At 45.6% G+C, this 288,358-nt stretch overlaps 3 protein-coding genes across 8 annotated transcripts; 2 read left to right on the top strand and 1 right to left on the bottom strand.

Moving 5' to 3' along the window:
- The first annotated feature begins 50,359 nt into the window (after positions 1 to 50,359).
- On the top strand, positions 50,360 to 52,206 carry LOC147117827 (C-C chemokine receptor type 4-like). Its single transcript, XM_085987152.1, has 2 exons — positions 50,360 to 50,687; positions 50,984 to 52,206. Exon 2 carries the CDS (start codon positions 50,995 to 50,997, stop codon positions 52,069 to 52,071), a length of 1,077 nt encoding a protein of 358 aa, XP_085843278.1. The 5' UTR covers positions 50,360 to 50,687; positions 50,984 to 50,994; the 3' UTR covers positions 52,072 to 52,206.
- A 6,344-nt stretch (positions 52,207 to 58,550) lies between these two features.
- On the bottom strand, positions 58,551 to 196,403 carry glb1 (galactosidase, beta 1). Of its 4 annotated transcripts, none has more exons than XM_085989175.1 (17): positions 196,268 to 196,391; positions 193,372 to 193,571; positions 188,504 to 188,654; positions 188,353 to 188,413; positions 186,143 to 186,237; positions 173,753 to 173,933; positions 171,773 to 171,831; positions 168,539 to 168,660; positions 163,310 to 163,350; positions 154,902 to 155,014; positions 146,711 to 146,785; positions 144,037 to 144,126; positions 138,053 to 138,166; positions 128,949 to 129,080; positions 122,832 to 123,068; positions 90,930 to 91,987; positions 58,551 to 58,940 (listed from the first exon to the last, which is right to left on the bottom strand). In XM_085989175.1, the coding sequence occupies exons 1-16, from the start codon at positions 196,319 to 196,321 to the stop codon at positions 91,724 to 91,726; spliced, it is 1,989 nt and encodes a 662-aa protein (XP_085845301.1). In that variant the 5' UTR covers positions 196,322 to 196,391; the 3' UTR covers positions 58,551 to 58,940; positions 90,930 to 91,723. The 4 variants fall into 4 exon arrangements, with proteins under 4 accessions (XP_085845301.1, XP_085845302.1, XP_085845305.1 ...); XM_085989176.1 differs by having other exon boundaries at positions 193,372 to 193,541; positions 196,268 to 196,389; XM_085989179.1 differs by lacking the exon at positions 122,832 to 123,068 and having other exon boundaries at positions 196,268 to 196,403.
- A 23,522-nt stretch (positions 196,404 to 219,925) lies between these two features.
- On the top strand, positions 219,926 to 285,445 carry LOC147117825 (regulation of nuclear pre-mRNA domain-containing protein 1A-like). Of its 3 annotated transcripts, XR_015078537.1 has the most exons (8): positions 219,926 to 220,231; positions 228,646 to 228,775; positions 240,850 to 240,956; positions 241,061 to 241,158; positions 245,877 to 246,003; positions 246,124 to 246,299; positions 246,450 to 246,716; positions 282,218 to 282,235. XR_015078537.1 is itself a non-coding variant. In XM_085989173.1 (7 exons), the coding sequence occupies exons 1-7, from the start codon at positions 220,081 to 220,083 to the stop codon at positions 282,365 to 282,367; spliced, it is 939 nt and encodes a 312-aa protein (XP_085845299.1). In that variant the 5' UTR covers positions 219,926 to 220,080; the 3' UTR covers positions 282,368 to 285,445. The 3 variants fall into 3 exon arrangements, 2 of the variants coding, with proteins under 2 accessions (XP_085845299.1, XP_085845300.1); XM_085989173.1 differs by lacking the exon at positions 246,450 to 246,716 and having other exon boundaries at positions 282,218 to 285,445; XM_085989174.1 differs by lacking the exon at positions 282,218 to 282,235 and having other exon boundaries at positions 219,929 to 220,231; positions 246,124 to 246,368; positions 246,450 to 246,535.
- The last annotated feature ends 2,913 nt before the right edge of the window (positions 285,446 to 288,358 follow it).

Raw genomic sequence — 288,358 nt, 5'->3', positions numbered from 1 at the left:
CAGTGTCAGAGTACAGAATGATGTAATGGAATTATAGAACAGTGTCAGAGTACAGAATGATGTAATGGAATTATAGAACAGTGTCAGAGTACAGAATGATGTAATGGAATTATAGAACAGTGTGTGAGTATAGAATGATGTAACGGAATTATAGAACAGTGTCATAGTATAGAATGATGTAATGGAATTATAGAACAGTGTGTGAGTATAGAATGATGTAATGGAATTATAGAACAGTGTGTGAGTATAGAATGATGTAATGGAATTATAGAACAGTGTGTGAGTATAGAATGATGTAATGGAATTATAGAACAGTGTGTGAGTATAGAATGATGTAATGGAATTATAGAACAGTGTCAGAGTACAGAATGATGTAATGGAATTATAGAACAGTGTCAGAGTACAGAATGATGTAACGGAATTATAGAACAGTGTGTGAGTATAGAATGATGTAATGGAATTATAGAACAGTGTGTGAGTACAGAATGATGTAATGGAATTATAGAACAGTGTGTGAGTACAGAATGATGTAATGGAATTATAGAACAGTGTCAGAGTACAGAATGATGTAATGGAATTATAGAACAGTGTGTGAGTATAGAATGATGTAACGGAATTATAGAACAGTGTGTGAGTACAGAATGATGTAATGGAATTATAGAACAGTGTCAGAGTACAGAATGATGTAATGGAATTATAGAACAGTGTGTGAGTACAGAATGATGTAATGGAATTATAGAACAGTGTGTGAGTACAGAATGATGTAATGGAATTATAGAACAGTGTGTGAGTATAGAATGATGTAATGGAATTATAGAACAGTGTGTGAGTATAGAATGATGTAATGGAATTATAGAACAGTGTGTGAGTATAGAATGATGTAATGGAATTATAGAACAGTGTCAGAGTACAGAATGATGTAATGGAATTATAGAACAGTGTGTGAGTATAGAATGATGTAATGGAATTATAGAACAGTGTCAGAGTATAGAATGATGTAACTGAATTATAGAACAGTGTCAGAGTATAGAATGATGTAGTGGAATTATAGAACAGTGTCAGAGTATAGAATGATGTAATGGAATTATAGAACAGTGTGTGAGTATAGAATGATGTAATGGAATTATAGAACAGTGTGTGAGTATAGAATGATGTAACGGAATTATAGAACAGTGTCAGAGTACAGAATGATGTAATGGAATTATAGAACAGTGTGTGAGTACAGAATGATGTAATGGAATTATAGAACAGTGTGTGAGTATAGAATGATGTAATGGAATTATAGAACAGTGTGTGAGTATAGAATGATGTAATGGAATTATAGAACAGTGTCAGAGTACAGAATGATGTAATGGAATTATAGAACAGTGTGTGAGTATAGAATGATGTAATGGAATTATAGAACAGTGTCAGAGTATAGAATGATGTAACTGAATTATAGAACAGTGTCAGAGTATAGAATGATGTAGTGGAATTATAGAACAGTGTCAGAGTATAGAATGATGTAATGGAATTATAGAACAGTGTGTGAGTATAGAATGATGTAATGGAATTATAGAACAGTGTCAGAGTACAGAATGATGTAATGGAATTATAGAACAGTGTGTGAGTACAGAATGATGTAATGGAATTATAGAACAGTGTGTGAGTATAGAATGATGTAACGGAATTATAGAACAGTGTCAGAGTACAGAATGATGTAATGGAATTATAGAACAGTGTGTGAGTACAGAATGATGTAATGGAATTATAGAACAGTGTGTGAGTATAGAATGATGTAATGGAATTATAGAACAGTGTGTGAGTATAGAATGATGTAATGGAATTATAGAACAGTGTCAGAGTACAGAATGATGTAATGGAATTATAGAACAGTGTGTGAGTATAGAATGATGTAATGGAATTATAGAACAGTGTGTGAGTATAGAATGATGTAATGGAATTATAGAACAGTGTGTGAGTATAGAATGATGTAATGGAATTATAGAACAGTGTGTGAGTACAGAATGATGTAATGGAATTATAGAACAGTGTGTGAGTATAGAATGATGTAATGGAATTATAGAACAGTGTGTGAGTACAGAATGATGTAATGGAATTATAGAACAGTGTCAGAGTACAGAATGATGTAATGGAATTATAGAACAGTGTGTGAGTACAGAATGATGTAATGGAATTATAGAACAGTGTGTGAGTACAGAATGATGTAATGGAATTATAGAACAGTGTGTGAGTATAGAATGATGTAATGGAATTATAGAACAGTGTGTGAGTATAGAATGATGTAATGGAATTATAGAACAGTGTGTGAGTACAGAATGATGTAATGGAATTATAGAACAGTGTCAGAGTATAGAATGATGTAATGGAATTATAGAACAGTGTCAGAGTACAGAATGATGTAATGGAATTATAGAACAGTGTGTGAGTATAGAATGATGTAATGGAATTATAGAACAGTGTCAGAGTACAGAATGATGTAATGGAATTATAGAACAGTGTGTGAGTATAGAATGATGTAATGGAATTATAGAACAGTGTGTGAGTATAGAATGATGTAATGGAATTATAGAACAGTGTCAGAGTACAGAATGATGTAATGGAATTATAGAACAGTGTCAGAGTACAGAATGATGTAATGGAATTATAGAACAGTGTCAGAGTATAGAATGATGTAACGGAATTATAGAACAGTGTCAGAGTACAGACTGATGTAATGGAATTATAGAACAGTGTGTGAGTATAGAATGATGTAATGGAATTATAGAACAGTGTCAGAGTACAGAATGATGTAATGGAATTATAGAACAGTGTCAGAGTACAGAATGATGTAATGGAATTATAGAACAGTGTCAGAGTATAGAATGATGTAACGGAATTATAGAACAGTGTCAGAGTACAGAATGATGTAATGGAATTATAGAACAGTGTGTGAGTACAGAATGATGTAATGGAATTATAGAACAGTGTCAGAGTACAGAATGATGTAATGGAATTATAGAACAGTGTGTGAGTACAGAATGATGTAATGGAATTATAGAACAGTGTGTGAGTACAGAATGATGTAGTGGAATTATAGAACAGTGTGTGAGTACAGAATGATGTAATGGAATTATAGAACAGTGTGTGAGTACAGAATGATGTAATGGAATTATAGAACAGTGTGTGAGTACAGAATGATGTAATGGAATTATAGAACAGTGTCAGAGTATAGAATGATGTAATGGAATTATAGAACAGTGTGTGAGTATAGAATGATGTAATGGAATTATAGAACAGTGTGTGAGTACAGAATGATGTAATGGAATTATAGAACAGTGTGTGAGTATAGAATGATGTAATGGAATTATAGAACAGTGTGTGAGTATAGAATGATGTAACTGAATTATAGAACAGTGTCAGAGTACAGAATGATGTAATGGAATTATAGAACAGTGTGTGAGTACAGAATGATGTAATGGAATTATAGAACAGTGTCAGAGTACAGAATGATGTAATGGAATTATAGAACAGTGTCAGAGTACAGAATGATGTAATGGAATTATAGAACAGTGTCAGAGTACAGAATGATGTAGCGGAATTATACAACAGTGTCAGAGTATAGAATGATGTAATGGAATTATAGAACAGTGTCAGAGTACAGAATGATGTAGCGGAATTATACAACAGTGTCAGAGTACAGAATGATGTAACGGAATTATAGAACAGTGTCAGAGTACAGAATGATGTAACGGAATTATAGAACAGTGTCAGAGTATAGAATGATGTAATGGAATTATAGAACAGTGTCAGAGTACAGAATGATGTAACGGAATTATAGAACAGTGTCAGAGTACAGAATGATGTAATGGAATTATAGAACAGTGTCAGAGTACAGAATGATGTAATGGAATTATAGAACAGTGTCAGAGTATAGAATGATGTAACGGAATTATAGAACAGTGTCAGCAGTGTACAGAATGATGTAACGGAATTATAGAACAGTGTCAGCAGAGTACAGAATGATGTAGCGGAATTATAGAACAGTGTCAGCAGAGTACAGAATGATGTAACGGAATTATAGAACAGTGTGTGAGTACAGAATGATGTAACGGAATTATACAACAGTGTCAGCAGAGTACAGAATGATGTAGCGGAATTATAGAACAGTGTCAGAGTACAGAATGATGTAGCGGAATTATAGAACAGTGTCAGAGTACAGAATGATGTAACGGAATTATAGAACAGTGTCAGAGTACAGAATGATGTAGCGGAATTATAGAACAGTGTCAGAGTATAGAATGATGTAGCGGAATTATAGAACAGTGTCCGAGTACAGAATGATGTAACGGAATTATAGAACAGTGTCAGCAGAGTACAGAATGATGTAACGGAATTATAGAACAGTGTCAGCAGAGTACAGAATGATGTAACGGAATCACAAAACAGTATCACAGAACAATGGGGTAAACTTTTGTCTTACACCATCTGGTGGAGTAGATTGTCCACCTGTTGTAAAACCCACCCGATTTTCACTCCATCGAAATTAATGAACAAAAATCAGGCAGGTTATACAACAGACAGGCGATCCACTATAAGATACTGCCCAGGCAGTCAACAACAACAACTTGTATTTATATAGCGCCTTTAACGTAGTAAAACGTCCCAAGGCGCTTCACAGGAGCGTTATCAAAGAAAATTTGACACCGAGCCACAGAAGGAGGTATTAGGGAAGATGACCAAAAGCTTGTCAAACAGGTAGGTTTTACAGAGTGTCTTAAAGGAGGAAAGAGGGGCAGAGAGGGTTAGGGAGGGAATTCCAGAGCTTAGGGCGTTGGCAACTGAAGGCACGATTGTCAATGGTAGAGCGATTAAAATCGGGGATGATCAAGAGGCCAGAATTGGAGGAGTGCAGATATCTGAGGGTTGTGGGGCTGAAGGAGATTAGAGATAGGCAGACCATGGAGGGATTTGAAAACCAGGATGAGAATTTTAAAATCGAGCCGTTGCTTAACCGGGAACCTATGTCGGTCAGCGAGCACAGGAGTGATGGGGTGAACGGGACTTGGTGCGAGTTAGGACACAGACAGCAGAGTTTTGGATGAGCTCACGTTTATGGAGGGTGGAAGATGGGATTCCGGCCAGGAGTGTGTTGGAATAGTCGAGTCTAGAGGTAACAACGGCATGGATGAAGGTTTCAGCAGCGGATGAGCTGAGGCGGGGCAGAGTCAGGCGATGTTACGGAAGTGGAAACAGGCAGTCTTAGTGATGACACAGATATGTGGTCGGAAGCTCATCTCGGGGTTAAATACGACACCAAGGTTGCGAACAGTCTTGTTCAGCCATAGACAGTTGCCAGGGAGAGGGATGGAGTCGGTGGCTAGGGAACGGAGTTTGTGGCAGGGACTGAAGACAATGGCTTCGATCTTCCCAATATTTAGTTGGAGGAAATTTCTGCTCAACCAGTACTGGATGTCGGACAAGCAGTCTGATAATTTAGAGACAGTGGAGGGGTTGAGAGAGGTGGCGGTGACTCATATCTCATGACTGGAATTACAGAGTAGATTAACAGAACAGAATATAAGTTTAAAATGTTTTCTCTGAACAGAATTACATAGAATCACAGAGTAAAGTTACAGAAAAATTACAGCAACATATCAAACGACCCTATCACATAATTGATGCGCTATCAATTACTCATAAAAGACTGAGAGTTAGAAGAGTAACTAAAGGCTTTTATTAACAACAGAATGGAGGTCTGCCTCACGTGGTCGACCGGTCCATGATACTAAGGGCTGGGGAGCAGTCACCTTTATACTAGGACCTGTGGGAGGAGTCAGCCGAGGCATGTCCAGGCATGTACACAGTGGAATACAAACAGGACAAACAGGAATACAAACAGTGGTTTACCACATTCACCCCTTGTTTAAAATTGAGTCCGGCGGGGTGAAGTGTATTAAAAGTTAGTGTATTGGAGTCTCTCCGGAGGTCTTGTCTGCCGCTGTGATCTGCGTGGCGACGGCAGGGGTAGTGAAGTTTCCGGCGTCGAGTCCAGCGTAGGCTGTGGCACAGGCGTGTCGTCCTCGTAGATGTCGAGCGGGTCGCGGGGCCCAGGCCTGCCGTCTGCTGGGGCTGGATATCGGATCGTGGGGGGGGGGTGGTAGTGGGTAGTGGGTTACTGCGGCCCCCGAGGGTGCAAGGTCTCTTATGGAGACTGTGTCCTCCCGCCCGTCCGGGTATGCGATGTAAGCATACTGGGGGTTGGCGTGGAGGAGGTCGACCCTCTCGACCAGGGGGTCCGTTTTATGGGTCCTCACGTGTCTTCTCAGTTGGACCGGCCCTGGGGACGTCAGCCATGGCGGTAGCGATGTCCCCGATGTGGACTTCCTTGGGAAGACAAACATTTTCTCATGAGGGGTGGCGTTAGTGGCAGTGCAGAGCAGTGACCGAATAGAGTGGAGCGCATCGGGGAGCACATCCTGCCAGCGGGAGGTTGGAAGGCCCCTAGACTTTAAGGCTAGCAGGACGGCCTTCCAAACTGTCGCATTTTCTCTTTCCACCTGTCCATTCCCCCGGGGGTTGTAACTGGTGGTCCTGCTTGTGGCAATACCCCTAGTTAGCAGGTACTGACGGAGTTCGTCGCTCATAAACGATGAGCCCCGGTCGCTATGGATATAGCTGGGGAAGCCGAACAGGGTGAAGAGGTTGTTCAGACATTTAATGACCGTGGCACTGGTCATGTCCGGGCAGGGGAAGGCGAACGGGAAACGGGAGTACTCATCAATAATATTGAGGAAGTACACATTGCGGTCGGAGGAGGGGAGAGGCCCTTTAAAATCGACGCTCAGGCGCTCGAAGGGGCGAGTGGCTTTTATCAGGTGGGCCCTGTCTGGTCTATAAAAGTGCGGTTTGCACTCAGCGCAGACTTGGCAGTTCCTGGTCATGGTCCTGACCTCCTCAATAGAGTAAGGCAGGTTGCGGGCCTTGATGAAGTGGAAGAACCTGGTGACCCCCGGGTGGCAGAGGTCATTGTGGAGGGCCCGCAGTCTATCGATCTGCGCGCTGGCGCAGGTGCCACGCGATAGCGCATCCGGGGGTTCATTTAGCTTCCCGGGCCGGTACAAGATCTCATAGTTGTAGGTGGAAAGTTCGATTCTCCACCTCAAGATCTTGTCATTTTTGATTTTGCCCCTCTGCTTGTTGTTAAACATAAAAGCAACTGAACGCTGGTCAGTGAGCAGGGTAAATCGTTTTCCGGCCAGGTAGTGCCTCCAATGACGCACAGCCTCCACAATCGCCTGGGCCTCCTTCTCAACAGCGGAGTGTCTGGTCTCCGGGCCTTGGAGGGTTCGTGAAAAGAAGGCCACGGGTCTCCCCGCCTGATTGAGGGTAGCAGCCAGGGCAAAGTCAGACGCGTCGCTTTCCACCTGGAAGGGGATGGATTCGTCCACTGCGTGCATGGTGGCTTTGGCAATGTCCTCCTTGATACGGTGGAAGGCTAAGCGGGCCTCTGCCGTCAAGGGAAAAGAGGTGGACTTGATCAGCGGACGGGCCTTGTCCGCATAGTAGGGGACCCACTGGGCGTAATAGGAGAAAAACCCTAGGCACCTCTTCAGGGCCTTGAGGCAGTGGGGCAGTGGAAGTTCCATAAGGGGACGTATCCGGTCGGGGTCGGGGCCGATGACTCCGTGTTCCACAACACAGCCAAGGATGGCGAGGCGGTTTGTGCGGAATATGCACTTCTCCTTGTTATATGTCAGGTTTAGGAGTTGGGCGGTGCGGAGGAATTTTTCGAGGTTTGCGTCATGGTCCTGCAAGTCACGGCCGCAGATGGTCACATTGTCCAGATATGGGAAAGTGGCCTGCAACGCATTTTGATCTACCATCCGGTCCATCTCCCTTTGGAAGACGGAGACCCCGTTGGTGACGCCAAAGGGAACCCTAAGGAAGTGATAGAGGCGGCCGTTTGCCTCAAAGGCAGTGTACTGGCGGTCCTCAGGGCGGATGGGGAGCTGGTGGTACGCTGATTTCAGGTCAATGGTCGAGAAGACGCGGTACTGCGCGATCTGGTTGACCATATCAGCTATACGGGGGAGTGGGTAGGCATCCAGCAGGGTGTAGCGATTTATTGTCTGGCTGTAGTCGATGACCAGGCGCTGCTTCTCGCCGGTCTTAACGACCACAACCTGGGCTTGCCAGGGGCTGGTGCTGCCCTCAATAATCCCTTCTTTCAGGAGCTGCTCCACTTCGGTTTTAATGAAAACCCTGTCCCCGGCACTGTATCGCCTGCTCTTTGTGGCGATGGGCTTACAGTCGGGGGTGAGGTTAGCAAACAGTGGTGGGGGGGTGACTCTGAGTGTGGAAAGGTTGCACCTGGTGCGCGGCGGGCAGTTTGGAAGCTGCTGGCTGCGGACTGTGAGTGGGGGTAGGGGTCCACCGTACGCCATCGTAACACTTTTAAGGTGGCACTGAAAATCTAACCCCAGCAGGACGGCAGCGCAGAGGTCAGGCAGGACCAGAAGTTTAAAATGATCGTACACGGTCCCGTCTACTACGAGTGTCACCACGCAGTAGCCGCCGATGTCCGCCGACTGGGACTCGGAGGCCATAGAAATCCGCTGTTGCGCAGGCAGGACTGGGAGAGAGCAACGCCGCACCATGTCGGGGTGGATGAAGCTCTCCGTGCTCCCAGAGTCAAAAAGGCAGATTGTATCGTGATCATTTACCTTAATGTCCATTGTGGAACTGGCCAGTTGGTGCGGTCTCGCTTGGTCCAGTGTAATGGATGCCAGCGTAGGGGTCGGTGTGTCGCTGCGGGTATCAGATGAGGCGGTGTCGGGGGCCTGCTGCGTCCCGGCTGTCATCCAAGATGGCGGCGTCCATGATCCCCATGTGGCTGAAGGCGTCCAAAATGGCTGCTGTACCGGTGATTCGCACATGGCCGGGGAGGTCCAAGATGGCGGCCCGCATGGCCCACACGCGGCGCTGCTGGGGTTCGGGGTGGCTTTGGCCCTGCAGATGCTAGCGTAGTGTCCCTTCTTCCCGCAGCCCGAGCAGATCGCGTTTTTCGCCGGGCAGCGCGCTCTGGGGTGTTTTGCCTGGCCACAGAAGTAGCATTTCTGGCCTTGGGGCACTGCTGTCTGGCCTTGGGACACTGCTGCGGTAGTTGGGCCGTTGTTGGGGTGTGGCTGGGGTGGCACGGCGCTATGAGGCGGTCCTACCATGTCCCAGGCTGTCATTCCCCGCGGCGTCCACGGTGCAGAGGAGTAGGCATCCATGCCCTGGTAGGCTGCATCCAACGATAGTGCGAGTTCAGAGGCCTTGTTGAGGTCGAGGTTACTCTGCTCCAACAGTCGCTGTCGGGTGTAATTGGATCTGTGGCCCGCTACAAAAGCATCCCGGATAAGTTCCTCTGTGTACACGGCGGCCTTTACATCCTTACAACCACAGGCCCGGCCAAGCACAGACAGTGCCTGAAGGTATTCCACGGTCGATTCCCCAGGTTGTTGTTTACGACTCCCCAGGAGGTGCCTGGCGTACACTTCGTTCACTGGGCGCGTGTACTGGTCCTTGAGGAGCTTGATAGCGTCCGCGTACGAGGTCGCGTCTTGGATGACCGAGTACACTCGGTGGTTCACTTTGGAGGTCAGGACATCCAGTTTGTCCTCGTCCGATTTGATTGCTTCGGAGGCGGTCAGGAATTTTTCGAAACACTTAAGCCAGTGAGTAAACTTGGTGGATGAGTCCGCCTCCCGATGATCTAAGTCCAGGCATGCTGGTGTGAGGATCTTCTCCATTATAAAAATGTTGTTAATAAAATTGATGCGCTATCAATTACTCATAAAAGACTGAGAGTTAGAAGAGTAACTAAAGGCTTTTATTAACAACAGAATGGAGGTCTGCCTCGCGTGGTCGACCGGTCCATGATACTAAGGGCTGGGGAGCAGTCACCTTTATACTAGGACCTGTGGGAGGAGTCAGCCGAGGCATGTCCAGGCATGTACACAGTGGAATACAAACAGGACAAACAGGAATACAAACAGTGGTTTACCACAATAACAGAGGAGATAAATTTTCTAAAATAGAAACAGAAAATGCTGGAAATGCACAGCAGGTCAGGCAGCATCTGTGGAGTGAGAAACAGAGTTAACGTTTCAGGTCGATGACCCTTCGTCAGAACTGGAAAAAGCTGGAAATGGAACAGGTTTTTAAGCAAGTGTAGGGGCAGGGAAAGGGGGGGAGGAAAGGACAAAAGGGAAGGTCAGTGATAGGATGGAAGGCAGGAGAGATTAAGAGCCAAAAGGAATGATGGTGCAAGGCAAAAGGAGATGGTAATGGGACAAGTTAAGAAACAAAAGATGACTCTAGATGAAGTGTAAATGGCACTGGCAGAATGATCGACAGCTGCCATGTGAGAGAGAAAAAAAATTGGAAAAAAAAAATAGGGGCCGAGGTTATGATCTGAAATTGTTGAACTCTATGTTGAGTCCAGCAGGCTGTAAAGTGCCTAATCGAAAGATGAGGTGCTGTTCCTCGAGCTTACGTCGAGATTCATTGGAACAATGACCTCTGCATCTGTTGTGTATGTAATATGTGTGCTACTTTGAACCTATGGACAGGACTGCACTACTTGTTGGGCGTAGTGATACGCAGTACCACTCCTGGCCATAGGGGTATAAATAGTACTGTGGGTACTGATCCCCCTCAGTTCCCGCCTGTGGGCATGAAGTAAAGACCTATGTATAGTCCCTACCTCCAACCAATAAAGACCTGTTTGAGTTATACGTTTAAGTCTTTGTGTTAATTGTTCAATACAATACACATACTTAACACTGGCGACGAGTCGGTTCGAACCCTGCGGCAGTTATTCCACAGCGGCTTCGTCCAAAGACAGGACGTTGAAGAGAGGTTCCAATCCTCAACACCCCACTGAAAACTGAAGGGCAGCAGAAATCCTGACAGCTTCCAGCGACTGGAAGCGACAGGCATTAGGACCCTGAAGCCTCCATAACCTCGTGGGTAAGCCAGAGCCCGGGAGGGCGCGAACGGGTAAGCCAGAGCCTGGGAGGGAGCGAGCAAGAGCCGCCGAGCGGGTGAGCCAGAGGCCGGGAGCCGCTTCAAGCGGGAGGCGCTTAGCGGGCCAGCGATCGCACCGGTGATAAGGGCTGAGAACCGTTTCGGGCGGGCGGCGCACCAGCGATCGCACAGGAGATAAGAGCCGCAGTCGGGCTGAAAGTCAGCGACAAGAAGCGCGGGAAAACCGCCATTGAAGTGGGCGGGGAGAGCGAGAAGCGCGGGAAAGCCGCCATTTTTCGCGGGAAAACCGCTGGGGAAGAAGGCAGAAGCGGGAAAACCGCCATTTTGTGGGCGGAGGACGACGGCAAGAGCGGGAAGCCGCCATTTTGGAAAACAGTAAAAAAAAAAATCTGAGAAATTGCAAATCTGATAAAGTACTACAATGCCTAAACACGGGAATATTAGCAACTTTGATAGTGACATCGAAGATTGGGCCATATATGTTGAACGAGTTAAAAATTATTGTAAGGCCAATAAAATTCGTGAGGCTGATAATGCACTAACATTATTAAATTTAATGGGTGCGAAGACATACGGGCAATTGAAACACCTGTTATCACCAGATGAACCGGCGGATAAGACGTTCGATGAGATTGTTACTGTCCTGAAAGATCATCTAAACCCCACGCCGCTGATGCTAGCGGAACGATTTAAATTTTACGACAGAAGGCAGCTACAGCATGAAAGCAATGCGGCGCTGGAGCTGCGAATGGACTCACTCTGGAGCATACGCGATGCTGAGGATCTTGTGGATAGCACATTCAGTGAGTTGGTCACACCGCAGGTAAAGGCTAGCTCAGACAGTAAATGGGTGACCAAAAGGCAGGGTAAAGGCAGGAAGGTAGTGCAGGAGTCGCCTGCGGTCATCTCCCTCCAAAACAGGTTTACCGTTTTGGGTACTGTTGGGGGAGATGACTTATCAGGGGAAGGCACCAGCAGCCAGGTTCAGGGCACCATGACTGGCTCTGCTGCACAGAAGGGCGGAAAAAAGAGGGATAGGGCTATAGTGATAGGGGATTCAATTGTAAGGGGGATAGATAGGAGTTTCTGTGGCCGAGACCGAGACTCCAAGATGGTATGTTGCCTCCCTGGTGCAAGGGTCAAGGATGTCTCGGAGCGGGTGCAGAGCATTCTGAAGGGGGAGGGGGATCAGCCAGTTGTCGTGGTACATGTAGGTACCAACGATGTAGGTAAAAAGAGGGAGGAGGTCCTACAAGCTGAATTTAGGGAGTTAGGAGCTAAATTGAAAAGTAGGACCTCAAAGGTAGTAATCTCTGGATTGCTACCAGTGCCACGAGCTAATAAGTTTAGAGAGAGTAAGATAGATAAGCTAAATACGTGGCTTGAGCAGTGGTGCAAGGGAGAGGGATTTAAATTCCTGAGGCATTGGAACCAGTTCTTGGGGAGGAGTGACCTGTACCAAGGGGACGGTCTACACCTGAACTGTGAGGGAGCCGATGTCCTCGGGGTAATATTTTCTAGGGCGGTTCGGGAGGATTTAAACTAATTTGGCAGGGGGATGGGAACCTAGGTAGTGGAAAAGAGGGAAGTCATATGAAGTCAGAAATAGATGGTAGAAAGGTGAGAAGCAATAAGCAAAGGAGAGAAACACAAAGGGCCAAACTAATTCATAATGAGAGTGTGAAAAAAGCAAGCCTGAAGGCTTTGTATCTTAATGCTAGAAGCATTAGGAACAAGGTGGATGAATTAGTTGTGGAAATAGAGGTAAACAAGTATGATTTGATTGGGATTACAGAAACGTGGCTGCAGGGTGGGCAAGGCTGGGAACTTAACATCCAGGGATATACAATATTTAGGAAGGATCGGCAAAAAGGTAGGGGAGGTGGGGTAGCATTGCTGGTAAAGGAGGGGATTAATGCAATGGAAAGGAAGGATATTAACTCGGATGAAACGGAATCTGTATGGGTAGAAATGAGAAATAGCAAGGGGAGGAAAACGTTAGTGGGTGTGATATATAGGCCTCCAAATAGTAATATGGAGGTGAGGGAAGGCATAAAAAGGGAAATTAGAGAAGCGTGCGATAAGAGCACAGCTGTCATCATGGGTGACTTTAATTTACATATTGATTGGACTACCCAAATTAGTAAAAATTCTGAGGAGGAGGAATTCCTGGAATGTTTTCGGGACGGTTATCTGGACCAATATGTCGAGGAGCCGACTCGAGATCAGGCCATTTTAGACTGGGTATTGTGCAATGAGAAGGGACTTATCAGCAATCTTCTTGTACGAGGCCCCTTGGGTCAGAGCGATCATAATATGATCGAGCTCTCAGTCGAGATGGAGAGTGAGGAAATTGAATCAGAGACTAAGGTCCAGAACTTAAATAAAGGGAATTACGAGGGTATGAGACGGGAATTGGGTAAGATTGATTGGGTGGTGTTTCTGGGGGGATTGACAGTGGATAGACAATGGCAAGCATTCAAAGATAGAATGGAAGAATTCCAGAACATGTTTATACCGGTTTGGCATAAAAATAAACCTAAAAAGGTGACTCAACCGTGGATAACGAGGGAAATTAGGGACAGCATAAAATCAAAAAAAAGGGCATATCAACTGGCAAAAAAAAGCACCAGACCGGAAGATTGGGGGCAGTACAGGATACAGCAAAAGAGGACAAAGGGATTAATCAGGAAGGGGAAAATAGAATACGAAAGTAAACTTGCAGCAAACATAAAGACAGACTGCAAAAGCTTTTATCGGTATATCAGGAGGAAAAGACTGGTAAAATCCCAAGTCGGTCCCTTGCAGTCCGATTCGGGAGAATATATAATGGAGAATAAGGAAATGGCCGACCAATTAAACTCATACTTTGGTTCTGTATTCACAAAGGAGGACACAAATAGCCTCCCAGGAATATCGGCAAACATAGGGACTAATGAGAGGGAGGAGCTGACAGAAATTAGTATCTCTAGGGATATGGTGTTGGGTAAGTTGAGGGGACTGAAGGCCGACAAATCCCCAGGGCCTGATAAACTACATCCTAGGGTACTTAAGGAGGTGGCCCTGGAGATAGCAGATGCTCTAAGGATCATCTTCCGGAACTCCATTGACTCGGGAACAGTACCCGTGGATTGGAGGGTAGCTAATGTTACCCCAATATTTAAAAAGGGGGGTAGAGAGAAAGCAGGGAATTATAGACCAGTAAGCCTTACATCGGTTGTGGGCAAAATGCTAGAGTCCATTATTAAGGATAAAATAGCGGAGCACTTGACAAATGGGGAAAGGATCGGACAGAGTCAACATGGATTTACAAAGGGTAAATCGTGTTTGACTAATCTGCTGGAATTTTTTGAGGAGGTAACTGGTAGAATAGATGGGGGAGAGCCAGTGGATGTGGTGTACCTTGACTTCCAGAAAGCCTTCGATAAGGTTCCACACAAAAGATTATCATGCAAAATTAAGGCTCATGGGATTGGGGGCAAAGTATTAACGTGGATAGAGAACTGGCTGGCGGATAGAAAACAGAGAGTTGGAATAAACGGCTCGTTTTCGGAGTGGCAGGCAGTGACCAGCGGGGTGCCGCAAGGATCTGTCCTGGGACCCCAGCTGTTCACAATATATATAAATGATCTGGATCAGGGAATTGGATGCAATATTTCCAAATTCGCTGACGACACTAAACTAGGAGGAGGGGTGGGCTCTGATGAGGATGTCAGGAGGCTACAGTGTGATTTGGACAGGTTGGGGGAATGGGCGGATACGTGGCAGATGCACTATAATGTGGATAAATGCGAGGTTATCCACTTTGGGGGTAAAAACAGGAGGGTAGATTATTATCTAAATGGCAATAGATTGGGAGATGGGGAAGTGCAGAGGGACCTGGGTGTTCTTGTGCACCAGTCACTGAAGGAGAGCATGCAGGTGCAACAGGCGATTAAGAAGGCAAATGGTATGTTGGCCTTCATATCAAGGGGGTTCGAGTATAGGAATAGGGATACCTTACTACAGCTGTACAAGGTGCTGGTGAGACCGCATCTGGAGTATTGTGTACAGTTTTGGTCACCCCATCTGCGGAAGGATGTTCTTGCCATGGAAAGAGTGCAACGGCGATTCACCAGGCTGATACCTGGAATGGCGGGAATGACCTACGAAGAGAGATTAAATAGTTTGGGCTTGTACTCACTGGAGTTTAGAAGATTGAGAGGGGATCTCATCGAAACATATAAAATTATGGCAGGCCTGGACAGGCTGAATTCAGAGAGAATGTTTCCAATGGCCGGGGAGCACAGAACCAGGGGCCACAGTCTAAAAATAGTGGGCAAATCATTTAAAACAGAGATGAGGAAGAATTTCTTCACTCAAAGAGTGGTGAGCCTGTGGAATTCCCTGCCACAGAGGGCTGTGAAGGCTAATTCAATAAATATTTTCAAGAGAGAATTGGATATATTTCTGAAGGCTAAGGGGATTAAGGGTTACGGAGAAAAGGCGGGGACGGGGTACTGAACTGGTAAGATCAGCTATGATCTCAGACGAAGATCAGCCATGATCTCATTGAATGGCGGAGCAGGCTCGAAGGGCCGAATGGCCTACTCCTGTTCCTATCTCTATGTATCTATGTATCTATGATTATTTGCTGGAATTGCGTAAATTAGCGAAATATTGCCAGTTTGGAACGGGACTGACAGAGGCACTTCGAGACAAATTTGTGTGTGGTTTATTTAAACAGGATACACAAAAGCGACTGCTCGAGGAGAATGAGCTGACGCTTGAGAAGGCGGTCACTATGGCAGCAGCACACGAAGCCGCAGCGAGAGGCACGGCAGTAATGCAGCTACGGTCACCGGAGCTCAGTGCACACAAATTGGGTGTGAGTTCTGGCAAATGTTATCGTTGTGGAAAGACAACGCATGATCAGAACCAGTGTTGGTTTAAAAACCAAGAATGTAGAACTTGTGGTAGGCTTGGACATATAGCTAGAGTATGCAGGTCAGCGAAGAAGACCAGCAACAAGAAGTCACCGCAAGGAAAATACGCAAAGGTACACAAGGTGACCGAACAGGAGTCCGATTCAGACGCTAGCAGTAATGAACTGGCTAGCTTAAGCTGTAATGAACTGGCTAGCTTAAGAGTACTCAACGCTGGTAAGGGTGCAGACCTCCAGACAATTTGGGTCACTCTTCAGATAGAAGGAGTCCAAGTAAAACTGGAATTGGACACTGGATCGGCATTGACGGTCATAAATAAGAAAGATTACGGAAAGTTATTCCAACATATTCCCCTACAGGATACGGGGATTATATTGAAAACATACACGGGGCAAAGAGTGTACCCCATCGGGAAAATAGAGGTTGCAGTGGTCCACAAGGGCGAAGACAGTCAAATAATGGACTTATATGTGATATCTGAAGGAGGTCCTCCACTACTAGGACGGGAGTGGATTAGGAAAATGAATATGGACTGGCATTTCCTACAAACAATAACGAGTGAGAACTCGGTGAAGATAGTCGGCCCAGACTCTGGAACGGATGATGGTAAGCCCAACTCAGGTGCAAAAGACAAAGTTTCAGCACAGAATTCCACTGAGCAACAACAACATAGTTTAACTGTGGATTCTGAGTCTGGCAAGTCTACTGATGTGCCCATTTCTGAGGGACACCGGGCTCGAACTCAACTCCATTTCAAACTACAACAGCAATTAGAACAAATGCTTCGCCGTTTTGAGCAAGAGTTGAATGCAACGAAAGAGTTCTTTGATATAGAGTTGGAGAATCTGGAAAGACAACAGAAGCAGCTGATGGAGAAAATGGAGCAGGAGCACACAAAACGTCTGATGTCAGAGGAGTTAACGGTCAGCCAACTCCTGCATATGCTGAAGGACAGGACTCTGAAATGGGAAAAACTTGAACACGAACTTCAATATTCAAACGAAAGGGGTTCGGAGCTCTCAAAGGTTATTGGAAGAGCTGAGGTGGCAACACAGACTGAGATGACTGCAACAGAGCAGCCCTTGGATGCCAAAAGTACGCTGACTCACGTCAACGTAGAACAACAGACCACTGAAACAGCTGCTCCGGTAGAGGGATTGCATAGTCTGATCAATCAATCTCCAAAGGAAGTTGAAGTATTAAAATCACAAATGAGGTCACTAGTAAACGACTTGCTGAAAGCCCAGAAAAAGCTGGATGCAGAGGTACACATGAAGAAGTCTCTTCAGGAAAGATGTCTGGATTTGGAACAAGAGCTGGCTAACGTCCAGCTGGGTATGGAGGAAATAGACGACCCTCTCACTGGTCTAGCTCAGGACGACACCGAATATTACGATGTCCTGTCCTGCCCAGCTTGTAACTTCGACTCCCAAAGTGCAGAAATCATGGAGGAGCACCAAAAGTCTACGGAACATCGGGAGAAGCTGGCTCTACGACGGAAACAGGAGGAAGAGAAGGAGGAACTGTGCATGCAGCTGGCAGCTGTGGCAGCTGACAATGGAGCCCAGAGAGTCTCCAAGAAGCAGAAAAGGAAAAGTAAAAACAGAAGATGACCCATCTGAACCATTATCACCTCTACCAGATCACACACGTGGTCCCTCCGAACGGAGCCAATTCAGTTCGGAAGTTCAAACTGTTAAATCCATGGAAGGACTATTGAATGAGTCACTCCAGCAACGTGAACCGACTACACCACAGAGATTGAATCTGTGAACTGTTTTCCGCAGAGACTGAATCTGTGATCTGTTTTGACATGAAGTTATCTATGTATCTATGTTATTCTGTTATGTAAACCTGAAGTTATATATGTATATATGTTATTACGTTATGTTAAATGGGGAGATGACTGTAAAGCTAGGAAGGGAGGAATGTTGTGTATGTAATATGTGTGCTACTTTGAACCTATGGACAGGACTGCACTACTTGTTGGGCGTAGTGATACGCAGTACCACTCCTGGCCATAGGGGTATAAATAGTACTGTGGGTACTGATCCCCCTCAGTTCCCGCCTGTGGGCATGAAGTAAAGACCTATGTATAGTCCCTACCTCCAACCAGTAAAGACCTGTTTGAGTTATACGTTTAAGTCTTTGTGTTAATTGTTCAATACAATACACATACTTAACAGCGTCCTCAGCCTCTTACAGAGTGGGAGTGGAGTGGAGAATTAAAGTGACAGGTGACCGGAAGCTCGGGGTCACTCTTACAGACTGAACGGAGGTGTTCCGCAAAGTGGTCGCCCAATCTGCGTTTGGTCTCCCCAATGTAGAGGAGACGGCATCATGAGCAGCGAATACAGTATACTAAACTGCAAGAAGATACATTTCCTGGCTATTTTAAGCACATCAGTTGTGTATAAACGGCATAGAACACTCTTTTAGCGAGTAAATTCAAGTGGAAGTTGCTTCTGTCACTTGTGTGCCTTTAAAATGCCCCCCTCCCGCCCAGTTCCGTTGGGCTTTTTGAACCTTCCTGCGATCCACCCAATGTGTTGTGACTGGCCTCAATCTGCAGATGTCAGAGTAACAGCCAATGGCTTGGCAGTCACAAGTTTCCTGAATTTGCACTGCTATTGCACTGGGTAACCGACTGAGACCGATGAGGTGTCGCAGCTGCTGGGAATCACTTGATTTCGGTGAAAGTGAGTTCCTAACACAGAAGTGTCTGGAGATTTGGAATACAAATTTTTGCAGCGAAATATTCCAGGCTTATAGGATCTTTAGAAAGGACAGGGAAATTGAAAAAGGAGGGGGGAGTAGCAATATTGATAAAAGATGCAATAACCGCAATAGAAAGAAGGGATTTCAGTAAGGGTGATCAGGCGGCGGAAACACCATTGTTAGATTTAACGAACAGCAAAGGATGCAAGATGCTTGTAAGAGTTGCCGACCGAGCTCCTGATAGTAGTGATGTAGTGGGAGATGTATAAGCAGAGAGATTAGGGGAGCCAATCCAACACAGATTAAAATTGCCATACGTGACAGTGTGAGCAGCACAGCCCTTGGGCGGATATGACTTTGAGGAGGCCACCTTGCTTGCTGGAGCAGGAGGCTTGTGTTACATTGCCTCCATCTCGATTTTTAGCTGTTTCATGCTCTGGAGGCTTTCGGCACTTTTCCTGCTATATTTAGTCAGAAAGTACAGTTTTGGACTGGGAACATGAATTTGCCAATGAGAATCCCTCTATTCCTATGTTTTCAAGAGGGGGAGGAGACCAGATTCGAGGCACTCAGTCAGGCATCGCAGAAGATGTTTGCTTCCTAGGTACCCACTCCATAGAATTTACAGACCAAAAAGGGCCAGTCTTGGGTTTCTCTGCTTGCCGCTGCCTCAGAAGCAAGTGCTTCCCTGGGAGGCAAAGTTATGCGAGCCGCTGGCTGAAGACCGGCAGCCCACCTCCACCAGCAGAACAGCATTGTCGGTAGTTGAAGTCTTTTGCCACTGGATCCTTCGAGACATTAGCCAGGCATCAGCACGCCACTTGTAGGAAGAAGCTGACTGATGCTCTATTCAGCTGAGTCTTGCAATTTATTACCTTGCCCATGGTGCGAAGAGAGCAAGCCAGTCCAAGGAGCAATTGAAAGAACGCAGGTGGAACTCAATTCCATGAACAGAAAAAGCTTTCATTCAATTAATGTGTAGCTAGTGTCCAACTCCCCCTCACCTTCTCTGGCACTAACCCCCACTATCGAGGAAGCTGTTATCATGCCCCAACCCAGAACACCAGCCCTGATGACTCAAAACCATGTATAAGGTTGGTTGATTGTCATCAGGGCTTTTCCCTGCAGTCATGGCTAATGACTTCAGAAAGATTTCCACACACAGAGGAGGAGGAGGAGGAGGAGGAACGGATACAATGAGGTCCATGTCATTACAAGAAGGGCCTCAAGCCGCACAACATGGGGCGGGCCCTGCTCAGGAAGTCGGGCAACATCACACTGGAGAACCATCAGCCGGCAACCAGAAAAAGGAGGAGGCAACTGATAGCCCAGCGCTTTCAATAAATACAAGTTGAAACACCAAATAAAGTCACTGCATAGCTGCCTGGTCTTCCCCCTACCCCCACCCTCACAAAGCCTTTCACTGGCAAAAAACTATAGGGCTAGAAATTCATTATAGCCCAGGAATGGGCGGCATCATTAGAAAAGTTGGAGAATTAGCATTGGGCGCTAATGCTTTAGACTGCACGCAAAATTCGTGCTCACTGCTCAAAGAAATGATTGGAGTCCTAATTCAAGTCTTAAAGCCCAAGCTCATTGGCGTTACACTCAAAGGGTGGACTAATATCAGGTGCAGTCTAATCGCAAGTCATGATTGCCACAGGCTTTTTTCAGTACTTAAAGGGGAGGTTCATTGATGCTGCAGAACCTCATTCTCCGCATTGCTGGCTGTGCAGCTACCTCAACAAGAAGCAGTAGGTCAAGGAGAAGGAGCCGGAGGACTGAAGCAGCTGTGCTCATGGCAAATCCATGCCCCAGGGAGAGAGCCCGCAGATTCTGTGAACAAGCATTGGAGGCGTTGGTGTTCGCTGTGGAGAGACGGAGGCCGGTGCTCTACCCAGCAAGTGGCAGGAGGCCTTCGTCACAATTCTTCTGCACCTTGTGGAGGGAGGTAGCGCAGCACGTCTCAGCACTGTGGTCCCCAGGATCCCACACAGTGCAGGAAGAAATTTAACAACCTCACTCGGATGGTCAGGGTGAGTGAATGCTTCAACAAATGCTACATACCACTGTCTGAACCATAGTCTGCCCAAAGCACCACACCATCAGCATTCACCCACCAACAATCTCTACCTACCAACACTCCCACCCACATCTCACACCTTGCACACAATGATAGCTATTCAATTATGGCAGGCACATCACCCAAACATATTGCTCCACACTCACTCACACGCTTTCCTTTCCCTTGCAGGCCAAGGTGGCTCACAACAGGATGGAGCAGGAGCGCACAGGCGGGGGAGAAGCTGTCACCCAACCACTATCTGCGCTGGAGGAAAGAGTGCTGCAAATTATTGGGCGCCAGGTGGTGGGCGCCGTGGCCACCTGCGACATTGGCCCCCTTAGGGACAACAATGGTATGTTGATCCCTACTCCTTCTTCTCACATCCCACTTCCCCCTCACCCCACAAACATTTCACACTTTCCAGCTAATCATGCTGTATGCATGCATTTCTCCCTTCCTGCCCCCCTCCCCTCACCTTAACCCGACTCTTGTGCCTATATGCTTTCAGATAATGAGCAAGCACCTGAGCAGCCTGTCCCTGAGGGCACTGTTGAGAGCGAGGCGGAAGAAGGGAAGAAAGAAGAACACATCGCGTCACTACATGTCTCACCCGCAGGCACCAGCTCAGATACTGGCACTACGCATTCTTTAGGGGCTAGTACAGTAGCGGGATCTGCACAGGGTGAGGCGCCGAGGACGAGTGGGCTGCAGCAAGGCCGGGGGGAAAGGGTAGCTCGGGGGCCAGCTCCCCGGACGTCAAGTTCGCGCACGAGTTCTGCTGCACAGGACTTGGACGAGGACCTCAATGGGGAGGCTTTTAGTAGAAGGGTGATGGGTATGCACACGGAAATGATAGGTGCAATAGCAAGGGTGCCCGAGAGCCTCTCAGCAATGATAAGGAGCATGGAGAAATCTGCCTCCAACATTGCACAAGGCTCTGCGCACACCATGGAGCCCATCATTTCCAGTCTGCGAAGGATTGTGGACTCACAGAGAGAGCGTGGCGACCCAGACCTGATGCCGCGTGTCATGGGCGATCTGGCAGCTTCCATTGCAGCACAGGTGGAAGCGACGCAATATCTCAGTGCTGTAATGGAGTCTATGCTTGGTGCCATTCAATCTCAGACTGCTCTCATGCAGTCTCAGCTTGATGCCATGCAAGCTCTGACTGCTGCCATCGTGGCTGGGTCTACCACCGTTAACCGGGGCTTTTACGGTGTCGCAGCAGGCCAGCAATCTGTGCTCCAACAGGTTGCTAGGGATGCTGAGGTGCTGCCCCGGGGGCGTGGCAGTGGATCAGTGGAGCAGGAACCTGCTGTCCTCTGTCAGGATGACAGCATTCCTGCTCCCACCACTGACACTCCGCCATTGCCCTTGTCGCTGCCTGTCATCCAGCCAGCCCAGACTGCTGCCGCCCATGCTAAGGTGGTGCAGTCTACAGCCGGGTCTTTCAGGCCCAGAGCTGGTCGAGGGCATCCTGCAAGGCCATCTGAAATCTCCCACACAGACACTCAGCAGCCTTCCACCAGCCCTGCTGCAGCCACTGGGCCAACACTTCATAGGAGCACTAGAGTAGGCAAAGGCACAGTAACGAGAGGCACTAAGGGATAGCACAAGGGTGAATAGCTAATATTGTTGTTGTAAATATGTGTTCACTGATTTTTGATAAACTTATTATTTCAGTTTGGATTATTTTGTGGTATCTCTCATTTCAGCTTTGTGCTGTGATATGGCCTGCGACAGGGATGGAATGATGGGGATGTGGTGAGCAACGGGGATCTGGGGTTTAATTTATTCGAACCTCTGTCTGCTGAGGCGGTCACGGACCGGCCTTCCGAAGGCCGATTGAGTGGCTGCCTCCTCCCTCACTCCTGTTCCTCCTCCCTCACTCCTGTTCCTCCTCATCATCCTCCTCATCATCCTCCTCCTCCTCTCCCTCTTCCTCCTCCTGAGGTGGTCCCGCAATCCCTGGTGGCAAGGGCTGGGACCTCATGATGGCCAAGTTGTGGAGCATGCAGCAGACCACCACAAAATGGGACACCCGCTCAGCCAAGTACTGGAGGGCTCCTCCCGAGCGGTCAAGGCAGCGGAACCGTTGCTTCAGTAGGCCGATGGTCTGCTCGATGATGTTCCTGGTGGCAGCATGGCTCTCATTATATAAGTGCTGAGCAGGAGTGCTGGGGTTGCAGAGGGGAGTCATGAGCCAGGTGGAGAGCAGATAGTCCTTGTCTCTGAGCAGCCAGCCGCGAGCTTGACATGGTGGCTGGAAGAGTGCTGGCACACCGGTCTGGCGCAGGATGAAGGCAACGTGGCTGCTGCCAGGATAACGGGCATTGACATTGAGGATTAGCTGTCTGTGGTCGCACACCAACTGCACATTAAGTGAGTGGTAACCTTTGCGATTACGAAAGATAGGATTGTTATGTGATGCCCAAAAGCCACGTAGGTGCAGTCAATGCACCATGGGGAAGTCCGCTATCTTGGCAAAGCCACATGCATGTTCGTCCTGTTTCTCTCTGGTAATGGGGAAGGAAATGTAGTCCCTTCTCCTACTGTAGAGAGCCTCTGTGACCTCCCGGATGCAGCGATGGACGGCGAACTGTGAGATGTGAGCTATGTCTCCTGTTGCAGACTGGAAAGATCAGCTGGTGAAGAAATTGAGGGCGACGGTGACCTTAACTGTCACTGAGAGAGCCGTGGTTGCCCTGATCTGAGGCTCGAGGTCTGGTTGCAGGAGGTGGCAGAGTTATGTGACCACCTCCTTGCTGAAGCGGAGCCTTCTAATACACTGCTCCTCGCTTAATTGGAGGTAGGAGAAGTGCTCTCGGAATACTCTTGGAGGGTACGGACTCTTGTTGAGAGCCCTAATGGACCACCTCCTCCCTCTGGCCACATGTTCCAGTCTTTATCGCTGCCTCCGCTCCCTCCACCGTAGATCCTGGAGGGTGAGGTCGACTGTCAGTACAGCCCCCATTAATGTTACCAAGTGTAGCAGTTTGATCTTTTTTAAGAATAAATGTAGCTACTTTTTAGTTGCCACAACACTCCTGATACTAAATAACCTTGAAATGATGGAATGAGACTGTTGGACTATGTGAACCTGACAAGAAAGCACTGAAACTGCATTAACCTACAGCTACGACTCATTACTGATGATCCCTTTAAATAACATCCCTGGAGCTGGCTTCCTGGTGCTTCATGCCAGCTCTCCCTGTTGCTGTTTACTCCAGGCACTAAGGTAGGTGGCTACAATCAATTTCGCAGATCGGGCGGTCAGTGAGCGTTGCACACTCAATGATATCACGATCCACCTGGCGTTGAGGCTCCCAGCAATAACTGTCAGTGGCAGTGCTGTGGGGGGGGGGGTGGATTTCCGTGTGGCATTGGATTCGCCTCGCCCGGCAATAATGCTCTAGCGCCCCGTTAGCACCATCTGCTGCCGCTAACGGGAGGTGCTAAAAGTACTGAATTTTTCCCCCCATATTTCCTTTATAAGGCTACAATTGCCTTGACATCATCCAACTCCAAAATATTACAGCCATGCGCAGAAACAAACTCTGAACTCTATTTGGTTGAGCTGTGTTTTCTTCCCAAAACAATATTCACAAAACAGTGCTGTAACAAAACAGTAACAAATCCATACACTTTATCAACTATTTCTTCCCATCGTATCTACCCTTTGTGCCGACTACTATACTTGTGCTCCAAATCTGTTCTATAAGGTGCACCTTGAGTAATACATGGGTGTGCAATAGGTAGCTGGGATGATTCCCTGGAGCCAATCTCTGGCGAGATCTGTGGCCACGCTTTGCAGCAGACTTGTGCAGAGCACAGGCTTTGATGTGCTACTGGTCAATGTCATTGCAAACTGAATAGTCCCAATCAAGTCTTGAAAGTCCTGTGAAAGTGTGTTCAGGCTGACCCTGGAAGCAACAATTGGAGTCGTGGGAAGCTGCCATTCTGGAAGCCACCAATGACCTTGAAGTTCCTCCCGGAGCCTTGTTGCTGCAGAAATCTCTTGGGCTATCACTGTCTCCATGGTGCTCTGCATTTCAAGAGCAACTTCCTGCAATGTGTTGCAGATGAGTGCAATGCACTTCTCCATCATCTCCACCATATGTATAGAATCCACCTCCACTGTTTCCATATGAGATTGATGCTCCTGAATCATTAGAAGACTGGGTCCCTGTGATCTGGTCTCTAAGCTCCTCAGTCAAAGGCAGTTGTGTCTCCACCCTCCATAGAGAAACAGCACTCTGTCCCTCTTTCATTCCCACATCCTTGTGCTCACTAGTGCTCAGTGCTTCATCCAGTGAAAACCCTTCTGACTCACTAAATACTTCCTTCTGAGTAGGTGTCTCCGGGCTAAGACTAGAGTAGGTGAGATGCCATGATGGAGCTGGCAAGGATGTGGCAAGAGTTGTGGATCTGGACATGACAGGAGTTGAGGATCCAGAAGAGCCTGGGTGATCATCAGAGTGACTGGCTCTTCCTCCAGGGTATCTCCTATGATGCAGCAAACAGAAGAGCTTGTTCAGTTGTGCACAGTTTGACATTTCCTCTTGAAGAAATAGTGGTGGTGTGTAAGGACATTGCACTTTCAGGAAGCACATAAAGCTAAAAGTACTTCTGATGAGCCTTACCCAGTCTTTACCAGCCTTCTCTTGCCACCTCATCTCCAACCTCATTGTCTCGCACCTCCTCCCCTATCTGTCTGCTTATTATCTATAAAGCTACCTCTTCATGTGGGCTCAAAAACAACAACTTGCTTTTATATAGTGCCTTTAACATAGAAAAATGTTCCAAGGTGCTTCACAAGACACTAATCAGACAAAAATTGACACTGAGCCAAAGAAGGAGATCTTAGGGTAGGTGACTAAAAGCTTTGTTAGAGGTCAGTTTTAAGGAGGGTCTTAAACGGCGAGAGAGAGGTAGAAAGGCAGACAGGTTCAGCGAGGGAATTCCAGAGCTTAGGCCCTAGGCAGCTGAAGGCATGGCCACCAATGGGGGCATGAAGGGAGTGAGAGATGCGCAAGAGGCCATAGTAGGAGGAATGTAGAGTTCTGGAGGGATGTAGGGTTGGAGGAAGTTACAGAGATAGGGAGGGGCGAGGCCATGGGGGGATTTGAACTCAAGGGTGAGGATTTTAAAATCAAGGCGTTGGTGGACCGGGAGCCAATGTAGGTTAGCGAGAGCAGGGGGGATTGGTGAGTGGGACTTGGTGCGGGTTAGGATAGGGGCAGCAAGTTTTGAAATTACGGCTCATCCGAGGCTAGAGTCCGACAACGCAGAGGTAGGGGAAGGGTTGGGAGAGGTGGTGGTGAGATAGACCTGGGTGTCGTCCGCATACATATGGAATCTGACTTCACAGCTTCAGATAATGTTGCTGAGGGGCAGCATGTAGATGAGAAATAGCAGGGGGCTAAGGATAGATCCTTGGGGGGCTCCAGAGGTAATGGTGTGGGAACAGGAAGAAAAGCCACAGTAGTTTGCAAGGACAGAGAGGTCAAGGGTGGGGGTGATGATGGCAGATTGGAAAGGGAGAGCCAGAGGGAATCAACAACAACAACTTATATTTATATAGCGCTTTTAACGTAATAAAACATCCCAAGGCGTTTATAATATCAGCTAGCGTAAGAGAATTCAAATCTGACACCAAATATTGTTGCAATGTAAACCTTTTATCATGTTCAACTGAGTCTTGACATGCTCAATGGCCTGTATTTTCCGATTGGAGGCTCCCTGCATGCGGAGGCCTTTGATCTGGAAAAAATCTACGCCCTTACCTGAGGGCTCCAGAGGTCCAGCCATTTCCGCTCCTGGGCCTCTCCACGATGAAATGCGCAGGGCCCACGTATCCCAGAGGCGCAGGCGTCCCTGGGATCACGTGGGCCATGGGGAACCAATGGGAGCAGGGAATCTTCCTTCATACACTTGACAGCTTAGACCTGTCAAAAGTATGAATGGAAATCACTCCAAAAACACATCAAATCATTAAATAATTTTTTTTTAAATCACGCTTTTAAAATTCGTTAAAATTACATTAAATTAAACATTTTAAACAAAATTTTTATTTTTTGAAAAAAAAATTAAAGTGTTTTACGGGACTAAAAATAAACTTACCTTTTTAAAAAGTATTTTAAAATTATAAATGAGTGAAAAAAAAATGTTTTTTTACTTTTTTAAACTCGGGCGTAAGATTTTTAAGGGATTTCAGCGGGCGGAGGTTCTGCAGAAAGCGGAACTCTCCACCCGCAGAGGCCCTTCTCCAGGGCAGGTGTGCGGTCTGTCAAGGGGATTCTTGACATACCTGACACCGGCACTTGCGAGGTCCCTACGGGTGTGTACACAGCTCGTACACACCCATAGGGATCGGGAAATATGGGCCAATGTCTCTAAGCAGTAGTCATACAGAGAAATAAATGCAATGAACCCGTTTTTCTTCTGGGTAAAGTCATAACCTTCATTGAACTTTTCGTTCTTGTCTCTCGCTACAAATTGTGATGGAAAGCTCAAGACCTTTATAGGCCTCTAGTCACGCACACTGTCACAGATGATTCATTATGGCACGGCAAGTGTTATTTTGAATAAGACTCCTAGAAATGATGTCGTTCCTGTCAAAACAACAAATGCTAACTTGTTTACCACCTTGGCCACTGTCCTGCTTCTTATCACAAAGCCAAGTCAAATGGACACAAATCACAAATTCTGTACTCCAGCAGGAAGCAAATAGCAGTCAGCTAAATTGTGCACTGATCCATTATACCCAAAGCATCCCGGGAAGGAACAATTTAAACATTTCATTATTTCTAGCTACAGTACAAATCCACATATATATGTATACACAAATAGGGTATCTTTCAGCATGGGGGCCAGGAAGGTAAATTGGGTGGTCAGCACTTTAGTGGGAATAGAGACGAGAAAGCAGGAGGTGGGTCTCATGGGAAGTTGAGCTCGGAGAGGGCATGGGGGGGGGGGAACAGGAGAGAAACTAGAGAAAGATATGAGTACAGGACTAGGGCAGGGGGGACCCTTGGGGGAAGCTTGGCTTGATGGGCAAGCGGAAGGGAGGGATGTGGCAGAAGCAGCTAAATGGATGGTCTCAATCTTAGTGACAAAGAAGTCCATGAGCGCCTCGCACTTGTTGGAGGTGAGGATGGAGGGGTAGGGGAGAGTGGTTTAAGGTGATGGCTGGCAGTGGAGAAAAGAAGCTGGGGTTATCTTTGCATTCCAAGGTGATCATGAAGAAGTGAGCAGTTTTGATAGAGTGCAGGACCCAGTACATAAGAACATAAGAACATAAGAAATAGGAGCAGGAGTAGGCCAATTGGCCCCTCGAGCCTGCTCCGCCATTCAATAAGATCATGGCTGATCTGATCCTAACCGCCAATCCACTATGACAGGACTATCTCCTGAATCTAACAGCATTAGACACACGAAAACAGGAGCAGGATCAGGCTACACGGCCCCTGGGCCCGCTCCGCTACCCACAGGGCCATGACCTATCCGAACCTAGACTCATGTCCAAATTCCTGCCTGCTCCCCGTAACCCTTAATTCCCTTTTCTACTAGGAAACTGTCTATTTCTGTTTTAAATTTATGTAATGATGTAGCTTCGACAGCTTTTTGGGGCAGCATATTCCATGGACCTACCACCCTCTGAGTGAAGTAGTTCCTCCTCATCTCAGTTTTGAAAGAGCAGCCCCTTATTCTAAGACTATGCCCCCTAGTTCTAGTTTCACCCATCATCTGGAACATCCTCCCTGCATCCACCCGATCCAACCCCTTCATAATCTTATATGTTTCAATAAGATCGCCTCTCATTCTTCTGAACTCCAATGAGTAGAGTCCCAATCTACTCAACCTCTCCTCATATGTCCATCCCCTCATCCCCGGGATTAATCGAGTGAACCTTCTTTGTACTGACTCGAGAGCAAGTATTTCCTTTCTTAAGTATGGACACCAAAACTGTATGCAGTATTCCAGGTGCGGTCTCACCAATACCTTGTACAACTGAAGCAATACCTCCCTATTTTTATATTCTATCCCCCTAGCAATGAAAGCCAACATTCCATTGGCCTTCTTAATCACTTGCTGCACCTGCATAATAACCTTTTGAGTTTCGTGCACCAGGACCCCCAGATCCCTTTGTACTTCAGTACTTTCAAGTTTCTTGCCATTAAGATAATAACTTGCTCTATGATTTTTCCTGCCAAAGTGCATAACCTCACACTTTCCAGTATTGTATTCCATCTGCCAAATCTCTGCCCACTTACTTAGCCTGTCTATGTCCCCTTGCAGGTTTTTTATGTCCTCCTCACTCACTACTTTCCCTCCCATCTTAGTATCATCTGCAAACTTTGATGTGTTACACTCGGTCCCCTCCTCCAAATCGTTAATATAGATTGTAAAGAGTTGGGGACCCAGCACTGACCCCTGCGGAACACCACTGGTTACTGATTGCCAGTCTGAATATGAACCATTTATCCCAACTCTCTGCCTTCTGTTAGACAGCCAATCCTCTATCCATGCCAGAATATTACCCCCAATCCCGTGATTTTTTATCTTAAGCAATAATCTTTTGTGTGGCACCTTGTCAAATGCCTTTTGGAAGTCTAAATACACTACGTCCACTGGTTCACCTTTATCCACCCTATATGTTACTTCTTCAAAGAACTCCAGCAAATTTGTCAAACATGACTTCCCCTTCATAAAACCATGCTGACTTTGTCTTATTAAATTATGATTATCCAAATGTCCTGTTACTGTCTCCTTAATAATGGACTCCAAAATTTTACCTACCACAGATGTTAGGCTAACCGGTCTATAGTTTCCAGCCTTCTGTCTACTGCCCTTTTTAAATAAGGGTGTTACATTAGCAGTTTTCCAGTCTGCCGGGACCTTTGCTGAGTCCAGGGAGTTTTGGAAGATTATTACCAATGCATCCACAATCCCTACCGCCACTTCCCTCAAAACCCTGGGATGTAAGCCATCAGGTCCAGGTGATTTATTCGCCTTGAGTCCCATTATTTTACCAAGTACTACTTCCTTAGTGATTTTAATCGTATTTAGCTCCTCCCCCCCTATAGCCCCCTGCTTGTCAAGTGTTGGGATATTCTTGGTGTCCTCTACTGTAAAGACTGATACAAAATATTCATTCAGTGTTTTTGCCATCTCCATATTTCCCACCATTAATTTCCTGGTCTCATCCTCTAAGGGACCAACATTTACTTTAGCCACCCTTTTTCTTTTTATATAACTATAAAAACTCTTACTATCTGTCTTTATATTTTTTGCTAATTTACTTTCATAATCTATCTTCCCTTTCTTAATCAATCTTTTTGTTATTTTTTGCTGTCTTTTAAAGTTTTCCCAATCCTCTATCCTCCCACTAGATTTGGCTACCTTATATGCCCTTGTTTTTAGTCGAATACTATCCTTAATTTCTTTACTTAGCCACGGATGGCTGTCTTTTCTTTTACACCCTTTTTTTCTCAGTGGAATATACTTTTTTTGGAATTTGTAAAATAACTCCTTAAATGTACACCACTGATCATGTATCGTCTTATCCTTTAACCTATTTTCCCAATCCACTTTACTCAATTCCGCTCTCATACCTTCATAGTCTCCTTTATTCAAGCTTAGCACGCTTGTTTGAGATACAGCCTCCTCACCCTCTAACTGAATATGGAATTCAACCATGTTATGGTCACTCATTCCAAGGGGATCCTTTACTAGGACATTTTTAATTAATCCTGTCTCGTTACACAGGACCAGATCTAAGGTTGCTTGCCCCCTGGTTGGTTCAGTTACATACTGCTCAAGAAACCCATCCCTAATACACTCAATGAACTCATCCTCAAGGCAGCCCTGCCCAATTTGATTCATCCAATTTATATGATAGTTAAAATCCCCCATAATTATAGATGTTCCCTTATTACAAGCCTCAACTATTTCCTGATTGATACTCCGTCCAACCGAGTTGCGACTGTTCGGAGGCCTATATACTACACCCACTAGTGTTTTTTTCCCCTTATTATTCCTTATCTCCACCCAAACTGTTTCATTATCCTGATCCTTTGACCCAATATCATTTCTCTGTATTACAGTGATTCCTTCCTTTATTAACATAGCCACCCCACCTCCCCTTCCTTCCTGCCTGTCCTTCCTGATTGTTAAATAACCTGGTATGTTTAATTCCCAGGCATTGTCACCCTGCAGCCATGTTTCTGTAATGACCACAAGATCATACCCATATGTAGCTATTTGTGCCTTTAACTCGTCTATTTTGTTACGAATGCTACGTGCATTCAGATAGAGAACTTTCAAATATGTTTTGTGACACTTAGTTCCTGCTATTGCCCTTTTTATTACTTTACCTTTTACTCCACACCTTCTACCCCTTCCTGACACGCTCTGGTTTTTAATTTCCCCACTGCTACCTAAGTCTTTGACCTTCTCTGTTGTCATTTTTATTATTTGCTCTCTAGGAACCTCCCCCCCACTAGTTAGTTTAAAGCCCTCTCTACAGCCCTAGTTATATGATCCGCCAGGACTCTAGTCCCAGCACTGGCCAAGTGAAGCCCGTCCCAACGGAACAGCTCCCTCCTGTCCCAGTACTGGTGCCAGTGTCCCAGGAAGCAAAACCCATTTCTCCCACACCAGTCTTTGAGCCACGCATTTAACTCTCTTATTTTATTTGTCCTAGCCAAATTCCAGAGATTATTACCGTTGTGGTTCTGCTTTTTAATTTGGCCCCTAGCTGCTCAAACTCCCTCAGCAGAACCTCCTTCCTTGTCCTATCTATGTCGTTGGTACCAACATGGACCACGACAACTGGATCCTCCCCCTCCCACTCCAAGTTTCTGTCCAGCCCAGAGGAGATGTCCTTAACCCTGGCACCGGGTAGGCAACACAGCCTACGGGACTCTCGCTCTTGGCTGCAGAGAACTCTATCTATCCCCCTAATAATACTATCCCCTACCACTACAACATTTCTATTTACTCCCCCCTCTTGAATGGCCCCCCTCTCCACGGTGCTGTGGCCAGGTTGCTCATCCTCCCTGCAGCCCCTGCTTCCGTCTCCACAGGGAGTAAGAAGCTCGAACCTGTTGGACAAGAGCAAGGGCTGCGGCTCCTCCAACACTACCTTCTGGATCCCCGTACCTGCCTCACTCGTGGTCACACCGTCCTGTCCCTGACCATGGGCTACATCTGAATTAATTAACTTCATAGGTGTGACCACCTCCTGAAACAGAGAGTCCAGGTACTTCTCCCCCTCCCTGATGTGTCGCAGTATCTGAAGCTCAGACTCCAGCTCATCAACACGGCGCTGGAGATCCTGTAGCAGCAGACACTTGTCACAGATGTAATCACCGTTAGCCTCAATGGGGTCTACCGGCTCCCACATCTCGCAACAGTAACACATCATCTGCTCCATTCTATGTAATTAATTATAAAAAAAATTATTTAATTAATTGGATTTAGATTAAATCAATCCCTCTAAATTACACCAGTTTAATGGTTAACCAACTGTCTCCCTTACAGCACAGACCCTAGAAAAAAACCGCCGAATTTAAGCTTGTAATAAAAAGAAGAAATACTCACCAACCAATCCAACCAATCACTTACCTGCTTCCTGGTGACGTCACTCTTGGATTATTTTTTACCTCTCTCCTCTGCTGTTGATTTGGTATGCCTCTGGTCGCTGCCGCTGGTTTTTATGCCGGGTTATAGCTCCTCCTCCTGACCTCGCTGCTCACTCCTAGGTCCGATGCTGGTCTCGGGCCTCTGGTCGCTGCCGCTGGTTTTTATGCCGGGTTATAGCTCCTCCTCCTGACCTCGCTGCTCACTCCTAGGTCCGATGCTGGTCTCGGGCCTCTGGTCGCTGCCGCTGGTTTTTATGCCGGGTTATAGCTCCTCCTCCTGACCTCGCTGCTCACTCCTAGGTCCGATGCTGGTCTCGGGCCTCTGGTCGCTGCCGCTGGTTTTTATGCCGGGTTATAGCTCCTCCTCCTGACCTCGCTGCTCACTCCTAGGTCCGATGCTGGTCAGTAGTGCTTGATATGGTCTCACCATATCTAGTGATGAATGACTAAACCAGTTGAGCACTATAAACTTTCAAATCTGTGCCCCTTGGACTTAAGGGAATGAAGATGGGGGCTGTACCAAGGGGATCAATCAAGGTGGGAGGGAGTAAGGGAATCAAAGGCATGCAATTGAGCAAATCAATAGCTGCAGAAGGGTCATGGCGAATGGAGGGCTAGAAGCTAGACAGTTGGGAGTTTGAGAGTGCCGTTGTAATTAACTTGGGGGGAGTTTTCTTTCCAGGGGTGGACACAGAAAGAAGTGAGGTTGGAAGGGGGATGATTTGAGAGGGATAGAAGAGAGTGATCAGAGCTGGCCTTGACTGTGATTAAGCTGATGAGAATAGGGAGGCCACGAAAGGTCGCAAGGTCGAGGGGGTGGCTCTGAATATGGGTAGGGGAGTTTATATAGAGGGAGAGGTTAACAGACAAGAGGAGGGCAGTGAGCTCCGAGGAGAGAGGGCAAAGTGAGTTGAGATGGAGGTTGAAATTGGCGAGGATGAGCAGTCATTCGGTGCAGAGACTGAGGGAGGAATGCGGTGAGGAACTCTTGGTAAGAAACTTAGCACGGACCTTGGTTGGCTGGTAGAGAGCGAGGATTTTAAAAGAGCGATGAGAAGGTTGGAACAAGATGAGGTGATCAAAGAGAGAGATGGTGCCAGATAGTCAGGTGGGGGCGGCTTCAGTAAGGGGGAAGGTGTCATCACCCATGAGCAATTATGTTGCTCATTACTATACTGGGTGTGTGTGTTTGGAAGGTGAAGCATACTGTAGCACACCATAAAAGCAAACTGAGGAAGAGAAACTTTCAATCATTTTATTTCTGTCACACATTTGAGGGAGGTGGAATTTCCTGCCTCAGTAAATTTTAATCTGATTTCTCACCTTGTGGTAAAAGACAAGACTAATATCAGTCAACAGAATTTGATATACATTTACCACGCCAGGAAATCATTTATGTTGGGAGACAAAAAAACAGAGAAACGGAGAGAGTTGATGAGGGTAGTGTGGTTGATGTTTTGTATATAGACTTTCAAAATGAGTTTGATAAAATGCCACATAATAAGCTTGTTAGCAAAATTGACACCCATGGGATTAAAGGGGCAGTGGCAGCGTGGAGACAAACCTGGCTGACAGACAGAAAGCAGAGAGTAGTGGTGAATGGTTGTTTTTCAGACTGGAGAGAAGTATAACATTTTGGTAAGAAAAATAAGGAGGTCACATATTACTTGGAAAATAAGAATCTAAATGGGGTAGAGGAGCAAAGGGATCAGGGAGTACAAAATACACAAATCACTAAAAGTTGTTGTAATGATCAGTAACATGTCATTCTAGAATGGTACACTAGGTGGAGCTGTATGTTTAGTAAGGGGCTACCCACAAGGCAGTAGTCAAGATGGATGCCTGTATACTAGTCCACATGGCTGAATAAATGACCAGCAAAAGCTAGCTGTTCATAATGAAAACGTCTATTTATTTATGAACATAACATGGTACCAGGATTGGTAATATCTGCTGTATATTGTGAAACACGACATGGAGAATTTGAAGCCACCGGAGGGTTTGAAACTCACGGGGAATGTCGACTGCAATTGGCGGACTTTCAAGCAACAATTCGAACTCTACATTGCTGCCATCGGGTTCGGTACGATGCCAGACGCAAGGAAAATAGCGTTGCTGCTCACGGTTGCAGGCCCGCAGGTGATAGAGGTACTTAATACGTTTGTATTTGATCAGGAGGAGGACAGAGAAAAGATGGACGATGTGCTGAAGAAGTTTGATACACATTGTTCTCCCAAAAAGAACGAGACCTATGAGAGGTACGTGTTCCGTTCACGGACACAGCAGCAAAATGAGACTTTTGATAGCTTTGTGACCGATCTGAAACTGAAAGCACAGACATGTAATTTCTCTGAACTGAAATCATCCATGATTCGTGACCAGATTGTGTTTGGTATTCATAATAAAAAGGTCAGGGAACGTCTGTTGAGAGAAACCGAACTAACATTGGAGAATGCTATGAAAATATGCCATGCCAGTGAGCTAGCTCAGAGGAACGCAAAGACTTTCAGTGAAATTAATAATGATGCGACTGTAATGAGTGACTGTGCTGCTGTCAGTGCTGTGTCCTACAAGGGGAAGAAACAGGGGCAGAACAGAAACGCAAAGCAATCGGAGGAGGGAATTTTTAATTGTAAACACTGTGGTTACCAACACCAGTCACGACAATGCCCAGCATTTGGAAAAATGTGCACAAAATGTAATGGAAAGAATCACTTTGCCAAACAATGCTTTTCAAAAGTAAAAACAAAGAAAGGGCAACAAGTCAATGTGATTGAGGACACTGACTTAAGTGAGACATTTTTTGTAGGAATGGTGTCATGTGACAATATAGAAAAGGATACAGAAAATGTGCAGCCCTCAGGAATGGACAGTGCTGAACATAAAGTTAATGCAGTAAAAGAGGACAAATGGATGATGCCACTGCAGGTAAATGGAGCATTAGTTACATTGAAACTAGACACTGGGGCAAAAGCAAACTTAATCAGTATGAGTGACATTAAAAATATGAAAGAAAAGCCCAAAATACAGAAAAAGTCAGTACTACTGAAGAACTATAATGGACAGAAAATAGATAGCTTAGGTGTATGCACACTTAAAGTGACAGTCAAAGACAAAGTGCATCATCTCATGTTTTCTGTTGTGGCTGAAGGACTTGATTCACTACTAGGTGACAAAGCTTGTGAGGACTTAGAACTGGTCAAGAGAATCTACCATATAAACTGTGCCATAAGCAGACCAGATGACTCAGTGGATTCTGTAGTGAGTAATTTCCAGGATGTGTTCAAAGGATTTGAAGTTCTACCATTCACTTACAAGATCCAGCTAAAGGAGGATGCTCAGCCAGTGGTACATGCTCCATGGAGAGTTCCAGCACCCCTGCGTGACCGGCTCAAGAAAGAACTGGACAGAATGACCACACTAGGAGTCATCAGGAAAGTCGAAGAGCCAACAGACTGGGTTAACTCCATGGTATGTGTAAAGAAAAAGAACAATGATCTAAGAGTATGCATGGATCCAAAGGATTTAAATGCAAACATAAAACGTGAACACTACCAAATTCCCAAGCGAGAAGAAATCACCAGTGAAATGTCAGGTGCCAGATACTTCACAAAGCTCGATGCCTCACAAGGATTTTGGCAACTAAAACTGGATGAAGAGAGCACCAAATACTGTACCTTCAACACACCATTTGGCAGGTATTGTTTCCTCAGAATGCCTTTCGGGATAATATCTGCATCTGAAATCTTTCATAGAGCGATGGAACACATAATTGAAGGTCTGGAAGGAGTTCGGGTCTATGTTGATGACATCATCATCTGGGGCTCCACACTGAAAGAACACAATGAGAGACTGACTAAAGTGCTACAGAGCATACACCAGAATGGACTGAAGCTCAACAAAGCCAAGTGTCAGTTTGGCGTCCAGGAAGTCACTTTCCTAGGAGATAATCTATCTAGTAAAGGAATAGAGCCAGATATGGAAAAAGTAAACGCCATACTCAACATGCCCCGACCCACTGACAAAAAAGGAGTGCTACGCATCATGGGGATGATAAACTTCATTGGAAAGTTCATTCCTAACTTGTCAGCCAAGGCAGCCTGTCTGCGAGACCTGCTACATAAAACAAATGAGTTCGCATGGACAGAAAGACATGAACTAGAGTGGATGAACCTCAAAACAGTGCTGACAACCACACCTGCACTCACCTTCTTTGACCCAACAAAGAGAATCAAAGTGTCAACAGATGCATCAAAAGATGGCCTAGGCGCGGTCTTGCTACAAGCTGAGGGTGAAGATTGAAAGCCTGTTGCCTATGCCTCCAGGTCTATGACTGACTCTGAGTGTCGATATGCCCAGATTGAAAAGGCATGTCTAGGCTTGGTAGTTGGACTAGAAAAGTTCCATGGCTACATATATGGACTTTCCACCTTCACAGTTGAGACAGGCCACTGCCCACTGGTTGCCATCATAAAAAGAACCTGAATGAGATGTCTCCAAGGATTCAACGACTCATAATGAAGCTGCAAAGATATGACTTTGAGCTGATCTACACACCAGGCAAACACGGGGGGCTAGATTTTCAGTTGCTTGCGCCAGCAGTTAGCGCCTTAAGAGAATTGATTTTCGGGCGCTATGCGTGTAGCGCCCAGGCGCAGCGCAGTTTGCGCCCCGCCCCAAATTAAGATGCCCGTTAGCGCCGGCGCAAAGTTTAGCGGCCGCCCGGATGCGCGCGCAGAAAATGACGTCACATCCTCGTGCAACGCCCTTTGGCCGCCCCGAATCCAAACTTCAGTCGGACCGCCCCATTGTGCGGCTGGCGTCCAGAGCGTTTGTAAAATGGAACGCAACACACCCTGGGGAGCGCAAATTAAAGGGCACTCCTCCTGCACTATAACAGGCAGTCTGCATGTGTTGTGCGGAAGGATCCAGTGTGTTGTTGTGAACGGTGTATTTATGTTTCCGACCACCACCACCACCACCACCACCACCACCTCCTCCTCCTCCTCCTCCTCCCTTCCCCCCCAGACTCTGCCTTTGCAAAAAACACATGCACCCTTCCCCTTTAAGAGCTCACTGGCACCAGAGTGTCTGCCGTGCGCTGCGCCCGAGCTCGGGTGTTGCGCTCTGCACCGCCGGCTTAGCGCCTAAAGATAGTAGTGGAACGCCTCTTTTAGCGCTCCACCAACCTCTTAGGGCGAAGCCACTGAATTTCCGGCAACGGGGCGCTACTTTGGGGCGGGCGCTAACTTCGGGCGGGCGCTAAGGTTAGCGCCCCAAAACTGTCTATACTGAAAATCTAGCCCACAGTGTTACAAACAGTAATAGAGAACATTCATCATGGTTTGCCAAAAGGTTCCTGTCCAAAGTACTATCACATCAGGTCAGAGTTAAGTGTCGCAAGTGGACTATTACTAAAACAGAACAGAATAGTCATTCCACAGGCTTTACGTCAAGACATGCTCAAAAGGATTCATGAGGGACACCTCGGAATTGAGAAATGCAAAAGGAGAGCAAGAGACACTGGGCTAGATTTTCAGTTGCTTGCGCCAGCAGCTAGCGCCTTAAGAGAAGTGATTTTCGGGCACTATTCGTGTAGCGCCCGGGCGCAGCGCAGTTTGCGCCCCGCCCCAAATTAAGTTGCCCGTTAGCGCCGGCGCAAAGTTTAGCGGCCGCCCGGATGCGTGCGCAGAAAATGACGTCACATCCTCGTGCAACGCCCTTTGGCCGCCCCGAATCCAAACTTCAGTCGGACCGCCCCATTCTGCGGCTGGCGTCCAGAGCGTTTGTAAAATGGAACGCAACACACCCTGGGGAGCGCAAATTAAAGGGCACTCCTCCTGCACTATAAACGGCAGTCTGCATGTGTTGTGTGGAAGGATCCAGTGTGTTGTTGTGAACGGTGTATTTTCCTCCTCCTCCTCCTCCTCCTCCTCCTCCTCCTCCTCAAACACATGCACCCTTCCCCTTTAAGAGCTCACTGGCACCAGAGTGTCTGCCGTGCGCTGCGCCCGAGCTCGGGCGCTGCGCTCTGCACCGCCGGCTTAGCGCCTAAAGATAGTAGTGGAACGCCTCTTTTAGCGCTCCACCAACCTCTTAGGGCGAAGCCACTGAATTTCCGGCAACGGGGCGCTACTTTGGGGCGGGCGCTAACTTCGGGCGGGCGCTAAGGTTAGCGCCCCAGAACTGTCTATACTGAAAATCTAGCCCACTGTTTATTGGCCTGGCATAAGTAAGGACATTGAGAACATGATAGGCAAATGTGAGACATGTCAGAAGCACCAAAACAAACAAGCAAAGGAACCATGGCAAAAGGTTGGTATGGACCTTTTTCATTTGAATGGTAAAGACTAATAGTGATTGACTACTATTCTAACTATCTTGAGATGGCGCTGCTCTCAAGCACATCAGCAAGCAGTGTCATAATGCATGTTAAATCCATCTTCGCCAGACATGGAATTCCCAGGATTGCCGTTAGCGACAATGGTCCGTGCTTCAACTGTAAGGAGTAGCAAAAGTTTGCAGCACATTATGACTTTCAACACATCACATCCAGTCCTCTGTATGCTCAGTCGAATGGTAAGGCAGAGAAAGGTGTTCAAGTTCTCAAACAGCTACTGAAGAAAGCAACAGAAAGCAAGTCTGATCCTTATCTCGCCCTGCTGAGCTACCGAGCCTCCCCTTTAGACTGTGGTTCTTCACCTGCTGAACTCCTAATGGGTCGCAAGTTGCGCACCACGCTACCCTGCTGTGCAAAAGAAAAGCAGAGTAAGGAACTGAGACAGAGACTTCAACTGTTAAAGCTGAAACAGAAATCACACTATGACAAGTCATCCAAAACTCTGAAACCATTGACAAGGGATGATGTTGTCAGGATTGAGGATCCAGATGCATGGAACAGGAAAGCTACAGTTCTTGAGGAAGTAGGACCAAGGTAGAACTTGGTAGAACTCACTGTTAGAACTGAGGAAGGACAGATTCTCAGGAGGAACCGCCGTTCCCTCCTGAAAATACAAGAAACTATCCAAGAGCAAATTGATGACAATGCCGCAACTGAATCTTGTCACTCACCACCAGAATAATCTAACACAAACACACATACAGGCTCTCATGAAAACACATCAGACCTACCTGTGCTGAGAAGATCCACACGTGAAGTAAAAAAGCCTGAAAGACTTAGGGCTAGATTTTCAGTCGCTTGCGCCAGCAGTTAGCGCCTTAAGAGAAGTGATTTTCGGGCGCTATGCGTGTAGCGCCCGGGCGCAGCGCAGTTTGCGCCCCGCCCCAAATTAAGTTGCCCGTTAGCGCCAGCGCAAAGTTTCGCGGCCGCCCGGATGCGCGCGCAGAAAATGACGTCACATCCTCGTGCAACGCCCTTTGGCTGCCCCGAATCCAAACTTCAGTCGGACCGCCCCATTGTGCGGCTGGCGTCCAGAGCGTTTGTAAAATGGAACGCAACACACCTGGGGAGCGCAAATTAAAGGGCACTCCTCCTGCACTATAAAAGGCCGTCTGCATGTGTTGTGTCGAAGGATCCAGTGTGTTGTTGTGAACGGTGTATTTATGTTTCCGGCCACCACCACCACCACCACCACCACCACCTCCTCCTCCCTCATCCTCATCCTCATCCTCATCCTCATCCTCATCCTCATCCTCCCTCCATCCTCCATCATCCTCCCTCCATCATCCTCCCTCCATCATCCTCCATCCATCCTCCCTCCATCCTCCATCATCCTCCCTCCATCCTCCCTCCATCCTCCATCATCCTCCCATCATCCTCCATCATCCTCCCTCCATCATCCTCCCTCCATCATCCTCCCTCCATCCTCCATCATCCTCCCTCCATCCTCCATCATCCTCCCTCCATCCTCCATCATCCTCCCTCCATCCTCCCTCCTCCCTCCTCCATCCTCATCATCATCCTCCTCGTTTCCTCCCCCCCCCCCCCAGACTCTGCTTTTGAAAAAAACACATGCACCCTTCCCCTTTAAGAGCTCACTGGCACCAGAGTGTCTGCCGTGCGCTGCGCCCGAGCTCGGGTGTTGCGCTCTGCACCGCCGGCTTAGCGCCTAAAGATAGTAGTGGAACGCCTCTTTTAGCGCTCCACCAACCTCTTAGGGCGAAGCCACTGAATTTCCGGCAACGGGGCGCTACTTTGGGGCGGGCGCTAAGGTTAGCGCCCCAAAACTGTCTATACTGAAAATCTAGCCCTATATCTTTGAGTATAAAGAAAACTATAATAAAAGAATGAAAAGCTTAGAGTTCATAAAGTAAAGCTTTGAAAATGTGTTGACTGTTGTGAAGATGTTTATGTCGTTATGATTGATTGATATTGATTTTGTTTAACCTCTAAGGAAGGGGGATGTAATGATCAGTAACATGTCATTCTAGAATGGTACACTAGGTGGAGCTGTATGTTTAGTAAGGGGCTACCCACAAGGCAGTAGTCAAGATGGATGCCTGTACACTAGTCCACATGGCTGAATAAATGACTAGCAAAAGCTAGCTGTTCATAATGTAAACGTCTATTTATTTATGAACATAACAGTTGTGATGCAGGCCAATAAAGCCATAACAAAAGCAAACCAAGCACTAGGGTCTATTTCTGGAGGGATAGAATTGAAAAGTAGAGAAGTTATGCAAAACTTGTATTGAACCTTGGTTAGACCACACTTGGAGTACTGTGTGCAGTTCTGGTCGCCATATTATAAAAAAGGATATAGAGGCACTGGAGAGGGTACAAAAAAGATTTACAAGGATGATACCAGAACTGCGAGGTTATACCTATCAGCAAAGGATGAACGGGCTGGGTCTCTTTTTTCTTGAAAAGAGAAGGCTGAGGGGTGATGTAATAGAGGTCTTTAAAATTATGAAAGGTTTTGATAGAGTAGACACAGTGGGGAAGAGCAAAACTAGAGATCATCAATATAAGATACAGTAGTCACCAAGAAATCAAATAGGGAATGCAGAAGAAACTTCTTTATCCAGAGAGTGATGAGAATGTGGAACTCGCTACCACAGGGAGTGGTTAAGCTGATTAGTATAGATGCATTTAAGGGGAAGTAAGATAAACATATGAGGGAGAAGGGAATAGAGAGTTACGCTGATAGAGCGAGATGAGGAAGGATGGGAGGAGGCTCGAGTGGAGCATAAACGCCGGCATGGACTGGTTGGGCCGAATGACCTGTTTCTGTGCTGTATATCCTATGTAATTCTATGTAAGTATACAGTGGTATCCTCCAGGGGTCGATATTAGGATTATTGCTCTTTTTGATATATATTAGTGACCTGGACTTGGGTATAGGGGGCATAATTTCAAAGTTTGCACATGATACAAAGCTTGGAAATGTAGTAAGCAGTGATGAAGATAGTAGCAGACCAGGAGGACATAGACAGACTGAGGATCACCATTGACCAGAAATTCAGTTGGACTAGCCACATAAATGCCGTGGCTACTAGAGCAGGCCAGAGGCGAGGTATTCTGCAGTGAATGGCTCGCCTTCTGACTCCCTAAACTCTTTCCACCATCTACAAGGCACAAGTCAAGAGTGTGATGGAATACTCTCCACTTGTTGGATGGGTGCAACTCCAACAACACTCAAGAGGCTCGACACCATCGAAGACAAAGCAGTTTGCTTGATCAGCAGCCCATCCACCACCTTAAACATTCACTCCCTCCTCCACCGGCGCACCATGGTTGCAGTGTGTACCATCTACAAGATGGACTGCAGCATCTTGCCAAGATTTCTTTAACAGCACCTCCCAAACTCACAACCTCCACCACCTAGAAGGACAAGGGCAGCAGGCGCACAGGAAAACCATCACCTCCAAGTTCCCTTCCAAGTCACACACCATCCCAACTTGGACATATATCGCTGTTTCTTCATCGTCGCTGGGTCAAAATCCTGGAACTCCCTCCCTGACAGCACTGTGGGAGTACCTTCACCACACGGACTGCAGCAGTTCAAGAAGGAGGCTCACCACCACCTTCTCAAGGGCAACTAGGGATGGGCAATAAATGCCGGCCTTGCCAGCGATGCCCAGATCCCCAGATTTAATTAAAAAGAGAATGCTCAGTGGCAGTGAGTAAAGGAAATCAGATGTTGGGATGTATTAAAAGGTCAATACTGAGCTCAAATAGTGAGGTAATCCTGCTACGTTATAAGTCATCGGTACGACCACACGTAGAATAGTTCTGGTTACCGCAGCATGTAAAGGATATTGCAGCTATTGAAAGGATGCAGAAAAGAGCAACCAGAATGATTGAGGGGATAGAGGGACTGGATTATGAGGAGCGATAATGTGAAATGGGCATGTTCTCACTGGAATAGGGATGGCGGAGAGGTGGTATGATTGCTGTTTTTAGGATTCTAAAGGGACTGGGTAATGTAAACCATGAGAAACCATTTTACCTTGTCCAGCACTGTAGAACCAGAGGAGTCGGCCTGCCTTTATAAGGGGGTAAATTCAAAACGAATCCGCGGAAACAATATTTCAGTGAGCAAACAGTCAATCTATCTGACTCGGTCAAATGCAGATTAGATAGATTTCTACCAGATAATAACATTTTGGGATACAGAATATGAGTATTTTGAGACATGATATACTGTAAGTGTAGCATGCTTGGGAGGAATAGGTGACTTTGGGCCTAGCCTATGGTTCCCAAGCATCTCCACCACATATCATGTCTAATGATGTAGACTAATTGATAGAGCTTGATTGCCATGATTAGTCAACAACTCCATTATTATTGCATCGTGTGACTACCAGCATGGTAGAGGGTGTGCTCGATGGACCTTGTTCTTTTCTTGTCTAGCAGTTCCTCTGTTCCTCTGGAAGAGAAGATAAGGTGGATTTTCCTGTCTTCCCTCCCCCCGCCCTGACACTATGGCCGTGATTTCGCCTACTGAGGCGGGTCCAGGGTGGCTGGGGTCGGTGGCGGGGTGCGACCCCGCTGCTGGCTCCATCCCGCTCTGTGAAATGTTTTTACATTGATTGGACTTGTTAAACCCTGCCCAGCGCGTTTCCCGGCCAATTGAAGGAGGCGGGTCTGATGACGTTATTTGATGACGCGTCATCAGTCGGTTTCCTTGAAGGGACCAAACAAATTGATGTTGATAGTTCTGCTGTCAGTGTTCTGCAGCATTGAGGTGCTGCAAACATTGACAAGCACTGCACAGAGGTGCAGGGCTGCACCCAGGCTCTCCCATGACTCCGTCCATATGCTTATGGAGGGAGTCACAGCACGCAGGGAGGTCCTCTTCCCCTCCCATGGGCGGAAGAGACCTCCCCAGGACACGAACGCAGCCTGGTTGAACATTGCACAGGAGGACACAAGCAGGGATGTTGTTAGGCAGTGGTGCAAACCTTTCAATGATCTGAGCAGATCACGAAACGTTACTGCAAAGCCACACTCAACCTCATCCTGCTGTGCCACTCATCACATCCCCATCACTCTGCCTTCCCTACCCTACTCCTGCACATCCTTACTCACACCAATTTAACTTGCACCTCCACCCATCCCTCTCTATCTACATTATTACTTCCCCATCTCACTAGCCACCCCTCACACTCACCCTCATCCTAGTGCAATCATACCAACTAACAACACACAAGGGTAGGCCCATGTGTGTTTTAGCCAACGTTCATGTGAAGTTTCTGTTAATGTGGTGTCAAACATTGAAATCTTTATTTTCAACACTTTGTGTTCTTGGACAGATTTGTGTACACCTTTGGAAGTGGCTTAATGAGTTGCAGTGAATGGTGAGACATAACGGTACCCCCCGCAATTGTGATGAGTGTGAAAGGAATGGCTTGGGCATTGTAGGGATGCTTTATGGTGTTGGTGTGGGGTGCTGCCAACCTGGCGCATCATGTGGCAGCCAGGGTGGACAATATCAAGTGAAATAAATCTGGCCATGGTGAGGTCATCCCTGGCATCCCAGGCAATAATGTAGTCGGGTGCTGATGCACTGTGTTCTGTGCAGCATGAGTTGATTGCGGAGAAGGTTGATGTTGTTGTTGTTGCTGCTGGTGTGCCTGGTTCTGCTGGTGTTGGGGATGATCGTGGTGGGATTCTGAGGAATAAGGTGAGAGTGTGTAAACTGTACCCATTCTGATGTAATCAATGGCAGGTGAAGGTCAGACGACAGAAGCAAATCTGTCAATGCTGAGAGAGGTTGTTCCAATGAGGTGGCACTGGATAGAGAGCTGGCTCCAAATACTAGCAAGCTGCATAAAGCTCAATCTGTCTTTCAAATGCAGTGAGCAACAGCTTCTGAGCTTGGAAAGTGAACAGCTGTGAGATGGGAGCTTTTATACAACTTTGCAGCTGTCAGGTAATCAGATAATTCAATGCTGAATCCACTCACGACATGCTGAGCTGGCGTGGTCCCTGAACAGCGTGTGACCCGTTGGGGAACACAAAAAATTGAAAGGTAAGCTTAAAATACTGTTTAACTGCCTCTTAACAATCTCTCTAATGATCTTAATTGCCTCCCCCGCAGCTTGGTGTCGGGTCTGTTCAGCGATGACAGACCCGGCATCTGGGAGATTAGCGTGGAGGCAGCTTGACAGCGGGTTCCCTACCCAGTGTCAAAATTTTTTTTTTTTTCCCACCCGACTCGCCACCAAACGTGCCTGCCGACCTCCCGAAAAATTCCCCCCTGTACAGCAGCAGCACTAATTCTATCTTGCCCCAGGATTGCCAGGATTCTCTGTGCACGCGGATGTAGGTTCCCACCCCGGCAGGGCCTGGCTGGGGAAAGAAAACAAGACACAACGCAGGCTTTCTGACATTCGGACATTCTGGCTTTTGAAGACGAGCAGCCAATGGAATCCGATTCTTTCTTCTGCACCCTGGGGGGGAGGGAGGGTGCGTCCAGATTTTTTTTTTAAATGGTCTTATTTGATTTCTTCAGTCTACCGCAAGATCCTCCAGTCGTTGGAAGCTAGGGCACAGGCCACAGCACCAGGTTCTTTGGATACCCTGGCCTGGAATGCCCAGCTAGCAAGCAACTGGGAAATGAGGCAGAGGGTCACGAATGCCCCCTCGCACCTTAGTTACATTGTTCCATCTGGCCTGCAGTTAGTACCTTTGATCACCCTCCTGGAGAGCTGTCGTAATCCCAGGACAACATTAAAGGGACAGAGACCCAGTAATCTCAGTCACTGCACTTTTTCCTGAACTTCACCACCTGAGGACTGGGCATTAATCAGGGCGATGGTGAGGAAAATCCACCCTCATTGCTCCATCCAAACACCTACATACTGTCCCAACAGTTGCAATCATTGATGTGTTTCTCTTCAGGAAACTTGTCCAACTTGACATTTAAGAGATCTAAGCTTACCTCTACAACCGCCGTTATCCCCATACGGCAGAATCCTTGTTGCAGCAGTCCTATTGTACACTCAATTTGTACCCTTGTTTTTTTAAATATTAGTTCATGGGATGTGGGCGTCTTTGGCAAGGCCAGCATTTATTGCCCATCCCTAGTTGCCCTCGAGAAGGTGGTGGTGAGCCGCCTTCTTGAACCGCTGCAGTCCGTGTGGTGAAGGTACTCCCACAGTGCTGTTAGGGAGGGAGTTCCAGGATTTTGACCCAGCGACGATGAAGGATTGGCAATATATTTCCAAATCAGAATGGTGTGTGACTTGGAGGGCATCTTGGAGAAAGCCAAGTATCTTATTATGGGGGAGACTTTCTCACCTGAAAATGGGCAACCGGCAACTGAAAGTCTGGTGGGGACCTTGTGCGCCCATTTACCTGCCTGAATCAACTTTCAGGCAGGCCTTTAAATGGGCGGCCAGCATTCCCAACCAGAGTGGGAGACTCTTCAGTTATTTAAATCAGGGTCCTACGCCTATTATGGGATCCCGATTGCAACTTCCAAAGAGAAATGGGTGCAGCATTCAGAGCGCGTGCAACTTTTATTTCTCGAGGGGTCAAGAGGCCTAGCAGGCGATCCTTAAACGGACCACCGAAGTGCTCCTCTGGGCCCCACAATAATCTACCAGCTCGCTGCTAGCCAGTCTCATGGCCCACATCTAGCATCCACTGCCCACCCCCCGACAGGCCTTACCTGACGGCCGTCTGAATTCTTCAGCCAGACAGTTTCCAGGGTGGGAAACCAGCGAGATCCAGAAGGGCGCCTATTTGGCCCTGGCAGCTCGCCGCCACCATGTTAATGTGGCCCAAACTCCCGACTGCTGTGTTGAGTGGGAGCTACGGGCACATCGCCAATATTGTGCCTGTTCAGCGCCCAAACCGAAAGTCTCCCCCTATATATTTCTTTCTGTGGCTGTTCTTGGATTCCACATGAGTGCCATCACTGCTTGAGAAGTTAACTCTGGTCACCCAAGATCCATCTATCTAGGACAGAACTGCCTTGAAATAATGATGGGACTGTAGACTGGCACAGAAATAATGCCTAGCGGCAGCTACTACAATGACTATTATCCACCTGCACGATGTATTTCTGATCGTTATATACAACCTGCATGTTGATCCCTTCCTGTTTAAATATGCTATTGCCTTGGTACAAGGAGCCTTTATAGCACCATAAGTGAAATCCCTGAAAGAGCCAGTGAATAGGAAACAAGGCAGGAGGTGGCCAACCCTATGAATTCTATCTGCTCAGTGCCTCACTCATGGAAGCAAATGAGAAAGAAGTTCACCAGATTGAGGAAGAGTGCCAAGGCAGCAACCACTCAAAGCAAGGGGATGCCTGTAGCATTGATGCACCAAGCACTCAGCCCACAGTATGCTGCTGTCCCTAGAGCCAGGGTGATAAAGGTACATACTTTTAGTCTTTAAGTCATCATTGACATACATATATATTTAATAATAAATGCATTTAATAGTGACTGATGACTATTTTGTTTTGAACAAAAAAAGCACAGTAGCCATATTACTAGATTGAATCCTGGGATGAGAGGGTTGTCCTATGAGGAGAGATTGAGTAGATTGGGCTTATACTCTGGAGTTTAGAAGAATGGGAGGTGATCTCATTGAAACATATAAGATTCTAGGGGGGATTGACAGGGTAGATGCTGAGAGGTTGTTTCCTCTGGCTGGAGAGTCTAGAACTAGAGGGCATAGTCTCAGGATAAGGGGTCGGCCATTTAAGACTGAGATGAGGATGAATTTCTTCACTCTGAGGGTTGTGAATCTTTGGAATTCTCTGCCCCAGAGGGCTGTGAATGCTGAGTCTTTGAGTACATTCAAGACTGAGATAGACAGATTTTTGGACTCTAGGGGAATCAAGGGATCTGGAGATCGGGCGGGAAAGTGGAGTTGAGGTCAAAGATCAGCCATGATCTTATTGAATGGCGGAGCAAGCTCGAGGGGCCGTATGGCCGACTCCTGCTCCTAATTCTTATATTCATACCTGCAATGCTGCCTGCAAACTACTGGCCTCACCTCTAAAGTCTTAAATGTCCTAAGTAGTATCTCTGAAGCTTCACCTGCAACTTGGTGGCTGCCAAAAGGATAGGCTTCCTTTCACTCACAGAACTCTAGTGCATCTTCAGAAGAACTAACAGTGGTCCTATAATTCCTTGCACGCTCCTTTCTGGAATTCTCTGGAATTCCCTCCCTAAACCTGTCTGCCTCGCTACCTCTCTCTCCTCCTTTAAGACACTCCTTAAAACCTACCTCTTTGACCAAGCTTTTGGTCACCTGCCCTAATTTCTCCTTATGTGGCTCGGTGTCAAATTTTTTGTCTTATAATACTCCTGTGCAGCGCCTTGGGACGTTTTACTACGGTAAAGGCGCTATATAAATACAAGTTGTTGTTGTTGTTGTTTCATACCAGGTGCAATGTTGGCTGCTCATTAGGCCACTCCACCTGTTACCCAAAGGGTCTCTTTCTTCTCTTTGCAAAGGAGAAGGCTGCACATAAACATCAACAAAGAACCTGTTGTTGTGGCAGAGCAGTCAACCTGCAAGCCTTGCCTGCTGTAAGGAGCAAATATTTGGGGCAGAGGCAATTGAGGAGGTCAGCGAGGGAAAGCTTGACGGCTAGCCCAATAAGGTAGGGGTTCACTTATACTTTTTCTTCTTGCTATCACTTCAGACTCAAGGTCTGTCAGTTCAGGTTGCTTAAAAACAAGCTGTGTTTGACAACATTTAATAGCATTTTTTTTTGGAAGAAGTGATCACGCGGATACTGGCACTGCATTAGATGCACCCTATATGAACTTCAAGAACGTATTCAGTGAGGGATCTCACAAAATGCTTGTTGTAAGAGGAAATATAGCAGTATGAATAGAAAGTTGGTTGGCAGACAGGAAAAGCTTCAGGGTTAATGGATGTTGCTCGGATTGGAGAAGAGCTGGACGTGATGTACTTCAGAAGCGAGTGCAGGGTCCACAGTTCACACAGAGTCTCTTTTCCCTGGGAATTTCCTCAGGGGATTCTCCCGATCGACAGCATAACTTCAGCGGAAGATCGCCAGAGACGAAACGATGCTTCTGCTGGTGCTCTGCTGAAGATACGTGGCCGACTGGGAGAACCCCTGAGGAAATTCCAGCCATTCATTCAGAAGAACTGAACCATGGTGCTTGGTGAGGCAGTTTTGGGCTAATTTTCATCAACAAGCACAGGGAAGCTGGCACTGGCATCTGGAATAGTCACGGAGGGAGGGCTCCCTCGACTGCTGTGAATTTGGCGTAAACCCCAGAGAAATGACGGTTTATGCTATTTCTCCAGGGTTTCCGCCAAAGTTACGGCGGGCCATCGAGAGAATTCCATAGAAATTGTACCCCTGGGGGGGAGGGTGAAAGTGTTATTGTAACAAGTGGACGGCTGGTAAGTATATAAATTTGTAGCTTGACCTCAGGTTAAGGCAAGACAGAGGTCCAAACTGGGAATGTCAGATTAGGACAGATATGTGTCATAGAGTCATACAGCAAAGAAAGAGGCCCTTTGGCCCATCATATCCACGCCAGCCATCAAGCCCTGTCTATTCTAATCCCATTTTCCAGCACTTGGTCCATAGCCTTGTATGCTATGGCGTTTCAAGTGCTCATCTAAATGCTTCTTGAATGTTGTGAGGGTTCCTGCCTCTACCACCCTTTCAGGCAGTGAGTTCCAGATTCCAACCATCGAGTTCCAGATTCCAACCATCCTCTGGGTGAAAACGTTTTTCCTCAAATCCCCTCTAAACCTCCTGCCCCTTATCTTGAAACTATGCCCCCTGGTTATTGACCCTTCTACTAAGGGGAAAAGTTCCTTTCTATCTAACCTATCTATGCCCCTCATAATTTTGTACACCTCAATCAGGTTCCCCCTCAGCCTTCTCTGCTCTAAGTCTCTCTTCATAGCTGAAGTGCTCCAGCCCAGGTAACATCCTGGTGAGTCTCCTCTGCACCCTCTCCAATGCAATGACATCTTTCCTATAGTGTGGTGACCAGAACTGCACACAGTATTCCAGCTGTGGCCTAACTAGCATTTTGTACAGCTCCATCATAACCTCCCTGCTTTTATATTCTATGCCTCGGCTAATGAAGGCAAGTATCCCATATGCCTTTTTAACCACCTTATCTACCTGTCCTACTGCCTTCAGGGATCTATGTACACGCACACCAAGGTCCCTCTGATTCTCTGTCCTTCCTAGGGTCCTACCATTCATTGTGTATTCCCTTGCCTTGTTAGTCCTCCCAAAATGCATCACCTCACACTTTTCAGGGTTAAATTCCATTTGCCACTGTTCTGCCCATCTGACCAACCCATCTATATCGTCCTGTAGCCTGAGGCTTCCCTCCTCGCTATTTACCACTCCACCAATTTTCGTGTCATCTGCGAACTTACTGATCATACCTCCTACATTCATATCTAAATCATTAATGTACACTACAAACAGCAAAGGACCCAGCACCGATCCCTGCGGTACACCACTGGACACAGGCTTCCAGTCACAAAAACAACCTTGGACCATCACCCTCTGCCTGTGGGAGGGGTTCTTTATGCAAAGAATGATCAACTTTTGGAACGGCCACCCAGCAAGGGCAGGTAAAAGCCATGGTTAGTAGGTTGATGTAACAGGGCTGTCAGTTTTCATTTTGAACAGATAGGTGAAGTAGCCTTACTCAATCTGTGTCTAACTTGTGACTCATTAGTTAGCTGAGTGCTTATGAAGATTGGTTAAAATCAGAGCCCTGATTCGCAGTCAACAGACAGGAAATGTTGCATTTCCTCATTCACACGTTGAAGCTGTATCATCCTTCTAGTGAACGACTCCAATACTTGTTACTGGGGCAACAATAATTTGTCTGGATACTGAGAGAACAGCAAATTACCTGTCTGTGAGAAAGGTAAGTGTTATTTGCAAGTATTTTTTTCCAATTTTTTTTTTTTTTTTTAAGTACTTTAAAATAAATGATGAATTAATGCACATTATTAATATAATGAATCCGGGGAAATAATTCTCCCACTTCTGTGCACAGGCCTTTATGACTAGAATGTGCGGGATGCATCCCTTACCTTATTGTTTAACACGGTTACTAGCTGGACTAATTGAAGTTTGCAACTAATGGCAACATAGCACCGTAATCCAACTGAGAGCTAACGCAGTGATGACCATCACTGACTGGTGTCTGTTTATTTCTAGTTAACTGAAAGATGAATTACACGAGGAATACGGAGTCGTACAGCACGGAAAATGACTACTACAGTTACGACTATAAGTTTTCTCCATGTGACACAGAATCTGCAAAACAGTTCAGTGGAAGTTACCTGCCAGTACTTTACTCACTTGTGTTTGTGTTTGGCCTCCCAGGGAACGCCCTTGTGCTATGGGTGCTCCTAAAATACAAACGGCTAAAGAGTATGACAGACATTTACCTTCTCAATTTAACAATATCTGATTTGCTTTTTGTGGTGTCACTGCCTTTCTGGGCACAGTTTGCTGCAAACGAATGGATCTGGGGCAATGCCATGTGTAAAATCATTGATGCTGCTTATCTGCTTGGCTACTTTGGTGGCATAATGTTCATAATCCTGATAAGTGTAGACCGCTACCTCGCGATTGTTTATGCTGTGCATTCTAACAAGGCGAGGACTGTCCGATACGGGGTTATTTCAAGTGCGGTCATGTGGGGTGTAGCTATTGTAAGTTCACTCCCCACCCTGATTTACAACAAAGTTGCCACGGTTGAAGGAAGAAGTGTTTGTCACACTTTCTTTCCACCTGAAAACATTTCAAACTGGAAACTTTTTACCCTTTTCAAAGCCAATGTGTTGGGTTTTTTTGTTCCTTTGGCTATAATGGTTTTCTGCTATACAAGCATACTTCTGACCTTGCTTAAAAACAAAGGCTATAAGAAACATAGGGCTCTGAAAGTTATATTCACGGTCGTGATTGTGTTTTTTGTATTTTGGACGCCGCACAATATAGTGCTGTTCCTGCAGTCCTTGAAAGAACTGGGCAAGTTAAGTGGCTGTGGGATCGGCACAAGGCTGTTCATCGCCCAGCAAGTAACTGAATCCATCACATTTGTACACTGCTGTTTGAACCCAGTCATTTATGCATTTTTGGGTCAAAAATTTAGATTCTATCTCCGCAGACTTTTTCGCAGCTGTCCGCACCCGATACTTGGATGTGATGCAGGCGACAAAGTCCATTTTCCTTCTCGTGAGTTTATTACCTCTGTTCGTTCACAATCTTGTGGTGACCATGACTCGTCCACAGTTGTATAGTTCAGCATTCCGATGCTTTTTTGTACAATTTGGAAGTGCCTGTAAATATACAGAAATATATACGCTGTTCTCACATTTGTTCAACATTTATGCCACTCGTAAGCTGTCTAAACATAAAACCATCTGCAAACCTAACACTGGAGTTGGTGCTCTTTTTTTTTTACTATGATTTATTTGAAGATTAACCTTATTCTACTGAGAGATTAATACAATAACCACAAAAACCCTGTTATCAATATAGATAAGTGCAAGGTCGTACATTTTGGTAAGAAGATGAAGGAAGCCACACATTCCTCGGCAGAGGGATCTCAGGGTGCAGATATACAGATCACTAAAAGTAGCGACCCAGGTTAATAGGGCCATGAAAAAAAAAGCAAACTGAGGTTCATTTCTAGAGGGATAGAATTGAAAAGCAGAGAATTACGTTACACTTGTATAGAACCTTGGTTAAACCACGCTTGGGAGTACTGTGAACAGTTCTGATCTCCATATTATAAAAAGGATATAGAGGCACTGGCCAAGGTGCAGAAAAAGATTTGCTAGAATAATACCAGAACGGAGAGGTTATACCTATCAGGAAAGTTTGAAACGGCTAGGGCTCTTTCCTCTAGAAAAGAGAAGTCAGATAGGTGACCTGATAAAGGTCTTTAAGATTATGAAAGGGTTTGATCGGGTAGACGTAGAGAAGATGTTTCCACTTGTGGGGGAGGCCAGAACTAGGGACCATAAATATAAGATAGTCACTAATAAATCCAATAAGGATTTCAGGAGAATCTTCTTTACCCAGAGAGTGGTGAGAATGTGGAACTCGCTCCCACAAAGAGTAGTTCAGGCGAATAGTATAGATGCATTTAAGGGGAAACTAGATAAGCACAAGGGAGGAAGGAATGGAGGATATGTTGCAGGGGTTAGATGAAGAGGGGTGGAGGAGGCTCGTGTGGAGCATAAAACGACGGCATGGACCAGTTGACCTGTTTTCTGTGCTGTAAATGCTTTGAAATACTCTGTAATTGTAATAGCACCGACACGTTTTACAAGATAATCGCATCGTATTTTATGACTGAACATTAGGGGTGTTCCCAGGGAGTCACACTCTCAGCAAGTGCGAGGCAGAAAAAGTGCTACAGCATTGTAGCCTTGATTCTCCTAGCCTCGCTCACTGACTGCACCACACTCTGCTGGAGTACTGGATCACAGAATCACCCTTGTTAAGTTGGATGCTGTTATGTGTGTGGAACTGGGTTGGTGCAGAACAGATTCATCACCCCTTTTCACAAGATTGCTCTGTCTTTATTCATAATAAAAACAGAAAATACTGGAAATACTCAGCAGGTCAGGCAGCATCTGTGGAGAAAGAGAGAAACAGAGTTAACGTTTCAGGTCGATGACCCTTCGTCAGAACATCATCGACCTGAAACGTTAGCTCTGTTTCTCTCTCCACAGCTGCTGTCTGACCTGCTGAGTATTCCCAGCATTTTCTGTTTTTATTTCAGATTTCCAGGATTCACAGTATTTTGCTTTTGTATTACTGTCTTTATTCATGTTCATATCACTCCTTCACCAGCCATGTTGTAACTTGGTGATCCTCCACCTCTGAGCCATGACTTTACCAAATCCATGACAGCAGCACCTTCAGCAATGTGCTGGATACAGGATAAGGGCTGCCAACTCTAGTTGGATATATTCCTGCTTCCAACTGCCCCGTCCCCACGCTCCCATCATAGGTCGCCCAACACATCCATCCTCACGGAGCACCTTCTTCCCATGCCAATTGGAAAGCAAAAGGACTCTTCATTACCCAAGTGAATGATTCTTGACTGTCTGTCAAACAGCCTTTTTCTCATCTCCAAAATTTTTATCATTAATAAACAGAAGTGTTCAAAGAAAATGAAAAAAAACACACAATTTTTTTTAATACCCCTATGATTTTTATCCAGGCTTGCTCGCAGCGGTGGCCTGGACAATAATCTTCAATTCCTGGAGGGCTAACAACCCTACACATGATAATAGGTTTAAACACTACAGGATAAATGTAGTGACCCAAACTCTCAGTGGAGAACCTCTCTTGAAGGCAGTGCTGCAACATAGTACTGTAGCAGCGTTTCACTGACCAGCGCTCTCTTCGAGTCTGGCTCTCTGCTGGGAGTGCGGGATTGCTGAATTTATCCTCACATCCCTCCTTTTCTTCAAAAGTTAATGTTCAACAATAAGACGACTTTACTTATTAATGTGTTAGAGAGAGACCATAACATGATAGAATTTTATATTGAGTTTCAAAGTGATTTAGTTAAATCCAAAACTAGGGTCTTCAATCTAAACAAAGCATACTACGTAGGTATGAGGGGCGAGTTGGCTAAGGTAGATTGGGAAACTACATTAAAAGGTATAACGGTAGACAAGCAATGGCTAGCATTTAAAGAATGAATACATAATTTACAACAAATATACATTCCTTTAAGGCGCAAAAACCCCACAGGAAAAGTGGTCCAACTGTGGCTAACAAGAGAAGTTAAAGATAGTATTAGATCAAAGGAAGAGATGCCAAAAAGAGCAGTAAGCCTGAGGATTGGGAGGATTTTAGAATTCAGCAAAGGAGGACCAAGAAATTGATAAGGGAAGAGAAAAAAGAATATGAGAGTAAATTAGCAAGAGACATAAAAACAGATTGTAAATGTTTCAATAGGTATGTAACTAGGAAGAGATTAGTGAAAGTAAACATGGGCCCATTAGAGGCTGAGACAGGAGAAATTATAATGCGCAATAAGGAAATGGCATGGACATTAAACAAATACTTTGTATGTGTCTTCACGGTAGAAGACACAAAAACCATTCCAGAAATAACGGGGAACCAAGTGTCTAGAGAGAATGAAATCAGTATAAGTAAAGACATAGTACTGGAGAAATTAATGGGACTAAGTGGTGACAAATCCCCTGGACCTGATGACCTGCATCCTAGGGTTTTAAAAAAGGTAGCTGCAGAAATAGTGGATGTACTGGTATTACTCTTCCAGAATTCCCTAGATTCTAGAACAGTCTCTAAGGATTGGAAGGTAGCAAACATAACCCTGCTATTTAAGAAAGGAAGAAGAGAAAAAACGGGGAACTATAGGCCAGTTAGCCTGACATCAGTAGTAGGCAAAATGCTAGAATCTATTATTAGGGACGTGGTAACAAGGCACTTAGAAAATCATAATATGATTAGGCAGAGTCAACATGGTTTTATGAAAGGGAAATCGTGTTTGACAAATCTGTTCGAATTTTTTGTAGATGTAACTAGTAGGATGGATAAGGGGGAACCAGTGGATGTAGTGTATTTGGATTTTCAAAAAGCATTCGATAAGGTGCCACACAAGAGGTTATTACACAAAATTAGGACTCATGGCATTGGGGGTAATATATTAGCATGGATTGAGGATTGGCTAATGGACAGAAAACAGAGGGTAGGAATAAACAGGACTTTTCAGGTTGGCAGGCTGTAACTAGTGGGGTACCGCAAGGATCAGTGCTTGGGCCTCAGCTATTTACAATTAATGACTTAGATGAAGGGACTGAGTGTAACGTATCCAAGTTTGCTGATGATACAAAGTTAGGTGGGAAAGTAAGCTGTGAGGAGGTGGGAAAGTAAGCTGTGAGGAGGACGCAAAGAGGCTGCAGAGTGATGTAGACAGGTTGACTAAGTGGGCAAGAACATGACAAATGGAATACAATGTGGGGAAGTGTGAAGTTATCCACTTTGGTAGGAAAAACAAAGAAGCAGAATATTTTTTGAATGGTGAGAGACTGGGAAATGTTTGCACTCAGAGGGACCTGGGTGTCCTTTTACATGAATCACAGAAAGTTAACATGCAGGTACAGCAAGCAATTAGGAAAGCAAATGGTGTGTTAGCTTTTGTTACAAAGGGATTAGAGCATAAGAGTAAAGAAGTCTTACTACAATTATACAGGGCATTGGTGAGGCCACACCTGGAGTACTGTGTACAGTTCTGGTCTCCTTACCTAAGGAAAGACATACTTGCCTTAGAGGGAGTGTAGCGAAGCGCTAGACTGGTTCCTGGGATGAGGGGATTGCCCTATGAAGAGAGATTGAGTAGACTAGGCCTATATTCATTAGAGTTTAGAAGAATGAGAGGTGATCTAATTGAAACATTTAAAATTCTTAAGGGGGTTGACAGGGTTAATGCTGGGAAAATGTTTCCCCTGGCTGGGGAATCTAGAACACGGGGTCACAGTCACAGAATAAGAGGTCAGCCATTTAGGACTGAGATGAGGAGAAATTTCTTCACTCAAAGGGTTGTGAATCTTTGAAAATTCTCTACCCCAAAGAGGTGTGGATGCTCAGTTGTTGAGTATATTCAAGACAGAGGCTGATAAATTTTTGGGAACAAAGGGAATTAAGGGATATGGGGATAGTGCGGGAAGGTGGAGTTGAGGTGGAAGATCAGCCATGATCTTATTAAATGTCGGAGCAGGGCTCGAAGGGCCAAATGGCCAACTCCAGCTCCTATTTCTTACGTCCTCATTGAGAAAATAAACAGCATTCTCATACATATATTGAGAGGTTAAATTTCCGCAAGGTTTCTCCCGATTGCTCGCCACAGCTTCAGCAGAAGATCCATGGTAACCCCAGAGAAACAGCATTGGCCAGGTTTTCCACAGATCTTCCTGTAGGTGGTGACGTGATGGGGTAGCTCATGGTTAAAATGTAATGTTACAAGGTTTTAAAGTACGTTCAGTCCGACAGTAGCTTTTGCGTTTCCAATTGTTTCCACATCCTAGCTACCAGGTGGCTTTGCGTTATTCTGCTTATTCCATCCCAAAAGCTTAGTAAGTAGTGCCTTGAATATCTTTGTAATTAGAAGTATTATGCTTTTATTTACAGATATTGTCTCAATACCTCACCAAAATATCTTTCAGGAATCTTCAGCAATCATGCTGTGGCGTACTCCTGACCCATAGGAATATAGGAATAGGAACAGCTCATTCAGCCCCTTGAGTCTGGTCTGCCATTCAATGAGATCATGGCTGATCGGTATTTTAACTCCATGTTAGTTTTGCAACCCTTAAATACCCTTGCCTAACAAAAAACAGTTTTGAAATCTTCAATTGACCCCCAGCTTTTTGGGGAAGAGAGTTTCAGATTTCCACTACCCTTTGTGTGAAGAGGTGCTCCTGGCATCACCCCTGAACGGCCTAGCTCTAATTTTAAGGTTCTGCCCCCTTGTTCTGCACTCCCCCCACCAAAGGAAACAGTTTCTCTCCATCTACCCTCTGAACTCCTTTGATCATCTTAAACATCTCAATTAGATCACTCCTTAATCTTCTGTATTCAAGGGAATACAAGCCTAGTCGATGCAATCTGTCCTCATAATTTAACTCTTTTAGCACTGATAACATTCTGGTGAATCTGCGCTGGACATCGTAGTGGGTCCAACTAGAGATTAATATAACTGTAATATAACTTCAAGCCCTCTTGAGGTAAAGGTCAACATTCCATTAGCCTTTTTAATTATTTGTTGTACCTGTCCACTAGCTTTTAGTGATTCCTGTACTTGGACCCCTGAATCTCTGCTAATCACAGTTCCGAACTTCTCGCCATTTAGAAAACACTCTGATCTATCTCTCTTAGGTCCAAAGTGGATGACCTCACACTTTCCCACACTGAACTCCATCTGCCACAGTTTTGCCCACTCATTTAATCTATCAATGTCCCTTTGCAACTTTCTGCTCCCCATCTACCCTCTTTACTGTGTCACCTAACTTAGTGTTGTCAGCAAACTTGGACATACGGCTCTCTATTCCTTCATGTAAGCTGTTGATAAACATAGTGAAAAGCTGAGGTCCCAGTACAGATCCCTGGGAGACACCACTAGTCACATCCTGCCAATTTGAGTACATACCCATTATCCCTACTCTCTGTCTCCCGCCGCCGAACCAATTCCAAGCCAATAGGTTGCCACCAATTTCATACGCTTTAATTTTTACTAACAGTCTCTTGTGTGGAACTTTGTTGAATGTCTTCTGGAAGTCCATATAAATAACATCCATAGGCACTCCCTTATCTACCACATTAGTTACTGCCTCAAAAAATTCAACTAGGTTCGTTAGACATGACTTACCCTTTACAAATCCATGCTGGCTTGCTCTGATCAGTTCATATTTGTCCAAATGCTCAGTCACTCGGTCCTTAATAACAGATTCTAGTAACTTCCCCACAACAGACATTAGACTAATAGGCTTATAATTTCCTAGTTTCTCTCTCCTATCCTTCTTAAATAATGGAGTAACATTGGCAGTTTTACAATCCGAGGGGACAATTTCTGAAACAAGAGAGTTTTGGAAGATCATGACCAGAGCATCTATAATTTTCTCACCTACTTCTCTTAATACCCTGGGGTGGTGATGTAAGCCCCCAAAGTGCGGACCAAGTGATATACAAGGTCGACGACACTGGCTTGTTGTAAGAAAGACAGACCCAATAATTGAAGTCAAAACGGTTTATTCAGGCCTGGGGAGCTGTGGCTCTTGCGTCCCAACACAAGGCTCCGACTCCACTGAACCTCTTGAGGTTCACACAGTTATACACATTTTCCGAGACCACCTACTCCAGAGGTCCAATCGATTTAAAAGTCTATACATTAATCACTAACTAGGTGTGTCTAACTTATACAAGGTAGCCTATAACATAAGTTTCACTTTTCACTGCAGGGGCCTGTGGACCCTCTGATTTCTTGGAAATGAGTCATCAGGTCATGTGATTTCTGAGAAACGAGTCCCTCTCTTGACCACGACTAAGTTTCGTTTTTCCAGAAAAGGGTTATGTCAGTGTCTCTTTTTGTAAGTTTCATCTTTCTAAACTGGTATGGTCATTTCTGCAATTAAACATACGAATAATTAGTACATTTCATCTTTAACATTCTGTGGCCGCAATTGCGTTCTACTAAACGTGCCCTGTTACGCTCATTTTTAATCTCTTACTGCAGGTGGAAACCATCAGGTCCTGGAGATGTGTTTATCTTTAGTCTCATTATTTTCTCCATTAGAATTTTTTTTTACTTATATTAAATCTAGTAAGTTCCTCCTCTTGATTTATTTTTAGTGTTCCTCGTATCTCTGGTATGTTACCCTAATCTTGTCCACCCTCTTGCTGCTGCTTTGGATTCTGGGCCAGTTTCTGATTGGTGGGGGTGGTAAGCAGCCATGGCCTAGAACAGGCCATTCTCCAACCAGCAGGGTCAGTTATTGGCTGGGCCAAGAACAGACCTCCAGCAGCCCAGAAAGCTTGATTTTCATTGGTCAAACACTCAACAGACACGACCTCGTACAGGCCACTCTCTGGCCTGGCAGTGACCCGCTGTGTCCCTTCTAAGAGTGTCATTGCAGTCACAAATCCCTGATTCACTCGCTCGATAAAATCATTTTTAATGGCTAGAATTTCATCCCCAGCCCATGCCCCCCACCCCTCCCCAAAAAAATTCCTGTGCTACCTAGAGAAGAAATGCTGGCTGTCAGAGAGGTGAGAGAGCAAGGCGTGGAGCAGAGCCCTTTGCATTGTTTTTAATATGGCTATGCGGGAGGCCTGAAGAGGAGCCCACCTGTCCACCCCCTTGCTCCCTGCTCCTCCCCCTCTCGCTCTTCCTCCCCTGCTTCTCCACACCCTCGCTTTTCCCTCTCCCCTTCTCTCTTTCTTCGCCCTTCCCTTCCCCCTTCGTCCCCGTGTCTCCTCCTCTCCTCCTTTCTCTGCTTTAATCCCATTGTGCCTTCCGCCCTCTAACCTTACTTGACTTGAAGACTGCACTTGGTCTTGACTACCCACCTGCAAAGCCTCGGGAGACCAAGCAGTAATATTTTAAAAATCTGCATGTAATCGCTGACAGTTTTTTCTATTATAAATTCCTACGCCCACATTTATAATAAGTGTCTATGAAAACGTGTCCTGTTGTAATTACACCCTCCTCATAGTGGAGGCACGCCACCACTGGCAGGAAGGTGTAATTACAACATAACATGTTTACATACGCTGTTTCAATGTTACTGGCTCCCATTCTGACATATGCAAATAAGGCCAGTGAGCACTCGGTGGATGAATCGTGGGAAAACTCAAGAAGCGTAGGGAAATTTAGGGAAGCGCCTTAAAGGCACACAAGTGGCAGAAATGCCTTCCACCCAAATTTCCCAACTAAAAAAAAATCCTATGTCGTTTATACACCAATAAGCTGCCAACATCGAGGAAATTCACCCTGAAGTGGGGATGTTCGCTGATTCAGTCCCATTCGCAATTCCTCAGATAATGAAGCAGTCTATGCCTGCATGCAGCAAGACCTGGACAACATTCAGGTTTGGGCTGATAAGTGGGTCAGCCACATAAATACTGTGGCAACAAGAGCAGGTCAGAGGCTAGATATTCTGCGGTGAATGTCTCACCTCCTGACTCCCCAAAGACTTTCCACCATCTACAAGGCACAAATAAGGAGTGTGATGGAATACTCTCCACTTGCCTGGATGAGTGCAGCTCCAACAACACTCAAGAAGCTCGACACCATCCAGGACAAAGCAGCCCGCTTAATTGGCACCCCATCCACCATCTTAAACATTCACTCCCCCCACCACCAGCATACCGTGGCTGCAGTGTGTACTATCTACAAGATGCACTGCAGCAACTCGCCAAGGCTTCTTCAGCAGCACCTCCCAAACCCGCGACCTCTTCCACCTAGAAGACGCATGGGAACACCACCACCTCCAAGTTCCCCTCCAAGTCACACACCATCCTGACTTAGAAGTATATCACCGATCCTTCATCGTCGCTGGGTCAAAATCCTGGAACTCCCTGTCTAACAGCACTGTGGGAGTACCTTCACCACACGGACTGCAGCGGTTCAAGAAGGTGGCTCACAACCACCTTCTCAAGGGCAATAGGGATGGGCAATAAATACTGGCCTTGCCAGTGATGCCCACATCCCATAAGCGAATTTTAAAAAAAGTAACATTTGCGCCACATAAGTGCCAGGCAATGGACATCATCAACAAGAGTCTAACCACGTCCTCTTGCCATTGCTGAATCCCTCAACCGTCAAAATTCTGGGGGATGCCATTGACCAGAAACTCAACTGGACCAGCCAAGTAAATGCTGTGGCCACTAGAGCAGGTCAGAGGCTGTGTATTCTGCAGTGAGTGACTCACCTCCTGACTCCCCAAAGCCTTTCCATTACCTACAAGGCACAAGTCAGGAGTGTAATAGAATACTCTCTATTTGCCTGGATGGGTGTAGCTGCAACGAGACTCAAGGGCAAAAAAGTCCACTTGATTGGCAGCCCCATACACCACCTCAAACATCCAGTCCCTCCACCACCGGTGCAGCGTGGCTACAGTGTGACTAGCTGTAGGTTGCACTGCAGCAACCCACCAAGGCTCCTTCGACAGCACCTCCCAAACCCACGACCTCCACCACCTAGAAGGACAAGGGCAGCAGGTTTATGGGAAGCCCCAAATCCCTCTGCTCTTCCATACCACCCAACTCTTCCCCAAAGAATATCATGACTTCTTATTAATCAAAGTGTCCCAATATACATTTACTGCCATTGAACTCAAACTGCCACTTTTTGGTGCCCATTTCTCCACCTCAACATTTCCGCTTGCAGTTTCCTTCAATCCTCAGAATTATTTACTTTGCTTCCTATTTTAGTATCACATACAAATTTGGACTCCACTCCTTCTAGCCCAATATCTAGTGGCACCCTAGAGTAGAAATTAGACCTCGTTGTGCCCCGTTTTACAGGCGTAAATCAGGCATAACATGGTGTAACTTTGAGGAACAATGATTGGAAGTTTTAGGGCAGTATTTCTCAAACTGGAGTCCATGGACCCCTGGGGGTCGTAGAGACTTTCCAGGGGGTCTGCGACCGGAGGTAATTAAAAATTAAAAATGATTATTTGAGTGGTGCATATTGCGCTGCAATTCAAAAGTTGAAAACTCAAAAGGCCAACGCGTCTTAAAGAAAATGAAAGCAAAAAGCAGATGTAAAGAGACAGGTTGGCGCCAGGCTACAATTGCACAGGATGTCTCATGGCATGGAACGAGCATGGCAAACACGTTATTAAATCGCTGCTAACAACCAATTGGGTTGTGCTTTTCAGTGGCACTTGCATTCAGTTCTGCGCCAAGCACCGTCTGCTCGGGCTGTTTTCACAATATAAACAGGCGCATTTCTTTTGCCTACAAATACCTTGAGTGCAGCTTCAATTTTATAAGCTCAGGGCTTAGTCAATTGGGGTAGAGATCAGTGACAATAAGGGAAGGTAACCCTGAACTGGGAATTGCTATGGATCGCCAGAACTAAAGAAGGATAATCAGGTGGAGGAGCAGTGGATTTCAACCCCCTTTCCTACCCGGTGGAAACCGGGCAGGGTACAGTCAAAATGCCCTTTGCAACTTACCACCTCCGATCCCGCTGCCTTCTCACAGGGCCCAATATTAACCTACTCTTTTCAACAGGCAAGCAGGACATCTCCTCTTCTTCTTAGGCAGTCCCTCGGAACCGAGTACGATAGCAAAATACTGCAGATGCTGGAAATCCGAAATAACAACAGAAAATGCTGGAAAAACTCAGCAGGCCAGGCAACATCCGTGGAGAGAAAATAGAGTCAACGTTTCGGGTCAAACCCTTTGTCAAGACTGAAAAAGCACAGGAAATGAAATAGATTGAAAGGCCAGGCTGGGAGAGAACAAAAGAGAAATGAAGAGACATTAAGAGGTATTCAAAACGAGACGAGATGGTGATAGGACTAGTGGAGACAAAAGACGGCTCAGATTACGTATGAAATGCGCTGGCAGAATGGGAGACAGCTGCCATGTGGGAGAGAAAAAAGGGGGGGGGGTGAAAGGGCCAAAACAAAGGTGTGGATAAAAAATAAGTAAAAATGTAATGGGGGCCGAGGTTATGATCTGAAATTGTTGAACTCGATATCGAGTCCGGAAGGCTGTAAAGTGCCTAATCGGAAGATGAGGTGCTGTCCCTCGAGCTTCCGTGGAACAATGCAAGAGGCCAAGGACGGTGAGGTCTGAGTAGGAATGGAGCGGTGAATTGAAATGACAGGCGACCGGAAGCTCGGGGTCACCCTTATGGACTGAACGGAGGTGTTTCGCAAAGTGGTTACCCAATCTACGTTTCGTCTCCCCAGTGTAGAGGAGACCGCACCGTGAGCAGCGAATACAGTATACTAAATTGCAAGAAGTACAAGTAAATCGCTGTTTCAACTGGAAGGGGTGTTTGGGGCCCTGAACAGTGGGAAGGGGGGAGGTATAAGGGCAGGTGTTGCATCTCCTGCGCTTGCACGGGAAGGTGCCGGGTGAAGAGGAAGGGGTGCTGGGGGTGAAAGAGGAGTGGACTAGGGTGTCTCGGAGGGAGCGGTCCCTACGGAATGCTGAAAGGGGAGGGGAAGATGCGTTTGGTGGTGGGATCACTTTGGAGGTGGCGGAAATGGTGGAGGATGATCCGTTGAATGTGGAGGCTGGTGGGGTGAAAGGTGAAGACAAGGGGAAAACTATCGTGGTTCCAGGAGGGAGGGACAGGGGTGAGGGCAGAAATGCGGGAGATAGAATGGACACGGAACCGAGGATGACTTGCTTCCAGATTAAAAATGAGTTCTCAGGTGACTGATGAGTCTAATGCGGGACCTACAGCCTCTGTCACAGGTGGGGCAGACGGTGGTTGAAGGGGCATGTGGGTGGGGTGCTTGGGTTGACGTGTGCTCCTTGCGCTGCTTGCGCTTGGCTTCCACTTGCTCCCGGCGAAGAGACTCGAGGTATTCGGCGCCTTCCCGGATGCTTCTCCTCCACTTTGTGCTGTCTTGGGCCAGGGATTCCCAGGTGTCAGTGGGGATGTTGCACTTTTTCAAGGAAACATAGAAACATAGAAGATAGGAGTAGGAGTAGGCCATTCGGCCCCTCGAGCCTGCTCCGCCATTCAATGAGATCATGGCTGATCATCCAAATTCAGTACCCTGTCCCTGCCTTCTCCCCATATCCCTTGATCCCTTTAGCCTTAAGAAATATATCTAACTCCTTCTTGAATATATTTAATGAATTGGCCTCAACTGCCTTCTGTGGTAGAGAATTCCACAGGTTCACCACTCTCTGGGTGAAGAAATTCCTCTTCATCTCTGTCCTAAATGGCTTACCCCTTACCTTTAGACTGTGACCCCTGGTTCTGGACTGCCCCGCCATCGGGAACATCCTTCCTGCATCTAGTCCTGTTAGAATTTTATAAGTTTCAATGAGATCCCCTCTCATTCTTCTAAACTCCAGCGAGTATAAGCCCAATCGACCCAATCTCTCCTCATACGTCATTCCTGCCATCCCAGGTATCAGTCTGATGAATTTTCGCTGCACTCCCTCCATGGCAAGAACATCCTTCCTCAGGTAAGGCGACTAAAACTGCACACAACACTCAAGGTGTGCTCTCACCAAGGCCCTGTACAACTGCAGCAAGACATCCTTGTTTCTGTACTCGAATCCTCTCGCTACGAAGGCCAACATACCATTTGCCTTCTTAACCGCCTGCTGCACCTGCATGCTTACCTTCAGCGACTGGTGCACAAGGACACCCAGGTCTCATTGCACTTCCCCTTCTCCCAATCTATTGCCATTCAGATAATAATCTGCCTTCCTGTTTTTGCCACCAAAGTGGATAACCTCGCATTTATCCACATTATACTGCATCTGCCATACATCTGCCCAATCATCTAACCTGTCCAAATCATACTGGAGTTTCTCGGCATCCTCCTCACAGCACACACGCCCACCCAACTTTGTGTCGTCTGCAAACTTGGAGATATTACATCTAGTTCCCTCGTCTAGATCATTAATATATATTGTGAATAGCTGGGGTCCTAGCACCGATCCCTGCGGTACCCCACTAGTCACCACCTGCCACTCGGGAAAAGAGACGTTTATTCCAACTCTTTGCTTCCCGTCTGCCAGCCAGTTCTCTATCCAAGTCAGTACCTTGCTCCCAATCCCATGTGCTTTAACTTTGCACGCTAATCTCTTATGCAGGACCTTATCGAAAGCCTTCTGAAAGTCCAAATACACCACACCCACTAGTTCTCCCTTATCTATTCTACCAGTTACATCCTCAAAAAATTCCAGTAGTCAAGCACGATTTACCTTTGGTAAATCCATGTTGACTTTGTCCAATCCTGTCACTGTTTTCCAAGTGCTCTGCTATTAAATCTTTTATAATGGACTCTAGCATTTTCCCCACTACCGATGTCAGGCTTAATTCCCCGTTTTCTCTCTACCACCTTTTTTGAATAGTGGGGTAACATTAGCTACCCTCCAATCCATGGGAACTGTTACAGAATCTATAGAATTTTGGAAGATGACCAGCAATGCATCTACTATTTCTAGGGCCACTTCCTTAAGTACCCTAGGATGTAGATTATCAGGCCCTGGGGATTTATCGGCCTTCAATCCCGTCAATTTCTTTAACACCATTTCCCTACAAATACTGATTTCATTCAGTTCCTCCCTCTCATTAGATCCTATGTTCCCCGACATCTCTGCGAGGTTATTTGTGTCCTCCTTTGTGAAGACAGAACCAAAGTATGTATTTAATTGGTCAGCCATTTTTGTTCCCCATTATCAATTCCCCTGAGGCTCTGAGGGTGCCCTTGAAGCATTTCCTCTTTCCGCCTGGGGCTCTCTTGCCGTGTCGGAGCTCCGAGTAGAGCGCTTGTTTTGGGAGTCTCGTATCGGGCATGCGGACGATGTGACCCGTCCATCGGAGCTGATCGAGCGTGGTCAAAGCTTCGATGCTGGGGATGTTGGCCTGAGTGAGAACACTGACGTTGGTGTGCCTATCCTGCCAATGGATCCAAAGCAGGGCACCTCCTAGAAGTGAGCAGGTCTCCACTTTAAATGTGGTTCAGAGATAATTAAAATGACTCATAGTTTTTTTGGCTTTTGGTCTCATTAGCTAAACTCTATGGGGAGGGCGTTGGAGGGTGACGTCTCCTTTATAAGGGTTAAATATTTAAAATAATTACCGGAGGTATTGCTTTATGAAACCGACACTGATTCAGTTCTTGCGAATTATTCTCAATGGCTGGGTCCGCCTCCTCACAGAGGCCCGCAGCTCTCACTCGCCTTGCAACCAGCGCTCCCTGCAGGTCGAGCCGATTCCTCTCCGTGGCGCTGCGACCCTGTGCCAACCTCCTGACGCGTGATCACAGCGCCTGAGGGGGCCCTTCAAACGCGTGCTTGAACAGTGCAGCTGTTGCAGAACATGCCAGTGGGACAGTGTGGCGGTGAGTCTTTCTTCCAGCAGCATCCCAGCATGTGCATGGGTGCTCGTGCCCTCACCCACCTCGGCCAGCCTGCTGACGGCTTTAAAAATTGTCCAGCGCTAAGTGGCTAATAGTGGCCCTCTGTTGCTGCAGAGTGCCCAGAATTGGTGTGAGAAGCAGGCATACCCATCTCACTGATATCTGTTAGTAAATACCTGTTTTCTTAAAAGCATTCTCAAAACACACTTTACATGCAGTGCTTTCATATTATGAGTATTATAATTTAGACGGGGGGTCCGTAATTACTAATCCATTTGAAAAGGGGTCCTTCAACTAAAAAAGTTTGAGAACTGCTGTCTTAGAGGACCAACTGGAGAGGTCAATGTCAAATGAATTGTAAAACACACAGGACGGCATAGAAACATAAACATAGAAACATAGAAGATAGGAGCAGGAGTAGGCCATTCAGCCCCTCGAGCCTGCTCCACCATTCAATGCGATCATGGCTGATCATCCAAATTCAGTACCCGGTCCCTGCTTTCTCCCCATACCCCTTGATCCCTTTAGCCTTAAGAAATATATCCAACTCCTTCTTGAATATATTTAATGAATTGGCCTCTACTGCCTTCTGTGGTAGAGAATTCCACAGGTTCACCACTCTCTGGGTGAAGAAATTCCTCCTCATCTCAGTCCTAAATCGCTTACCCCTTATCCTTAGACTGTGACCCCTGGTTCTGGACTCCCCGACCATCAGGAACATCCTTCTTGCATCTAGTCTGTCCAGTCCTGTCAGAATTTTATAAGTTTCAATGAGATCCCCTCTCATTCTTCTAAACTCCAGCGAGTACAAGCCCAATTGACCCAATCTCTCCTCATACGTCATTCCTATCATCCCAGGTCTGGTGAATCTTCGCTGCACTCCTTCCATGGCAAGAACATCCTCAGATAAGGTGACCAAAACTGCACACAATACTCAAGATGTAGTCTCACCAAGGCCCTGTACAACTGCAGCAAGACATCCTTGTTCCTGTACTCAAACCCTCTCGCTACGAAGGCCAACATACCATTTGCCTTCTTAACCTCAGGGGGATGTTGGATAAAGTATATTTGTATGACTCTCAGGGATTTAAGGATCTTTTTAATTCCATGAGTTCCATTCTCTCACTGATCACTTATACCAGAAACCCGTTTCCAGGAGCCGATGAGCTGCCTGCTGTGGCAGACACAAGAGGCTTCTCTCCCTCACGACAGCTGCACAAAGCAGCAACTCCATCAGCTTCCCACAAAAGTCTTCACCTTTGCAGAGCCAGGCTGCTAAGTAGTCTCTAATAAAGAGTCAACCTATGCTGTGTTCATCCCAGGACCTGGGGCCCCGAGAGAAGATATACCTTCATCCCAAAAGGCTGACAATATTTTTTGCAGCAGATATTTATATCTCACACCCCAGGTCCTCAGGTAGCACATGGAAGTGTTAGAATAAGGCAGAGAAAAGCTTCTATGGTCAAGGAAGGAGGTTCTGCTGAGGGAGTTTGAGCAGCTAGGGGCCAAATTAAAAAGCAGAACCACAAGGGTAATAATCTCTGGATTATTACCTGAGCCACGAGCGAATTTGGCTAGGACAAATAAAATAAGAGAGTTAAATGCGTGGCTCAAAGACTGGTGTGGGAGAAATGGGTTTTGCTTCCTGGGACACTGGCACCAGTACTGGGACAGGAGGGAGCTGTTCCGTTGGGACGGGCTTCACTTGGCCAGTGCTGGGACTAGAGTCCTGGCGGATCATATAACTAGGGCTGTAGAGAGGGCTTTAAACTAACTAGTGGGGGGGAGGTTCCTAGAGAGCAAATAATACAAATGACAACAGAGAAGGTCATAGACTTAGGTAGCAGTGGGGAAATTAAAAACCAGAGCGTGTCAGGAAGGGGTAGAAGGTGTGGAGTAAAAGGTAAAGTAATAAAAAGGGCAATAGCAGGAACTAAGTGTCACAAAACATATTTGAAAGTTCTCTATCTGAATGCACGTAGCATTCGTAACAAAATAGACGAGTTAAAGGCACAAATAGCTACATATGGGTATGATCTTGTGGCCATTACAGAAACATGGCTGCAGGGTGACAATGCCTGGGAATTAAACATACCAGGTTATTTAACAATCAGGAAGGACAGGCAGGAAGGAAGGGGAGGTGGGGTGGCTATGTTAATAAAGGAAGGAATCACTGTAATACAGAGAAATGATATTGGGTCAAAGGATCAGGATAATGAAACAGTTTGGGTGGAGATAAGGAATAATAAGGGGAAAAAAACACTAGTGGGTGTAGTATATAGGCCTCCGAACAGTCGCAACTCGGTTGGACGGAGTATCAATCAGGAAATAGTTGAGGCTTGTAATAAGGGAACATCTATAATTATGGGGGATTTTAACTATCATCTTAATTGGACGAATCAAATTGGGCAGGGCTGCCTTGAGGATGAGTTCATTGAGTGTATTAGGGATGGGTTTCTTGAGCAGTATGTAACTGAACCAACCAGGGGGCAAGCAACCTTAGATCTGGTCCTGTGTAACGAGACAGGATTAATTAAAAATGTCCTAGTAAAGGATCCCCTTGGAATGAGTGACCATAACATGGTTGAATTCCATATTCAGTTAGAGGGTGAGGAGGCTGTATCTCAAACAAGCGTGCTAAGCTTGAATAAAGGAGACTATGAAGGTATGAGAGCGGAACTGAGTAAAGTGGATTGGGAAAATAGGTTAAAGGATAAGACGATACATGATCAGTGGTGTACATTTAAGGAGTTATTTTACAAATTCCAAAAAAAGTATATTCCACTGAGAAAAAAAGGGTGTAAAAGAAAAGACAGCCATCCGTGGCTAAGTAAAGAAATTAAGGATAGTATTCGACTAAAAACAAGGGCATATAAGGTAGCCAAATCTAGTGGGAGGATAGAGGATTGGGAAAACTTTAAAAGACAGCAAAAAATAACAAAAAGATTGATTAAGAAAGGGAAGATAGATTATGAAAGTAAATTAGCAAAAAATATAAAGACAGATAGTAAGAGTTTTTATAGTTATATAAAAAGAAAAAGGGTGGCTAAAGTAAATGTTGGTCCCTTAGAGGATGAGACCGGGAAATTAATGGTGGGAAATATGGAGATGGCAAAAACACTGAATGAATATTTTACATCAGTCTTTACAGTAGAGGACACCAAGAATATCCCAACACTTGACAAGCAGGGGGCTATAGGGGGGGAGGAGCTAAATACGATTAAAATCACTAAGGAAGTAGTACTTGGTAAAATAATGGGACTCAAGGCGGATAAATCACCTGGACCTGATGGCTTACATCCCAGGGTTTTGAGGAAAGTGGCGGTAGGGATTGTGGATGCATTGGTAATAATCTTCCAAAACTCCCTGGACTCAGCAAAGGTCCCGGCAGACTGGAAAACTGCTAATGTAACACCCTTATTTAAAAAGGGCAGTAGACAGAAGGCTGGAAACTATAGACCGGTTAGCCTAACATCTGTGGTAGGTAAAATTTTGGAGTCCATTATTAAGGAGACAGTAACAGGACATTTGGATAATCATAATTTAATAGGACAAAGTCAGCATGGTTTTATGAAGGGGAAGTCATGTTTGACAAATTTGCTGGAGTTCTTTGAGGAAGTAACATATAGGGTGGATAAAGGTGAACCAGTGGACGTAGTGTATTTAGACTTCCAAAAGGCATTTGACAAGGTGCCACACAAAAGATTATTGCTTAAGATAAAAAATCACGGGATTGGGGGTAATATTCTGGCATGGATAGAGGATTGGCTGTCTAACAGAAGGCAGAGAGTTGGGATAAATGGTTCATATTCAGACTGGCAATCAGTAACCAGTGGTGTTCCGCAGGGGTCAGTGCTGGGTCCCCAACTCTTTACAATCTATATTAACGATTTGGAGGAGGGGACCGAGTGTAACACGTCAAAGTTTGCAGATGATACTAAGATGGGAGGGAAAGTAGTGAGTGAGGAGGACATAAAAAACCTGCAAGGGGACATAGACAGGCTAAGTAAGTGGGCAGAGATTTGGCAGATGGAATACAATACTGGAAAGTGTGAGGTTATGCACTTTGGCAGGAAAAATCGTAGAGCAAGTTATTATCTTAATGGCAAGAAACTTGAAAGTACTGAAGTACAAAGGGATCTGGGGGTCCTGGTGCACGAAACTCAAAAGGTTAGTATGCAGGTGCAGCAAGTGATTAAGAAGGCCAATGGAATGTTGGCTTTCATTGCTAGGGGGATAGAATATAAAAATAGGGAGGTATTGCTTCAGTTGTACAAGGTATTGGTGAGACCGCACCTGGAATACTGCATACAGTTTTGGTGTCCATACTTAAGAAAGGACATACTTGCTCTCGAGTCAGTACAAAGAAGGTTCACTCGATTAATCCCGGGGATGAGGGGATGGACATATGAGGAGAGGTTGAGTAGATTGGGACTCTACTCATTGGAGTTCAGAAGAATGAGAGGCGATCTTATTGAAACATATAAGATTATGAAGGGGTTGGATCGGGTGGATGCAGGGAGGATGTTCCAGATGATGGGTGAAACTAGAACTAGGGGGCATAGTCTTAGAATAAGGGGCTGCTCTTTCAAAACTGAGATGAGGAGGAACTACTTCACTCAGAGGGTGGTAGGTCCATGGAATATGCTGCCCCAAAAAGCTGTCGAAGCTACATCATTACATAAATTTAAAACAGAAATAGACAGTTTCCTAGTAGAAAAGGGAATTAAGGGTTACGGGGAGCGGGCAGGAATTTGGACATGAGTCTAGGTTCGGATAAGTCATGGCCCTGTGGGTAGCGGAGCGGGCCCAGGGGCCGTGTAGCCTGATCCTGCTCCTGTTTTCGTGTGTCTAATGCTGTTAGATTCAGGAGATAGTCCTGTCATAGTGGATTGGCGGTTAGGGTCAGATCAGCCATGATCGTATTGAATGGCGGAGCAGGCTCGAGGGGCCAATTGGCCTACTCCTGCTCCTATTTCTTATGTTCTTATGTTCTATGTCACAAGGGGTGTGCACACTACATAAAAAACGGTACTGTTTTGTGAATAGTTATAATAAATCACTGGAATATTTGATGTAGGGACTGCTTGGTGTTTAGTTCTCTTGTAGGACAATGAGGAGCAGGTAATGTGCTTAGTGTGAGGCTCAGAATGAGACTGTGATGGCTAGCTGTGAGGAGCAAAGGATTTCACTTAGACCATTGAGCCTGTTCTCTATTCATCTGTGTATCTGTGTGCTGAGGGTGTGCCGAATGCAGGGCTGTGGGGAAAGAGCAGGGGAGTGGGACTAATTGAATAGCTCTTTCAAAAAGCTGGCACAGGCACGATGGGTGAAGTGGACTCCTTCTGCGCTGTGTGATTCTATGATACTATGAATGAGTCTGTCTCAGTTGTCTAGTAACAGTTGTTACCGCAACTACACTTCTGTTATTCCTGGGTCAGGTCTACAACATCACCAGTGTCAATATCACACATAAGAACAAAGAAATAGGAGCAGGAGTCGGCCATTTGGCCCTTCGAGCCTGCTCCGCCATTCAATAAGATTATGACTGATCTTCTACCTCATCTCCACTTTCCTGCACTATCCCCATATCCCTTGATTCCCTTAATATTCAAAAATGTATCGATCTCTGTCTTGAATATGCTCAACGACTGAGCCTCCACAGCCCTCTGGGGTAGAGAATTCCAAAGATTCACCACCCTCTGAATGAAGAAATTTCTCCTCATCTCAGTCCTAAATGTCCGACCCCTTATTCTGAGACTGTGACCCCTGGTTCTAGACTCCTCAGCCAGGTGAAACATCCTCCCCCGCATCTACCCTGTCAAGCCCTGTAAGAATTTTGTATGTTTCAATGAGATCAACTCTCATTTTTCTAAACTCTAGAGAATATAGGCCTAGTCTACACAATCTGTCCTCATAGGACAATCCCCCCATCCCAGGAACCAGTCTGGTGAACCTTCATTGCACTCCCTTCTATGGCAAGTATGTCTTTACTTAGGTAAGGAGACCAAAACATAGAAACATAGAAGATAGGAGCAGGAGTAGGCCATTCGAGCCTGCTCCGCCATTCAATGAGATCATGGCTGATCATCCAAATTCAGTACCCTGTCCCTGCCTTCTCCCCATATCCCTTGATCTCTTTAGCCTTAAGAAATATATCTGTAGTGTCCGAGGATCAATAATACTCAGACTGCAGGAGAACAATAAAACAGGTATTTACTGAACAGAGAGTAATTCAAGACTGAAGTACAGAAGCCTGCTATGGCTTTATATACAGGGGTGGTCACTGCCGGTACTGCAGTATAGAATCAGTTCTTCTCTTAAAGGTACATACACAACAATTCCTCCCCTTTTAGATAAACAGTACATAACATTCATTTAACAACTAAATAATAACTAATTACAATTACAATTTTCTCTGTACTATATACATCAACTGAAATAATCATTTATAAGTTCAGTCTTTGAGGAGGCTTCCTGATCCTGACTGGATAACGCCTTTCTCGAGTATCCTGTTCTTGCGGCGGAGTTGATTCTGGCTCATTGTCATTGGTTGGTTCATCAGCTTCCAATACCACTGCTTCTGAGGTAGACGCAATCTGTACTTTGGGTTGATTACCAGGTGCACCTGCTCATGGTATGGGTTTGGCTTGTTCCTGTGACTCTAGAATCTGGTCAGCATGGCGTCTCAGAATGCTCTCTCCAACGTCCACTGTGTACATTAGTGGTCCCTGCTGTGTGCCTATCGTTCCTGGCTGCCATTTTTCTGTTCGGTAGTCGCGGGCCAAGACTGGTTGCCCTATCTTGAAGCTCCTGGTTGGCTTCTCATTTATGTGCTGGAATTGCTTATCCTCAACATCTCGTCTTATGTTTGGTTTGAGCAAATCCAGGTGACATCTTAGCCTTTGGTTGAAGAACATTATGGCTGGAGTTTGGTTGGTGACTGCATGTGTCGCATTCTGGTAAGCAAACAAGAAATTATCCACCTTGTGTTGTAGTGGTATGTCGTCATTATGCATTGCCTTTATTGCCTTTTTAAAGGTCTGGACAAACCTCTCAGCCAATCCATTTGTGGCTGGATGATATGGGGCAGATGTGTAATGTTTCACCCCTTTATTCCTCAGAAACCTCCGGAAATCCTCGGACACAAACTGTGGTCCATTGTCGGAGCAAATCTGTTCTGGCAAGCCATTCCTGGTGAAGATGGTCCGTAGGACTGCAATAGTTTTCTCCGTGGTGGTGGAGGACATTTTGATGACCTCTGGCCATTTTGAATGGGCGTCCACAGCGATTAGGAACATTGAGTCCATAAATGGACCAGCAAAATCAATGTGTACCCGTTGCCATGGAGATGAGGGCCACTCCCATGGATGTAGCAGGGCCTGTGGTGGAGCGTTTTGGACCTTCTGGCATCCTGTGCATCTCTTGGTCATATCCTCGATTTCTTTATCGATTCCCGGCCACCACACAAACGCCCTGGCTAGGCTCTTCATTTTTACCCCTCCCAGATGACCCTCATGAAGCTCATTGAGCACTCTATCTCTCAACTTGGGTGGAATTACCACTCGGGATCCACACATCAAGGTCCCCCGGCACACTCACAGCTGTTCTCTCCTTGGCGAGAATGCTGGCAATAGTGAGTCGCCATGTGCTGGCCATCCCTTCACCGTCAAATCATAGACCCGAGAGAGTGTCGGGTCATTTCGGGTTTCCTTCTCTATACTTGAGTTTGTAACAGGTAGACATTCGACTATGGTCAAATGGAATATCTCAACAGGGTCCACTGCAGGTGCTTCCTCTACCGTAGGCAACAGTAGGCGCGACAGCCCATCAGTGTTTCCATGCTGTTTCGTACCCTTGTACTCTATGTCGTACTGATGTGCCCCTAGAAAAAGTGACCATCTTTGCAGCTGTTGCGCCGTCATCACCGGAACGCCCTTCTTTGGGTTAAAAATGGAGACCAGGGGCTGATGATCAGTCAGTAGGGTGAATTTCTGCCCGTGCAGATAGTGATTCAACTTCTTCACCCCCCCCCCACATCAGGCTGAGGGCCTCCCTGTCAATCTGGGCGTAGTTACGCTCGGCTGAGGTTAACGAGCGCGACGCAAAGGCTATTGGCCTCTCTGAACCGTCAAGGAATTTGTGTGACAGCACCGCTCCGATGCCGTAGGGAGACGCATCACATGCTAACCGAATTGGTAGTGTTGGATTGTAGTGGGCCAATACTTCTTTTGAAGTGATTAGGCATTTACATTTCTGAAAGGCACGCTTACACTCATCACTCCATTTCCATGTTACTCCAGTTTGCAGTAGGGCGTTCAGTGGGTGCAGAATTGTAGATAAATTCGGCAAGAACTTATAGTAGTAGCTCACCAACCCGAGGAACGACCTCAGTTGTGACACATTTTCCGGTGCTGGAGCCTTGACTACAGCCTCAATCTCGTCCGGCGACTTATGCAACCCTTCCTCATCAATCATGTGGCCACAATACGAGATTTGTCTCCTGAAGAACTCGCATTTGGGGCGGTTGGCTCGTAGCCCATATTCCTGTAATCTCGTGAGCACCTGCTCCAGGTTGGCAAGGTGTTCACTGTCATTTTCGCCTGTAACCAGGATGTCGTCCAAATAACACTGGGTCCCCGGGATCCCTTGCAGGACTTGTTCCATCACCCTCTGCCAAATAGCCGGGGATGATGCTACCCCAAATACCAGTCGATTGTACTGGTAAAGGCCTTTGTGAGTGTTTATCGTGAGGTATTTCCTAGATGCTTCTTCCACCTCCATTTGTAGATACGCTTGGGCCAGATCAATCTTTGTAAAGCGTTTCCCTCCAGATAGTGAGGTGAAAATATCTTCTATCCGTGGAAGTGGATATTGTACTGTGTGCAGGACTGGGTTCACAGTTACCTTGAAGTCCCCACAGATGCGAACCTTCTTCGGTTCCCCAGGCGTGCTGCTCAATAATTTCTTCATTACAGGAACGATGGGTGTGGCCCACTTGCTCCAGTCTACCTTGGACAGCACACCCGAACGCTCCAGACTCTCCAGCTCTGCTTCAACGGCTGGGCGGATCTTTTTGGGTTTGCGTTATCTTCGATTTTTATCGTTGCCGTTACTCCTTTTAGAGTCCCAAGTCCTTGTTGGAACACCTCTTTCGCGTCAGTTAGAATTTTTGACAGACATCCAGGTGTGACGTCATCATCCTTTTTATCAGTCACAGATAGCACCTGAATGGAATGCCAATCCAATTGTATTTTTCGGATCCATTCACATCCCAATAGTGGTGGTCCTCCATCCGGTAGTATATATAGGTACAGTTTCTGTGTTTCCTTGCCATTGTATTCAACTGGCACCCTTATTTTTCCTCTGGGGTAGAATTTTTGCCCTGTGTATGTCTTCAATACAATGGACGTGTCCTTCAAGGGTATGTGTGAGAATAGCCGCTAATAGTCTCGTCGATTCATGACAGTTAGGGCTGATCCTGTATCCAATTCCATCTTTACTTGGGACCCTGCTATCATGAGGGTGACCCAAATGGTTCGGTGATCCTCCTTTGCGATCAGGTTGTGTAACTTTAGACAACTTAGTCTCCTGCTCCCGGAGTCATTATCACTCTCCTGATCTTCCGAACTACTGTCTGTCATTTTTTTTACGTTCTTGTACTTTTCCTTAGTAGTTCTTGTAGTGTTGGTTTTCTTTCCCGACCTGCAGACTCTTGCTATATGTCCCATTTTCCCGCATTGCCTGCATACTTTGTCCTTAAACCAGCAGTCCTTCTGATCATGGGTTGTTCTGCCGCAGCGATAGCACTTTTCTGCTCCATACGCCATTTCATTAGCGCTGTATTCTTGTGGTTTCTGTTGTATTTCCGCAGCTCCCCGTGCTGCTGCTTCGTAGGATACTGCCACGCTGAAAGCCTGTTCTAGCGTCAGGTCCTTTTCCGAAAGTAGTCGTTTCTGGGTTCCTTCACTCTGGAGCCCGCAGACAAACTTATCCCGTAAGGTGTCTGCCAGTCCTGCTCCGAACTGGCAGTGCTTCGATAACTTGCGTAGTTCCGTAAGATAGTCAGCATTGTTCTCATCTTTGTGCTGGTTTCTTTTATGGAACTTGAATTTTTCTGCTATCAGCAGCGGTGTAGGGTTTAGGTGTTCCTGTAAGATATTAACAATCTCTTCAAAACTTTTCTCCATTGGTTTAGCTGGGGTAATTAAATTCCGCAATAGGCCGTACGTTCTCGCGCCCATTGGCCACCTCATTGGCATTGCAGTACACTTCAATTCTTTCCACATACGTGGTCCAGTCTTCTACCTCGTTGCCACTCTTCGGCATCTTGGGTGATTTAAAATGGCGCCTCCCGCGCTTTTTCTTCTTCCTCAATGTAATAAAATGGCGCCTCCCGCGCTTTTCCTTCTTCCCCAATGGAATAAAATGGCGCCTCCCGCGCTTTTCCTTCTTCCCCTTGCTGCCACGCTGCTCCTAGCGTTATACAGGGTAATGGTGGCGACCCGCGGCTTCGGCGCGTCTCACTTTTCCTTCCCCGCGTTCTATCCTCTCCACGCTGCCCTGTTCTTGAGCACCTGTGCACTCCACTCTCTCTCTCTCTCTCTCTTCCTCCTGACGACGCTGCACGGCCCCTTTGCAGAGCCGCTCAATCGAGCCCGAGCCCGCCACAGTCCGGAAGGGTCAGCGCACTACCTGCTACCAGCACGACTTGCTGGAACACCTCGACTGGGGAGCCAGGCCCAGCTCTCCACAGCCTCCCCTGCAACTCTCTGATGGATCCCTGGGCAGTTGCCCGCGGTCGACGCCAGCCGTTCTGACTTCGACCTCCAAGAAGCTTCTCTTCAGGGAAAAGATCCCCGTGAGGTGATGCAGTACTGCAGGTGAGTTCAAACCTGCCCGTCGCCAGTGTAGTGTCCGACGAACAATAATACTCAGACTGCAGGAGAACAATAAAACAGCTATTTACTGAACAGAGAGTAATTCAAGACTGAAGTACAGAAGCCTGCTATGGCTTTATATACAGGGGTGGTCACTGCCGGTACTGCAGTATAGAATCAGTTCTTCTCTTAAAGGTACATACACAACAATATCCAACTCTTTCTTGAATATATTTAATGAACTGGCCTCCACTGCCCTCTATGGCAGAGAATTCCACAGGTTCACCACTCTCTGGGTGAAGAAATTCCTCCTCATTTCAGTCCTAAATGTCCTACCCCTTATCCTTAGACTATGACCCCTGGTTCTGGACTCCCCGACCATCGGGAACATCCTTCCAGCATCTAGTCTGTCCAGGCCTGACAGAATTTTATAGGTTTCGATGAGAGCCCCTCTCAATCTTCTAAACTCCAGTGAGTATAAGCCCAATCGACACAATCTCTCCTCATACGTCATTCCTGCCATCCCAGGTATCAGCCTGGTGAATCTTCGCTGCACTCCTTCCATGGCAAGAATGTCCTTCCTCAGATAAGGCGACCAAAACTGCACACAATACTCAAGGTGCGGTCTCACCAAGGCCCTGTACAACTGTAGCAAGACATCCTTGTTCCTGTACTCGAACTCTCCTGCTACGAAGGCCAACATACCATTTGCCTTCTTAACCGCCTGCTGCACCTGCATGCTTACCTTCAGCAACTGGTGCACAAGAACACCCAGGTCTCTTTGCACTTCCCCTTCTCCCAATCTATTGCCATTCAAATAATAATCTGCCTTCCTGTTTTTGCCACCAAAGTGGATAACCTCACATTTATCCACATTAAAGTACATTTGCCATGTTTCTGCCCAATCACCTAACCTATCCAAATCGTACTGGAGTTTCATGACATCCTCCTCACTGCATACCCTCCCACCCAGCTTTGTGTCGTCTGCAAATTTGGAGATATTACATCCAATTCCCTCGTCCAGATCATTAATATATATTGTGAACAGCTGGGGTCCTAGGACCGATCCTTGCGGTACCCCACTAGTCACTGCCTGCCACTCGGAAAATGACCCGTTTATTACAACTCTTTGCTTTCTGTTCGCCAACCAGTTCTCTATCCAAGTCAATACCTTGCCCCCAATCCCATGTGCCTTAATTTTGCACGCTAATCTCTTATGCGGGACCTTATCAAAAGCCTTCTGAAAGTCCAAATACACCACATCTACTGGTTCTCCCTTATCTATTTTACCAGTTACATCCTCAAAAAAATTCCAGTAGATTAGTCAAGCATGATTTACCTTTTGTAAATCCATGTTGACTTTGTCCGATCCTGTCACTGCTTTCCAAGTGCTCTGCTATTACATCTTTTATAATGGACTCTAGCATTTTCCCCACTACCGATGTCAGGCTTACCGGTCTATAATTCCCCGCTTTTTCTCTGCCACCTTTTTTGAATAGCGGGGTAACATTAGCTACCCTGCAATCCATGGGTACTGTTCCAGAGTCTATTGAGTTCTGGAAGATGACCAGCAATGCATCTACTATTTCTAGGGCCACTTCCTTAAGTACCCTGGATGTAGATTATCAGGCCATGGGGATTTATCGGCCTTCAGTCCCATCAATTTTCCTAACACCATTTCCCTACAAATACTGATTTCTTTCAGTTCCACCCTTTCATCAGATCCTATGTTCCCCGGTATTTCTGGGAGGTTATTTTTGTCCTCCTTTTTGAAGACAGAACCAAAATATGTATTTAGTTGGTCTCCCATTTCTTTGTTCCCCATTATAAATTCCCCCGATTCTGACTGCAAGGGACCTACACTTGACTTCACCAATCTTTTTCTCTTCACATATCTATAAAAGCTTTTACAGTCAGTTTTTATGTTCCCTGAAAGCTTACTCTCATATTCTATTTTCCCTTTCTTAATTCATCCCTTTGTCCTCCTTTGTTGAATCCTAAACTGCTCCCAATCCTCAGGATTATTGCTTTTTCTGGCCAATTTGTATGTCCTCTCCTTGGATCTTATGCTATCCCTAATTTCCCTTGTTAGCCACGGTTGAGTCACCTTTTTTGTTTTATTTTTATGCCAAACTGGGATGAACAACTTCTGTAGTTCATCCATTCGGCCTTTGAATGTTTGCCATTGCCTATCCACCGTCAACCCTTTGAGTGCCATTCCCCAATCAATCCTACCCAACTCGCTCCTCAGGCCATCGTAGTTTCCTTTAGTTAAATTGAGGACCCTAGTTTCTGAGTCAACTACTTCATTCTCCATCTTAATGAAGAATTCGATCATATTATGATCGCTCTGACCCAAGGGGCCTTGTACAACAAGATTTCTAATTAATCCTTTCTCGTTACATAATACCCAATCTAAGATGGCCTGATCTCTGGTTGGTTCCTCGACATATTGGTCCAGGAAACCATCCCGTAAACACTCCAGGAATTCCTCCTCCACAGTATTGTTACTAATTTGGTTAGCCCAATCTATATGTAGATTAAAGTCACCCATGATGACTGCTGTGTCCTTATTACACTCTTCTTTAATTTCCCTTTTAATGCCATCCCCAACCTCCGCCTTACTGTTTGGAGGTCTATATACCACTCCCACTAATGTTTCTTTCCCCTTAGTATTTCTCAATTCTACCCATACAGATTCCACATCATCAGAGCTAATATCCTTCATTACAATTGTGTTAATCCCTTCTTTAACCAGTAATGCTACCCCTCCTCCCTTTCCTTTTTGCCTATCTTTCCTGAATATCGAATACCCCTGGATGTTGAGTTCCCAGTCTTGGCCATCCTTGAGCCACGTTTCCGTAATCCCAACCAAATCATATTTGTTTACCTCTATTTGTGCAGCCAATTCATCCACCTTATTACAAATGCTCCTCGCATTAAGACACAAAGCCTTCAGGCTTGTTTTTTTAACGCTCTTAGACCTATTAGAATTATTATTTACTGTGGCCACGTTTGATTTAAACCGTTGATTTCTCTGACTGCCACTTTTGTTTTTCTCCTTCCTATCTTTTGCTTTTATCCTTGTTTCCCTTTCCTCTGTCTCCCTGCTCAGGTTCCCAACCCCCTTCCATTTTAGTTTAAACCCTCCCCCACAGCACTAGCAAACACTCCCCCTAGGACATCGGTTCCAGCCCTGCCCAGGTGCAGACCGTCCTGTTTGAACTGGTCCCACCTCCCCCAGAACCGGTTCCAATGTCCCAGGAACTTGAATCCCTCCCCCTGGCACCATTCCTCTAGCCACGTATTCATCTGAAGTATCCTTCTATTTCTACTCTGACTAGCACGTGGCACTGGTAGCAATCCTGAGATTACTACCTTTGAGGTCCTGTTTTTTAATTTACCTCCTAACTCCCTATATTCCGCTTTTAGGACCTCATCCCGCTTTTTACCTATATCGTTGGTGCCTATATGCACCACGACAACTGGCTGTTCACCCTCCCCTTCCAAGATGTTCTGCAGCCGCTCGGAGACATCCTTGACCCTTGCACCAGGGAGGCAACACACCATCCTGGAGTCTCGTTTGCGGTCGCAGAAACGCCTATCTATTCCCCTTACAATTGAATCCCCTATTACTATAGCTCTACCACTCTTTTTCCTCCCATTCTGTGCAGCAGAGCCACCCCTGGTGCCAGGAAGTTGGCTGCTGCTGCCTTCCTCTGATAAGCCATCCCCCCCAACAGTACTCAAAGTGGTGTATCTGTTGGAGAGGGGGGTGGCCACAGGGGACCCCTGCACTACCTGCCTGCGCCTAGTACTCTGCCTGTTGGTCACCCGTTCCCTTTCTTCCTGTCCAACCTCTACCTGTGGTGTGTCCAACTTCCTAAACGTGCTATTCACGATGTCCCGAGCATCGTGAATGCTCCAGTATTCATCCAATCGCAGCTCCAGCGCCGCAATGCGGTCTGTCAGTAGCTGCAGCTGGGTGCACTTCCTGCACACGTAGTTGTCAGGGACACAGGAAGTGTCCCCGAGTTCCCACATATCGCAGGAGGAGCAGATCACAGGGCCGGGCTGTACTGCCATGACTTACCCTTTAATTAATTGAGTTTAAATTAAATCAATCAATCCCACTAATTACACTACAGTTAAATAGTTTAGCAACAGTCCCCGCTACACCAGAAAGGCCTTAGAAACTATAGACCAGAGTTAAAGTTTAAAAAAGAGAAATACTCACCAACCACTTACCTGCTTCCTGCAGACGTCACACTTTGATTACTTTTTACCTCTGTCCCCCACTGCTGAATTGGTCGGGCCTCGCTCCTTGCTGCCGGTTTTAAGCTCTGCCACGCTCGATGCTGCTCTCACCCAGGTCCAGGCTCTGTGGTCGGGCCTCGCTCCTCGCTGCCGGTTTTATGCTCTGCCGCGCTCGATGCTGCTCTCACCCAGGTCCAGGCTCTGTGGTCGGGCCTCGCTCCTTGCTGCCGGTTTTAAGCTCTGCCGCGCTCGATGCTGCTCTCACCCAGGTCCAGGCTCTGTGGTCGGGCCTCACTCCTCGCTGCCGGTTTTAAGCTCTGCCACGCTCGATGCTGCTCTCACCCAGGTCCAGGCTCTGTGGTCGGGCCTCACTCCTTGCTGCCGGTTTTAAGCTCTGCCGCGCTCGATGCTGCTCTCACCCAGGTCCAGGCTCTGTGGTCGGGCCTCGCTCCTCGCTGCCGGTTTTAAGCTCTGCCGCGCTCGATGCTGCTCTCACAAGTGGTCTCACTAGGGCCCTATATAATTGCAGCAAGACAACTTTACTCTCTGGTATTCTCTGCAACATCGACCAACTGTCCTTGCCTGATTGCAAAACTGTGAAGCAGACAACATGTTACCATAATTCGCAAGGCGGTGCTAGGTACATCCTGCGGGGCCCCTACCCAGACACTAGAACCCTACATTGAACATACCAATGGCTTATTCACTGAAGCACTGGTGGTCCTTAGAAGAGGCATTGTGAGCCATTGCAGTAGCGGGAATCCCTTGGTCATCCAGCCGCCATCCCGGCCTTTGACCCCACTACAGGTATTGACATAGAGCTGGGGCACTGGATTGGTGCAGTAGAAAGGCATCAAGATAGCTCCAAGCGTGTTGCGAATTCATGCACAAGAAGCTGTGCCTGCCATCCCAAATGAGTTGCACATTCAGGGAAATGAAAGTCTTTGCTGTTCATATATATTTGGGGGTTTACATTTGGGGCACGCAATGCCACATGGGTGGAATCAAAAACCCCGACAACCCTGGGGAAGGAGCAATTCTGAAAACTCGATGGCCCTCTTAGGATCTGTGTGGGAGCACTGTTTAAATTGTATAAACCGAGCCGCGGTGTCAAAGAGGGCATTGGGTGACTTGTTCCCTTATAAACAAATGTGCAGCAAATTGGCTGATCTGACAGTGGTGCCCTGCAGCTGTCCAGACTGAGCCTGGAGCAGAACAGTGGAGAACGGTAATAACAACAGAAAATGCTGGAAAAACTCAGCAAGTCAGGCAACATCCGTGGAGAGAAATTTGAGTTGACGTTTCGGGTTTGACCCTTCTTCAAAACTGGAGAGAAAAGGAACTAGATCGAAGGCAGGGCTGCGATCGGACAAAAGAATAAAAGAACCAAAAGAAGTAAAAGAGATTAGAAGCTAGACGAGATGGTAATAGGCTGTGATTAGGTGTAAAGTGTACTGGCAGGGCAAAAGATAGCTGCCAGGTGTGAGAGAGAAACAAAAGGAAAGGGGGGGGGAAAGGAAAGGAGTGGAAAAATATAAGTGAAAATGAAATGGGGGCCGAGGTTATGATCTGAAATTGTTGAACTCGATATTGAGACCGGAAGGCTGCAGAGTGCCTAATCGGAAGATGAGGTGCTGTTCCTCGAGTTTACGTTGAGCTTCCGTGGAACAGTACAAGAGGCCAGGGACGGTGAGGTCCGAGTGGGAATGGAGCGGTGAATTGAAATGACAGGCGACCGGAAGCTCTCTCACACCTGGCAGCTATCTTTTGCCCTGCCAGTACACTTTACACCTAATCACAGCCTATTACCATCTCGTCTAGCTTCTAATCTCTTTTACTTCTTTTGGTTCTTTTATTCTTTTGTCCGATCGCAGCCCTGCCTTCGATCTAGTTCCTTTTCTCTCCAGTTTTGAAGAAGGGTCAAACCCGAAACGTCAACTCAAATTTCTCTCCACGGATGTTGCCTGACTTGCTGAGTTTTTCCAGCATTTTCTGTTGTTATTTCAGATTTCCAACATCTGCAGTATTTTGCTATCGTACTAGTGTTTGGTTCACTGCCACACCTCTTCTAGGAATGCCTACCTTGAAGAAGTTCTGCTCTTCTCTGCGACGGGATCTCCGTTTGGCTCTTCAACCTTGTTCATCTTCATTACTTTCAGTTTCCCTTCTCGTGTTTGATCAGGTATCTGCCAAGACTCGGTTTCACAGCCACATCATTTTCCTCAGCAACTGTCTCCGGTTCAGTCCGTAAGGGTGACCCCGAGCTTCCGGTCGCCTGTCATTTCAATTCACCGCTCCATTCCCACTCGGACCTCACCGTCCTTGGCCTCTTGTACTGTTCCACGGAAGCTCAACGTAAACTCGAGGAACAGCACCTCATCTTCCGATTAGGCACTCTGCAGCCTTCCGGTCTCAATATCGAGTTCAACAATTTCAGATCATAACCTCGGCCCCCATTTCATTTTCACTTATATTTTTCCACTCCTTTCCTTTCCCCCCCCCCCTTTCCTTTTGTTTCTCTCTCACACCTGGCAGCTATCTTTTGCCCTGCCAGTACACTTTACACCTAATCACAGCCTATTACCATCTCGTCTAGCTTCTAATCTCTTTTACTTCTTTTGGTTCTTTTATTCTTTTGTCCGATCGCAGCCCTGCCTTCGATCTAGTTCCTTTTCTCTCCAGTTTTGAAGAAGGGTCAAACCCGAAACGTCAACTCAAATTTCTCTCCACGGATGTTGCCTGACTTGCTGAGTTTTTCCAGCATTTTCTGTTGTTATTTCAGATTTCCAACATCTGCAGTATTTTGCTATCGTACTAGTGGAGAACGGTGGTCACTTCCCCCCACAGTGAGAGCTGTCCGTGCTGCCGTCTTTAGTTTAGAAATCTGGCTGCAGCGATGAACAGAGCTCCTCCAAAACTTCCCGACTGAAGGGCAGCTCCTGGAAAAAGCCTCGGAAAGTGCAGCTGGGCGTCGACATCCTGCTGGATGGGCAATACCGGGGTGGCCTGGTTCTCCTTTAACGCTGCCCAATTAATCTGCCTTCCCTTACCGCCTCCTGCTGCTCTTCTTCCTCCAACATATAAATCACGTAGAGTGGGATCCCCAGTGGGCAGCTCTCACACCCAAGCTCAGTAATTAGGTTGAATCTGAATGCTTTCCAAGGATAATTCAGAATGAAGGGAAAGGGTTTCCTGAGTAAATGAATGAAAACATTTTCATAATATCGGCAGAGTCGAGATATGGCCAAACATCTCCATAAGCAATCTCAGAATATAAGGGAAAGCTTCTTGGGTACAAGAGTGAACAAACAAATCTACAATACCGGTAGTAAATTCCAAGTCTTCAGAAGCAATCTCAGTTGAGAAGTCTCCCTTGAACCAAGTACTTTCCCCCTTGATGAACAGGTCTTGCAAAACTGTGCCTTTTAAGCACGGACGCGCATTCACCAGGGCAGACGGGAATGTTGAAGACACGGAGTTTAGGACGAGTGTTCTCATTTCATGCGGCTGGCACTGGGAGGATGGACATTTCTTCAGCACACCCTGAAACTGAATGGAATTTGTCCTGGGGCGCTGCTGTAGCAGAAACCCATTGTAAATCAGAAATTGCAGACCCCGCAAAGGCATAATTGCTGAATTGCACCCCCTTTCAATCCAGACATTTTGGGCTTATGAGCCTATGGGGGTACAATTGGTCTTCGGCAGGAGTGGAAATGGGCAATAGCAAAATTTCCAGGGATGAAAAAATCGGGAGAGTTGTAAAGCACTTTGGGACGTCCAGTGGTCATGAAAGGCTCTATATAAATGCAAGTCTTTCGTTCTGTTTTGTGCTACTGTAGGGGGTTTTGGTTTGGGGTTTGTGTCTGGCCAGTCAGGCGTATCTGAGCTGCTCCAGCCCCGTGCGGTTCGAATCGCTTCCCCTCTGGTTCTGACCACCGGACTTATTACGAGCAGCGATATAAACAAAACGAGACCAGTGGTTTGGTGCAAAGGAAACCAATGTTTATTAAAAATAGAGAAAAATAAACACTATACAGAGAAAATCACTATGTATGTAACACAATTACACTTAGCGGGGGAGGAGAAATGGACACATTGAGGGAAAATGACTAAAATGAGAATTTTAGCAATCCCCTTTATTCCCACCCTTTACACCTATCTAAGTTGTCTTGCGATGGGCCAGAAAGTTTATGCTCACCAGTCTCGGATGTTAGAATGCCTGCTCTGTGCCCCATGGCCTGCCGATGTCTTTAGGGTTTTCACCGCCCAGAGCAGAGACACCCCAGTGATTCAAAGGTAACTGTCGGTATCCTGCTTCCCTGGACAGGCCTCTTCATCGTCGATCTTCTTGATGGTAAGGCAGGGCACCGGAGTCCAGGCGAGAGAGAGATGGCTTCCTGAGGGACTACTTATACCCCTTTCTGGGAGCCCTCATCACTCGCCAGATCAGCTTGTTTCTTTGTCTGACCTGGACGTGTTGAAGTCTATACAAAGGAAACCGATCTGGGCCCATCAACCTGGATGGCCGGTTAATCGGTCTTTAAACGTCCCATAAGTGTTTTCCTTTGTGTAACTGGTCTTGTGATGGGGCCATTCCAGTTTTAATGCCCCGTTGATCTAAACAGTGTTGAAGTCAGCTAACGAAGGTCTGAATGCAGCTATTACCCATTGATTATCTGTGCAAACGGCCTTGATGGGTTTTAATCAGAGGCCCGAATGTCACTGTTTGCTTCTCATACATAAATGCAGAAGGCCTGTCGGCCTTCTAATTTCTGGAACATTCCTTCTTTGTCAGTCCAAACCTGAACTTTGCAGGCCTTGGCCATGAGGTTGACCGTAGCCATCTTGTTGGGCCCTGGAGCCCTGGATTTTAAACTCAGTCCAGCCAGGGTTTCTCCAATGAGCCAGAAGTAAATCTTCAGGGGAGACATGAAATTTGCAAATCCTTTCACTACCACTGAAGACCAATGTTACCCCCTATATGATTTTATGATTCTATAACTTTTCATATGTCATGTTTTCTTTATCCTTTTTCATTGAATTTTCCCTGTTATGCTTTGCAATCCAGTTCTATGTCCCACTTGCTTATTTCTCTGATGAAATTTCTTCACTCAGAGGGTGGTGAATCTTTGGAATTCTCTACCCCAGAGGGCTGTGGAGGTTCAGTCGTTGAGTATATTCAAGACAGAGATCGATAGATTTTTGGATACTAAGGGACTCAAGGGATATGGGGATAGTGCAGGAAGGTGGAGTTGAGGTAGAAGATCAGTCATGATGTTATTGAATGGCGGAGCAGGCTCGAAGAGCCAAATGGTCGACTCCTGCTCCTATTTCTTGTGTGTCTCTTTCTGTCACTGTCCATTTTGATTTGTTTACTTACCTTTCCCTTTCTCTGCATTTGTCCTACTATTTTCCTTTTTCTTCTGTTTGTCTTTATTAAGGTGTCGTATTTGCCATATCCGGCACCATTTTAGATTTATTTCCACAGTGGTGATGTTGGGTAAACCTGTGCAATAATTTCCGATTGACTTTTTCCTTGCCAGGAAAATGCCCATTAAAAACAGGACTTGCATATGGGTGAAGATGCCTTTTGCACAATTACACAAATTACAATGAACATTTTTTTAAACCACATTTCTGTAATGTTTATCAGGTGTAATATCTGTTTAACACAATTACTGGCAGTCGCACAGTGTGCTTGTGCTGCTAATGAGAGCACCAACTCCCAGAAGGTGTGATTGGTGCATACTGACACCCAACAGATCTTACACAGGATAAGAAGCAGCATGGATAGAATACTTCACTGTGACAGTTAGCAGAAATAATCATTGAAAATCAAACCTTCAAATTTAGCTAAATGCTGCATTATTCCCACACAACTCCATTTCCCCACCTGTTCCATATCCCTTGATAACCTTACCGAACAAACGTCTATTGATCTCAGTCTTGAAAAAGTGTTCCCTGATTTCACTCCTAAATGGCCGAGTTCTAATTTTAAGATTGTGCCCTCTTATTCTGGATTTCCCCGCCAGAGGAAATTGTTTCTCTGCATCTTCCCTATCGAATTTCTTATTACTTTCTTCGTAACCCATTTTCACTTTTTGTAGCCCTCCCAGTCCCCTGGATTTCCACTTTTCCTTGCATTTGTGCAAGTCTTTTCTTTTAGCTTGTTACTGTCTCTTCCTCATTTGTTGACCACGGTTGCTTACCCCACACAAAGTGCAGCCTTTACCTTTCCGTGTTATACTAGCTCCGTATCACATTAAATAGTTCTCTGAATATATCCCGTCGTTTGTCTGTAGATTTACTCATTAACAGCTCAGCCCATTTTACTGTGGCTAATTAATTTCTCATCCCTTTGAAGTTTGCCTTGCTTAAATTTAAAACGCTAGTTTGTGACTCAACCTTCTCCCTCTCAAACCTAATATCAATTTCAATCATATTTTGGTCTCACTATTTGCATGATGCTTCCTTACCGTCAGATTGTTGATTAATTTTGGTTCATTACACACCACTATATCCAGTGCGAACTGTGCCTTTCGGTTCTAAAACACATCATTCTAGGAAACTGTCCCCGAATACATTCTAGAAATCCATTGCCTTTATTACTTGAGCTGTTCTGCTTCTACGATGGAAATTAAAAGCGCTCATTATGACTACTTTGTTTTTGCTACATGCTCTCCTGACCTCTCATTTATACATCCCCCGACCCCCACATCACTACTATCAGGAGTTCAGCAGACTGTGAACAGTTTTGATCTCCTTATCTGAGAAAGGACATACATGCCTTAGAGGTGGTGTAACGAAGGTTCACTAGATTGATTCCTGGGATGAGAGGGTTGTCCTATGAGGAGAGATTGAGTAGATTGGGCCGATACTCTCTGGAGTTTAGAAGAATGAGAGGTGATCTCATTGAAACATATAAGATTCTGAGGGGGATTGACATGGTAGATGCTGAGAGGTTGTTTCCCCTGGCTGGAGAGTCTAGAACTAGGGGGCATAGTCTCAGGATGGGGGGTCGGCCATTTAAAACTGTGATAAGGAGGAATTTCTTCACTCAGAGGGTTGTGAATCTTTGGACTTCTCTGCCCCAAAGGGCTGTGGATGCTGAGTCATTGACTATATTCAAGGCGGAGATCGATAGATTTTTGGACTATAGAGGAAATCATAGAAACATAGAAGATAGGAGCAGGAGTAGGCCATTCGGCCCTTCGAGCCTGCTCCGCCATTCAATGAGATCATGGCTGATCATCCAAATTCAGTACCCTGTCCCTGCCTTCTCCCCATATCCCTTTAGACTTAAGAAATATATCCAACTCCTTTTTGAATATATTTAATGAACTGGCCTCCACCGCCCTCTGTGGCAGAGAATTCCACAGGTTCACCACTCTCTGGGTGAAGAAATTCCTCCGCATTTCAGTCCTAAATGGCTTACCCCTTATCCTTAGACTATGACCCCTGGTTCTGGACTCCCCGGCCATCATAAACATCCTTCCTGCATCTAGTCTGTGCAGGCCTGACAGAATTTTATAGGTTTCGATGAGATCCCCTCTCAATCTTCTAAACTCCAGTGAGTATAAGCCCAATTGACCCAATCTCTCCTCATACGTCATTCCTGCCATCCCAGGTATCAGCCTGGTGAATCTTCGCTGTACTCCTTCCATGGCAAGAACGTCCTTCCTCGGGTAAGGCGACCAAAACTGCACACAATACTCAAGGTGCGGTCTCACCAAGGCCCTGTACAGCTGTAGCAAGACATCCTTGTTCCTGTACTCGAATCCTCTCGCTACGAAGGCCAACATACCATTTGCCTTCTTAACCGCCTGCTGCACCTGCAGCGACTGGTGCACAAGAACACCCAGGTCTCTTTGCACTTCCCCTTCTCCCAATCTATTGCCATTCAAATAATAAGGGATATGGGGAGCAGGCGGCAAAGTGGAATTGAGGTCTAAGATCAGCCATGATCTTACTGAATGGCAGAGCAGGCATGAAGGGCCAAATGGCCTACTCCTGCTCCTAATTCTTATGTAGGCGACTCCTATCAGAGGTTTGGTTCCTTTGTTGTTCTTTAACTCTACCCATAGTGTTTCCATTGCCTGATCACTCTTACTGAAGTCCTTTATTTCCACTGCAATAATTGTGCCCATTATCAATATTACTACTCTCCTTCCTTTCCTAATATCCTGTCCCTTCTAAAGATATTACAGCCTGGAATATTTAGCTCTCAATAATGCTCAGGTAATATCCAGCTCTCTCTGATGGCTGCTACATCATAGTAGGCAGGGAGCAGTACAGCCTTTTGAGGTATGACGGACAAAAAATTGGACGAGAGATGCTGGTTCTTTTAACCCTGCTGCATTGGGTATGCACGTTAGAAATGAACATCTTGTATGATGCCTCACTTTATGTTTCTCCAATTTTGCTCCTTCCATTTCCTCCTCCACTTCCTCCTCAATACACAGGAAGAGTGAATTTGGGAAATCCAGTTCTCCAATCCAAAAAATAACTTTCTCCAGGACTCACTATAAGTGGCAAGAGAAAATCCAGAGCAGCAAAGAGCAAAAAAAAAAAATCGATGTCCAGCATGTTTTTCCAACTGAGATGGCCTCCAGTAGTCGCCTGGGGCTGCTGCTATGCTGCCCATACCGCCACTTATGTAGTGGTGGATTGGGTTTAGGGCGATTGCTGAGGGACATTGCGCAGAAACTTTTCCACCCACTGCCACGTACATGTGACAGGGCAGGCTCCGGGCGGGCAGTACTGCAGACTGGCAGGTTCTCAAAAATAATTTGGATGCAACTTTTTGCAGCGCAAGGCCCACGAATGTTCTTCCTGGCCCCAAAGTAATCTTCCAGCCCGTCCACACAACCCCATTTCCCCCAACCCCAACACCCTGCATCAGAACCACCTGAAATCCCCCTCACACCAATCAACAAACTGCCTGGAACAGCTTTCACAGCTCAATGGCAGAGACCATTGCACCTTTTAAGGAAAAAATTGGATAAATATTTGAAGCAGAGGAAGATACGGGTTATGGGGAATTGTGCGTGGGGCAGATTAGTTTTGGATTGGTCCAGCAAAGACCAGCATAGACACAATGGGGTGAATGGCCTCTTTCTGTGCTGTACACTTCGTCAGTTATATTTCATCACTCCCTCTGGAAAAAAACATTGCTGAAAAACCCACACTGAATCCATCCACAGTGCCCGTCACCTTAATTCAACCTAATACAAAAACCTCAACTCCCAGTAACATCAAAAGGACTTTGCACAAAGCTTGGCCTGCACCCGACAGAGATGTCTAATTGCGAATGTTTACCTAATTCTTTCCACCATGAAGCCTCCCCTTTTAAACAGCGGCTGTATTTTTTTTGCATGGTTAACTAATCTGGTGCTTTACCCAAGTGGTTCCCCTGAGGCAGTAACGGGGCAGTAGGTGTGTCGCCGTCTCGGCGAGCTTGCACACCAGTCGGGCTCGCTTAGGGTTGCAGTTCATTCACTGCTGTGGGGACAGCTGGCCCCGCCCGCCTTCAGGAATCTTGTGCAGTCAAGGAGGAGAGCAGGATGGCGATAAATGCGGAGCCTTCTGGGGAGAGAACGACCAACGTCCACCGTCTGTTCCGTTCGACATTAAGAACCTATTACACATAGGTAAATTAGTAAACTGAGAACATTAAAATCTTTCAGTGCTCACCAGTTGCATAAAACATACTCACAGAAGGAAGTTTGATTGTCGTCAGGATTTATTTCCTATTTACATTCAATGAAAAATTTACAATCATACCCTGATTTTCTCCAAAGATTGCATTAAATCCAACAAAGATAAATATTAATCTAGCTAGTGCGATTTTGGTGATTGTTATCACCTCAAAATGAGTTTCATTTCTTGGCAATTATTTCTCCAGAGCAAGAGTGTCGAAGGCTCGTTTGGTGCTTTCACCAGTTTCAAGAGCAGATGTAGATCTGCGCAAATGATTCATTACCTGATCTTTGTATTTCCTCCGTGCAGTATTTCCTTATATATTTTTCCTGCATGCCCAAGATGGTTCTGTGCTTGCGACAGTGGTTATTTATCAGCAACTTGAATTAGCAAAGCAAAAAGTGGCACGATAGCATTAGCTCCTGTTAAAAGCGGCAAAAGGCATCATTCTCCGTGCTCACACACTAACCCTTCATTTCAGTTAAACATTTAGTTCATCCATGCCAAAGATGCTTATTGAAAAGTCTGCCTTGCAGGTTAGTGTAAGCTGCTGCACCATCCAGGAGAGGAGCGTCCACAAATTCCACAGCACAGGGTGTGTTGAGCTCTCCTCCACAAGGTGCTTTCTCCAGCTCCAGCACCGTGATGTTGTTAGCTGCAGAGGTACTGAGAATATGAGCAGGGACGTACAGGGTGATTTGGGGCCCTCTAGCCGGCCAGTAGCGACCTAGGTTGAAGCCATTGATCCACACTTGACCCTGGAGAGAAACAAAGGGGGAAAACAAATTACTACAACCCTCCCGACCGGTGGCCTCATAATCCCGAGATTCAGCACGATGAAAATTAATGAGGGGGGGGGGGGGATTCTCAGCGCCTGACCTTTGGGCTGCATTTCACCTACTTGTTAAAAATGACCTCGTCACAGTTTCACAGGGCATTATTCACCATCGGCCCATCATCTTCTGACCAAAGGTCATCGGCCTGAAACGGTAACTCCGCTTCTCTCTCCACAGATGCTGCCTGACCTGCTGAGTGTTCCCAGCATTTTCTGTTTCTATTTCGTCACAGCAAACCCCACTTAAACCACATTTTACGACATTCCATTTGAAAGAACTCCAAATTTCCCCGAGAAGGGCGATTCCCTTCTAAGAATATTCTAACGATCCTCATGCATTTGTGGAAAAAAAAAGGTTTCACTGTGCCAGCCGTGGCCGCACTTTCACCTCCGAGTTAGAAGGTTGCGGGATCAAGCCCCACTCCAAAGACGTGAGCACATACTTTGAGCACTTCAGTGTAGTACCACGCTTGGAGGTGCCGTCTTTCGGCTAAGACACTAAACCCTCGACCCTCTCAGTTGGACGTAAAAGATCCCATGCCACGCCACTTTAGGAAGAAGAGCAAGGGGAGTTCTCCCGATACCTTGGCTAACATTTATCCCTCAATCACCATTACTGAAACAGATTATCTGGTGATTTATATATGAACAGAAAATGCTGGAAATACTCAAGCCGGTCAGGCAGCACCTGCGGAGGGAGAAACAGAGTTAACGTTTCAGGTCGATGACCCTTCGTCAGAACTGGAAAACGTTAAGAGATGTTTTAAGCACACGCAGAGGCAGGGGAAAGGGGAATGGGAGGAGAGAACAAAAGGGAAGGTCTGTGATAGGGTGGAAGGCGGGAGGGATTAAATGACAATGGGGATGATGGTGCGAGGCAAAAAGGAGATGGTAATGGGACAGGTAAAGAAACAAAAAGATGGGTCTGGAGGTGTAAATGGGAATGGCAGAATTACAGCAACAGCTGCCGTCCGAAAAAATGGGGGCAGAGGTTATGATCGGAAATTGTTGAACTCGATGTCGAGTCTGGAAGGCTGTAAAGTGCGCTTCAGATGGAACTCAAATTTTGAGCCACATAAGCCAATCTTGGCACAAGGATCTGAGACATTAATGGCAGACGGCTGCAGAAACTTCAAGTCTTTTCCATATTGGCACTCGCCTGGCTATAGGTGGAGCTCCGAGGAAGGCCAGGTGAAAACGAGTAAAATGGACGCACAAACTCCGTTGCCACGATTATTTAGCAGGAGGCAGAAAGTGAGGTGGGGCGGGGTGGCGTTTGCAAGGGGGCGGGGTGGGAAGAGAAAATGAAATCCGGGAATGCAGAGGTCAGACTGGCGGGGCCTCATTATAAATTATTTTAAATCCCTATTCCCGCCCGGCAGCCTGTCAGACGGAGGGGCTGGCTGGATACTTGGCGGGAAAGCCAGCGGTAGAAGTCCACAGCTGGGAATCGTCCCATGCAATGGGAAAAGATCAAGGCTTTGGTGGGTGGTGGGGGTGGGAGGGGATCAGAGCACGGCAATCAGGAGGGAGGCAAGGATCGGAGCATGGTTTGGGGGAGGGGGGAGGAGTTCACGAGGAGTGCTCCTCCTCAGCACTCCTGCTCCTCCTGGCCCACAAGCAGCACCATAACAAGCACTTACCTGCCGGAGCCGACTGCTCCAGTCTCCATTTAGCTGCCAGGGTTCCCGAGCACTGGGAAACCCGGCCGTTACAGCGTTAAGTTAAAAAAACAGCCTCCAACTGCACTGTGGGAGCCTCCAAACCATCGTCAACACCTTCACCGAAGCGTACGAGAGCCTGAGCCTTACACTAAACATCCGTAAGACAAAGGTCCTCTACTAACCTGCCCCCGCCACACAGTACTGCTCCCCACCCCCACACCAGCCCCCCCCCCCGACCGATTATCAAAATTCACCACAAGGCCTTGGACAAGGTGGACCACTTTCCATACCTCGGGAGCCTACTGTCAACAAGGGCAGACGTCGATGCCAAGCGCAGGCAGCACAAGGAGCGCACGTCAACCCAAGCACCCCACCCACCCCTTCAACCACCGTCTGCCCCACCTGTGACAGAGACTGTAGGTCCCGCGTTGGACTCATCAGTCACCTGAGAACTCATTTTTAATGTGGAAGCAAGTCATCCTCGGCTCCGAGGGACTGCCTAAGAACGAGAATGGGAGCCTAATTTAACTATTATAACGACGTGTCCTGCTCACAGACACGCCATGCAATCCTCTGCTGTAAAACTGGTGGCATGCATGTATGCAGTGGGTTGGAGTTGTTTTTTGCTATTTTTAATTTTAACCCCCCCCCCACCCATCATTTGTGTACGTGTGTGGGGGGGGGGGGGGGAGGGCGGGTTTAATATCGACCCCAGTATGTCTTCTATGAAGCTTTTCTCTGCAGAAGATTCTATGTTGCCATTTAGCTGCTTCAATACATTCTTAGACATGACCAGGACTTTCCCCTGGAACTTACTGTGTTTTGTATGAGCCCGAAAAAGGTACAAATGAGTCAGCTGGACTGTGACCTTTTCAAAAGTCTTTCTAGACAGCACAAGTGTCTGGACTAGACAATCTCACTCATAATTAGGCCACGGTAAAGGGAGAAACCCTATTACTGGGCCTTGTAGTGTATGTAACCGTCTACCTTTAAGAGACTATTGTATGTAACCGTTCACCTTTAAGAGAACTATTTTAGGTGTGGCACTACTTGTTTGGCTTCTGTATACGGTAATACCGACGGTGACCACACCGGTATATAAGTGCTGTGGCATGATTTATAGGGCAGATTCGCCCTGACCTTCGAATAGTAAAGTCCTGTTGTATGTTACTCCTGAAGTCTGTGTCGTAATTAACTGCACAACCCACAGACTTTACAGTGGCGACGAGTCCGATCGTACCCTGCGGCAACAATAATTTCAAAGCAACGAAAGAGCGTCGAAAAGAGGCAACTGCCCTCGTCATTCGGCTGGGAGAAAACTCAAGGCTGCAGCAATAGAAAGGAGGAAGACTTTAGCGACAAAAACTTCCATCAGCAACAGGCACTGACTGTCCCTTCTGCCACGGTGACTGTGAGTAAGGGAAAGTGAAAAGAATAGCCGGAGGATAAGGGCTGGGCACTCGACCACGGTCGAGGGGGAAAAGGAGCCAGACAAAAAGTCGGGTCCAACGGCGTCGTGAGAGACCGCGACCGGCGGGAAAAGCCGGGCGGTGACCGAAGCCACAAAGCGCTGCGACCGGGAGCGTAGGCGCGGGAAGAGAGAAACTCAGCCGCAGCCGGGGAGAGAAGCACCGGACTGCGAGAGGGCTGGGAGGCGCGATTGGGGTCCGAGCGAGCGGGAGAGGCAGAGCCGACCAAGAGAGACTGCGCAAGAGCCAGTCCAGCGGCTGAACTGTCCTCCGTCAACGGGGTGTAACCAGCGCCGGTAGAGCCGAGCGAGCGGGAGAGAGGCAGAGCCGAGCAAGGGGAACTGTGCGAGAGCCAGTCCAGCGGCTGAACTGTCCTCCGTCAACGGGGTGTACCCAGCGCCGGTAGAGCCGAGCGAGCGGGAGAGAGACAGAGCCGAGCAAGGGGAACTGTGCGAGAGCCAGCCCAGCGGCTGAACCTGTTCGCCGTCAACGGGGTACCCAGAGCCGGTCGCCCTGCCATAAAATAAAAAAGGGAAAGCCTTGAAGCCGACGCGCAGGCTGTGAACCTGAAAGCCAGCGGCCGTCGCCCGTGGGGAAAGTGTACCCCTCCCGCCAGGGAAGAAACGCGGGAAGCCGCCATTAGGCAGGGAAGAAGACAAAAGCGGGAAACCGCCATTGAAGTGGGCGGGGAGAGAAGATAAGAGCGGGAAACCGCCATTTTCGCGGGAAAACCGCCATCTTAGAAAAAAAAAGAAATAATAATTTAAAGAAATACTTGTGTTGTTCCCAAAGAGAGGAAGATGCCTAAGCGTGGTAACATCAACGATGTTAATTCCGAAGTAGAAGACTGGGCCACGTACGTGGAACGCATTGAGATCTATTGTGAGGCCAATAAAATAGAAGAAGATGACAAAGCTATAACCTTGCTGAACTCGATGGGCGCAAAGACATACGGGCTCTTGAAGCATCTACTAGCACCAGCTAAACCGGCGGATCAGACTTTCGATGATATTGTGGCTGTCCTGAAGGACCACTTGAACCCTACACCGTTGATGTTGGCGGAACGATTCAAATTCTATGCGAGAACGCAACGGAAAGACGAAAGCAACGCAGAATACTTGGTCGAACTGCGTAGACTAGCGAAATACTGCCAGTTTGGAGGGAATCTGACAGAGGCATTGCGAGACAAGTTCGTGTGCGGGTTGGCAAAGGAAGGAACGCAAAAGCGACTACTCGAAGAGAACGACCTTACACTTGACAGGGCTGTCCTTATTGCAGCATCGCACGAAGCCGCAGCGAAGGGAACTGCGGAAATGCAGCTAAAGACAGCAGCACTAAGTGTGGATCAAATTACCTCGACAACAACAAAATGCTATCGTTGTGGGAAGACAACACACGACCAGAACCAATGCTGGTTTAAGAACCAGGAATGTAGGAAATGTGGCAAACTGGGTCACATAGCTAAGGTATGCCGGTCAGGGAAGAAGACCAACAACCAAAGGACCAACAACCAAAGGAAGCCATCACAGGAAAAGTACAACAAGGTACACAAGGTGGCTGAGAAGAGTTCAGACGAACAGAATTCAGACTCAGACCCAAACGGCCAGGAGCTGGGTAGTCTGAGAATTCACAATGTGAGTAAGGAAGCTGACCTACAAACTATCTGGGTCATGCTAAAAATAGCTGGAATCCAAGTGAAAATGGAGTTGGACACTGGATCAGCTCTATCAGTCATAAATCGAAGGGATTACCACCGGCTATTCTCACATATACCCTTAAGAGATACCAAGTTCATATTGCAGACATACACGGGGCATAAAGTATACCCCATGGGAAAGATAAGAGTCAAAGTAAGAGATAGGGGTAAAGAACACCCAAGAATGAACTTATATGTACTACATGAGGGAGGACCACCACTTCTAGGACGGGAGTGGATCAAGAAAATAGACATGGAATGGCACTATCTAAAAGCCATAACGAGTGAGGACTCGGTGCAGACAATCAGCTCAGATTCTGAAACGGATGACGATAAGACCAACCCAAATATGAAAGACAAGGCTGAAATGGACTTGCCGACGAAGGTTGGAAAAACGAAGGCATGCATAAAGGCTTATGCTCCAGAGAAGAACAAAGTTTCAGAACAGAACTCCACCGAGCAACGACAACCTAGTTCGACAGAAAATTCTGAGCCTGTTCAAGTTACGGACATATCCATGACGGAAGAACACCGAGCTCGGACTCAAACTTATTTCAAATTACGACAACAATTAGAACAATTGAGTTACCGTCTCGTACAAGAGATGAAAACAATGAAAAAGTTCTATGACACCGAATGGGAGAATCTGGAAAGACAACAGAAGCAGCTAGCTCAAGCAGAGAGCGACCATAGAGCCATCGTGACCAATTACCGATCACATCTCCCTTATGCTGTTCAGGAGTTAGAATATTTGCAGGAAGAAGCAAATAAAGAGGAATCTGCAGGAAGCCAGGATTTTATTCCAGTTCTTCTCTACGACTCCTTACAAGCAGAGTGTGAGAAGTTGAAAGAACAGTATGAACAGGCCCAGGCTACAATTCTGGAAGGGGTTAACTCGGCAACCTCCGAAAAGCTAGTTTCAGTGGAAGCATATGAGCAGCTGAAGGTTGAACATGAGCAAGAAGTCCAAAGGTTGCAGGAAATTCTTGATGAGCTCAAGGCCAAGACAGACTCATCGGTAGAAGTTCCATCCATAGATGAGAAATTAGAGGTGAAAGACATGGCAGAACCTGAAAGACAAGATGTACAAGAACTCATAAAAATATTAAAAGGAAACCCAAGACAAATATGGGGCGGCAATGACCGAGATTCAACAACTTGAAGAACAGATTCAACTGGGAATCTGTTCAGTGGAAGAAAAGAGAACTGTAAGAAACACAGAGACTGTAAGAATGGCCTCTGAACATGAGCTAGAGAGCATCAAGGCGCAACTTCTCCGAGCGCTGGAAGCCAAAGTACAAGAGGAAAAGGTGAAAGCATTGGAGGAAAAGGTGGATGAAATGGAGAAGACTCTGACCCACAGTGTTCCCGTGGAAGAGTTAACGGTCAGCCAACTCCTTCATATGCTGAAGGACAAGACTCTACAATGGGAACAATCTGAACACGAGCTTCAATCTTCAAAGGGAAGGAGTTCGGAGCTCTCAAAAGTTATGGAAATAGCTGAGGTTGCAACACAGATTTTACAGGGATGCCAAAAGTACGCTGAATCACGTCAATGTGAACAGCAGAATGTTGAAACAGCTGCTCCAGTAGAAGGATTGAATAGCCTGATCAATCAATCCCCGAGGGAAGGGGAAGTATTGAAATCACAAACGAGGTCATTAGTGAAGGATTTGCAGGAAACCCAGGAAGAGCGGGATGAATATGAACGCATGAAGAAGTCTCTTCAGGAAAGATGTCTAGGGAGGGAACAACAGTCGGCTAACGTCCAGTTGGGTACGGAAGAAGTAGCAGGCCCTCTCGCTAGACTAGCTCAGGACGACACCGAATATTACCATGACCTGTTGAGTGACACTGAATATTACGAGGATCTGGTCTGCCCAGCTTGTGATGAAAACTCCCAAAGTGCAGAAATCAGGATGAAGCACTTAAAGTCTAAGGAACATAGAGAGATGGTGGCGCTACAGCTGGCAGCTGATAAGGGAGCCCCGAGAGTCTCCAAGAAGCAGAAAAGAAAAAGCAGAAGATGATAACCATCAAAATCATTATCACTCCTACCAGATCATGCGCGTGGGCCCTACAAAGGGAGATAAATCAGTTGGAAAGTAAGAAAAATTACCAAGGCAATACAGCTGTTTGTAAAAGTCAGCATTGCTGGTTCAGCAGGACGAAAGTTCAAGCTGTTACGTCAAGGGGAAGACTAGTGGAGGAGTCACGCTAGCAAGGTGAACCGGCTACACCACAGCGATGTTGTTCGGACCGAGTCAAGACTAGAGACTGAATCTATACACTGTTCCCACAGAGACTGAACCTGTGAACTGTTTCCCACAGAGACTATATCTGTAAATTGTTTACCTGAAGTTGAATATATGTATGTTAATGAGAAATAGTATGTTGTAAGCTAAAAAGGGAGGATTGTAGTGTATGTAACCGTCTACCTTTAAGAGACTATTGTATGTAACCGTTCACCTTTAAGAGAACTATTTTAGGTGTGGCACTACTTGTTTGGCTTCTGTATACGGTAATACCGACGGTGACCACACCGGTATATAAGTGCTGTGGCATGATTTATAGGGCAGATTCGCCCTGACCTTCGAATAGTAAAGTCCTGTTGTATGTTACTCCTGAAGTCTGTGTCGTAATTAACTGCACAACCCACAGACTTTACAGGGCTCACATTACATTCTTGCATGTCTCCAGCGCTGCCAGTGAATTGATTCCCAACTTTAACACAATTCCAGCACGGTGTGAGACTGCATCTGCCTGCTGCACGGCCTCTGACACGCTCCCTCTGAAGGTGCTCAAGGAAAAGAAATTCTCCCTTTTTTTAAAAATGTGTTGTTTCAGGGGATGTGGGTGTCGCTGTTCCCGTCGCTGAAACTTTTAAAATTCTAACAGGACTAGACAGACTAGATGCAGGAAGGATGTTCCCGATGGCGGGGGAGTCCAGAACAAGGGGTCACAGTCTAAGGATAAGGGGTAAACCATTTAGGACAGAGATGAGGAGGAATTTCTTCACCCAGAGAGTGGTGAACCTGTGGAATTCTCTACCACACAAGGCAGTGGAGGCCAATTCATTAAATATATTCAAGAAGGAGTTAGATATATTTCTTAAGGCTAAAGGGATCAAGGGATATGGGGAGAAAGCATGGACAGGGTACTGAATTTGGATGATCAGCCACGATCTCATTAAATGGCGGAGCAGGCTCGAGGGGCCGAATGGCCTACTCCTGCTCCTACCTTCTATGTTTCTATGTTCTTGCTCAGGCCAACATCCCCAGCATCGAAGCTTTGACCACGCTCAATCAGCTCCGATGGACGGGCCACATTGTCAGCATGCCCGATACGGGACTCCCAAAACAAGCGCTCTACTCGGAGCTCCGGCACGGCAAGAGAGCCCCAGCAGAGGAAACGCTTCAAGGACACCCTCAAAGCCTCCTTGAAAAAGTGCAACATCCCCACCGACACCTGGGAATCCCTGGTCCAAGACCGCACAAAGTGGAGAAGCATCCGGGAAGGCGTCGAACACCTTGAGTCTCTTCGCCGGGAGCAAGCGCAAGCCAAGCGCAGGCAGCGCAAGGAGGACACGTCAACCCAAGCACCCCACCTAGCCGTCCCTTCAACCACCATCTGCCCCATCTGTGACAGAGACTGTAGGTCCCGCATTGGACTCATCAGTCACCTGCGAACTCCTTTTTAGTGTGGAAGCAAGTCATCCTCGGTTCTGCCTAAGAAGGAAAAGAGAGGGGTGTCGCTGGCAAGGCCAGCATTTATTGCCCCTTTCTAATTGCCCCCGAGAAGGTGGTGGTGAGCCGCCTTCTTGAACCGCTGCAGTCCGTGTGGAGAAGCTGCTCCCACAGTGCTGTTAGGGAGGGAGTTCCGGGATTTTGACCCAGCGACCCTCCTCTTCCCCTTTTCAAAAAGATGGGGAGAAATCAACCTGCACTCCAGTAAACACTTCCCTCACCCATTTGCAGTGATTGGTCTATTCCCACATCTGGTAAACATCAATGCTGCTCCCACCTGGCCCTTTGTCGGGACCTGAGAGAGTATTGGTGAGCCAGCCTGTGTCATTAAATGTCCCGATTGGGCTGATTTCATGGCTGTCATCGTCTTGGCAAATCCGCAGCCAACACTTTGCTCTTACATTTTCTGTACAAGTATGGGTGTCTACGTTAGTCTTCTTTTCATAGTTGAGTCAGCATTTAAAATCAACTGTGACACAAACTACTGCCTTGCGCAGTGCTAGTGATTGTGGTCCCGATGTTCCAAGGTGCTCGTCAGCTGCAACGCACCTCAAGCCCACTCTGCTTAACTTGACCTGAACCTGACAGATTTTGTGTTCAAGTCATTGATAAAGCCCCAATGGGCCCCCGGCAGGGGCCTACACCTAAAATTGGGGCCAGAAATTCAACTACTATTGCAGGCCTAAAGGCTGCGGGACATCCTGGTCACTTTAGACCTACTTAGTCTTGCTGCATGACTATCTCAGCCCCTGAGGGGGGGGGGGGGGGAAGAGGAGAGAACAGATCACTTCATGGAGTGTGGGGGAGAGGAGAGAACAGATCACTTCATGGACAGTGGGGGGGGGGGAGAGGAGAGAACAGATCACTTCATGGATGGGGGGAGAGAACAGATCACTTCATGGACAGGGGGGAGAGGAGAGAACAGATCACTTCATGGACGGGCGGGGAGAGAACAGATCACTTCATGGACAGGGGGGAGGAGAGAACAGATCACTTCATGGACGGGTGGGAGAGGTGAGAACAGATCACTTCATGGACGGGGGAAGAGAGGAGAGAGCAGATCACTTCATGGACGGGGGGAGAGGAGAGAACGGATCACTTCATGGACGGGGGGAGAGGAGAGAACAGATCACTTCATGGACGGGGGAAAGGAGAGAACAGATCACTTCATGGACAGGGGGGAGAGGAGAGAGCAGATCACTTCATGGACGGGGGAGAGAGGAGAGAACAGATCACTTCATGGACAGGGGGGAGAGAACAGATCACTTCATGGACAGGGGAGAGGAGAGAACAGATCACTTCATGGACAGGGGGGAGAGGAGAGAACAGATCACTTCATGGACGGGGGGGAGAGGAGAGAGCAGATCACTTCATGGACGGGGGAGAGAGGAGAGAACAGATCACTTCATGGACAGGGGGGAGAGAACAGATCACTTCATGGACAGGGGAGAGGAGAGAACAGATCACTTCATGGACAGGGGGGAGAGGAGAGAACAGATCACTTCATGGACAGGGGGGAGAGGAGAGAACAGATCACTTCATGGACAGGGGGGGAGAGGAGAGAACAGATCACTTCATGGACGGGGAGAGAACAGATCACTTCATGGGTGGGGGAGAGGAGAGAACAGATCACTTCATGGACGGGGGAGAGGAGAGAACAGATCACTTCATGGGTGGGGGAGAGGAGAGAACAGATCACTTCATGGACAGGGGGAGAGGAGAGAACAGATCACTTCATGGACGGGGGAGAGGAGAGAACAGATCACTTCATGGACGGGGGGGAGAGGAGAGAACAGATCACTTCATGGGTGGGGGAGAGGAGAGAACAGATCACTTCATGGACAGGGGGAGAGGAGAGAACAGATCACTTCATGGACGGGGGAGAGGAGAGAACAGATCACTTCATGGACGGGGGGGGGAGAGGAGAGAACAGATCACTTCATGGACAGGGGGGAGAGGAGAGAACAGATCACTTCATGAACAGGGGGAGAGGAGAGAACAGATCACTTCATGGACAGTGGTGAGAGGAGAGAACAGATCACTTCATGGACGGGTGGGAAAGGAGAGGATAGATCACTTCATGGACAGGGGGAGAGGAGAGAACAGATCACTTCATGGACAGGGGGAGAGGAGAGAGCAGATCACTTCATGGACGGGGGGGGGGGAAAGAGAGGAGAGAACAGATCACTTCATGGACAGACTGGTTTTAAAAAAAACATTCCTCAGGGGTTCTGCCAGACTCCCACCGTAACTCTGGGTCAATTCGCAGAAATACTGGAAAACACTAGGGACCTTGTCACGCAGGTCCCTCCCGATTTCAGGATTTCCCAAACCGGTGACAGAATCTCCAGCAGTCCCTTTCAGAGCCAGTGACATCAGGGGTGGTCCTGGGGTGGAATCAGAAGCAGGGACTTCCTGCGTCAGAAGTTCCTTGGCTCAGTCTGGACTCAGCATAGGGCCAGAGGCTGGAGTGGCAAGACACGAGGTGCACACCAGCCTCCAGGTGGGCCCCATCAAGGAGGAGAGGTCCAAGATAAGGATGTGGCCTGTACCCGCCACCCCCCCTCCCCCAAAGACTGGAAATTCTGAAAATCAAATCTCACACATGGGAGACAAAGCGCAGCTCAATGGCGGTACATACGAACATACAAATTAGGAGCAGGAGTAGGCCACTGGAGCCTGCCCCACCATTCAATAAGATCATGGCTGATCTGATTACTCCACATTCCCGCCTACCCCCGATAACCTTTCACCCCCTTGCTTACCAAGAATCTATCTACCTCTGCATTACAAAATATTCAAAGACTCTGCTTCCACCGCCCTCTGAGGAAGAGAGTTCCAAAGACTCATGACCCTCTGAGAAAAAAATTCTCCTCATCTCTGTCTTAAATGGGCGACCCCTTATTTTTAAACAGTGACCCCTAGTTCTAGATTCTCCCACAAGAGGAAACATCCTCTCCACATCCACCCTGTCCAGACTCCTCAGGATCTTGTGTTTCAATCAATTCACCTCTTACTCTTCTAAACTCCAGCGAATACAAGCCTAGCCTGTCCAACCTTTCCTCATAAGACAACCCGCCCATTCCAGGTATTAGTCTAGTAAACCTTCTCTGAACTGCTTCCAACGCATTTACATCCTTCCTTAAATAAGGAGACCAATACTGTACACACACGGTGGCATAGTGGTTAGCACTGTTGCCTCACAGCGCCAGGGACCCGGGTTCGAATCCGGCCTCGGGTGACTGTCTGTGTGGAGTTTGCACATTCTCCCCGTGTTTGCGTGGGTTTTCTCCGGGTGCTCCGGTTTCCTCCCACAGTCCAAAGATGTGCAGGTTAGGTTGATTGGCTATGATAAATTGACCCTTAGTGTTAGGGGGATTAAATACGTGGGGTTACAGGATAGGGTGGGATATGTGTTGGTGTAGGGGTTACGGGGATCGGGTGGGATATGTGTCGGTGCAGGCTCGATGGGCCGAAATGGCCTCTATCTGCACTGTGGGGTTTCTGTGATTCTGTGATTCTGAGTACTCCAGATGTGGTCTCACCAATGCCCTGTATAACTGAAGCATAACCTCCCTACTTTTGTATTCAATTCCCCTCGCAATAAACAATAACATTCTATTAGCTTTCCTAATTACTTGCTGTACCTGCATAGTAACCTTTTGCGATTCATGCACTAGGAGACCCAGATCCCTCTGCATCTCGGAGCTCTGCAATCTCACACCATTTAGATAATATGCTTTTTTATTCTTCCTGCCAAAATGGACAATTTCACATTTTCTCACATTATACTCCATTTGCCAGATCTTTGTCCACTCACTTAACCTATCTATATCCCTTTGTAGCCTTCTTATGTCCTCTTCACAATTTACTTTCCTACCTATCTTTGTGTCATCAGCAAATTTGGTCCCTTCATCCAAGTCATTTATATAAATTGTAAAAAGTTGAGGCCCTAGCACTGATCCCTGTGGCACACCACTCATTACATCTTGCCAATCAGAAAATGACCCATTTATGCCTACTCCCCCCGTTTCCTGTTAGCTAGCAAATCTTCTATCCAGGTCAATATGTTACCCCCTATACCATGAGCTTTTATTTTCCGCAATAAACTTTGATGTGGCACCTTATCAAATGCCTTCTGGAAATCTAAGTACAGTACATCCACCGGTTCCCCTTTATCCACAGCACATGTTACTTCCTCAAAGAACTCTAATAAATTGGTTAAACATGATTTCCCTTTCACAAAACCATGTTGACTCTGCCGGATTACCTTGAACTTTCCTAAGTGCCCTGCTATAACGTCTTTAATAATAGCTTCTAACATCTGCCCTATGACAGATGTTAAGCTAACTGGCCTGTAGTTTCCTGCTTTCTGTCTCCCTCCCTTTTTGAATAAAGGAGTTACATTCGCTATTTTCCAATCTAATGGAACCTTCCCCAAATCTAGGGAATTTTGGAAAATTAAAACCAACGCATCAACTATCTCACTAACCACTTCTTTTAAGACCTTAGGATGAAGTCCATCAGGACCCGGGGACTGGTCAGCCCGCAGCTCCAACAATTTGCTCAGTACCACTTCCCTGGTGATTATAATTTTCTTGAGTTCCTCCCTCCCTTCCATTTCCTGATTTACAGCTATTTCTGGGATGTTACTTGTATCCTCTATAGTGAAGACCGATGCAAAATACCTGTTCAATTCAACTGCCATCTCCTTATTTTCCATTATTAATTCCCCAGACTCACTTTTTATAGGACCAACGCTCACTTTGTTAACTCTTTTTAAAATATCTATAGAAACTCTATCTGTTTTTATATTTTTAGTTAGCTTTCTCTCGTACTCTAATTTTTCTCTCCTTATTAATCTTTTAGTCATTCTTTCCTGTTTTTATATTCTGTCCAATCTTCTGACCTGCCACCCATCTTTGCGCAATTATATGCTTTTTCTTTAAGTTTGATACTATCTTCAACTTTTTTAGTTAACCACGAATGGTGGGTCCTCCCCTTGGAATTTTTCTTTCTCGTTGGAATGTATATATTCTGAGTATTCTGAAATATCCCCTTAAATGTCTGCGACTGCAAATCTGTTGACCGACCCCTTAACCTAATTTGCCCGTTCACTTTAGCGAGCTCGGCTTTCATGCCCTCATAATTGCCCTTATTTAAGTTTAAAATACTAGTCTTGGACCCACTCTTCTCTCCCTCAAACTGAATGTAAAATTCAATCATATTATGATCGCTGCGACCTAGGGGCACCTTCACTATGAGGTCATTAATTAATCCTATCTCGTTGTACAATACCAGGTATAGCCTGCTCTATGGTTGGCTCCAGAACGTGCTGTTCTAAGAAACTATCCCGAAAACATTCTATGAACTCCTTATCTAGGCTATCTTTGCCCATCTGATTTTTCCCAGTCTATATGTAGATTAAAATCCCACATGATTATTGCCATACCTTTCTGACAAGCTCCCATTATTTCTTCCTTTATACTCCATCCTACCGTGTGGTTACTGTTAGGGGGCCTGTACACCACTCCCACAAGTGACTTCTTGCCTTTATCATTTCTCATCTCTACCCAAACCGCTTCTACATCCTGGTTTCCTGAACTTAGATCATCCCTCTCTATTGTGCTAATACCATCATTAATTAACAGAGCCACCCCTCCACCTTTTCCCAGCTTCCTGTCCTTCCTAAATGTCATGTACCCTTCAATATTCAGGTCCCAATCTAGGTCATCCAGCAGCCATGTTTCAGATCATAATTATTCATTTCTATTTGCGCAATCAGCTCATAGAAACATAGAAGATAGGAGCAGGAGTAGGCCATTCGGCCCCTCGAGCCTGCTCCGCCATTCAATGAGATCATGGCTGATCATCCAAATTCAGTACCCTGTCCCTGCCTTCTCTCCATAGCCCTTGATCCCTTTAGCCTTAAGAAATATATCTAACTCCTTCTTGAATATATTTAATGAATTGGCCTCTACTGCCTTCTGTGGTAGAAAATTCCTCCTCATCTCTGTCCTAAATGGCTTACCCCTTATCCTTAGACTGTGACCCCTGGTTCTGGACTCCCCGGCCATCGGGAACATCCTTCCAGCATCTAGTCCTGTTAGAATTTTATAAGTTTCAATGAGATCCCCTCTCATTCTTCTAAACTCCAGCGAGTATAAGCCCAATCGACCCAATCTCTCCTCATACGTCATTCCTGCCATCCCAGGTATCAGCCTGGTGAATCTTCGCTGCACTCCCTCCATGGCAAGAACATCCTTCCTCAGATAAGGTGACCAAAACTGCACACAATACTCAAGATGTGGTCTCACCAAGGCCCTGCACAACTGCAGCAAGACACCCTTGTTCCTGTACTCAAACCCTCTCGCTACGAAGGCCAACATACCATTTGCCTTCTTAACCGCCTGCTGCACCTGCATGCTTACCTTCAGCGACTGCTGCACAAGGACACCCAGGTCTCGTTGCACTTCCCCTTCTCCCAATCTATTGCCGTTCAGATAATAATCTGCCTTCCTGTTTTTGCCAAAGTGGATAACCTCGCATTTATCCACATTATATTGCATCTGCCATGCTTCTGCCCAATCTATACTGGAGTTTCTCGGCATCCGCCTCACAGCACACACGCCTACCCAGCTTTGTGTCAGCTGCAAACTTGGAGATATTACATCTAGTTCCCTCGTCTAGATCATTAATATATATTGTTAATAGCTGGGGTCCAAGGACCGATCCCTGCGGTACCCCACTAGTCACTGCCTGCCACTCGGAAAAAGAGCCGTTTATTCCAACTCTTTGCTTTCTGTCTGCCAACCAGTTCTCTATCCAAGTCAATACCTTGCCCCCAATCCCATGTGCCTTAACTTTACATGCTAATCTCTTATGCGGGACCTTATCAAAAGCCTTCTGAAAGTCCAAATACACCACATCCACTGGTTCTCCCTTATCTATTTTACCAGTTACATCCTCAAAAAATTCCAGTAGATTAGTCAAGCACGATTTACCCTTTTGTAAATCCATGTTGATTTTGTCCGATCCTGTCACTGTTTTCCAAGTGCTCTGCTATTACATCTTTTATAATGGCTTACCGGTCTATAATTCCCCGTTTTCTCTCGTGGGGTTACATTAGTGATGCGCTATCAATTACTCATAAAAGACTGAGAGTTAGAAGAGTAACTAAAGGCTTTTATTAACAAAAGAATGGAGGTCTGCCTCGAGTGGTCGACCGGTCCAGAAATACAAAGGGCTGGGGAGCAGCCACCTTTATACTAGGACTTGTGGGAGGAGTCAGCCGAGGCATGTCCAGGCATGTACACAATGGAATGCAAACGGTATACAAACAGTGGTTTACCACAATTAGCTACCCTCCAATCCATGGGAACTGTTACAGAATCTATAGAATTTTGGAAGATGACCAGCAATGCATCTACTATTTCTAGGGCCACTTCCTTAAGTACCCTAGGATGTAGATTATCAGGCCCTGGGGATTTATCGGCCTTCAATCCCGTCAATTTCCCGAACACCATTTCCCTACAAATACTGATTTCATTCAGTTCCTCCCTTTCATCAGACCCTATGTTCCCCAACATCCATTTTGCTTCGAATGCTACGTGCATTCAGAGGCAGAGCCTTTAGTTTTGTCCTTATATTATTTTTGTAACCTCTAGCCTTAACTGTTAATTTACTCTTAGATTTGTACTCTCAATTCCTTCCGGTCACGGTCTGTTTATGCAAATTAGGTGCCCTGCCCTAGATCCCTCAATCTCCAGCGGTATCAGCACTGGCGGGCACAATCCTGACGCAAACTGCTGTGATCACACTGTGGATTTTTGGTGTTCCAGTTAGCTTGCCTTTATGACCATTTCCAAATTTTATGTGGGTTTGAACAAATGAGGAAGAAGCAACAATTCACAGAAGTGAACTGAAGCTCAACCATCGTCAGTGCAATGAGTTTTTTCTAAATATATATATATATATATATATATAGATATAGAGAACATTAGTATATAGAATCATAGAATTTATCAGCACAGAATGAGGTCATTTGGGACAGTTCTCTAAACGAACACCACTTCCCCTGCCCTTTACAAAATGTTTTCAACTATTTCTCTTTTAAAAGCAATTATTCCACCACTGTTTCCATGTTCTGTGTAAAATAAAATTCTAACCTCTGCCCTTATTCTTTTGTTGTTGATCTTGCATTTATGTCCGCTCATTACCAACTCATTGGCCAGTGGAAATATGTTTTACCTATTCACCTTATCAAAACAAAAACAACAACAACTTGTATTTATATAGCGCCTTTAACATAGTTAAATGACCCAAGGTGCTGCACAGGAGCATTTTAAGACAAAAAATTTGACACCGATCCACATAAGGAGATATTAGGGCAGGTGACCAAAAGCTTGGTCAAAGAGGTAGGTTTTAAGGAGCGTCTTAAAGGAGGAAAGAGAGTTAGTGAGGCGGAGAAGTTTAGGCAGGGAATTCCAGAGCTTAGGGCCTAGGCAACAGAAGGCACGGCCACCAAAGGTTGAGCAATTATAATCAGGGATGCTCAAGAGGGCAGAATTAGAGGAGCGCAGATATCTCCGGGAGTTGTGGGGCTGAAGCAGATTACAGAAGCAGATTACAGAGATAGGGAGGGGCGAGGCCATGGAGGGATTTGAAAACAAGGATGAGAATTTTGAAATCGAGGCGTTGCTTAACCGGGAGCCAATGTAGGTCAGCGAGCTCAGGGGTGATGGGCGAATAGGATTTGGTGCGAGTTAGGTCACGGGCAGCCGAGTTTTGGATGACCTCAAGTTTACGTAGGGTGGAATCACAGAAACCCCACAGTGCAGATAGAGGCCATTTCGGCCCATCGAGCCTGCACCGACACATATCCCACCCGATCCCCGTAACCCCTACACATAGCCCACCCTATCCCCGTAACCCCACGTATTTAATCCCCCTAACACTAAGGGTCAATTTATCATAGCCAATCAACCTAACCTGCACATCTTTGGACTGTGGGAGGAAACCGGAGCACCCGGAGTAAACCCACGCAAACACGGGGAGAATGTGCAAACTCCACACAGACAGTCGCCCGAGGCCGGATTCGAACCCGGGTCCCTGGCGCTGTGAGGCAACAGTGCTAACCACTATGCCACCGTGCGGAATGTGGGAGTCCATCCAGGAGTGCGTTGGAATAGTCAAGTCTAGAGGTAACAAAGGCATGGATGAGGGTTTCAGCGGCAGATGAGCTGAGGCAAGGGCGGAGACGGGGCGATGTTATGGAGGTGGAAATAGGCGGTCTTAGTTATGCTGCAGCTATGTGGTCAGAAGCTCATTTCAGGGTCAAATATGACACCAAGGTTAAAACAGTTCATAATTTTGAATACTTCTCTCAGATCTCCTCTTAACCTTCTCTGATACTGGAAAGGCCCTAGTTTCTCTGGTCTCTCTTCATAACTAAAGCCTCTCGCCTTCGATATCATCTCACTGAATTGTTCTCCTTAGAGCAACGAAGGTTAAGATGAGATATAATAGGTGTTCAAAATTATGAGTGGTGTTGATAGCGTAGATAGGGAGAAACTGTTTCCACTGGCAGGGGGATTGGTAACCAGTGGACACAGATTTAAGATAATTGACAAAAAAGCCTGGGAAGAAATGAGGAGAATATTTTTTTACGCAGCGAGTGGTTATGATCTGGAATGCATTGCCTGGAAGGGTGATGGGTACAGATCCAACAGCAGCTTTCAAAAGGGAATTGGATAAATACTTGATAAGGAGAAATTTGCAGGACTGTGCGAAGAGAGCTAATGGAGAAGCTCTTTCAAAGAACTGGCACAGTCAAGACGGGCCGAATGACCACCTTCTGTGCTGTAAGGTTCTATGAATATCGTCTGTACTCTCGAGGACCTTGATATCCTTCTGTTTTGGGCATACTTTAGGAACGCAATATTCTAACTATACCCTAACCAACAAGTGGGCATATTTAATTCCAATGTAAATGATGCAGGAGTGGTATTGGAATCCCTCCAGTGTAATGTTTCTGGGCCGTGTACGCAGTGTTTGGGCCTCCAGGCAGAGGCCCAGAAAAATTACACTGGACTGGATCCTGGTGGCTATGCCCAGCCCTCTCAGATTGGAGGCTTTGAGATAAGGTCTCCATCTACCTCCTCACACCTCCAAATGATTAAGTGCGTCCCCCTTTTCGATGCCAGAAAGGAGGATCAGTGGGACTGGACCTTCTGGCTACTGGTTATAGACTGCAGCCAGAAGCTGTCGAAGCCGGCAGCCGTTACCACTGCTGTGTGCATCTTCGGTCTAAAAAGTATGCCCAAAACAGAAGGATATCAAGGTCCTCAGTCAACTTTGGGCATGCACAGCCATTCCGAATGTCATTCCGGCACAGGGGCCACTTCCAAGCAATGCTAATGACCTGAGCCCATAAATATGGGTGGATTCCGGTCCATGCGAGGGGAAGAGAACAATCAGGCCCTGCTTATTTTACCTGAAACTTTGAACGTATTTCCAGCATTCCACCCTTCCAGGTAAACTCTTAATAACCATCACCATGTTCAAGCAACAGACAGACATGCATTAAAACATTGAGCATCAACTTCTCTGCGTGAACCTTTGGTTGACATGGAGTAAACTTTTTGCTGCAACACGCAACACGGATAAGCATGTAACTACATCACTGCATTGTCCTTGTACAACTTTCAGTAAATGCAGTACACGTTAACCATTCTGGGACAGTGAGCGTCAGCTGGTTTTAAACAGGGCGCATATCAGTAAATTTACATGTCACGTAACAAAATGAAGGATGCACACAGGACGGCAACATACCGTACAGATAATGAGGTGTTTACTATATATGGCTAACTCAGGATGTCCGCAATACGTACTGCACTCTATCTTGTATTCCTTTACACTGCTTTAAACTGTGGTTTTTGCATACGTTAAAAAAGAGAGAATATTGTAAGCTTGCACAACAGGTAAATAGGCAAGAAGTTGAAAGTAGGGTTCACTGTAAGGAACGGTTTGTCTATTGGAGACAAAAATCGATAATTCTGTATTTTTTTTTTACAAACTGAGAAATTATGAACAATGGTGATATTTATATATTTTTCTATCATTGAGTATCCACTTTCTGTTCCTCAATTGTTAGTGAGATCAGGCAAAACAAGCCAACACACATGGAAACTACAGCAATTGTAGTTTGAACAGTTGTTGACTAGTTAGTTCTCCAGTTAGTTGATGCGTTAAATGATCAGTAATGTCAGAAGTTAAAAACTAGTAGACACCACCTTGCACCAAGAATGCTGTTTTGTGATATTACTGTGTAAGCGCTGTAGCATGGAACTAGAAGGTGCTACCTTTGCAGAGATGTGTGAAACCCAACTATTCTGAGGCTGCAGTGGTGAGATGGCGTCAGATTTATTTCCAAGTATTCAAAAACATCACAAGCCCTTTTTTAATAAAATGATTTTACTCATGCTGTTTTACACAGAGTCTCACGACCACTTTTCAGAAAGCAGGATTAAAGGGTAGAGAGTTTAATTGAATGTCGGTGGGGGGAGCTTGGCCAAGGAGGTGGGTTTAGAGAAGATGTTTAAAGGAGGCGAGAGGTAGAATTATAGAAGTTTACCACACAAAAGGAGACCATTTGGCCCATCATATCTGTGCTAGCTTTGTGCTAGAGCATTTCAACAATAATTCTACTGCCCCACGCTCTCTCCATAGCTCTGCATCTTCCTCCACTTCAAATATTTATCCATTTCTCCCTTAAAAGATGCAATGGTTTCTGCCTCAACCACTCTGTGGCAATGCATTCCATACTCCAACAACCCTCCGCATATTTATTGTTACAAACCCTTCTCCTCACTTTGACATTTTTAAATTGCTAATCCCTCGACACCGACTCCCCAACGAGAAGAAATTGTCTTACCTTATTCACAATATCAAAACCCTTCGCAATTTTAAAAGCCTCTATTAAATCTCTTCTCCAGTGCAGGTAGTCCTGGTATGCGAGAGTACACAACTCGATGGCTGTTTCATCTGATAATAATCTGTCAGTGCCTCAGTTGTTAGCACTCTCGCATCGGAGTCAGAAGGTTGTGGGTTCAAGTCCCACTCCAGAGACTCGAGCACAAAATCTAGGCTGACACTTCAATGCAGTACTGAGGGAGTGCTGCACTGTCGGAGGTGCCGTCTTTCGGATGAGACGTTAAACCGAGGCCCTGTCTTACCTGTCCGGCGGATAGGTCCCATGGCACTATTTGAAAGAAGAGCAGGGGAGTTCTGGCCAATATTTATCCCTCAACCAGCAACACTAAAACAGCTTATTTGGTCCCTGTGGGACCTTGCTGTGCACAAATTGACTGACGCATTTCCTACATTACAATAGTGCCTACACCTTAAAGGTATTACAGGTAATTGGCTGTAAGGCGCTTTGGGACATTCTGAGGTTGTGGAAGGCGTTATATAAATGCAAGTGTTTCTTTTTTTCTTTGAGCTACCCTGGCAAAGCAGGCAATGGTGACTTGCCTTATACAATATAAGCAATGTACAGCAAATTGGCTGATCTGTGGCCTCCCCAGGACAAGACTGTAGAGTAAAGATTCAGAGCTGTGGTCAGCTTCTCTCACACAATCAGAGCTGTCTGTGTTGTGGACCTTGGTTGCAGGTCTGGCTGCAGCTACAACCTGTGCTTTTCTAAAGCTTCATAACTAAACCGCAGCATCCCAAGGCTGACTCATGGCCCAGTCCAATTTCCTGCCCCCATAAAGTAGCAAATACTGACCTATGGCGCTTCCCTAACCCAGGAACTTTGGGCCCATTACGTTTAGTTGTAGAACCTATTAGGATTAGCACTTTATTGCTCTGCCGAGAGGTTGAAGGTTCTCCTCGCCACTGACCAAAGCTAAGCACGAGTTGACCTCGAGGGCTCATGCAAGCTAACTTGGCAGGCGAGTGTGACAACAACATGCAACAACCAGGCACTAGCCGTAGCAAAGAGTAAACAAAAATAAAACTTTACTCAAATAATGAAAATAATCCAAAAACTGCTATACAAACAGCTCTTGTTGGAGACCATTGCAGCCCATTATCAGCTCTTTGGCTTCAAGTCGTCATCAGTCGCTGAAAAAGTATCTTAAAGGAAATGTGACTGCTCAAAGAATATTACTCTGATATTACAGATCTTATTGTATACTGTAGGGAGTTTAAAGAAAAATGGAAAAAAGAATTACACGACCTAGACAGAGACTTAATTGTCAACGGGTGGTTCCACACGGAATCGAACCTGGTCATTATCTGACTTGGGTGCATTTGATCTCATCTCTGAATGCAAGGAAACCTTGGGGTAGATGTTCTTCTTTACCGTCTGGAGGGAGCGCAGAGAGGAAAAATCAGGTGGGAGGATTACATGTCCGCAAAAGAACCTGCCCAATATTCCCCTCTGCTCTCCACTCAGGCAGTGCTCAATGCGGGAAAGCAAAAAATTGGCTCATTCTGTTCTATTACCTAGCACTGTGATAGAAGCTTTACTTAAGTGTCAGCACTCTCCGCTCTGAGTCACAGTTCATAGGTGCAGGCCCCGCTCCAGGACTTGCGCACAGAATCTAGACTAGCACTCGGGTGCAGCACTGAGGGGGTTAAACTTTGAAACGTTAAAAGTCTGCCTGTTCAAGGGGACGCAAAAAAATTTTAAATTGACACACTTCAAAAAGCAACATGAAAATTCTTCTGACATCCTGTCCAGCACCACCAAAAAAACCGATGAATGGGTCATTCATCTCACTGCTGTTTGTCGAGCCTTACAGTGTAAAAATTGGCTGCTGCATTTACCCACAGCAAAACTACACTTCAAAAAATAATTAACTGGTTTTGAAATGCTGTGGGACATTGAGGACGTGAAAGGCACTATATAAATGTAAGTAAGCTTTCTTTGCTGAAATGAAAATTTAGGAAAATGCACATTATAATGAAAAATAACTTGTGAAGCTAAACGGGTTTGTGGATTCTTGTAAATCTGAAGACGAGGTTTTGGACTTAAAAGTTTCTGTCTTCTGCAGCCTTCATGTCTAGCAGCGCAGAAAAAAAATTCACGTTTACTGCAGGGAATGCAATGTTAAAACCTCGAAACTACCCAAAGTGTACTGAGTCAACTTTCCCAAACACTGCAGAACTAAAAACCACAAGTTAAATCAACACGTAAACCTGGTTATCTGTCTCGACACCTTGATGGCACAACTCTGATAACATCTGCAAGTTTACAGTCTACTGTAAGAAGTGTTTCAAGCTGGTTCTTTTTCCATTCGCTTCGACCTGCCATCAATCTGATACTTTGAGTCAAAACTTTCTATTCATATAATTTACTGTTAATAGGAACCTCATTTACAAACTAGCTAGCCAACCTTAGAAAAATCAAAGAGAAGCCTGACCAACCTAAAATGTTAAAGGGGAAATAATTAATTGCTATTTCATATTTTACAGCTCATTGTTAATGTTTGAAATGATTAAGTCTGAAAGGTAGAGAACAGACAGCACACCATCAATGCATGAAGGCAACAGTCTAATATTGTTAAACAAATATGGATTTAAAAACACAGCTACGTCTAAAACAAGCTGCTGCAAGGCAAAATGCTGTTACTGCAGGATGGAGAACAGGTGGTGAGGCGCACAAGACGCTAGTCCTATTGGTCAGAGTATACCTTCACTGAGAGGCACTTGCCCCCTGATGTCATTGGAGCTGAAGCTTGTTCATGTATCATAGTACAGAACCCATACTCCCTGACATGAATCTTGCCATTCATGTAGAAGTGACTTATGGAATAATAGGTTGGGTGATTGGGCAGAAGCATGGCAGATGCAATATAACGTGGATAAATGCGAGGTTATCCACTTTGGTGTCAAAAACAGGAAGGCAGATTATTATCTGAATGGCAATAGATTGGGAGAAGGGGAAGTGCAACGAGACCTGGGTGTCCTTGTGCGCCAGTCGCTGAAGGTAAGCATGCAGGTGCAGCAGGCGGTTAAGAAGGCAAATGGTATGTTGGCCTTCGTAGCGAGAGGGTTTGAGTACAGGAGCGTTATCAAACAAAATTTGACCCCGAGCCACATGAGGAGATATTAGGGCAGATGATCAAAAGCTTGGTCAAAGAGGTAGGTTTTAAGAAGCATCTCAGAGGAGGAGGGCGGGGTTTAGGGAGGGAATGCCAGAGCTCATGGCCTAGGCAGCTGAAGGAACGGCTGCCAATGGTGGAGTGATCTCGGAGGGTTGTAGGGCTGGAAGAGGCTACAGAGATAGGGAGGGGCAAGGTCATGGAGGGATTTGAGAACAAGGATTAGAATGTTAAAATTGAGGCGTTGCCGGACCGGGAGCCAATGTAGGTCAGTAAGCACAGGGGTGATGGGGTGACTGGAACTTGGTGCGAGTTAGGACACGGGCAGCAGAGTTTTGGATGAGCTCAAGTTTATGGAGGCCGGTCAGCCGAGCATTGGAACAGTCAAGTCTAGACGTAAAAAAGGCGTGGATGTGGGTTTCAGCAGGAGATGAGCTGCGGCAGGGGCAGTCAGGCTATGCTATGGAGGTAGAAGTAGGCGGTCTTGGTGATGGAGCAGCTATGTGGTCAGAAGCTCATCTCAGGGTCAAATACAACACCAAGGTTGTGAACGGTCTGGTTCAGCCTCAGACAGTGACCAAGGAGATGGATGGAGTCGGTGGCTAGGGAACGGAGTTTGTGGCGAGGTCCAAAGACAATGGCTTCGGTCTTCCCAATATTTAGTTGGAGGAAACTTCTGCTCCTCCAGTACTGGATGTCGGACAAGCAGTCTGACAAATTAAGAGACAGTGAAGGGGCCGAGAGAGGTGGTGGTGAGGTAGAGCTGGGCGTCGTCAGCATACACGAGGAACCTGACATTGTTTTTGGCCGAGGGGCAGCATGTGGATGAGAACTAGGAGGGGGGCCAAGGATAGTTCCTTGGGGGACTCCAGCGGGAACAGTGCGGGAGTAGGAAGAGAAGCCATTGCAGGTGATTCTCTGGCTACGACTGGATAGGTAAGAATGGGACCAGACGAGGGCGGTCTCACTCAGATGGACGACAGAGGAGAGGCGTTGGGGTCAGGTGTCGATATGGTAGACTTCGGATACAGATAACACAATGGCGATCAAAGCACTCTGCTTTATAACAGCCTCTAGGAACAGTGAAGACTGACCTGAGAAACAATGTAGAGGAAGAATGAGATGTAGGGACTTGCATAATTGGAGACACCCTCCAGCACCTCAAAGACATCTGTTGCCTTTAGGCCTTAGGTGCTTAAAACCTGGATCAGAACTGAAACATTGGCAATTCTGTTTGGATCCCAATAAACATTTTCAACAGAAAGGTAATGGCATCTTCATTGCCTGGAAATGAGCTACTGTGTACAACAGGTTCTATGTTCAACAGCAAACTGGATAGATGTTTGACACAGAAAACAATTGAGGCATATAAGAGATACAGTAGTGATTGATATTTTTTATACTTTGGCATAGATGACTGTCACGCTCCAGTTTCGCATCATAAATCAATCTCCATTTCATATATTTTTAATTAACTTGTTAGCTACTCCAGTATTGTGTTGTATTTCCAGCAATCCCACCATCCTGGTGATCAAACTGTACTGTGCCCTGGTCAGGCCACACCTTGAGTACTGTGTCCACTTCTGGTTGCCGAGAAACAAGGGAAACATTGACGTACTGATGCAAGGTTCTCAAGTTAGGAGGAAAGACTAAAGAAACATGAGCGTCTTAACCTGAAAAAGGTGCCCGAGAGACGATCCTAGAGGTGTATAAAGTAATAACTTCTATGGAAAAGGTAAATCCAGAAAATTAAATTAAATTAAATTGCAAAAGTAGGACAAAGAGACATAGGCTCAAACCAGTTTGATACCAGGAAGTTCCTCTGCACGCAAAGAATGATCAATACCTGGAATGGACTTCTGATACAATAATGAAGGCGAACACCGCCATTGTTTCCTGTTGGTCAACTAGCTCTCTATCCATGTCGCTACATTGCCTCTCTACTACACAACTGAATTTAGGTAAGAAGCCTCTAGTGGGACGCTTTATCAAATGTATTTTGAAAAGCCATAATCATTTAAGAAACAATTAGATGCTACAGTGGGGGGACTGTGGGTTCCCGAGGAAGGACGTTCTTGCCATGGAGGGAGTACAGCGAAGATTCACCAGGCTGATACCTGGGATGGCAGGAATGACGTATGAGGAGAGACTGTGTCGATTGGGCTTATACTCACTGGAGTTTAGAAGATTGAAAGGGGATCTCATCGAAACCTATAAAATTCTGTCAGGTCTGGACAGACTAGATGCAGGAAGGATGTTTCTGATGGTCGGGGAGTCCAGAACCAGGGCTCACAGTCTAAGGATAAGGGCTAAGCCATTTAGGACTGAAATGAGGAGGAATTTCTTCAACCAGAGAGTGGTGAACCTGTGGAATTCTCTGCCACAGAGGGCGGTGGAGGCCAGTTCATTAAATATATTCAAGAAAGAGTTGGATATATTTCTTGAGGCTAAAGGGATCAAGGGATATGGGGAGAAAGCAGGGACAGGGTACTGAATTTGGATGATCAGCCATGATCTCGTTGAATGGCGGAGCAAGCTCAAGGGGCCGAATGGCCTACTCCTGCTCCTATCTGCTATGTTTCTTTATGGAGGGATAAACTAAGATGGGATGAATGGTCTTCCACATCCGTAAATACCGTGTGATTTTGTGAATTCCATACCCCAGCTAGCACTTGTATCAAATACCCAACCCAGTTAGTACACGTAACGAATCTGGGTCTTCCGTTGATGCCTGCTCAGGTTCAGTGGTGTCAATCACACCCTCATTAGCATCTCACTACCTACTGTCTCAGATCTCCCTATTCTTTTACTTGTAAGCCTTACAACACAACATTTAAACTAACTATTTTTTTTCAAATCCTTCCTGTGGAAAAAAATGATCCTGAACCATGGCACATCTGTCACCTATTTGTGTGTCATCAGTAAGCTGCAATATTGTGCTCCATTAGTCCAGTTCATCTACATGTAGAGAACACAAAAGTGGACCTAGCACTGACCCCTGGGGCACACCATTTCCAACTCGTTTCTAATTTGAGCAACACACATTTACCCTAACCCTCTGCTTCCTATTGATCAACCAACTTTCTATCCAGGCTGCTACATTTCCTCTATAGCACACACCTAAACTTAGGTAACAAGCCTCTAGTGGGACGCCTTATCAAATGTATTTTGAAAAGCCATAAACACCACTTTAGTGCATTGCCCATTATAAATCTCCAGTTTGTACTGAGTACAGTTCATTTACCCGTTTAATATGAAATAAATTAGTCAGATGAATCTTGGCATGATAGAGTATACCGAAGATGAGATTGTCTGGTGCCAAGTGATAGATTCCAGTATGTAGGAGTACAGTGATTAGGATTCAATGCCCGAGTCTCACTACATTAACCTAGATATTGGGCAGATAAAGACACATTCTAGTTTGCAGGAGATATGAGATACACTTAGAGTGTGCAGTGGTGCTGAACCCAAGTAGATAATAGAGTGCCAAAACCCAAGAATGTAACAGAAACCCTTCCTGAACATACAAATGTTCAGCTTCACATGTGGCGCCCCGATAGCCACATGGCTTCCATCAGCAATGTCCTACATTCTTCAAAATTCTTCATTTGGAGAAAGTTTTACACCCTCGTCAGCAGCTAGGCCCTTTCCTCTGGAAAAGTGATGAATGTACTGCCACTGACAAACAAAGGAATGAAGGTATATGGGAACAGACGGGCACATGGGATTAGGACAACTGCTCGTGGGACGATAAGCAGCAACACGGAATGGTTGGGATGATTATCCTGTTTCCATATTGTAATTTCTATATGGTGGCCTGAAGGGATCATCTCGCATAAAAAGTTAGTGTACCAGTGGTGGACACCATCTGAAGATCAACCTTCAGCAGGTGACACCATGGAATCACTGCCTAGACAGAAGAGAGGCATTGACCCATTCTAATTAGAGAGGAGACAGGCATTCGCCCAATCTAGAGAGGAGACAGGCATTCGCCCAATCTAATGAATGGACACAGGCATTTGCCCAATCTAGAGAGGAGACAGGCATTCGCCCAATCTAGAGAGGAGACAGGCATTTGACCAATCTAATGAATGGACACAGGCATTTGCCCAATCTAGAGAGGAGACAGGCATTTGCCCAATCTAGAGAGGAGACAGGCATTCGCCCAATCTAGAGAGGAGACAGGCATTCGCCCAATCTAATGAATGGACACAGGCATTTGCCCAATCTAGAGAGGAGACAGGCATTTGCCCAACCTAGAGAGGAGACAGGCATTCGCCCAATCTAGAGAGGAGACAGGCATTTGCCCAATCTAGAGGAGACAGGCATTCGCCCAATCTAGAGAGGAGACAGGCATTTGACCAATCTAACGAATGGACACAGGCATTCGCCCAATCTAGAGAGGAGACAGGCATTTGCCCAATCTAGAGAGGAGACAGGCATTTGACCAATCTAGAGTGGAGACAAGCATTTGCCCAATCTAGAGTGGAGACAGGCATTCGCCCAATCTAGAGTGGAGACAGGCATTCGCCCAATCTAGAGAGGAGACAGGCATTCGCCCAATCTAGAGAGGAGACAGGCATTTGCCCAATCTAGAGAGGAGACAGGCAGTCGCCCAATCTAGAGAGGAGACAGGCATTTGCCCAATCTAGAGTGGAGACAAGCATTTGCCCAATCTAGAGTGGAGACAGGCATTTGCCCAATTTAGAGAGGAGACAGGCATTCGCCCAATCTAGAGAGGAGACAGGCATTTGACCAATCTAAAGAGGAGACAGGCATTCGCCCAATCTAGAGAGGAGACAGGCATTTGACCAATCTAGAGAGGAGACAGGCATTCGCCCAATCTAGAGAGGAGACAGGCATTTGACCAATCTAAAGAGACAGGCATTTGCCCAATCTAGAGAGGAGACAGGCATTCGCCCAATCTAGAGAGGAGACAGGCATTTGACCAATCTAAAGAGGAGACAGGCATTCGCCCAAACTAGAGAGGAGACAGGCATTCGCCCAATCTAGAGAGGAGACAGGTATTCGCCCAATCTAGAGAGGGGACAGGCATTTGCCCAATCTAGAGAGGAGACAGGCATTTGCCCAATCTAGAGAGGAGACAGGCATTCGCCCAATCTAGAGAGGAGACAGGCATTCGCCCAATCTAGAGTGGAGACAGGCATTTGCCCAATCTAGAGAGGAGACAGGCATTTGCCCAATCTAGAGAGGAGACAAGCATTCGCCCAATCTAGAGAGGAGACAGGCATTTGACCAATCTAAAGAGGAGACAGGCATTTGCCCAATCTAGAGAGGAGACAGGCATTTGACCAATCTAGAGAGGAGACAGGCATTCGCCCAATCTAGAGAGGAGACAGGCATTTGCCCAATCTAGAGAGGAGACAGGCATTTGCCCAATCTAGAGAGGAGACAGGCATTTGCCCAATCTAGAGAGGAGACAGGCATTCGCCCAATCTAGAGTGGAGACAGGCATTCGCCCAATCTAGAGAGGAGACAGGCATTTGCCCAATCTAGAGTGGAGACAGGCATTTGCCCAATCTAGAGAGGAGACAGGCATTTGCCCAATCTAGAGAGGAGACAGGCATTTGACCAATCTAGAGAGGAGACAGGCATTTGACCAATCTAAAGAGGAGACAGGCATTTGCCCAATCTAGAGAGGAGACAGGCATTTGACCAATCTAGAGAAGAGACAGGCATTTGACCAATCTATTGAGAGATAGGAATACACCCAATCTAGAGTGGAGACAGGCATTCGCCCAATCTAGAAATGTAGAATGTTACATCACAGGAGGAGGCCATCCCCCTGCCCTTCCCACATAGCCCTGCAAATGTTTCCCGTTCAAGTGTTTATCCAATTCCCTTTTGAAAGTTATTCGTGAATCTGCTTCCACCGCCCTTTCAGGCAGTGCATTCCAGATCATCATAACTCGCTGTGTAAAAAAAATTCTCCTCATCTCATGTATGGTTCTTTTGCCAATTATCTTAAATCTATGCCCTCTGGTAACCAACCCTTCTGCCACTGGAAACAGTTTCTCCTTATTTGCTCTATCAAAATATTTCACACCTTTATTAAATCTCTCCTTAACCTTCTCTGCTCTAAGTAGAACAAACACAGCTTCTCTAGTCTCGCCACATAACTGAAATCCCACTTCCCTATTATCATTGTAATAAATCTCCTCTGCACCCTTTCTAATGCCTTGACATCCTTCCCAAAGTGCAGTGCCCAGAATTGGACACAGTACTCCAGCTGGGGCCTAACCAGTGATTTGTAAAGGTTCAGCAGAACTTCCTTGCTCTTGTACTCTCTGCCTCTGTTTACAAAACCAAGGATCCCGAATGCTTTTTAACAGCCTTCTCAACTTGTCCTGCCACCTTCAAAGATTTGTGTACGTAAACCCCCAGGTCGCTCTGTTCCTGTAACCCCTTTTAAAACTGTATCATATACTTTCTATTGCCTCTCCTCATTCTTCCTACCAAAATGCATCACTTCACACTTCTCTGCGCTAAATTCAATCTGCTCATTTCACCAGCCTGTCTATGTCCTCCTGAAGTCTGTTACTATCTGCCTTACTGTTTAATACATTTCGTGTCATCTGCAAACTTTGAAACTAGTCTAGTTAGAGAGGAGACAGACATTCACCTATACTAATTAGACAGGAGACAGGCAATTGCCCATTCTACTTAGAAAGAAGGCAGACCTTTCCCCACTCTAATAATGAGGAGAACGATGCCTACCAATTTCTCACCAAAAGAAGAATTTTCAATTCAATAAGGGTACAAAATCCAACAAAATTACTGCAGTCATATGCTGGCCAATTAATTTTCATGGACAAAGTCTTGAGAATTTTGATTTTTGTATTGCGTGGGTATTGACTAAAGACAGTGCAAGGTGCTGAAAGTGATGTACAGTCAAGCTGGTGACTGAAGACAACTGGATGGGTGAACGGATGGGACAAATGTTGTAATGCAAGAAATGGGTTGCATTACTTACTCTTCCTGTTTTAGTTCATTACGGAATAAAGCCTACTCCATTGCTCGCTGCTTTTACTGAGATTTAATTCAAATCTTGTACCTACCTTGGACCATCCAGGAAATTTAAGGTATGTATCTTGAGGCAGGTCAGGAATTCCACTTGGAATCACAAAGGCACCTAAATAAAAGGACGGCACATTAACTGCAGCTGGAGCCGTGGGCATCTCAAGTTTCTGGAGTTTATTTAAGTAGCCTCTTGTCACAGCTTCATCAATGTTTAATGAGTAGATGGTCCAACCAGTCAGGACCTTTGAAGCCAAAGTAAGATTTGTTACCAGTCCCTGTGGAGAAGAAAAGAGACTTTGGTTAATGTCAGGCGTGCTGAATGACACAGGTTGGTTTTGCCTTGCCACCCACTAACCAATGAGATAGCTTCAGACACCCAAGTACTCAAAAAGAGGGCAGGGCCTTGGTATTGAGAACAAGGCCAGAAACAGAAATGTAGATGCAGGCCTGATTGATTCTGGGACTGATGGCCATTTGCCTTTGCAGCTTTAGGCCATAAGGGAACCGATGCCGTCTCTCAGCAGGCGTCGATGGTACTGGGGACACTCTGGGTCAAATTCTTGGGAGAGGCCTGGGAACGCTCCCCCCTCATCAAAGCTGCTAAACTGCCGGAGCCATGTAACGGGGGCAGGCAGAAGCAGCGATGCCCCACGCAGTGCAACTTCAGAGCTATTAATCAACGGAGTGGAAGTTTGCCAGATCCAGGATGTGCCCCAATTTACTGCCCCCTGCTCCAACAATGCCCTAGTTGCACCCTACGCCAGCTCGTGCAATTTCTGGGCTAGAATCTCTATCAAATTGCATAATGCTGCAATCAATCAAATTGGGCCCATTATCATTTACTGCTGAAACACAAAAATAGTTTGGTTAGATCAGCAGATATTAAGGCTGATGTGAAGTATTTAACGTCGGTATACGATTCTATTAAATACTGAACCAAAAGATTAATTGTTGCTCTAATACACATTTATAATAACATCTTGGCCCCAAAAGTGCGCGGGCCACGTTGCTGCCAGTTACAGCGGGATCGCACCTAGTGGTGCCCTTCAGCGCTGACCCCCATTGTAGCATGTGGGATCACTGGGAGGTCACCTGGTGGGCCCCTATCCCATTGCAGGCCAGAAACTCTGGTGCCTGCTGCCATACGGAAAGGGTGGAGTCCTTGCTCCCCCTGGGAAAACCAATTTCACGCCCCTTCAACCCACTTTGTAAGGGGTCCGTTAATACAACATTTTGGGAAAAGAATGACTTGACCTTCAGGGTTTCAGGCTGCTTTCCCTGGCCTGCACTAGTAGTGCCCACTTGCACCCTACTGGAAGAGCGGTACACCTCATCTTACTGGGCATACTGACCCCCCTTATGCTGGATTCCACTGAGGTGAGGGGACAGGAACTGCCAGATTAGGGAGAACTGCCCCTAAACCATGGGGGACCATGCTCGAGGTGGCTGGAGGTTCAATCCTCGAAACTCTCAGGAAAAGCCAGGTTATCAAAAAGTTTTTTACACGTATATTAAGAGAAAGAGGAAGGCGACGGGTAATGTGGCCCTCTTAAAAAACAGGCGCAGGTGAAATAGTGGGGATCCTGGGGACTGCGAGCGATATATGGGATGCAAAGAAAGTAGCAAAAGCTGCAAAAAGGGAATACAAGAAAAAACTTGCGAGGGATATCAAGGATACCACTAAAGATTTTTACAAGTGTACTAAGGGAAAGAGGATGGCTAAGAGCAATGCGGGCACCTTAAAGACAGACACAGGTGATATTGTCATTGAAAATAAGGAAATGGCAGACTGCCTAAATTATTACTTTGTATCGGTCTTCACGGTAGAGGAGGAAGATAAAGTACCAGAGATACGAGGACAACTAAAAGTAAATCAAGGGGAGCAATTTACTGGATTTAATACAAGTAAAAAAAAATTGTAATAGGAGAAAATAATTAGATTGAAGATGGACTAATCTCCAGGGCCTGATGGTCTTCACCCCCAGGGTATTAAAAGAAGGAGGTGAGGAAATTGTAGATGCTTTATTCATGATTTTCCAAAATTTGCTTATTCAGGGATTGTCCTCTAGGATTAGAAAACTGCCAGTGTCTCTTCATTATATAAGGGTGGGAGAGAGACACCAGGAAATTATAGACCTACTGTATTTAGTCTAATGTCAGTTCCTATGGATAGATTGAATGAATAAAGAAGCACCATCCTTACTATTACTCTTTTGGAACCAGTCAGATCAATTGGAAGGTGGGACTGGGGCTTGTCAAAGCTAATTGACTGGACATTACTTGCTCCTGCTATTGGCTGCACACAAACTTAAGAATGAAGAGTTTTAAAATGAGTTGATGGTTTCTGGGAGCCCTAGTTACAGTGGCCTTGAAATTCTGTAGGGGTTCTCCCGATCCGCTACCATAACTCCAGCAGGAGACTGGCAGAACCCCCCGAAAAAATATCGTCTTATGTGAGGGTTTATCTTTTTTCAAAACTGGATACGGCTGTGTTTTGAGATAAGCAGCATGTTTCCTGGTGTGAACACAGTAACTGACTTTATTGAGCAATCCGGTGCAACATTTTCAAGTTATAGATATAAAATAGGAACTGGGGTTACACTGGTGGTTCATTTTGCTGAGTTTAAACAAATTACACTGAAGTTCCCATACTTAGAATTTTACTATAATGCACCACAGTAAAGTTCTATGTACACTGTTGAACTCATATGTGCGAGTCACGGTGCTTGGGTATTGTGCTGTAGCTTTACAAGATGTTTTCAGCTTGATTGCATGCTTATGGTGAAGGGCCCTTTGTTATTAAGCAGTAATCAGAGAGAGCGCCCACACCATCTATATTATGGTGATCAATATCTACAGAGGAATACGAGGAGTGATAATAATAAATAAGAGTATAATAGATTGACCTGCTTCAGTCTGGGGTTTACAATCAGGTTCGCCACACAGTACCCATACACGTTCCTGCACATCATATTTTCATTTTTTTTTAAATGATTGCAGCATGCAACAATTTTTATTTCTATTACAAGAATGATCACTTTCTGTTTGACAGGATCAAGAGCAATACGGGGTGGAAATGACTTTTCATGATAAGAGCAGACAAATATTTAACATTCATATGACATTCCTTTGTCGGATATTTTAACCGAAGGTGTTGCATCGTTTATTTTAAGTTTACCATGTACAGTGGTATTGAAGTCCTATAACTATTTTTATGTTCATATTTAAAGTATCTGTAACCTTTCCTATTTTTGGCTTGATAGGCAGCTTTGCAATCGGCTCCAAAATTACCAGAAAATTCTCCAAAGAAAATGTCAAACATCAAATCTTTCTGGAGGGGCTGCCCCCTATAAAATAAATCACATCTTCGAAATCCATCAGTGCTACAAACTGTGCTTTATGTACTTTAGATTTCTTCCTGGAATTAAGTGCCACCTCGTCCACCTATCTGACCGAGCGGAGTTTCTGACCCCATATCCTCTCCATTACCAAGACCGCCTACTTCCACCTCTGTAACATCGCCCATTTCCGTCCCGCCTCAGCCCATCTGCTACTGAAACCCTCCCTATCTCTGTAACCTCCTCCAGCCCTACAACCCTCCCAGAAATCTGCATTCCTCCAATTCTGGCCTCTTGTGCATTCCTGACTTCCTTCGGCCCACCATTGGAGGACATGCCTTCAGCGGTCTTGGCCCCAAGCTCTGGAATTCCTTCCCTAAACATCTCCGCTTCGCTACCTCTCTCTCCTCCTTTAAGAGGCTCCATTAAACCTACCTCTTTTCCTGTCCTAATATCTCATGATGTGGCTTGGTGTCAAACTTTGTCTGATAACGCTCCTGTGAAGCGCCCTGGGACATTTTACTACGTTAAAGCTGCTATATAAATGCAAGTTGTTGTTGCCGTTGTGGAGTGTTGCGCGATATGAGACTCCCGAAACAAGCGCTCTACTCGGAGCTCCAACACGGCAAGAGAGCCCCAGGTGGGCAGAGGAAACACAGAAACATAAACATAGAAGATAGGAGCAGGAGTAGGCCATTCAGCCCCTCGAGCCTGCTCCGCCATTCAATGCGATCATGGCTGATCATCCAAATTCAGTACCTTGTCCCTGCTTTCTTCCCATATCCCTTGATCCCTTTAGCCTTAAGAAATATATCTAAACGCTTCAAAGACACCCTCAAAGCCTTCTCGAAAAAGTGCAACATCCCACCCGACACCTGGGAATCCCTGGCCCAAGACCGCACAAAGTGGAGGAGAAGCATCCGGGAAGGCGCCGAACACCTCGAGTCTCTTCGCCGGGAGCAAGTGGAAGTCAAGCGCAAGCAGCGCACGTCAACCCAAGCACCCCACCCACCCGCCCCTTCAACCACCGTCTGCCCCACCTGTGACAGAGACTGTAGATCCCACATTGGACTCATCAGCCACCTGAGAACTAATTTTTAGTGTGGAGGTAAGTCATCCTTGGTTCCGAGGGACTGCCTAAGAAGTGTGGAGTGTTGGATATACCTGCAGGTTAAGTTATGACTAGCTCGTTTCCCATTCACTTTCAATACAACTCCTTGTCTTCACCAACCATCGACATTCAGGGCTGCTTCTGAATTTTGTTTTAGTTTGGCAGGTATGCACATCCAATGCTCTGAAGAAAATTGTAATGGTATAAAAATGTTGCCGTGTCTGTTGATTATATTTCCACACTCTTGTGGTAATGGATGAACCTGCCATTTGAACCTGGCATTGTGGAACAGTTTATCATGTGCATTTTAAAAACAGGTGGGCCTGGTGTCTTGGACAGTGCTGGCAAAAATCACCGCCTGATGCCTGGAGGGATCCAGGACACAACAAATTAATGGCATCTGTCATTTACACAGTCCCAAGCAGAACAGTTATAATCACAAGGGATCTTCTTAAATGAGATTTCAGCATCACATACCTCAGACATTGGCCCATAATTTCCGATAGGAGGCTTCCTGCGTGCAGGTGCCTCCTATCAGAAAAAAATCTACGCCCTTACCTGAGGGCTCCCGAGGTCCGGACATTTCCGATCCTGGGCCTGTCCACAGTCGGAATGCGCAGAGGCCCACGTATCCCAGGGGCGCAGGCAGTTCGCAAGCGTCCCTGGGATCACGTGGGCCAGGCCAGCCAATGAAAGAAGGGAGTCTCCCTTCATACTTTTGACAGATAGACCCGTCAAAAGTATGAATGGAGGTCACCCCAAAAAGACACTAAAACATTAAATAAATTTTTTAAAAACCATCACATTTTTAAAATGAGTTAAAATTACATTAAATTAAATATTTTAAACAAAAATTAAATTTTTTGATAAAATAATTAAAGGTTTTTACAGGGCTAAAAATAAATTTACCTTTTTTTAAAAAGTATTTTTTAAATTATAAATGAGTGAAAAATTTTTTTATTTTTTGCTTTTTTTTCCAACTCTTATGTAGGCCTTACACCTGCTTTTATCAGGCGGATGATTTCTAAGTGATTTCAGTGGGCGGAGGTTTTGCAGAAAGCGGAACTCTGCCCGCAGAGGCCCTTCTCAAGGGCAGGTGTCCGATCTGTCAAGAGGATTCTTGACAGATCGGAAACGCCGGTTTTCAGCGCAGGCGCTTGGCATGCCTGAAACCGGCATTTCCGATGTCCCTACAGGTGTGTACACAGCTCGTACCCACCTGTAGGGATCAGAATATACGGGCCAATATGTCCCAAGAGACAGTGCACACTACTCCTCTGACAGATCTGCTTTAGTGCAAGGCCTACACAGCCTCACTAGTAATAAGCACGGACGAGTTGCAAATCCGGTCATTCTAGCGCAGGAACATATTGTGAAAAAACTCGAGCTTTGCGGGGCTTCTGAACTAGACGGTATATAGAATCATAACTGCAATCTTTTGCTAAAATTATCAGACCTCTCACGAAAGGTCATCGATCTGAAACTCTAACTCGGTTTCTCTCTCTCCACGGATGCTGCCTGGCCTGCTGAGTATTTCCAGCATTTTCTGTTTTTATTTCAGACCTCTATAGGGTTGGTCAAAGTATGTGCGCACACACATTGTTAAAAGTTCCTCAACACTATTAAAATTACTCCAGACGAACAGCAACTGAAGTCCTTCCAGTAACATACGACAGGTACAGTACTGTAAAATGTACAATAGATACCTTAGAGTCATGGATGTCTCTCCCGTAATTTATTCTGCCCATGTTTTCCACTAATATATCAAGTTCTGAGCCAGCCCGTCCAGTGACGTTAATCATGGTGATTTTATTTCTTTCTAGAATCCCTTGGAAAACCTAAATAAAAAAAACAAAAGAGGCATTTTTTAACACAATATAAAAACATAAATTGTACAGCATGTTGGAATACAGCCAAACTGATAATATAAAAAAGCCGTGATGTCGGTGCAGCAATTTCATAATGCACAACGTGCAACAAGGCAGGATCAAGATTAATTTTCAAATGGCGTGTTTTTGTTATGAGTATTTTAGGTTCTGTTTCAGTCACTAAGCTATTTGAGAATCTCTGTGCTGTAACACAGTCTCGAGCACTTATTTTAGAAGTTCCATACAGTAACATATCTGCCATAGTTCTGAGCAGCTCAAAACTGAAAAACAAATGAGTGCTGGACGTAAAATGCCATTCTGTCGGTAGATTATTTCCGTTTGTGACAGTTTAGGGTAATCTGAAGTCTGTCAAGTCTTCTATGCTTCTTGTGCTGAAGTGATTGCCGACTTGCATCAACCACAGCCACATTCAGTGCAATGGTTAGGGTGAGGTTTACATAGCTGCAGTAATTCTATCAAACAGAAATCTTAAGATATGAGGGAGGTTAAAGAAGTTAGAATGCTCTCTTTGGAGACAGGGTAGATGTGGAGAGGTTATTTCCCCCGGCTGGAGTGTCGAGAACTAGGGGGCATAGTCTCAGGATAAGGTGTCGGCCATTTAAGACTGAGATGAGGAGGAATTTCTTCATTCAGAGGGTTGTGAATCTTTGGAATTCTCTACCCGAGGGCTGTGGATGCTGAATCGTTGAGTGTATTCAAGGCTGAGATGGATAGATTTTTGGACTCTGGGGGAATCAAGGGATATGGGGATCGGGCGGGAAAGTGGAGTTGAGGTCGATGATCAGTCATGATCTTATTGAATGGTGGAGCAGGCTCAAGGGGCTGTATGGCCGACTCCTGCTCTTACTTCTTATGTACCGTGCTCAGCCACAATGACGTTTTCAGGGTTATGAGAGATAGAGAAAATTGCCCACAGTAAATTTTTCACAGAATAAAGGGCTCAAATCAGAAACAGGTTAGATATTAGGAAATTAGGGCTAAAAACAGAAGTCAGGTGGACATTTAGGAGCTGATAAAGCGACTACCAGGGCTAATTGCATTGTTACTCATATTACTGACTGCAGACACCCAAGGCCAACTCCATGCCCTAATGCTCTGTTCATCCACAATGCGAGCTTGCACACAAGGCTCATTATGACATCTAAATTTATTCACATAGCGGGACGTCATCTTAAATGAAATTGGGAGATAGGAACACCGTCCTATAGGTTGAGTGTCTCTTTAAATTGCCTGTTCCCATCAGTTAGGTTCTTGATGTTAGATTATTTCTGCATTGTTTTGGTCTTTTCACCACATCACAAGATGCTTATTCTGTCCATCTTAATACATCATACAAAAACAACCCCCCCTCCTCATTACTGAATCTATTTTGTTCTTAAATGATTGCAGAGTTTTCATTTCCACTACCCTGCCCAGAGTTCTATCCCAAGTGATGATCACGCTCTGCGTGGAGTTAAAGCTACCATTTACCGTTGTATTCCCTTGCCCTACTCCCACTGTACAATTTAAAGTAATATTTGGATTAACCTTTTCGATACCATTTTTATCTTCTATACCTCTCTCAGATCACCACTCAAATGCCTCCTCTCCAGGCAGAAAAGCCCATGGCCTATTTTAAAGAAAGACTTGCATTTATATAGCATTTATCATGACCACAGAATGTCCCAAAGTGCTTTACAGCCAATGAAGTACTTTTTTGAAGTGTAGTCACTGTTGTAATGTCGGAACCGCAGCAGCCAATTTGCGCACAGCAAGCTCCCATAAATCACAATGCCATAATGACCAGATAAACTATTGTAGCGATGTTGGTTGAGAGATAAATGTTGGCCAGGATACCGGGAAAGAACTCCCTCCTCATCTTCCAATAGTGCCATGGGATCTTTTACATCCACCAGAGAGGTTTAACATCTCATCCGAAAGACGGCACCCCCAACAGTGCAGCACTCCCTCAGTGCTGCACTGAAGTGAGAGCCTGTGCTCAAGCCCCTGGAGTGGGACTTGAACCCACAACCCTCTGACTCAGAGGCGAGAGAGTGCTGCCCACTGAGCCACGGCTGACACTGCCTGGTACAAAATGGGCAGTAGCGATGTAAAAAAATGCCACTGAGCAACTTACTGCCTTGTTTCAGAGGGGGTGGTCACTTTTAATATGCAAATTGGGGCCCTATGACAAAGAGCACCTCGATTGCAATTTTGAGGTACAAACAGGCGATTCGTGCATGGTGAACGCCCCACCCTTAAGTGGCCTAACCAGTGGTCCTTAAAAGGGACCGCTGGGGGGTGGGGGTGATTAGAAAATGGTTCAAAGTTTCTTTTCGAACTTTTATTTTTGTTGGCCCGTGCAAGCACCCACCTCCCCCCTGGATGTCCTCCCCTCCAATCAGGATCTGACTGTAAGCCAGTTCAGCACGAGAGTCAGCCTAATTCCCTCATTCCACCCCCCCCCCCCCCCGCCACCCCCCAGGTGAACTGCCTTTGAGCATCGATTTGGCACCTGCAGCTCACTAGCTCCACGTAAATGAGGTCTGGGTGTCAAAGTGTCCTCGGCACAACCTCACTCCCTTCTCCTGATATCTCATTCTTTGGCATGGGGTCAATACTTTCCCATTATGCTGCTGTGAAGCACCTGAGGGGCACCTTTTCCTGTATTAAAGGCGCTATGTTAATACAAGTTGCTGTTACTTTTTTCCCCCAAGTTGTTTACTGCATTAAACTACAGCACTTGTGCTTAATTTTTGGCTCTGTTCTGTATAGGAAGCTTTTTTTTTTGTATTTACTTCTCTTATCTCTCCACATTTTATTTTCAGGTGGCGTGTCACATAAAAATAGAGAAAACAGTTTAATTTGATCTCTGCTGAGGAAGTGGTCAGTCACAATTTCGGAGAAGCAGCATAGGTGCTTAAAAAAAGATATTCAAATCAAAACATTCAAATGTAGGAAAAGTAAACTGTCTCACATGTGCAACAATTTTTTTTAAATGAATGTAAAAGGCATAATAAATTAGGTTTAAAGTGACAAGTGCACATTGTACCAATTGATCATTTGCTCATTATCAAAGAAACAGCCATTGTGTAGATTGGTTGTCAGGGTGAGTCATTCTTTCTCAGAAACAATGACTTGCACAGACAATCGCTCTACACAGTTGCTGTTTCTTCGATAACAATAAACATCCAGTTGTAAATATTCTAATGAGCATGCCCCAAACTTGGTGCTGTTGCTTTTGTTGCAGCTTTTAAAAAATAAATCAATATAAAATATGCACAAAAGCCCTCAGGTGCCAGACACCGGATTCAGGATGTGCCTTTTCTGTACATTGTTTTAACAACTTGCTGCAATTTTCCATAACTGAATATCTCCCCCGTTATATTCCATACATCATGTCATTTTTGACGCATTGTGTTTTTGGAAATTTATCTTGAGATCATAAGTAAAGGACTGGTGCAACCCTAAGATATAAGATAGGGAGAGGTGGGCGAGAGGTATAGGTAGGTAGGGGAGGGATGGGTGTGAAGTTACTTTAAATAGGGAAGGGTGGGAGACCTCAGGGTAGGTAGGAAAGGGAGGGCGAGAGTAGAGGGTAGTTAGGGAGGAGTGGGCGAGAGCTTAGGTTAGGTAGGGAGTGGATGGCAAGAGCTCACGGTAGGTAAGGAAGGCTGGGCGAGAGCTCATGGTAGGTATGGAGGAGTGGGCGAGAGTTCAGAGCTGGTAAGTAGGGATGGGTGAGAGTTCAGGGTAGGAAGCGAGGGATGGATGAGAGATTTGGGTAGGTAGGGTGTAGGCAAGAACTATGGGTTGGTAGGGAGGGGTGGGCCAGGGGTCAGGGTAGGTAAGGAGAGGTGGGTCAGATGTCAGGGTAAGTAAGGATGGATAGTAGGTAATGGTCAATAGTCAGGGTTTTTTTTCCTCATACATATGTAGTCTCACTGGTTTAAAAAAAATCAATTTAAATTTAATTTGAGTAACAGTAATTTGAAGAAATTTGCCCCTCCAATTTTCTGAAATAATTTAGAAATTTTTTTTGAACAAAGAAAAGTATTTTCATCAATACAGCTGACTGAATAGTAGCAACTGCACTGGGCAAGGATGTAATTAAAAGTTTCACATAGGCAGTCCATTATAAATGTGGAAATAGAAACTCATTATGGAAAAAGTTGACAAGAAATATGATTTTTAATACATCACTTCCATGATGTTGTATGCAGTATGTCAGACAAGATGGTCACTCTGTTGCTTGTCTCTGATGTCTGTTGCTGTTTCTCCTCTTCTGCCTCTGTCTCTTCGCTCTCCTCAACCCTTCTTTCTCTTTCCTCTTCGGCATCTCTTCCTTTCCTAATTTCCTTTCGGATAGGGTGGGATGGGATGGGATGGGAGATGGTGGCTAGTATACCATGGTGTGTTGGGGAAAGGGACCAATAGCTAAAGGTTGCATTTGGGGTGAGGGTGGCTCTCAGTGGCTCCCTTCCTATCCCCTCCCACAATCACTCTGCTTTCCCCCACACTCCCATCACTCACATTCTCTTTCTCTCTCGCTCTATACCCCTTCTCTCAATCCCTCCTCTTTTTCTCTCTCTTAACCTCTCTCTATCTCCTCGTTCCTTTATACCATCCTTTCCTATCAGTTTCCCCTCAAAGAGGATTTGTAAGCTTTCAAAATTCAACAAAAAAATCAATTACAACTGTCTTCCTGACGTTATCTCTATTTCTGTCTTTCTCTATCTCTAAGTCTTGTGCTAGAATTTAGAATCGGTCTCGAAACGTGTAAACAATTAGCATTTACCTTTTCAATCAACAAAATGCAGGCAGGATAATCAGCTGGCCTCAACATTCAACTGGTGATTTTTTAAAGAACTCCTGCGTAATATATTACCAGGGACACCGCCTTATCAGCACAGATTGAATTATGGAAAATTCTGTGAACTGGTTGTACACAAAATGTGCAGCATGATTGAAAGCTCAATCTCAACTGTTACGGGGATAAAAATAGCCTGTTAAGGCCCTGGATTTTCAGACAAGCTGAGGCCTTCCAAGTAAAAGCTTGAATGGAAGCATTAAAAGACACTTCAATGGATAAATTTATTGCGAAACAGGCACTTTAAAAAAATAATTTAATTTTGTGTAAACCTTTATTTTGGACCTAAGAAATTTCAGTTACTGAAGAAAAAATGGCAGACTAAAAAAAAAGTTTTCGAAAGCATTTCAAAGTGATTTCTGGGAACCTGGAAATCAGATTATGCAATAAGAGTGACAAGTTTTCACAAACATTGCAATTGGTAATGGGGAAAAAGATAACAAAAAGTGCTTCAAATGTGACAAGCAGAAGTCAAGTACAGGAAACTTTGTGATATCCGGCACCGACGGGACCGAGCTGTTGCCGATCTATCAAAACTGCCGGACAAACCAGCGCTAATGTTGAAGCATACGGAGGTTTTCAGCTCCGTATCTGGCAACAAACACTGTTGCTTAGCAACAGCTTCTAAACAGTCGGCCCGTACCTTGGAAGCGTCTCTGTAGCTTAGCAACAGCTTCAGAGAGACTTTGCAGAGCCTGACTGTTGAAATAAAAGCCACAAGAAAAAAACCCCTCCGTATCTGGTAACAAACGCTGTTGCTTAGCAACAGCTTCTAAACAGTCAGCCCGTACCTTGGAAGCATCTCTGTAGCTTAGCAACAGCTTCAGAGAGACTTTGCAGAGCTTGACTGTTGAAAAAAAAGCCACGAGAAGAAAAAAAACCTAACAAAACGGCTCCTGATTTCTGCCAGTGGATCGAGGTTTCCGGACATTCAACCTCCGGATAAACCAAAGTTTCCTGTAGCACAAACAAGAAGTGAAGAGAGTTGCAAGATAGACACAGAAATCGATGGAAATTCTATTATCCAGCTCTTCAAAAGGAAGACGATAAAAGATCACAATCTATGCACCATTATTTTACAGTTAGCTTTTATATATGCAGCTCTTTTCCTAAAATCTTTCCTAATTGTGGGAGCTAGCATCCTTAACTTTGTGAAGATTACACAATCAGCTTGGTACAATTTCACTTGGCTCTAATATCCTTTCCAAACTCAGCTTAATGAACAGTTCCAGCTACTTTATTACCCATTGGCCACTTGCCAGGCCTTTTGGATTTGAATTACAACCAATCAACTTTCAAAATTAACTGGCTGTCATGCACATAACTTAAATTACACAACGTGTGTATGGAATACAACACTCGACTCCATGCTTAAGCTTATAACCTTGCAAAAGGAAAAACAACAAACCATGCCAACAGTTGTGCTCCAAATTATGGTTCTGGGCTAGATAATATTTTTTTCAAATCGGGTTTAGTATCGTTCGCCTCTCCCGTAAGCAGAACCCACATCCCTTACAATCAGGAGCGTGCCACTACTGCCCAATAACTAGTCATCTGATAGCAAGACCCAGGGCCATAACAATAAAGGCGATGTTAAATGAATTGGATACTGTAATTTCGCTCAAGCCCCCACCTGTTTTCTCATCTTATGAAGGGTGGAACTAATAAACACTCCAGAATGACAAAGAAAACATCAAAAATGCCACATTGTCTCTGTTAGTGGGCAAGAACACACTTTTCAAACCAGTACATTGTCTGTGTGACTGTTTGGCCCTATTCCTCTAGAAAAGACCTTTGTTCCTCTATGTTTATCTTCCCGTTGTGAGCTTTAGACTTTGTTCACCTTTAATTACTAGCTGCACAGGAAACAGTACAGTTGGTTTTTAAACTCCTACGGTACGGCATAGAGTCACGTAGTGTTAGGGTACTGGGATAGCAACCCAGAATTTGAGTTCAAATCATTCGGCCCAACTGGTCTATGCGCCACGCAAGCCTCCTCCCAACCCCTCTTCATCTAACTATCTGCATAACCTTCTATTCCTTTCTCCCTCGTGTGTTTATCGAGCCTCCCCTTAAATGTATCTATGCTTTTCATCTCAACTACTCCCTGTGGTAGCAAGTTCCACATTCTAACCACTCTCTGGGTAAAGAAGTTCTTCCTGAATTCCTTATTGGATTTATTGGTGACTATCTTATATTTATGGCCCCTAGTTCTGGTCTCCTCTGCAAGTGGAAACATTTTCTTTATGTCTACCTGATCAAACCTCTTCATAATTCCATCAGGTCACCCTTTAGTCTTCTCTTTTCTAGAGAAAAGAACCCCAGCCTGTTCATTCTTTCCTGATAAGTATATCCATTCAGTTCTGGTACCATACTTGTAAATCATGGCCCAGAAATTCGGGTCCCAACGCGCGAGTACACACGGGGTACTCACGCGTAGGCCCAACGAAAGTGCTGGTTTCATGCATGCACTGCGCATGTGCGGGAAACCGGCACTTCCGTTCCCCTGAAAGAAGGGGTTGACAGGTGGAACGCGTGCGCCGGAGAGGCAGCGCGTGCGCATCGAACTTACGTTTTTTTTTTGCAGGTTTCTCCGGGAGGGTAAGTTTCCAGCAGTTACACTTTTAAAAAGCAGGCACAAGGCCTGCTTTTAACAAGGTAAGTGGTGAATTAATTAAAATTAAAACATTTTTTCCACAGGTTTATTATTTTTATAAATACTTTAAAGAAAGGCAAGTTTATTTTTAGCCCTGTTAGAAAATTTAATTAATTGTTTCAAAAATTTAAATTATTGTTTAAAATATAGTTATTTCATTTAATTTATAGTTATTTTAAAAATGTGATTTAAAAAAAAAAATTATTTGAAGATTTAGTGATGTTTTGGGGCTTATAGTATTTATAGGTTTGACAGCTCTTTCTGTCAAACTTATGAATGAAGCATTCCCTGCTGCCATTGGCTCTCCATGGCCCACGTGATCCCAGGGGATGCATCGAACTAACTGCGCCCCTGGGATACGCAAGCACTGCGCGCCGGCAGTTGGAGGTGGCCCAGGATCGGAATCCCACGGGGTCCCACAGCTCAACGGCCGGCGCGCTAGGTAAGTGCAGGTCGGGGGCTTGCACCCGTGGGAAGCCCCCGACTCGAATTTCTGGGCCCATGTTTTGCACCTTCTCCAGTGCCTCTACATCCTTTTCATAATATGGAGACCAGAACTGTGCACAGTACTCGTAAGTGTGCTGTTTTGTAATACTGTCAGGCTCTGAAAGTCTGCGAGCTGCAATCCTGGCGGTTGCACTGGGATCGCTCCATCCGGTGTCCTCCAGCGTCAGCGTTTGCAGAGTCAGTGGAAGAGCACCTAATTTGCATGGGCCAAGGAGGCACCGCCAATCGACTGCCTGCCCACCATCAGCAGCATCCAGGCATCCCCATTCCGCAGGCACTAGCTATGTCCCCTTCATCCCCGTGCAACTGGGTCCCGGCCATTTTCCGGTGGAACTCCCGAGGAAATTCAGGGCCCAATACTCTACTGCTCTATAATTCTCAAATACAGGAAACTTTGGTTTATCCGGAGGTTGTATGTCCAGAAACCTCGATCTACCGGCAGAAATCAGGAGCCGTTTTGTTAGGTTTTTTTCTTCTCGTGGCTTTTTTTTCTTCTCGTGGCTTTTTTTTTCCAACAGTCAGGCTCTGCAAAGTCTCTCTGAAGCTGTTGCTAAGCTACAGAGACGCTTCTAAGGTACGGCCGACTGTTTAGAAGCTGTTGCTAAGCAACAGTGTTTGTTGCCAGATACGGTGCTGCAAATCTCCGTATGCTTCAACATTAACGCTGGTATGTCCGGCAGTTTTGATAGATCAGCAACAGCTCGGTCCCGTCGGTGCCGGATATAACAAAGTTTCCTGTACTATGTAATACTCTACAATGCTCTAATGCTCTGTAATGTAATACTCTAATCATCTGCCTGATTTAACTCATTAGTTTTGAAGAGAATGAGAGTTTAAGTTGACATAAGGGTGATGGAAGAAAATACCGCAACTTCAGATAATAAGCAGGTACATCAGCAGCCACCTTACCCCATCCACCATGATGTAGGCTCTGTCATGGACACCATTCTGAGGCGATGCCAACGGGGTAGCCTTTGTACAATTTATTGGCAGGGTATTTCGATAAAGCATATATCCAAAATACTGTGAGAAAGGAAACAATACATTCAGATCAGCAGAGTTGTAGGAAATCGTCCAGTTGTTTTAGGACTAAGAGGAAAAGCAGGCAGCTACATCAGGGCCAGGCCACGGCCAAGAGCAGCAACTTTGAGGGAACGGCAAGCAAGGCGACAGCTGCACTTTGGAGCGGTTACCGGGGGGAAGCGCGATATTGGACGCGATAGCCGCCTCAGGAGCCGGGGCTGCAGGCAGCGGCTAAACGAGCATGCCACTGATCCCACTGAGGAAGGCAAGCTATTAATATCTTAAGATACGTTATATAATTGTACTTATTTCAATACAATTGGAGCCAGCGCAGCCCGAGTGAAGCCTCACTAATGCATTTAAACAATAGAAAGATCAAAACCTAGAGAGAAGGAGGAATAGATTAAAATATTAAGTCAAGAAAAATGTCAAATTTCCAAGCAGAAAAATTCAGTTTAAAATTACTTACCTGTGAGGGAAATAAGCAGTTTGAGAAATGCAAGACAGAGGCAGAGCTGGGACAGAAGGTTCAATTTAGTAAATATATTTGTTCAAAAGAAAAACTTGGAGAAGATCCACAACATTAAAATTGTGTAAATTAATATTTAAAACAAAACTAAGAAAAAGCAGGTCACCTAATTCTACAATAGCACCGACTGTGTGTGACGGCACCCGGCTAGGTATCTCAGTGACAGGCAAGGTGTAACACAATGAAAGCCAACAGTGCCAGCTACAGGTACGTGAAAGTCTTCAAAACCTGCACCCTCCGCATACAGAAATGAATATATAATCGATTACAGATATTTTCCAACAGACTGGATCCCACGATTGTGGAATACGCAAGTGGAGGTTAAATAAGGCACAATGCAATATGTCATCCATTTATGACATTAATGCTTCTATTTAACGCCCAATGCGTTCTGCTCACTCAAATATAAAAGCACCGTGTGTGTGTGTGTGTGTGTGTGTGTGTGTGTGTGTGTGTGTGTGTGTGTGTGTGTGTGTGATGGGGCAGACATCTCGGGTAATTTTTAAAGGTTCATTTTCCAGTACTGTTTTAGAGCTGCTTTTTGTTCTTTTGTAGAAGTAGCGGAGAGGGTTGATGAGGGTAGTGCGGTTGATGTTGTGTATATGGGCTTTCAAAAGGCATTTGATAAAGTACCACATAATAAACTTGAGCAAAGTTGAAGCCCATGGGACTAAAGGGGGCAGTGGCTGTGCGGATACAAAATTGGGTAATGGGACAGAAAGGAGAGAGTTATGGTGAACGGTTGTTTTTCCAGACTGGATGGAAGTATACAGTGTTGTCCCCAGGGGTCAGGATTAGGACCACTGCTCTTTTTAATATATATTAATGACCTGGACTTGTGTATACAGGGCATAAGTTCAAAGTTTGCAGATGACACAAAACTTGGCAGATCAAATTTAACACACAGAGAAGTGTGAAGTGATTCATTTTGGTTGGGATGAATGAGCAGAGGCAATATAAACTAAATCGACCAATATTCACTAAGCCCACTGGCTCACACAGCTACCATGACTACACTTCCTCCCACACCTCACTTCCTGTAAGGACTCTATTCCATTCTCCCAGTTTCTCTGTCGCATCTGTTCCGACGATGCCACCTTCCACACCAGTGCTTGTGACATGTCTTCCTTCTTCCTCAACCGAGGATTCCCCTCTACCGTGGTTGACAGGGCCTTCAACAGTGTCTGTCCCATTTCCACACTTCTGCCCTCACCCCTTTCCCTCCCTCCCAGAACCACGATATGGTTCCTCTAGTCCTCGCCTTCCAGCCTCCACATTCAACGGATCATCCTCCGCCATTTCTGCCACCTCCAGCGTGAACCCACCACCAAACACATCTTCCCCTCCCCTTTCAGCATTCCAAAGGGACCGTTCCCTCCGCAGCATCCTGGTCCACTCCTCAATTGCCCCCAACAGCCCCTCCCCTTCCCACAGCACCTTCCCATGCAAGCGCAGGAGATGCAACAGCTGCCCTTTTACCTCCTCCCTTCCCACTGTCCAGGGCCACAGACCTTCCAGGTAAATCAGTGATTTACTTGTACTTCTTTCAATCCAGTATACTGTATTCGCTGCTCACGATGTGGTCTCCTCTACATGGGGGAGACCAAACGCAGATTGGGTGACCGCTTTGCGGAACACCTCCGTTCAGTCCGCAAGTGTGACCCCGAGCTTCCGGTCGCCTGTCACTTTAATTCTCCGCTCTACTCCCACTCTGACCGCGGCCTCCTGCACTGTACCAATGAAGCTCAACACAAGCTCAAGAAACAGCATCTCATCGTTTGAATAGGCACTTTACAGCCTTCCAGACTCAACATCGAGTTCAGCAATTTCAGGTCATAACCTCTGCCCCCATTTTTTCAGATGGTAGCTGTTGATGATTCTGCTATTCCCATTCACACCTCTTCTAGACTCATCTTTTGTTCCTTTATTTGTCCCATTACCATCTCCTTCTGCCTTGCACAATCATCCCTTCGGTCATTTAATCTCTCCTGCCTTCCATCCTATCACAGACCTTCCCTTTGTTCTTTCTTCCCCTCCCCCCTTTCCCTGCCTCTGCATAAAACCTGTTCCATCGCCAACTTTTTCCAGTTCTGATTAAAGGTCATCGACCTGAAACGTTAACTCTGTTTCGCTCTCCACAGATGCTGCCTGACCTGCTGAGTATTTCCAGCATTTTCTGTTTTTATTTTAGATTTCCAGCATCCGCAGTATTTTGTTTTTCTAAACGAAATGGTAGAGTTTTAAAAGGGGTGCAGGAATAGACACACCTGGGGGTGTATGGACACAAACTTTTGAAGGTGGCAGGACAAGTTGAGAAGACTGTTCAAAAAGTATACGGGATCTTAACGGGATCTTATAAATCGAGACAGAGTACAAAAGCAAGGAAGTTATGCTAAACCTTTATAAAACACTGGTTAGGCCCCAGCCTGACTTTTGTGGCCAATCTAGGAAGGATATCAAGGCTTTAGAGAGGATGCAGAGGAGATTTACTAGAATGGTACCAGGGATGCTGGACTTCAGTTATGTGGAGAGACTGGAGAAGCTGGGATTGTTCTCCTTAGAGCAGAGAAGGATAATGGGAGTTTTGATAGAGGTGTTCAAAATCATGAAGCATTTTGATAGAGTAAATAAGGAGAATCTCTTTCCACTGGCAGAGGGGTCAATAGCCAGAGGAAACTTAAGATAACTGGCAAAAGAACAAGAGGCAACATGAGGGAAAAAAAATTCCGCAGTGAGTTGTGGTGATCTGGAATGCACTGCCTGAAAGGGTGGTGGAAGCAGATTCAATGGTAACTTTCAAAAGGAAATTGGATAAATACTTGAAAAGGAAAAATTTGCAGGGCTATGGAGAAAGAGCAGGGGAGTGGGACTAATTGGAGAGCTCTTTCAAAGAGCCGGCACAGACAGGATGGGCCGAATGGCCTCCTTCTGCGCTGTATCATTCTATGATTCTAATTCTGCTATTGTGTGATTTAATGTCGTATTTTTAATTTTTTTCAGCTCATTTATATTTAAATAAAAGGGCGACTGTAATTGAAGCATTTACAAGATTTCAGTAGAAGTTTGACATGAGAGCAACAAGGCAAATACAAGCTAAAGAGCCCAATGGAAGTCACCAAGTCAAGGCAAAATTAATGAAGAAGGCTGGTTTTAAAACACGCCAAATACATTATTCCATGGTTAAAGTGATCCGAAGGCATGCCAGGGAGAGAGCAGTAGGCATCAGGCCCCTCTCCCACATTTTGCAACCAATCATATCTACAGGCCGCAGCACAACTACCTGGCAATGGCTGGGGCCACTCGCTCTGCACACTCTGGGTCAGCAAGGAGCCAGTTGCAGCGTCACATACCTACAATAAACCTGCACCACATGGACAGCTAACAGTAGGATCGCTTTTAACGAGCGTCTTTAATGTAGTAAAATGTCCCATGGCGCTTCACAGGAGCGTTATCAAACAAAATTTGACACCGAGCCACATAATGAGATATTAGGACAGGTGACCAAAAGCTTGGTCAAAGAGGTAGGTTTTAAGGAGCGTCTTAAAGGAGGAGAGATTTAGAGAGGCGGAGAGGTTTAGGGAGGGAATTCCAGAGCTTAGGGCCTTGGCAGCTGACAATATGGCCGCCAATGGTGGAGCAAAGGAAATCGGGGATGTGCAAGAGGCCAGAATTAGAGGAGCGCAGAGATCTCGGAGGGTTGTAGGACTGGAGGAGGTTACAGAGATAAGGAGGAGCGAGGTCATGGAGGGATTTTAGCACAAGGATGAGAATTTTATAAAATCTAGGTGTTGCCGGACTGGGAGCCAATATAGGTCAGTCAGCACAGGCATGATGGGTGAACGGGACTTGGTGCGAGTTAGGAGACGGGCAGCAGAGTTTTGGATGAGCTCAAGTTTACGGAGGATGGTAGGTGGAAGGCCGACCAGGAGAGAGGGGGTTGGAGTGATCCAGTATCAGCCAATGGGCTGGCCTAAGTATCAAATAGGCAACTGCTGCATCGTCACCATGGCCTGCACGCTCATCTCCTTTCCCAATGAGTAGCAACTGCCCAATGTTATTGCACTACTAGGTGTTCCAAATTAGAGTGGGGGGGGGCATTGATTGCAACCATCCAGTCAGCGAGTTGCTGTCCGTCCTCTGCCCTCACCACCTGCTCCTCCTCACTTGTGCAATGAGACTCACTCAGTGTTATCTCCTTAAGCTCACTAACGACATCCTGCGAGATGTGTTGTTGTTGTGCTGGTGTTTTGAAACGTTGGTGAGTGACAGGTGCACTGCGAGTTGTTGTTTTGTTGTGGGCTAAATGCCAGCTTAAAAAGACAAGTTCAAACAGCAAGATACTGTGTGTGATGTTTGTGCATGTATTATATATGCACGTGCTTTTTTTGCAGGTGTGTACGTGGGTGATGTATGTGCAGATGTGTGTGGGTATATATGCTTGAGCCTAGGTCAATTGAAAATTTCAAAACTGAGATTGACAGATTATTAGGCAAAGGTATTGAGTGTTACGGAAGCAAGGCGGGTAGATGGAGTTAAGATACAGGTCAGCCATGATCTAGTTGAATGGCGGAACAGGCTCGAGGGGCTGAATGGCTTACTCCTGTTTCTACGCGGGCGGACAGTTGGGCTATTTTGGCCTGTGAAATTCTTATGCGTGGTAAAAGCAAGCGTAAGGCATGTTTTTACCAGCATAAGAGTTTTAATGAACATAAAAATAAAACATTTTCACTCATTTAAACATTAAAACACATGTACAATAAGGTAAGGTTATTTTTAGCATCTTTAAAACATGTAAATTAATTTTTCAAAAAATTAAATTTTTGTTTTAAATGTTTAATTATATTGTATTTTAGTTCATTTTAAATATGTAATTTTTTAAAATTCATTTGTAATGTTAAATGTGTTTTTTATGTCATCCCCAATCATTCTTACAGGGATTCCATACGCACGGAATCTCCATAAGCAAGAACGCGGATTAACTTCTTTCATTGGTTGGGCCAGCCCACGTGATCCCAGGGGCGCTTGCGAACCGCCTGTGCCCTGGATACATGGGCCTCTGCGCAGGCCGACACCACGCCTAGAGGCCCAGGAGCGCGAGTCTCCGTGGATCCCGAGGCAGAAGGCAAGTTCCTAGATTTTTTTTGCTGGTCGGAGACATCCGCCCGCAGGAAGCCTCCGACCGCAAGTTCACCCCCAATGTCACGTGATCTCACGTGGCCCTATATGACGAGAGCTGCTCTTTAATTTGTAAACTCTTCTGAACTGATGAACAAACTGAAGGAATGAAATGCTCGTGTCTAATCCAACATGGACTCACCACACAAAATACTAAAAATCTCACCTGGTTCATTTCAACAAATGTCAATGGGTAAGCAGACTTGACTGGGCCAGAGAACGACAGCAAGCTAACCAATTCTGCAACACTCTGTAACTGTAAAATATTCCGAGTCATTGATCACATGCTTTACACAGTCAAAGATTTGTCTTTATGAACAAAATTCTTAAGATTCAAATTGTGGCAAAATATAAACAAAATACAAAAAGGCAATTAAGAAAGATTTGGTACAAAATCTGGAAAAAGCATTCCAGAAACAAAATACTTCACACAAACCATATGAGACAGTAAGTCACCTTACTGAGGTATCAACTGTTCTTCTACGAGAGGAAAAAAGCAATGTGAGGCCAGCTTTGCCACTTTGGCAGAAAGCCCATGTGCCCATCCAATTTTACTGCCACTGGTCCTGAAGAACTTTCCTGAATGTGTTTCAGCTGTGGCTCAGTGGGTAGCACACTCGCCTCTGAGTCAGAAGGGTTGTGGGTTCAAGTCCCACTCCAGAGACTTGAGCACATAAAGTGAGGCTGACACTCCAGTGCAGTGCTGAGGGATTGCTGCACTGTCGGAGGTGCCGTCTTTCGGATGAGACGTTAAACCGAAGCCCCGTCTGCTCTCTCGGGTGGACGCAAAAGAACCCATGGCGCTATTTCGAAGAAGAGCAGTGGAGTTATCCCCGGTGTCCTGGCCAATATTTATCTCACAATCAACATCACAACTATCTGGTCATTATCACATTGCTGTTTGTGGGAGCTTGGGACATCTGGTGGTCGTGAAAGGCGCAATGTGATCATAACCAGATAATCTCTTTTTAGTGATGTTGGTTGAGGGATAAATATTGTCCAGGACACCAGGGATAACTCCCCTGCTCTTCTTCAAAATCCTTTATGTCCACCTGAGAGAGCAGACAGGGCCTCGGTTTAACATCTCATCCGAAAGCACGGTTTGGTGTTACTTGTTGAATTATCAGAGGAATTCTGTGCACGTTTTGTAATGTTCCAGTAGCAACTTCTTTACAGCACTTTTGACAGCAGCACAAAATGGTTATTTCAAGCAAGAAACGTATACAGATTTAGAAGAAAAAAATATTCTAACTTAGAATGTTAAATGAATAAAAGATTTATAAAAGGAATATCGCCACTGGTTTTGTAGATGCCTTGAGAGGCGAGAGAAAGTGAATGAATAAAGGACCATCTTTGATCCAACCATTACAAGGATTGGGTTTCGTTTGAAAAACAGCTGTCCAAACATCACATTTGGATGGGTTCTGAAGCATGCCATGTGTCGCTGGAGCTGGCTGTGTTAGTGCTCCTCAGAGTTTAAAATGGGCTCAAAACCAATTCACACCCATTGTGATAATAGCACCTTTCACATCTTCAGGATGTCCAAAATAAATAAATGACTTTTGAAGTACAGTTACTGCTGTTTTGTAGACAAGCATGGCAGCCAATTTGCACACACCCAAGGTTCCACAAATAGCAAGGAGATAAATGAGCTATTAATCTGTTTTGGTGATGGTAGTTGAGGGAGAAATGTTGGCCAGGCTATCAGGAGAGCTCCCTGCTTTTCTTTTATGTCCGTCAGAACAGACAGGTGGGGGTCTTGATTAACACTCCAAACACTGCAACTCTCCCTCAGTGAAGTGTCAGGTGAAACTGTGTGTTCAGGTCCAGGAAGGGGGTGGGGGGGGGGGGGGGGAATCCCCTCCACACTCGACCATTCCAATACTTTCCTGGCTGGCCTCTATAAACTTCAGATCATCCAAAACTCTGCCGCCCGTATCCTACCCTGCACATGCTGAGCTATCAACTCGGTGCTCGCTGACCTATACTGGCTCCCGGACCCCCAATGTCTGTCATTTAAAATTCTCATCCTCGTATTCAAATCCCCTTCATGGCTTTGCCCCATCCTATCTCCAGCCCTGTGACCTCCTCCAGCCCTACAATCCTCAGAACTCTGCGTTCCTCCAACTCTAGCTTCCTGTGCTTTCCCCACCATTAGTGGCCGTGCCTTTGACCGTCTAGGACCCAAGGTCTGGAATTCCTAAACCTCTCCAGCTCTCTCTCTCCTTCTTTAAGGCCATCCTTACAAGCTACCTCTTTCACCAAGTCATCCCTCTGAATATCTCCTTCTTTGGCTTAGTGTCAATTTTTGTTGGATGATGCTTTTCTCCGAGGACATTTTTCTGTGAAAGGTGCTATATAAATGTAATTAAAGAAAGAACTTTCAGGACCTCTGGCCATCTCAAAGCGCCTTACAGCCAATGAAATATTTTTGAAGTGCCGTCGCTGTTGTAATGTAGGAAGCACAGCAGCCAAATTGCACACAAGATCCCACAAACAGCAATGAGATAATCAGCAGATAATCTGTTTTTAGTGATTACTATTGAGATATAAATATTGGCCAGGACACCGGGGAGAACTCCCCTTCTCTTCTTCAAATATCATGGGATCGTTTATACCCAACTGAGGGGGACTCAGTTTAACGTCTCATCTGAAAGACGGCACCTCCGACGGTGCAGCACTCCCTTGAACCCACAACCTCCGGACCGAGGCGAGAGTGCTACCACTGAGCCACAGCTGACATTCTCTGTCACCATACTACAAAGAATATTCACACACAGCACCATGGCTACAAATTCAATCATTCACCTTTAGACAAACCAAGTGTAACCTATTATTACCTTTTTAACTTGTATTAATCCATATGCAAATTTTGGGGTTGCAGGAAGTACAGGACCAGCAGGTAACCTTTTGTACTGATGAAAGAAAAGAGAAAAACATAATTCAATTTTTATCTCCATAACAAGTACAATCACTATTGCAATAGTTCGATGCTTCATCCGAAGGACAGCGCCTCCGGCAGTGCAGTGCCCCCTCGGTACTGCCTGGATTGGGTGCTCAAATTGCCAGGGCGAGGCTTGGGCCCATGACCTTCTGGCTCAGGGGCCACGGCCCTCTGGCTCAGGGGCCACGGCCCTCTGGCTCAGGGGCCACGGCCCTCTGGCTCAGGGGCCACGGCCCTCTGGCTCAGGGGCCACGGCCCTCTGGCTCAGGGGCCACGGCCCTTCTGGCTCAGGGGCCACGGCCCTTCTGGCTCAGGGGCCACGGCCCTTCTGGCTCAGAGCGCTACCACCAGGCCAAGGCTGACACTGATCTTGCATTAAAATCTTAAAATAAAAATTGGTCCGAATTTAGCCTGAAGTAACGAACTGCTAACAAGTCGAGGGATTGGTCATTGAAAAATTACATCAAATAAAAAATTGTTTGATGGAATGACATTTTCTGGAATTGTTGCATTGAAGAGCAGCCCTGATGGTGATGCTTATCCTAACACGTCGCACATCGAATATGAAACATAGTGGATATTCCAGGCTACGAGTGAAAAGAGCCTCAGAGGAAGCAAGCAGTCCGCAGAAAGCATTCGACAGGAACGCTGTTGGATTCCTCCGCCATCGCTGCTTGTTTTCAAGTCTCTGCAGCATACTCGCTAGACACAAGAGCCTCATCCTCTTCCTCGGAGAAACTGCCTCCGGTTTTCAAGCTGTTTCCGGCAGAAGCTGTAAAGTGACTGGGGCAATGGAACGCTGGTGGCTGCAGTCAAGTAGATAAGAGAACTGCTGGAAATACTCAGCAGGTCAGGCAGCATCTGTGGAGAGAGAGAAAGAGAGTGAACGGTTCAGGTCGATGACCCTTCGTCAGAACTGACAAAGGGTCATCGACCTGAAACGTTAACTCTTTCTCTCTCCACAGATGCTGCCTGACCTGCTGAGTATTTCCAGCATTTTCTGTTTTTATTTCAGATTTCCAGTATCCGCAGTATTTTGCTTTTGTATTAGATAAGAGAACTTGTGCTTATCGCCAGGTGTGGCTGGGATGCGAGCAGCTTGCGAGCACTTTAAAGCATGAGGAGAGATAAACAGGATTCTAGCCACATCATGCCAGCTGGCTGTCCTTGTTTTTTATTTCGCCAAACAAAACTAACTTTGGTTTAAGAGTTTGATGCTTTTTGTTCTCCGATTTCCACCCCCAGATTTCCCCCTTCCTTTCCTGTTGCCACCTTCTCGTACAGTTGTACAGTCCCACTGATGCGGTTAGCCCTCCAGCATCCATCTGAAGTGGCCGCTTTTCAGGTGCGCATCCCCGACGGCGAGTGCCGGAAGGCTATTTGACTGCAGGGGAATCACAGCCGAAACCGGCCCTGTCCTCACCGACATCCGCAAGTGGACTTTCCAGCAGGGATCGCTGGACAGCAATCAGAAGCAGGAACCCCGACGGCTTTCCCTTCCTAAGCCCAGAGGTACCGCCATTGACTGACATCAACTCACTCAGCAAAGACTGCGGCTCGCAGCTGCGACCTTCTGGTCCACTTGTCTCCGTAGCACACAAGGTGGTACATTTACATGAAGCTACTGTGCTTATTTCACACCGAGAGCCTAGTGTTGGTAAGGTAGACCAGTGACAGCAGCATTTTAGTGTGTACACCTCAGGAAGAGGTAGGCTGTGAGTTCCCTATCTTGGCTGGGTTGTGAGAGGGAGGCCAGATATGTAGAATGGAGGCGAGGCTGGAAGGTCAAACGCTCTGAATACCAGCCCCTAGCAGACAGTTGTAGGTAAAGACCTGCAAGGACATTGGGGAGCAGCATGTGATGCACATGCCCAGAGAACCACAGAAAATGGGGGGGGGGGGGGGGAAGACAAAAAAACAAATGAAACAGAAAACCTTCATACTGTCCGTCTGCTGCTGTTGGCACTATTTTATATAAATTTGCAGAGATCACCAACAGGTGGAATAAGTTATTTTTTTAAAGCAACATTTTATTTCATTTCAGCACAGTGTGTAACACAGCTAAGATACAAACCCTACATAGGGCATGAGATTAACAGAACTCCCGACATCAGGAAAATACTGGTCATGATCACATTACTGTGTGAGAAAATAACAACAGAGAATGCTGGAAAAACTCAGCAGGTCAGGCAACATCCATGGAGAGAAATTTGAGTTGACGTTTCGGGTTGAAACCCTTCTTCAAAACTGGAAAGAAAATAAAAAGATCGAAGGCAAAGCTGCGATCGAACAAAAGGAGACAATAAAAGGTATTAGAAGCCAGATAAGATGGTAATGGGCCCGTGGAGACAAAAGGCAGCCGAGATTAGGTGTGAAGTGTACTGGCAGGATAAGGACAACTGCCAGGTGAGAGAAACAAAAGGAAAGGAGGGGGTGAGGGGGGGGGGGGGAAAAGGAGGACCCAAAACAAAGGGGTGGAAAAAATTAATAGAGGCCGAGGTTATGATCTGAAATTGTTGAACTCGATATTGAGTCCGGAAGGCTGCAGAGTGCCTAATCGGAAGATGAGGTGCTGTTCCTCGAGTTTACGTTGAGCTTCCGTGGAACAATACAAGAGGCCAAGGACGGTGAGGTCCGAGTGGGAATGGAGCGGTGAATTAAAATGACAGGCGACCGGAAGCTCGGGGTCACCCTTACGGACTGAACGGAGGTGTTCCGCAAAGCGGTCACCCAATCTGCGTTTGGTCTCCCCAATGTAGAGGAGACCGCACCGTGAGCAGCGAATACAGTATACTAGATTGCAAGAAGTACAAGTAAATTGCTGTTTCACCTGGAAGGGGTGTTTGGGGCCCTGGACAGTGGGAAGGGGGGAGGTATAGGGGCAGGTGTTACATCTCCTGCGCTTGCACGGGAAGGTGCCAGGCGAAGGGGAAGGGCTGTTGGGGGTGATAGAGGAGTGGACTAGTGTGTCTCGGAGGGAGCGGTCCCTACGGAATGCTGAAAGGGGAGGGGAAGATGCGTTTGGTGGTGGGATCACTTTGGAGGTAGCGGAAATGGCGGAGGATGATCCATTGAATGTGGAGGCTGGTGGGGTGAAAGGTGAGGACAAGGGGAACCCTATCGTGGTTCCGGGAGGGAGGGGCAGGGGTGAGGGCAGAAGTGCGTGAGATAGAACGGACACGGTTGAGGGCCGTGTCGACCACAGTAGAGGGGAATCCTCGGTTGCGGAAAAAGGAAGACATGTCGGAAGCACTGGTGTGGAAGGTGGCATCGTCGGAGCAGATACGGCGGAGGCGGAGAAACTGGGAGAATGGAATAGAGTCCTTACAGGAAGCGGGGTGGGAGGAAGTGTAGTCCAGGTAGCTGTGGGAGTCAGTGGGCTTGTAGTGAATATTGGTCGATAACCTATCCCCAGAGATGGAGACGGAGAAGTCGAGGAAGGGAAGGGAGGAGTCAGAGATGGACCATGTGAAGGTGAGGGAAGGGTGGAAATTGGAGGCAAAGTGAATGAAATTGTCTAGTACGGGGCGAGAGCAGGAAATGGCACCGATACAGTCATCAATGTATCGGAAAAAGAGGTGAGGGAGGGGACCCGAGTAGGACTGGAACAAAGATTGTTCCACATAGCCCACGAAAAGGCAGGCATAGCTGTTTGTGGGATCTTGTTGCGCGGAAATTGGCTGCCGCGTTTCCTACATTACAACAGTGACTCCACTTCAAAAGTACTTCATTGGCTGTGAAGTACGTTGGGACGTTCTGAGGTGGTGAAAGGCGCTGTTTTGTAATTCTTGCTCTCTATTATGTTGCACATCTTATTTCCAGTTGTAAGTACTGGGCTTAGAGGAGACAGCAGGATAGGGGCTTGGACAAGTGTGGATTAATTAAGGAAAGCCAGCATGGATTTGTTAAAGGCAAATCGTGTTTAAATAACTTGATCGAGTTTTTTGATAAGGTAACAGTGAGGGTTCGTGAGGGCAATGCGGTTGATGTGGTGTACACGGTTGAGAAAGCGGTTAAAAAAGCATTCGGGATCCTGGGCTTCATAAATAGAGGCATAAAGTACAAAAGCAAGGAAGTTATGATGAACCTTTATAAAACACTGGTTCGGCCTCAACTGGAGTACTGTGTCTTTAGGAAGGATGTGAAGGCCTTAGAGAGGGTGCAGAAAAGATTTACGAGAATGGTTCCAGGGATGAGGGACTTCAGTTATGTGGATAGACTGGAGAAGCAGGGGTTGTTCTCCTTAGAGCAGAGAAGATTGAGAGGAGATTTGATAGAGGGGCTCAAAATCATGATGGGTCGAGACAGAGTAGAGCGAAACTGTTCCCATTGGCGGAAGGATCGAGAACCAAAGGACACAGATTTAAGGTGATTGGCAAAAGAACCAAAGACGACATGAGGAAAAACTTTTTACGCAGTGAGTGGTTAGGATCTGGAATGCACTGCCTGAAAGGGTGATAGAGGCAGATTCAATTGTGGCTTTCAAAAAGGAATTTGATAAGTATCTGAAGGAAAAATTTTTGCAGGGCTGCAGGGAGAGAGCGGGGGGAGTGGGACCAGCTGAAGGGCTCTTGCAGAGAGCTGGCACAGGCTCGACGGGCCGAAAGGCCACCTTCTGCGCTGTAACCATTCTATGATTCAATAATGGGCCCATCACCATCGAGAGATCACTGAGCAAATCACTTCGATGCAGGTCTGCACTCTGAAGTAGTGCGAGAATAATGCAATCTTCCCCCATCCCACACGACGCAACGAGCACTCCTTCTGGCCAGTTACCTGTTCTTTTATGAGGCACTGTCAAAGTACATCAAGCACAAATTCAAGATAATCGCAAAACAAATTGAAAGGAAGGCTAAGAAAAATGTTCTTACACAGAATTCTGTGCCACAAACTATTGTCGAAGCAGATTGCATACTTTTAAAAAGAATTTAGATAGTTTTTAAGAAAGAGGAATATTTACGGGTAGGGGGATCAGCAGGAGCGTGGAATTAGACGAGGTGACTCATGGGTAAAACACTGACCGATTTAACGGGTGGAATGGCCGGTTTCTGCGCTGGAATATTCCATGATTTTATTCTATCAATTAGCTTCCTCAAAATAGAACTGGATAAATATCCGGTTAAGAAAAGAACAAGCCTACATCTATATAGCAACTTTCACATCCCCAGGACGTCCCAAAGCACTTCACAGTCAACTAATTACTTTGAGGTACGGTCACTTGTTTTATTAACAAATGCAACAGCCAATTTATGGACAGCAAAGTCCCACAAACAGCAACCAGGCGAATGACCAGCTAATAACAACAGAAAATGCTGGAAATACTCAGCAGGCCAGGCAGCATCCGTGGAGAGAGAAACAGAGTTAACGTTTCAGGTCTGGGACCAGCTAATCTCGTTTGGTGGGATGGGCTGCGAGAGGACTATTGGCGACGGCTCTGGCAGAATTCAAATAATGCCAAGGGATCTTTTTTTAATGTCTCATCTGAAAGACAGCACCTCCAGCAATGCAGCACCCCCTCAGTACGGCATTGAAAAGTCATCTTAGATGAAGTGCTCAAGTCCTGGCATGAGGCGAAAGTTCTACCACTGAGCCAAGCTGACACTTTGGTTCGGATACAATTGAAGATGATGAGGATAAGCATCAAAGGATAATCAGATGTTCCATGAACAGGTTCTCATGTTACTAAAATGAAGGAAACATCACCAGTGTAAAGCAATGGAACATGGTTGAACAGTTGAGATGTGGTGACGGATACATATTCTGGAGTTTGCTTAACATGAGGTCAAAGAGAAATTTCATAGAACCTCAACAAATTGAACGAACAGGATATAATTTCACACAGAAACCAGGTTCATGGGACTTGGCAAGGAAGAGTCAATCAATCCAAATTGAGGGCGCCAAACCCCCGACCTCTACCATCTAGAAGGACAAGGGCAGCAGGCACTTGGGAACACCACCACCTCCAAGTTCCCCTCCAAGCCACACGCCATCCTGATTTAGAAATATATCATGGCTGGGACAAAATCCTGGAACTCCCTCCCTAACAGCACTGTGGGAGTACCTTCACCACACGGACTGCAGCGGTTCAAGAAGGTGGCTCATCACCACCTTCTCGAGGGCAATTAGGGCTGGGCAATAAACGCCCACATCCCGTGAATGAATAAAAAAAGTAACAACTTTAAAATATCTTATATTAGTGAAATCAATTGCAATTATTTTCCAGGCTAGGACAAATTGTACATGGACTCCATTCTCGTGTTCCTATAATCAAATATCTTGTGTATATTCCACTTTTCACTTATTTGCCCATATCCGTGCAAACTTTCCTATACACACACACACAAATACTTCCACACCACAAGAAAGTATCCAAGATCATTTAAATTCTTTTGACTTGTCTCGTTTCATTCATTCTCTTTCGAACCCTCCAATTTCTCCTCAGTGTGGCTTTGTTTATCTTCTGTTTCTCAATCTTTCTCTGCTATTTCTGTCTTGCTTATTTAACCCCTGCAGATACGTGTTTGCCTTGCTCACCCTGCAGCCATCTGCTGCAACACTCACCGTTTTAACCCTCTCCCACCGTCTGCTGCGACTCTTACTGTTTTAACCCTCTCTCACCATCTGCTGTGACACTCACCGTTTTAACCCTCTCTCACCATCTGCTGTGACACTCACCGTTTTAACCCTCTCTCACCATCTGCTGTGACACTCACCGTTTTAACCCTCTCCCACCATCTGCTGCGACTCTTACTGTTTTAACCCTCTCTCACCATCTGCTGCGACTCTTACTGTTTTAACCCTCTCTCACCATCTGCTGTGACACTCACCGTTTTAACCCTCTCTCACCATCTGCTGTGACACTCACCGTTTTAACCCTCTCTCACCATCTGCTGCGACACTTATCCTTCCAACAGCCTCCAGCCAATAAAGATTTAACACAGATTTGTTTGAAAGATTTTTAGCTCCATACATGTTCCACACTACACTATGGAGCTAGACAATGTGATGGTACGCACCGCGTGTATAGAGACTTACTCCGTGTCCACTTGGCCAACCAGTGTGCTAAGACCTCATTAAGGCCCCAGTTATTTCAATTGGGGGGCCTCCCGATAATGGCATTGGTAGGAGGGAGAGAATGCTGCTCCTGGTGACTCTGCCCTTTATATTCCGCTGCTCTTGCCTCTTGGCTTTTCAGCCTTTAATGGGTGACTCTAGCAGGGGACCCAGGCACACTGCAGCTGAATTTTCTTCTTTTTTTTTTAAAAAACGGTATCATTGTTGCAGCAGCCATTAGCCCTCCACCTGCACCACTCAAAACCAAAAATAACAATAGGGCAGCAATGGGCATCAACTCGAGGCCTAAAATGTGGTCCTGGAGCATCAGTACCAGAACTGCAGTGAGGTCAGCCATTCAAACAGCACACTGTCGGCTTCCTCCAATCCGCACCCCCCACCGATGCACCCAGCACATCGTGTGCAGTGCGCAAAGACTACGACTAAATATTTAAATGAGCCAACATTATGTTGTGCCAAGTCAGCTCAGTTTGGCTGCAGGTGCGTGCAGTGTCTGAGCCGGCTCCGTCCAGGCATCGGGGTGTGGGGGGGGGGGGGGGGGTGTGTGTGTGTGTAATAAAGGGAGTTTGGCAGTTTGGCCGCATTGGTGCTACAGACGAGAGAACAAATACAGAACTTAATGGAAGGCGTGCAATCAAAATTTTGCAGTACAAGGGCAGATGGAAAATAACTGAATTGAGTCAGTGTGGCCTCCTACAAAGCAAATCCCTCCCCCAATACAATGTGGTTGATGCACTCAGAAGCCAACTATTAACGGCTGTGACCACTGGATTTGTGCGGGACGACGACATGCAATAAGAACGTAAGAAACAGGAGCAGGAGTCGGCCATTCGGCCTCTCGAGCCTGCTCCGCCATTCAATGAGATCATGGCTGATCTTCTACCTCAACTCCACCTTCCCGCACTATCCCCATATCCCTTGATTCCCTTAATACCCAAAAAGGGGAGTGGAGAATGCGGGCAATCACGTTGGGAATGAAGCATCTTCAATTTCGGCATTACCGTGCACCTTACCTTTCCAATAACTTCCCTGATGCTGAAGTATTTGTCGGTTGGGTCTCCTGCTTCTGACAGAGGGGCATCATAGTCATAGCTCGTTGGCTGTGGCCAATATGGAGAGTTTGCTCCTATAGCAATAATAAAAAAAAGTGTTCAAAAACGAGTAGCAAAATCTCCCACGCTGCTGCTCCTGGTGAGTCAATGGATCCAATACTTAGAAGAACAGTAACATTATAACGCGTAAAGCCCAAAGCCCTGGATCTTAATCTACCAGTTTCTGGGCGGTCCTGGAGTGTTAAAGGGGATGAAAAGGCCAGCTGCCAAGTGTCCAGCTCAAAAATGACTGCCTTGGATATTTTCCTCTGCCCTCGCTGGAGGTGGATTTTTACAGCTGCTCTATCCAACTCCCGCTGCATGCAAATGACGACGGCTGGGGTTTGCTTCAGGGCCCCCGTTCCTCTCCTCTACTGCCAGCAGGAACAGCTCTGCACACCAGGCATTGGGGCCTGTTTCTGGCAGGCTGACAGCGTCCCACAGTTAAAAGCCAGAAGGGAATTGGGAGACACCTATGTATAAATATTTAAGAATGCCCATATTAATTAATTTTTGTAAATGAAATTTGAAGTTTTTTCCAAAGATTTTATAAGTGTCTTACTATTTCATTAGCAATGCCTGCTCATTCGCAAGGCGTAGGCAGAGGAGAAGGAGATCATTCGGCCCATCGTGCCTGGGTTGACATCCAGCAGCAATACTTGCACCCAGTGGGTGTATATGGGTTGCAGGAGCCCATAAAACCCTCCCGCCCTGTAGGACTAACCACCCGATCGGCTGGTCTAATGATGTTTATGACCACGGTAGGAGCATTCACATGCTGTCTGTGTGACAGAGCTGTGTGACATGCTGACCGAGCCTGTCAGACTGTTAAATCAGCCTGCGAAACCCTTCCACTACTTCTCACTGTTCTCCAAGCGATCATTGTTATGCTGCAGTGCTACCAGAAACAAGGCAGCGAGAGTCAACTTGCATTAAAAAAAAGCAGGCAACCAGACCCCTTCAGCGAGTGACTCATTCCACTGAACCTCAACAGGTAACTGCAGCCGACCCCGGTTCAAAACGGCAGCAGACCCGGGTGAGGCGGCGGCGGCGGCGGCAGAGGAGCGAGTTTAAAAGCGGCAGCAGCAGACCAGGTAGGCCCCACAGCGGCGGCGGACCTGGGTGAGGTGGCGGCGGCAGAGGAGCGAGTTTAAAAGCGGCAGCAGACCAAGTAGGCCCCACAGCGGCGGCGGACCTGGGTGAGGCTTACCAATCGCCAATCTCAGAGATCAGAGCGGGAGGGAGAGAAGTAAAAAGTAATCGAAGTGTGATGTCACCAGAAAGCAGGTAAGTGATTGGTTGGTGAGTATCTCTCTTTCTCCTTTTTTCCAAACTTAAACTCTGTGGTTTATAGTTTCTAAGCTCTCTGTGGTGTAGCGGGGACTGTTAGTAAAAAAAAAAAGGGCCCTTGAAAATATCATTTAAGTATAGTGTAATTGGTGGCATTGATTTGAATTAATTTAAATTGAATTAATTTAAGGGTAAGGCATGGCAGGAGAGCACGGCCCCGTGGAATGCTCCTCCTGCGCTATGTGGGCAATCAGGGACACTTCCTTTGTCCCTGACGACCATGTGTACAGGAAGTGTATCCAGCTGCAGCTACTGACAGACCGCATTGCGGCGCTGGAGCTGCGAATGGATACATAGTGGAGCATTCGCGAGGCTGAGGACATTGTGGATATCACGTTTAAACAGTTGGTCACACCACAGGTAAAGGTTGCACAGGCAGAAAGGGAATGGGTGACCACCAGGCAGAGTAGTAGGTGCAGGCAGGTAGTGCAGGGGTCCCCTGTGGCCATCCCCCGCTCAAACAGATATACCACTTTGGATACTGATGGGGGGGATGGATTACCAGGGGAAGGCAGCAGCAGCCAACTTCCTGGCACCAAGGGTGGTTCTGCTGCACAGGGCGGGAGGAAAAAGAGGGGTAGAGCTATAGTAATAGGGGATTCTATTGTAAGGGGAATAGATAGGCGTTTCTGCGGCCGCAAACGAGACTCCAGGATGGTGTGTTGCCTCCCTGGTGCAAGGGTCAAGGATGTCTCAGAGCGGCTGCAGACATTTTGGAAGGGGAGGGTGAACAGCCAGTTGTCGTGGTGCATATAGGTACCAATGATATAGGTAAAAACCGGGATGAGGGCCTAAAAGCTGAATATAGGGAGTTAGGAGGTAAATTAAAAAATAGGACCTCAAAGGTAGTAATCTCAAGATTGCTACCAGTGCCACGTGCTAATCAGAGTAGAAATAGAAGGATATTTCAGATGAATACGTGGCTAGAGGAATGGTGCAAGGGGGAAGGATTCAAATTCCTGGGACATTGGAACCGGTTCTGGGAGAGGTGGGACCAGTACAAAATGGACGGTTTGCACCTGGGCAGGGCCGGGACCGATGTCCTAGGGGGAGTGTTTGCTAGTGCTCTGGGGGAGGGTTTAAACTAAAATGGCAGGGGGTTGGGAACCTGAGCGGGGAGACAGAGGAAAGAGAAACGAGGATAAAAGCAAAAGACAGGAAGGAGAAAACCAAAAGTGGCAGACAGAGAAATCAAGGGTTTAAATCAAACATGGCCACAGCAAATAATAATTCTAAAAGATCTAAGAGCATTAAAAAAAACAAGCCTGAAGGCTTTGTGTCTTAATGCGAGGAGCATTCGTAATAAGGTGGATGAAATAGCTGCGCAAATAGAGGTAAACGAATATGATATGATTGGGATTACGGAAACATGGCTCCAGGGTGGCCAAGGCTGGGAACTCAACATCCAGGGGTATTCAATATTCAGGAACGATAGGCAAAAAGGAAAAGGAGGTGGGGTAGCATTGCTGGTTAAAGAGGGGATTAACACAATTGTAAGGAAGGATATTAGCTCTGATGATGTGGAATCTGTATGGGTAGAACTGAGAAATACCAAGGGGCAGAAAATGTTAGTGGGAGTGGTATATAGACCTCCAAACAGTAATGCGGAGGTCGGGGATGGCATTAAAAGGGAAATTAGAGAAGCATGCAATAATGGCACAGCAGTTATCATGGGTGACTTTAATCTACATATAGATTGGGCTAACCAAATTAGTAACAATACTGTGGAGGAGGAATTCCTGGAGTCTATACGGGATGGTTTCCTGGACCAATATGTCGAGGAACCAACTAGAGATCAGTCCATCTTAGAGTGGGTATTATGCAATGAGAAAGGATTAATTAGCAATCTTGTTGTGCGAGGCACCTTGGGTCGGAGCGATCATAATATGATAGAATTCTTCATTAAGATGGAGAGTGAAGTAGTTGACTCAGAGACTAGGGTCCTGAATTTAAATAAAGGAAACTACGATGGTATGAGGTGCAAGTTGGGTAGGATTGATTGAGGAATGTCACTCAAAGGGTTGACGGTGGATAGGCAATGGCAAACATTCAAAGATCGCATGGATGAACTACAGAATTTGTTCATCCCAGTTTGGCATAAAACTAAAACAAAAAAGGTGACTCAACCGTGGCTAACAAGGGAAATTAGGGATAGCATAAGATCCAAGGAGAGGACATATAAATTGGCCAGAAAAAGCAGTAAACCTGAGGATTGGGAGCAGTTTAGGATTCAACAAAGGAGGACAAAGGGATTAATTAAGAGGAGGAAAATAGAGTATGAGAGTAAGCTTTCAGGGAACATAAAAACTGACTGTAAAAGCTTTTATAGATATGTGAAGAGAAAAAGATTGGTGAAGTCAAGCGTAGGTCCCTTGCAGTCAGAATCAGGGGAATTTATAATGGGGAACAAAGAAATGGCAGACCAATTAAATACATACTTTGGTTCTGTCTTCACAAAGGAGGACACAAATAACCTCCCAGAGATGTTGGGGAACATAGGGTCTAATGAAAGGGAGGAACTGATAGAAATCAGTATTTGTAGGGAAATGGTGTTAGGGAAATTGATGGGATTGAAGGCCGATAAATCCCAGGGCCTGATAATCTACATCCTAGGGTACTTAAGGAAGTGGCCCTAGAAATAGTAGATGCATTGCTGGTCATCTTCCAAAATTCGATAGACTCTGGAACAGTACCCATGGATTGGCGGGTAGCTAATGTTACCCCACTATTCAAAAAAGGTGGTAGAGAGAAAATGGGGAATTACAGACCGGTAAGCCTGACATCGGTAGTGGGGAAAATGCTAGAGTCCATTATAAAAGATGTAATAGCAGAGCACTTGGAAAACAGTGACTGGATCGGACAAAGTCAACATGGATTTACAAAAGGTAAATCATGCTTGACTAATCTACTGGAATTTTTTTGAGGATGTAACTGGTAAAATAGAAAAGGGAGAACCAGTGGATGTGGTGTATTTGGACTTTTAAAAGGCTTTTGATAAGGTCCCGCATAAGAGATTAGTGTGCAAAGTTAAGGCACATGGGATTGGGGGCAAGGTATTGACTTGGCTACAGAACTGGTTGGCCGACAGAAAGCAAAGAGTTGGAATAAACGGCTCTTTTTCCGAGTGGCAGGCAGTGACTAGTGGGGCACCGCAGGGATCGGTCCCAGGACCCCAGCTATTCACAATTTATGAATGATCTGGACGAGGGAACTAGATGTAATACCTCCAAGTTTGCAGACGACACAAAGCTGGGTGGGCATGTGTGCTGTGAGGAGGATGCCGAGAAACTCCAGTATGATTTGGACAGGTTGGGTAATTGGGCAGAAGCATGGCAGATGCAATATAACGTGGATAAATGCGAGGTTATCCACTTTGGTGGCAAAAACAGAAAGGCAGATTATCTGAATGGCAATAGATTGGGAGAAGGGGAAGTGCAACGAGACCTGGGTGTCCTTGTGCACCAGTCGCTGAAGGTAAGCATGCAGGTGCAGCAGGCGGTTAAGGCGGCAAATGGTATGTTGGCCTTCGTAGCAAGAGGGTTTGAGTACAGGAACAAGGATGTCTTGCTGCAGTTGTACAGGGCCTTGGTGAGACCACATCTTGAGTACTGTGTGCAGTTTTGGTCGCCTTATCTGAGGAAGGATGTTCTTGCCATGGAGGGAGTGCAGCGAAGATTCACCAGACTGATACCTGGGATGGCAGGAATGACGTATGAGAGATTGGGTCGATTGGGCTTGTACTCACTGGAGTTTAGAAGATTGAGAGGGGATCTCATTGAAACTTATAAAATTCTGACAGGACTAGACAGACTAGATGCAGGAAGGATGTTCCCGATGGCGGGGGAGTCCAGAACCAGGGGTCACAGTCTAAGGATAAGGGGTAAGCCATTTAGGACAGAAATGAGGAAGAATTTCTTCACCCAGAGAGTGGTGAACCTGTGGAATTCTCTACCACAAAAGGCAGTAGAGGCCAATTCATCAAATATGTTCAAAAAGGAGTTGGATATATTTCTTAAGGCTAAAGGGGATCAAGGGGTATGGGGAGAAAGCAGGGACAGGGTACTGAGTTTGGATGATCAGCCATGATCTCATTGAATGGTGGAACAGGCTCTAGGGGCCGAATGGCCTACTTCTGCTCCTATCTTCTATGTTTCTATATAATTGGTGGCAACTACCCAGCCTAATAAGTTACACTGATGACAGTGAGGAAGAAAGCTATAGATTGCAGGAAGCGATCAATGGACTGGTCAGGTGGGCAGAAAAGTGGCAAATGGAATTCAATCCGGAGACGTGTGAGGTAATACATTTGCAGAGGGCTAACAAGGCAAGGGAATACACAATAAATGGTAGGATACTGAAGTGTAGAGGAACAGAGGGACCTTGGAGTGCAGGTCCACAGATCCCTGAAGGTAGCAGGACAGGCAGATAAGGTGGTTAAGAAGGCAAAAGGGATGCTTTACTTTATTAGCCGAGGCATAGAATATAAGAGCAGGGAGGTTATGCTTGAACTGTATAAAACACTAGTTAGGCCGCAGCTAAAATACTGCGTGCAGTTCTGGTCACCACACAGGAAAGATGTAATTGCACTAGAGAGGGTACAGAGGAGATTTACGAGGATATTGCCAGGACTGGAGAATTTTAGCTATGAGGACTGGATAGGCTGGGGTTGTTTTCTTTGGAACAGAGGAGGTGGAGGGGAGACTTAATTAAGGTGTACAAAATTAAGAGGGGCCTAGATAGTGTGGATAGGAAGGACTTATTTCCATTAGCAGAGAGGCCAATAACCAGGGAGCATAGATTTAAACTAATTGGTAGAAGGGTTAGAGGGTAGTTGAGGAGAATTTTTTTCACCCAGAGGGTGGTGGGGGTCTGGAACTCACTGCCTGAAAAGGGTGGTAGAGGCAGAAACCCTCATCACATTTAAAAAGTACTTGGATATGCGCTTGAAGTGCCGTAACATACAAGGCTACGGACCAAGAGCTGGAAAGTGGGATTAGGCTGGATACCTCTCTTACAGCCAGCACAGACACGATGGGTCGAATGGACATATACCCCCAGGTCTCTCTGTTCCTGCACCCCTTTAGAATTGTACCCTTTAGTTTATACATGCCATTCAATGTTTTGAAAGGGAATGATGTAGATACAGAAGGGGCTATTGACAAGTAGCTCAGGGAAGAGGAGATCAGTGCAGTGCAGGGCTGGCCTGATTAGTCTGGCACTGAAAGCTTCTGAAATGGCTGACCGAATTGCACAAGGCTTAAGCACCCAACACTTGAAGAGGGCTGATGTGATGCAAGGCGGAGAGCTTGCAGGTTGACTCCAAGCACCATGGAGCTGTACAAAGTGGCGGCAAACAGCACACCACACCTTGTTAGGGATTTCAGAGTCCAGGGAGACCTGGATAGTACTTGGGGGGGAAAAAGCTTGCCTAAAGTGGTTAGCTGCTCCAGTCAGTCCCATGCTGTCCAGTGACAGTCGAGCGGTGGTTAAATGTGGAATGGGTTGCTGTTTTGAGCCTTTGATGTCTGCCAGTTTTTGAAAAGAAGCACCTGGCCAATATTTATCCCTCAATCAACATAACAAAAAGCAGATGATCTGGTCATTATCACATTGTTGTTTGTGGGAGCTGGCTGTGCACATATTAGCTGCTGCGTTTCCTACATAACAACGGTGACTACACTCCAAAAGTACTTCATTGGCTGTCAAGCGCTTTGAGACATCCGGTGGTCGTGAAAGGCGCTATATAAATACAAGTCTTTCTTTTTCTTTCTTTCTTAAAAAATCAACAGGGATATCAGAAGGAAAAAAAGGACAGCAGAAAGACTGTAAAAGGAGTCAAGGGAGAAATAGCCTCTCCACTGTTGGCAGGAGAGATAGCAGAATGATTTTCTACGTTAAGCAAGAATTCCTCCAAGTGGACTAGTGTATGGGTGTTCTTTATTATGCTATATATATGGTATGGGAGCAGAAACTGAACTGATTGCACCACATTGTACTTGTAATAATCGCGCACATCGCCTGAAACCAGAAGTGGCAAATGATAGCATTGAGCACTGACTCACTGGGGCTGAGAATGTGGTCCTGATGCTTTAGTGCCAGGGCGGCAGAAAATCAGGCACTTACCGCACCTGTGCCAAAATGAGGTGACCGCGCATGAAAATGAGGTTAGCGCGCTTAAATATTTAAAGGCACCCTCAACACGTGCTGGGAGTATTCCATGGATACGATTCGAAGATGAGAGCTCTCCCGGTGTCAAAACTACTTAAACATATCACCATCTCATTTATCGCATTGCTATTTGTGGGAGCTTGCTGTGTGCAAATCAGCTGTCGCATTTCCCTACATCGCAACGGTGACACTTTAAAAGTGCTTCATTGGCTGTGGAGCACTTTGGGACGTCCTGAGAAGTGAAAGGCGCTATAGAAATTTAAGTTCTTTCTTTCTTTGCCGACGTCTTTTACAGTCCTTCTCACCATTTGCCAAACCGCCTTCTTTTGTGTCGTAAGCAAATTTCCAGATTGTGCTCCCATGCCCGAGTCTAAATCATATATCTTGAAGGGAAATTTTAATTTTGCCAACGGACATGTTTTTAGACCTCGTCGGTGTTCTCGTAATATTTATTTCCTGCTGTCACTTTGGCTTTCACGAGCCAGCTGTTAATTATTTTTTGCCCTCGGGTGCCTTTCCAAGTAATTAGTACTAGTAAAACTGTTAAAACTCGTATTGACCCCAGTAATTAGCGATTGGTTCGATGGAAGCTACAATTGGACTCTCATTGTTCCCTTACAATTAGTGATTGGTATTGTTAGTTATTGTTAGTCCCTCACCATTCCCACTAATTAGTGATTGGTACAGTGGAAGTTACTGTTAGCGGCTCGCTGTTCTCAGTAACCAATGATTAGTACTATTAAAGTTAAAGTTAACAGACTCTCGGTGTTTCCAGTAATCGGTAGAGTTAAAAGTTACTGTTAGACTCTCACCATTCCAGTAGGCAAAGTTTGTTCCACCTTCAAACATGTACCTGTAGACGTCAAAATAAAGGTTCAGATTTCAAAAAGAAATTGTAACGTTCAGTTTTTGGAAAGCACAAAGATAATACAAGGATGTGGCGGAGCCACCAGGGGATTCAGGACAATTGGTGATGATTCCTTTAACAGCAATGTAGTGCAACCGTGGGCTGCACCTTTAATGTATCTGTTAACTGTACTATGGCTTCTTCCCTTTACCCTGCGTGATGACGTCATGCCGCCCGTCACGTGATCCGCCAATGGCGGGAAGAACGTGATGACGTCATGACGTCAGCGTTCGGAATCTTCTAGCAGTCCTAGAGAGGCTTTCAACCAGACCAGACCTATTTGCATTGTATCCAGCAGTTTACTGTACAACTTCGTTTGTTCATTAAATTTTATTGTTTTTGATTCTCTGAGTCGCTCTCAATTCTTCAGCTAGGAACCTCCGTTCCTACATTGGTGACCCCGATCTCTTCGAACGGTTTTCGTAGAGGTTACATCATGGACACGAACGCCGTCACCCTCAAACTGCCGCAATTTTGGGAGCAGCAACCTGCCGCATGGTTCTTCCAGGCGGAAGCCCAATTTGCAATCCGGGGAGTAACAGCGGATTCGACCCGTTATTATTACGTGGTCTCCGCCTTCGACAGCGCCACGGCCTCGCGGGTCATCAGCCTCCTCGGTAGTCCACCGGATGATGGCAAGTACGAAGCTTTAAAAGCACGGTTACTGCAAGTTTTTGGTCTATCCAAGTCGGAGCGCGCATGCAGACTTATCTCCATGCCCGGCCTTGGGGACTCAAAGCCATCAGAGCTCATGAGCCAGATGCTCACGCTCTTGGGCTCGGAACCAGAATGTTTTCTGTTCCGCGAGTTGTTTCTCTGTCAGCTACCGGAACCGGTACAGACGGCCTTGGCCAATTCCACGATCACGGACTGTGTCGAACTCGCTGCAGAGGCAGATAAAATCTTCATCACACAACAATGCTGTGCAGCCATGAGGCGCCCATCCCCCACAGGAGCGAAGCCGAGCCCTCCGCCAGTGGGCTGGTGTGCACACCACGCTCGTTTTGGCACGAAAGCCAGATGCTGCCGTCCTCCCTGCAGTTTTTCCCCAAAAATAAACCTTCCTCAGACCAGCGGTTTCCAAGAAGGATGACCGGGCCTAAGGGAGACGCCTGGGTTGCGATGGCCGTCGGTTTTGCAGGGAAACTCCTGTACATCACAGACTCCCCGTCAGGTCGACGTTTCCTCTGTGATACTGGTTCCCAGTGCAGTGTTCTACCAGCGTCAAAGCTCGATCTTCAATCCGGCAGTCACGGTCCCTCCCTCGAGGCAGCTAATGGCGCGGCCATCCGCACGTTCGGGAAGCGAACGGTCCAGTTAGGTTTTGGCGGCCAGCGTTTCGTTTGGGAGTTCACCACGGCAAAAGTCTCACAAGCCATCTCAGGGGCAGATTTTTTTTGCGCCAACGGTTTTCTCGTCAATGTCCGGCACTGCCGGTTGATCAACGCGTCCACCTTTCATACGGTCTCCTGCCACCGTAGCACCGCTGTGTCGTGGTCAGTTGCCTGTGCAGTCCCATCACCGGATGAGTTCGCGCGTCTTCTCGGTGAGTTTCCGGAGCTCACCAGGCCCACATTTTCTTCTTCAGTCACGAGGCACGGTGTGGCGCACCATATTACCACGACAGGATCTCCAGTTTACGCATGAGCTCGTAGGCTGGAACCCGGCAAACTCGCAGCCGCAAAGGCGGAGTTCCATACAATGGAACGCCTCGGGATTATTCGATGATCGAATAGTCCTTGGTCCTCTCCATTACACATTGTCCCTAAACCGGGCGGCGGATGGCGACCATGCGGTGACTACAGACGCCTGAATGAAGCTACGACTCCAGATCGGTACCCAATTCCTCACATTCAGGATTTTTCGGCCCATCTGGCAGGGAATTCAATTTTTTCAAAAGTAGACCTTGTCCAGGGGTATCATCAAGTGCCTGTTCATCCTCAGGACATCCCCAAGACCGCTGTCATCACACCTTTCGGGCTCTGAGTTCCTTCGTATGCTGTTTGGGTTGAAGAATGCAGCGCAAGCCTTCCAGCGTCTCATGGATTCTGTGTTGCGCGATCTCCCATTCATCTTTGTATACCTGGACGACATCCTAATCGCCAGTACCAACAAGAAAGAGCACATTACGCACTTGCGTACCCTCTTCTCTCGTCTCAGCCAGCATGGCCTGATCATCAACCCGGCCAAGTGCCAGTTTGGCTTACAAAGCATTGATTTTCTGGGACACAGAATCACCTCAGAAGGCGCCGTCCCGCTGGCTACAAAGGTGGAGGCAGTGGTCTCGTTCCCACGCCCTCAGACCGTCAGAGCTCTTCAAGAATTCCTGGGGATGGTCAATTTTTACCATCGGTTCGTCCCCAAGGCAGCCCTGTTGATGCAACCGTTGTACGAGGCTCTAAAAGGGAAATCGGGTAAAGACCCCATCAGCTGGACACCCCAGATGGACCAGGCGTTCCTCGACACTAAGGATGCTTTGGCTGCTGCGACCATGCTAGCACATCCACTTCCAGGCGCAACAATCGCCCTTACCACAGATGCCTCTGACTATGCCATCGGGGCAGTGCAGGAGCAATGGGTCGACGGTACGTGGCAACCACTGGCTTTCTTCAGCCGCCAATTGCAGAAGAATGAATGAAAGTACAGTACCTTTGATAGGGAGTTGTTGGCACTTTTCCTGGCCATCCGCCATTTTCGCTTCTTATTGGAAGGTCGCCCATTCACAGCTTTCGTAAACCACAAGCCACTTACGTTTGCCATGGCCAAGACAGCCGAACCCTGGTTGGCTCGGCAACAACGTCATTTACATTTATCTCTGAGTTCACAACAGACATACAACACGTGTCCGGCAAGGACAACCTGGTGGCGGATTGTCTCTCACACGCCCAAGCTCCACGCAGTCCACCTAGGAGTCGACTATGTTGGTTTGGCAGAAGAACAGATGGCAGGCCCTGAAGTGCAGGCATACCGGACCACACCTTCCAGCTTACAAGTTGCCGATGCCAGTTTTCAGGCCGCAGGGACCACACTCCTGTGCAACATCTCGATGGGAGTGCCCCGACCGATCGTACCAGTCAAATGGCGCAGGAGAATTTTCGACGCAATCCACGGTTTGTCACACCCGGGTATGCAGGCTTCCCAACGGCTCATGGCAAAGAAGTTCGTCTGGAAAGGCATGCATCTTGACGTCAGGGACTGGACCAATACATGCGTGAGTTGCCAGCAGTCCAAAATCCAACGCCATGTTAAGGCCCCAGTGGCCACTTTTCCGGTTCCAGAGCGTCGTTTCGACCATGTTCACGTGTACCTGGTTGGTCCTCTCCCTGTTTCTCATGGTTTCACTCATCTCCTAACCGTGGTCGACCGCACCACCAGGTGGCCAGAGGCAATTCCGTTGGTTGCCACCACAGCGGCAGACATTTCCAGAGCTTTCATCTCGTCGTGGGTGGCTCGGTTCGGCGTACCGGCCGACATATCCTCCGACCGGGGACCTCAATTCACCTCAGAGCTTTGGAATGTGGTGGCGCAAGGTTTGGGTACCAAGCTTCATCGCACCACCGCCTATCACCCACAGGCGAATGGCCTGTGCGAGAGATTTCACAGGTCCCTTAAAGCTGCACTGCGTGCTAGTCTTCGTGGGACTGGTTGGGTGGACAGGCTCCCTTGGGTGCTGCTGGGTCTCCACACGGCGCCTAAGGACGACCTACAATCTTCGTCGGCAGAGCTGGTTTACAGCCAACCACTCAGAGTTCCTGGCGATTTTCTTCCTCCTCACACGGAGCCCTGGTCTGCAGCTCAGCAGCTCGTCAGCCACCATGAGGCAGCTAAGAATTTCATCCCAGTGCCTACGTCTCATCATGACCTGCAGCGCTCCCATGTCCCGGCGGAGCTTAAGAGCGCTGAATACGTTTTTATTCATCAAGATGCTCACAGAGACCCGCTCAAACCGCCTTATACTGGGCCTTTTCGCGTCATCTCGTCAGGTGACAAGTTTTTCCACAGTTGACGTCGGCGGCAAGCCTGATTGCATCTCCATCGACCGGTTAAAGCCGGCTCATCTGGATCTGAGCGAGCCAGTCGTCACTGCTCAGCCACCTCGTCGTGGACGTCCACCGTCGACTGCAGGTACAGTTCAGCCACAGCCAGCCACGTCTTCACCTACGCCTGCGGAATCATTTCCTCCGCAGCCGACCACCAGTTCATCTTCCAGCGCTCTGCTCCAGTTGCCAGAGTATCGCAGTCGGTCGGACAGACTCGTCAGACCTCCTTCTCGTCTTACCTTTTCTGTTAAAGACAATTCTGGGGAGGCGCATGTGGCGGAGCCACCAGGGGATTCAGGACAATTGGTGATAATTCCTTTAACAGCAATGTAGTGCAACCGTGGGCTGCACCTTTAATGTATCTGTTAACTGTACTATGGCTTCTTCCCTTTACCCTGCGTGATGATGTCATGCCGCCCATCACATGATCCGCCAATGGCGGGAAGAACGTGATGACGTCATGACGTCAGCGTTCGGAACCTTCTAGCAGTCCTAGAGAGGCTTTCAACCAGACCAGACCTATTTGCATTGTATCCAGCAGTTTACTGTATAACTTCGTTTGTTCATTAAATGTTATTGTTTTTGATTCTGAGTCGCTCTCAATTCTTCAGCTAGGAACCTCCGTTCCTACATGGAAACTCTTTCTTATCCGGCACCGAGGGGACCAGGATGGTGCCGGTTGATAACGGAGATGTATATCTACCGAGACTATTTTTAACAAACAAAATTTTAAAAAATCAAGAAATGTGCAGTATAATTGGGTACTCACCTACAGAATGTTGTGTTAAATGGACCCGAACTCGGCAACATTTCCGGTTATTGAAGTGTTCGGATCGGAAGAGACTTCCGACAGCGCGGGAGAGTCAGATTCCTGTTACAGGGGTATTGAGGTGTTCCGACTTCCGACAGCACCAAGAAGCCGAGTAGTGGCAGTTTGGAGAACAACCCCCACTGACTAACTCGGCCGCCGCGGGAGACTCGGACTCGGCAACGTTGCCGGTTATTGAGGTGTTGTTTTCGGAGTATGATTTTGCCGGTTATTAGAGAATTCCGGATATTTAGGTGCCGTTTGAACGAGAGTTTCCTGTACTTACATGTTAACATTGGCTCCAAGGGCAAGAATTTCATCCAATGATTTAGCAACAATCTCCTTCTTAACCACAGAGTGATTCTGACCCCAGTGATCCAACCATCCTGTATAAAACTCAGAGTTTACCTAGAAAAAGAAAAGTACCTCATACATTACCTCAACATTCGGCTCATACTATTTACCCTGAAAAAAAAATCCCACCTGTAAATGTCACACAGCCCACTGCAAATTACAGCCAAAACCACATTACATCCAACTGCACATCACATTTCATAGCTGCTTAGGTCACAAAAGGACATTTGCCACATTGAACCAACTAATCGCACTCGGCCCCATAGCTCCGACATCTTCCTCTGCTTCGAATATTTATCCAATTTTCCCTTAAAAGATGCATTGGTCTCTGCATCAATCACTTCCTCTGGCAAAGCAATCCATGCTCCCATAACCCTCTGCAGAAGGAAATTTCTCCTAACCCCTCTCAGTGACAATTTTAAACTGATGAACCCTTGCCACTGAATCTCCAACCAGAGGGAATAGTCTTTCCCTATTCACTATTAAAACCCTTCATAAAAGACAATGTAAGAGAGAAATGTAGTCATGTTATGAAATATATTTTGGATTTTTAAATGTTTTTTTGGTTAAACCCATATTTTGGAGTTAGGAGGAAAAATAGTGGATGAAAAAATTTCAGAAAGCATTTTGACAGAACTTAAGGAACCCAGTGGCTAGACTGCATGGAGTGAGACGTACACACTGGAGTTTACCATTTTAAACGTGTAGAAAGGAATTTATCATGTGTAATGATCAGTAACCTGTCATTCTAGAATGGTACACTAGGTGGAGCTGTCTGTTGCTGTATGTAGGAGCTGTATGTTTAAGTAAGGGACTACCCATGATGCACTAGGCTACCCACAAGGCAGTAGTCAAGATGGATGCCTGCACACAGAAGTCCACATGGCTGAATAAAGTGACTAGCTCAAGTTAGCTGTTCATAATGAAAACGTCTAGTTATTTATGAACATAACATCATGGAAAAAAGTTGATACAATAAGTGTGAGAAAAACATGACAACAGAAAGTCAAGTGGCTCAGTCAGGAATTGCGTGCAGACACAAGACTTTAAGTGTGAGGAACAAAAGTGATCCCAATACCGATCCCTGGGGCATCCCTCTAGCCACTCACTGCCAGTTGAAGGAACATCCATTGATTGCAATTCTTTGCTGTGCCCTTTTAGCTGTCGCCCGATCCAAACCATCAATTTTCCTTCATGCAAGGAGTCCCATTTGTCTCAAAACAACTTTTCTTGTGGCACTTTATCAAATGCTTTCTGGAAGTCCATATATATATCTACTTCATTACCCCATCTATACTGCCCATTATTCTCTCAAACAAACTCTGTCGGGTTTGTCAAACATGACCTTCCCTTCACAAGCCCATGTTGATTATCTCCATCAGTCCATGTCCTAAACATTCATTTAATCTTATTTCTAATGAGGGTTTCTAGTCATTTTCATTTAGTTGCATGGCTTCTGTTAGCACCCAATGCGAGAAAGGCTAAATTTTCACTAATGAGGGAAGATTTGGGAAAGGTACATTAGATAATGCAGTTAGTAAAGAATAACTGCAATACAGGAGAGAAATTGAATTGATATTTAAATCTATGCTGATGAAGAAGGGAGCCTTGTGTATCGCTAGGATAACAGGGAGGGTTCATGCTAGTGGTTTAAATGGCTAAACAGGGAGGCGCATAGGACAACTTACCACAAAGGTATTTCATTGTATAAAAATTATAAAAGGAACAACTATCAAGAGATTGGAGAGGAGTATAAAACATAGCAGAGAATAACTAAAATCAGGATTAGGAAAGCTAAAAAAAGGATCAGAAAAAATGAGTGTGGACAATTGCAGCTGTGATGACAAAGGTTTTCTCAGTTTAGTTAGACGTCAGAAAAGATTGCTTTGATCCCAAGCGATTAATCAGGCCAGGTTATATGGGAAGGTAAAGATACGGGTGAAGAGCGAAACAGGTGCTTTGCTTCAGGTTTCCCTTCTGAAGACAACGCCAGTCTCAGCAGGTCAGAATAGGTCTGCTTCAAAACCTGCTTCAATAGCAGCAACTGCAGATACGTCCTTGGCTAGGATTAAATTAAAAAGTCGATCACATTGCAGCACATGATGCCATTTACACCAAAAGTGCTAAAGACAATGAGGAATGCCTTATGCCAAGCGCAAGCTCATGTACTAAACAGCTCATTGAGGTCTGGGCTGGTACCCACGGGCTGGAGGAAGGCTCACATGATTCACTGATAAAAAGGGAAAAAAATTAGGGCTCTGCAATTAGGAGTTTGATACTTATTGTATGGAAGCTGATAGAAAGCAGAGATTTATCATCACTTGTTGCTTCTTGGTGGCCCATTACAATTTAAAACGTGCCTTTCTGCAGGTGCGGGGAAAATAGCTGGCGGCTGCTTTGCAGATCCTTAAATCTGACAGGACTGGCCACAGCCTCCAAGGCCCAGTTTGCCCAGGTGACCTTCTCCCCTGGGTGTCCATCAGGCAGGAAACCAGGGGACTTAATGCAGGAGGCATTTCGACATCACTGCTGCCTCATTATCACTCCATTTAAACGCTCTCGCCTCTTTAAGATGGGAGGTTTCCTGGCCATTCCAAGGCATTCCCCCAGAAGTGCACAGGTCTCCAGTCCAATTTCCTCTGCCTTATGCCCCAGCTCCAGGTACTCTCAGCAAATTAGAGATGTGCAACTGCAAGTCAATTGAATGCTCAAAACCCAGAAGAATTAGCTGAGCGCACTTTGTGAATTCATATCGAGAGAGCTCATCGGGCTCCTTATAGGTTGTAAATGAGCAAGATGTTTCCACTCAAAGTTAAATGTGTTGGGACTCTGCGGTATTCAGGCGCTTCCCAGCAGCAGCAATGTACTCGTGGGACAAAACTCTGCATTGTCTGCCCCGCTCAGGAAGAAAACTTCCAATTCATAGGTTAAAATATCTTTCTTACTCAGCGAGGAACTTGATTACATTTTCCCATTTTATATACTCTTTCATGCTTTCCCTCCTCACTTTAAAAAAGGTCCAATCTCCATCCAGTCAGCAGTATAACAAAGCAATAATACAAATAACTAAACTCCACCAAGTAGCGTGCGGTCTCCTCCCAACCATCTACCTGTTCTCGCAGTAAAATCTGATTGGCTGAAAGCATGTCAGCCAGTTGATGCTTACCATTGGTCCATGAGGTTCTGCATATCTTTGAGTTTTAAATGAGTTAGTCACATTCCCACCTGTCAATAGAACACAGCATTGTACAAAGTGAGACACAAAAAGACCTGATGTTTGACCACTCCACATGGCTCAATACTTTATAAAAGTCAGAAGTATAATCCCGACCGCTTATAGCGGGCGCGTTTCGGGCAAACGCGATTCGCCCGCTATACACGGGAGCGTTATTTCAGTAAGCAACGACGAGGAGCTGAACAGGTTATTGGTACGGGTTACTATAGCTCAGGGCGGGGTCCTGCCCAACACCAGGCCATCCTGCTGCCGAAGAATGAATCTAATAACCAAAGGCTCTTTTCCGAGCCACCCATTGTGCATATGGCAGGGCTGGTTAGTGTCTGCAGAGAAACGCCAAGTTTAGTTTATTGAGCAGTTTGCCTTGCAGTATTTCTGCTGAGCAAAATAGGTGTTTTTTTTTAGCTCCCTATCAGTTTTAAGTTTTCCTTTCTCCTTGTCCAGTAAATACCCATTAGCGGGTCCCCTCTGATTCCAGGATTCTTCCCGTCACACTGACTCTGCTGTAGCTTTGGGTCGGGGCGATTTCTAAACCCCTAAAGGTATCGCCAGCCCTCACACAAGCGGATCAGGAGCAGTACTGACCCCCCTCTCGCCGTTTTAAAAACTTATCTCTGGATCCATTTTAATCTCTCCTCATTTTCCGTATTTCTGCTGTTGAAAGATCAGAGGTTTCATAACAGTTAAAAAAAATTCTGCAAATATTAGACTGTTCAGAGGTGGTCCCAATACATGAAGTGCTCAAAATAAACGGAGCTCTTAAGACGCTATAACCGGCAACTTTGAAATTGATGTTAGCGCCGATGGATAGTGGTTATCACTTTTTTACCGACATAAGCGACCACCCATTTTAAATGTGGACGTTTTAAGTGATGAGGACTGTAATGAATTTGGAACATTTTTGTATTTATAGAATAGAATTAACACAAAAATCTCAGGTTTTCCATTGCTTCACTGAGAAGTTACCTTGTCTGTATTCACATGGATGATTCTTTGCAGGTGGCCACAGACAAACACATTGATGGCTACTGCTGAATTTTTCAACCCAGCCTCTTGAGACACCTTATTGAATGCCTTCTAAAAATGTATCTACACTACATCTACTACATTCCCTTCATTAAGTGGTCACTTCTTCAAAAACTCGGATTAGAATATAAAATGTAAATAATATTTACTACACAATATAAATTAACCCCAAAATCCTTCCTGGAACAAACAGGTAAAAACAAACATGTTACAATAAGTATGATCCTGACCGCCCTGTAGCTCTCCCTTCCCATTCTCACTCCAACCTTTCTATCCTTGGCCTGCTACACTACTCCAACCAAGTTCAACCCAAACCTCAGGATGGTGGCCTCTTCTCCCTCTTGGGCACCCTCCTCCAGCCCACGGGTCTGAACAATGACTACAACTTCAGATCTCAGGAATCTTCCTGATTTTCCTGTTGCATTCTTCCATTCACAACGCACCGCTTTCTCTTCCAGTTTGGAGCTATTTAACGCACTCTTGTCTTGCCAATGCTGTTGCACATGCCTTACTAAGATGGTTTTGATGTGATATCCATCACTTACTTCCTGCATTTTAAAGTCTACTAAGCCCAATAGCTGCCTCTTTGATATAAATAAGATAAGTAAATTGAAATAAAGTAAAAGTAAACCTAAAATAATAAGAGAGAGAGAGAGAAAATGGGAGAGAAGAATGAATGTGGAAACGGAAGACAGGTACAGCGGAAATGGTGATTATAATTAAAAACATTTTTTTTTTTTTACTTGGACAGGCTTAAATATTACAGCATTACTGAAGCAGCAGCAGGGTTTGCTTTAGTGACAAGGGAGGTAAAATAAAACATTTCCCTCGTCCTAAAAGTCGAAGGGTTTTGGCACTTCCAGAAAAATCTAAGTTTTAACGTACCTGGACCAAAATCCACTGTAGCATACATTCCTTGCAGAGCGCCACACTTGAGGTACCCTTCCCCTGCTCCATCCGTTGTAAACAGAACAACCTCGTCGCCCAGGTAGTACCGAAAGAGCTTCAGTAGATGTCGTAGATAGTCATAGTCACAAGCAAAGTAACTACCGTATTCGTTCTCCACCTGAAACAGCACAAGAATTCTTACCCACTCGCCAATTTTACAGTTACATAAAAAAACACCATCCTATTGCACAACTACTGATGGATGGGTCACATTGTCCGCATGCCCGATACGAGACTCCCAAAACAAGCGCTCTACTCGGAGCTCTGACACGGCAAGAGAGCCCCAGGTGGGCAGAGGAAACGCTTCAAGGACACCCTCAGAGCCTCCTTGAAAAAGTGCAACATCCCCACCGACACCTGGGAACCCCTGGCCCAAGACTGCACAAAGTGGAGAAGAAGCATCCGGGAAGGCGCCGAACACCTCGAGTCTCTTCGCCGGTAGCAAGCGGAAGCCAAGCGCAACCAGCGGAAGGAGCGCACGTCAACCCAAGCACCCCACCCACCCGCCCCTTCAACCACCGTCTGCCCCAGCTGTGAGAGAGACTGTAGGTCCCGCATTGGACTCATCAGTCACCTGAGAACTCATTTTTAATGTGGAAGCAAGTCATCCTCGGTTCCAAGGGACTGCCTAAGAAGAAGACTGCTGACAGTTATTTGCTGTCTAAAATACAAATACAAAAAGAAAATGCCGTTTATTACTTAACAATGGCCCAGAAATTTGGGTCGGAGGCTTCCCGCAGGTGCAAGCCCCCGACCTGCACTTACCTAGCGCGCCAGCCGTTGAGCTGTGGGCCCACGTGGGATTCTGATCCTGGGCCTCCTTCAACTGCCGGCACGCAGTGCTTGTGTATCCCAGGGGCACAGTTAGTTCGATGCGTCCCCTGGGATCACGTGGGTCATGGAGAGCCAATGGTAGCAGGGAATGCTTCATTCATAAGTTTGACAGGAAGAGCTGTCAAACCTATAAATACTATAAGCCCCAAAACATCACTAAAACTTCAAATAATTTTTTTTTTAAATCACATTTTAAAAATAACTATAACTTACATGTAATAACTATTTTAAACAATAATTTAAATTTTTGAAAAAATTAATTACATTTTCTAATGGGGCTAAAAATAAACTTACCTTTCTTTAAAGTATTTAAAAATAACAAACTGTTGTGTCTCAAGGGGTTTTATAACCTTACCTATATAACAATTAAGAAGGACTCCGGGGTGGAGAGTTTAGTTAACGGCCATTTTATTTACAATGTGCTTCTTCACTCAATGCACTACATTTCCCATAGTGCATTGCAAATCACCACTACAGTATCCCATGTGGGAAATTCTAATACACATTCAAATACACAACATATTTCCTCCCCCTTAAAATAGAATGTCCCCAAAACAGAATAACTGAAAATGACTATAACTTTGGGAGAGAGGGTAGACCGCCTCTACATTCCGCTAACCCTGGGGATTATTCTGCCCCATGCACACAGGTTAGCACTAACTGTAACTAAGGCGCTCTGGAGGCTGCCTTTCTCTTTGGGGGTAATGCCTAGTCTCAGGAGCAGGCTCTGGCTGGCTCTCCTGTGACCCTGCAGGCGTGGCTTCCTCCCTCGATGGCACAAGAGTGGATGGTGCCACCGTCTCAGGGTCGGACGACCAGTCCCTGCTGGAGCCCCCAGCAGGTCCTTGATCCTCTGTTTCTTGGGTTACCTGTGGCGACTGTCTTGGCAGTAACTGGTCTACATGCCGTCTCCATGTTCGGTCGTCTCCGGTGCGGACTCGGTATGAAATGGGGCCCGTCTTTTGAATGACCGTAACCGGGACCCACCGCTCCGGGGTGGTGCAGTTACGTGCGAGGACATTGCCCCCCACCACAAAGTGTCGTTCTTTGGACCTCTGAGCTCGTCTGCTGACTTGATCCTGCCGATTGGCGTGCACCACTGCTTCTGTGGACGTTGGCCTCAGCAGGTCAAGGCGTGTCCGTAGCTGCCTTCCCATGAGTAGGTAAGCAGGAGATGCTCCAGTCGTAGCATGAGGCGTGTTTCGTATTTCAGCAAGAAAGCATTCAGGCGCTGCTTTAGAGGAGCATCACTTCTTGCCGCTTTCAACGCGCGTTTCAGCGTTCTGACAAATCTCTCCACCAATCCATTCGTGGATGGATGATAAGGCGCGGAGAACATGTGCTGGATTCCATTGCTCTTGAGGAACTCCTCCATCTCCTGGGATGTGAACTGTGTTCCATTGTCGGTTACGATCTGCTCCGGCAGACCAAATCGCCCGAACATCTCTCTCTGAGTCTCGATGGTTTTCTCCGTAGTGGTAGTGGACATTACTACAACCTCCAGCCATTTGGAATGGGAGTCCACCGCGACCAGGAAAATTGCTCCTGCCACTGGTCCCGCAAAGTCCAGATGGATCCGTTGCCACGGTGTCGCCGGCCATTCCCATGGATGCAGTGGCGCTGCTCTTGGCGTATCCCTGGTTGTCTCGCATGATGGGCATGATTTCGCTTCAACTTCAATTTCATGATCCAGACCGGGCCACCAGAAGTAGCTTCGTGCCAGCTCCTTCATCCGGACAATACCACAATGTCCTGAGTGCAGCTCGTTGAGGACATGTTTCCGCAGCTTTGGTGGTATGATCACTCGCATGCCCCAAAGGAGGCATCCTGACGTGACAGACAACTCCTTCCCTCTTGACAGGTAAGGTAGGAGCTCAGTTGGTGCGTCTGACACCCGTGATCCGTCTCCTCGCATCACCCGATCCAGCACCTTGGATAGCGTAGGGTCCACTCTGGTCTCTTTCTTGACCTGCCGGGCCGTGACAGGGGCATTGCTCACCATGTCAAAGTAGAAAATCTTCTGCTCACAGCCTTCAGAGGGCACAGGCAGCGGAAGTCTTGACAATCCGTCTGCATTGCCATGTGCTGCTGACCTCCGGTATTTGATGTTGTAATTTTGAGCGCTTAACATCAGCGCCCAGCGCTGCATCCTGCACGCTGCCAGGGAGGGTATTCCTGTGTGTATGGGGCAGAATAATCCCCAGGGTTAGCGGAATGTAGAGGCAGTCTACCCTCTCTTCCAAAGTTATAGTCATTTTCAGTTATTCTGTTTTGGGGACATTCTATTTTAAGGGGGAGGAAATATGTTGTGTATTTTGAATGTGTGTGCTTTTTCACCCAATGCACTACTTTTCCCATAGTGCATTGCAAACCACCACTATGGTATCCCATGTGGGACAATTCTAATACATATTCAAAATACACAACACAAATCTGTGGAAAAAATGTTTTAATTTTAATTAATTCACCACTTACCTTGTTAAAAGCAGGCCTTGCGCCTGCTTTTTAAAAGTGTAACTGCTGGAGACTTACCCTCCTTGAGAAACCTGCAAAAAAAAGGTAACTTCGATGCGCACGCGTTCGACCACTGAACCCCGTCTTTCAGGGGAATGGAAGTGCCGGTTTCCCGCGCATGCGCAGTGCATGCAGGAAACCGGCACTTCCATTGGACTTACGGGCGAGTACCCCGTGCGTACTCACCCGTGGAGACCCGAATTTCTGGGCCATTAAGTCGATTAATGGTTTGCAAGCCACTTAATTCATAATAACAATGGGACTGTATAACACAAATGTTGCAAAAATCATGAAGTTTATTCAGAATGATCTGTAACCATGTATCGTCGATAATCTGTCCTCACTGGAACAAAGTGAGAAATGGTTTCTGCTGCTTTACAGTATACACTCAAGTAAAATGCATTTACTTATCGATATAAATAAACTTCTGTGTCTAGCGCATGTGCAGAGCATCACACCTGAAAGTGAGTGCATTATTGCCCCCGGTAATGGAGTTTTAATTTAATTTGTTAAGGTTCTTTTAAAGTTTTATTAGTTACAGTCCATTTGTTTAATCACCCAAAACCAGAAGATTACACCAATGGCAGCTTCAGTGGGAATTAAGGGGGAGCAAAATTATCTTGCATACTCGTGTAAATAACTGAGAAAAGGAAGGTAGGTTTGGGGAGGGAAGAAGAAAATACAAAAATAAATAAAAGCAAATACTACAAATCCATTGGATGTTCAGCAAGGATAAAGTATGTAAGTAACTGGAAGAGGGGTTTGGGGAAGGCAGAAAGATTTCGTTATTTGTTTTAATGAAAACAGAAATACAGGGGTATCTGGAAATACAAGCAAGTCCATCTGTATCTGAAAAGCGAAAAGGTTAATGTGTTGGATCGGGACCATTCATCACAACAGGAAACTGGAAGACAAGCAAGCTCCTAAATGAGACTGAACAGAACAAAGGGGGAATGGGGGGGAGAACAGGTAGGTGTCTATGGGAGTGCAGTCGAGCTCGATTAAATAGCCAAAGCGTCCATAATCAGAGAAATAGATAGCAATCTTTGCAGTCATGACCGCAAGTCGCGCATGATCTGCTGACTCCTTGGTGTCAGGGCACGTAGCAGCGAGACAAACTTTTGGCAAGAGGAGGGGAGCAGCTTTCTCATGGTTCATAAGAGAAAGAACTTGCATTTATATAGCACCTTTCGCATCCTCAATGTGCCAAAAGCACTTCACGGCTAATTAAGCAGTTTTAAGTGTGGTCACTGTTACTATATAAGGAAATGCAGCACCCAAATTGTGTGCAGCAAAGGTCCCAGAAACAGCTACGAGGTAAATGAGCAGAAAATGCATTTTAATGATGTGGGTTGTGAAATAAATATTGGCCAGGACACCAGGAGTACTCAAACAACAGAAAATGCTAGAAACACTCAACAGGTCAGGCAACATCGTGGAGAGAGAAACAGAGTTAACGTTTCAGGTCGATGACCCTTCGTCAGAACTGGAAAAAGTTGGAGTACTCCCCTGCTCTTTTTTAACTGATACCATGGAATCTTTTACATCCACTTGAGAGGGTAGATGCGGCCCCGGTTTAAAAGTCTCATCCAAAAGATGGCACCTCCGACAGTGCGGCACTCCCTCAACACTGCACTGACGTGTCAGCCTAGATTACGCGGGAACCAATAACACAGGCACATGTAAGCAGGAATTCTTGTGGTCAGTGATGTGCCTCAATAATTCCGAGACTCGATGTTAGCGAAACAAAACAAGGCTTTTATTAACTTAGAAAGTAACACGTAAGAGAGAGAGGTATCTTCCTTCTGGAGACTGAGGCCAGACTGAGCTAGCTTACAAAAGGGGCCAGGTATGGGCGGAGCCCTACACACACAGCACATTCCAGCACATTCCAATAAACAATACAATGAGGACTGGGGGAAGGGAAATGACACTGAAACCGACCACAGTCACAGGCAGTGATGAATGGAATATTTCATCACAGTCAGACTTTCCAGGGCTAGGTTAACGAGAAAGAGCTATAGAATAATAATCTTAGGAAACATAGGGCTAGAAATTCGGTTGGTAGCACCACCGTTTAGCGCCTAAAGAGGCCAAGAAATGGGGCGCTAGCCAATTTCCGGGCGGGCGCAGGGCGCCTAGCCCCATATTGAGCATGCATTTAGCGCCGGCGCTAAATCTTAGCACCCGCTCATGGACGCAAGCAGATTATGATGTCATTTGAGTGTGCAACGCCTTTTGGGTGCCCCAGACCGGAAATTCAGTGGCGCCCCCCTCCGTAGCGCCTGGCGCTAATAGTGACAGCTTACCTGGAACCTTACCAAGTCACTCTCGGGCTGGAGGAGCGTTATTTAAAGGGGACTGGTGTGGTTTAAAAGCGGCAGCCATTTTTGGAGCTCAACTTCCTCGAGAGCTACAAAGAGTTGCTGAGCTACACACAGAGCCATTTGACCGCTGAGCCAGCGCAGGCAGACGAACTTCAGCATTCTGACCATCACCTTGCTGTTGGTGAGCCTTAACAATGGGGAACCTTCCGGTGGGCACTTATTATGGGAGCTGCATTGGAGGGGAACGTCCTGCTGCTGTATCATCTGCAAAGGGCACTGAGACACAAGGAGGGGCAGGCATGGCCAGACGGAGGAGGGCCAACAGACGTCGCCACACCAGACCTTACGCTGCCAGGGTTTTCCAACAGCACTTTTCCTACATGAATATGTCAGAGGAGCAGTGTGTCAGAAGGCTGTGATTTAGAAAGGAGGTGGTTACTGAGCTGTGCCACCTGCTTCGGACAGAGGACAGATCTGCAGCCTCAGATAAGGTGCAGGACATCTCTGTCGGTGGCTGAGAAGATGCCTGCTGGCCTGAACTTCTACGCGAGCGGCTCTTCTCAGGCTGCGCGTCAGAGGCTGATCAGAAGTAGCTTCTAGGCCCCTCTCTCGGAATGCTTGCTGCCATTCCAAGTACAGGAATGGAACCGGTCTGATACCCCCAAGCCTGTGAAGGGCAAGATGCATGTAAATAGCAGACATGGCCATTGTATAGCAGACATGGCCATTGTAAATGAAGGAAGTGTTTCATTACACAAAATGTGGTTCCTTCAAACACGAGAAAGCTATGGAAACAGAAAGCAAAAGAAATACACTGACACATAACTGCCTCTCACACCCGGGAGACTGTCCAAAACATAAATCACATTACGACCATCTTCCTTGGCCTTGATTCCACTGCGCCAACCAAAGCATCCAATGCCCCATCAGTGAGGCGTTCCGCCCTCTGCCTCACCCTTTCCATGTCTTGCTAGGCTGGTGCGCCACAGGTAGGCTCCCACCGATTTGAAGGCCTACAAGGCAGTGAGTGTGCCTGGTGATGCCAATTGACCTGCCCCTTTACGAGCTGGCCGGCGCCAGTGTGTCTCAGGGAAAGTGATTATTGACAGCACCTGCGCTGCGCCCCGCCGCCGCTAAATTGGGTTGCGCCGCCGGGTTAGCGCCTTAGGAGTCTCGTGCAGCGCCTGATTTAGCGCCGCAATCACCTTCAGGGGTGCTGCAACCCAATATCGCGCTAGGTGGCGCTAAATTGCGCCTGGCGCTAAACTTTGCGCTTCGCCAGGACTAGCGCCCCAAATGGGGCGATACCGAATTTCTAGTCCTATACACTTTACAGTATAGAAGTGATAGGATCACTGGTAAATGCAGTGGTAGAGACAGATGGTATCTGATAATCAAGAAATAGCAGATATCCTGAATAATTTCTTTGTATGAGTGTTCACAGACAAAACCGCTGACTCCCTTGCGAAAGCGAGCGTTGATTTTCCAGAAAATGCGGAGGAAATGTTACGGTAAAAAAGTAATAATAAGGAACTAATGGAAATGTTTAAAGAACTGAAAGACAACAAGGCGAGATGGCCTGTACACAAGGGTGGTTAAATATTCTAGCAGGGATCTTTAGGAAATCATTAAAATCGGGGCTTCCGCAGAGAAAGCAGCTGCATTTATATAGCGTCCTACACATCCCCAGGACATTGAAAAGTGCTTCATAGTCAAAAAATGACTTTTGAAGTGTAGTCACTGTTGTTTTATAGGCAAACACAGCAGCCAATTTGCAAACAGAAAAGTCCCACAAACATCAAAGAGACGAACAACCAGTTATTCTGGGATTTTTTTTTTTTTTTTTTTAAATAAAAGTGCTGTTGGCTGAAGGATAAATGTTGCCCCTGATAATAGGAGAGCTTCCCTGCTCTTTGTTGAAGCACGGCATGGAATAATTTTTGCATCCACCAGAGCAAGCAGACGGTTTACCTCTAGACTTGACTATTCCAACGCACTCCTGGCTGGCCTCCCACATTCTACCGTACGTAAACTTGAGGTCATCCAAAACTCGGCTGCCCGTGTCCTAACTCTCACCAAGTCCCGTTCGCCCATCTCCCCTGTGCTCGCTGACCTACATTGGCTCCCGGTTAAGTAGCGCCTCGATTTCAAAATTCTCATCCTTGTTTTCAAATCCCTCCATGGCCTCGCCCCTCCCTATCTCTGTAATCTCCTTCAGCCCCACCCCCCCACCCCACCATATATCTGCGCTCCTCTAATTCTGCCCTCTTGAGCATCCCTGATTATAATCGCTCAACCTTTGGTGGCCGTGCCTTCTGTTGCTTAGGCCCTAAGCTCTGGAATTCTCTGCTTAAATCTCTCTGCCTCGCTACCTCTCTTTCCTCCTTTAAGACGCTCCTTAAAACCTACCTCTTTGGCCAAGCTTTTGGTCACCTGCCCTAATTCTCCTTATGTGGCTCGGTGTCAAATTTTTTGTTTTATAATACTCCTGTGAAGCGCCTTGGGACGTTTTACTATGTTAAAAGGTGCTATATAAATACAAGTTGTTGTTGTTGTTGTTGTTGTTGTTGTTGTTGAACAGCATCTGAAACTTGGCAGTTCCAACAATGCACTACTCCCTCATAAGTGCACTGAAGTGTCAGGTGAGATTACATATTCAAGACCTGGAGTAGGGCTTGACAGGAATGAAGATCAACAGTTTGAAGAGTGTTCTCGAAAGCTGGCCGAGGCCAGAACACTGAAGAAACAGCTGAATGCTGTAATGGGAAGGTAGCGTTGATACTCTGAGATCCAATTGACCCACAAGCCTTCTTTAGCCATAACGATCAGGTGAACTCAGGAGAATTTACAGGAACAGATAAAAGGTTTTCCGCATCATCAGAAATATAAACAAAAATCTAGATTTCCAAAATGGTAAATTGCACCTGGTTGGGTCAAATGTACCAATCAGGAAGTAGCATACGGGACTGAAAAATACCAATCACTTAGTTTAAAAACCTACATTGTTCATCCCCGATCCTGCTGGCTCCGTGTTTTTAATTGTGCTCTTTTCACTGGCTGGACCTCTGCTTATATTTGATCGCCCAGACTCCGGGATCCATCTGCCATTGGACTGCCCAGCTCTGCTGGACTGCACTGCAACAGTCAGCTGCTCTGACTCTGCTCTGTCAGTCGTTTCAAATTTTAGGAACCTGTTCTAGCCTATAATGTCCATCTCCCACCTGCTGCTGTAACGTACCGAGCTTCAGGACTGTACATCAGTGCACTGCCGGCTTCTCAGCTGTAGTCTGCTCTTCCTTTTCCAGTCACCCAGTCATGCCACGTTTTATTTCCCCCCTCTTGCGTACTTTGCACCCCCCCCGCCCCCCCCCCCCCACCCACCAATCACTACTCCTCTGCCTTCCTACCCTCCTGCTGCCGTTGCAGGCTTGAATCCCCCCTTGAATAAGCCCACAGCTACTCTTTGTGTCTATCTGGCATTCTCCGAATGGCCCATCGAGGCACCCATCTCTGCCTCCTTACGAGCAGCAATCCCAACTGCTCCAATTTGCTCTTTCGCCATCCTTCCCACACACTGCGTCCACTGGGGCTAATCTTGCCAACCTCCTTTAGTGGTTGATGAATAATCACCTTCCCTCTCCACATTTCCTTCCAGAACATCTGTTCGTTCACAAACATAGAGCCCTTGCCATCCACGACCTTATTCCGCATGACTGTCGCAACATCTCGGCTTTGAAGGAAATATGGCTCACGGGTAGTGACACCTTGCGCCTTTCTCAAGCCTCCCCGTCTGCCTATAATTTCCACTACCTGCACCACCCAAACTGCCACAGCTGTGGTGTAGCCCTCATCAGCAAATCACATCTCTCCCACTCCTCCTCTGGTACATCCTCCGTTGGGCACCTCACCTAGTTCCACCCCTCTCGCCGCTCCATTAAAATCTGCATGCTCTACCGCCCCTTCCATCATAAGTTTCTCACCAAGGTTTCCTTCCTCGGCCTCTACACTAAACGACTCCTCATCCTTGCCGATTTCAATCTCCACCTCAACTCACTTCGTCTCCCAAATCCATGCCCACCTTTCCCACAAAGTCTCAATGTTTCAATCTCTCCAATCAGGTTTCTGCCCTGCCACAGCACTGAAATGGCCCTCATCAATGTCAACATCCTCTGCGACTGTGACCATGGTGCACTATCCCTCCTCACCCTCTCTGTAGCCTTTGACATGGTCAACTACACCATCTTTCTCCAACGCCTCTCGTCCATTGTCCAGCTCAGTGAGACTGCCTTTGCTAGGTTCCACTCTTACCTATCCAATCACAGCCAAATCTCCCAGAATTCTGTTTACTTACAAATTTTGTCTCTGATCTTCTGCTGTTCTTTGGCTACCCACCACCCCTGTGCTCGCTGACCTACTTTGACTCCTGGTCCAGCAACGTCTCAAATATAAAATTCTCATCCTTGTGTTCTAATCCCACCACGGCCCCCCCCCCTCCCTATCTCTGTAACCTCTTCCAGCCCTACAACCCTCAGATATCTGTGCTCCTCCAATTCTTGCCACTTGTCCATCCCCAATTTAATCTGCCCCACCATTGGCGGCCATGCCTTCAGCTGTCTAAGCACATAAGAAATAGGAGCAAGAGTAGGCCATTCGGCCCTTCGAGCCTGCTCCGCCATCAATGAGATTATGGCTGATCTTCTGCCTCAATTCCATTCACCGGCCCTATCTCCATAACCCTTGATGCCCTTACTAGTCAGAAATCTATCAACTTCTGTTTTGAATATACCCAATGACTGAGCCTCCACAGCCCTCTGGGGTAGAGAATTCCAAAGATTCACTGCCCTCTGTGTGAAGAAATTTCTTCTCATCTCAGTCCTGAATGGCCTACCCTTTATCCTGAGGCTGTGGCCCCTGGTTCTAGACTCCCCAGCCAAGGGAAACATTCTCCCAGCATCCACCCTATCAAGCCCTGTAATAATTTTGTATGCTTCAATGAGATCCCCTCTCATTCTTCTGAATTCAAGAGAATACAGGCCTAGTTTACTCAATCTCTTCTCATACGACAGTCCCGCCATCCCAGGGCTCAATCTCGTGAATCTTCATTGCACTCCCTCTATGGCAAGTATATCCTTCCTTAGGTAAGGAGAACAAAATTGTACACAGTACTCCAGGTGTGGTCTCACCAAAGCCCTATATAATTGGAGTAAGACTTCTTTACACCTGTACTCAAATCCTCTTGTAATGAAGGCCAGCATACTATTTGCCTTCCTAATGGCTTGCTGCACCTGCACATTCACTTTCAGTGACTCATGTACAAGGACACCCAGGTCCCTTTGAGCATCTGCATTCCCCAATCTTTCACCATTTAGGAAATACTCTGCCTTTCTGTTTTTTCTACCAAAGTGGATAACTTCACATTTATCCACATTATATTCCATCTGCCATGTTCTCGCCCACTCACTGAGCCTGTCGAGATCCCCTTGAAGCCTCTTCACATCCTCTTCGCAACTGACACTGCCACCTAGCTTTGTGTCATCAGCAAATTTGGAAATGTTACATTTAGTCCCCTCATCCAAATCATTGATATAGATTGTGAATAGCTGGGGCCCAAGCACCGATCCTTGCAGTACCCCACTAGTCACAGGCTGCCATCCTGAAAAAGACCCGTTTATCCCTACTCTTTGTTTTCTGTCCGTTAACCAATCCTCAATCCATGCTAGTATATTACCCCTAATTCCATGTGCCCTAATTTTGTTTACCAACCTCTTGTGTGGGACCTTATCGAAGGCCTTCTGAAAATCCAAATACACCACATCTACTGGTTCCCCTTTGTCTACTCCACTAGTTACATCCTCAAAGAACTCCAATAGGTTTGTCAAACAGGATTTCCCTTTCATAAATCCACATTGACTCTGCCCAATTTTACTATTAGCTTCTAAGTGCCCAGTTATTGCATCCTTTATAATAGATTCCAGCATTTTCCCAACTACTGATGTGAGGCTAACAGGTCTGTAGTTCCCTGTTTTCTCTCTCCCTCCTTTCTTAAATAGCGGGGTTACATTTGCTATCCTCCAATCTGCAGGAACCGTTCCAGAATCTATAGAATTTTGGAAGATGACAACCAATGCATCCACTTATCCCAATGGCCACCTCTTTCAAAACCCTAGGGTGTAGGTCATCCAGTCCTTGGGATTTATCGACTTTTAGTCCCATTAATTTTGCTAGTACTTTTTTTTTTACTAATAATAATTTCTTTAAGTTCCTCAGTCTCGCCACACCCTTGGTTTTCTCGTATTTCTGGGAGGTTTTTTGTGTCTTCCACCGTGAAGACAGAAACAAAGTCTAGGCCTCAAGCTCTGCAATTCCCTCTCTAAACCTCTCTCCCTGTCTCTCCTCCTTTAAGATGCTCCCTAAAACCTACCTCTTTCACCGGTCCTAATATCTCATGGGGCTCAGTGTCAAATGTTGTCTGATAACGCTACTGAAGCACCTTGGGATGTTTGACTACATTAAAGGAGTCACATAAATGCAAGTTGTTGTTGCTTCATCAGACTAGATTTGCCCCACCCCCACCCGTCATACTGTTAATCATTCATCATTACAGTATTACTGATCAGTTCAATCAGGAGTTTTAACAGAAAATACTCCGTACCTGTACAGAAATAATTGGTCCATTATTCTGATACAAAAATGGTTTGATCTTGGGCAGGAAAACACTCATCCATCTGTCAACAAACTTGAGATAATCTGGAATGAGAACAAAGATATCAAGAAACATACAGAATAGTCCTAATTTTCAGTAAAGTTACACGATCTGGTGTGGGATGGGGAGAGGAAATCACCTCAACTTGTTGGTCACTTACTTAGTAAAGTGCATTTTTCTTTTATTATTCATTCTCGGGATGTGGGCGTTGCTGGCAAAGCCAGCATTTATTGCCCATCCCTACTTGCCCTTGAGAAGGTGGTGGTGAGCCGCCTTCTTGAACCGCTGCAGTCCGTGTGGTGAAGGTACTCCCACAGTGCTGTTAGGGAGGGAGTTCCAGGATGAAGGAACAGCAATATAGTTCCATGTCTCGATGGTGTGTGACTTAGAGGGGAACCTGGAAGTGATGGTGTTCCCATGCGCCTGCTGCCCTTGTCTTTCTAGGTGGAGGTGGTCACGGGTTTGGGAGGTGCTGTCAAAAAGCTTTGGCGAGTTGCTGCAGTGTATCCTGCAGATAGTACACACTGCAGCCACAGTGGGTTGGTGGCGGAGGATGTGGATGTTTAAGGTGGTGGAGGACATGGATGTTTAAGGTGGTGGATGGGCTGCCGATCAAGCGGGCTGCTTTGTCCTGGATGGTGTTGAGCTTCTTGACCGCTGTTGCAGTTGCACCCAACCAGGTAAGTGGAGAGTGTTCCATCACACTCCTGACTTGTGCCTTGTAGATGGTGGAGAAGCTTTGCGGAGTCAGGTGGTGAGTTACTCACCGAAGGATACTCAGCCTCTGGCCTGCTCTTGTTGCCACAGCATTTATGGAGCTGGTCCAGATGAATTTCTGGTTGACGGTAGAAGATTCGGCAATGGTGATGCCATTGAATGTCATGGGGAGGAGGTTGGAGTCTCTCTTATCGGAGACGGTCATTGCCTGGCACTTGTGTGGCTTGAATGTTACCTGCCACTTATCAGCCCAAGACTAGATGTTGCCCAGATCTTGCTGCATGCGGGCATGGACTGTTTCATTATCTGAGGAACTGTGAGTGGAGGGGCTGAACACTGTAATCACCAGTGAAGAGCCTCACTTCTGACCTTATAATGGAGGGAAGGTCATTGATGAAACAGAGGGCTTGAGTAGAGTGTGTACTGCTAAATGGAGTGAAAGGCGAACAGAGTGAAGACTTTAAAATAAGAATTTGTTGAGAGTGGGAATTCACTGGTAAGTAGTACTGAAAGTGTGTTTTCATCAAACTTAAACTCGTTTTCTAACTTTAAAAAACTGCAAGACAGTTGGCAGTCAACTGTCAATCAATTGTAAGTAGGTCACTGACTAGGTGTTAATTATTGTGTGGCTAGGGGTTGACACACGATACACAGCCCAATACAGTGTACAGGGCCCTTTTCATACCAAACTTTTGCAAATTTTGAGTTTGCTATAAATACTCTCTCAGATAAATAAGCGGACCCCATGCCCTTACGCTCCGGTGTTCTCCCACACTACTTAATATCTGGTTATACGGTCGCATAACCTGAGTAGCGTTGCCATGTATCCTCCATAGTCATCTGAGTGGGATGCTATAGTCTCCCTTATGCACTCACCTCATCACATGTGGGTCTTTATTCACTAGTTGACTGTTGCACAGGAAGTTGTTTGGGGGTTGTTCAATAGAGCTATCGATCAAGCCTGCTGCCTCGCTTTCATCCTCCCCACCCTTCCTTCTTTGAAACTAGCTCCATGCACAGCTCAACATGGAGGGACATCCCAACCCCATAAAGGCATGAATGTTTACTGGGGACACCTGCGAAAAGGCAACAATTCCCCTATCGTCCCAGTGGCTCTAGCATGTGGCTGCAAAGTGGGTTTAATCTTTAATGAGTTTGCTTTAATTAAAAAATGCAATACTTCAACATAAATCAAATCCAAATCCTCTTCCATGGAAAACTGGCCAAAAATCCTGAAAAAGCAACAAATACACAGTCTGATATAATGCGTAGGGCTCTTTTTCCAATGTAAAATGGTGTGTGTTGCACGTAAAAGAACTCAATCGATCATTGTTCTCATCTGGCAATGATTCTTCCACTGAAAATGATCACCTCCAATGCTTGACGTTTTCACGTTATTTATCAATGCAAAATAGATCAAATCTGTGATATTTGTATCTTACCTGGATCTGAAGATCGAAGAACAACTGAATCATTCTGCAGCAGCCAGGCAGGAAGGCCTCCCTTTAAAAAATGAAAAAAAACACTGAGCTTTCCAAACTACTTCTTGTAAATTCAAACGATAATTTCTCATCTGAATTTAACCGCACTCACCATGTCCCATTCTCCACAAATAAAGGGCCCAGCTCGTAAGATGACCAACAAGCCAACATCATTGCATAACTTTAAGAAGGATTCTAAATCTCGGTCTCCAGTGAAGTCATATTTTTCTGGTATGGTCTCGTGATAATTCCAGGGCACATATCTATACAATTAAAACAGGATTCTTTTTTTTTTAAAACAACAGTCATTCTAAATGAAATAAAAACAGAAAATGCTGGAAATACTCAGTAGGTCCGGCAGCATCTGTGGAGAGAGAAACAGAGTTAATGTTTCAGGTCAATGACCCTTCGTCAGAACTGGCTAAATGTTCATTCTAAATGTTTGTGCGTTCACACCTGGAGCAGATTAGCGACAGAGAGTTTTAGATTATCAACTATACATATGGACTTCCTCATTCTTTAAATGTTCTTCGGTCTCTACCTAGAAACAAAACAGTTCACAAAATGGGGTCTCAACTGGGACACTATCTCCGAGTTTGGAGCAGCGTAGGAAACAAGAAAGCAATGGCTGTTCCCCCAGTTCTTATCCCACATAAATCCTCATACTTTGGTTCTTTTCAATAGAGTCATCAGCATAGAGAACAATTTGATACAAAGAAATAAGAAATGCATATTAAAAAAAAGGGAAATCGAGAGCTGCAGGTGGCAGAAAGTCAACATACATGTAATGGAGAAACTTTGAGCTAGATTTTCGGGGAGCCGTCAGGTGGGGTTTCAGGCGTGTGGGGGGGGGGGGGGGGGGAAATCCCGAATGTGGGGGTCCCGACACCATCCCGCCCAAAACCCCGCCCCACGTAAGTTTCAGGGGCGGCGGGTACCCGCCCTGCACTGGGACCCACCGAAACCAGGCGGGAAGGGATTAGTGCCAATTAACTGCCTGTTAACAGGTAGTTAACAGGCAGTTTTTAGCCTAATCCCTATTTTGAGGGGTTTCGTGTGGGTTTCCCGACGGCTCCAAACCACGCCAGGCCGTCGGGATGAAGGAGTTGGAGGGGTCGCAATGTCGGCGCTCAGGTGAGTGATGGGTGCATGAGTGTAAAGGTAAGTGTGTTTGGTGTGTCTAAAGTGTGTAAAGAACTTTTACTTACCTGTACTTACCTTAACAGCCTTTATTCCTGTAGGCGTCGGGAGCGCATCACTCAGCCGGCACGTAAAGCTGAACGGCTGCGATCTGTCAAAAGTAACAGCCTTCAGCTTTGAGTGCCGGTGCGAGTTCTAACTGAGTCTGCGTAGAAGAACTCATGTCAGAACTCAGAGTGTCAGTGTTTCACAGCTTCAAACAGCTGTCAAACACTGATATTTCATCTGTCAAGAACTCTTGACAGATGAAATTTCAGTCTGTGACGTCACCTGTTGCCAGGTGGCCCTTAATTGGCCTGCTAAGCCCACTGGGCGGACTCAACAAGGTCAATCAAGGGAAAATCGCGCGGATTGGCCGGACGTCGAAGTAGGCGGGTCAAAAACCCGAAAGGGGAAGTCCCGCCTTCTTCCCGACAGGTTCGGGAAAATCTACCCTTTTATGTTTGCCCTATAACTAGTGATAATTGAACGATCTTATTCCTTCACCCTGCTCAAAAAATGAAGTAATTCTGAGTGGTTGAGAAAAAGGAAGGGGGGAAAAAAGGAAGGAAAGAATTTTATTTATGTAGAACTTTTCACATCCACAGAATATCCCTAAATATTTCATAAGCCAATTAATTACTACTTTTTTTTTTTTTTTATAAAGTGTAGTCAATGTTGCTTTGTCGGCCAGTCTGTAAAATATGCGCTCATAATTTAGTTTGGAACTGTCCATGAAGACACTCCACAAAATAGTCCTTTTTACTAGGCTATATTGTAAGTCAAAAACCCTACAGAAACAGATCGTAGTAAAGTCCTGTAAACAAGCTATCAGCCGTGGCTCACTGAGCAGCGCTCTAACCTCTGAGTCAGAAAGTTGTGGGTTCAAGTCCCACTCCAGAGACTGGAGCACATAATCCAGGCTGACACTCCGGTGCAGTGCTGAGGGAGTGCTGCACTGTTGGAGGTGCTGACCCTCGGATGAGACCTTAAACCGAGGCCCTGTCTGGCCTCTCAGGTGGACGCAAGAGATCCTATAGCACTATTTCATAGAAGAGCAGGGGCGTTCTCCCCAGTGTTCTGGCCAATATTTATCCCTCAAACAACATCAGTAACACAGACGAACTGGTCATTATCACACTGCCATTTGTGGAAGCTTGCTGTGCCACGTTTCATACATTATAACAGTGACTACATTTCAAAAATTGGTGAGAGGCGCTTTGGGACGTCCTGAGGTTGTGAAAGGCGCGATTTAAATATAAATTCTTTTGTTTCTTTCTTAATCCAAAGAAAGAAGAAAAAAGAAAGATTTGCATTTATATAGCGCCTTTCACGACCACCGGACATCCCAAAGTGCTTTACAGCCAATGAAGTACTTTTGAAGTGGAGTCACTGTTGTAATGTGGGAAACGCGGCAGCCAATTTGCGCACATCAAGCTCCCACAAACAGCAATGTGATAACAACCAGATAATCTGTTTTTGTTATGTTGGTTGAGGGATAAATATTGGCCAGGACACCGGGGATAACTCCCCTGCTCTTCTTCAAAATAGTGCCGTAGGATCTTTTTCGTCCACCTGAGAGCAGACGGGGCCTCGGTTTAACGTCTCATCCGAAAGACGGCACCTCCGACAGTGCAGCACTCCCTCAGCACTGCACTGGAGAGTCAGTCTAGCTTTTTTATGTGCTCAAGTCTCTGGAGTGGGACTTGAACCCACAACTTTCTGACTCAGAGGAGAGAGTGCTACCCACTGAGCCACAGCTGATCTCAGGTGCTAATCTGGAAGATACCAATAAAAGTCTGCCAACATGTAACCAATTCTCTCTTGCATGCGCCTGCAGATGTACTCGACAGAGCTACTCAAAATCTCTCCTTTTAAACACTCAATTCCCAAGTCTGTCCCTAATCCTGTGTCTCCAGCGCATTAATTCCCACATTCCAGTGTTACCGGTACATCAATTCTGTGTTCCAGTGCTAATTCTACATTGTATTGCATTAACTCAATGGTGAGGCTAATGGCGCTCACCGTTATTTACGCGTAAATTGCACTGCAACTTCAGGCGAGGGGCAGATGCGCGGTTAAATGCGAATATCCAAAAGCTGCAGTCCGCGTTGTGCCACTCCGACGTTAGCCTCACGAAAACGACATTCCGCTGTCTGCCTCACCGCTGAAAAGCATTGATTGTCACGAAGCTGCTGCATTTGCGCGATAGATATGAACTAAAATCACCGCAGATATTTAGGGCTAGTAATTAGTAGCGTAAGTACCCTTTTAACGTGAGAATTGTTCATTATTGCCAATCAACCTCTCTGGCACTGAAAATTAACTCTTCCACGTGTGGAGTCTCATTCCTTCAGGTTTTCAATTTTTCGGGGAGATCTTAAAAATGTCAAATTTAAAATTTAATTTTTCTTACTTTTCCTTCCTGTCTTTTTTTTTTATCTCTCTCTCTTAATCCGATCTTTGTTTCCTTCTCTTTATTTCTCTTTCTGTACCTGATTCGACATTGAATTCACCCCCTTTAATACACCCGCCTTCACAGTCCTTCCTGTGTTTATTTCCCAATCCTTACATCTCATTGGTTAAGGAGATACCCTGTTGCTTGCCCTGTTCACTAAGGTCCCAGATGCCCCGGTTTCCCTTTCAGCGACTTTGCTTTTTGAGCTGAAGGGTGCAGGGGTGAGTCTTAACTAGCGGCCGACGCCGTAAGCTGCCCGGCTACAGCAAATTCTGGCGCTATCATGTTCACATTTTAATGCATCAACTATATATTTATCAAAACACAGCATCAGTTTGCACACAGACATGTGCCGCAAACAGCAATGAGATAAATGACTGGTTAATCTGTGTTGGTGGTCTCGGTTAAGGGATAAATGTTGGCCAGGACACCAGAAGAACGCCCCTGTTCGTCTTCGAATAGTGCCGTGGTATCTTTCACGACGGCGTGAGCAGGCAGGCAGGCCCTGGTCTCAACCGAAAGAGCACGGGGGCGATTTTGCCAGTCCTGGGGAGGCGGATCTCCCGGGAAAATGGCAGAATCTGGGGGCAGGTGCCCATCCCGCCCCCAACCCACCTCCGTGCCATCTTCCCAGGAGGCGGGTATCCGACCTGCGCCGGGTTGTTAACAGGCAGCTAAGAGGATTATCCTCATTTTTCCAACAGAAGTGCGGGCTTCCCGACGTTGGGAAACCCGGCCAGGGTCAGTGAGGCGAGCAGTGGGTCTGCGGGGCTGTAAAGTGCGCTGTGGAGGTGAGCGATGAGTGCAAGTGTGGAGAGGTAAGTATGTGAGGTGAGTGAAAAGTCTTAGAAAAAGTTTCCTTACCTTTGTTTCTTCCAGCAGGCTTCAATCGTTGGGGATCCGGAGGCTACTCATCTCCACGGCAGAGATGACAGAATGGCTGTTGTATTCTCCGATGCAACAGCCATCTGATTTCTGCTCAGGAAATAGGTTTGGTGAGTCTTGAGTACAAGAACTCACCAAACAACAGAGAATGTCAGTGTTTGACAGCTTCTCAAAGCTGTCAAACGATGACAATTCATCTGTCAAAATGAAACATCATACGCTGACGTTCTCTGTCACCGGCTTTTCCTTAATTGGTTGGTTAAGCCCTCAATCGAGGGAAAATAGCGTGGGTTGGCCAGATGTCGATGGAGGCGGGACTAAAACCCGACAAGCGGCAGTCCCGCCTCCAACGTGCCCCCATTGGCAAAATCACCCCCCCCCACACCTCTGACAATCAGTTGCGAAGCCTGTGGCACAAAATATAAGAACCCTGTGTAATCCTAAATTTTCATACTCACGTTTGAATAGCATTCAGTCCTGCCATGTACATTTTCATAAGGCGGTCTTTCCAGTAGTATCGAGGTACACGAGAGTAGTGTATGCTCCCTGAAATATAGCGGAACGGTTTGCCGTCCTTTCGGAAACAGTCGTCGTCATAATCAATCTGAAACGTTCGACTGGACGAACTCTGCAACAAGTACGGACTTGATGAAACCCCCTGAACCGGGGCGGCAAAGATCACACAGTTAGGCGCTTATTTACAAAAAGTATTTAAGTGAGAAAAGCTTATTAAGGAAAAGGAAACTTTTGAGTGTGGGATTATAATTCACCTGGTGGGACGTTACGTGGGCTCCCTTGCATTGGCGGCACAGGAGCAAGTGTAGCGCGGAGGAAACAAGAGAATCGGGAGCACTATCCCTGCACTTGGAGCAAAACAGACCGGCACTACTCCATGGAGTAAACCTCATTACTATAATATTTTTACCTGAGGTTTTTTTTTTTGCCTCTCCCAGGAGATTACATGTCGAGTAGTGGGCGAGGAGTATTGGGGCCGTGTTGTCTGGTTGCACCAACTGAATGGGACAGACTCGATGGACCAGCTGGTCCTTTTCTGTCCATCTCTGATATATGTTGAGATGTATTTTGGATGCTCTGGGGTTCATTTATGCCCAACAGTTCTCCCCTTTCCCCCCCAAAATGGATTCTAAAGCTTAATAAAGCCAAAATAAGTACTTGTCCCCTATTCATCTTTAAACATAGAAGATAGGAGCAGAAGTAGGCCATTCGGCCCCTCGAGCCTGCTCCGCCATTCAATGAGATCATGGCTGATCATCCAAACTCAGTACCCTGTCCCTGCCTTCTCCCCATATCCCTTGATCCCTTTAGCCTTAAGAAATATATCCAACTCCTTCTTGAATATATTTAATGAATTGGCCTCAACTGCCTTCTGTGGTAGAGAATTCCACAGGTTCACCACTCTCTGGGTGAAGAAATTCCTCCTCATCTCTGTCCTAAATGGCTTACCCCTTATCCTTAGACTGTGAGCCCTGGTTCTGGACTCCCCCGTCATCAGGAACATCCTGCAACTAGTCTGTCTAGTCCTGTTAGAATTTTATAAGTTTCAATGAGATCCCCTCTCATTCTTCTAAACTCCAGTGAGTATAAGCCCAATCTACCCAATCTCTCCTCATACGTTATTCCTGCCATCCCAGGTATCAGTCTGGTGAATCTTCGCTGCACTCCCTCCATGGCAAGAACATCCTTCCTCAGATAAGGCGACCAACACTGCACACAATACTCAAGGTGTGGTCTCACCAAGGCCCTGCACAACTGCAAGACATCCTTGTTCCTGTACTCGAATCCTCTCGCTACGAAGGCCAACATACCATTTGCCTTCTTAACCGCCTGCTGCACCTGCATGCTTACCTTCAGCGACTGGTGCACAAGGACACCCAGGTCTCATCGCACTTCCCCTTCTCCCAATCTATTGCCATTCAGATAATAATCTGCCTTCCTGTTTTTGCCACCAAAGTGGATAACCTTGCATTTATCCACATTATACTGCATCTGCCCAATCACCCAACCTGTCCAAACATACACATATCTTCAGTTTGAACTTCATAGCCAGAAATTGTGCCTGCTCTCAGCACAAGGGCAAAGCTGTGCAGGCAACCACACATTATTCTTCCAATGAGATGCAGAGCAAAGTTCAGAACTGCCAGTGCACTTCTGATCTAGGGTAGAGTGTAAAAGGATCTTGTCCCAATTTATTTATTTACATCTTTGCAACTGGAATGACCTTTTGAGTCCACTGATGCTGCCTGGTCCGCTGTTGCCAGCATTTTCTGTCTTTGTTTCAGATAGAGAAGGAACTGACTACTGAATACAGACAGAGAATGAGGAAACAAAAGCAAAATACAGTAGATGCTGGAAATCTGAAATCAAAACAGAAAATACTGGCAACACTCAGCAGCATCTGTGGCGAGACTAACGTGGTTCAGGTCGATGACCTTTCATCAGAATTGGAAGAAGTGGGGGATTGAATTGTTTACAAGCAAGTGCTGGAAGCTCAGGGTCATGCTTGCAAACTGAACGGAGGTGTTCAGCAAAGCAATCACACAATTTGCGTTTGGTCTCCCCAATATAGAGGGCACCACATCGTGAGCAGTGAATACTTTATACAAAGTTGGAAGAGTAAATCACTGTTTCACCTGGAAGGAGTGTTTGGGTCCCTGCACGGTGGGATGGGAGGAAGTGAAGGGCAGGCATTACAAATTTGAAAATGAGGGAACTTAGTGCTGAATACAGGAGACTGAGAGACACACATAGACACTGCTGTCTAGAGAATGGGGACATTTTCTGCTGAAAACAGACAGATTGTGAGGGAACTTACTGGTAAATACAGGAGACAATGAGAATTACTGAATGGTCCAGACTGAATGTGGGAACTTAATGCCAGACAGAGACAGTAAAGGAACTTAGTGCCTGACACAGACAAAGTGTGGGAACTTGCCTGACACACAGACAGAGTGAGTGAGGGAACTTAGTGCCTGACACACACAGAGAGAGTGAGGGGACTTAGTGCCTGACACACACAGAGTGAGTGAGGGAACTTAGTGCCTGACACAGACAGTAAAGGAACTTAGTGCCTGACACAGACAAAGTGTGGGAACTTGCCTGACACACAGACAGAGTGAGTGAGGGAACTTAGTGCCTGACACACACAGAGAGTGTGAGGGAACTTAGTGCCTGACACACACAGAGTGAGTGAGGGAACTTAGTGCCAGACACAGACAGAGAGAGTGAGGGGACTTAGTGCCTGACACAGACAGAGAGAGTGAGGGAACTTAGTGCCTGACAGAGAGAGAGAGTGAGGAGACAGTGCTGAATGCAAAAGATAATAAAGGCACTTACTGCCGAATACAAACAGAAGCTGACAACCGCCAGCAGCCCCACACTCGATCTCATCTTCCTTGTTGCTTTCTCTGTCAGCTGACTGCACCTGTCAGCTGATTGCTGACGTCAGGCGTGTGATGCAGGGGGTGATTGACAGGTGAGCTCCCGGGACAGGACAGGAGAGGGGGGGACTGACTGGGCGGCCACTGATCAGATGTGTCTGCTACAGCCTGCATCCTTGCTCATTGCAGCTCCCTAACTCCCGAGGATGGGGTGTAGGCTCCTTGCTTCCCTCCCCTTTTTGGTTAGAAAATGCCAGTCGAGCTGAGAGATTACTCCCTTTCAGAAAGCCTGCACTGAAATTATAGCACAATGCAAGATGGTTCATTCCCTGCATAAACTGCATTTCCCCTCTCGCAACAGCGCCACTGCGAAATTTGCTGCTAACCTTTTTTGCTCCTTTTTGTGCTACATTATGGTTTAATGCAGTGTTTAGTAGGATAGGACTACTGAGGGGTGAAGGAGAAAGTCTGGTTGTGGAGATCTAAGGTATGGGGGGGGTTTTAAATGATTAATTTTACATCAGTTTGTACAAGTTATGGTGGAAGTGAAAACAGATGTACCAGGGGAGGATATGGAATAATTGATAGAGCTAACTAGACGAGGAATCCGTTCAGGGGATAAGTCAATGGATGCTGATGAAATGTGCCCTCCGGTGTTGAAAGTCAAAAGAGGAGATTGCAGAGGCTCTGGCAACAATATAGAGAACTATTGTTTAAGAAGGAAGAGTATAGCGAGTAATGATATACCAGTTAATCCAACATCAGCTGTGTGTAGACTCTTGGGGGCTATAATCTGACAAAATTAGTAAGAAATTTGAAATACACGGGATAATCAAGGACAGCCAGCACAGAAGGGGGTCGTTCGGCCCGACTGCCTGCCTCTCTTCCGTGGCCACGTTCGCGCCGGGTGACCCTGGAGATGGAGCACGTGGAGTCCGCCGGCGCGCTCGAGGCCTTCCGTGACCGGTGGGCGCCCGTGGGGTCTGGAGTGCATCATCACCCCCGGAAATAGAATTTGAATTTAATTTGTTATGGTTCCTTTTAATTTGTTTTAACTTACAGTCCTTAATTGTTGTGCCCCTTTAAAAAGGGGGGGCACATGCTGAATCTTAAATCGACAATTGCCGCCAGAAGAAGAGTCAGCATGGATTTGTTAAAAGCAAATTTTGGTTGACAAATTTAATGGAGTTTTTTAATGAAGTGACCAATTGGCTGGGTAAAGGGAATGCAGCAGCTGTAGTGTACATGGAGTTATAAAATGCATTTGATAAGGTGTCCCACAAGAGGCCTGTTTAAACAAAAATCAGGCTTACGAGATAAAAGGAAATGTAGCAGCTTGGATAGAAATAAAAACAGAAAATGCTGGAAATCCTCAGCGGGTCAGGCAGCATCTGTGGAGAGAGAAACGGTTAACGTTTCAGGTCGATGCCCCTTCGTCAGAACTGGAAAACTTGCTTTTGTATTCGCTCGGATAGAAAGTTGGTCAATGGGCAGGAAACAAAGAGTTCGGGTAATTGAAGAAGGGATAGACGTGGTGTACCCTCGGGGTCAGTGCTGGTTCTACTTTTGTTCTCGGTATTGTGTAGATGATTTGAACTTGGGTATAGGAGGACTGTAACAGACTTGAGGAAGATGTCGACAGGCTAGAGAAATGGGCAGATAGGTGGCAAATTCAATTTATTGTAGATAAGTGTGAGAGAGTACATTTTGGAAGGTAAAGCAAGAATGGAAAAGCTATTGAAGAGTGTGGATGAACAGAGACACCTGGGGTTTCAAATCATCATTTCCTGAAAATGTAAATAAGGGCAGAGAGAACAAGAGTAAATAAGTAATGTGAATTTATACAAAACATTGTTAGATCATAGTTGGAGTGCTGTTGTCGGTTTTGGGTGCCCCATTATAGAAAATACATGAAAGCCACAGGGAGCATTCAGTGCAGATTCACCAGAATGATACCAGGGATGGGAAACGATAGTTACGAGGGGAGACTCGAGATACTGGGACTATTTCCACTGGAGCCAAGAAAGTTAAGAGGAAATGTAAGAGTTTTTATTTTAAATTATGAAGCGTTTTGAGGTCATCTTTGCCACATTAGTCAGGCAGCTACTCACAGTTGCCTCACAATGAAGAAAGGCTCAGTGCTTCAGGAAGCTGAAGGCGATAGTGATGAGCGGATGGAAGGACCTCCCTCCTCACAGCTCGAGGGAGGGGAGGACATAGGATAGGACAGCCTGCAGCCAAATAAAGGGGGGGGTGCAACTGCTAGCACCGTGCTTTCAACAAATACTCACTCACCAAAAAATGTTACTTCACACCTGTCTGTTTTCCCCCCTGTCCTCATAATGGCCCTCACTGGTGTATTGATTTCTTTGTGGGTTCAATGACGAGACATTTATGAAAGAGAATGTCTTTTAATCTGAAGTATGTTCAACTCTTTTAAACAGCATTACAGGAGACACCATGCTAGTGATCCATCTAAAAGCAAAACCAAAACTAAACTGCTTGTCTCTGTCACATGCCCTCTGCTGGTCAGGCATAAGTAATCAATCAGGCAACTCTGCTGGTAAGGCATCATAATCAAACAGGCAAATACCATCACTATTTGCTGATATCATTACATCTCCCTTTCTTAAAACAAAAGTATTTTACTTTTATCTAACAACATGTTTTCTTTGTATTAATCTGCATTTTAACTGTAACACTTAATGAACTTACAATATCATTATCACGATCAAGGTTTTTTAACCTTGCTTTGTGTGTTCACATGAAATATGTAAATACACTAGAACTTGAAGAAAGAATAAGATAACATTACTTCCTTCTATAACAATAGTCCTTAAATTTGTTCAATGAGTCTCTCAGGAGACTTCACGTGTCTTGAGGATTTTCTGATTGATTGTCCTTGAATCTGAGTTGTTGCCTCAGATGATGATTTCTCAGCTGTGTGATCAGGTTGTTCAACAGTATCAGTCTTTTGACCTGCTGTGTGATCAGGTTGTTCAACAGTATCAGTCTTTTGACTTGCTGTGGCTGGTCCCATGAGAAGATCTCGACGATTTCTTCTCAGAACAGCACCCTCATCCGTCTGAATGGTGTATGATCTTGGTTGAACTTCACTCAGGACAGTTCCCTTCTGAGTCCATATGTTTGTTTTGTCTTTGAACCTTACTTGGTCACCAGTGTGGAGTTCAGGTAGGTTTTGTGTTCCTCTGTCATAGTAGTACTTTTGCTTTTCTTTCTGTTGTTCTTTGAACTTCCTCACTTTCTCCCCCTCTATTGTTTTCAGGAGGTTCTCCGGGATGGTTAGGTTTGACCTTAGCCGACGTCCCATAAGGAGTTGGGCTGGTGACTTACCACACTCGAGCGGCGTTGTGCGGTATACAAGCATGCTCTGGTAGAAGTCAGTTCCACTGTCTTTTGCCTTGTACATCAGTCTTTTCACTGTCTGGACCGATTTTTCCACTAGTCCATTGGACTGTGGAAAGTGAGGACTTGACGTTGTGTGGACAAAGTCCCACTCTTTGGCAAAGTGTCGGAAACTTGCATTGTAAAACTGGGGTCCGTTGTCTGTGAAGACCTCGCTTGCCACGCCATGTCTGGAGAATATGGCTTTCATACATGTTATCACAGCATCTGCAGTGGTGGTGTACAGTCTACACACCTCTGGATACAGGGAGTAATAGTCTGTGACTACAAGATAGTCCTTCCCTTGACATACAAATAGGTCAGCGCCTACCTTCTGGTAAGGTCTGTCTGGCGCTGGGTGTGGTTTTAGTGGTTCTACCGGATTGCTTGCTTGATATTTCAGGCATATTGTGCAGTTTGACACCTCATTTGTCACATCTTGGTTGATTCGTGGCCAGTACATCACCTCTCGTGCTCTTTTCTTACACTTTTCGATTCCCAGATGTCCTCCATGGATACTTTTTAGCATCTCTTTTCTCAGACTCTTTGGGATAACTATTTTACTTCCTTTGTAGATGATGTCTTCGACCACTGATAGTTCCTCCCTGCAGTTCCAGTACTCTGCTATGTCAGGTGAGCAGTCTTGCTTCATGTTGGGCCATCCATCCAAGATGCTTTTCCTCAGTCGTCTCATTGTTTCATCTTTGTTTGTCTCAGTCTTTATGAGCTCCATTTTTGCATCTGCTATGGGCAGTGCACTTGTGATCATGTCCACGTAGGCGTTCACTTTTTCATCCATTGTGGTGTTTGCGGGCTCACTTGGGTCAACAGCTCTGGACAACGTGTCTGCTGTATACATCAGCTTACCCGGTGTGTACGCAACATTCAGTGTATAGCGTTGCAGCCTGATCATCATTCTTTGTATTCTAAGCGGACAGCTATTTAGTGGCTTTTGGAACAATGCAATCAAGGGCTTATGGTCAGTCTCTACACTGATTGCTTGTTCTGCCACAAACTGGTGAAATCTTTCACAGGCGTATGTGATGCTGAGCAGCTCCTTTTCTATTTGAGCATATCGCGTCTCCGCGTCTGTCATTGAGCGCGATGCATATGCAATAGGTTGCCAGTAGTCATATTGTTGCAGAAGAACGGCACCGAGCCCACTCTGTGATGCATCTGATGATATCTTACATAGATACATAGATACATAGAGATAGGAACAGGAGTAGGCCATTCGGCCCTTCGAGCCTGCTCCGCCATTCAATGAGATCATGGCTGATCTTCGTCTGAGATCATAGCTGATCTTACCAGTTCAGTACCCCGTCCCCGCCTTTTCTCCGTAACCCTTAATCCCCTTAGCCTTCAGAAATATATCCAATTCTCTCTTGAAAATATTTATTGAATTAGCCTTCACAGCCCTCTGTGGCAGGGAATTCCACAGGCTCACCACTCTTTGAGTGAAGAAATTCTTCCTCATCTCTGTTTTAAATGATTTGCCCGCTATTTTTAGACTGTGGCCCCTGGTTCTGTGCTCCCCGGCCATCTTGATGGGTCTCGCTGGGTCATAAAACCTCAGAACTGGTTCCTCTGTGAGCAGTTTCTTTAGATCGCTCCATGACTTCTCATGCTCATGATTCCATTCCCATTCTATGTTCTTTTCAGTTAGTCGTCTCAGTGACGCCATCTTTTCTGAGAGGTTGGATATGAATTTACCCATGTAGATGATCATTCCATTAAACCTCTGCACGTCCTTTTTGCATTGTGGCTTTGGCATATTCTCAATGGCGGACACCTTTCTGGGATCTGGTCTGATGCCCTCACTGCTAAGGATATCTCCCACGAATGTCAGTTCTGTCACCCCGAGCTGGCATTTCTCTCTATTCAGCTTCAGGTTTGTTTTCCTTGTTGCTTTCAGCACTTTTTTCAGTCTCTCGTCATGCTCAGTTCTCGTGGTTCCCCATACTATGATGTCATCCATTGATGTATCAACTCCCTCCAGGTGCTCATAGATCATATGGATAGTTTTGTGATACACTTCAGGAGCTGAGGCAATGCCAAATGGTAACCTTAGGAATCTGTATCTGCCAAATGGACTGTTGAACGTGCACAGTCTTGAACTTGCTTCGTCCAGCTTCATCTGCCAAAATCCTGATGATGCATCTAGCTTGCTGAAATACTTTGCATTTGCAAACTGTGCCATGATTTCCTCACGTGTAGGAAGCTTGAAGTACTCTCTCTTTATTGCTCTGTTTAGATCTCTTGGATCCAGGCAAATTCTGAGCTTTCCATTCTTTTTGTCCACAACGACGAGGGAACTCACCCATTCAGTTGGCTCATCTATCTTCTGAATCACGTTCAGGCTTTCCATCCTGTCCAACTCTGCCTTCAGTTGCTTTTGAAGGGCAAACGGAACTTTTCTGCATGGATGTATGACCGTTGGCATACTTTTATCTACTCTGATCATGTGTTCTCCTGGAAGGCAGCCTAGACCCTGAAATAGGTCGTTGTACTCTTTCATGAGTTCATCATAGACTGTCTCTCCTTCGCTTTCCACAACGAGGACTCTCTTTACCAGGTTCAGTCTCTCACAGGCTTTTAAACCTAGTATGGCTTGCACATCCTTTGGCACCACGATTAATGCTAGCGTGTGCTCTCTGTCCTTGTGTGTTACTTTGACAATGCATCTTCCTTTCACCGGTATATCAGTACCTGAGTATCCTGTCACTTTCACTTTTATTCCATGTATCTTTGGTCTGGGTCTAATTTTCTGAAAATCAGTCTCTGATATCACATTAACTTATGCTCCAGTATCCAATTTAAATGGAATATGTATGTCATTCACTTTTAGTGTCAACATCCAGTCTCTTTTTTCTTTTTTGTTTTCAGACACAACATCTACATAGAACTCCTCTATCTCGCTTTCATCTACTGCATGGACCTTGCTTTGTTGCGCTTGGTTCTTACAGCAACGGGCATAATGGTTGTTTTTGTTGCAACTATTGCGTTTTTTACCATATGCTGGACACTTTTTTGGTGTATGCTGTGTACCGCATCGACTACATGACTTTCGATTGCCCCTTTCATTCTTGTTCGCTGGCCACGCCTCTTTTTTCACATTGGCGCTCTTTTTGTTAAACGGTTTGTGTCCGTTCTTTCTCACTGCATCCACGTTGCAGCTACTGTCACTGAACAGCTCCTTTGCCTGCAACTTCACAGTCTCTGTAGCCCTACACAGTGCTATGGCTTTTCCCAGGTCTAGATTTTGCTCTCTTAGCAGTCTTTCCCTTAGACCATTATCTGGAATACCACACACCAGTCTGTCTTTTATCAGCGAGTCTGTCAGTCCCCCAAATTCACATGTTTTGCTTCAGTTTCTCAGTTCAGTCACATACTGATCAATAGTCTCTCCCGTTTTCTGTGCACATGTGAAAAATCTGTGCCTCTCAAATGTCACGTTACGTTTAGGTATGCAGTAGGCCTCAAACTGTTCCATTATTTTATCTAGCTTCATTTTGTCTCCATCAGCAGCGAATGTGAAGTTATTATACACCTCCAGCGCTTCATCACCCACGACATGTAAGAACACTGACGCTTTCATTTTATCACTTTTCTCGTCAGCTCCGATTGCTGATAAATACAACTCTAAACGTTGTTTGAACCTCCTCCAACTTTCAGCCACATTACCTGTCAACTGAAGCTTCGCCGGTGGGTGTAAACCTTCCATTTTTTCCTTTCGTTAGCTATTCTCCAATGGTAAGCAACGATGTTCTCTTTTGGCTTGCTAATATGTGGAGAGCTGATTTAACTTCAGATTTTTCCTCTTCATCTCTTTCAATCACTTCTGACACTATGTATTGATTTCTTTGTGGGTTCAATGACGAGACATTTATGAAAGAGAATGTCTTTTAATCTAAAGTATGTTCAACTCTTTTAAACAGCATTACAGGAGACACCATGCTAGTGATCCATCTAAAAGCGAAACCAAAACTAAACTGCTTGTCTCTGTCACATGCCCTCTGCTGGTCAGGCATAAGTAATCAATCAGGCAACTATGCTGGTAAGGCATCATAATCAAACAGGCAAATACCATCACTATTTGCTGATATCATTACAACTGGAAAAGGTTTTTTGCCAAGTTCCTTCTTAAGACTGAGTCTACATTTTCCATGGCATCATCTCAACCCCCAAAGACTAAAAGCATATACAGAACTGAACCCCAAACTCTGTGTGCACACCCATGTTTACTTTGCATAACAACTTTGCATGACTTCCTTATTCACAATTACTGCTTAACATTGTGTCTTTTTGTGCCAACCATCTTACTTGTTTCTGCTCCCAATCTATTACAGCTATGAGATGCTCCCTGAGGGAGATGAGGTTGAGCAGTGGGTGGCTGGAATGGTTCCTCTAGAATCTTAGAGGCCTGAGGTGACTTTTATCTTAGGAAGGCTGCTGTCCCAGGGTACAAACTACGGGCAGCCGTTTTCTAGCAGAGCAAAGGGTGCCGGACCTATGTCTGAAGCTCAGTTATGTGCAGTCATTGGAGGAGCCTGAAGGCAATATGATCAATGCCACTCTTTGGAGACACAGTGACATCCATGCCAACTCCTTACAGACCATATTGCTGAGCATAGGCTAAGAGGAGCTACTGGTCAGTGTCAGTACAATAGTCCCAATCGGGTCTTGGAAACCCTGCAAAAGTATCCTGTTCAAAGCATATATGGCAACACTGCTAACTGCCTCTGCAGAAGCCACCAATGTCCTTAGAAGCTGTTCCTGGCACCTTGATGTCAGAAATCTTCTTGGCTGTCACAGTCCCTACGGTATTCTAAAGTTCATGGGAACTTTTCCATAATGTATTGCAGATGCATGCAGTACACTCTTCCCATTTGTCCATCAACCATCTCAACTGCCTCCACATGAGCTTGATGTTCACTCATTATAGTTCTTTTGCAGATTGGGCCTCTAGATTCTGCATCCCTTGGCTCCTCAGCCAAGGATGATTGTTTCTCCACCCTCCGTGGAGGAATGACGCTCTCCATCTCTTCCACTCCCTGCTCCTTGTTTTATGAGTGCTCAGTGCTTCACCCAGTGACATTCCTTCTGACTCGGTAGCTAATTCCCCCTAAGTGGGTGGTTTTGTGCCATACTCTCGTAAGTAAGATGCTATATCACAGTTGGTGCGGATTTGAGGCTGTGATTCTGCCAGCTAATGGAAGTACCTGGGTGGTCATCATCATGTCGGCCTCTTCCTACAAGGCACTCTCTATGATGTGAAGTTTAGAAGAACTTGTTAAGCTGCACACAGTGACTTTGAAGAAATAATTGCTAAGTGTAAGGGCATTGCAAGACTTTGCGAAGCACCTAAAGCTGATTATCTATGGTGAGCATTTCCCAGCTTTTAAATAACCTCTGTTGCCACCTCCCCTCCTACTTTTCCATCCCCCACAGTGCCTCCTGCCTGTCTGTCTACAAATTGCAGCACCGCCTCTTTCATGAGCACTCAGCATTTTCAGCCCTGCTGCTCCTCCCCTCATTGGCACTGATTGCAGACCATCTTTTCCTTTGGCGGGAGAGAAGAAAATATGAAGGGAATGTGAGTGGCAGTGCATGCACTCCATGATTAGATGTGGAGGTGTTTTGCCCCTTTAAAGTGCCCTTGAAGACCAGCTGTAGCTCTTGTGACAGGCCATGTGAGTTGGCGGAGTGGTTTTGTGTAAAGAAGTTTCTTGACTGTTTTCCGAGTTTGCATTTTGCAGAAGTGAGTTTCCCTTTTGCAGAAGTGAGTTTCCAAGTCTCCCGGATGCTGCAAGAGACAGAGTTTGAGAAGTAAGGAGGTAAGTGAAGGCTGTCTGAGTGGTAGAGGATATGTAATGGCAAGAGTGCCAAAGTATACCTTAGCTGCCCTTGTGAGATCATTGAACCTCTTCCTGCACTGTGTGGTAGAGGATATGTAATGGCAAGAGTGCCAAAGTATACCTTAGCTGCCCTTGTGAGATCATTGAACCTCTTCCTGCACTGTGTGGTAGTTGTTGGGGTGGTGGAAGTAGCACTAACCTCCTCCAGTTAGCCTCTTATGAGGCATCCTGCCCCTTAGTCCCCAACAATCTTGCTGCTCTGGCCTTGAATTCTGCCAAAAGGATATCCACCGATGTCTTTTAAAGACTGTGCCAGAACTATATTTCCTTTGTTTCCACTGGCAGGAAAGTTTTCAGGAACATAGGGACAGGATGAGGCCATTCAGCCCCTCGAGCCTGTTCTGTCATTCAATTAGATCGTGGCTGACCTGTATCTTAACTCCATTTACCCACCTTGGTTCCGTAACCCTTAATACCCTTGCTTAACAAAGACACACAACAACATCTTCAAAAACAACTGCAAAATGAATTTCTGCCTTTAAATATATACTAATAAGAAAGAAACAAAGTTCCAAATTGAAACCACCTTGGCACCATGGCTTGCGATAAGGGTTGATTAACCAGGACAAATAGCTTTCCAGATATCCTGGACAACTGGGGGAAAAAACAGAAAAGAAGCAGAATCTACTTATAACCTACTGTTATTAGTATTCTTTTGTATTAGATGTTCCAGGAATATGAAGAATTGAGCTTATGAGAATATGAAGAGCTGGGAGAGGGAGCTGGGAGGTCGCAATTGGAGTGGAACGCAAGCAGAGTGGAAGAATTTGGTGAGAGCAGGAATCGGTGGAGAGGAGAAAGGCGGTTGAGACGTTTAACTGAAAAGGAGGAATGGAGCCACAGAACCCAAGGGCTCTGTTAATAGGCACGAGAGCAGACCTGTAGGAGAGCGAGAGGAGCGGCCACAGATAAAGGCAGGCCTGAGAGCCCGGAGGGAGCGCGATAAAAAACCTGAAGTGTCGTCAGCACAAGGGAAGTAGTTGGTGAGTAGTTGGTGATTGTTTTTTTTAAGTCTGAAGTTTATTTCTGATAAGTTAGTTAATAGTTTATTAAGTAGAGGCATGGCAGGGCACCCCAGTCCCATGGAATGCACATCTTGTGCCATGTGGGAACTCTAGGATGCTTACTGTGTCCTGGACAACCACATGTGCAGGAAGTGTCGTCAGCTGGAGGGGCTCAAGCTCCAGGTTTTGGAGCTTGAGCAGCAGCTGGCATTACTGCGGTGCATCCGTGAGGCTGAGAGCTACGTGGATAGCACGTTTCAGGAGGTGGTCACCCTGCAGTGTAAGTGTGTGCAGGCAGAGAGGGAATGGGTGACTGTCAGACAGACAAGGAGGACCAGGCAGGTAGTGCAGGAGTCCCCTGAGTGCATCTCGCTCTCTAACTGGTACTGGTGAGGGCGATGGGTCCTCTGGGGAGTACAGCCAGAGCCAAGTCCACAGCACCATGGGTGGCTCAGCTGTATGGGGCGGGGAGCAGGAAGATAGGGAAATCAATAGTGATAGGAGATTCAATAGGGGAACAGACAGGCGTTTCTGCGGCTGCTGACGTGATTCCAGGATGGTATGTTGCCTCCCTGGGAGGGTGAATAGCCAGAGGTCATGGTCCATATCGTATCAACGACATAGGTAGAAAGAGGGATGAGGTCCTGCAGGCAGATTTTAGGGAGCTAGGAAAGAGATTAAAAAGCAGAACCTCAAAGGCAGTAATCTCTGGATTACTCCCAGTGGCACGAGCTGGTGAGTATAGGAATAGCAGGATAGAGCAGATCAATATGTGGCTGGAGAGATGGTGCAGGAGGGAGGGCTTCAGATTCCTGGGACATTGGGTCCGGTTCTGGGGGAGGTGGGATCTGTACAGGCTGGACCAATGTCTTCGCCCCCCAGGGGTTTGCTAGTGCTGTTGGGGAGGGTTAAACTTATTTGGCAGGGGGATGGACACCAGGATGTAGCATTAGAAAAGAGAAACAAGGTGCACAAAGGAATAGGAGAGGCAGATAGCATTAGAGTAAGAAATAGTGCGGTATTAGGTGGGGTCAGACTAAGAGAGACTACAAGAATGTCTAAGATAGGTTTACAGTGCATGTGTGTAAATGCATGAAGCGTGGTAAATAAGGTTGGTGAGCTGCAGGCGCACATAGACACATGGGAATATGCTGTCTTGGCGATAACGGAGACCTGGCTCAAAAAAGGGCAGGATTGGCTACTAAATATTCTTGGATATAAGGTGTTCAGGAAAGATAGGGAAGGAAAGAAAGGAGATGGGGTGGCAGTATTGATTATGGAGAATATTACAGTGCTAGAGAGAGAGGATGTCCTGGAGGGTCAAGGACAGAATCTATTTGGTTAGAGTTGAGAAACAATAGAGGTGCCATTACACGACTAGGTGTATTTTATAGTCTAACAACTAGTGGGAAGGATATAGAGGAGCAAATTTGCAGGGAAATTACAGAGAGGTGTGATAATGAGGGACTTCAACTAACCTAATATAGACTGGGATAGTAATAGTGTAAAGGGTAGAGGGGGAAGAATTTCTGAAGTGTGTTCAGGAGAACTTTCTTGATCAGTATGCTTCTGTCCCAACGAGGGAGGAGGCATTGCTGGATCTGGTTCTGGAGAATGAGGTGGGTCAAGTGGAGCAAGTGTCAGTCGGGGAACATTTAGGGAAAAGTGCTCATAGTATCATAAGGTTTAGATTAGCTATGGAAAAGGACAGGGAGCAATCTGGAATTAAAATACTTAACTGGAGGAAGGCTAATTTCAGTGGGTTGAGAACGGAGTTGGCCCGGGTAAACTGGAATCAAAGATTGACAGGCAAAACAGTAATTGAACAATGGGCTGTCTTTAAAGAGGAGATGGTTCGGGTACATTCGAGGTACATTCCCATGAGGGGGAAAGGTAGGGCAACCAAAGCCAGAGCTCCCTGGATGACGAAAGAGATAGAGAGTAAGATAAAGCAGAAAAGTAGAAAAAGGGGCTCATGACAGATGTCAGGTTGAGAATACAAGTGAGAACAAGGCTGAATATAGAAAGTTCAGAGGGGAAGTGAAAAAGGAAATAAGAGGGGCAAAGAGAGAGTATGAGACCAAATTGTCAGCTAACATAAAGGGGAATTCAAAAGTCTTCTGTAGGCATATAAATAGTAAACGGGTAGTAAGAGGAGGGGATGGGGCTGATTAGTGACCAAAATGGAGACCTACGCATGGAGACAGAAGGCATGGCTGAGGTACTAAATGAGTACTTTGCATCTGTCTTTACCTTCTTCTTAGGCAGTCCCTCGAAACCGAGGATGACTTGCTTCCACATTAAAAGTGAGTTCTCAGGTGACTGATGAGTCCAATGCGGGACCTACAGTCTCTGTCACAGGTGGGGCAGACGGTGGTTGAAGGGGCGGGTGGGTGAGGTGCTTGGGTTGACGTGCGCTCCTTGCGCTGCATGAGCTTGGCTTCTGCTTGTTCCCGGCGAAGAGACTCGAGGTGTTCGGTGCCTTCCCGGATGCTTCTCCTCCACTTTGTGCGGTCTTGGGCCAGGGATTCCCAGGTGTCGGTGGCGATGTTGCACTTTTTCAAGGAGGCTTTGAGGGTGTCCTTGAAGTGTTTCCTCTGCCCACCTGGGGCTCTCTTGCCGTGTCGGAGCTCCGAGTAGAGCGCTTGTTTTGGGAGTTTCGCATCGGGCATGCGGATGATGTGACCTGTCCATCGGAGCTGAACGAGCATGGTCAAAGCTTCGATGCTGGGGATGTTGGCCTGAGCGAGAACACTGACGTTGGTGCACCTATCCTGCCAGTGGATTTGCAGGATCTTGCGGAGGCAGCGTTGGTGGTACCTCTCCAGTGCTTTGAGGTGCCTGCTGTACATGGTCCATGTCTCTGAAGCATACAGGAAGGCGGGTATCACTGCTGCTCTGTAGACCATGAGCTTGGTGCCAGGTTTGAGGTCCTGGTCTTCAAACACTCTCTTCCTCAGGCGACTGAAGGCTGCACTGGCACACTGAAGGCTTGTTGGACTTCATCTTCGACGTCTGCCCTTGTTGACAGTAGGCTCCCGAGGCATGGAAAGTGAACCACGTTGTCCAAGCCCTTGTCGTGGATTTTGATAATCGGGGGGCAGTACTGTGTGGCGGGGGCAGGTTGGTAGAGGACCTTTGTCTTACGGATGTTTAGTGTAAGGCCCATGCTCTCGTATGCTTCGGCGAAGGTGTTGACGATGGTTTGGAGTTCGACTTCCGAGTGTGCGCAGACGCAAGCGTCGTCTGCATACTGTAATTCGACGACACAGGATGGGACGACCTTGTATCTGGACTGGAGGCGACGGAGGTTGAACAGTTTCCCGTTTGTTCTGTAAATTAGCTCCGCTCCAGCGGGGAGCTTACTGAGGGTGAGATTGAGCATTGCAGCAAGGAAGATCGAGAAGAGCGTTGGTGCAATGAAACAGCCTTGCTTGACCCCGGTCCGTACGTGAATTGGGTCTGTGGTGGAACCGTTGGTCAGGATCATGGCTTGCATGTTTTCATGAAGCAGGCAGAGGATGGTGACAAACTTTTGAGGGCAGCCGAATTTGAGGAGGACACTCCATAATCCCTCATGGTTGACAGTGTCGAAGGCTTTTGTGAGGAAATAGTAAACAGGTAGTAAGAGGAGGGGTGGGGCTGATTAGTGACCAAATGGAGAACTACTCATCGAGACAGAGGGCATAGCTGAGGTACTAAATGAGTGCTTTGCATCTGTCTTTACCAAGGAAGAAGATGCTGCCAAATTCATAGTGAAAGAGGAGATAGTTGAGATACTGGATGGGATAAAAATTGATAAAGAGGAGGTACTAGAAAGGCTGGCTGTACTTAAAGTAGATAAGTCACCAGGACCAGATGGGATGCATCCTAGGATGCTGAGGGAATTTAAGGAGGAAATCGCAGAGGTACTGGCCATAATCTTTCAATCCTCCTTAGATACTGGGGTGGTGCCAGAGGACTGGAGAATTGCAAATGTTACACGCTTATTTAAAAAAGGGTGTAAGGATAAACCCAGCAACTACAGGCCAATTAGTTTAACCTTGGAAGTGGGGAAGCTTTTAGAAATGATAATCAGGGACAAAATTAACAGCCACTTGGACAAGTGTGGATTAATTAAGGAAAGCCAGCACGGATTTGTTAAAGGCAAATCGTGTTTAACTAACTTGATTGAGATTTTTGATAAGGTAACAGAGAGGGTTGATGAGGGCAATGCAGTTGATGTGGTGTACATGGACTTCCAAAAGGAGTTTGATAAAGTGCCACATACTAGGCTTGCCAACAAAGTTGAAGCCCATGGTATAAAAGGGACAGTGGCAGCATGGATACCAAATTGGCTAAGTGACAGGAAACAGAGAGTAGTGGTGAAAGGATGTTTATCGGACTGAAGGAAGGTATATAGTGGTGTTCCCAAGGATTCGGTACTAGGACCACCGCTTTTCTTGATGTATATTAATGACTTGGATTTGGGTGTACAGGACACAATTTGAAAATTTGCAGATGACACAAAACTTGGAAGTATAATGAACAGTGAGGAGGATAGTGATTGACTTCAAGAGGACATAGACAGACGGGTGGAATGGGTGGACACGTGGCAGATGAAATTTAATGCAGAAAAGTGCGAAGTGATACATTTTGGTAGGAAGAACGAGGAGAGGCAATATAAACTAAAGGGTATAATTTTAATGGGGGTGCATGAACAGAGAGACCTGGGGGTATGTGTGCACAAATCATTGAAGGTGGCAGGGCAGGTTGAGAAAGCAGTTTAAAAAGCATACGGGATCCCGGGCTTCAGAAATGGAGGCATAGAGTACAAAAGCAAGGAAGTTATGATGAATCTTTATAAAATAATGGTTTGCCTGCATTGGAGTATTGTGTCCAATTCTGGGGACCGCACTTTAGGAAGGATGTGAAGGCTTTAGAGAGGGTGCAGAAAAGATTCACGAGAATGGTTCCAGGGATGAGGGACTTCAGTTACGTGGATAGACTGGAAAAGCTGGGGTTGTTCTCCTTAGAGCAGAGAGATTGAGAGGAGATTTGATAGAGGTGTTCAAAATCATGAGGGGTCTGGACAGAGTAAGATAGAGGGAAACTGTTTCCATTGGCAGAAGGGTCGAGAACCAGAGGACAAAAGGATTAATTAAGAGGGGGAAAATAGAGTATGAGAGTAAGCTTGCAGGGAATATAAAAACTGACTGTAAAAGTTTCTATAGATATGTGAAGAGAAAAAGATTGGTAAAGTCAAGCGTAGGTCCCTTGCAGTCAGAATCAGGGGAATTTATAATGGTGAACAAAGACATGGCAGACCAATTAAATACATACTTTGGTTCTGTCTTCACAAAGGAGGACACAAATAAATTCCCAGAGATGTCGGGAAACATAGGATCTAATGAGAGGGAGGACCTGAATGAAATCAGTATTTGTAGGGAAATGGTGTTGGGGAAATTGACGGGATTGAAGGCTGATAAAGCCCCAGGGCCTGATAATCTACATCCTAGGGTACTTAAGGAAGTGGCCCTAGAAATAGTAGATGCATTGCTGGTCATCTTCCAAAATTCTACAGACTCTGGAACAGTTCCCATGGATTGGAGGGTAGCTAATGTAACCCCACGATTTAAAAAAGGTGGTAGAGAAAAAACTTGGAATTATAGACCGGTAAGCCTGACATCAGTAGTGGGGAAAATGCTAGAGTCCATTATAAAAGATGTACAGTAATAGCAGAGCACTTGGAAAACAGTGACGGGATCGGACAAAGTCAACATGGATTTACATGCTTGACTAATTTACTGGAATTTTTTGAGGATGTAACTGGTAGAATAGATAAAGGAGAACCAGTGGATGTGGTGTATTTGGACTTTCAGAAGGCTTTTGATAAGGTCCCGCATAAGAGACTAGCGTGCAGAGTTAAAGCACATGGGATTGGGGGTAAGGCACTGACTTGGATAGAAAACTGGTTGGCAGACAGGAAGCAAAGAGTGGGAATAAACGGGTCTTTTTCCGAGTGGAAGGCAGTGACCAGTGGGGTACCACAGGGATCGGCGCTAGGACCCCAGTTACCACAATATATATTAATGATCTAAACGAGGGAACTAGATGTAATATCTCCAAGTTTGCAGACGACACAAAGCTGGGTGGGCATGTGTGCTGTGAGGAGGATGCAGAGAAACTCCAGTACAATTTGGACAGGTTGGGCGATTGGGCAGATGCATGGCAGATGCAGTATAATGTGGATAAATGCAAGGTTATCCACTTTGGTGGCAAAAACAGGAAGGCAGATTATTATCTGAATGGCAATAGATTGGGAAAAGGGGAAGTGCAACGAGACCTGGGTGTACTTGTGCACCAGTCGCTGAAGGTAAGCATGCAGGTGCAACAGGCGGTTCAGAAGGCAAATGGTATGCTGGCCTTCATAGCGAGAGGATTTGAGTACAGGAGCAAGGATGTCTTGCTGCAGTTGTACAGGGCCTTGGTGAGACCACACCTTGAGTATTGTGTGCAGTTTGGGTCGCCTTATCTGAGGAAGGATGTTCTTGCCATGGAGGGAGTGCAGCGAAGATTCACCAGACTGATACCTGGGATGGCAGGAATGACGTGTGAAGAGAGATTGGGTCGATCGGGCTTATAGTCGCTAGAGTTTAGAAGAATGAGAGGGGATCTCATTGAAACTTATAAAATTCTAACAGGACTAGACAGACTAGATGCAGGAAGGCTGTTCCCGATGGCGGGGGAGTCCAGAACCAGGGGTCACAGTCTAAGGATAAGGGGTAAGCCATTTAGGACTGAGATGAGGAGGAATTTCTTCACCCAGAGAGTGGTGAACCTGTGGAATTCTCTACCACAGAAGGCAGTAGAGGCCAATTCATTAAATATATTCAAGAAGGAGTTAGATATATTTCTTAAGGCTAAGGGGATCAAGGGATATGGGGAGAAGGCAGGAACAGGGTACTGAATTTGGATGATCAGCCATGATCTCATTAAATGGCGGAGCAGGCTCGAGGGGCCGAATGGCCTACTCCTGCTCCTATCTTCTATGTTTCTATGTTCTCTGTTCCCAGTGACCACCTGCCAAGCTAATTGCTTGGAGGTTAACGTCTCCAATATCCCTCTTGCCTCTTCCACTGCTTTCCCCTCATTCCCACCAGTGAATCAACAAAACTCTGCTGCCAAATTCTGTTCTGCACTTTAAAGAAATAAATTGGAACCACCACCTGAGGGAGGTTTGCTGGGTTTTCTCAATCGAACTCCCATTGGTGTAGTGTAGTAATTGATGTACGACCCGTGTAAAATGGGTGTAAGCAGCCTTTAAAAACGACAGTTCAGCCTGCAATCTTCAGCAGCAGACTGGGGGACAATCAGGCAAGAGAGGAAAAGTACGATAGCAAAATACTGCAGATGCTGGAAATCTGAAATAGCAACAGAAAATGCTGGAAAAACTCAGCAGGCCAGGCAACATCCGTGGAGAGAAAATAGAGTCAACGTTTCGGGGCAAACCCTTTGTCAAGAAAAAGTGTTTGACTCTTTCACTTCACTCTCTCATAATGTAACTGCATGTCTTAGCATACTTTTAGCATACATGTCAGCTGTGGCTCAGTGGGTACCACACTCGCCTCTGAGTCAGAAGGTTGTGGGTTCAAGTCCCACTCCAGGGACTTGAGCACATAAAGCTAGGCTGACACCCCCAGTGCAGTGCTGAGCGAGTGCTGCACTGTCGGAGGTGCCGTCTTTCGGATGAGATGTTAAACTGAGGCCCCGTCTGCTCTCTCAGGTGGACGTAAAAGATCCCACAGCACTATTTCGAAGAAGAGCAGGGGAGTTATCCCCGGTGTCCTGGGCCAATATTTATCCCTCAATCAACATAACAAAAACAGATTATCTGGTCATTATCACATTGCTGTTTGTGGGACCTTGCTGTGCGTAAATTGACTGCCCCGTTTCCTACATTACAACAGTGACTTCGCTTCAAAAATACTTCATTGACTGTAAAGTGCCGGTGGTCATGAAAGGTGCTATATAAATGCAAGTCTTTTTTTCTTTCTTTTACTGTACTTGTACAACATTATGACACAAGCTGGACCCAGAGGGGGGCAGGACATGGTACCAAGCCCAAAAAGAAGATCGCAGAACTTCACTGATTCAGACCTCCAAGCCTCTCTTCGACGAAATGGAAGGCAGGATGCCAAGACTCCGGGGTGTGGGTGGCACCCACGGCACCAGCAATGCAAACTGTACCACCTGGAAGGAGGTGGCGCTGGAACTGAGCGCCAACACCCTCGCCTGCGGAACAGTGCCGGAGAAAGTTCAACATCCCCACCAGTCCAAGCAGTGAAAGCGCTGTGATGGTAGTTGTATGTGCCTCACTTTAGCGCTCCTCTGCTGCAGTTCAGGGCACTCTGAGTCACGGGAACAATGGGGTACGCTTTGTTGCCCAGGTGTCATCCGTGCATCTGATTCTCTTACCTGACGTATGCAAATGAGGCCAGCGGGGACTTGGTGGGTTGATCGTGTAAAAGGCTCAAAAAGCACAACAGAACTGAGGGATGATCATTTTACCAATTGTAAATGGAGAAATTTGCTCTACGGGTTAGCTGAGGCCCGTTGCTGTGTTCTGCAGATGGCAACCTGGGTGGAGGAATCCACCAGTAACAGGCACAGCACATTAGAAGTCTCTGTGGCAGCTTCCTATCTAACGTGCTGCCTCTGTAGGCAGTCAAATGCAGGTAGGAGTGTCTCTGCCTGTATTGTCTGGTGCAGCTGAATGCGCCTATATGCAGCCTCGCCAATCCTGATGTTGCGGTCTGTCAATGACAGCTGCGACACAGGCTGTGCAATGCCCGCACCCCCACCCCCACCCCCACCCCCCCCCCAACAGAGCCAGCAATCTGTGCAATCACCCAAATCAGGGAAACTGATGAAAACTTTGGCTCTTCTGCAGTAATTACATTGTTAAATTCCCCACTAAAAGTTAGACCCAGAGGGATTAAGTGTAACTAGGGTTTTAACAGCGTATTGACTGCTAAACAAACGTTAAGGGTCTGAAAAGCTAATGTTAATTTTGTGTGTTGTCCAGTTTATCCATTTTGAATAAAAATTAAAATTTTTAAGAATTTTTAAAAAAAATTGTCCATCTTTACTTCAGGTTCGCCTTTTCCCCACGCGAGCGCCCCAATCTTTGTTTTGCTCTCTCTAACATTTTATAAAAGTTAGAACTTTAAGAGCTTCCTCACTTCCTTGTTTGCTCTCTGTGAGAGTTCGGTGCTTTGATCAGCTGTTCAGACAGCCTGTTGATGTCACAGCAGCTCGCACTAGGGGATCCCCACTAAACCCCATTGAGTTGAATTAAATGTTGGAAAACCTGAAGTTCTCGACACAGGGATCGTGAGAACCTTGTGCGAAGCTTACTTCGGGGCCGGCGGTGAACGCCTTCGCTTCGCCGCTGACCTCAAATTCCGCGACCTTTAGAGAATCCCCAAAGGGAAACTGAAAAAATAGGTGGGGGGCGGGGGGTGTAAATGGCGGTCCTTCAGCAAATGACACAAATGTAGATGGCAAAGTGGCAGGTAACAGCAAAAAAAAACAAAAGCAACCTGAACAAATATAGTACAATTAGAAGATTTCAACAACAGTTGTACAGGTTGAACCCCGGTAATCCGACCCCCGATGGTCCGGCACCTTCAGTGGTCCGGCACGAATTGAAACTGGCGGTCTTATGTTAACGAACTCGATTTTGGGTATACAAGGCATCATTCCCACGTTTGCAGTTTACGCAAAACTCAGAAACATAGTAAGCAGTGAAGAGGATAACTTCAGGATGAATTTCAGGACGAGAAAGCCAGACGGGTGAAAGGGACAGACACATAGAAAGGCAGACGGGGTGTTATTTACCTAACCTTCAGTGGTTCAGAATTTTCAATGGTCCGGCACCGGCCTGGTCCCGAGGGTGCCAGATTACCGGGGGTCCAACCTGTAATTGAATAAGCTTGTTCTTTTAAACTTCCTTCTGCCTTCACAGTAGCACGTATCAGCCCAACTGCTAGTTTTATACCAACGTGATTAAGACTAGATGTAAATGGAAAGGATGATATATCCCCATAGTTACTGCTTCATTTGCATGCCCCTGCCCAAAAATGGACAGGCTCTCCTGTTAAACATTAGGAACATAATAACATAAGAAATAGGAGCAGGAGTAGGCCGTTCGGCCCTTCGAGCCTGCTCCACCTTCAATGAGATCATGGATGATCTTCTGCCTCAACTCCATTCACCGGCCTTATCGCCATATTCCTTGATGCCTTTACTAGTCAGAAATCCATCGACTTCTGTTTTGAATATACCCAATGACTGAGCCTCCACAGCCCTCTGGGGTAGAGAATTCCAAAGATTCACCACTCTCTGTGTGAAGAAATTTCTTCTCATCTCAGTCCTGAATGGCCTACCCTTTATCCTGAGGCTGTGGCCCCTGGTTCTAGACTCCTCAGCCCAGGGAAACATTCTCCCAGCATCCATCCTATCAAACCCTGTAATAATTTTGTATGCTTCAATGAGGAAGACCGATACCATCAACTTCAGCCTCCTCCGCAAACTCCATTTCCCCACCGCTCTCTGCATCTCCTTCCCCGGGTACTGCCACAACCCGAATCAGGCTCTTAAGGCGCCTCGTTTGATCCCAAGTTGAATGTCCGACCCCGTATGCTGTCAATCAGAAATATCAGGCTCTTCCACCTCTATAACATCACCCGTTTCCACTCTTACGTCAGCCCATCTGTGGCTGAAACCCTCATTCATTCTTTCTTCACCTCCGATCACCATCACTCCAATGCTCTCCTTGCGAGCCTCCCATTCTTGGGCCAAATGGCATGCTCCTATACTGTAGAATTTGGTGATTCTAGTCCATTAATGTTGGGACCCTCATTCCACCTTAACTACATTCCCAGCTTCTCCTCTCTTAGCCGCACCCCCAAATCTCAGTTCCAGGTTTCTCCCATCTCCTCCTGTCCACTCTCCCCCAATCCGATTTCACCCCTTCCCCCCAAAGTCTGGCTCCCAGATTCTCTCCTCCTCCTTTCCCTCCCCCAGCTCCAATCTGCAGCTACTACCCAAGTCCTGTTGTTACAGATACTGTAAGAAGTTACCATTGGTGCATACCATGGACTGGATAGAAAGATCTTGCATTTATAGACCACCTTTCACGACCTTATGACATCCCAAAGCGCTTACAACCAATGAAGTGTAGTCACTGTTGTAATGTGGGAGCCACTCTGCGTACAGCAAGGTCCCACAAACAGCGATGAGATAATGACCGGAGAATCTGTTTTCGTGCTGTTGGTTGCCGGATAAACATTAGCCAGTACACCGTGGTGCGCCCCCCCTGCTCTTCTTCGAAACAGTGCCGTGGGATCTTTTACGTCCACCTGAGAGGGCAGACGTTTAACATCTCAACTAATTCCTGATCTTGCGAAAATAACAAGTCACAATATGTAGCTGTGGGATCCCAGATATAGCAGCAGCAAAAGCAGGATTGGGTAGGAGCTCTGGTGTGATACAGAGGGGAGAGCTGACTTCTGTTCCCAAACACGAATATGTGACTAGTCCCCCCCCCCATCAAAATGCTGATGTCCACATCAAATACAGATGGTTGCTATGCATTTATTTGAAGTTAAAATGTATTTTTAACTATAACTATTAAAACAAACAACACAGCTCCTTATGTTTAATTGCATCTGCAATCAGTTTCACCCTTCTGATCATAATTCACTCTGGCAATATGTTTCCTATGATGGTGGTTGTGAATATGGTGCTGTTTGCTTAAAATACTGCCATACATGAAAATAGATCATTTTTTAAAAAGCAAACATAAACATTGTTGGCGCCGTTATTGCCAGTGAAACACTCAGGCCTGGGCGGAGAATCAAGCACACGGATCATTACAGAAAATTAAGTTTCCTTTGTCTTTTTTATGATTTGGGTTTTATTAGTTGTGCCCCTCGTAAACAAAAGGGGCACTTTTATTAGATCTTTTGTTTGATGACAATGGGGCAACCCAGTGTCTCCTTAAGGGTTTCAATTAAGAGAGTAGGACCATTACAGGACGCCTGAGGCTTTCCGTGACCGGTGGGCACCAGAGGGACTGGCGTGCATAGTGGACACAGGAAGCAAAGTTATAATTTGATATGTTTTTCCATTAGATTTATCATAATTTGGAACCTATTGTTTGTGCCCCTTTAAAAAGCTGGCACTTATGGTTCAAGTGATTCCGAGTGATGATTTAATCATCCTAATCGGCACTTAGGAAAGTAGGACTATTACAGGTCCCTGAAGAGGTGAGCGCGCAGTGTCTGCTGGTACGCTTGAGGCCTTCCGCGACTGCTGGGCACCGGAGGGACTGGAGTTCGTAGTAGATAAAAGGAACAATATTATCATTTGAAAAGCTTTTATCAGAATTTGGAATTCATTGTTTGTGCCCCTTTAAAAAGAGGGCAATTATGATTCGAGGGTTTAAGTACTTCAGTTTAAGGATTAATCATCCTAATTGATTAACTACAATTGCTGGCCTCTCACGTTCTATCCTATGTAAATTTGAGGTCATCCAAAACTCAGCTGCCCGTGTCCTAACTCGCACCTGTTCATCCATCACCCCTGTTCATCCATCACCCCTGTTCTCGCTGACTTACATTGGCTCCCGGTTAAGCAACGCCTCGATTTTAAAATTCTTATCCTTGATTTCAAATCCCTCCATGGCCTCGCCCCTCCCTATCTCTGAGATCTCCTCCAACCCCACAACTACCTCCCCCCCCCACCCCGAGATATCTGTGCTCCTCTAATTCCAGCCTCTTCAGCTTCCTCGATTTTAATCGCTCAACCATTGGTAGTCGTGCCTTGGGCTGCCACGGCCCTAAGCTCTGGAATTCCCTCCCTATAAACCTCTCCGCCTCTCTACCTCTTTCCTCCTTTGAGACGTTCCTTAAAATCTCTTTGACCAAGCTCTGCCCTAATTTCACCTTCTGTGGCTCGGTGTCAACTTTTGTTTGATAACGCTCCTGTGAAGTGCTCTGGGATGTTTTACTACATTAGAGGAGCTATTTAAATACAAGTTGTTGAAGAGTTGTAGACATGGCCAATGTTTTATTTATGATTTGGATTTATTATTTGTGCCCCTTTTAAAAGGGGGGGCCTTATTATTAAATTGATTGCTGATTGACTATCCTCATTGGCATCCCAATAGAGTAGGACGAGGAGATCTTGGCACTGCTGCTGACGTCATGGCCGTTAACAGGAGCGCGCTGACGTCATGGCCGGTAACAGGAGCGCGCTGACGTCAGGCGAAGGCCGCCGCCATCTTGGCCGGGTACAGGCTCTCGCTGTCTTTTCTTTTCTTTTTCTCTGTGTCTGTGTGTTTGAGGGGGGATTAAAAAAAAGTGTCCCAACTCCCCTCCCCCTCCGACAGGAGAATGTCCGCCTTTTCTGAGTCAGCTCTGGAAAAGAAACTGGCGGAACTGAGCAACTCGCAGCAGAGCGTGCAGACCCTGTCCCTGTGGCTCATTCACCACCGCAAGCACTCCAAGACCATCGTGCTGGTGTGGCACCGAGAGCTCAAGAAAGGTGAGCACGGCGGCAGGGGCCCGGCGGCACAGGCACCCGGGCATACACTGCACACAACAGTGCACACCTGGTGCAGTGTGTACCCTGGTGTGTGGAGTGTGTGCCCTGCAGTGTGCGGTGTGTGCCCTGGAGTGTGCGGTGTGCAGTGTGCAGTGTGTGCCCTGGAGTGTGCGATGTGCAGTGTGTGCCCTGGAGTGTGCGGTGTGCAGTGTGTGCCCTGGAGTGTGCAGTGTGTGCCCTGGAGTGTGTGGTGTGCAGTGTGTGCCCTGGAGTGTGCAGTGTGTGGTGTGTACATTGTGTTTGTGCAGTGGCACACTGCACACGCTTGGGCACACAGTGCTCAAACACCGTGGACACAAACTGCACAAACACAATGCACATACCAGGACACACACTGCACAAACACAATGCACAAACTGCACCACGCCAGGGCGCACAGTGTGCGCATACACTGCACCACGCCAGGGCGCACAGTGTGCGCATACACTGCACCACGCCAGGGTGCGCGCGCACTGCACCACGCCAGGGCACACTATGCACACAGGGCACCACACATGCCAAGGCCATTAGTAATGCTTTACTTCTAGAAAGCCCAGGCTTAGCCTTTCATTCCATGAGGTGCCGACAGTCCGTTTTGATTGCCAGGGCGGCTGATCACTAAGGCTTGGGTCAGCTTCTGTACATCACAGGAGAGGTCTGAGGAGTTGTAGGCAGTGCCTTTATATATCTTTTTTTTTTTAGTACACACACAGGATTCTACACACACAGAATGTACTGGTGTGGGGACTGCACACTTGCCAAGTCTCACTCATTTGTGTTTAAACATATAATTCATTTTGATGTACCTTGCTTTTAAAAAGGAAATCATCTGATTAGATGGGCCTGAGATTAGTCTCATTCTTCAAATATAGCTCCTGGACCTTCGCGCACAATCCTTGTGTGTGTATATCAATTAAAGGACATCTTATGGAGATAACTGTCTATACACAATATATCTGTACTGGTGATGCTGAAGATAACCAGGTTTACAGCTGTCAAAAATATTTCAGTAGTTTTGCATTGCTGTTAGGAATTTTGATGCTAGTGAGCTGAAGTTGCCACAGCAATATCAATTCCTGATCTATTCTAAACTTGTTAGTAACATTAATTTATGCCTCCCATCTTTCTACCAGGACAGTAGTTGTATAACTTTGTACAACTTATAATTTGTGATCTTTGTGGCCAAGTGATTGTTTGCCTCGTGTTAATGGCTGAGAATGCACCTTTTGACTGGAAATCGACATAGGCTCACCTGTTACACAGATAGTTCAACTAATCATTAAGGCTGAAATCTCCCAAGAGTAGTAGTATTGCCATGAAAAGTCTATTTGAAGCCACCTCATTTACTCTTTGGCACTAAACATTAATGAGGAACCCAAGACTCCATGCACATAGATAGTTAGTAATGATTTGAACGGGCCTTGTCTGAAGCTGTACCATGCAGCCAGATGAAGTGCTGTGCAATTCTTGTTTCTTGAGCACTAGATGCAGCTGATTTTGGAGTATCTACAATTTCTCTTTACCATCTGGAGGAAAGGACCCGCAAGATCTCCGATTTCCACAAATTGTGCTGGCAACTTGATTGGATCATAGACTGAGAGAAATGTAGAATTCTAGTTGCCATTCAGGGCGAAGTATTGTGTTTTCAGTTCATAAATTGAGATTAGAATTACTGATACTAAAGTAGTCAAGTAGTATACCATGTCTCTGTATATGAGACCAGAACTAAATAATTCCTCCTGCAAAGCCAAGCTAGAGTTGCTGAAAAAGTATTTCTAAAACTGTATGAACAACAAGGAGAAAGGAAGTACTAGCTGGTTGAGGATCATAGCTGGGAAAAATGAGATGGTTCTTCGTCTTTTTCCAGTTTCATTAAAATATCTTTACATTCACAAATGTATTCCTCCAGGAGCATCCAGCTTAGTTGAAATGGTATTCGTAACTTGTCTACTGACTGTCTTGCCGTTGCTTGTTTGCCCATCATGATAGAAAGGCAGTGATATCTTTGTCTGCTATCATGTATGTAGTGAAATAGGTTGTCATAAATGCAAGTTTCAGACTATCCCAAAGTCCAAGCAAGACTGTTTGATTGGCTTCCAGATAGCAGCATCCACAGTTTGCTTTATCCATCATCCACCCATCCATGGTGGAATGCACATAGCAGAATGAAAATCTGTAGAGGTTTAATTTGGCTGATCTCAAAACATAAGCAAATTCCTCCCCTGGAGAGTTAGAAGTAGTGGGTGAGGGGGGGGGGAACAATCGAGAGTACCCTGTTAATGCAGAGGGCCTGAAATTTGCGATCGGAGGCTTCCCGCGGGCAGATGCCTCTGACCTGTTAAAAAATCTACAAATGTACCTGGTGGCCCGGGAGATACGGAGACTTGCGATCCTGGGCCTCTCCGGGTCCGCGTGGGCAAAACCCCACGTATCCCAGGGGCGCAGGCGGTTCGCAAACGCCCCTGGGATCACGTGGGCTGGCCCAACCAATAAAAGAAGGGAATCCCCAATCATACTTATGGGATGGTGTGGAGATGCCGGAGTTGGACTGGGGTGGACAAATGTAAGAAGTCACACAACACCAGGTTATAGTCCAACAGCTTTATTTGAAATCACAAGCTTTTGGAGCGCTGCTCCTTCGTCAGGGAGTTGCGTAGGTACGGAATCCCCATAAGTATGAATGGGGATCACTTAAAAAATACACCAACACATGAAATAACTTTTTTTTAATTACATATTTTAAATTAGTTAATGACATTTATTATTTTAAACAAATGTATTTTTTGGGGGGAAAGAACATTTATATGTTTTAATGGGGCTAAAAATAAACTTACCTTGTTGGACAGGGTTTTTAAAGTATAAATGAGTGATAACATTTTATTTTTCTATTTTTTAAACTCTTATGCTGGTAAAAGTGGGCCTTACACCTGCTTTTACCAGGTGTAAGAATTTGACAGGCATTCAGCGGGCAGAAGTTGGGCAAATAGCGCAACTCTCCACCCGCAGAGGCCCATCTCCTGGGGATGAGGATTCTTGACAGATTGCAAGTTCCGGGTTTTAACGCATGTGCTTCGCATGCCTAAACCTGGAGCTTGTACGGGCGCGTGGGGGTTGCAAAATACAGCCCAGAATTTTTTACAGACTCTTCTGTGTCATATAGACTAGAACCTGTCAGCAGGCTTTGATCTCTTGAAATAATATGTGAATTTAGCTGCGCGGAAGCATTCAGAAGATTGATAGATGTTGAGTGAGACTTCTGGTTTTCAGGGCCAACTTGTTAATTACCTCCTTAAAAATGAGGTCCAAAATTTAGGCTCAAGGTGATTTTTAAAAGCCCTAAATTTGGCAACATAGTGCGTTTCAAGAAGGGAAGGAAAGGCTTGGCACTTGGGAGCTTGTGATGACTGCAAAAGAATGCAGGATAAACAGCAGGTGAATGATTGACATTCATTGGGAGCCAGTGAGCGTGGGAAGCGAGATTGAGTCGGGAATGACCATCAGGGTCGAGAGGTGGCTGTTGGGCAGGATCTGGCGGTTGTCTGGCGATAGCAGCTGGATGTACGCAAAGTACGAGAATGTGAGATTGAGGAGGCGCAGACAGGACAGTGGGTGTAGAGACTCTGAGCTTCAGGCTTGCTGCTCCAAGGACATGGTTGAGGGTTACTGGCTGATTATTGTGCGTAAACATAACGAGCTGGAAGCACAGCGACCTGCAGTTGTCAAGGTGAGGAGGCACCAACTGCTTACCTGCAGCTTCTCCCTGACCGGCTGCGCTACAGCTACCAGTAACCTTGGTCTCTGTTTAATTACTGTAATTTTTCAAAGTTATAATTAAAATAATTTCACAGCCTTGACTCAGTAGTAACGTTCTTGCCTCTGAGTCAGCAGGTTGTCGGCTCAAGTGCTGCACCAGAACTTGAGCACGTGATCTAACTGCTACTTGAGGGAGTGCTGCATTGTCGGATTTCCATCTTTCGGGTGAGCTGTTAAACCGAGACACACTCTGACTGTTCCAGTGGATGTAAAAGATCCTATTCAAAGAGCAGGGAAGTTCTCCCGTGTCCTGGTCAGCATTTATTCCTCAACCAACGCCGTCAGATCAACCTGCCATCCATCTCCTAACTCTTTGCAGGCTCTGTTGTGCACAGTTGCCTGCTCTGTTTGCCTACAAAACAAGTGGCAATACTTCAAAGATAATTCATTGGCTGTAAAGTGCTTTGGGACATCCTCCATATGAAAGGAGCTATATAAATGCAATTCCTTTTGTTCTTTAAATTGCAACAGAGAGAGCACAATTTCACCCACATTTTTATATCACACTTTTTGACCTAAACCAATTACCGAGCATGAGATCCTGTGCCTGATTTCCCCCCCACCATCTCCGGAAGTGCGCGGATGCCTTTGAATCTGCTTCCACCATCCTTTCAGGCATTCCAGATCATCATAACTCGTGTGTTTTTTTTAAGTGCTTCTCATCTCACCCCTGGTTCTTTTGCCAATTACCTTAAATCTGTCCTCTGGTTACCGATCTTGCTGCCAATCGAAACAGTTTTGCCTTGTTTACTCTATCAAAAGCCTTTGTAATTTTGAACACCTTCTCTGCTCTCCCCTTAAGCTTCTCTGCTCTAAGGAGAACAATCCTATCTTCTCTAGTCTCTCCACAAAACTGAAGTCCTTCATCCCTGTTACCATTCCAGTAAATCTCCTCTGCACCCTCTCCAAGGCCTTGTCATCCTTCCTAAAGTGTGGTGCCCAAAATTGGACACAATACTCCAGCTAAGGCCTAACCAGTAATTTATAACGGTTCAGCATAACTTCCTTGCTTTTGTACTCTCTGCCTCTGTTTATAATGCCCAGGATCTAGTACGCTTTTTTTAACAGCCTTGTCAACTTATCCAGCCATGGTCAAAGATTTGTATATGTGAACCCCATTGTGTCTCTGTTCCTGTACCCCTTTAAAATTGTACCATTTAGTTTATGTTGCCTCTCCTCATTCTTCCTTTCAAAATGCATCACTCCACACTTCTCTGCATTAAATTTCATCTGCCCATTTCACCAGTCTGTCTAAATACTTCTGAAGTCGTCTACTATCCTCCTCACTGTTTACTACATTTCCAAGTTTTGTGTCATCTGTGAACTTTGGAATTATGCCCTTTATACCCAAGTCCATGTCGTCATTAGTATATATCAAAAAGAGCAGTGGTCCCAATACCGACCCCATGGACAACACTGTACACTTCCCTCCGGCCTGAAAAATAACCGTTCACCACTGCTCTCTCTGTCTCTTTGCCAATTTTGCATCCTCTCTGCCCCTTTAATCCCATAGGTTTTAATTTTGCTAACTAGTCTATTATGTGGCACTTTATCAAACGCCTTTTGAATTTTCATTTTATCATCTCTACCACCTTCAGGAGAAAGATTGCAAAGTTAACACATCCACTAGAATCTGAATTGATACCAGCAAATGTTAGTGATCATCCTGGCGATTAAATGATTCAGTGTTGTCACCACCTATTTAATGTGTATGCAACCAGATATGCTATAGCAGTGTTGTCCAATATGTTAGCCACATGGCTAATTGAGAATCCAAATGTGGTTAATTGCCTTTTTGATTAGTAAATAAACAAGTAATAGACGCTGTTGAGTGTGTGATTTGCACGCCGTATGCATGAGTTTTTTTTAATGAAATGGTAAGACAAAAACAAAGTGTGCAGATGTTTTTTGATTGTGTGTGCTTTGTGTCTTTGGTTATCTGCTAAAATGGTGTGTAACATGGAAGCACCGGCATCATTGTACGGAGAGAGGAGCTGTCATCATGGTCAGCTCGACCAGTTATAATAACCGCTCAAGGCCAGCAGAAAAAAGACCTGACCAATAACGAGCAGCTTCAACAGGGCACGTCCTGACCAAGGGCAAAACTGCATCCAGCCACCTTGTAGATGGAGAGCAGGGGCGGGTCTGGCACATCTCGTGCGTGTCAACATTTTCAGCAATCGCTCTGATCGAGTCAAAGTATCGCTCGCAACAGCTGAACAAAAGCCTAGAAGCTGCGCTGATGTGCTGTGTCTGATGTATTCATACCAGAAGACTGCCAAGTTTCCCGTTGAATGGTGGTAGATGTTAAGTAAATATACACTTGGGGTACATTTACCTGTATTGTGTGGAAGGCATCGACTAAAATTGGTGTGTGTGGCTAAAATGGTATCGTGCAGCCACGTGTGTGGCGAGACAGTGATTTCTGTTGGACAGCGCACTGTGGTATAACAACTTGCATTTATATAGCGCCTTTAACGTAGTAAAACGTCCCAATGCGTTTCACAGGAGCATAATCAGCAAAATCTGACACCGAGCCACACAGAGATATTAGGGCAGATGACCAAAGGCTTGGTCAAACAGAGAGGTTTTAATGAGTTACTTAAAGGAGGAAAGAGATGTAGAGAGGCGGAGAGGTTTAGGGAGGGAATTCCAGAGCTCAAGGCCTTGGCAGCTGAAGGCACGGCTGCCAACAGTAGAGTGATTAAAATTGGGGATGCTCAAGAGGCTAGAATTGGAGGAGTGCAGATATCTGAGGGTTGTACGGTGGGAGGAGATAGGGAGGGGCAAGGCCATGGAGGGATTTGAAAACAAGGATGAGAATTTTAAAATGGAGGTGTTGCTTAACCGGGAGCCCATGTACAGGAAACTTTCTGGTATCCGGCACGGACGGGACCGACGTGGTGCCGGTTCATCATCAATGCCGGACGACCGAACGCTATAAGAGATACGGAGCTCAGAGCTCCGTATAGAGTAACAAACCCTGTTGCTTCAAAACAATCGGCACAAGTTGCAAGCGTCTCTGTAACTCAGCAACAGCTTCAGCTACACTCTTGCACAGCAACAGATGGAGTAAAAAAAAGTAATAAGTTATCTGAACCGATTCCTGAATTTTGCCGGTGGATAGAGCGTTCCGGTTATTTAGGGGCCGGTTAATCGAAAGTTTCCTGTATAGTGAAAATAGGAATGTTTAAGTATCTCTCATTTCTGGGTGTTTGCAGCTTTCCTCCTGGTGTACTGTAACCATGCTTCAGAACCTTGCCAGTGTGCTTGGGTTACTTATGTTGTGGGCGGTAGATATTTTATTGACCAGATTTAGAGAGAGCTGTTCCTGGCTTGGCCTGCTATTTAGATGGGTTCCTAGAGCCTACTTGAACAGAATCCTGATGACAACACTGAGTGTATTTTATCCACTCTGCCATACAGGCTTTAGTTTTTTTCTGGTTACAGTTAGGAAATCAGTTCCTCAATAAAACTTTGGCTCAGTGGTGGTACTTGCGCCTCTGAGTTAGGAGGTCGTGGGTTCAAGCCACACCCCGAGACTCGAGTACTTAATCTAAGGTAGACACTTCAGTGCCTTACAGAGCAGATGCTGTCTTTCGGATGAAATGTTCAACTGAGATTCCGTAAAAGATCCCATGGTACAATTTGAAGAAGAGCAGGGGAGTTCTATTGTCCTAGTCCACATTTATCCCTCAATTAACACCACTAAAACAGATTATCCGGTCATTTATCACATTGCTGTTTGTGGAAGCTTGACGTGCACAAATTGGCTGTCGCATTTCCCTACATTACAACAGTGACTACACTTCAAAAGTACATCATTGACTGTGATGCCCTGAGGTCATGAAAGGCGCTATGTAAATTAAAATTTATTCTTGGGGGCTGGCCATTGCTCTGTGTGCAGCTTAGCTGGAGTGTCGGAAAATTAAAACGCTCATTGCACGAGTATGTATTTCTCAGAAATAAATAAATATATCGCGCCTTTCATGACCTCAGGACATTCCAAACCACTTTACAGCCAATGAAGTACTTTTTGTGTTGTCACTGTTGTAATGTAGGAAAAACGGCAGCCAATTAGCGCACAGCAAACTCCCACAAACACAATGTGATAATGACCAGATAATCTGTTTTAGTGATGTTGATTGAGGGATAAATACAGGCCAGGACACCAGGGATAACTCCCCTGCTCTTCAAAATAGTGCCATGGGATCTTTTACATCCACCTGAGAGAGCAGACGGGGCCTCAGTTTAACATCTCATCTGAAAGACGGCACCTCCGACAGTACAGCACTCCCTCAGCACTGCACTGGGAGTGTCAGCCTAGCTTTATGTGCTCCAGTCTCTGGAGTGGGACTTGAACCCACAACCCTTCTGACTCGAGCAAGAGTGCTACCAACATGGCTGACACTATTCCAATTTATTCATTTATTTGTTTTGAGTATTATTGTGTTTGTTCATTTTAGCTTCTCGCCAGAAAATGAAGACGTTAGGTTAGGCAGTGTAACCCATTAAATAGCATTAGGACGCTTGACTTTTCTTTCTCCACTTTTTGTCCACAGCTAAACCAAGTAGAAAACTGACCTTCCTTTATCTGGCCAATGATGTGATCCAGAACAGTAAGAAAAAGGGACCTGAATTTACCAAGGACTTTGCGCCAGTTTTGGTGGATGCATTTTCTCATGTTTCAAGGTACTGTCCTGTTCAACGCAAATGTGGCAAGGCAGAGCTTCATTAATAACCTGCCCACATTTAGAAAGTAAATGTCTCTAACAATCAAGTTATTTGAATAGAAATGACTCTAAAGATTGTGTTTTTTAAATTAAAGGCACGCTGCTACTTTTATTCTTTGAAAAATGACGGGCACAGTTCCTTCTAAAGGATGTGTCTGATCTGTGAAGCATCAGGCTTGCAGAATCTGCTTCACTTCCCTTCCATTGGACAGTAAAATACACACTTAAAACAGAAGTATGACCAATGGATGATGAAGCCAAGTAGGGAGAGTTATTTTTTTTCCCTGTCTTGATTGAGTATAGATAAGTTGAGGTACATTTGGAAAAAATCTGAACTAAGATAAATTATTTAGAATGGGCAGTTGAATTTCAGCACAGGTGTGCCAAATATTGTAAAACGTCTTCTGATTTTAAAATGACTTGCGATCTGTTCTGGTGACGACGTCACCTGTATGTCCACATTTTCTAAAGGGCTTCCAATTTTCTTCAAGTTTTGCACTAAATTGGTTGTCATCCAAGGCATTTGTGCTGGCAAGCACTCTGCCTTCCCAGCCACATAAATACTGTGGCAACAAGAGCAGGTCAGAGGCTAGGTATTCTGCGGCGAGTGTCTCACCTCCTGACTCCCCAAAGCCTTTCCACCATCTACAAGGCACAAGTCGGGAGTGTAACGGAATACTCTGCACTTGCCTGGATGAGTGCAGCTCCAACAACACTCAAGAAGCTCGACACCATCCAGGACAAAGCAGCCACCTTGATTTGCACCCCATCCACCACCGTAAACATTCACTCCCTCCACCACCGGCACACCATGGCTGCAGTGTGTACCATCTACAAGATACACTGCAGCAACTCGCCAAGACTTCTTCGGCAGCACCTTCCAAACCCGCGGCCTCTTCCACCTAGAAGGACAAGGGCAGCAGGTGCATGGGAACACCACCACCTCCAAGTTCCCCTCCAAGTCACACAGCATCCTGACTTGGAAGTATATCGCCGATCCTTCATCGTCGCTGGGTCAAAATCCTGGAACTCCCTCCCTTAAAGCACTGTGGGAGTACCTTCACCACACGGACTGCAGCGGTTCAAGAAGGCGGCTCACTACCACCTTCTCGAGGGCAATTAGGGATCGGCAATAAATGCTGGAAAAAAATATTTTATCTGGCAAATGTAGTGCCAATGGCTGGGTGCAGAGAAGGATTTTAAAAAATGGTCCTGCTGCGTTCAACCTCCAGCGGCTCACTCTATTCTGACTGGCTCTAATGATAGTTGCAGCCCTGATTGTCCTCCTGCTCTTGGCACTGTAGAGCCTGTCCAGAAAGCTGTGCTTGGGGGGGTGGGGAGAGCTCTCAAGCTATGATCACTGGACCAATTCTAACTCATGCCACAGAGGACAGGAGGAGGAAAGAAAAGTAAACTCATTGAAGCAAAAAAAATCACTTGCTCACTAAATTCAATTTTGAGGAAGCGAGCTAGTACAGTACTGTGCTATATAAAATGCATCTAAAGAGAGTTACAAATAAATGGCAGTTAACCTCTAAAGAAAACCCTAGCCTCAAGGGCAACACTGACCTTTCCCTCTGCATCACTGATCACAAGGAGCCCCGGAGAGCATGGAGAAACCAGTCCTGATATTTAAAAGACTTACCTCGATCAACAGCAGGAAACCAGGTGAGTGCCAATTCAGTGCAACATTCCACCTTGCCCTTTGCCTAACAGCCAACAGAGCCCGGCCCGCCAGGGGAGATCTAAGCATACCAGCACTCCCATCAAATAGTGGGGAGAACCAGTAATGAAGCTTAATGTGTGTATGCCCCGAATGAGAACACTTTGCGTGCGTTGCACCCCTCCCCCGTACTTGCCTCATGCTTGCTCCACATATGGAAGCCAGAGTGATCATGGGCGGGGAACTATATGTCTGCCAACTCAATGGGGCAAAATCCCAACAGACACGGGGCTCCCTGACAAGTAACCAGAGCCATTCAAGGGCATTAATGACGAGGGCCTGGTGGATGTCTGCCGTTCTACTCCAGAGTAGGCATTTTCATTTTACTTGTGCTCCCACAAAACATACACCAGGATGGACTTTTTTTTTTTAAACAATTTGACTCGTTCTGAGTCTCGTGTTGTGAAATATGGTCACTAGTCATCCTAGACCATGCCCCTGCTATGCAGTAACTCATCCTAGCCAACCAATCCCTCCCTACAAGTAGTGGCGTCACAGCCCAGAGTTCCTATCACACCTCTGGGATAAACTCGGGAAACTAGGGATCACAATGTCCCCCACACTACTGTGGTAAATCGCCGAAGAAGTCCTCTGTGAAGAAGCATAAAGGGCTGCAGACCCAGAAAAACCTGGAACAAAAGTTAATGGAGTTAGAATCTCAACACAGGAGGTACAGAACAGAGAGTACAGAAAAGACCCTGATATAAGTCAGCGGAGAGCTAACTTGCTCCTTACCAGTGGGTGTTTAAAAAGCTCCTCCAGTATTCCAAATGCTACGCACCAGGTGAGAAGCCAGGAAAATATCTTGCATATACCCTTCGCCAGCAGGGCTATTGTGTTAATCAAGTGAACTGATGGCAATCTCACATTACAGCCTATTGGGATAACACCTTGCTCTACTCCTCAGTGCCAAGCCACATCCCAACAAACCGCACAATGGCTATCCAACCTCCCACCACCGCCCCCGCCCCCCCGCCCCCGGTCCGTCCATCCGCCCCAACTCTCAGGAAAGTTGGCCCAAATTCAGCCAGTGAGCTCCAACTGACAGTAAAAGCTTCCAATCGGAGAAACCCTCAAGGCCTAATGGCTACCTGGTGAGTTCTACAAAGCCTGGTGCTCATCATGCAGACCTATATCTTTTCTCGATGCTGAGTGTAAAATACTGGCCAAGATCTTCACCTTGAGACTGGATGCATTCCTCTTTGGGCTGGTCCACACAGACCATACAGGCTTTATATGGGGCTGCCTGTCAAGGAACAATACTAGGTGCTGTTCAATCTGGTGTACTACTGCAGTAGCCCTAACCTCTGATTTAGGCCTGCCCTGGCACTCTCCCTAGATACAGCAGAGGCATTCACTGGAGTTGAGTAGAAGTTTCTTCTTGTGACACCTGAGATAATGGAGGCAAATTACACTCTTGTGTTTTCACCTCCATTCCACAGTGTACACCAATGGCCTCAGCATCCCTGCATTCCACTGCACTGGGGGACCAGACAAGGATGCCCCCTGTTCCCTTTACTGTGAGCCTAAGTCACAGAATTACTAATGATGTGTACCAGGGTGAGCCCAGGCATCCACTGAGTACAGGCAAGAGGGATTGAACACAAAATATCAACGAATGCTGATTACGTAGTGCTATATGTAATCAACCCAACCTCCTCACTTCCAAGCATCTTTCAAAGAATCAATTCAAACTTAGAAACTCAACTATACTAAAACAGACGGCATGTCCATCATGGTATATGTTGATAGTCATTTTTGGGTAGGGTGAGCACAATTAAAAATGAACGTTCTTCCCATCTCCTGTATCTATTTCCAATGCTGTCTAAGGTGCTAGCCTGCTTATTCTGCGACCTGAACATCTCCAAGTGCCTTTGGGTGAACAAAAGGCTACGATTACACCTCAAATGTCTCTAGCTCCCAAATCAAGGGAGGACTTTGTCTACGAAACTTAAGGCACTACAGGGAAGCTCAGACCCAAGTGACTGTAGCCTATATCCCTAGCCCTCCAATGTAACCAGCGGCTGAGAATTGACGCTTGGGTCTTCTCCCAGTCTTGCTACGTAGTCAACCAATCACGCATCCTCAGAAGACCAATAAGAGAGTCAGAAGTACTTTGTTGTCACTACAGCTCTTAGCCTGGAGCCAGGTGTAGTACCGCCTTAAAAAGCACGGCATGAGAAAGGAATCGCTGGATTAACAAGCTCCCTCTGAAGGGCCAGATTATGTCCTTCCACGAGCTAGCTGATAAATGTTGCCTCACTGACACAGACGAATACCACTATCTCACAATAAACCTTCAGAAGCCTGCAATACTTTGCAGATTTAAGAAGGAGCCAACCCACTTGATCTTTTCCTCCATTCCTGAACAGCAACTTGTGAACGTATCTGGGACACCAGATAGAAAGCCTGGGGAATGATGACCTTGCCAGCTATTATGGGAGCAGTAAATGGCAAGGGGCATGGAGTCATATTCTGAACAAAGTGCAGCAAGGCCAATTCAGAATTGTACATTGCATGTACCACAGCCCACACATGCTCCACAAATCCGGCCTCTCCATACCATTCATGGGTATGGTAGTGCAATGGTTATGTTACTGGACTAGTAATCCAGAGGCCTGGACTAATAATCTAAAGAACATAAGTTCAAATCCCACCATGGCTGCCTGAGAATTTGAATTCAATTTATTTTTTAAAATGAAGCTGTCTGATCGTCATAGAAACTCCACTGGGTCACTCATGTCCTTTTCGAGGAAGAAACTTGACGTTCTTACCCGGTCTGGCCTATATATGACTCCAGTTCAACACCAGTGTGGTTGACTCTTAACGTTCCTCTGTAGTAGCAACCCACTCAGTTGTAGCAAACCACTAGAAAGAAAAACTAGGAGCACCATCACCACACGGACTGTACCACCTTCTCGAGGGCAACGAGGGATGGACAATAAATGCTGGCCTGGCCAGCGACACCCACATCCTGAGAGTTAATTTAAAATAAACTAGAGTGGCTGCAGCCAGAAGGACATGTTCCTGCACATTTTCTGCTTATGTTTTTGCATCCATCCAGGAGATTTCTAGGAACATGACAAATCTCTCAATTTCATAGAGGCCAGCTCAATGCTTGCAGTGAGCGCCCACTGAAAGAAAGGGTGCCCTGCAACAAGTAAGCTAGCATAAGTCTTCCTATTTGTTGAAAAAAGGTGCATTCTCCTCCACCTCATAGTGAAGTGCAGCCCCACCCACAACGAGCATGTGGAACATCTGTCAAGCGAAATGAGTGATGTTTGCTTTCCATCTGATACTGGGAAAATAACCAAGTGTTCTGGGGCCTGTTCTTGGAGACTCATTCAACACAAAGGGCTGGATTTTCTCAATGGAGACGAGTTGGAGGCGGGACTGCTGCTTGTCGGGTCAATGTCCCGCCTCCATCATCTTCTGGCCAACCAGAGGGATTTTCCCCCGATTGACCTTGTTAAGCCCACCCTGCGGGCTCAGCAGGCCGATTAGGGAGGAAGTCACTGACCGAGCACGTCGTTGACGTGCTATCTGTCAAGACTTCTTGAAAGAAGAAATGTCAACGTTTGACAGCTCTGTGAAGCTGTCAAACACTGACATTCTCTGTAGCTTGATGAGTCCTTGTGTTCAGGACTCATCAAACCTTTCAACTTTTGTAGATTTCAGATGGCTGTTGGGTTGGAGGATCCAACAGCCAGTCTGTGAAATCGACAAGGAAGATGTCGGATCTCCCGATCCAGGGTGGATGAAGGCTGTAGGCAGAAAACAAGGTAAGTGAACATTTTTTAACACTTATCACTCACCTTACATACTTACCACACCACACTTGCACCCATCACTCACTTCTACATCTTACTTTCAGGTGCCTCCGACCCCCACAGACCTCCTTCACGTCTCTTCCAATCCGGCGGGGTTCTCTGAGGTCGGGAAGCCTTCACCTGAGCAGGTAAAATGGCACTAATCCTTTTTTCTGCCTGTTAACTACCTGTTAACAGGCATTTAAAAGGATGTGATCCCTTTCCTGCCTCCAGGAGATGGGACCCGAAGCAGCACATCTTCCCGCCTCCTGGCAAAAGGGCACGGGGGTGGGTTTGCCATCCGCCCCCACTTTCTGCTACTTTACCGGCAATCCTGCCTCCATGCCCGCCTCCACTGGGCTGAGAAAATCCAGCCCTATGTAACCCCTCAACACAGTAGCCAACCCACTGGCCATGAGTGGTACCAAACCCAACCAGCAGATCCTCCTCCACACCATTCTCAGCTCTAACACCAGAGCCAAACAAGCTGCCTTGGCGACCTGACCTACATTGTTTCCACAGGCATCATGCAGTTAGGGTGTGCCAGAGCTCTGTAAATTATGCACACTCTTAAAATGTGTGATTGTATATCAAAAATGACCTCCATTTCTGTATGAACATACCTTGATTATACAATACCTTCATAAAATGTGAATGACCTACATGTATAACAGCTTTGTGAAACGTGAATTGCCCCTATAGGTTCTCAAAATATACATAATATTAAAATGTGTTTTATTTGATGTTACCAGGACATTTTAACTGGCTTAAATGCTGCGTTGGTGGCAGTATCATGAAAAGACATTTAGGTGTAAAGCAAAAGTTGTTTTCTGTTTTTACTGTGTTTGATATGAAAGTTAGTGACAGAGCAATCCAAGTTGAAACTGTAAAGAAGGGGAAAGGACGGACTAAAATTGAATGGGGAAAACCCTGTTAAAAGAAAGAGAATTTGCATTTATATCGCCCCTTTCATGACTTTGGAACATTCAAAGGTGCTTCACAGCCAACAAACTACTTTTGAAGTGTAATTATTGCTGTAATCGAAAGTAAGAACTTGCATTTATATAGCACCTTTCACGACCTCGGGACGTCCCAAAGCCAATGAAGTACTTATAAGTGTGGTCACTATTGTAATGTAGGAAACTCGGCAGCCACTGTGCACACAGCAAGCTCCCACAAAGCAATGAGATTTTTTTTTTTTTAGTGAAGTTGGTTGAGGGATAAATATTGGCCAAGACACCAGAATAACTCCCCTGCTCTTCGCATAGTGTAGTGCCGTGGGATTTTTCCATCCACATGAGGGGCCAGGCAGGGCCTTGAATTAACATCTCATCTGATAAATGGCCCCTCTAACGTGCAACACTCCCTCAGTACTGCACTGGAGTGCCAGCCTAGATTATGAGCTCAAGTCTCTGGAGTGGGACTTGAACCTACAACCTTCTGACTGAGGCGAGAGTGCTGCCACTGAGCCAATGTAGGGAAACACAGCAGCCAAATTTCACACAGGAAAGTCAATGAGCTAAATGACCAGGTAATCCGTTTTTAGTGATAGTTGAGGGATAGATGTTGGCCAAGACACTGAGACAGTAGATAGGACTTTGGCTTAATGCTTGATCTGAAATATGGCACCTCTGACAGTGTAGTTCTCCCTCTGACAGTGTAGTTCTCCCTCTGACAGTGTAGTTCTCCCTCTGACAGTGTAGTTCTCCTTTCTTGTTGTCCTTGTACTACTTCAATCGCTCAAGACAGAGCAAACAAACATGGTAAAATAGGTCAAACGGTTCGTTGAGCTGCTTGATTTCAGTTAAGTAAACATACTGAGCAGCCATTATGACCAGAATCACTTAATTCAGTCTATATGACTTGTCTTCACGTAATATGAAATAAAGAAAATGCCACAGTTCCACACATTAGTGAGCCATCTCACTATTGTGTCACCATTTCTGAGCCTGCCTAAACCTTTCACAATATTGTTTAAAAGCCTGACTGCTATTGCAGCCTCGCTGTTTCATAAAGCCTTTTACCCTCTGCCCCTGTCTTTCTCTCTTTATCGCCCTGTTTACAGACAGGGATCAAAAAGCTTTCAACACCATGCAAGATAATTTTTGATTACCTAGACCAGTGGCTCTCAAACTTTTTTAGTTGAAGGACCCCTTTTCAAATGGATTAGTAATCACGGACCCCCCCATCTAAATTATAATACTTAATATGAAAGCACTGCATGTAAAGAGTGTTTTAAGAATGCTTTTAAGAGAACAGATATTTACTTACAGATATCAGTGAGATGGGTGTGCCTGCTTCTCACACCAATTCTGGATACACTGCAGCAACAGAGGGCCACTATTAGCCACTTAGTGCTGGACAATTTTGAAAGCCGTCAGCAGGCTGGCCAGGGTGAGTGAGGGCACGAGCGCCCATGCACATGCTGGGATGCTGCTGGAAGAAAGACTCACCGCCACACTGTCCCACTGGCATGTTCTGCAACAGCTGCACTGTGGGTTTGTGCGTGTTTGCGTGAACCCGTTCAGGCACGTGTTTGAAGGGCCCCGCAGTTACTCTGATCCCGCCTGGAGGCTTGCAATTACGTTTGGCCGCGGGCCCCCTGGAAAGTCTCTACGGACCCCAGTTTGAGAAACACTGACCGAGACAAACAAACAAATTGCTTATTGTTTAGTCTCTGGGGAGAGCAATTTCCATTTCGCATTTTAAGCACCTTTTGTATCGATACCTTTTTTAACTTGTGTGAATACATTTTGCTTACAAAAATCCAACATTAAAAGTAACTTATTTGTAAATCCTTTTTTCCAAAAAAAGTCATAAAATCCTGAAACATGACAAAAGGGAATAGCAGAAGCTGTAAGACGATGCCAAAAGTATTCCATTATTGTAACAGCAGGAGGATAGCCTGGAGGAAGTCCAGAGCCTAAAAGGACCCGTATGGAGTTGAAAGTGAAGATGACTGGCGATTAATAAACTTACGAAAGACTACTATTGGAGCTTTTATTGGGAAAGACGATAACAATATACCGTCAATGTCAAAGGCACATGCTTTGGTCCTCAAATATTCGTGAAGAGGTTCTCGTTAGGTTCACAGCTGAAAACTGTGACTGATAAATTATATCTCGGTGCACTGAGGAGATTTGTAAAGCATCAGGTTGATGGAGTCCACGACAGTGGAAAAGTTTCAACAGACTGCCAAAACCCAAAGTAGTTCCTGTATCCAAGAAGGGTGACTGAAGGAATACCTGGTAATTACAGATACATTAGCCTGACCTCAATTAGAAAACTAAGGAAATCAATAACTAAGCTGACTGGAAGAGTATCTTTGAAAACACCCAACAAATATAGCTTCAGAACGGATGGATTTTACTGATCAACTTACAGCCCAAGTTGATAGCGGGGGAAAAAGCCGTGTGACATAGTATGCTTAGACTTTCCAAAGACCAGTGCCACGTGAGACAAAATTTACAAACTGAATTCAGTGGGTATTAAGAGCAAGACATGGATTTCAGCTAGAAGTTGTGGGACTTTATTAAAATTTGCTGTCGGGATGTGCGTTGCACTAGTAGGCAGCACTTATTGCCCATCCTTGGTTGTCCTGATATGGTTGTGGTGGGCCTTCTGTAGTTTTTATTTACAACTAAATGGTTTTCTGTGCCATTTCAGAGGGCATGGAGAGCCACCCACATACTGTGGGACTGGAGTTCTTTTAGGCCAGATTGAGTAGGGTTGCAGGTTCCCTTTCCTCAAACATGCCATTTGTGTTTACAACCATCTAGTAGCTTTCATGGTTATTTTTTCTAGTGCTAGCTCACAAATTACCAGCTTTATTGAATTAAATTTCACAATCTCGGGATTGCTACTCCAGTGCTGTAACCACTACATTACCATAACTGTAAATGGGATGGTTCAGGAGTCTGTTGGGACCTCTTCTACTCCTGATGTATGTACCGGAGCTGGAAATGCAATCCTAGTGCAAGATAATTTCAAAGTTTGCAAATGACACCAAGTTAGGGGTAACCATAAACTCTGGGGGCAGCCACGATCTTAGCGAGGTTGATGGTGTTTATATCTGGACTGATCAATGGTTAATGAACTTCAATGCAAGAAAATGCGTGTTATTGAATATTGGAAGGAAAAAGAGACATATTTACTGAAAGGGTGGGTTCGAACCTACCAAAAAGGAAGTTGAAAGAGACTAGAAGTGTTGGTTGCCTAGTCGCTCACCATGTCCAAATAGTGCAGGGTGACTATTAGAGTAAACTGGATTACAGGAAACTTTTTTTTAATCCGGCACCGACGGGGTGCCGGTTCATCAAAAATTCCGGATAACCGAAAGCTATAGTAAAAGATACGGAGAGATAAGAGCTCCGTATAAAGCAACAAACCCTGTTGCTTAGCAACAGGTTCAGAACAATGGCCACAAGTTCCAAGCGTCTCTAGCTTAGCAACAGCTGCAGCCACACCCTTGCACAGCAACAGATCGAGGAAGGCAAGTACAATATGAAGTAAAACTTACCTGAACCTACTCCTGAATTTTGCCAGTTAACCGAGATTTCCGGTTATTTAGGTGCCGGTAAATCGAAAGTTTCCTGTATATTGAGTTCAAATCCCCCAGAGGTCATACTGAAATTGTATAGTGCTCTGTTCAGGGCATACCTGAAGGACTGTTAAGGGTTGGTCACTGCAACATTTTTTAAAATTCGTTTATGGGATGTGGACATCGCTGGCAAAGCCAGCATTTATTGCCCATCCCTAATTGCCCTTGAGCCGCTTCTTGAACCGCTGCAGTCCCTGTGGTGAATGTAGGGAGTTCCAGGATTTTGACCCAGCGACGATGAAGGATCGGCGATATATTTCCAAGTCAGGATGATGAGTGACTTGGAGGGGAACTTGGAGGTGGTGGTGTTCCCATGCACTTGCTGCCATTGTCCTTCTAGGTGGTAGAGTTCGGAGGTTTGGGAGGTGCTGCCGAAGAAGCCTTGGCGAGTTGCTGCAGTGCATCTTGTAGATGGTGCACACTGCAGCCATGGTACGCCGGTGGTGGAGGGAGTGAATGTTTAAGGAGGTGGATGGGGTGCCAATCAAGCAGGCTGCTTTGTCCTGGATGGTGTCGAGCTTCCTGAGTGTTGTTGGAGCTGCACTCATCCATAAAGAGGGCATCCAAAGAAAGACTTGCATTTATATGGCACCTTTCGTGACCTCAGGACATCCCAATGCGCTTTACAGCCAATGAAGTACTTTTGAAGTGTAGTCACTGTTGTAGGAAATGCAGCAGCCAATTTGTGCACAGCAAGCTCCCACAAACAGTAAATGTGATAATGACCAGATCATCTGGTCTTTTTTGTGTGATGTTGGTTTTCGGGATAAATATTGGCCAAGACACCAGGGAGAACTCCCCTGCTTTTCTTCGAAATAGTGCCGTGGGATCTTTTGCGTCCACATGAGAAGGCAGGCAGGGCCTTGATTTAACGCCTCATCCAACAGTGCAGCACTCCCTCAGCACTGCACTGGAGTGTCAGCCTAGATTATGTGCTCAAGTCTCTGGAGTGGGACTTGAACCCACAGCCTTCTGACTTGGGTGAGAGTGCTACCCACTGAGCCATGGCTGACACCACAAGATGGTGTAGAGGAGAGCAACAAACTCCAGTGTTAGAAAGAGGAGCTGTGAGAAACAATTAGATGAGATGGAACTCTTCAGCCTTGATGAGATGTCTCAAGAAAGGACTTAAAAGGACAGAGAAAGAAACAATATTTTCAAATTTGTGGGAGCATTAAGACAAGAGCAGAATTGCGAAGGTCATGTTTAGGACAAATGTCAGTAAGTATTTCTTTAATGGTGATCAACAGCTGAAAGGGGTTCAAGGAGGGGTTCATAGATTTTTGGATATTAAGGGAATCAAGGGATATGGGGATAGTGCAGGAAAGTGGAGTTGAGGTAGAAGATCAGCCATGATCTTATTGAATGGTGGAGCAGGCTCGAGGGGCCAAATGGCCGACTCCTGCTCCTATTTCTTATGTTCTTAAGGAGCGATGGTTGAGGCTGGGCGCTGGACTGATTTAAGAAACTGGTAGATGCTGTAATGGGGAGACAGGATTGGTATCCTGAAGGATGAGATCAAATGGGCTGAAGGGCTTTTTTAAAAAATATCGATCTATGTTACATCTATACCCCAATCCTAACAAATAATGTTTGTGCTAATATGTTCTAAATCAACTGGTCATTGACGTTATGCTACATGTGTTGTGATGGAGGGAAAAGAAAGAGTTGCTTCAGTTAAAATTCTAGGTTTAAAAAAATCTCTGAAGGGTGTGATCTTTCAAACGCTGAATTTACACTACAAATGTGTGGTTTCCTAATTGATCATACCCAGTGAAATAGAGATGTTGTAGGGCAGATTTGATACTGCTTCACCGTACACCTTAGTGAATTGGGCATTGATTTGTGTCCCTTTTGGAGATTAAATCGTCTAATCTGGCGCTGCTTTTCTTGCTTGACAGTGAATCCGATGAGAATTGCAAGAAGCACTTAGAAAGAGTGTTGGCTATTTGGCAAGAGAGGATGGTTTACGAAAACAACTTCATCGACCAGCTTAAGCAGATTCTTTGTAAGTATAAATACGTAGCCCTCAGCAGTTGAAGGCTCAGTCACTTTTTTTACCTATTGACTTTTGAAAGTAAATTTAAAATTTGTCTTTTGCTGCCTGTTAAGCAACAGAAAAAAAGGCCAAGAAACGTACCTTTGAACAAATACAGGAGGAAGAAGATGACGACTATCTTTCCAACAGTACACCGAAAGAACCACCAGAGGTAACGCCAGCTTATTTAATGTAAAGTAATGACCATTGCATATAGCTATGCATGCATACCTGACAAGAAAAATCCAATAACAGGTTTCAACTAAACTCTTAAGATCAGAATTCAAGGTTGTAATCACTCTCTAGAATTGGGTTGCGGCTGGTTTAAATTGGAATAATGTATCGATTATTACGTTGGGATTTTATTCTGTTTTGGGTTAGTTTCCCTGCACGCGGTGGATGTTGCCGAGGATGCCATCCTTTAGTGCTTTTTGTGTCGTTGCAGGATCAACGCCTTGCAGGAGAGGATTGCCAGTTGTGATGTCATGACATCAGGTTTGTCACACAATTTGCAGGTCATTACCGGGAAATTCTGTGTCCAATTTATAATAGTACACCGGCCCAATGTTTAATGGAGCTGGTAACAATACTCTTTTACCATCTAAAGCTTTTGTGAGTTTTTTCATCGGAAGCTGTATTCCTGCATCAAATATTTTTCATGTACACACTTGAAACTTGCACTTTTTTCCCCTGCATTTCATTACACTGTGACATGGGGGGAGGGGTATTAAAAACAACTGGGCTGGAGACGGATCAGATTGCTTGCATGTCTGTTTCATTAGCAGGAACACCAAGACAACATTTTTTTGTTTGACCCCCCAGTGAAATGAGGTTTCTGAAAATGGTATATTGCTACGGGTTTCTAACAATTTAACACAATTACAAAATAGAACTACTGGCATGGGAAAAAGCACTGACTTGTAGATGGAATTGTCGAATTGCTACCAGGCTGTATTATCCACCCTCATTTCCCTGTTGAACATTTATGATGTTGATTTTTCAATATAAAGTTGAATTAGAATGGATTTCCATGAGTTCCTATGAGGTGTAAATCAGTCAAGGTTCACATTCCTTATCACTATTCAGCAGCACCTGGTAGTGCAGGAAGCCTACATTGCTTGATGGGTCTGTTTTGGGCAATGACAAGATCAGGCTTGACTCTGATACCTGATGTTGAACAGCTGAACACTTGCTGTCGAGGCTCACACTGGAGTAACAATCACTTGGGTGAAGTGTTGGAGAGCATCTACAGAATTGTATCCCAGCAAGGAGTATGTACCTTCAGGAGAGAAGGGAAGTGGAGAAGTGTAGCAAAAAGGAAAGCAATAAATGACAGCTAGATACTCAGACCTATTGTGCAAGGAAAATGTGCAAGCATTTATGAATTGTTTATCCCTTGAAGGATTGTCATGTTAACATTGAGAAACCAGTACTTGAAACCTAGAATACCCTCATTTTGTGGATGAGGAACTGAAGTAGGCGTGTCCCAATGATGTCAGTAATGGGAATCCCCAAGAACCACGCCCTACCACCTAGCTTTGATGTGAAGTTAGTCTGTCTAATTCCAAACTAGCTGTGGCATTCACTTTTATAAACTCAGCCCTCGCTATGTTTTTGAAAGCTCTGCAGGGATGACGTTCTTTAATTCATGCATGGTCATATATTTCTCAAGATGAGACTGGTTTCTTTCTGTTAATTGGCTTCGTTAGTATAAAGAAAATCATGTATTCGAGACCAGTGGTTGCACAACTATTTAAAAACTATTACAATTCGAGCAACTTTGAGTAGTTGTCAAAAAGTTTGTAAGAAGAACATGCTTCTAAAAGTAGAGGGTACAGAATGTACCTCGATTGAATTTTAGTGCTGAGTTAGTTTATCTCGGCTAGAATAGCAATTTGGATGCTGCAGTTAGTCTCGGCACCCTGGACTAGGGATGAGGAATAATCTTACCCAAGTTTCCTGCTCTTCATTGCTGTGCATTAACATTTGTTTGGAAGGTGTCCATGGCTGGACATAAAGTGGAGGAGCAGGGTTGGGCTTGTTGGTAGTGACCTCCACGGTTAACTATTGGCTGACATTATCCTTGCTCACACAGTAAGAATGATGCCTGTGGAAGCATACATCAGCAGAAAATGGCAGCAATTGGATTTTACTTAATGAGCCCTCACGTGAATAAATATTGCAGAACTGTTTATATTCACAATAAAAGCTTTTGAGTTGGACGTGCACACAATCATGGAATACCTATTGTGTGTGCTACATGTTCTGCTGTTTGCAGGTCCATATTATTCATGGTAAGGATATTTTTGCGGGCTAATTGGCCCCATGAAAGAGCGCAAATAGATTTATCACAAATATAAATGCTTCTACAGTATCAACTTCCATCAAGTTAGTAATTACGTACTTTATGCTACACATACATTATCTCAGGGGTCTGCAATGGTCTGTATTTTAAATCTCAATTTATTTGTGATACTAACTGTGAACTATTACATCAACAAATTTCAAGAGACTATTATTTGATTTAGGCTTGACAATTTCTGAATTTTGATCTCTCTCTCTTTATGTCAACCAGAGCTTTCTTTGCATTTATCTACCTTTGAGACAAATGTACTCAAAATAAAGTGCATGCAACATTGACTTAACCACATGGACAGATAAATTGTCTGTTACCAGCTTAAATTTTTTTTTGTGTGAAACATTACCTTTTGGACTGTGTTACAAAACTTTTATTGTTCTGACAGAAAATACATTTGGGAATGGCTTTGAATTGTTTTTATCCCTGCATTTGTCTCGGTCCCTATTCAATTATTTTTTTATTTTGAAGATTAATAAATTTGAAAAAAAATGAAATTCTTTCAATGGCTTTCTCACTGGTTGAAGCTTAATATGTGACAGGCATCTTAAAAGATATACTGTACTATGTAAATCTAATTACATGTACTGGCCACAGAATTTCCCAGTAATGTACTGCAAGTTATTTCTCGACAAATGCACTAATGATACTGTCCTATGGTGTTGAGCTGTCATTCATCACTATGTAATGGAGTATCAGGGCAATCATCTTCTGCATTGTTGACAGTGTGCAAATGTGCCCAAAACTGAATAAAACCACTGCGTAAACTTTGGATGAATTCTAAAGCCATAATCAAATCTCAGGTTCCGATGAAACTACAAAGCTGTAACCGTAAACATGCCGCAATTTACAGCCATCACCTGTACAATAACGTCAGGTCTTGCTTTGCAATAACTGTCAGACGTCCATTATTCTCTTCACAGCAGACCTTTTCTACAATGCTACCTTATCTCTGAGAACTGTACAAAATGTTTTTCTTTCTTTCTGCTACCCACAAAGTAAAATGCGTTGGAGTGTCCTTCCCCCAGGGAGAAAATAAATAATGCATGTTGCATGAGTATGTTCTATTTAATGCTTTTTTTTAGTTCTCTAGTTTAGATTGTTACTAACTCTAATGTTGCTTTATGATGCGAACTCGTAGTCAAAACCAACTGAACCTGTTATTGATAGACGTCCCATTTGAAAGTTTGAAGAGTTATCAGTGTTAACTGTCTAATCAATAAGTGTTTCTCAGTAATATCAAAAAAATGGATTACAACACATTAACAGTAAGACAGTTTAGAATGTCTACAGTACATTTTACACTGCACATGGTAATGGAACCTGGAAGTTAATTTGCAGTGATTTATTTTTCTTGTGTTGGATTAGAATATTTGTACATCTGTCTTATTGGTGTTACCCCTTTCTGGTCTGTCCTTGTTATAGCAGGCCTAATCTGACGTCTCAAATTACTTAGAATTGTAAGGTTCAGTATCCAGTATAATGATAGGTATTAATGGGGCAGTAATTCCTCCCCAAACGCGTGAGTACGGAAGGGGTACTCACGCGTCTGGCCGGAGGAAATGCCGGTTTTCAGCATGCACAGCGCATGCGCTGAAAACCGGCATTTCCTCTCCTCTAACCCAAGAGTTGAAGAGGCTAGCGCGTGTGCTGTAGGGGGCAGCGCGTGCGTCTTGGATCTCCTCTGTTTTGGGGGATTTGCGCATGTGTAAAGGCCTCCGGTCTTTACGTTTGTAAAAAGCACACGTAAGTATTTATTTTTACAGGTAAGTGGTGTTTTAGTGCAATTTAGAATTTTTTTTTCCACAGGTTTATTATTTTAAAGACTCTACAATAAGGTAAGTTTAGTTTTAGACCCTTTTTATTAAAAATTTATTTTTTTCAAAAAAAAAATTATTGTTTAAATTATTTTTTTAAACTTATTTATACTTAATTTAATGATTGGGATGTTTCTTAAAATTTTATTTAAAGTTTAAGTAGTGTTTTGGGGTGCAGTACTTCTCATGAGTTTGACAGTTCTTACTCTCAAACTTATGAATGAAGTTTCCCCTCCCCTGATTGGCTGAACAGTGCTCACCTGATCCCAGCCGGCACATCGCACTAACTACGCCGCTGGGTCAGGTTAGCACAGCGCGCCGACATCAGAACCTGGCCACTGAAAGGAAATCCACTGCGGGCCAGGTTTCAGATGTCGGCGCGCCGGGTAAGTGCACATCGGGGGCTTGCACACGCGGCAAGCCCCCGACACCAAGTTCTGGGCCAATGTGTGTTTTATTTTTCACTTATCAAAAAATACAGTATTTTAATGTAAAGCTTCAAATTTTCAAGTCAAATAAATACCATAATATGTGGTATAAATGAGCTAGTGATGGACCACCCCCACAAACATTTCTTTGCACAAATATGAGCAGTTGTACCGTATATACATTTTAACAGAGCTGTGCAGTTACCAAAGAGTGGCAATATGAGTGGATATTGAAATCCAGGCAAGACCATCCTTCATCTCATTTATCACTTTTTGTTTTGTGCATCAGACTGAGGATCTAATTAAATCATTGCAAGAGCTGGAAAATGCAGCTTCTGGTGATGCAGCCGTTCGACAGAAGATTGCATCATTGCCACCAGAGGTTCAAGATGTTTCTCTATTAGATAAAATAACAGGTAAGCAAAGACTTGGCAAAGAATATAAAATTGCTTGCTTTGCAATTTTAAAATGAAAGTAACAGTTGTGCACATTTCTCACGTGAATATAATGTTACGTGGTTTATGATTCCAATTTAGACAAAGAGTCCGCAGACAGACTTTCCAAAACAGTGGATGAGGCCTGCATGCTCTTGGCAGACTACAATGGCAGACTGGCTGCAGAGCTGGAAGATCGCAAGCAGTTGGCACGTATGCTGGCTGATTACATCCGTAGTCAAAACGAAATCCTAGCAGAGAGAGAACGTAAACTGGAAGTGCGTAATTTCTTTTCACTTGTTACTTTTTTTTTGTTTGAAAGCACTCCATACTTTTAGGATGCTGGGGTAAGTACCAAATATTACTGCTTTTTTTCTTTTCCCCCCTCCGCAGTTGATTTTATTAACTATCCATAGCTTCTGTTACAGATGGTGGGCGTGGATATGCCACACATTGCTGGTCTTCAATCACTTGACAGTCTTCCGATTAAAGAAATAAACAAACCACAAAGAAACGATATGTGTTGTGTTCTCATTTTGAGCAGGATAGCTCAGGTACAGACCCCATTATAATAATGAACGCCTTTGGAGCCAAAGGAACATTGGCTTTGCAGTTGCAAGGCCCCTTTCAAGAAACGTGCATTCTAAAGAGGCAATAGGACTTTTACTTGTCCACACAGACTATACATTAAAAAGGTATCCAATCTAATCTTGATGTTTGCTTACAGCCTTGTTTTCTCTCAAAAGTTTCACAATTATTCTTTCTCCAGTAAGACTGATTAAATCAATTGGAAAGTTTTAAAACTGAGATTGATAGGATTTTGTTAGGCAAGGGTATTAAGGGGCGTGGAACCAAGGCAGGTGAATGGAGTTAAGATACAGATCAGCCATAATCTAAATGAATAGCAGAACAGGCTCGAGGGGCTGAATGGCCTCCTCCTGTTCCTATATGCACAGAGCAATTTTTTTGCTGTTTCTTCCCCTTACACCATAATTTCTTTTTAATTCGCAAATGTTGGTTTTAGGGATTTTTTACAAACTGAAAATCTTAACTGAATTATGTGTTGCAACATTTTTTTTATGACTGGGACCAGGCTTCTGAATCTAGCTCAGACGGATGGGATGACCATCTTTGGCCTGTCCTTCTGCACTTGGCAAAGGCGGGACTGCCTTAAAAATCCCATGGCTCGAGACACAGCGCCATTTATCTGAGCCATAAAGACCAGGAAGGTTTCAATTTTTATCCTCAGTCTGTACTGAATTGGCTGATGTCAGCTGGGGCAGTGATAGGCAAGCTACACTCAACCAAAGTGCCCGCTCCTGATTTGCTATCCAGCAACTCCTGCGCACGTGAACACCGGGTGAGAACAAGTTTGAGATCGGCTGATGTTTTCTGCAGTCAGCTGGCCTGTCGACACCCACCATCCAGGCTCAGGTGAATAGTGGCCATTTGGGTGAGACACCAGAGGATAACCGCCAATGGTCCCTTTAATTTTTTGGGTAGGGTGCGTGCCCCCTTTAAATTTCCGTGCATGCCCGGTTTATTCATTATAAAACCAGCAAGCGGCCTGCGCGGGAGCTCCAGACCGCTGCGTGGCCGCGCAGCTTAATGCAAACATTGATGACTGCTAATTGTGAATATACCAGTAAGTGGATCAATGCCTAGAGGAAGGAAAATAATTGAAGAGAAAAATCTAAATCTCAATTGAATTTTACAGTGAGCAATTTTGTTACACTGCCCCTGTGTGTCCAGGAAAACTCTATAGCTTTCATTGCTGTATAACTGCATATTAACTTAAAAAATGGCTGCATAGTGATGTATAATTGCTTTCTGTTTGCTCAGAGCAACCCTGATAATTGTCCAGATTTTATCATTGACATGAACAGGCCTGTCTGGCTGAAGTAGAGATATTTGGCAGACATGCTGTTGATGTGCTGACTTTGGGAGATGTTTCCTGAGCACATTTATCTGTAGAAACAAACTGTGTTTTTCCTACATTGTTGGCCATCCATTTTCAGAGTTGATATGCTTAAACATCCAAGTGCATTAAAATAGCAGCTGCTGCAGTTCTGCTGAGCACTGAGGTGGTGTGATAATAGATTTTAATCTAACTTTTAAGCTTTGGAATTCAGTGTAATTTTTTAGTCTAACCTAGATTGTGTATTTCTTAGATGATCCTAAGTAGCTCGAGTCAAACTAGTTTCAACCCAAACTTTAATGGGAGGAAATTCACTATATATAACATTTTCCATAATTTGGCATTCAAAGAAGTTCTAAGAATGCTTTGTGTAACAAATGTAGATGTGAACATTAGGGAGTATTCTGTTTCTGAAGTGAAGATAAATAGTTGGAGCAGTTTTCAGGTAATCCTGAACTGTATCTAAAGGCTGTAAATGCTTAAAGAAAAAAATGTTCATTTCTTTGCACTATACCTTACAAGCGCAAATTAATTAGTGACGCATATTGTATGTCTTATGTTAAAAAAACACTTTGCTTTATGATATATAGCAAAACTGAGACAAGTGTTTCAGTCATGGCTGTACAGAGATTTTTATTTCAAGTTGGTTAATGTTTTTTGCGTGATCAGTACAATTATCTTTAATTGGAAGGGAAGTACTGCTTGTTTTGCACAATGTAACCCTCCCTATTTGATCATTTGGACTAATAGGATCTTTCCTTTAACAGCTATTCAATGCAATCTATAAGTCACTCAATTTCTGAAATATATCATCTTTGCTTTAAACAACTTCTTCACAGCAGGAAAATAGTTGAGAAAATTGAATGTGACTGTTTACCATCCAAGCATGTTTTGTGTTACTCTATGGTGCGGGTTTAAAAGAATTGAAATTATTTCTGGCATTTTCACATTGAGTATTTTGTAAGCTCTTGATACTCTACAGGAAAACCGTGCTGTTTGACATTAAACCAAGGGGTTGTCTACCTTGTCAGGTGGATATTAAAAATCCCACGCACTTTTCAAAGATCAGAGTTCCCTCAGTGTCCTGGCCAACATTTCTCCCTCTTTCAATACCACTAAAGTTAACTATTCATTGCATTACTGTTTGTGAGACCACAAAGTAATTCCTTCTATGTGAAGCATTTAGGATGTCATGAGTCATGTAATGAAGTGCCACTCATGTGCTTTGTACCATTTGGAGTTTTTGAAACCCATCTTCTGTTCCACGGCTGCAGTACACAACCAGAACCTTTTTTTCTCGTGCAGTTGCTTTTGTTTATGCTGAAGGTAGCACAAAGCAGTTAAATTGTTTAAAAAAAAAATAACATCTATAACTCTTCAACTGCCAGTGACACTTTTTTGATGCACTGCATTACTGATAGCTGGTTCATTAATAACACCCCAGATTAAATTCAAGAAGCAGCTACAGGGAATTCTGTGAGAATACAAGATTTTATCCAAAATATTCATGTAATCGTTTTTTAAATACAGGAGATGGGATAGCACGATACATGTTGTGAAATAGAAACACTTGGATCTCCAGAAGCAGAAGTTGAGGTCCAGGCCGCTCAAGGATAACAGTATTCTATTTCTGACTCTAATAGGTTGTGTCTGTAGATTTGTAAACACTGCCAAGAGATTGCATCTAGTTTGGCAACCTAATCTCAACAATGCTTCAGAATAAACAGGCAACGAATGGGAGCGCCACTATAGTTTATTGATTATGACCTGTGACGTAATAAATCTCACTACGCGCTTGGTTTGAGCATAAAGCAAGGCTTTAATCAACTTGTTTCAGAACATGGAGGTCTAGTTGTACTTCACTAGTTCCTTGTCTTACAAAATGTCCCTGGAAAGCTGGAGACCACGCCCGAGTATTTATACTCCTTGGACGGCGCCACCAGCTGGCCGTCCAGTGTTATTTCACGAGTAGTTTCTTGATGAATGATGAGATTTATAACAACCTGGACTTGGGAACTCCACTATAGTAGATAAGGAAACTGTTGGCACTGGCAGGAGGGTCGATAACCACAGGACACACATTTAAGATAATTGGCAAAAGAACCAAGTGGGAGATGAGAATTTTTTTATGCAGCAAGTTATGATCTGGAATGCACTGCCTTAATGAGTGGTGCAAGCAGATTCAATAATAACTTTTTTTTTAAAAAGGGAATTGGATAAATACGTGAAAAGGAAAAATTTGCAGGGCTATGGAGAAAGAGCAGGGGAGTGGAACTAATTGCATAGTTCTTTCAGAGAACTGGCACAAGCACAGTGTGCTGAATGGCCTCCTGTGCTGCATGATTCTATTGGGGTAAGCAATCATTGGCGAGGAGATAAATATTTGGGCTATACTCGAGCCAGACTTCATGACCTGACATTTGTATCTTAGCAGTATGTACTTACTGCTATCGCTAGGTCAGTTGGTCTATACAGAAATGTTTGATAAGTGTGCATGCATGAGAGTGAAACAATCATTACGTTTTGCAAGCAGACTGCATTTACTTTTTGCATTTGTGTAATTTCCTCACATATAATGACTCTCAGCTGCCTTGTCTTGATCCGTGAGAGTTGGAAAGTGCAGACCACTTCTGCAAGTGCTGGACTTGTTGCTTCTGGCTCAGTTGTTAAGCATTTCCCCCTTCACCCCCTCTCCCCCCTCTTAAAGTTTGAACTCCTGTTTGGTAGGATTCTACTTCTGCCAACAACTTCCCTATACCTCACTCGAGTAACCTTTTCCATCTGTAAGCATAGTCAGCAAGTGTCAGAAGGCTGTTTGTGGAGAAAGCAGAAAAGATCACAGCTCTGTCCAAACCTGTGTCCCCACATTAGCCACATGCTCTTTCCAGCATGGGTGACTGGCTAGTGATCAAGACCTGGAACCTTTTTTTTTCTCTGCACCTAGCTGCCTTAGACCTGGGATACGAGTGTTATATTGTCCAGGGCTTCAGCTGATACCAGGGATGTAACCCCGGTGCGTAAAACTTGTAGTGGTTTTACCCACTAAGCCACTCAAAGTACTGCTGTGGTTAAGTGCCCTCCCCTCCCCTCTGATCATTTTGTTTCCACTTGACGTTGCACTTGATGCTCAGCAATTTGCTATTTAAGGAAGCCTGAACACTTGTGTCTGCATAACCTGGGTCTTTTGGTCTGTGCACGATGCAGTAATGTATTATGTCATTTGGTAGTCCAAAAATACAAATCTGCATTTGTAAACTATCAAATCCATATTGCCAATTTTAAGTAGCAGCCAGCTTTCAATTGTCAGTGGTTAATGCTTTAGTGCGGGTCTTGTAACATCATCGGTACGGCGCATGCTGACTGCTGGCATCCACTGGAGTGTTTTGTTTTTTATTGAAAATATAATTACTCTGGCATGTGCCCAAACCTCAGAGTCTGTCAGAGGTTGTTGGTGCAGTTTAAATTTTGTTTCCCCAGAGCATTTTGGCACAAAGCGGGTTGAAGCCAACTTTGCAAGACCCATGTTGAAACACAGAAAAAAAAACCCATAGAAATCTGCTTCGTAAAAGGATTTGCCTCTGCTAACTGCTAAGGAATTGATATCTAACTATTTTGTCCTGTCTTCTGTAAGCCGTGGCTTCCACTTCAGAAGGGTTATTATTGCTGGTTCGGGTGTTGCCACCATGTGGTTCTGTGCGCCGCTGTCTAAGCAGCAGCCACCTTTAAATCCGCCACCAATGCAAGGGGGAAGGGGAGAAGTATGAGGATATGCTAGCTTTAACACCTCAGTGTTTCCTGGGAAGATCAATTTTAATTGTCAAATACCATTTTTTTGATGGATTTGCCCCCCCCCCACTTTTTTTTCCTTCTCTCAAATATTCCGAATGTTCCAGGTTAATCCAGAATCACTGACCCATTGGAGTTACCTACCTCCATGGGTTTTGCTGGATTTCTACTAAAACCTAGGTTTGCCCGTAGATTTCGTTTCTGGGACAATTTTCTTCAGCCTGGGTTAAAGTTTTTTTTTAAATTTGTTTATGGGATGTGGGCGTCGCTGGCAAGGCCAGCATTTTTTGCCCATCCCTAATTGCCCTTGAGAAGGTGGTGGTGAGCCACCTTGAACCGCTGCAGTCCGTGTGGTGAAGGTACTCCCACAATGCTGTTGGGTAGGGAGTTCCAGGATTCTGACCCAGTGATGATGAAGGAACGGCCGATATACTTCTAAGTCAGGGTTGCGTGTGACTTGGAGGGGGACTTGGCGGTGGTGGTGTTTCCATGCGCCTGCTGCTCTTGTCCTTCTAGGTGGAAGAGGTCGCGGGTTTGAGAGGCGCTGCCGAAGAAGCCTTGGCGAGTTGCTGCAGTGCACCTTGTAGATGGTACACACTGCAGCCATGGTACGCCGGTGGTGGAGGGAGTGAATGTTTGAGGTGGTGGATGGGGTGCCAATCAAGTGGGCTGCTTTGTCCTGGATGGTGTCAAACTTCTTGTGGTGTTGGAGTTGCACTCATCCAGGCAAGTGGAGAGTATTCCATCACACTCCTTGTGCCTTGTAGATGGTGGAAAGGCTTTGGGGAGTCAGGAGGTGAGACACTCACCGCAGAAGACTAAAACCATTGTCTTCAGACCCCAGCACAAAGTCTGTTCCCTAGCCACAGACTACATCTCTCTCCCTGGCCACTGTCTGATGCTGAGCCAGACTGTTTGTATCATTGGCATCCTATTTAGCCCTGAGCTTCCGACTCCATATCCCCCTCCATCACCAAGACCGCCTACTTCCACCTCTGTAACATCGCCCGACTCCACCCCTGCCTCAGCTCATCTGCTTCTGAAACCCTCATCCATGACTTTGTTTCCTCTAAACTTAGCTAGTCCAATGTTCTCCTGGCGGGCCCCCCATCTACCACCGCCCCCCCCCCCCCCCCCGTAAACCTGAGCTTATCCAAAACTGCTGCCTGCATCCTAAATCACGTTAAGTCCCGTGCACCCATCACTCCTGTGCTCGCTGATCTACATTGGCTCTTGGTCCGACAACATCTCGATTTAAAAATTCTCATCTTTGTGTTTAAATCCCTTCATGGCCTCAACCCTCTTATCTCTGTAACCACTTTCAGCCCTACAGCGCTCTGACGTCTCTGCGCGCCTTCAATTCTGGCCTTTTGCGAATTGCCAGTTTCCTTTGCCCCGCCATTGGCGGCCTTACCTTCAGCTGCCTCGGCCCTAAGCTCTCTAATTCTCTCCCAAACCTCGCCGCCTCGCTACATCTCCTTTAAGTGGTTCTTAAAAGCTTACCAAATTGACCAAGCTTTTGATCACCTGCCCTAATATCTCTTTATGTGGCTTGGTATTAAATTTTGACAGTGCACAATATAAATGCAAGTTGCTGCTGTTAAAGCAGTCTGGAGTTAATTAGTGACCACATTCATGTGTTGCTAGAGGAAAGTCCTGGCACAGGATCTGTGTTGGGTCAACACAACACGTTTTTCACTTAACAGTCTGACCACACATGCTCTAGACAAATCCTAAGTAACTCAAGTTCACTCAGTAAGCCTTATGTATATCGTGTGTGTATATGTTCCATTATCGAGGCTTTTGAATTGATAGTGAAATGAAATTTCTTCACTGGACTTGATTCAGGACGAAAGTGCAATGTTTTTGGATGTTGTAATTAATCATTTGAAAGAAGTTCTTCAGATATGATTCCTAGCTGAAAGAGAAAAGCTATGGCACTCGTATTCTGCTTCCATGTTCCTGTTCAAAATGATTCATACCCATGAAGATCATTACCTTTATGGAAAATAAAACGCAATCTAAAGGTTCTGTAAATATTCCGGCTGATCTATATCTCTGGGAATTGTAATCCTTAAAAAAAGCAATACACCACCATTTAAAAAGTTGCATGGATATTGAGACTGGCTGACCAATCTGTTGAGAATTGTTTTCTCACCTTGCTGTGGTTAATTTAAAAACAGATCTGTATTTATTGACCTCGTTGTCCTTGCAAGGGCTCCAAGCTGCTATCTCAGTAAAATGAGGTTCATGTTGAACATGATTTATAAAACTTTTAGAATGAATTTCTCTTCCTAGAAAACACTACAGGTGCTCCTCCAGTTTAAAAAAAAAATTAGCAACTGGGTTAACACTAACAAAACTAATTTTGTTTAGAATCTTTACAGCTGAAAGAGAGAGGATGTGTTTATCCCATCAGTCTGACTGGGATTAGATACCAGACCCAGATGTGAGTGTCCCAGACCCAGATGTGAGTGTCCCAAACCCCCACATTTGGCAGTTTTTTGGACAGATCCTGGAAGTAATCATCACCACCAGTTGCTCTTTCAGTCTGCTGTGGTGTTGCAGACAGGCAGTAAAGCCCAAGTGAAGCTGTCAGGCCTTGTAGGATTAGAGGGTAGGGGAAGAAGATTGTTGGGAGAGGGAAAGAGGAGTGGAGAGGTAGAGGAAGGATCAGGTGAGGGGTAAGAGGAGAGACTGCGAAGATGGGGAGATGAGTGGGAGGACATGGGTGAAGAAATGCAGAGAAACCACCTCTGTTGGGCAGGCGGGGGGAGCTGGCAAACTCACCTGTGGAAGGTAGGGGGGAGGCCTAGGATGACTCATACACTCAGCCAAGGGTGGGGTAGAGGTAATCAAGCAAACTCTGTTGTCGGGAGCTGGCATTATCTCTCATCTAGGGTGTGGCATGGTAAGCTGCTTAGCTGGAAGGAGGTATGCCAAACTGCCATGGGTGGGCCAACAGAGTCTGAAGAAATCTGGAAACCAGTTTCTCTGTTTGGGTGGGTTCTAACCAAAGCCCGGAAAGCACTCTGTGCCGAGGAGGAGCCAGTCAGTGTGAGGAGCCAGCACCGTTATATTCTACTTCTCAGACAGAGTATGCTTGCTGGTCAATTGTAGAAATAAAACTCGCTAATGAGATTTTTTAATACAGTAGTTCATAATTGAAGTGCAAGGTGAGAATTGGTTAAGAGGAGGAGATAATAACAGGCTTGAAGGAAGAGCCAGTGTGCCTAAAACAGATTTTGCAAAGACTGAGGGTGAGCTTCTACAGAAAAATAACACATCTTTCATTTTAGAATACATTTTTATTGAAATTCATCACTGACCACTGGTTCAATAAATCTGGACACGGGTACAGGGAAAATATGTTGGTGGCCAGGCACCTCGTAGTTTCTATTTGTAGATATATGCTGACTCGCTAACGCTAATTCCAGTGACAACTACTGCTGTTTAGGCCTAATGATGCATAAAATGACTTGTAACATTGTACAGTAAAGGCCTATCACAATTCCACCTAGAGGCTTAACCAATATTACAGGTCAAATTAAAGCCCAGAGAAGCGATTGATATCGTAAAGAAAGACTTACATTTATATAGTGCTTTTCATGACCTCAGGACATCCAAAAATGCTTAACACCCATGAAGTACTTTTGTAGTCACTGTTGTAGGAAACGCAGCAGCCAATTTCGCACACAGCCAGGTCCCACAAACAGCAATGTGATAATGACCAGATAATCTGTTTTAGTGATGTTGATTGAGGGATAAATATGGGCCAGGACATTGGGGAGAACTCCCCTGTTCTTTGAATAGTGCCATGGGATCTTTTACGCCTCTGAGAGGGCAAAAGGGGCTTCGGTTTAACATCTCATCTGAACGACGGCACCTACGACAGTGCAGCACTCCCTCAGCACTGCACGGAAATGTTGGCCTAGATTATGTGCTCAAGTCTCCAGAGTGGGGCTTGAGCCCACAACCTTCTGACTTGTAGGTGAGAGTGCTACCACTGAGCCATCTTATCTTGAAATGTAATGCCACCCACCCAGAGATTTTAATATATAACTAGTTGACCTCCCACTGTGTTCTATATGGATGTCAAGACCAAATTCAGGTAAAGCAACGTTGGTGGGGAGGGGGCGAATTGGACCTAGGCAGGTTTGGAGACGGTGAGGAGGAAGAAGGCTTGAGAGGAGAATGGGTGAAGGGACGAGAAAGGGGCAGCCAGAGGGAGGAGGTGCTGACAGGGAACATCGGGGGGGGGGGGTGGGGGAGAGAATGGGCAGGTGGGGGTGGAGGAACAAAAGGCAAGGAAACTCCCTCAACAGGCAGGAGGAAGCTCAAACTCTCTGAGTTGGAAGGAGGGGGCTCTGGTAAGCTACCCTTCTGTTTTTCAGGGCCGGGATATCAGCTCAACGTTGGGGGGGGGAGAGCTTCCTTTCCCACTGTTAAGTCCACTGTACAGTCTCAGTGGAAGGGAGGGGTGTGCAGTTGGCTCCCCAGGCCTGAATTTCATCCACGCATGGAGAGTGAATTGGGGAAGGGGGGAGGGGAATATTCAAGCACAAATACAGGGAATGGAGGAGAACAGAAACATTGATAAAGCAGGAGTGGAAATTAGGAACTTGAGGTTGGGTTAACAGCCGGGTAGGGAGTATGACCCTTGTGGAAGGATATGTGGAAATTTCTCACGGTTACATTGATTGGTGGCTGCGTTACAGTTGAAATTCACCCATGATCTTATTGACTGGCGGAGCAGCCTCGAAGGGTCGTATGGCCTACTCCTCCAATTCTTATGTTCATGTACAAATGAGAAGTCATTTTACTCCGATTTTGACAATGGCCATGGTGCCCCGTGACGTGGGCTAACCGTTTCCTAGTGGCCTTGTAGTGCAACTGCATGCTGATTCTTGGGGGCAGAATACAGTACCAGCAATGGGTTTTGCATAACTGATATTGCAGGTATACGCGGACACTTCCCATAGAGGAAACCTGACACAAGAGTTTTCCAAACATTTTGAAATGGAATGTTACAACCCACCCAACAATTTTAATACCTCACAGATTTTCCTAGTTTTTACATTAGCTGCAGCACCCGCTACTTAATCTTTTCTGCCCGATAATCAAGAATCGGTGGAAAATCTGGCGCACTTTTGTAGAACAAAATAATCAGTTGCCGTGGATTTACGCCCACAGAACTACTTGCATAACAATTGTATGACACACAACACAGCCAGGAGTTGTCTGTCCAGCCCCACCAACAGTGAAATTTCAACTGATTCCACACTGCGCCACATTCAATTGAGGTAGCTGAGGAGTTGTGTGTTTCCATTGCGGTTTTCTGTCAGTTGTATTGGATCATGTGCTTTGTTTGCAAGCATAATTGCTGCATGTGGCCGTCTCCTCCTGCTCTAGCCAGGGCATTGTTGATCATTTCATTGTTCAGTGGAGAATTCATGGTATTGTTATTAATCAGTGCCATGCCACACTTGTAAGATGTGTCCTTGCAGACAGAATAAAGCAGACCTAGTGGGCTCAGTAGTATTCCAGCATAATTAAAAGCGCCATTGCCTTGTGGCGCACTTGATTACCAGATTCTTGATCTATCACTGCTTTGAATTTATTATCACATGTATAAATGGTCAGTGTCGTTCAGCGTGTATTATAAAGAAAGGGGAAAATTGCATTTATGTAGCACTTTTCATGTCCTGAGCCAATGAAGTACTTTTGAAATGTTGTCACTTGTAATGTAGCTTACACACAGCAAGGTCCCACAAACAATAATGAGATAAATGACAAGCTAACCTGTTTTCGTGATGGTAGTTGAGGGATGTGTGTTGGGCAGGATGCTAGGAGAGCGTCCTTGCTCTCCAAATAGTGCCTGAGCGGGGAAAATGGGGCCTTGGTTTAACATCTCATCTGAAACATGGCACCTTTGCCAGTACTGCACTCCTTCAGTACTGCACTGAAGCATCAGCCTAGGTTATGTGCTTAAATCACTAGAGTACGATTTGAAGTCGCAGGTACCTGACTCAGAGGTGAGAGTGCTATCACTGAGCCCAGGCTGATGCCTATTGTCTGTATGAGTAGAAAAAGGAAATGGCGACACTTAGTAGTTGGGCCTACATATACATAATTTTTCATCATAATTCCCAATCAAAATTTTCGTAGGATTTTGTGGATGATGCTTCTCTAGAAAGTTTGGGCGGATTTTAACTGGCCACCACGCGAACAATAAGCATACCTCTTTTCCTAATAGGCTTGCTGCACACTGCCATGTTGTCAGAGGCACTGCCACTCACCGAGTTGTGCACTATATTTATGGAATAATATAATTCTGCTGCATCATGGAAGGGTAGGACTTGTATTCAAAGTTGGAGCTCCTGTGTGTTGTGCCAATCTCAACAGTACCAAGTCAAAGCTAAATGTTTCCCAAAAGATAGGAAGAATCACCTTGGAGCCACTCGTGTGCAGCTCCAAGCAGTCGATGTTACAATGATATTGAGAGGTGTGAGGGTAGGCCCACCTGTACTCTTGACTAGGCATAGTCTATAGCATAGGGAGACTCGAGGAGAAAGACGATGAAAAAATTTTAGAAAATGGGTCTTGCACACTGCCCTTCCAAAAAAAAAACCACAAATGGCAATAATAACAAGTATCTATTACTGATGTCCTGCAATTCCTTTTACCTCGTCCACTACTTGAAAGAATATGGATAACAATAAATCTCTGTGTAGTAAGCAATTTTGTTTCCGGATGGAGAAGGTCATTTTGTTAAAAAAAAATGTCATTCTTGGGATGTGAGCACCACTGGCAAAGCTGGCATCTATTGCCCATCCCTAGTTGCCCTGATAGTTTGATACAACTGAGTGGCTTGCTGGGCCACTTCAGAGGGCAGTTAAAAGTCAACCATGTTGGTGTGGGACTGGAGTCACATATAGGCCAGACCAGTTAAAGACAGCAGGCTTCCTTCCCTAAAGGATGTTGGTGAACCAGTTATGTTTTTATGACCATCCCATGGCTTCATGGTCACATTTATTTTATAGTGGCTTTTATACTTCTAGATTTTTTTTTTTAACAATTCAAATTCTCAAACTGTCATGGTGAGATTTGAATTTGCATTTTCAAGATTATCAGTCCAAGGCTCTGGATTACTAGTCCAGTAACACACAGAATGTGCATTTATATAGCGCCTTTCACAACCTCCGGATGTCCCAAAGTGCTTTACAGTCAATGAAGTACTTTAGAAGTGTAGTCACTGTTGTAATGTAGGCAATGCGGCAGCCAATTTGTGCATGGCAAGCTTCCACAAACATCAATGTGTCCAACCAGATAATCTGTTTTGGTGATGTTGGTTGGGGGACAAATATTGGCCAGGACACGGAGGGGAACTCTCCTGCTCCTCTTTGAAATACAGGTAGTGCCATGGGATCTTTTGCGTCCACTTGTGAGGACTGACATCTCATCCGAAATACACATTTCTCATGGGTGCACTGAACCACTGTACCCTTAAACTATTTTACTCAGGGCAGCACTCGATGTTGTAATCTTTTAACACTAGTGATCAAGATGAGCAAATTTCCCAACTCTGTTAGTATTCTTCGGTTAATGATCAAAAATGATGGAAGAGGGGAGAATTAGCAATGTTGATTCATTTTTACTGGGACAACCAACAATAGCACCCCCTCCAGCCAATATCAAAGAAAAGGAAGAATCTTTTATTTATAAGGAGCCTTTTGCTTACTCTGGGTGTACCAAAGTGTTTTACGGTCACTGCTGCTTGTTCGGCAAATGTGGCAGCCAATTTGTGAACAGCAAGATCCTACAAACAGCAATGAAATGAATGATCAGTTAATCTGTATTTTGGAGTTGTTGGTTGAAAAATATTTACCAGGTCTTCAAGGGCTTTGGTTTAATGGCTCTATAAAATTGTCTGACAATGCAGATTAAGCAAAAAAAAACTATATGCTAGGCATCCATATCCATATGGGCCTATACTCTCAAGTTCAGAAGAATGAGAGGTGATCTCATTGAAACGTATAAGATTCTGAGGGGGATTGACAGGGTAGATGCTGAGAGGTTGTTTCCCCTGGCTGGAGAGTCTATAAGTAGGAGGCTTAGTCTCAGGATAAGGGTTTTAAAAAATTTGTTTTTATGGGATGTGGGCGTCGCTGGCAAGAACAGCATTTATTGCCCATCCCTAATTGCCTTTGAGAAGATGGTGGTGAGCCGTCTTCTTGAACTGCTGCAGTCCGTGTGGTGAAGGTACTCCCACAGTGCTGTTAGGGAGGGAGTTCCAGGATTTTGACCCAGCGACGATGAAGGATTGGCGATATACATCTAAGTCAGGATGATGTGTGACTTGGAGGGGAACTTGGAGGTGGTGGTGTTCCCATGCGCCTGCTGCCCTTGTCCTTCTAGGTGGAAGAAGTCACGGGTTTGGGAGGTGCTGCCGAAGAAGCCTTGGCGAATTGCTGTAGTGCACCTTGTAGATGGTACACACTGCAGCCATGGTATGCCGGTGGTGGAGGGAGTGAATGTTTAAGGTGGTGGATGGGGTGCCAATCAAGCAGGCTGCTTTGTCCTGGATGGTGTCGAGCTTCTTGAGTGTTGTTGGAGCTGCACTCATCCAGGCAAGTGGAGAGTATTCCATCTGACTCCTGACTTGTGCCTTGTAGATGGTGGAAAGGCTTTGGGGAGTCAGGAGGTGAGTCGCCACAGAATACCCAGCCTCTGACCTGCTCTTGTTGCCACCGTATTTATGTGGTTGGTCCAGTTAAGTTTCTGGTCAATGGTGACCCCCCAGGATGTTGATGGTGGGAGATTCGGTGATGGTAATGCCGTTGAATGTCAAAGGGTGGTGTTTAGACTCTCGCTTGTTGGAGATAGTCATTGCCTGGCACTTCTGTGACCATTTAAGACTGAGATGAGGACGAATTTCTTCACTCAGAGGGTTGCGAATCTTTGGAATTCTCTACCCCAAAGGGCTGTGGATGCTGAATCGTTGAGTATATTCAAGGCTGAGATCGATAGATTTTTGGACTCTGGGGGAATCAAGGGATACGGGAAAGTGGAGTTGAGGTTGAAGATCAGCCATGACCTTATTGAATGGCGGAGCAGGCTCGAAGGGCCGCATGTTCTACTCCTGCTCCTAATTCTTAGGTTCTTATGTAATTTCTCCCCCTCTTTCGCTTATGTTTTAACAAAATTATTTAAACTTGCTTTGTCTGTACAAATGTTAGATGATCAGCATTGTTTATGAACATACGAACAATGACGGACAGGAAAAGACCCTTTGGTCCATGCAGCCTGTCTCACACAATTGTTATATCTTGTTTATTTTTCCTTATTCAATTTATGAATGGGATTTTGGAATCAACTTGTGCAAAAATTCACGAGGCACTGTTGTTTTTGTGAGCAGCGAAAGTTTGCATTTAATTGTTCTCTGGTTAGAAAATCGTTTTTACCCTTCCTGCAATCCTAGGGCTTGTAGAGTTTCCTTTTTTCCTTTCCTGCATGCATGATTCATAGAATCTAGAATTGCACAGCACCGAAAGAGGCCATTTGGCCCATCGTGCCTGTGACAGCTCTTTGAAAGAGCTATCTAATTAGTTCCACTCCCCTGCTGTTTCCCCATAGCCCTGCAATTTTTTTCTTTTTCAAGTATATATCCAATTACCTTTTGAATTACTATTGAATCTGCTTCCACCATCCTTTCAGGCAGTGCATTCCAGATCACCTCAACTCACTGCGTAAAACAAACTTTAAAAAAAATTTCCCCATCTCCCTTCTGGTTCTTTTGACAATTATCTTAACTCTGTGTCCTCTGGTTACTGACCCGTCTGCCAGTGGAACAATTTCTCCTTATTTACTCTATCAAAACCCTCCATGATTGTGAATGCCTCTATTAAATCTTCCCTCCTCTGCTCTAAGGAGAACAATCCCAGTTTCTCTAGCCTCTCCATGTAACTATTCATGTTACCTAAGCCAAGTAGCCATTCTTCACGTGCAAGCTTAGACAAGTTGTTTGATCCAAGAGGGGGTGTGGCAACTGAGGCTAACCCTGTTATCAAGCAGCATCCCCTGAATCAATTAGTAGTAGGGATCACTAGGTAGCTGTCTGGAAGTAGGAACCTTCCTTTCCCCTTACAAAAGCCTGGGGACACAGGCCAGTTGTAGTACTCTTACTGCTATCTCCAGTTGAGATCACCCAACAAGGTTGACCAAGGATCAAGCCTGGGATCTTCCTTGTACATATGACTTGGTACCAGAACCATTAAGTGAACACAAGAAAAGTTTGATTTTTTAGTTTGCACATTTCTTGTGCTATTTTCTTTCCTGGGGCCATCTTCAGTAGCGGCCTGCTGCTTCAATTGGATCCCACTTTTAACTGCTCCTGGCTTTAAAATGTGTTCCATGTTTCGCTGAACTTTCTCAGAGGTCCATGCTAACGACAACTTTTGTTACTATCTTCCAACATTGCAAATGTTTTTCTAAGCTTGAAGCCTCTTACAGACTTGCCATGCAAGCTACGCGAGACTGGCTTGTGAACTGAAAGACGATCCTGGCTTCAAGAAAGGCAAAGCTTGATCTTTCTCCGCAGAGAATGATATCAGGATCCAGCTAAGCGCAGAAGCATTCTTCACCTCCCAAGTGAGATAAGGAATCCAGTACGGGCAGCGAAATTTCCCAAGACGGCTGCTGCCCCAAGTCAGTTTGTAGGCACAGTATTCGGGGTCTCTATGCTATGGCCTGCAGCACTGCTAACAAATCAGCCCTAAAAGCAAATTTGGCCTTGGGGCTTCTTTTTCCAGTTGAGTTTAGGTTGCTAATTGGCACTCGGGTGATTTCATAATCTTCACTGGCACAGCCTTCTCAACCACCTGAAATAGTGGCTACCTGATGCTTTATCTGCAGTGAGTAGCTTCCTGGTTTCTAGGCCCAATGCAAGTGGTTATCTTGCAGAGGGGTAAACAAGTTTTCCCATCTTTGTGGAAGAGTTCTATTTGAGGAGTTTTCGCGAACCTCTGCCATGAGGCCTGGATAAGATACCGTCTCAGCACCATTGGGGAATCTGTTCTGCTCTCACAGCTGCTCACTGTCATCTTCCAAATATAGCCACTGCACAGTCTACCCAGGTTGAGTTAGTTGCCGCCTGAATTTCAGCTATTGCCAAAAATTAGATGGAGGCTGACATAAACAACATTTGGCAAAACAGTGAAGCTGCTGCACCAATCAACCATGTTTGCTTTTGTTACGGGAGTCAGGATAATAATGTGCCAGTTTGTGAGATTTTAAATCTCTGATTTCCTGCCCAATTTGCAGAAAAGGCTGACTGAGCTGTCCTTTTCAGGAAGCAGTAAATTTTAGGACTAGTTTGAAGCAACATTAGAGTGTTTTAGCATCATTAAAATGTATAAGCCATTGCAAATATGTGGTTTAAAAAATCCGTTTTAACAGGCATAGCAACAGACTAGGCCTTGTCACAAATTTAGCCTCCCTACCAGGGTGGTGCTCACAGACCCAGGGAAAAAACTCAAGACCATCTTTTTATTCATTCATGGGATGTGGGCATCCAGCATTTATTGCCCATCCCTAGTTGCCCTTGAGAAGGTGGTGGTAAACCGCCTTCTTGAACCGCTGCAGTCTGTGTGGTGAAGGTATTCCCACAGTACTGTTAGGGAGGGAGTTCCAGGATTTTGATCCGACAACGATGAAGGACCGGAGATATATTTCCAAGTCAGGATAGTGTGTGACTTGGAGGGGAACTTGGAGGTGGTGGTGTTCCCATTGTACCTGCTGCCCTCGTCCTTCTAGATGGTGGAGGTCGCAGGCTTGGGAGGTGCTGTCGAAGAAGCCTTGGCGAGTTGCTGCAGTGCACCCTGTAGATGGTACACATCTGCAAGGTAGCAATTTGTCCTGTTTCCATGCTTTCATTAAACATTATTGCCTTAACAGCTCAGACTAACCAGAACTTTGGTCTGCTGTGGCCTGAAGAGATAGAATCTCAGCATCAGTTTTGTGCTATATTAGCATATTCCTTTTTTGTATGTGGGGATTGAATGAATGAAAACCTTAAATTATGTGCTCTACATATAGTCATATTCTTAATAAATACTTCCCTCTCAAGTTCCTTCCTAACCTACCCCTCATTTCTCTCTCACTTATCATGGCTTTACTAGTTTACATTTCAGTTTTTCCAGTTACTTAACATTCCCAAGAAATGCAGAATAGGGGAAAATCATCTGACTGTGCAGGGTATGATTTTCTCAGGCTAAATTTTCCAAGCGCTATCAGTGAATAGTCAAAATTCTACCTCTATTTACCCAGCCCCATGCCAACACTCCCATCCCTACACCCACTCTTTTGCTAATTTAGGAATAATGTAGTAACTCTCCACCCCCCCCCCCCCCCCCCCCGTTTTCCTTCCCAGGGTTTACACTGCAGTTTCTCTTTCTCTACTATTAACAGCAGTAATAACCCCTTGTTAAATCCGTGAATCTTAAGGTATGGTGTTCTTCAATAAATAGACAGAGACTGCAGATTAACAATCAACAGGTGTGTACTGGATGAGGGTAACAGTACAGATCCCTACACAGGGTTTATATACAGGTGTGGTCACTGCCGGTACTACAGTATACAGGAGCTGTAAAAGTAGTTCTCTCTTAAAGGTACATACACTACAATTCCTCCCCTTTTAGATTAACAGTACCATAACATTCAAATAACAGTTAACACTTTTAACATGCACATTAACTGAAATAGTCCATTTATAGATTCAGTCTTTGGGGCGGCTTCCTGATCCTTTCTGGATAGCGCCTTTCCTGAGTGTCTTGTTCTTGGTGCGGAGGCGATTCTGGCCCCCTGTTGTCAGTTAGTTCATCATGCTACTGTTTCTGGGGTAGATGCTACCGGTATGTTGGGTTCATCACCAGGTACGCGAGACATGGGGTTGACTCATTCCTGTGATGCTAGGATCTGGTCGACATGGCGTCTCACAATGTTCTCCCCAACATCCACTGTGTACATTAGTAGCCCCTGCCGTGTGCATATCGTTCCGGGTTGCCATTTCTCTGTTCGGTAGTCGCGGGCCAAAACTGGTTGTCCTACATTGAAGCTCCTTGTCAGCTTCTCATTGATGTGCTGGAATTGCTTATTCTCAACATCTCTTCGTACATTTGGTCTGAGCAAATCCAGACGAGATCTCAACCTTCGGTTAAAGAACATCATGGCCGGGGTCTGGTTGGTAACTGCATGTGTCGCATTTCTGTAGGCTAACAGGAAATTGTCCACCTTATGCTGCAGTGGAATGTTGTCATTGCACATGGCCCTTACTGCCTTTTTAAAGGTTTGTACGAACCTCTCAGCCAATCCATTTGTGGCTGGATGATACGGGGCAGATGTATAATGCCTTACCCCATTCCTTCTCATAAATTTCCGAAACTCTTCGGACGCAAACTGTGGTCCGTTATCAGAGCAAATCTGCTCTGGCAAGCCGTTCCTGGCAAATATGGTCCGTAGGACTGCAATAGTTTTTTCCGTAGTGGTGGAGGACATTTTGATCACCTCAGGCCATTTCGAGTGCGCATCCACTGCTATTAAGAACATTGAGTCCATGAATGGACCAGCAAAATCAATATGCACCCGTTGCCATGGGGAGGGCCACTCCCATGGGTGTAGAGGGGCATGTGGTGGTGCATTTTGGATTTGTTGATCGATCCCCAGCCACCACACATAAGCCCTAGCAAGGCTTTTCATTTTTACCCCTCCCAGATGGCCTTCGTGAAGCTCATTGAGCACTCTCTCCCTTAACTTAGGTGGAATTACCACTCGGGATCCACACATCACTGTCCCCTGGCATACTGACAGCTGTTCTCTTCTGGATGAGAATGCTGGCAACAGTGAGTTGCCATGTGTTGGCCATCCCTTCACCGTCAAATCATATACCCGAGACAGTGTCGGATCATTTCGGGTCTCCTCTATATCCGCGTTAGTTACTGGCAAGCGTTCAATTATGGTTGAATAAAATATTTCGACAGGGTCCACTGCTGGTACTTCCTCCGCAGTAGGCAGTGGCAGGCGTGATAGCCCATCAGTGTTTCCATGATGTTTCGTGCCCTTATACTCTATTTCATATTGGTTCGGCCCTAGAAAAAGGGACCATCTTTGTAGCCGTTGCGCAGTCATCACCGGAACGCCCTTCTTTGGATTAAAGATGGAGACAAGTGGTTGGTGGTCAGTCAGCAAGGTGAACTTCTGCCCGTGCAGATAGTGGTTGAACTTTTTCACTCCCCATACTAGGCTGAGGGCCTCCCTGTCAATCTGGGCGTAGTTGCGCTCGGCTGAGGTTAGTGACCGAGACGCAAAGGCTACTGGCCTCTCCGAGCCGTCCGGGAATTTGTGCGACAGCACCGCTCCAATACCATAGGGTGATGCATCACACGCCAACCGAATTGGTAGTGCTGGGTTGAAATGAGCCAACACCTCTTTTGATGTGATCAATTCTTTACACTTCTGGAAAGCTCGTTTACATTCATCATTCCACTTCCATGGTACCCCCGTTTGCAGTAGGGTGTTCAGTGGGTGTAATACTGTAGACAAATTTGGTAAGAACTTATGGTAGTAGTTCACCAGCCCGAGGAACGACCTCAGTTGTGACACATTTTCCGGTGCTGGAGCCTTGACTACTGCCTCATTCTTTTCAGGGGACTTATGTAACCCCTCTTCATCAATAACGTGGCCACAATACGAGATCTGCTTCTGGAAAAACTCGCATTTGTGGCGATTCGCTCGTAGCCCATATTCCTTCAATCTAGTGAGCACCTGCTCCAGGCTGGCGAGGTGATCACTGTCATTTTCGCCCGTGACCAGGATGTCGTCCAAATAACACTGGGTCCCTGGAATCCCTTGCAGGACTTGATCCATTGCCCTTTGCCAAATAGCCGGAGCTGATGCTACCCCGAACACCAGCCGGTTGTATTGGTAGAGACCTTTGTGAGTGTTGATCGTGATGTATTGTTTCGAGGCTTCTTCTACCTCCATTTGCAGGTACGCCTGGGCCAGATCAATCTTAGTGAAGCGTTTTCCTCCAGATAGCGAGGCGAAAATATCTTCAATCCGCGGAAGCGGATATTGTACCGTGTGAAGGACTGGGTTCACTGTCACCTTAAAGTCCCCACAGATGCGAACCTTCTTTGGTTCCCCAGGCGTATTACTCAACGACCTCTTCATTACAGGAACGATGGGTGTAGCCCACTCACTCCAGTCCACTTTGGACAGTACTCCTGAACGTTCCAAACCTTCCAGCTCTGCTTCGACGGCTGGGCGGATCGCATAAGGCACCAGTCTGGCCTTAAAATAACTTTGGGTTTGAATTTTCCTCCATTTTAATCGTCGCTGTTATGCCTTTTAGTGTTCCGAGTCCCTCCTGGAACACTTCTTGTGCGTCATTTAGCATTTTTGACAGTCGTCCAGGTGTGACGTCGTCATCCTTTTTGGCCTCTACCGTCAGTGCCTGTATGGAATGCCAATCTAACTATCTTCCGGATCCATTCACGTCCTAGTAGTGGTGGTCCTCCATCTGGCAATACATATAGGTCCATTTTTGGTGTTTCCTGGCCGTTGTATATCACGTTCACCCTTATTTTTCCTTTGGGGTAGACTTTTTGCCCCGTGTACGTCTTCAAGACCATCTCTGTATCTCTCAAGGGTATATGTGAGAATAGCCGCTTGTAGTCCCTTCGGTTTATGACTGTTAGGGCTGATCCTGTGTCCAATTCCATTTTCACTTGGACTCCGTCTATCTTGAGCGTGACCCAGATAGTTTGGTGATCCTCCATTTTGATTACATTATGTAGTTTCAGACAACCCAGCTCCTTGCTTCCGGAGTCTGTATCACTTTTCTGTTTGTCTGAACTACTCTCCGTCACCTTATGTACCTTTTTGTACTTCTCCTGTGGAGATTTCTTGCTGCTGGTTTTCTTCCCCGACCTGCAGACTCTTGCTATGTGTCCTGCTTTTCCACACTGTCTGCACACTTGGTCCTTGAACCAACAATCCTTCTGGTCGTGTGTTGTTCTGCCACAGCGATAACACTTCCCTGCTCCATATGACATTTCATTGGTGCCATATTCTTGCGGTCTCCGTTGTATCTCTGCAGCGCCCCGTGCGGCTGCTTCGTGTGATACTGCCATGCTGAAAGCCTTGTCCAGCGTAAGATCCTTTTCTGATAGAAGCCGTTTCTGGGTTCCTTCATTTTGAAGCCCACACACAAACTTGTCCCTTAACGTATCTGCTAGTCCCATTCTAAACTGGCAGCATTACTTTCGTCTTTATGCTGGTTCCTTTTGTGAAACTTAAATCTTTCTGCTATCAGCAGCGGTGTGGGGTTTAAGTGGTCCTGTAGGATTTCCACTATGCTTTCGAAATCCTTATCCACTGGCTTCTCTGGGGTTACTAGGTTTCGCAGTAAGCCATACGTTTTTGCACCCATGGAATTCAACAAAAACAGCGCTTTCCTGGCATCTGGCACTTCATTCGCCTTGCAGTACACCTCAATGCATTCCACATATGTCGCCCAATCTTCGACTTCATTGTCGAACGCTGTAACACTGCCACTCTTCGGCATCCCTGGGTGTGGTTAGACTGGCTAAAATGGCGTCTCCCGCGCTCTCCCTTCTTCTCCGCTGGCTCAAAATAGCGTCTCCCGCGCTTCCTTTTCTTCCCGCGCTCGCCCTTCTTCTCCGCTGCGGCTTCAAAAATGGCGTCTCCCGCGCTCTCCCTTCTTCTCTGCGGCTCAAATGGCGTCTCCTGCGCTTCCTTTCTTCCCCCGCGGACGCTGCTCAGTCCTTGAGCCCTGGCTGCGTTCTACGCATTCTCCTGTGCGCCTCTCTCGTTGCCGCCGCTCGGTCCTGAACCCCGGCTGTGCTTTACCCTCTCTTTTTGTTTTCCGTCGACGCCGCTCGGTCTTCAACCCCCGGCTGCGCCCTGTGCGCTTTACCCTCTCTCTTACCCCGTCGACGCTGCTTGGCCTTTTCTGTGCCGTCGGTCGGCTCCAGCCGCCGCTGTCCGGGAAGGGTCTGCGCTGTACCTGTTGCCAGCCTGTTGCTGGATCGTCGTGGCTGGAGAACCAAACCCAGCTCTCAACAGCCTCCCCTGCGATGCTCACTCTCTGCCGGATGACTGGGCGGTTGCTCGTGGTCGACGCCCGTGCTTCTGGCCTCGACTTTCTTCCACTGTCCTCCAGGAGCGAATCCCTGGGAGGAACTGCAGAGTTGCAGGTAGGTTCGAATTGACCTCGTCGCCACTGTTAAATCCGTGAATCTTAAGGTATGGTGTTCTTCAATAAATAGACGGAGACTGCAGATTAACAATCAACAGGTGTTTACTGGATGAGGGTAGTCTAAAGACTAACAGTACAGATCCCTACACAGGGTTTATATACAGGTGTGGTCACTGTCGGTACTACAGTATACAGGAGCTGTAAAAGTAGTTCTCTCTTAAAGGTACATACACTACACCCCTCATAATATTTACACTGACTAGCACTACTCGTACTACAGATACCAACAAAGCGTGGAATTCCTAATAATAAAAATATCACTTAAAATTTGTGATAAGATATTTCTTAATTTAAAAGCCCGACTTCCTCCCTCGGGTGTTGGTGGCTTGCCTGCCAGACCTCACAGTGACGGCATCTCTCTCAAGAGCCTTCCCAGCAGGTGTAATAATGACGTCCTGGATGCAGCATAGCCTCTGTCTCGAGCAGTCTTGTCAAATAGAAATTGCTGAGCAGCCACAGGTGTGGCTACGGCGACACCCTTTTAACCACGTGCACTCATTTTTAGTAGAAAATGCCTTACACGCACTCACACAATACAGGTAAATGTACTTATGTATATAATTATTAACAAATATGTACCACCATTCAGTAACTTAAGGAAGTAAAGCACTCGCAATGATCAAAAAAAACACTCGCACATTCTGCTTTTTGTCTCACCATTTTACCAACAAAAGCACCCAAAGTACATAGCTGTGCGAATGCGAGTATTGAGCTCTTGTGCCCAACGACAATGGGCCGTATTTTCCGATCGGAGGCAACCTGCGTGCGGAGGCCTCCAATCTGGAAAAAATCTACAGAGTTACCTGAGGGCTCCCGAGGTGCATATACTTCCGTTCCTCAGCCTCTCCAAACTCGAAATACGCGGGGCCAATGTATCCCAGAGGCACATGCAGTTCGCAAGCATCCCTGGGATCACGTGGACTTGTCAAATATATGAATGGAGATCACCCCAAAATCACTGTAAAACATTAAATACATTTTGTTTTAAAACATCACATTTTTAAAATGAGTTGAAATGACAATTCAATATTTTAAACAAAAATTTAATTTTTTGAAAAAATAATTAAAGCTTTTTACGGGGCTAAAAATAAACTTACCTTTTTTAAAAAGTTTTTAAATGAAAAATGAGTGAATTAAAAAAAAAAAACTTTTTTTCAACTCTAATCCTTATCAGGGACTTTTTCCGTTAAATGCACATCAGTAGCAACAATGCTGACCCACAGTCGGTCAGAGACGCCAGCATATACCATCAATGTGTGAACATCGGCAATTGTTTGAGCCTTCTGTTTACATGGGAAGTGTTAGTAAGAGGGCAAAGTAAGGAATAGGAGCAAACATAAGAAGAAAAAAGAGAAAGCCTAAGGGTATGACTTATTGAAGGCTGTTAAGTGTAGACATTGGAAGAATCAAACCCAGGATGTAGGCTTGCCCTGCAAAATTTAGCACTAGTCTCCTCACTGATTTACCTCACAAGCAGGCCTTACGCTTTTTACCAGGCGTAAGATTTCTAAGGGTTTTCTGCGGGCGGAGGTTCTCCAGAAAGCGGGAAGAGGCCCTTCTCCAGGGCAGGTGTCCAATCTGTCAAGAGCATTCCTGACAGATCGGAAATGCCAGTTTTCGGCGCATGCGCAGTGCATGCCTGAAACCGGCATTTCCGATGTCCCTACGGGTGGGTACACAGCTCGTACACATCGGAATATACGACCCATTGTCTATTACTCATTTTATTTACTAATCAGAAATCTAATTATCCGCATCTGGATTCCCAATTAGCCGCATGTGGCTGGTGGCCAACCTATTGGATAACACTGTTCTAGAGCTTGCAAGCATCAGCAGTTTTGTTCCCAATTATGCTTTCCCGGCACAAACTGCTGGACGAAGCTAACGCTTGAGTGCTTCAGTTACGACAGAGGGGAAAAAAACTTTTATTTAAAAAAAAATCACCCATGTTATGAATAGAATAATGCTATCGCCAGCGATATATTTTTATTTAATTTTGCAACTTTTTTTAGGCTAACTGCAGCACTTTCCACATTCCTAATAATGCTTAAGGCTTTATAATGATGAGAAAAGAAATATCCATAAGAATCCTATTTTCACTGGCGGTAAAGCAAATTGACATTACAAAGCGGCTTCGACTAACTTTCCCTGAGCTATAAAAATACTGCATTAAAATAAATGTTTTCTTACAATTAAAATCTCACTAATATGTAATTGCTTGGACTGTATGCTTTTCAATAGGTTACACAGATTCAGTGTATTCAGGAAGGCCCTACAAAATTAAACTTAAAATCTCAAAGTTAGCAGAAACTCACTGTTGGCTAAAATTGTTGGCTTCATCAGGGACTTTCCATTAAATGCACATCAGTAGCAACAATGCTGACCCACAGTCGGTCAGAGACGCCAGCATATACCATCAATGTGTGAACATCGGCAATTGTTTGAGCCTTCTGTTTACATGGGAAGTGTTAGTAAAAGGACAAAGTAAGTAATAGGAGCAAACATAAGAAGAAAAAAGAGAAAGCCTAAGGGTATGACTTACTGAAGGCTGTTAAGTGTAGACATTGGAAGAATCAAACCCAGGATGTAGGCTTGTCCTGCAAAATTTAGCACTAGTCATCACACGGGGGGGAATTCCAAGAGACTAGAATCCAAATGTATCTTCTTGCATTACTGCACCATAATTCTAATTGTAAGCTGTATCGATGAAAGCACCAGAGGAAAAATAAAAATATTGAAATATCAAGCCTTTCCTAGCTTCGATCTATTATACTTTTTATTAAATACATGCATTACCTGTGAAATTTGTCTTTTCTGATGTGCAAAGATTGTGAAATTCAATCAAAAATTCCATGAAGATATGCACCAGCCCTGACGTGATGAGAGACCTCCACTTGTGAGGCAAAATTGAATAGCAATAGATCACTGGTGATGGCATTATTTCTTTCACAACATGGTAAGAAAAATGAGGTCACATATTACTTGGAAAATAAGAATCTAAATGGGGTAGAAGAGCAAAGGAGTACAAATACACAAATCACTAAAAGTAGCGACGCAAGGCCATAAAAAATCAAACCAAGCTCTAGGGTTTATTTCTGGAGGGATAGAATTGAAAAGTAGAGAAATTATGCTAAACTTGTATCGAACCTTGGTTAGATCGCACTTGGAGTACTGGGTGCAGTTCTGGTCGCCATATTATAAAAAGGATATAGAGGCATTGGAGAAGGGTACAAAAAAGATTTGCAATGATGATACCAGAACTGCGAGGTTATACCTATCAGGAAAGGATGAACAGGCTGGGTGTCTTCTCTCAGAAAGAGAAGGCTGAGGGGTGACCTAATAGAGGCCTTTAAAATTATGCAAGGTTTTGATAGAGTGGATACAGAGAGAGGGTTTCCACTTGTGGGGATGAGCAAAACTAGAGGCCATCAATATAAGATAGCAAGAAATCAAATAGGGAATTCAGAAGAAACTTCTTTACCCAGAGAGTGGGGAGAATGTGGAACTCGCTACCACATGGAGTGGGTGAGGCGAATATTATAGAAGCATTTAAGTGGAGGCTGGATAAGCATAGGAGGGAGAAAGGAATAGAGGGTTACGCTGATAGAGTTAGATGAGGAAAGACGGGAGAAGGCTCGAGTGGAGCATAAACGCCGGCACGGACTGGTTGGGCCGAATGGCCTGTTTCTGTGCTGTACATCCTATGTAATCCAATGTAATTGTAACTCATGTAAGTTTCTCAACATAAATTGTCTACTCAGTTTTATTGTGGGGAAATTTGATCGAGTGTCATGGCTATCGCTACCTCTGTGTCACTTTTTAAGGAAGTTTTGAAAATCTTATAGAGGCTCCAGTATTAATAACCAGTAAGAAATAGTAGAGCCTACCATTTGACAACCTGCTGCTTGTATCCCAATTCCTAATATAGCAGTGGAGCTAAAAGAAAAACTATACATTCTAGAATTAAAAACAGAATATTATTTCTTAAGGCTAAAGGGATATGGGGAGAAGGCAGGGACAGGGTACTGAATTTGGATGATCAGCCATGATCGCATTGAATGGCAGAGCAGGCTCGAGGGGCCGAATGGCCTACTCCTGCTCCTATCTTCTATGTTTCTATTTTTAATGGGATTAAAAAGGGGATTGCTAAACTGGCCTAGAGTTTTGAGGGGAACCCTGAATACTTACATAAGTTGTTAATATTTTCTCTGACAAACTTTTTTTTTGTTCTTCTTCACCCCTATAAATCCATTGAACTCCATTCTTAACTACAATCAGTATGCTGTGTTTTCAGGATAACTGTTCCTCAAGTAACTATTTAACACGTATTCGTTTAACGGGAATGGGCAGGGAAATGATATATAAAAATAGCAAAAATATTGATTAATGAATTTGAAAACCTAATAGAAGTATAAATACGATGGCAAAGTTAATTCTATAGATAATGATAAATATCTTCACACAAAAAAAATACATGGAAGCGAGCCTTTCTGCTCAACCAGTCCGTGACAGCTTTACCATCCACACGAGCAAATCATCCTAATCACATTTACCATATCCCTTTGCCATATTCCTTTATCCCCTTTTCCTCCTTCTACCTATCCAATCTGATCTTGGATGTTGACATAGTTTGTGCCTCAACCAGTAACCCTGGAGGTGAATTCCAGAGCTTCACAATGCTCTGTGTTAAGAAGTCTGTTTCACTCTTTGTTTTTAACCTCTCGTATGCCTGGCCCCTCATTCTAGACCCCCTCAACCACTGGAAACAGTCTGCTTCTGTCTACTCAGAATCACAGAAGCACAGAAACGCCACAGTGCAGATAGAGGCCATTTCGGCCCATCGAGCCTGCACCGACACATATCCCACCCGATCCCCGTAACCCCTACACCAACACATATCCCACCCTAGCCCCGTAACCCCACGTATTTAATCCCCCTAACACTAAGGGTCAATTTATGATAGCCAATCAACCTAACCCGCACATCTTTGGACTGTGGGAGGAAACCGGAGCACCCGGAGAAAACCCACGCAAACACAGGGAGAATGTGCAAACTCCACACAGACAGTCGCCCGAGGCCGGATTCGAACCCGGGTCCCTGGCGCTGTTAATATTTCCATCATATGGTCCAATAATCTGTGTTGTTCTAACAAAACCGTCATTAAACTGACCGTAATCCAATTGTGACTTGACCACTAATGAATTATCTGATCACCCTGACTTTTAGAGTGAGGGTGACCAGATATCTACAGACACCGAATACTACAATCACATGCAATGCAACAATACCTTGACCATACTGTTGCCCATAAAAATATGACCGGCTACAATAATACTTAAAATGATCCTTGCACTCTCAGCTTTGACCACAAGAATAATCTTTTCATTTAAAATTGCTTTCCAGTAATGTTACATCTTCTATGACATTATGATATCAGTTTTTGCTGCATTTCTTTGATATATCGAATTAATAACAATGACTAGCCTCTATTCAGGTGCTAAAATTACTACTTATATGATAAAAATGTTCAGCCATTTTTCCTCAAAGCAACTGGGTTCGAGGACTCAAAATCTGGATAAGAAGTCAGGATTGATGCTGCTTAAGATTCTGTGATACTCTTCCAATGAGATGCATACATGCACATGCTAAGTAGGTAATCCATCTGACAGTACAATTCAAAATATAATTTTAGTAGTGTATTTTATTGACATGTGAGGGTTTGTTCAGATAAACTTGAGGCTAGAAACAGGTTCATATGTAATGAAGACTTTTCAATAGTCAACATTTTTGTTGCCACCCTCAATCCCCACAGGAATCTCAAAAGCGAATGCTGAAAAGGGGATTGCTAAACTAGCCTAGTTTTTTGAGGGGAACCCTGAATACTTACATAAGTTGTTAATATTTTCTCAGACAAACTTTTTTCTTCTTCACCCCTATAAATCCATTGAACTCCACTCTTAACTCTACAATCAGTATGCTGTGTTTTCAGGATAACTGTTCCTCAAGTAACTATTTAACACGTATTTGTTTAACAGGGGAATGGGCAGGGAAGTGACATTGGAGTAGATAGCTTTGATGTAAAAAGACTACTGAGCACTTGGTTGAGTATAAAACAAGGCTTTAATCAACTGTTTCACAACCATGAGATTCTAGTTACATCACTATTTCCTGGTTAGAAAAACGTCCTGAACAAACTGGGCCCACGCCCGAGTATTTATACTCCTTGGACGGCGCCACCAGCTGGCCGCCCAGTGTTATTTCATGAGTCATTTCTTCATGAATGATTAGATTCATGACAAGCTCCATCTGAAGAATTAGTACCTGAGTTGAATGTCTCCCTGTATTGTCATTTTTATGATTCTATGAACAGGGCTTTGTGTCACATTTTTAAATCAGGAAGCCTGTCTGTCTCAGTTACTAAGAATGATAAAAAGTCTTGCAGCCATATTGTGGAAAGAATCTAGCCTATTCTGAATTCATGGAAGTCCCCGTGTCAGTGTATGAGGAAATAGCACATCTGCGCAGAATAAACCAGTTCTTCTTTCGGATGCGACAGATATACTGACGGTGGTTTTCCACTGCCAGCTATCTACTACTCGCCTGAGAAACAGGCGGTGGGCAGAGGAAAATGGGGTGGGTACCTTGGATATCCCCCTGATTATCTGGTCAATATCACATTGCTGTTTGTGGGAGCTTGCTGAGCGCAAATTGGCTGCTGCGTTTTCTACATTACAACAGTGACTACACTTCAAAAAGTACTTCATTGGCTATAAGGCGCTTTGGGACGTCCAGTGGTCGTAAAAGGCGCTATATAACTGCAAGTCAGTCTTTCTTTTGATGTCCAAGGCCTGCCGGATTCAATTTTCAGTAAGGTCTTTAAATGGGCGCCCACACTCTCGCCTAAAACAGGCAGAAGCTATTTCAATATGTAAATTGGATTAGTTGCTAGTTGTAGGAACCCCCAATTGCAATTTTCATGTACAAATAGGCAGAACGTGCGTTGTGCACGCAGACTAAGGTTGCCAATCCTCCTGGATTGCCAGGGACTCTCCTGGAATAGGATAAATTTCCCGGTCACTGCTGCTGACAGCCCGGGAATACTTCACCCTTTACATTTCTTGTTGCACCAGTGGTCCCCTGCTCCGTGACATCACTGGCTTCTACTGCAGAGAAGCCAATGCCTTGGTGACGTCACCACCAAGCCGCCACAGAGAGCTGAGGGGTGACCATACACAGGACTGGCTGCTGGAGAAACAATTGGGAGTCTGGGGAGAGAGAGAGATAAAGCGGGGAGAGGTGTGGGACTGAGGTGAACAGAGACCTGGAGTCTGGGGATAGGAGGTCGGAATGGGAGGAGGGAATGACAGCAGACTGGAGTCAGAAAAAAAGGGAGGACTCGGGATTGGGGAAAAGAGGGAGACTTGGTAATGAGGGCTAGAGGAGAGAGACTGGGAATTGGGTCAGGGATGGGCGTTTGAGGGAGAAAGGGATGGAGGCTCGGGGGAGAGGAAGACTGAATGGCGGTTGAGGGATGAGAGCTCGGGGAGAGAGGGAGATCAGGAATGGGGGCTTAGCGGAGAAAGGGAGACTGGGAATGGGGGTCAGAGAAGCGGACTTGGGGTGGGGGGGAGGAAGAGACTGGGAATTTGGGTCGGGCAGCGGGAGCTTGTGGGAGAGGGAGACTGGGAATGAGGGTCGGGCAATTGGGTGCTCATGGGAGAGAGGGAGATTGGGAATTTGGGTCAAAAATGAGGCTCGGGAGAAAGAAAAACTCAGATCAGGACGGGGATGAGGACTCGGGGAAGAGGCAGACTGGGGAATTGGGGGTGGGTTTGATGACTTGGGGAGAAAGGGAAATGAAATGGGGGTTGGGAATGAGGAGTCAGGTAAGAGGGAGACTGGGATAGAGTTGGGGATGAAGACTCGAGAGAGCTAGTCTGGGAATGGGGTTCAGGAATGTGGAGTTGGGTAAGAGGGAGACTGGGATGGTGGTCAGGGATGAGGACTCTGGAGAAATGGATGGAATGGGGTCAGGGAGGGAGACTAGGGAATGGGCGTCGGAGATGAGAACTCGAGAGAGAGAGAGAGATTGGGGTTGGGTGATTGGGGCTCAGGAATGAGGATTTGGAGAAGATGAAGACTAGGAATGGGGTCGGGAGATGAGGACTCGGGAGAGAGACTGGGAATGGGGGTCGGACAATGGGGGTTTGAGGGCGAAAGGGATGGAGACTCAGGAAAAGTAAGACTGAATGGGGGTTGGGGATGAAGACTCAGGAGGGGTTGGGAATGAGAGTCAAGGGAGAGGAGGAGACTGGGAATGGGTGTCGGGGACGGGGGCTTGAGGACGAAAGGGATGGAGATTTGAGGAAGACTGAATGGGGTTGGGGGATGTGAGCTCAGGGAGAGAGGGAGAATGAGGTCGGGGAGAGGAGGAGATGGGAATTTGGGTTAGGGATGAGCATTTGAGGGAGAGAAGGAGACTGGGAATGGGGTCATGGTCAGGTGATGGGGGCTTTGGGAGAGGAACACAGAATGGGGGCTCGGGAAGAGAGGGAGACTGGGAATGGTGGTTGAGGGATGGAAGCTTGGGGAGACTGGGGAATGGGATTAGAGATGGGGTCTGGGGGGGCGAGGAAGACTGGGAATGGGGTCGTGGGATGGGGCTTGGGGTGAGAGGGACACTGGAAATGAAGTTCAAGGGATGGAAGCTCGGGGAAACTGGGGAATGGGATTAGAGAGATGGCTACATGGGGGAGAGTTGGAGATTGGGGCTCAGGTGGGAAGATGGAGAGTGGGGTCGGGAGATGGGAGCTCGGGGCTGAGAGGGGGTCATCGGGGAAGAGTGAGGAATACAATGAAATGCGATGTGGTGAGCGCGGGGCCCAGCATTTCCTGCAGAGCTGGCTGGGAGAAGCAGCAGCAATGCGATGAGTGGGAGCAGCGCTGAGAGAGGAGCTGCCCGTTGAGGGGATGTGTGAAACCTGGGGACCTTACTGTGGGTAAACTGTGGAAGATTGTTTCCACTGGTAGTTGAATGGAGAACATGGGGACGGAGACAGATGATTCTTACTGGAAGAAACAATGGGGGAAGGAAAAAGAAAGGTTTTTGCACTGATGGCTGTTAGACCATGGGAAGCTTCACCCCAAGTAACTATTGAGGCAGAGACTAGAACATGAGTTAAAAGGGAATGGGATAAGTTATTGAAAAGGAGGAATAGAAAAAGAATGTGACAGGAATTGGGTGACAGAAGGAAGCAGCAGGCTGAATGGCTTCCTGTGCTGTAATTTATATCATTCTATGAAAACTCCTTTATTGAGTCCGAGCCCAGGGAGTGGTTTAGAAACGTTGGTGCTGAGTTTAAGACAATGTGCCCTGTGAAAAGTGCTCCAAACACTCAGCCCGCTGCCCTTTGTGCGATCTCTCAGTTTGATTCCGGTTGGTCTGTGCCGATCGGTTTTGACGTGTGATATCCAAGTACAGGTCAGCTCTGACTCAGGTTCCAAGTTCAGAGTTGTCACCTTCACACAAAACATGAGTCCAAACCAGAGTCCAAGGAGAGAGATCAGGCCTATTAAAATAGGCATTTACTTGGGAGCCTGAGCGCACCTGGTGCAGTTCAGGGGGATTCTGGCTATGGTTTCAGAGTGAATATCAGTGGATTATAGGGTTACTACAAGTTACAGGTAGGATATTGGGGTATTGACATATAGACTAGCAGTGAGTTATTGTATTACTGTTGGTTATGAGGGGAATCCAAGTGTTACCAGCATTGCTATTAGTTATTATTGCTATTAGCAAATTTAGTGAGTTACTGTTAGTTATAGGTGGCATCAAAATTCCTACCACCTCTGGTTTTCCCGGTGCAAATCCCTCCCCCACCTTTGGTTCCCCTCTTTACCTGCCAGGTGGCCTCCTGCTTCTCGAAACTTCTCGCACAACAGCTGCTGGGGCGAGCAAAGATACTTAACTACAGGGGACCCAAACTTTATATGATAACTGCAGTAACCTTTGCAGATGTCACATGATCAGGCATCACATGGTCCGATGTCATGTGATCAAACCTCCAGGAATACCTCCAGAGTTGGCAACCCTACGCTTTTTTAAAATTAATTTATGGGATGTGGGCGTCGCTGGCAAGGCCAGCATTTATTGCCCATCCCTAATTGCCCTTGAACCGCTGCAGTCCATGTGGTGAAGGTACTCCCACAGTGCTGTTAGGTAGGGACTTCCAGGATTTTGACCCAGCGACGATGAAGGATCGGCGATATATTTCCAAGTCAGGATGGTGTGTGACTTGGAAGAGAAATTGAAGGTGGTGGTGTTTCCATGCGCCTGCTGCCCTTGTCCTTCTAGGTGGAAGAGGTCGCAGGTTTGGAAGAAGCCTTGGCGAGTTGCTGCAGTGCATCTTGTAGATGGTACACACTGCAGCCACGGTACGCCGGTATTGGAGAGAGTGAATGTTTAAGGTGGTGGATGGGGTGCCAATCAAGTGGGCTGCTTTGTCCTGGATGGTGTTGAGCTTCTTGAGTGTTGTTGGAGCTGCACTCAACACGGCAAGTGGAGCGTATTCCTTCACACTCCTGAGTTGTGCCTTGTAGATGGTGGAAAAGCTTTGGGGAGTCAGGAGATGAGACACTCGCCGCAGAATACCCAGCCTCTGACCTGTAAGCAGCCACGCAGCGCTCCAGGGAACCCATGCAGCTGGCTTGCCGGCTTTTCAATGTAAAAACCACACATGCACGGTATTTTGAATGGCCTGCGTTGCCCCCTATAGGGCCAAAAACAATTACAGGGAATGTTGGTTGTGTGTCATTTTCTATAAGATGACAACATGCACATGTAGGCCCTGCATTGGACTCATCAGTCACCTGAGAACTCATTTTTAATGTGGAAGGAAGTCATCCGAGGGACTGCCTAAGAAGAAGAAGAGTAACATAGTGATGCCTTTTGCCATGATACTTCTTCCTGTATTCGATACAAGCACATTTTTATTAGCATTTCAGTCAAAAAGCAAAGCTTAAGCGTTTGTCTGATAACACCACTTACAATAATTTCTGCCTTAATGTGCCTACACTTCAAAAGTAATTCATTGGCTGTGAAGCGCTTTGGGACATCTTGAGGATGTGAAAGGCGCTATATGAATGCAAGTTCTTTCTTCACTGATTTTACTTCAGCGACCTAATGTTGCCTAGCTCAGTAACACTCCTTGTCCAGTTCCTCCTCCCCAGTGAACAAAACAACAGTGTTTTTTATCAACAAATGTTACTAAACGTAATCACAATTTAACTTTTAGAAGAACTATTTATGGTGAAACTATTTGTGTATTGGTTGACATTTTTGTTACTGTTCCTTTCCGGGCCTTGCATTTTTGATGACATTTAGCCTCCTATTGTATACAGTAGGTACCGGGTTTACCAGTCAACCACTCCGTATTATCACATCCTTTAAATGGATACTTTTTTTAATAAAAAAGTGTTTGGCAAACTTTATTTTTTGTTTGGAAAGGCAGGACAGCCGTGCATTATTTTCATTATGATGATGTCACAAACAAGTGACACCACGACAACTTTCAACATGATATTCCTTTCATTATTTCTTTCACTAACCCCTTATGGCATATATGGTAAATTAGTAAAGCAAAATACTGCGAATGCTGGAAATCTAAAATAAAAACAGAAAATGCTGGGAATACTCAGCAGGTCAGGCAGCATCTGTGGAGAGAGAAAGAGAGTTAACGTTTCAGGTCTGTGACTCTTCGTCAGAACTGGAAAAAGCTGGAGATGTAATAGATTTTAGGTAAGTACGGGGCAGGGAAAGGGGGGAGGAGAGGGAAGAACAAAAGGGACGGTCTGTGATAGGGTGGAAGGCAGGAGGTATAAATGACAAAAGGGATGATGGAGCGAGGCAAAAGGGGGTGGAAATGGGCCAAGTTAAGAAACAAAAGGTGAATCGAGCGGAGGTGTAAATGGCAACAGCAGAATCATTACCAGCACCTGCTGTCTGAAAAAATGGGGCCGAGGTTATGATCTGCAATTGTTAAACTCAATGTTGAGCCTGGAAGGCTGTAAAGTGCCTAATCAAAAGATGAGCTGCTGTTCCTCGAGCTTCTGTTGAGCTTCATTAGAACAGTGTAGGAGGCTGAGGTCAGAGTGGGGCAGAGAATTAAAATGACGAGCTTTTTCCAGTTCTGATAAAAGGTCATCGACCTGAAACATTATCTCTGTTTCTCTCCACAGATGGTGGCTGACCTGCTGAGCATTTTCAGCATTTTCTGTTTTTATTATTATTATGGCATATATAGTAGATCAAGTCTCTGTCCTTTCATCTCTGGCCACTGGGTTTTAATTCAGTCCAGACTGATGGAATGAAAGCCTCCTTTTTCTAATGGCTAATAAGATCCTAAGTTAAGTGTCAGCTTTACTCAGTGGCAGAACTCTTGCCTCTGAGCCAGAATGCTGAGGGTTTCAACCCCACTGCAGGACTTGAGCACATCGTGCAGAGTGACACTTCAGTGCAGTACTGAGGGAGTGCTGCATTGTTGGAGGTACCGTTTTTCAGGAGATGTTAAACCAATGTATTGTCTGCCTGTTGAGATAAACATGAAAGATCCCCTGGCACTGTTTTGGGGAAGAGCAGGAAGTTCTGTCGGTGTCCTGGCAAACATTCATCCTTCAGCAATGACCACCACAACAGATTAACTGGTCATCCATCGCATTGCTGTTTGTGGGACATTGCTGTGGGCAGATTAGCTGCTCCGTTTTGGCTACAAAACAACAGTGACTACAGTTCAGAAGTAATCATTGGCTGTGAAGCACCTTGGGATGTCCTGGCAATATGAAAGGCCCTATATAAATGCGAGTTGTTTCTTAAGTCAAATGAGCTTGGGCGCAAGCTTTTATCACCAACTCGATGCTAGTTGGCACTAAGTTACCATTCTTGTTCGGAGGTGCCTCAACAATACCGGTTGAAGCTGGTGAAAGTGTCACACTGATACTGCAGGGGATGCTTTTATGAGATGCAGACACTAGCTATGAAAATCTTTCATTCTCCATTCACTAACATCCCTTTAGATGATCGGAAAATTCAGCCTAACTTTTAACAAAATGCAAGTATTTCCATTGAGTGACCACGTGCAACTTTCTCTGCTTCACAGGAGTACAAGCGCAAACTGGCCAAGGTCACGCAGGTGCGAAAAGAGCTCAAGTCCCACATCCAGAGCTTACCAGATCTTTCCCAGCTTCCAAATGTGACGGGTGGCTTGGCCCCATTGCCCTCTGCAGGGGATCTCTTCTCCACTGATTGATATATTGGATTCTTCTGCTTAAAAGACTTTTAAAAGGACACAAAGGAAAGGAGTGCCCAATTTTCAGCGCCCCCATGTTTGTTCTTGTTTTGAAAGGTCAGAAACTTATTTTGCTGTCGTGATATTTTTGTATGTCTACAGGGTTGCCGTGCTAGCAGAAGATGTGAATAAAATGAAGGTATTTAAAAAGAGATCTACTGTTTGCACACAGAGAAGACTGACCATTTATCTGTATACAGTTTATGCCTATTTGCAACTGTTTATTTCATGAATGCCAAGGAATTGTGTCTTGCAAAAATTACAGTATTTCAGTCATTTGCAAGACTTGTATTTGAGTTGGATCAGTGGGACCATATTGCTAATACAGTGGGTAGGCTGCTTAGCATGTAGGTACCTTGAAAGTATTATGGCTAGGTAATTGCTGATAGTTTAACAGCCACCATTGGCATTAGCAGCTCATTTCACAGAAACAGTAGCCAAGTATGCCCAGGAGTACACATTAAGCACCTGTAAAGCTATATTAATGAATGTTTATTCACAGTGGCCCGGAATTTGCGGTCAGCGGTGAAGCGACGGCGATCGCCGCTGACCACGAAGAAAGCTGCCCACAAAGACCACATGATCTCTGTAGCGAAAACTTTAGCTTTCTTGACCTTAATTTGATTTTAGCACTGTCAAAAGGGGATCCCCAGCGTATATTAGCAGGATGTCATCACGCTGTCTAAGCAGCCAATCACATTGAAGAATTCTCACAGATAGCAAACCAGGAAATAAAAAGCACTGATTGTAAAAAAAAAAAAAAAATTAAATGAATGATAGAGAGCAAAATAAAGATTGGGACATATACATGGAATTAAGGTAGAAGCTGAAATATCATTAAAAAAACTTTTAAAACTTTTTTTAACAATACTTTTTATTTAAAAAATCTAGTAATTTTTATCATAATGGAGAAATTTGACATTTCACAAATATAAAATTAGTTTTCATGGCCGGAACGGTTGTTCAGCAGTCAGAACGCAGTTAAAACCCCAGTTACACCTATTCTTAACTTTCTGTGGGGTGTTTAAAACAGCAATATTAGAGCGGGAAAGGGGACGTTTTTGTCAGTTCAAGTGATTTCACTGATTGCCGGCTTTGGGGAGTTCCACAGTGCAGCCTGTGGCGGAGCAGGGAATGACTGACCGCAACTCCTGGATTTCCACGTTTATCTGCACATGCGCTAAATCCTGAAGTTACAGTCAGTTTCAGAGAGGTCATGACGGCGAACGCTGACTGCTTCATCGTCATTACCACCGCAAAATCTGGGCTATTATATCATTCAGCCAACAGCCATTGCCCACCCCACTCTCCTACATGACCAAATAAAATAAATGAAATTACACAAAATCGCGACTGAATTCCAATAGTTGACATCTGAACACCGTGTGCTAATCAAATGCAGAGCAACAATGTAGACTTCTATAACGAGCATGCACCACGAAATGGACACAATCCGTACACGGAATGGAATGAACCCCCTTTAATGTTCGATATTGTAGATCAGCCTGCATTGCACGCTGCTTCCTGAGTTTAGTTGGAACTGGTGGACTTTGCAGCTATGTATTGAATTTGAAAATAGGCGTACACTACGAGACAGTGGAATATTGACACCACATCTGACTTTTATTGAAATACATGAGTTTGAGCGAGCGTAGGTTGTCTGAAGTCTTAATTTCCTCCTTCCCAATTAGTTAGTTACAAAAATATAATGAAGTTGCATCCTTCAAAGTTGCTTTTATTTGCATTTTTTTTTAAATGTGATTAAAATATTCAAATAAAAAAACACAATTAGTGATGTTTAAACACAATATTATGAGTCCTGAAGTAGTATTGTCATGGATGTGCATACCCTGTTTAGCAGTTTGGTTTATCTGCTTTGTTCACTTAAAGGGTAATGACACTGGGCAGGGGTATAAATAACTTTCAGTGTAAATTACTCAGGCCCAGACAGATTGTTCAAAAATATCTTCCCGCCCGAGAGGACAGGTTGCTGCTTCGCTGGTCAGACAGCAACCTCTTGTTGGGTCTCACTGCCAGAATGTACGTGCTCAAATGGCATATATGGCTGGCCTTAAATGGGCTGAGGGTGGCGGTGTGAAATCAGTCCTGGGGTATGAAAATTGAAGCTGAAATTCAAACTTTAAAAATCACTTCAGTATGAAAAGATTAAATCTATCTGAGGCAAGTACTTTAAATTGAAAGCACCTCCCCCCCCCCACATATTTGGGTCTTGAAATAACACGGTGGGATAATAGTACATGAATGCTTAACAATTTTGTCTGAAATTTTCCTCCGCTATTTTCTGGAGGTATTAACCCACCTAATTTAAATGGGTTAATGCATCCGCTTAAATAGTGAATATTGGAAATTCAGACAAACATCATAGTGTTCGCTAACTATTATCCCACAGAGTAATTTGTTGTCCTTCAAGCTATCCCATGCAATTACTGATCGATCTGTAAGATATTTGTATATATACACATTAGATGATTATGTCTTTCCAAATCTAGCAACCTTGTGTTACAAACATTCGTTCCAGGTCCTGTAAAAATTGTGCTTTAACTTCCTGTAAGCTGAGTTATTTTTTTGCATCTTTCAAAATCTAGGTATGTTGTGAATTGTAACTCTTCAGACTTTTCTAATGCGACCTATTTCTGATGGAAGCATAAACAAAGTGTGTGTGTGTGTGTGTACCTTTCAGTCAAGAAATGAGTGAGTGAAGAAATCCCTAGCAGAAAAGGAGACAAAAACGCATAAAAGAATGGCTTTGCTAACAAGATCAGCTTCCAGAAACAATACAGTTCAAATGTCTTCTCCTGGCAAAGGAGGAGGAACTTGTCGATGCGGATGAGCTAGCCACTTGGTTTCAGTGTTTCCGGTATTTTGACTCTCACATTTTATTAAGGTTTCTCTACTGGTGCATTTCCATGCATTTCAAACTGTTCTTCAATGTATAATATTTATAGAATGGTAGAACTACAGATGATTTTATTTATAGTATTCTATGAATAAACTTTTAAAATAAAAAGAGAGTATCTTACAAGGCAAACTCCCTAAATGTATAACTGATTTTCTAGAATACTGGCACACATGTAATAATGAAATATATGCAAGTACGCTGCAGTATGAAAACTAATTTATTTGGAAAATTTCAGTTTCTGTTTATAAGACAACTTAAAGAGCTTAATGTGAAAACATTTACACTGATTAGAGGTGAATATAGTGGTAATTACTTGTGGGTTTGGGGCGGAATGGGACGGTGGGGCTAGACCCCCTCTTGATCCTACTTAAATTTTTGTTCCTGGGATGTGGGTGTCACTGGCAAGGCCAGCATTTATTGTCCATCCCTAATTGCCCTTGAGAAGGTGGTGGTGAGCTGCCTTCTTGAACCGCTGCAGTCCCTGTGGTGAAGGTACTCCCACAGTGCTGTTAAGGAGGGAGTTCCAGGATTTTGACCCAGCGACGATGAAGGATCAGCGATATACTTCCAAGTCAGGATGGTGTGTGACTTGGAGGGGAACTTGGAGGTGGTGGTGTTCCCATGCGCCTGTTGCCTTTGTCCTTCTAGGTGGTAGAGGTCATGGGTTTGGGAGGTGCTGCCGAAGAAGCCTTGGCGAGTTGCTGCAGTGCATCTTGTAGATGGTACACACTGCAGCCACGGTACGCCGGTGGTGGAGGGAGTGAATGTTTAAGGTGGTGGATGGGGTGCCAATCAAGCAGGCTGCTTTGTCCTGGATGGTGTTGAGCTTCTTGAGTGTTAGAGCTGCACTCATCCAGGCAAGTGGAGTATTCCATCACACTCCTGACTTGTGTCTTGTAGATGGTGGAAAGGCTTTGGGGAGTCAGGAGGTGAGACACTCGCCGCAGAATACCCAGCCTCTGACCTGTTCTTGTTGCCACAGTATTTATGTGGCTGGTCCAATTAAGTTTCTGGCCAATGTGGCTGAACGGGCTTGTGGAAGACCTTAAAGGAAATTGTGTTTATTTTAGGAAGAGAATTCGGGTGTAGTTTATTTTTGTGCGGTGCGTTTGAGGCGGTAGCCTTTAAGAACGCATTTTCTTCTGTTTACCACCCCAAAATGGGCATAATTCAAAGGAGAATCTCGGCTGATCAAATCCTATATTCCAACATTTGCACCCTAGGATCCTTTCTAGAAGTAAAGGGAATTAAGGGTTACGGGGAGCGGGCAGGAATTTGGACATGAGTCTCGGTTCGGATCGGTCATGGCCCTGTGGGTAGCGGAGCGGGCCCAGGGGCCGTGTAGCCTGATCCTGCTCCTATTTCGTGTGTCTAATTCTCATAGATTCAGGAGATGGTTCTGTGATAGTGGATTGGCGGTTAGGATCAGATCAGCCATGATCTTATTGAATGGCGGAGCAGGCTCGAGGGGCCGATTGGCCTACTCCTGCTCCTATTTCTTATGTTCTTATGTTCTTATGCCACTATAAAACAGAGCAGCAGCTGAGGGAGGCTGATAGTGAGATCTTAAAGATGAATTTCTGTGTTTCATTGTGTTGTTAGATTGAGGCCCATAACTTTACTGTGGATTTGCCTTTTGCCCAAATTAATTTTTGCACTTTATTTTGTAAGCTCGTAGCTTCATTCGGTAGTCTCCCTCAAGATTGTTTCTTGTTTGGGGAATTTCCCTAAAACGAAGGGGACGCGGCAAAATATTTTTTCCCATGGTAATTCTCATCTTTATCATTTATTTATTGGAGGAGGAGAGGCGACTGGCAATCTGTTAAGCCAGGCTTATACGGCTACACTACTGGAGATCCAGACCCACCTGCAGATATCCAGCCACCTTGGCGTATAGCCCCAGAGAATCATTTCTCAATATATCCATGGACTTGTGTCGGGATGCCTATGTTCTGTGAGATGTGTGCAGAAATTCCCGGAGCAGTCACTCGCTCCAGGATGCTCTGCATTTTAGAGAGCCCCTCTGATAATACGGCAAAGGATGGCATTGAACTCTGCCACTATCCTACATCAGATGCGCACCTTCAGTGAGTTTTTACAGTGCCTTCATATAGTTCTGATGCTCTGAAAGCATTTGCCTTTTCATGGCAGGATCCCTGAGATCATTTGAATGCTCAACAGCCAGGGTCTCCTAAGCCTAAGGTACATTGTGCTCCATCCCAATACTTCATTCTATGCCTTCCTTGTGAATCACCCTATGTCAATTCCTTGTCTAGACTGTCTGCATCATTTCATCTATCTTGGGTGGCGGGCAGAAGTGATGGGGTTCCTGACAGAGTGGGCCAGTTCCTGCAGGCAGTGCCAGATATTGAAGGCTCTGACATTGGTTTCCTCTTGCGCTCTTGCTCTCTCTGCAGCATATTTCTTGATTCCGAGATAGGAACGCGAGATGTACTGAGCTTCCCGCTGTCCACTTTTTCTCATAAGAACATAAGAATTAGGAGTAGGCCATATGGCCCCTCGAGCCTGCTCCGGCATTCGATAAGATCATGGCTGATCTTATTCCTGTTAGGCTCATGTAAGGTTCTCCTAAGAGTATGACCATCAAAAAGAGAAACCCTTTCTGATTTTTAACCATTAGCATTTAATCAGCACAAACTACCTCAATGCAGACCCTGTCATATCTCCATCCCCTACAGCATTAGGTGAGTGAGCTCCCAGGATTTGCTTTGCTTCTTCCTCCTCCTGCTGCCCCATCTCATGTAGCCTATCTTTCTTGGGAATTGTGCGCAATCTTTTCCTGCATGACATATTTTTATTGTCAGTCGCTAACTGTTAAATTTGACTACTATTCGAAAATTCTCATCTTATAGAATTCCTGCCAAAGTAGTGAGGCGTCAATGGGCATGCATGCACTGCAGGATGCTGTACCCATTCAATTAAGTCTCCTCTATGCTGGTGTTATGACAGACCATTTAGTGCACAGGGTCATACCCTTATATTTATGAATGCACTTCTAGGGTAATGTAGGT

The sequence above is a fragment of the Somniosus microcephalus genome, chromosome 5 (genome assembly GCF_052327205.1).
Source record: "Somniosus microcephalus isolate GS21.2 chromosome 5, FLI_Smic_1.0, whole genome shotgun sequence".
NCBI classification, from domain to species: domain Eukaryota; kingdom Metazoa; phylum Chordata; class Chondrichthyes; order Squaliformes; family Somniosidae; genus Somniosus; species Somniosus microcephalus.
The sequence above is the reverse complement of the archived record's forward strand: the minus strand, read 5'-3'. Positions and strand labels throughout refer to the sequence as shown.

Coding starts and splice junctions, on each gene's coding strand:
- LOC147117827 (XM_085987152.1), top strand. CDS start 50,995: ATGAATTACACGAGGAATACGGAGTCGTACAGCACGGAAAATGACTAC.
- glb1 (XM_085989175.1), bottom strand. CDS start 196,321: ATGAGATCGAGTGTGGGGCTGCTGGCGGTTGTCAGCTTCTGTTTGTAT. Junction 188,655..193,371: donor GGACTGAATGCTATTCAAAC/GTGAGTATGAAA, acceptor TTAATTGTATAG/ATATGTGCCCTGGAATTATC. Junction 155,015..163,309: donor AAACTTTGCCTACTGGAATG/GTGAGAGTCTAA, acceptor TTATTGCTATAG/GAGCAAACTCTCCATATTGG.
- LOC147117825 (XM_085989173.1), top strand. CDS start 220,081: ATGTCCGCCTTTTCTGAGTCAGCTCTGGAAAAGAAACTGGCGGAACTG. Junction 228,776..240,849: donor GCATTTTCTCATGTTTCAAG/GTACTGTCCTGT, acceptor CTTGCTTGACAG/TGAATCCGATGAGAATTGCA. Junction 241,159..245,876: donor CACCGAAAGAACCACCAGAG/GTAACGCCAGCT, acceptor TTTGTGCATCAG/ACTGAGGATCTAATTAAATC.